This window comes from Hyperoodon ampullatus (genome assembly GCF_949752795.1).
Source record: "Hyperoodon ampullatus genome assembly, chromosome: 7".
NCBI classification, from domain to species: Eukaryota; Metazoa; Chordata; class Mammalia; order Artiodactyla; family Ziphiidae; genus Hyperoodon; species Hyperoodon ampullatus.
The window spans coordinates 50,017,704-50,306,061 of NC_136920.1; the positions used below are offsets into that span (position 1 = coordinate 50,017,704).

At 40.0% G+C, this 288,358-nt stretch overlaps 3 protein-coding genes across 10 annotated transcripts; 1 reads left to right on the forward strand and 2 right to left on the reverse strand.

Moving 5' to 3' along the window:
- Window positions 1–107,577: 107,577 nt before the first annotated feature.
- CCDC90B (coiled-coil domain containing 90B) lies at window positions 107,578–159,473 on the forward strand (the record flags this gene model as incomplete). Of its 4 annotated transcripts, none has more annotated exons than XM_079707380.1 (9): window positions 107,578–107,820; window positions 139,686–139,814; window positions 142,399–142,502; window positions 146,336–146,437; window positions 147,433–147,474; window positions 147,574–147,645; window positions 147,741–147,794; window positions 149,627–149,741; window positions 159,418–159,473. In XM_079707380.1, the coding sequence occupies exons 1-9, from the start codon at window positions 107,721–107,723 to the stop codon at window positions 159,471–159,473; spliced, it is 774 nt and encodes a 257-aa protein (XP_079563506.1). In that variant the 5' UTR covers window positions 107,578–107,720. The 4 variants fall into 4 exon arrangements, with proteins under 4 accessions (XP_079563506.1, XP_079563505.1, XP_079563507.1 ...); XM_079707379.1 differs by having other exon boundaries at window positions 139,686–139,805; XM_079707381.1 differs by lacking the exon at window positions 146,336–146,437 and having other exon boundaries at window positions 139,686–139,805.
- ANKRD42 (ankyrin repeat domain 42) lies at window positions 154,653–225,709 on the reverse strand (the record flags this gene model as incomplete). Of its 2 annotated transcripts, XM_079707377.1 has the most annotated exons (13): window positions 154,653–158,209; window positions 168,431–168,513; window positions 175,095–175,236; window positions 179,521–179,647; window positions 185,773–185,948; window positions 190,206–190,311; window positions 191,837–191,962; window positions 203,264–203,464; window positions 207,794–207,929; window positions 208,782–208,901; window positions 212,235–212,342; window positions 220,180–220,343; window positions 225,652–225,709. In XM_079707377.1, 13 exons carry the CDS (start codon window positions 225,707–225,709, stop codon window positions 158,188–158,190), a joined length of 1,569 nt encoding a protein of 522 aa, XP_079563503.1. In that variant the 3' UTR covers window positions 154,653–158,187. The 2 variants fall into 2 exon arrangements, with proteins under 2 accessions (XP_079563503.1, XP_079563504.1); XM_079707378.1 differs by lacking the exon at window positions 154,653–158,209 and having other exon boundaries at window positions 168,381–168,513.
- Window positions 225,710–238,121: 12,412 nt separating this feature from the next.
- PCF11 (PCF11 cleavage and polyadenylation factor subunit) lies at window positions 238,122–264,738 on the reverse strand (the record flags this gene model as incomplete). 4 transcript variants are annotated; one of them, XM_079708324.1, is made up of 16 exons in its annotated part: window positions 238,122–238,405; window positions 239,851–239,886; window positions 240,451–240,543; window positions 240,949–241,104; window positions 241,842–242,025; window positions 243,900–244,002; window positions 244,489–244,608; window positions 249,780–249,879; window positions 252,222–253,786; window positions 254,721–254,811; window positions 254,920–255,100; window positions 255,742–256,859; window positions 258,031–258,225; window positions 258,583–258,771; window positions 260,705–260,830; window positions 264,547–264,738. In XM_079708324.1, the coding sequence occupies 16 exons, from the start codon at window positions 264,736–264,738 to the stop codon at window positions 238,190–238,192; spliced, it is 4,665 nt and encodes a 1,554-aa protein (XP_079564450.1). In that variant the 3' UTR covers window positions 238,122–238,189. The 4 variants fall into 4 exon arrangements, with proteins under 4 accessions (XP_079564450.1, XP_079564449.1, XP_079564448.1 ...); XM_079708323.1 differs by having other exon boundaries at window positions 243,900–244,005; XM_079708322.1 differs by having other exon boundaries at window positions 254,328–254,811.
- Between the last annotated feature and the right edge of the window lie 23,620 nt (window positions 264,739–288,358).

Consider the following 288,358-nt stretch of genomic DNA (forward strand, 5'->3'; position numbering starts at 1 on the left):
CCTATTGCAATTAGAATTATGTCTAAAATATCCTACATGATCCTTCCTTTGCTGAGCTCTCCAGCCTTCCCCTCCCTTTATGCTCCAGCCAAACTGGTCTTCTGTCAGTTTACATAAATTCAAACTCATTAAATTCTTGATCATGTTAGAAATTTGCCATTTGCGGTTTCTTCTGCCTGGAATGTTCCTCTCTCTGCTGCGCACATCACTGGCCGTTCTCATCCCAACCTTATCAATTCAGAGAGACATTCCTTTGTAACCGTATCTAAGATAAGACACTGCTTCCCACCATAAACTATCACAGCATCCTGCTCATTTCTGATTATGGCATTGACCTGACTATGCAGTACTTGGCAAAAATCTTTAGTTGCAAATTTATTATTTATTAATTTACTTGCATATGGTTTACTTCCCTTCCAAGCTATATATTTTGTGCATAGTATACTGCCTGCCACTCATTAAGTACAATAACTAAATATTTGTTGAATGAGTGGAAGGAACAAATAGATAAGCAAACAATATCACATTTAATCTCTCCAAAAGCCTTATAATTTAGGTTTTGTAGATGAGTAAACTGAGGATCAGAGGACTCATACAACTTCCTTAAGGATTTCCAAGGAGTAACAGGAATAGGAGTAGAGAAGCGGGAATTCAAAGCCAAATCAGTTTCCAGAGTTTCTTCTCTTCTTCCACACCAAGCTACTTTCATAAATACCATGTGTCCAAGGCATCAGTCACCCCAATGGGTCATTTCTGTGCTTTGCAGTTGACCAGATAGCCAAGAAAACAACACCAGTTGCTTATGAGACAAAGAATTGAAAAGTCACCCCTGACTTTTATTATCTTCCCAGAATTAATTGGAACTCATTAAAAGACCTGATTCTAAAGGCAGGAAGAGGGGGCTTCCCTGGTGGTGCAGTGATTAAGAATCTGCCTGCCAATGCAGGGGACACGGGCTCCAGCCCTGGTCCGGGAAGATCCCACATGCCGTAGAGCAACTGAGCCCCTGTGCCACAACTCCTGAGCCTGCACTCTAGAGCCCGCGAGCCACAACTACTGAGCCCACGTGCCGCAACTACTGAATCCCGCATGCCTTGAGCCCGTGCTCCTCAACAAGAGAGGCCACCGCAATAAGAAGCCTGCGCACCGCAACCAAGAGTAGACCCTGCTTGCAACAACTAGAGAAAGCCTGTGCACAGCAACGAAGACCCAACCCAGCCAAAAATAAATAAATTAATTAAAAAAATTAAAGGCAGGAAGAAATCATTTTTAATGAGCAATAGGACTGACTTTTTCTCAGCAACTAGAAGTCCAGAATCTCAATTTATGCTGAAGGAGGCTTTACTTAGCAAGAAAAGTGGCTGTTTCCACAAAGGATGGAGAAAATGCTGAAGTTGAGCCAGGTCCTTTGCAACTTCCTGAAGACATTCTTTATCTTTCAAAGACTGTGACTGTCTGTGGTAACCAGTTTAACCGTAAATATTTCCTGTTAGATTGGTTACATTTTTATCCTCTTCTTTCATATTGATCTGTGTAAGAAGGTCAGGAAGGACAAAGTTAGGCTAGAAAGCAATAATTAAACTTTACTTCTTTTTATAGTTGCTACTTTATATCATTCTTGGCACTTCAATTAGCATTTTAACAACTCTAAGAAGTCTTGCTGTTAAGAAACCTTTTTAATTGTGTTTAGTCCAGATTTCCCAAACTTATTTGACCATGGACATCTGCTCATAATGTGTGTAGTAGACAGTCTCCATAGGTGGCCACCAACAATTCCTTCCATCCCCGTATGCACCTGCTGCTCTTCCCATCAACAGATAGTTTGTCTCCTCTCTCCTTGAATCTAAGCTGGTCTTGTGATTTACTTTGTTGAATAGAATGTGGCTAGAGTGTGCTGTGCCCATTCTGGATTTAGCCCTTAAGAGTCCTGGGTGGGGGGGACTTCCCTGGTGGTCCAGTGGGTAAGACTCCACACTCCCAATGCAGGGGGCCTGGGTTCGATCCCTGGTCAGGGAACTAGATCCCGCATGCATACCACAACTAAGAAGCCTGCATGCCACAACTAAGAAGCCTACATGCCGCAACTAAAATTCCTGCATGCCACAACGAAGATCCTGTGTGCTGCAACTAAGACCCAGCGCAGCCAAAATAAATAAATAAATATTTTTAAAAAAAAGAGTCCTGGTGGATTCTTCTTCTTCTTCTTCTTCTTCTTCTTTTAAAATAAATTTATTTGTTTGTTTTTATTTCTGGCTGTTTTGGATCTTCGTTGTGGTGTGTGGGCTTCTCATTGTCGTGGCTTCTCTTGTTGTGGAGCATGGGTTCTAGGTGTGTGGGCTTCAGTAGTTGTGGCACGTGGGCTCAGTAGTTGTGGCTCAAGGTCTGTAGAGTGCAGGCTCAGTAGTTGTGGCACACGGGCTTAGTTGCTCTGCAGCATGTGGGATCTTCCCGGACAAGGGCTCGAACCTGTGTCCCCTGCACTGGCAGACGGATTCCTAAACACTGTGCCACCAGGGAAGCCCATGGAGGATTCTTCTTTTGCTCTCTGGGAAACTGGCTACCCTGAAAGAAGTCCAGCTATTCTACTGGAGAGAGAGGTCCAGCCAGATGTCCAGTTGGGAGGTGACTTTCCCAAGATCATTTAGTTATTTGGGCCAGAACCCTGCTCTCCTGATACCCTGTCCAGTTCTCTGTCCACAACACTTGCTACCACTGATCTGCCTGTAAGAGTGATTGTTCCTGATCTCATGGATGGTTTGATTTAACACATTGGGATTTTAACTTATTAGAGACTCTTAGAAACTTGAAACTATCTAGTTCAATCTAACGCATCATTGTAGTTTTATTTATTTTTCTAACTTTTCCCATTGAGGGTCTCCCCCTATTTCTGTGGTTTATGTAGAAGCACCCCCCACCCACCCATGATAACAGTTAGATAACACTAAACAGTTCAGAATCTGGCATCAATCATTCAGAGTTTAAGTCCTAACTCCACTAACTGGCTTAGACAAGTTCATGCCTCTCTCTGAGTCTCAATTCCCTCATCAATAATGAGGATTTAAAAATGCCTACCCATTAATTAATTACTAGTATTTTTTATTTTGTTTTGCCTTATTTTATCACATGATTTTTTCATTTTTTATTAACTAAAATCAAACCACCAATCACGACTTCTGATCATCACAGGATAACTGGTGTTACCACTGTGAGCTAAAATAACTTTTGCTAAAAGACAAGAAGATTAATGTCTTGGTTAAGCTGAGTGGACATCTGTAGGAAAATGGTTAATGTTAATGGTTAAGGTTTTCTGGGTTTGGGAGATATTAAAAAGGACTTGAGGTCTCCTGTCTTTATTTACAGTGACCCCCCTAAAGAGGCACTGGTCCAGAGAACACCCCTTCCAGCTTTGATGTTCTCAAATTCCATAGACATCCTCCTTCCCCCCAAAATCCTCTGCCAAAGGGACTGAAGCTTCCAAAGGACTCCTGTGGGCCCCCATCTCTCCTTAGGCTGCATAGGACTCTCCCCAGTGAGATGACCCCTGTGAGAATGGAGAATGAAGTGCAGCCTGCAGGTCTGTGGCTCAGTTTCCAGGTATAAATGCATGTGATCAGTCTGCCACTTGAATCCACCCAGTGCTGTTTCTACCAGAGCTGATCTTTGGATATTTACCTATCCTTTGAAAGGATAGGTAAATACCAGCCAAGGAAAACACAGTATCTCAAGGGTATGGGATGAGTAAACTCCCTGGTTGTTAAATGTCCAATCAGAAAAAAAAAGTTTTAAAAATTCCATTAACAATCACAGCCATTTAGAATAAACTTTTAAAATGAAAGTTCACCCATCAACATCTCCATGCCTATATTTTTTCAGGAAGTAATAAGATTTTTTTCTTCCTTTGGGACTCAAACGCCAGAGTGAAGTGCTCTCTGACATTTGTGGTTTGAAACAGCATTTCCTGTTTCAGAGATGTTTTCTGACTAAGTTTGATGAGTCTGGTTTTTTTTCCTGCAATTTCAAATTAATCTGAAAAAACCTGATAACTTCAGTAAATAACTAGGAGTGGAATAGTAGCATCACATGATAAATGTACTTTTTAAGAAACTGTCAAATACTTTTCCAAAGTGACTGCACCACTTTACATTCCCACCAGCAGTGTATGAGAATTCTAGTTGCTCCACACCTTTGCCAACAGATAGTATCAGCCTTGTTCAGTTTAGCCATTCTAATTAGTCTCAAATAGTCCCTAATGACTAACGATACTGTGCTTCTTTTCATATACTCATTTGCCAAGTGTATCTTCTTTGGTGAAGTATCTATGCAGATCTTTTGCCCATTTTTCATTGGGTTGTTTGCTTTCTTAATACCATGTTTGAAGAGTTATTTTTTGTTGTGACTACAATTACATTATCAGACAAGTGATTTACAAATGTTTTCCCCTAGTCTTTGGCATAACAGAATCTTCTGAAGACCAGAAGTTTCTATTTTAGATAAAACATAATTTATTATTTTTTTTCTTTCATAGATTGTGCATTTCGTGTTACATTTCTAAAAAGCTCTGTTTAATACACTGTCATGAAGATTTTCTCCTATGTCATCTTCTGAAAGATTTATGGTTTTAGGTTTTACATTTAGATCTATGATTCTCTTTGAATTTTTTTGCATATGGCATGAGGAGTAGATCAAGTTTTATTTATTTGAATTTTTGGATACAGATATTCAATGGTTAAAACACCATTTGTTTAAAAGATTAACTTTTCTCCAATGGATTATCTTTGTACTTTTGTTGAAAATCATTTGACCATATATGTGTAAGGCCTATTTCTGGAATCCCTATTGATCTATTTATTTATTTTTATGCCAATACCACACTGTCTTGATTATTGCTTCTTTATGTTGAATCTTGAAATCAAGTAGTGTAAGTCTTATCCAGGATAATTTTCATATTAGACATTGTAACTTTCATTTCTAAAATTTTCATTTGGTTTTTTTTATATCTGCATGTTACTACTTAACTATGTTCAATCTTCCTTCTTGAATATATGGAATATAAACATGATAACTTTTAAAATGTTGTCTTCTACTAATTCTATCATCTGTGTAATTTCTGGGTCTGTTTCTACTGACTGATTTTGTTATCCTCATTGTGGGTATTTCTTTTGCTTCTTTGCATTCCTGGCAACTTTTGATTGAATATCAACCATTGTGAAATTTACTTTGTTTGGTGCTAGATATTTTGTATACCTATAGATACTCTTGAGCTTTGTTCAGGACACAGTTAAGTAACTTGAAGACAGGTTGATCCTTTCAAGACTTGCTTTTAAACTTCATAAACTGGGATCAGAGCAGCCTGTAGTTTAGGACTGATTTTTCCCTATTACTGAGGCAATTACCTGAGTACTCTGCTGTGTCCCATCTATCCATTTCTGGCTCGCGAGAACATAAACTATTTTAAGCTTTGTGTGATCACCATGGATTTTTCCCTGTATTCTTTCAGATGGTTCTTATTCCAACCTAACTTTGTTTCTTTAGTTTCCTTACACACATGTGCTGATCAGTATTCAGCTGAAGACTCAAGGGGGACCCTATGTGGATCTCAGGAGTTCTTTTGCTGGACAGGTCTGTCCTCTCTGATAGTCTGACATTCAAACTCTAGCCACATTGGTCTCCCTGGATTCCCTACTCTCTTTCCTCTACTTGGGAAGCCTCTGGTTTTCCCTGGATTCCACCCCCTGCCCCACCACATTGCTGCCTGGAAACTCTCCAGAAAGCAAGCTTGGGGCAATCATAGGCTCATCTTATTTGTTCTCTCTTTCTCATATATTTTACTAAGTCCCTGCTAATCCTCCATTCCTGTAAAACAACCTTTGCTACATATCCACCTAGCCTTAACCAAATTCTGATTCTTCTTTATCATATTTGGAAATAAGTCTCTCACTTCACAAAGATCAAGGATGAATGCTTTTAGAAAAGCTGCAGGACAGAAATTGTGAAAGCATTAGATATGATAGAGAAAATAAACAAGTTCTTCCCTAAATTAGGGGGCTTCTTAACTCTCTGCAAGCACATATGTGTAGTAGCATCTTTGTAACTTTTCTCAGTTTTCTGTAGTTCCCAGAATTCTTAGTGGAATATTGGAGTCCTAAATAAACTCTGGTTTAATGTCTGATTTTAACTTATGTTTAATAGCCCTTTAAAACTCAGGCAGTAAGTTAATAGTTGTACATAAAAAAGGAAGTCTATGGAATTTAGTGTTACTCATCCATTAGGAGTGGCATGTTTGATCAGTTTGGGACCATTTGGGAGAGCTTTTTTGACCATGCTTTGGGAATTATTGCTCTGGGGTACTAGCTCTCAAGCACATTGATGTAATTCAGAGGCATGAGGTATAGCAGAAATAATTTGATGTCATGATTGTAATTGTCACAGAACAAAACTTTGTGAAACATTGACTTCTTATAAATTTGAGTAGATTCTAAGGTATAACTATAAAAATACTATCACTTTCTCTTGCTTGCCTTCATGTTTTTATGTTTTTATGAGTAGAGAAAAGGGGTTGCCTTGGGTAGTGGAAATTTCCTGCCCCAGGAAGTACTTTGGAGAGCATTCTTCCTGTGTGTAAGCCTTCTCTACCAAGTCAGAGTCAAGGAAAGGATGGGCAGTACCACTCCAGAAGATAGCATACTATGTCATTGTTATATCATGACGGAAAGAGCAAGGACTTACCTGCATGAACTCCCAGCTCTAACATTTACTACTTGTACAGTCTACCTTGGCAATCTATTTCCTCTGTCAGAGCTAAAGTCACCTTTCTGAATGTCCGTGTTTGCACTGGCAAAATGAAAATAATATTTACTTTGAAGATTATCGCCTTGAGGGTTATTGAGGATGAGGAATAATATTTGCAAATGTCAATACATATAGCATATTAAATAAATTTTGGTTAAGTGAATGGATAAACAAATTATCTCTGGCTCAGGACAAGTCAAAATAATTGTAATTTTTTTTTGAAATTATGATTCTTTTAAGCTTCCCAAGTTCCTTCTTCATGCCTCACCTCTTTTTTTAATTTTATTTTTTTTATTGAAGTATAGTTGATTTACAGTGCTGTGCCAACCTCTGCTGCACAGCAAAGTGACTCAGTTATACACATACATACATTCTTTTTTTCATATTCTTTTCCATTATGGTTTATCTCAGGATATTGAATATAATTCCCGGTGCTATACAGTAGGACCTGGTTGTTTATCCATCCTATTTATACCAGTTTGCATCTGCTAATCCCAAACTCCCAGTCCCTCCCTCCCCCTCCCTCCTCCCCCTTGGCAAGCACAAGTCTGTTCTCTATGTCTGTGAGTCTGTTTCTGTTTTGTAGATAGGTTCATTTGTGCCATATTTTAGATTCCACATATAAGTGATATCATATGGTATTTGTCTTTCTCTTTCTAACTTACTTCACTTAGTATGATAGTCTCTAGTTGCATCTATGTTGCTGCGAATGGCATTATTTCATTCTTTTTTATGGCTGAGTAGTATTCCATTGTATATATATATATACCACATCTTCTTTATCCATTCATCTGTCGATGGACATTTAGGTTGTTTCCATGTTTTGGCTATTGTGAACAATGCTGCTATGAACATAGGGATGCATGTATCTTTTTGAATTATAGTTTTGTCTGGATATATGCCCAGGAGTGGGATTGCTAGATCATATGGTAACTCTATTTTTAGTTTTCTGAGGAACCTCCACACTGTTTTCTACAGTGACTGCACCAACTTACATTCCCACCAACCGTGTAGGAGGGTTCCCTTTTCTCCACACCCTCTGCAGCATTTATTATTTGTAGACTTTTTAATGATGGCCATTCTGACCAGTGTGAGGTGGTACCTGTTTGTATTTTTTATTTGCATTTCTCTAATAATTAGTGATGCTGAGCATGTTTTCATGTGCCTTTTGGCCATCTGTATGTCTTCTTTGGAGAAATGTCTATTAAGGTCTTCTGCCCATTTTTCGATTGGGCTCTTTTTTGGTTGTTGTTGAGTTGTATGAGCTATTTGTATATTTTGGAGATTAAGCCTTTGTCTGTCACATCATTTGCAAATATTTTCTCCCATTCCGTAGGTGTTTTGTGTGTGTGTGTGTGTGGTTTCCTTTGCTGTGCAAAAGTTTGTAAGTTTGATTAGGTGCCATTTGTTTATTTTTGTTTTTATTCCTATTGCCTTGGGAGACTGACCCAAGTCTCATGGTGTCATGTCTTAGTTTAAGGCTTTAAGCCGTTTTGAGTTTAATTTTGTGCATGATGTGAGGGTGCATATCTCACCTCTTTTGATAGGAATTTACTGGATAGAAGGAATAAGTTGCCCAGTTATGAATAAAGTGAGCTGACTACTTACAAAAATAACTGTAATTGAGAAATGAAGTTAAAAGAGGACAGCTTTTCTCCTTGATGTATTTTATAGTTGATTTTTTTTCAAAAAATAATTCACACTCTAACACCTAGTATTCCAAAATCAATATAATCCTATAGATCAAAGAAATCTTAATTTGACCTCTTACAAATGGTACACACACACACACACACATACAGACACACACACAAAGTTAAAAGCTTCATAAGCATTTAAAATTAAGCAAGCCCAAATTTTGTGGCATTTGCTATATTTTGTTAACTTGTCCATCTGTATTGCCAGACTGAAAACTCCCTAAAGATTAGAACTATTTTTTATTCATCTTCCCTCAGAAGTCTGGCTTATTTGTTAAATTGTGTGTGCCCCTCCTGGTGCACAGGGAATACGGGATCTGTGATAGAATATAATAGTGTGAACACAATCACTGGAGTCACACCAAACAGTATTCTCCCCAACCCAGCACATGAAGCTCTGTGGCCCTGAAAATACTGTGTGTTTGTATGTCTCTGTATCTGCATCATGGGAATAATCATCATCTCTGCTGAAGAAGGTTGCTGTAAGAATACGGTCTGATAAGATGTGAAAAACAGCTTTTAAACTGTACTTATCTAAAACCTCTAATAAGATTTTTATATGATGTTCACAGTAACATTGTTTTCTTTGTGGGCAGATTGTGTTGTTGTTGAAGTATAGTTTGGTTTACAATGTGTTAGTTTCAGGTGTACAGCACAGTGATTCAGTTATAAATATACATCTATAGATAGAGATACTCTTTTTCAGATTCATTTCCCTTATAGGTTATTACAAACTAATGAGTAGAGTTCCCTGTGCTATACAGTAGGTCCTTGTTTATCTATTTTATATATAGTTGTGTATATAGCAGTGCTTATCTGTTCATCCCAACTTTCTAATTTTTCCCTTTGCCCCCCTTTCCCCTTTTGGTAACCATAAGTTTGTTTTCTATGTCTGTGCATCTCTTTCTGTTTTGTAAATAAGTTCATTTGTATCTTTTTTTATATACTAGTATAAAATTAGAAAAAAGCAAAGTTCAAAAATGGGAGAAATGGTTATACAAACTATAGCGCATCTGTATAACTGAGGGGTCCATTCTCTACACACACAGGTGCATGCACATACACACGCACATGCACATCCTTCCCATTCTTTTCTCTTCTGAATGCCCACTATGGTATGTACTCATTTACCCCTTGACACAATTAATGACCAGGATCCCCAGTCACTAGGGAGTCATTTGGTTCCCAGCACTAAGGAACGGAGTCTTGCTGAATAAAATTAAAATATAGTTACATTAGAGGTCTTTAAGACAGTTCAACTTGTTGCTGTTATCTAGAAATCAGATCAGTTATTACTCATGAAGACTCGCTGCTGTCCCCCAATTCTAATTTTATGCCAACTATTTTCCTTCTTGAAACCATCAAACCATATACTGTGCTGACACTGAAAACATCTATCTTTGATGCTTCATTGGGCCTGTTCTTGAATATTGTATTGAGAAACAGTATGTCAGTTTAGTTCAGAGAGATATAAATTCATTTTCTGAGACCTAACCAGAAATGTTTCAGCCTCATCACACCCCATTTCCTTTGCTCTGTTTCTTACATTGTCTTGCCCAGACTGCTTTAGTACCACATCAGTGTCAGCTTTGGGCATACTCATCAGAGAGTCAAAAATACAGATTCTGATTATTGCTGTGAGGGAAGGAGTCTCCCTAATAAGAAAGTTATGAAAGTGGGGTCATGGGTCAAGCCATCATGAAGTCAAGGGTCTTATCTCCTAGCACTTCTCTATCCAGCAAATATACCCATTCCTATAGTCCAACCAAAGATAGAATATAAGTATTGGGTGCCCTGGTTCTGAAAATTTTATTACCTTTCTCCTAGGCCTCCTCCAACAGTATCAAAGTAGATAGTCCCAAACCTCACCTGATTTTGAGCTCCACTTGTCTGACTGGTCACAGACTTCCCTGCCCCTCCTTATTTCCTAGTGTGGTATTTATAAAATGTCATGATTCACTCCTAGTGAAATGTTGTGAAGAAACAGCCCATGCTACTAAAAGTAATTTTGAAATAACTCAAGCTTCTTACTTGTATATCTCAAACACCATGAAGGGAACACAATGTTGGAATCTCATAGTTCTTTTTTAAAATCCACTTTCATTCTCTCCCATCCACAGCCCACGCATCTTGAGGCTGGTCCCTTTTATTTCCTTTAACCCTTTCCTTCCATTCCAATCCACCTCCTTGCCACATATCTCTTATAATCCCCTCTTCCTCTTTTCTCCAGATTTTCCATTAGAAAGGCCAAGAACTGGTATGGCAAGTAGAACCCTGCTACACAGTGTAGAAGACAACAAGTGGGAGTTTTCATACTCTAATAGATGTATCTCATCACAGCAAGTAGTGTAGTGTTATCCAGTTTGGCCAATGGGTGGGGGCAGTAGCCATCTTGAATAGCAGTTCTTAGCACAGCAGAAACTATGGAACAGGAATGCTTACGTGTCACTTGGGGTTGCCTAGTTGAGAGAAGGGTTTCACGTTGCCCATCAACGTGATACTCACGTTCCACTTCCTTCTTGGACAGCAATTCAGGAGGGAGCACAGAGGGCTGTGGAAGTGATGGGAAGTAGGGAGGCTGAAGCAGGCTGGGGATGCCCAGCAAAGCCACGCAGATGACTGCTTTGGTGGTAACTTACCCCTAGCTAGTGTGTTTATTGTGTCAATCCTCGGAAGTCTTTTTTCTTTTCCCTCTACAGACAAAGAGGTTGGAATTTTAGTTTATTTCTGAGAACCATAATGGAAGAGGACTAACAGGTCTCGGCAGGGATGGGAGAGTAAGTCTTTTGAATAGTGGTCCTCCAAATAGGCGACACAAAATTGCGTATACAGCCACTTAAAATGGTGTTTTGAAGACTACTGAATGACATGGGGAAACAAAATAAGCAGGATGCAAGTTGTCTAGAATGTGGCAGCATAATCCTGCTTGTTTAGAGAGAAAGAACTTTCACCTGGGAAAAAAAACTAGCCATGTTTATCTCTGGAGCCCAGTGATTTTTTAATTTTTATTTGTTCCTTTCTGTACTTCCTAACATATTACAATTTTAAGTTAAAGTTTCTAAAATTAAGAAAAAATCAGTAAAACATAACCCAGATAGTGAGCAGCCCTCCAGTGGCTCACAGGTACCCCAGGACATCACCATTCAGGCTAACCTGTGCCCTGAGCTGTTCCTTTGGTTCCTGAAGCTTCGCCGTGGGGTCCTCACCAGCTCACCGCATGAGGCCCGTCCTCCTTTCTAGACCTCACCTGTTCCCACAGTTAACTCAGACTACACGCTGCACCTGTGGTGAAGTGATTGCGAGGAGCAGCAGCTATGTGGAGGACAAGGGAAGGAAAGTGAGAAAAAGCAAGTGACTGCATTCATTTTAGGTAGAAAGTGACAGCAAGATGTTCTAGGTCACATCTCCCTCTTGAAGGAAGTAGAACAGAGCATCTGGAGAAGTCTCCTCAGACGTAAGCTCAAGGGCATCTCTGTACAAATCTAAATCTGGCTGCTGTATCTCCATGGGAACAAATAATAGTCCTTATCTTAAAACCTTTTTTAATGATGGGCACTTTGTGGGCAATGTGATCATCTTCAGTATGTCTGTGAAAGTTTTCAGAAAATAAGGCTGGTGGCCAGGAGAACTTGGTGACTCTAGTCTTGCAGGTTTCCAGCATGATTTTGTCACCTCACTAGATATAACCATCACTCTGGTAGGAACTCATACAAGTAAGCTCATAAGAGACTGATAGCTAATGAGAATGTCAGTTCATTCATTGAAAAGTAAAATGACATTAGAGATAGGACCATATGACCCAGCAATTCCACTCCTAGGTATATTACCCAAGAGGACTGGAAATATATGTCCACACTAAAATTTGTACATGAAATTTCATAGCAGCATTATTCATAACAATCAGAAAGCAAACACAACTCAAATGTCCATCAACCAATGAATGGATAAATAAATGTGATATATCCATACAATGGGGAATTATTAGGCAATAAAAAAAAAAGAATGGAGTACTGATGTGTGCTACAGCATGGATGAACCTTGAAAACTTTATGCAAAGTGAAAGAAGCCAGACACAGAAGGCCACATATTGTATGATTGCATCTATGTGAAATGTCCAGAATAGACAAATTCATAGAGACAGAAAGTAGATGTGTGGTTGTCAGAGGCTGGGAGAAAGGAGGAGTTGGGTGTGGCAACTAACAGGTACAAGGTGGCTTTGTGAGTTGATAGAAATGTGCTGGAATTAGATAGTGGTGATGTCTGCACAACCTTGTGAATAAAAACTCCTGAATTATACACTTTAAAATGGTGATTTTTCTGTTATCTGAAAATTTGTGCTCTGTGCATTTTATGGCAATTTTTTTTTCTTTTGCCACACGGCATGTGGGATCTTAGTTCCCCCAACCAGGGATCGAACCCGTGCCCCCTGCAGTGGAAGTGCAGAGTCCTTACCACTGGACCGCCAGGGAAGTCCCTCCATTTTTTTTTTAATTTAAATGATGGCTGCTTAGAGGACAAGATCATTTGACCAGTTCACCCTCCAGATGTGAACTGAATCATAACCAGAATAACTGACAAGCGTGGATTTTGAGCAAGGGAGAATTTGTATGATTTAACTGTTTTGTGGTAACTGATCTGATGCCCGTCACGTGAAGAGAAGTACTTGGTGAGTGCAGAGGTGCCCATGGCTCCCCCCACCAGCTACCTGTATAGGTACCAGCTTGAGCAGAATGAGCAATTCTAGACCTTCCCTGCTTCTATTTGGTGAGGATTTAATGTATTATAGCATGGGCTGGGGTTGTTCAGGCCTTGAGCATGGCAGAACCTGCAGGTAATGTCATTCTTCTCTGTATCAGACAGGAATGGAGGAGAAGGACTAACAGAAATATAGTGGTAAAATATGGTCATTCTTACAGCCATCCAGCAGGAGACTGATGGCCGGTCTGTGGTCTGATAGTCCCAGTCAGTGTAGTCAACATTCTGTGGACACCTGGGACCCATCTGGAACTATTCCAAGCCCTGGAATGTCAACATGAACAGCCAAAACTTGTGAGTGAGCATCTGGCTGAGTCAGGGGCAGCCCTCGGGGATAGGGGGAGTAGGGAAACAACCATCCTGTTGCCTGGGGCACTCATTGCACAGCTGGCCCCAATGGGCCATTTATTTGTTGACCTTGGACTAGTTGCTGAAGAATGATGGATGGAGAAGGATGCACTGGGTTGGCTAGGAAGGCAGTTTTCTCTCCTGAGTAATGATCTGTCCTTTCAACACAGCTGTGTGCCTTCAAGCCAGGTCTCTGACCCAAGTAGAAGCATCAGCAGCAATAAATACATTAAGAAGCTAAGCCAAGGCCAGGTGTGTGACTTTCTCCATGAGCTATCCCTTCCCACTTGATGAAAGCCATCTTCTCATTTTTCTCTCCTTTTAAAAACTTTAATACTTATGGAAATGGTATCTGTCAATTTAGATGACCCTCTTACAGAGTGCTTTTGTACTAATTTGGTTTATATCATCTGGCTTAATTCATGTTTCCCACCCTGTATCTGCACTCCCACCTGGCTGCAGCTCTCCATCTTCTCAACATCTTCTGGGCCTCTTTCAACAAAGGATGCCTACAAGATTAACTGCATCTACATGGTCTTGAGGGCTTTTAAAAGTTTCACTTTGTTTTCTTATCAATTAAGGAAATAGATTTCTTAAACTATAAGAAGAAATATTTTTAAATTCTTCACTTTAAAATATTGGTGAGGGACTTCCCTGGGGGCACAGTGGTTAAGAATCCACCTGCCAATGCAGGGGAGACAGGTTCAATCCCTGGTCCAGGAAGATCCTACATGCCGTAGAGCAACTAAGCCAGCACACCACAACTCCTGAACATGAGCTCTAGGGCCCCCAAGCCACAACTACTGAGCCCACATGCCACAACTACTGAAGCCCACACACCTAGAACCCGTGCTCCACAGGAGAATCCACCACAGTGAGAAGCCTGTGCACCACAACCAAGAGTAGCCCCTGCTCACCACAACTAGAGAAAGCCTGTGTACAGCAACAAAGACCCAGCTCAGCCAAAAAATAAAATAAAATAAATAATAAAAATAAACAAATAAATAAATAAATAAAATATTGGTGAAACAATATTGCCTCCAGAGCCAATTGCAAGTAGAGATTTAAAAATTTTAAATATGTAATTGTTTTCCCCCACCCACTTCTATGCCTCTGTTTCCATCTCTGTTCAATGGTAATTTAAGTTAAATTTTATTTTGCTCTACAAAAATCAACAGCCACCTTGGAGTAGTCATGGTACCATTTTAGGCCATTTATAGAGAATTAAAACATCGTATATATTTCATAATTGAATCCCTATCCGTATTAAAGTATTTTCGGCAGTCCCTTCTCAATTCAGACACATCTTGCATCACTAGTAACAATTTATATCCCATAATAGTCAAAATCATTAGATGAATGAGAGGAGAGGCCAGTTGCCCTTTTGGGGGGTTGAGGGGTGAGGGGCGTGGAAATCAGTTAAATATATACCTTCTTCTCATTTCATGACCCTCATCCTGCTCATTCAGGCTCAGAAATTTCAGAGCAATTTACCCATTCTCACCTTCCAGTCACTGACATGACACTTGAAGATCAAGTCCCCCTTATCCAATCACCTAGCATTTCTCCATCAAAGATCATGGAAGGGGTAACATTTCTTATTTTAATCAGCACAGCCTTGCCTGGCACTCTACATATGTTCTGATAGCAGCTGGAACATTTTTCTATGTTCTACTTCACTATATTCTAATGATCTGTTTACTTAATTACCTCTCCTCCTAGACTGAAATACTGAGAGGACAGGAACAAGATCTTATTTCTTGCTTTAGTCCCTATGCCTAGAAGAGAGCAGGTGCACAATAAATAACTATTGCCTGGAACAGGGGAATTACTGGAGTTAGAAGGCATAGGTTCTTAGAGTATCAGAGGTAACTCAAGTTAAAAATAACTGTGAACTGGTCACATCATTTGTTTGTTGTTTGTTTTTACTGAAGTATAGTTGATATATAATATAAGTCACAGGTGTACAATACAGTGATTCACAATTTTTAAAGTTTATACTCCATTTATAGTTACTATAATATACTGGCTATATTCCCTGTGTTGAACAATATATCCTTGTAGCTTATTTTGTACCTAATAGTTTGTACTTCTTAAGCCCCTACCTCTATATTGCCCTTCCCCACTTCCCTCTCCTACTGATAACCAGTAGTTGGTTCTCTGTGAGTCTATTTCTTTTTTGCTATATTCACTAGTTTGTTGCATGTTTTAGATTCCACATATACATCACACAGTATTTGTCTTTTTATCTCTGACTTACTTCACTTAGAATAGTACCCTCCAAGTCCATCCATGTTGTTGCAAAGGGCAAAATTTCATTCTTTTTTATGGCTGAGTAGTACTTGTGTGTGTGTGTGTGTATATCACATTTTCTTATTCCATTTATCTGTTGATGGACACTTAGGTTGCTTCCGTATCTTGGCAATTGTAAATAATGCTGCTATGAACATTGGGGAGCATGTATCTTTTCAAATTAGTGTTTTTGGATATATACCCAGGAGTAGAATTGCAGGATCATATGGTAGTTCTATTTTTAGTTTTTTGAGAAACCTCCATATTGTTTTCCATAGTGGCTGTATCGATTTACATTCTCACCAACAGTTTTCTCCACATCCTTGCCAACATTTGTTATTTGTGTTCTTTTTGATGATAGCCATTCTGACAGGTGTAAGATGATAGCTCGTAGTTTTGATTTGCATTTCCCTGACGATTAGTGATGTTGAACATCTTTCCATATGCCTGTTTGGACACATTATTTGCAAAAATTAGGCACAGAGTACCTGTGCATTGACTGGCTAACTGGCCCAAGCAAGTCAAGGGCATGGCAGAGCAACAACAGTCATTTTTTTCCCTAAACCTTTTTATTATAAAAAAAATTCATACATTAAGAAATGGTACACCAAAATAGTATAATGAACATCTGTATACCTATGAGCTAACAAAATGTTGACAATTGTTAATATTTAGCCATATTTTCTTTATCTATATCTGTAAAGATTTGTAGACTTTTAAAATAGCTGTCATGTTTAATAAAAAAGACAGTCTTTTATAGAGAGCATCTAAAGAAAGGCCATTAAAAGTTCATTCCATTGCCTAGGGGATGAAGACCAGATCCCTTATGGAAGCTTTCAAGGCCTTTCATGATCTGGATCTTGTTAACTTTCTTCCTGGATTCATCTGTTGCTGCCCCTTGACTTCATCGTCTTCTCCAGCCAGGCTGAACTGCTTTAAATTCAGCATCTAGCTTTCTCTATCCTTCCTCTAGGTCTTTTCACATGCTCTTGCCTTTGCCTGGTACACCTTACCTCCATCCACCTTCATCTGGCTAATTCTTACTTTGCCTCTAAACTTAAATGTCTTCTCCCTCCTCCTTCCCAGCACATTCAGGCTACCTAGGAGCTTCTACCACATGCTTTCCCAGTACCCCTATCAGAGCTCTTAAAACATGGTGTGACATAATAAGATATATATATTTGGCCTCTGTGCAACCCCCCACCCCTTAACCTGGCGCACAGCTCCTAAAACCCTTGGAATCTCTGTAATGACAAGTGTCTTTTTGTTTACTAATGAGATGGCTGTGACTGGGGCTCCTGTATGGAAGCTGGTTGTCAGGAAAATGGACCATGTCATTAGAGGATTGGAACTTTTAGCTTCACCCCCCCAACCTCCAGGGTGGGGAGAAGTTCTAGGGGTTGAGTCAGTTAACTAATAGCCAATGATGTAATTCACGCCTATGTAATGAAGCCTCCATAAAAAAACCCTAACTGAAGGGGTTCAGAATGCTTCCAGGGTTGAGGAACACATGAATGTACTGGGAGGGTGGTACACCTAGAGAGTGCATGGAAGCTCCACACCCCTTTCCACGTACTTTGCCCACTGCATCTCTTCCATCTGGCTGTTCCTGTTCCTTTTATAATAAACTGGTAATCTAGTAAGTAAACTGTTTTTCTGAGTTCTATGAGCTGTGCTACCAAATTATCAAACCTGAGGAGGGGTCATGGGGACTTGCAATTTATAGCCAGTCAGTCAGAAGTACAGGTAAAACTTTAGGACTTGCAACTGGTGTCTGAAGTTGGGGGTGGGTTCGGGGATGTGGTCTTGTAGGACTGAGCCCTTAACTTGTGGAATCTAATGCTACCTACAGGTAGATAGTATCGGAATGGACTTAAATTGTAGGACGCCCAGTCAGTGTCCACAGAGAACTGGAGAACTGCTTGGTGTGAAAAATCCGCACATCTGATGTCAGAGTGTTGAGAGTAGTAGAAGAAAACACTGTTTTCCTTTAGTTGGTGAATAGAAGAAACAAGGGAGTTTTTTCCTTTGTATGCCATATGTTTCTCTCCACCATTAGACCTGACCTAGATGATAAGGATCTTCTTTCATTTATCTCTGCAGCCTCCATTCCTAACCAGGTCTTTCCACATAGTAAGTGCTCAACGAATATTTATTGAAAGAATAAGTTCGTGAAGAGGCACTAGATGAGGTAGGCATTATAGAACTTGAGGAACTGAATGCCCTTGGCAAACCTTTCCCTCTTTTGGCCTTAGTTTCCCCCTTTGTGCTCAATGTACTCCAGACCTCAAACTCCATTATTCCATTGTGCTGAAAGGAATAGCTTTTAGAGCTACTAAATGCCAAGCAGTTCCTATGGCAACCACAGGTTTTATTGGCCCAGACTTGCAGCATTTCAATCCGAATGCACCAGGCACTAGGAGACTCTGGAGGCCCTCCATTCTCCCAGAGGGCACCCAGAGGCAGATTATCTGATCTGTCTTCTCTGTTTTTGCCAATTCCTCTAGCCCTGGCCTGTTTCTGAGATCCCAAGAGATTTAACAGATGGTTGCTATAGAAACAGCATCCTCCTGAAAGCCCTTTCCCTCTCTGTGCAGACTACTCCTGACTATGCAGGTTAACTCCCAGGGAATGCATGACAGGGTCCTAATAAAAGTTGACTCGAGGGGAAATCAGGAAATAACATTAAGTATAACATATGGCATTAGTACTGAGATTTCACTTAAATACCAGCTCATCTAATTCTCATGTCAACTGGAGAAGTGATTGTTACTATCCCTATTTCATAGATGAGGAAACTGAAGCTCTTTTCAGAGAATTAAGAGGCTTTCCTATGGTCACAAAGTTAGAATGTGAAAGCAGCTATTTAAAGCCAAGTCCGATTTCAAAGCCTGTATTCTTAACCATTAGGTGTTATTGCCTGATAATTCAAGCAGGTGACGGTGAGACCTTAGCACTATGTTTGGAGAAAATGAGATCCCTGGAACTGACCAGGTACCAGGGCCTCACCAGCAGTCCAATCTCCCAAATCTGGAAGATAATTTAAGATTGTCTGGAGCCGGTACCAATGTTCAGTTGGATGGATAAGGCAGGATATACCAGGCACTGGCAGAATTCAAGGTCACACGATTGTGAGGGAAGCCATACCCTTCCAAAGCCTTACTTCTCACCTTTTGTTTAGTTAATTCTCATAAAAGACTCATGAAAAGCAGGTTGTCATGCCCATTTTACAGATAGGGACACTGAGACTCAAAAAGGTGACTTGTCCAAAGCTAAGTAGCAAGTAAACAGTTGCAAAGGGGATATTCTAGATCTTCTGATTATAATGGCAGAGGAGAGAGCTGTAAGTACAGTGCTCCAAGTACAAAAAATTTAATCATCTCTTGTCACAGAAGGCATGGCCACAATAGATGATAATGATAATGGACAACATTTATTCAAACTTATGTGTCCAAGAAGCTGGAAAGTTAAGGGACTTGCCTAAGGTTTAATATTCTCTCCCATCCTCACAATAACCCCACAGAGTAGATATTACTATCCCATTTTATAGGTTAGGAAACTGAACTCAGACAGGTAAAGTGTGAAATATAATAAGAATTACATATTTGGTCTTCACCCTAGCTTCTGGCACAAAACTAAAACAAGTTTCCTAAGAGACGATAACAATAACGGTGTTTTTGTTATGTTAATGAGGTGACTTTTGGACTAGACCTAAAGGTGGGGGCCGGCTGTCAGGGGAGCCAACCATGTGCTTAGAGTTGGAACTTTCAGTTCCACCCCTGACCTCCAGGGAGGGCAGAGGGGCTTGAGATGGAGTTCAATCCCCAATAGTTTATGACTTAATCAGTTATGCCTATGTAATGAAGCCTCCTAAAGACCCAAAAGGAGAGGGTTCATAGACCTTCGAGGTTAGTGAACATGTGAAGATTTGGGAGAAGATGGTGTGCTTGGAGAGGGCTTGGAAGTTCCAGACCTTTTCCCATACCTTGCCCTATGTATCTCTTCATCTCACTGTTGATTTGTATCCTTTAATATCCTCTATAATAAATCAGTAATCTGTGGAGTAAACCATCTTCCTGAGTTCTGTGAGCCACTCTAAAAAATTAATCAAACTCAAGGAGGAGGTGGTGGGAACTTGTGATTTATAGCTAGTTGGTCAGAAGTACAGGTAAAAACCTGAGCTTGTGACTGGCATCAGAAGTGCAGGGAGGTTGTCTGAGATTGAGTTCTCAACTTGTGGAATCTGATGCTATCTCCAGGTACATAGCATCAGAATTGAGGTGAATTGTAGGACACCCAATTGGTGTCAAAAAAATTGCTTGTTGGTGTGGGAAAACCTCCCCCCTGCCCCGCCAACACACACACATTAGCATGGGTGTGCAGGACTTTTATGAAGGGACTGTCCCAAGTTCATCAAGTAAGTATCTTAGTAGAAGCTGAATTTCAGCTCAGGTATATCTGATTATAATCTCCTCCACAATTAAAGCAGATCTAGAAGGACCTGGCAAAAATTGTTTCTCTTTACCTTGCTCACATTCTGATACATTCCTCAGCTTAGTAAGCCCTCACCTATCAAATCCAAGCTCTCCCATCTGTATCTGTGTTTTGGCTGCATGTAACCCAAAATAACAATAGTTTAATGATTGGACATTATTTTTCTTTCACATAAGAAAGCCCCAGAGGTAGGTAACCTCAGGCTGGATTGACAATTTCAGAATGATCAGGAAGCCAGGCCCCCACCAGCTCTCTCCTCTGCCATTCTTATGGTATGGCCCTCATCCTCAAGGTCCAAGTGGTTGCTAGAATTCCAGCCTTCATGCCCAACTTCCAAGCAACAAGATGGAGGAAGGGATAAAAAGTAATGTACTTCCTTCCATTAAGAGACTTCCTGGAATTACTATATAACATGTTCATTTACATATCCCTGGCCAAACTTAGTCACATCTAGCTGCCACACCTAGCTGCAAGGGAGGCTGTAACCATATCATTCAACAGGGCATTCTGTTACTGAGGAGCAAGGGAAGAATGGATGATAGAGTGAGCAATCAACAGTGCTGGTCACACCATCCTTCAAGGCTCAGCTTTAGTTTCATCTCTTTCTTGAAGCACTGCTGACCACCAAAGTCCAATGTGTTCTCCCTCCTCTGAACTCTTATCACATTTACCAATGTGGCTTTTGGCATGCACTGTACTAGCTTCTGTGTGACTTATGTGGCAGATATGATAGGTAGACAGATGATGTGAGACAGATATATCTGAGACATAAAAATGGATGTAAGTATATATATAATAGATGTAGATGTAAACAAAGATATAAACTTTCAGATGGGTAGAGCACAGTGGTTCATAAAAAGTACAGAGTTTGGAGTTAAACAGATCCATGTTCAAGCCCTATCTTCACCCATAATTTCTGTGAAAATTTGTAGGTTAATTAATCTAAGCCTCAATTTCTTAATCTGTAAAATGAAGACCATAATTGAACCCACCTAATAAGGTTGTGGTGATAGCTAAATAAGATGATGCATGTAAAGGACTCAGCATATTGCCAGGCACATAGTAAGTGCTCATTAAATATTAGCCACTCTTATTTCTCCTTCATTCCTCACAATGGCCCTGTGAGATTGATGACATCATTCTCACTTTTAAAAAGAGGAAACTGAAGTTCAAAGAAGTTAAAGAACTTGCCTAAGGTAACAATGCTAATGGTGGTACTACTGAGATAGGAACTCAAACCTGACCTCAAATCCTGAGCTTTTAGTTCAAGACCCCTGTCTCCTGTCTCTTTTCACCCCTGTCATGTCAAATATATAAACTACTGTAACAAATTCAAATGAATCAGCTGTCACTCTGTCTTTTGCTTTAAGGTCTTCTAGGTGTTATCTCTACTGCACATTGAAATACAGGGAAAATATTTTTAATTTTCAGGATAAGGATCATTTTCATATGAAATCCATATAGGGTGGAAAATCTGATTAGAAAGGTTTTATTTAGAAAGAAATTAGCTCAAGGCAGCCTTTTTGACTAGCAGAGGAATAATGAGGAAAAGCATATGCATATAAGTAAAACATGAAGCTGCTCTCCCTCGGAGATGAAATTTAACATTTCAAGCTGTGTATTTCATTTGCTTCAAGTACGAAATCATTTGAGTCTCTTTCTCATTAAGAATCAAGATATTTTCATAAGCAATAACTCGATTTAGAGATAATTGTCCTTGGGAAGGGAGGATTTGGTACACTCACATACATTTCTAGAAACTAAGAGATATGCATAGTCCATTGTAGCTGACAACCAAAGCAGAGGACACTCCTACAGTATGTCTTAAGCTGTGATAGTGAGCAGATCAGCTTCTTTTTACAGTCCTCTGAGGTGAATCCTTCTTAACATGAAGAGGCTCAGATTCAGTGTCAAAACTCCTGGGCTCTAGTTCTGGACACTACTGTGAGGTAGCTGCCTTTACACACAAGCACCCCTTCTCTCTGCCTTTCTATTTCAGCTTCAATAAAATAAGAGAGTTTGGCTATCTGACCATTTAGGAACCATCTAGCTGAAACAATATTTTATAGGTCTGGGATTAATTCTGGACATTTGCAAAGAATTAAGTAAAGCATATTAAATGTTATAGGCCTCATTCCAATTTGTTTTGTCTGCTGATTTTGTTTTTTATGAGGCATCTTTTCCTCTTCATTTTTTGTTGTTGTTGCCTTTGAGGAGGTGATTCTCCTTAGGATTTGTACTCTGTACAGAATATTGCATATTCCTGACATGTTGATGAATAATTTTTAAAAATCTAACATCTGTATAGCATTTCACACACTCCAAAGCAATTTCACTGTCATTATCTCACTCAGTTTTTTTACAATTAACCCCTGAGACTGAAACAGTATTGTTGATGCACTGGAAAAAGCATGGATTTGGGTCTCAAACAGCCTGAGGCTAAATTTCAGCTCAACCCTTTATAAGTCAAAAGAACCTGGGAAAATTTCTTAACTTTTCTGAACTTTTCAGTTTCCTTATCTTCGAAACTGGGAAGATGGTAACAATAAAATGAGGGTTTTGCGGAAAACACCTAGCAACCTAATAGCTGGTCTCTCCTTTTAGCTGGTCTCTCCTTTTATCTTGGGAAAGAAAGCTAGAAAGCTAGATTGTTGAGACTCTCCTAAGGTTAAGAGCTGCCCAAGGCAACATCTAAAAAGAATGAGTCAAGAGATTAACCAAATTTAAGACTCCTGCAAAAAGTGTACTTTGGTTTTCTCATATTTTGTTAGAAAGATAAGGAGTGGGTGAGTATAATAAGTGGGAAGGGTCTGAGGAAGTGTTGGTCTGCATTGGGAGTTCAGGCATTCTGGGACCCCCAGGCAGCCCAATCATTCATCCTTTCATCCAAGAAACAGTGACTGAGCAGTTACTGTTTGCACAAAGACCTCTCAAGTGGGAAAAAAGGAAGGGATTTGGAGGTTAGTGTGAGACTCTGAAGGCACAGGGTTTTTTGGTTTTGTTTTTTGTTTTTGTACCTTATTGAGGTGATGGAATCCCAGGGCTGATGGTGGCCTCTGGGAGGGTTCTTAAGTCACTGGTTTATTCTAATACGATGTTGGGTACTGGAGACCCCAGTACTTCTCTTCTTCAAGTTGCTTATGGTCTAGTGGGGACACAGCAATGACCCCAGGAAAGGTATGAGCACTCAAATAGGTGTCACAGAAGGGAAGGTGCTTCTGTGTGGGAAGGTCACATAGGCTTCCCAGAGAAGGTAGTTTTAGAGCTGAATCTTTGAGGTAAGGCTTAAGAGGAGTTTACCAGACTGACTGACAAGAAGAAGAAATCTTTCCAGGCAGAGGTGAGACAAAGCCTAGAGCATTTTGGAAACCACAGATAGTTAAGGATTTACAGGGGAGCAGAAGAGGCAAGACTAGAGAGATAGGTGGTCAGGGGAGATCCTAAAACCTGTTAAGGAACAAAATTCAACTGAGTAAATTTTAAAGATCTTATTGGCTTTATTCAGCAATTTATGAATCAGGAAGCATCCAATCTAGCTGATAGCAGGAGCTCGGAAGAGCTTTATAAGGCAAGAGATTTTTATAGACCAAAGTGAGCAGGAAAAAGGAAGTTATACCGGGCATTTGCTGATTGGTTAAAGCAGGGTAACTTTACTTATATGGAGCGCAGGGAAGTCTTGGAATCTGGCTAGGTAACTTATGCTGAGCAGGCAAGCATTGATTGGCTGACCTAGACCTTTCTTCCTTTTCTGGGAACACTGAGCATAGAAACTTAAGTCTTGTTTGCTAGCATGGGGCTAAGCATAAGTGACACTATCTTGGGCCTAATGTGGTTACTTAACAAGGCTTTGACTAGAATCAAAAGTGACAAGATCCTATAGACAGTGAGAAACCAATAAGGATAAGTGTGCAAGTAATACATCCACTTGGTCTCTGAGAGATTCTGCAGGCCCACATTCAGAGATGCACTCAGGTGGGTGGAAGAGAGGGTAAGGTTCAGGTGGACTGACTGGAAGGAAACTTATGGAAAATTCCTAGTCACCAGAATGGTGCCAAAACTTTAGTTATTTTCTGTAAAAATTTAGAGGAAAATTATTCACTTTTCAAAAATATTCTCATTTCAAGGCAGCTGTAGTTTAGTAGACTGGACTTAAAGCCAATTTAAATTCTGTTTTATCACTTATTGTCTCTGTGACAATGGACAAGTTTCTTACACTCTTTGCTTCCATTTCATCATCTGTAAAACAGAAATAATATTTCCTATCCTGCGGGGTTATTGCAAGATTAGGATAATGTATACAAAGGATCTCAGTTTCTTGATCTCTAGTTAACTTGATAAATGCAATCTATTATTATACAAATGTTTCTATTTTAATTTGCTGCAGAGTCAGCTCTCTGAGTATATTTAAATATGACTTAATTTAGAGTGTTCAATCTATAAAAATGGAATTACACATGATATACCAGGAACACATTTATTTATTTATTTTTTAATTAGTTTCTGCTTTATAACAAAGTGAATCAGTCATACATATACATCTGTTCCCACAACCCTTCCCTCTTGCGTCTCCCTCCCACCCTCCCTATCCCACCCCTCCAGGCGGTCACAAAGCACAGAGCTGATCTCCCTGTGCTATGCGGCTGCTTCCCACTATCTATCTACCTTACGTTTGGTAGTGTATATATGTCCATGCCTCTCTTTCGCTTTGTCACAGCTTACCCTTCCCCCTCCCCATATCCTCAAGTCCATTCTCAAGTAGGTCTGTGTCTTTATTCCTGTTTTACCCCTAGGTTCTTCATGACATTTTTTTTTCTTAAATTCCATATATATGTGTTAGCATACGGTATTTGTCTTTCTCTTTCTGACTTACTTCACTCTGTATGACAGACTCTAGGTCTATCCACCTCATTACAAATAGCTCTGTTTCGTTTCTTTTTATGGCTGAGTAATATTCCATTGTGCCACATCTTCTTTATCACATTTATTTTTTAAAAGGAGGTCTGCCAGCATCTTCTTTGTAGTTCTCCCTCTGTCCCTGAAGGTCAGATTCTTAAAATATTAGGTGGGAAAATAGAATAGAGGGAAAATAGGCAGCAAATTGTTAAATCATTAAATTATATATGTTTCACCTAAATCATTTGAATCTTATGATGACACCTAACCTTTTTCAGTTTTCCTTTGTTTTTTTCTCTTTATAGCTTTAATCACCTCAGACAAACCAGTTAAATTTCAGAAACCCTTGAAGGATTATGTGTTCCCAGCTCAGCCTCACTTAGAATTTCAAATGAGATGCCACCTTCTCTGAGAATACGCAATTGTTCTTTTATCAATTCCTGTGATTTCCTAATGTCAATCATTCAGCCAGCCTTTATTAGATAATTTCTATTCTTGGTGGGTAATACAAAAAAGAGAAAAAGACAAATCATTCTGATACAGAATTAATGGTTTGGGCCTTCTGCAAAACTTGCAGCAAAAAGGGCTTTGTATACCTTGCAGTTTATAAGGCACTTCACAGTTTATAAGGTGTTCTCACTGACACTATAGTTTTTAATCCTCTTAAGGACATTCATGTGCATTATAATCAGCATTTTGCAAATGAGGACATGTCACTCAGAAAAGATTTGTAACCTACTCAGAAGATGCACAGTTAGTCCAAGGGTAGGATTGGTGCTTCAACACAGGTCTCTCTGACTCCAGGTCCAGGTCTGCTAAGACACAGAGGCCTGACAGCTAAGCCTGAGAAACCTTAATGGAAAGGCAAATTATCCTAAGCTTGGGTGATGCATGTTTATTGTTCAGATTCTTTTCCCTTGTAGGTTATTCAAAATATTGAGCATAGTCCCTTCTGCTATATAGTAGTTCCTTGTTGGTTATCTATTTTATATATAGTAGTGTGTATATGTTAATCCCAAACTCCTAATTTATCCCTCCCCCTGCTCCACCTTTCCCTTTTGGTAGCCACAAATTTATTTTCTATGTCTGTGAGTCTATTTGTGTTTTATAAATAAGTTCATTTTTATTATTTTTTTAGATTCCATACATAAGTGATATCATATGATATTTGTCTTTTCTCTGTCTGCCGTACTTAGTGTGACAACTTCTAGGTCCATCCATGTTGCTGCAAATGGCATTATCTCATTCTTTTTAATGGCTGAGTAGTATTCCTATATCTACCACATCTTGGACATTTAGGATGCGTCCATGTCTTGGCTATTGTAAATAGTGCTGCAATAAACATTGGGGTGCATGTGTATTTTCCAATTATGGTTTTCTACAGGTATATGCCCAGGAGTGGGATTACAGGATCATATGGTAGCTCTATTTTTAGGATCTTAAGGAACCTCCATACTGTTTTCCATAGTAGCTATACCAATTTACAGTCCCACCAACAGTGTAGGAGGGTTCCCTTTTCTCCACACACTCTCCAGTATTTATTATTTGTAGACTTTTTGAGGATGACCATTCTGACTGGTGTGAAGTGATACTTCATTGTAGTTTTGATTTGCATTTCTCTAATAATTAATGATGTTAAGCATCTTTTCATGTGCCTTTTGGCCATTGGTTTGTTTTCTCTGGAGAAATGTCTATTCAGATCTTCTGCCCATTTTTTGATTGGGTTATTTTTTTAAATTTTGAGCTGTATGAGCTGTTTGTATATTTTGGAGATTAATCCCTTTAGAAATCAATTTTTCTTTCAAAAATGCCTGATTCTCAAAACTAGTCTCCTCCTAAGGATTCATCAAAGAATTCCAGTCTGAAACTGAAAGCCAAATAATAGGTAATTTGCTCTAGGTGGTATCTGCCCTCCCAATGCTTTTGCCCTGGGTGCCGGTGAGTGTAAGATCTTGTGTGTGCCCTCCAAGAGTGGAGTCTCTGTTTTCCCCCAGCGCTGTGGGGCTCCTGAAATCAAGCCCCTCTGGCCTTCAAAGCCAAATGCTCTGGGTCCTCCTCCTCCCGATGCCAGACCCCAGAGCTCTCACTCCTGTAGGAGCACTTCTGCAATATAATTATTCTCCAGTTTGTGGGTCATCCACCTGTGTGGTATGGGACTTGATTATATCTTGAGTATGGCCCTCCTACCATCTCATGGTTTTTTTCTTTATGTCTTTTAATGTAGAATGTCTATTTTTGGTAGATTCCAGTCTTCTTTATTGATGGTTGTTCAGCAGTTAGTTGTGATTTTGGTGTGCTCATGAGACGAGGTGAGTTCAATGTCATTTTGCTCTGCCATGTTGTTTCCTTCCTCCAAGAGCATAATTTTAACCCATTTTACTGTGGGTAAACTCCCTCTAACAGGTGAGTTTGAAATATCTTAAGTAGTCATTTTTAGTGGGTGATGCTCACTGCAAAGAAACTTAATTTTAGGAAAAAATGATTCTGCATTCAGAAAGAGACAGAAAGCATGGGGGAAAGTCATTAGTAAGATATTAGCTAATAAAGCAAAGACTTAAAAATGCTAGTGATATTACTTTATGATTTTATATTTTCTTTTCCATGTTTTAAAACAGATTAAATCAATTAAATCAATTAATTTATTTTTTTAACTTTATTGCAGTATAGTTGATTTACAATGCTGTGTTAGTTTCAGGTGTACAGCAAAGTGATTTAGTTATACATATACATATATTCATTCTTTTTCAGATTCTTTTCTCATATAGGTTATCCCAGAATTCTGAGTAGAGTTCCCTGTGCTATACAGTAGGTCCTTGTTGGTTATCTATCTTATATATATTAGTGTGTGTATGTTAATCCCAAACTCCTGATTTATCCCTCCCCGCCATGTTTCCCCTTTGGTAACCATAAATTTGTTTTTGATAATCTGTAAGTCTGTTTCTGTTTTGTAAATAAGTTCATTTGTATCATTTTTTAAAATTAGATTCCACACATGAGTGATATCATATGATATTTGTCTTTCTCTGACTTCATTTAGTATGATAATCTCTAGGCCCATCCATGTTACTGCAAATGGCATTATTTCATTTTTTATGGCTGAGTAATATTCCATTGTATATATGTACCACATCTTCTTTATCCATTCCTCTGTCAATGGACATTTGGTTGCTTCCATGTCTTGGCTATTGTAAAGAGTGCTGCAATGAACATTGGGGTGCATGTATCTTTTCGAATCATGGTTTTCTCCAGATATAGGTCCAGCAGTGTGATTGCTGGATCATATGGTAGTTCTATTTTTAGTTTTGAATAGATCAGGTTTTTATCTTATATCCTTATCTTTTTCTTAGGGAAAAGACCCAGATCTCTGAAAGCAGAGACACTTCTTAGATTTGCTTAGTTTGAAATTTCCTCCATTAAAAAAAATATATACAATAGAATTGGGCAAAATAGATGGGGTTAACAAGAAAAAACATGGAAAATTTAAAATAAAAGTCAAGTTGGTGCCATGGGCACTGGTGCTAGACCCTGGCTGCTAAGGCTGACACTGAGGCTGCTAAGCACTATATAATTCGGATACCCCTGCCTCCACCACCCCAGGCTGAACTCAACTACCTGCTTCTTTCTATCACTTACTTCAGACTCACAGTCCCCAGACCACATCCTCTCTCTGGCTGCCAGGGAGCTGAGAGCAGAAAACCTGCCGCTTCAGCTTCTAGTCTAGGGATTAAAGAAAGGAGGGTTTGGATGTGAGACAGCATAAATGTCAGAAATATACACTGTAAGGACTTAACCTACACATTTTTAGCAACGGTCACAGGATCATAGACCAAATATTGCTTCTATAGGCACTCCACAAAGGAAGAAGAGTGCCAGGTTTGATCTTGGTAAATGACACCAGGTATGTTGCCAGAAATCAGAGCATGAACACATGGGCTACAACCCTGAGAGGAGAATGTGATGTGGAGGCCAGTGTGCCTGTATATGGAATCTATATTCTCCAGTCTGTACACCTATCTGATCTAATACTCCAGAAATATTTGTTTTGGAAGCTATGTATAATACCATGAAAAGTGCAATTTGTCTTAAAGAAGCAGAAACTCATTCATCAACTGACAAGCATTTATTCAACGTGCAGTCTAGGCACCAGGAATAAAAATATCAGCATAACATAGACTTTGATCAGGAATTGGCCACAGTCTGATGAGGGGGGGGACTGTAATTAGAGGTGAAGGTTACAGATGAGGTCCTGTGAAAGGGTGGAAAGGTCACCAGCAGTAGAGGACTTATGAGTGGCACGAGGTTACAGAAGGCAGTTACTGAATTGGTCTTTCACTCTGGTATGTAGAACGGACCCTTGAACAACAAGGGTTTGAACTGCATGTGGACACTTACATGCAGATTCTTTTCACTAAATATATCCTACATTACTACACGATCTGTGGTTGGTTGTATCTGTGAATGTGGGACCAGGGACATGGAGGGCTGACTGTAAAGTTACACGTGGATCTTTGCATGGGGGTCAGCACCGCTAACCTCCACATTGTTCAAGGGTCAACTGTACTGGCAAGAGGTCCAGTTTGCCTCTTTTCGTTCATGAAAATTTTTAGAATATTTCCCCTCACTCTTCTATGATACTTTGGACAGTGAATCATGGACTGTCGGTTCTCTGAAGGCTGGAAACAGATCTAACCCAAACACCTCCAAGCAGCTAGCACATAATTGGTGCTCAGAAAACATTTTTCCAACCAAATGAAACTACAGTTACAAGTTAAACCTCTTCCCAGCTTTGGAGCTCAGTTTTTTTCACTATAAAACACAAGGTATAGACTAGACCAGATGATTTCTGAGGTCCCTGCTACTGTAAATGGTCTAGGACTCCACCTTGCATACTTTTTCAGAATATTCAATTTCCCAGTTCAATTCAAGCCGTTTATTATTTTATTTATTTATTTATTTATATTTATTTTTGGCTGCTGTGGGTCTTTGTTGCTGCATGCAGGCTTTCTCTAGTTGCGGCAAGCAGGGGCTACTCTTCGTTGTGGTGCACGGGCTTTTCATTGCAGTGGCTTCTCTTGTTGCGGAGCACGGGCTCTAAACGCGTGGGCTTCAGTAGTTGTGGCACGTGGGCTTCAGTAGTTGTGGCTCGTGGGCTCTAGAGCGCAGGCTCAGCAGTTGTGGCGCACGGGATTAGTTGTTCCGCAGCATGTGGGATCTTCCTGGCCCAGGGCTTGAACCCATGTCCCCTGCACTGGCACAGGAGTATTCTTAACCACTGTGCCACCAGGGAAGTCCAATTCAAGCCATTTAAATCTTTGCAACTTAATTTATTAAAATCCTGTGGATCCCAGCTGTTGAGAATTTGGTAGATGGCTGACTTCCTTGTGTCTGCAGCGGCTGAGGCTGTGCCTACAAAATTTCAAAACAACAATTGAGCTCTGTCAAACAGCTCAACAGGGCTGATTGAAGAGAGAGCAGCCACTCCCCAGTCTGAAGGGAACAGTCAGTTCGGTTAAAATGTTCACTCCTATGACCTCAGACAGATGCAAATCTCATTCACCATCTTGAGTGTCCTCAGTAGCTCAGGCTCAGCATCCACTCTAATCATAGGAAAAGGAAATTATGATAGACATGTGTGCCTTGAGATCATTTCTGTAAATGGACTTTGCAACGATAGCATGCTATCACAATGTGACTTACTACATTATTGTTAGTAGTGATCATGCTATTAAAAAGTCTGGAAAAATATACGGCGATCTGTTAGCAGCATTTGTACCTGCAAGGTGAGATTAAAAGATACGTTTTTAGATTTGTGTTTCTAATGAGTTTGAATTTAAAACAATCAACTCACGTTAATTTTGTACCAGAAAAACCAATTAAGAGAAAAAGAAAAATAATGTGACCTCCTCTGTGTGCAGTATTGTTTTGTAATAATTTTAACCCCATGTCCCTGGGCAGGGAGTCACTTGGAATCCTGATGTTGCCATGTACTTACTAGCTGGGTGGCAATAGCCCAGCCACCTAACACCTCAAAGCTTATTCCTTTATGTGTTAAATGCGGATAAAACTGTCCTCCTCCCAGAATCAGTGAGAGGACTTCAGAGGTGAATCTAAAAATACAACAGTGTAAATAAAATAAAGGAAGCATTATTATCTCACTGGATCTTTCCTGTAACCAGCTGTTTCGGCCGGCCAGATTTCTCATCTCCCAATTTATGAAGGATGCAACAAAGGCCCAGACAGGTTAAGTAAATGGTTTTGGACAAGAAGGCTAGTTAGCTCCAAGGTTTATTTCCTATTTGCATATTTTTATGCATATGTTTTTAATGTATCTGTTTGTTTGCCTAGGGCTAGGGTATCACTTGCATATCAGTTTCTTATACAATCCAAAAAAGAATACAAGTATTAAAGAAGAATATCACAGTTAACAAATCTACCATTAACAAAATAGTTGTCACCATCTTGGGCAGCCGTGAAGAAAGAAACCCGAAACCAAGCCCAATTGAAGGCTGCCAAATGTAATTTTCTCCAGCTTTATTTATCTCTATAAAGCAATTAAACAAAAGGCAGAAAAGATGAGAGAGGAAAAAATAGCTCAAACTAAGGCAACCTAATATTCTTTGTGCTGTCTCTTTCCTTTCCCCAAGCCCCACTTCAGCTGCAGCCTCTAGAAACGCCTGTGAATTCTTAACACATTGAGGCTCTGTCTCATATTTCACAGTTCCTGAAACAACAGATAGTGCACAGGTGTCACTGTGAATGGCAGATCCAAAGACTGGGGGCTCAGCTGCCTCCATCGTTCAGAAGGGAATTGCTGAGAGTTACTTCTTTACCATTCCACGCAGGCATGTTTGGCTCTGCCACCGGCCAGCGGTTTGACCTCAGACATAGCATTTAACTTTTTCAAGCCTCTATTTTTTTCATCTGTAGAATAGGTATATTTATATCTACTTCACAGAGTTGTTGCAATCATTAAATGAGATACACATAGGATTAAATGAAATTAATAGTAAAGTACCTAGCATGGGGCTTGGCATTTGATAGGCGCTCAAAAACTGCTTACTGGGCTTCCCTGGTGGCGCAGTGGTTGAGAGTCCGCCTGCCAATGCAGAGGACACGGGTTCGTGCCCCGGTCCGGGAAGATCCCACATGCTGCAGAGCGCTGGGCCCGTGAGCCATGGCCGCTGAGCCTGCACGTCCGGAGCCTGTGCTCCGCAACGGGAGAGGCCACAGCAGTAAGAGGCCCACGTACCGCAAAAAAAAAAACCTGCTTACTATCTCTAAGAGGCATTGTGGTATACGGGCTAAGTCTCTGGACCCTGATCCAGGCAGCCTGGGTTTGAATCCTGGCTCTGACGTTTACTAGTGTGTACTGGACAGTCATTTATCCTGTCGGCTCCTCCTCTATAGAATGAGGGTAACGACAGTGCCTAGTATAAGGATTCTAAAATGCTTAGAACAGGAAGTGTTTGTTAAGTACATTGCAAAGGGCTCATACATTATCTAAACTGCCACGTGGGAGGTAAGGAAGCAGAGGAAGCCATCTCAGCCGCAGTCACTCATGGCACCACAAGTGTTCCAGCGACCCAAGGGCACCTGCTCACTTCTCCCTGAATCTGTTTCTAGCGCTCCTGACAGCTTCTCGCTCTCCACTCTCTCCTCTATCAGTGGCTTCTGTCCTTGAGCTTCTCTCCTGCTGCACCCTGCATACAGATTCCTCATTTGACTGGTGTAGTTACTCACCTATGATTCCCCTCCCCTAAGGCACAGATCTCAGACCAGGCCACCTCAGAGGCCACTGGCTTCCTTCACGTCCATCGTCTCCAGTCTTCAGTTGTGACCACAGTTGCAAAGTGATTCAAAGACCAGCAATGTCTGTTCTAGGAAGGCGGCTGTAAGAGGGGTGAACATTTTAAATTATGGTTTCATAACCAACACAGCAATTAACGAAATCCAATCCTCCTTTATACATGGGGAACTGAGCTTCAAACTGAGAAAGTGAGCTGTCCAATGGCATACGCTAGGTTGAAAGGTAGAGCTGAAACAAGACTTCCAACTCCCAGTCCAGTGGTCATTCTACTCCTCCAAATTCCTGAATCTTCCTCAAACATTGCTGAGCCCCTACTAAAGACTCTGCACTTGGGTAAGTGCACATCGTGGACAACAATAAAGCACATGACGGCCCCCGAGGGGCTCTCATTCTGCTGGCAGAGACAGACAAGCAAATGGAACAGTAAGATAGGCAATATTCTAGAGGCATCTATAAAGTGCTAGGAAAACCCAAAGGCAAGAGAGGTTACCCCTGTGGGCAGAGTCAGGGGAACATGCGTAGAAGGAGGCTTATTTGAGCTGGACCTGGCAGGATGAGTAGAAGACAGTCAGCATGATAAGACAGGGAAAGCAATCTAGACAGGGGGACACAGGTGGGCAGAGGGCATGGAAAGTAAGGGAGCATGCCTAGTCAGAAGATGGTGTCGCAAGGCTGGAAGGAAGCCAAACTGCACCTGGGGAAGGGGACAGGAGAGGAAGCAGGGGCCAGTGAGTGCTAACTTCCAAATTAGTGTTCAGCATGATCACAGCCATAATATTCCTTCATCTCACTGCCCCCTCATTCCCACCACTCACCTAACTGACACCGCCTGGGAGTTTTCCCTAACCCTTATCCCCTTCTGTGCGTTCTTACAGGACTCTGTACACACCCCTGCCATAGCACTTGCACAGCGTCCCTGAGCCCTGTCTCCCCGACTAGGCAGGGACACTGCGTCCCTGGCCTGTCGTGGTTTCCTCAGTGCTGATGTCTCGCACGACAGTAAACATCTACAGACTAGATAAACAGATGCATGAAAGAAACAATGAATGAACAAAGGCTGAATAGGACTTAGGCAGGCGGAGAGTATGGTGAGAGAGTCCCAAGAAGGTAAGTTATACTGTAAGTGTCCTCTTATTTGAGGATAGCTGGTCCAAGAATCTGTCAGTTACCCGCCCTCCCCCAAAAACAGATTGGTTAAGTCAGAGAATTATAGAAAAACAAAAGCCTTATATATACTGTGGCAGAGATTGCCAGTTATCCCCAATAACCCTTCTACTAATTTCTCTTGAAGTGCTAGAAACCCAGATTTTAGCTGGGTATGTGGCTTCCTAGAATAAAGACTACATTCCCCAACCTGCATCAGCCAGGCCTGGCAACGTAACCAAGTTCTGGCCAGTGAGATGTGAGCAAAAGTGACATGTGCAATGACCATCACATCAACATCCAGTCATTTCACCTATACCTTTGACAGTATTTTTGTAAACTCCTTCAACTCTATGGACGCTTTTCTAAAAACTACAACTCAGCTTTTATGGAAGTAAGTTCTATTTCATCGATCTATAAAATATTTTATTGAACCACAGCAGGAATAAGCAGTTGAGGATCACACTGAACTGACTCTTGATAAGTAGGGACTAATAACCAGAAATTCAGTTAGTGGGAGTGCAAGTCTGCATGCAAACCAGAGAGTAACCTCTTAGCTCTAAGGACTCTTCCTCTCATAGGCATCCATCAGAACACTTATGGAGGAAATAGCCCCAGTTTACTTGGCAAGGCCATAACATGAAGGTAGTTAAGAGAGCTTCTGCTATAAAAGCCAAAGGCACAGGGATATTTGGGGTATATGGGGGGAAAGATGAGTAGATTAGATGCAGCAGCACTGCCAGAAGTGGCCAGGGCTGAACAAAGAAGTGTTTCTGCAGGGGGTGGTTGGTCTCCTCTGGACACCTTCTTGGACCACTGGTGGTCAGTGGGCAGTCTCACTGCTTGTCACCACCAGTCTGGCCTTTCCCATAAGCTCAAGTGTTCTTAAAGAGGCAGTTCCTCTGATCTCCTGCAGGCTTGCTTCCTGCCCTCTGGTAGGAGCCACCAGGCTGGGCCCGTGCATAGCTCTTTATATACCTGGCAGATAGAAGGAAGCTTTGCAGTTCATGGTGGGAGAGGGAGAGATGAGATCTCTGGGCTCCTTTGCCATGCATGCCATGCCCTCAACAATAATATATATGCAAAGAAGCATGTTAGGCTTGGAAGACCTCTGGTCCCTGAGGCTGCATGCACACAAGAACAGCCTGTACTTCCTGGGAAGCTGGCCCTGCTCCCTCTATGGGACGTTTGCCCAAGAAAGAGCAGCAGACCTGGTCTGTTCTGTGGCTTGGAAAGAAGTGCATGCCAAAAGAGTTCAGGCAACAGGAGACAGAGAGAACAAATAATGACATAGGAGCCAGGAAGGCTCATGCCTGAACCTGGAGAGAGATACACATGTACTGAGCAGGAGTTCTAGAAATGTTTGGTGACTGGATAAATGTATCACTTTCCTGTTAGGTGGATGCATCAGTGTGTGTGTCGACCTGCCCTTGGGCGCCACCAAGTCTTCTGTGTTCTCATAGCGTGGTAACCTGTAATTGCTGTTAGGATGAGTCACAGTGGCTTAATTATGTGCTTACTTGTGGATACCCACATCAAGCTGAAAGCCCCACAAGGGCAGGGACTCTATCTTATCCTGATATTCTCAGGAACCAACACAGACATAGATGCTTATGATCATTTGATGAATGAATGACGTGCTATACAGTTTATAGAACATTTTTACAGTCATTATCCCACTTGATCTTCTCCCTAAAGCCCTGTGAGTTAGCAAGAGCAGCTTTATTACCCTCATTTTAGAGATGAGCGGACAGACTCAGAGAGGCCAAGGCAGCAGCTAACGTAAGTGACAAAGTCTTTTCTCAAAGTAGATCTTCAATCGCAGATCTCCTTTCCAGGGAAAAATAAAATGAGAAAGCATCACCTCCTGATGTGGAAGAGGAAACAGAGATCTCTGGTCTGACTCCCTGACTTTGTGGACAAGGACAGCGAGGCCTAGAGAGCCAGTCAGTGGGAGAACGGAGGCTTGAGCCCAGGTCCCCCACCTCCAAGCCCAAGGCACTGTCCTGTTCAGCAGGCAGAGTCTCTCTCTGCCTAGGGCCTGTCGGTCCAGTTGTTGTGGATGCTGGTATTGACAGAGTGACAGGGGCGAAATTCTGATAAAAGACTGGAGGACAGAGAGCATGGCGCCTACATTGCTGTCAGCTGTGCCCTGAGCAGGGAAGCCAAGCACCACCCAGCCAGCTGTGCTGGTGACCGTTTTGACCCCAGCAGCAGAGGGATATACACTGAATCCAAGGGAACCAGATTCCTCCATCTTGCTTTTTCCTTTGGGGTCTTAGCAGCCTTTCCTTCACTTAAGAAAGAGATTCAAGTTTATCCTCCCACCACCCAACCCATGTCATGGTAGCAGATATGTGTCTCAACAGTAGGAAAACCATGCCCATCATCAGTGCTTTGGCAGGAGTAGCTCTCATCTCCTCTTTTCTAATGGGCTTCCCCATGGATATCCGTCCATCTGTACGGGACACCGTTGCTTGACACGAAGTTGCCATTGGTGAAGGGCTCATCTCAGTTGGAAAGTTTCCTGCAGCCTGAAGTGCCCAGCTGGCCACCTACGGATGGCGACTGAAGAGCTCACTCCCAGAACCACTCACAGACCTCACAGAGCAAGTGGGCTCTGGGCACAGGCATGGGAGGTGGTGGTGGGGGGGTGGCTGCTGTCAGCCCTGGCTCAAGAGCCACTGTCCAGAGTTTGGGGGATCCCAATTCTAGTGGGAGGAAACTCACCCATTCCCTCATCACCCCTTCCAGTGCCTGAAGAGGCCACAGAAGCTCTGTGTATGGAAGCCAGATACCCCATAGGACCTAGTCGCCCCGCCCGTGGAAGCAGATGAGGCTCCCCTTAGGGTCTGGCCTATTCCTGAGGCCTGTGCTCTCATGATCCAGCGCCAGGGACTGTGCCACTGCCTCTGTTTTTCCCCGCATCACCCCAGATGCATACCTCAATCCCTTCACTTGTTTCTCCAGAAAGATTTTGTGAGTTTCAGAGAGGTGAGAGGGAGAGTGAGACAGCCCAGCACAGAGTGCTGACTTCTACCATCTCCCTGGCTCCAGTGTGGACCATGCCCAGTAACAGACCCCAGCCTGCATACCCTTCATCCACTTCTGAGTCCCCCGACAGCTCCAGTACATTGTTTCTGCAACACTGCAGCTTTCCACCTGTGTCTACTCCTCCAACTGTGGGCTTTCTCCAGCACCTAAAATTTATTCAACCCATCCAGGGCAGCCCTGAGGTGCCGGCCAGGAATAATCTTCAAACAAGGAGGGACAAGAGCCCGGAGAAATACTCCAGCCTCCTTGACTCCAGATGAGACAACTCTGAGGGACATTCAATCCAGTCCTTCAGTCTCTTTGGGACTGAGCCCCCAATGCCCACATGGGACCTCCTCAGTAAAGTACCTCTAGGGCTTTCTTCCTTCCCTGCCCCTCCCCTCCTTCCCTCACCTGTGCTCCCTGAGCTCACCTCTCAGATAAACAGCCTGCACCCTACCCCTTGTCTCAGGCTTGGGTTTGGAGGAACCCAAAGTCAGACACTCCCTTTGGCGCTCCAGCAGTTCCCTTCTCGGCTAGTCAGATGGGTCATCCCCCTTCTCTGGTGACAGCAGATACTCATGAGGACTCAGTTCTCCTAAAGAGCCCAATGCGGTTTCTTCGCACAACAGTTGCTCTCTTGCTGAGGGGAATTCTGTACCTACTTCTAGAAAAATTTTCTCTCTCTCTCTCTTCTCTCTCATACATCTAGTTGTTTCATTTGTGTTTCCTCTGTGAGAAACATGTGCTTAAGCTAAACAAGGTAACAACAGGGAAGTAGAAAAGCCCATTTTGGCCTCACTCAGATAGTACTCAACTGCTGAAACTGGGAGCTAGAAGGCCTGGCCTCTGATCCATTTGTATCACTCACTTGTTGGCCTTGGGCAAGTCACATACCTTTCTGGCATCTCTTTCATTACCTCTTAAAAGAAGGAGGTGGTGTAACTAGAGATTATCATACTAAGTGAAGTAACTCAGAAAGACAAAGACAAATACCATATGATGTCACTTATATGTGGAATCTAAAATATGACACAGATGAACCTATCTATGAAACAGAAACAGAATCACGGACATAGAGAATAGATAGGTGGTTGCCAAGGGGGAGAGGGGTGGGAGAGGGATGGATTGGGAGTTTGGGATTAGCAGATGCAAACTATTATATATAGGATGGATAAACAACAGGGTCCTACTGTATAGCACAGGGAGCTATATTCAATATCCTGTGACAAACAATAATGAAAAGGAATATGAAAAAGAATGTATATATATGTATAACTGAGTCACTTTGCTATACAGCAGAAATTAACACAACATTGTAAATAAATTGAACTTCAATTTAAAAAAAAGAAGAAAGAGGTGGGCTAGGAGTGTTACTGCACACAAGTTCCCATGCCCGATGCACAGTGAGGCCAAACAAACTGAAACATCAGAGCTGGGAGCAGAGAAAAGTCTATTACAGGGCGGAGCAAGAATAGGTGACTTATGCCCCAAAAACCTTGAACTCCCTGAAGGGTTTCAGCAAAGCTTTTTTTTTTTTTTTGTGGTACGCGGACCTCTCACTGTTGTGGCCTCTCCCGTTGCGGAGCACAGGCTCCGGACGTGCAGGCTCAGCGGCCATGGCTCACGGGCCCAGCCGCTCCGCGGCATGTGGGATCTTCCCGGACCGGGGCACGAACCCGTGTCCCCTGAATCGGCAGGCGGACTCTCAACCACTGCGCCACCAGGGAAGCCCCAGCAAAGCATTTTTAAAGGCTCGGTGAGGGAGGGGCATCCCAGGGTATGTGATCAGCTCATGCACAATTCTCTGGTTGGTTGATGTTGAGGTAACAGGGTTGTAAACATTATCCCTCCTTAGGCCCCAGCAGGTCTGGGGGCTACGTGTTCGTGATCATCAAGTAGTTAATTTCTTCCATTTGGTGGTGGTTTTTAGCATCCAAAAAACTCAGGAAATATGCATGAGATACTATTATCTGGGTACGTCAGAGAGGAGCTACAGCAGAGGATACGGGGGTGGAGGTCTGTCCCGGGAAGGCCCAATAGGTTCCTGCTTGCTTACAGGAGAGCTGTGAGGTGTGTAGGTAGCAAAAAGAGAGCCAAGGGCTTCCCTGGTGGCACAGTGGTTGAGAGTCTGCCTGCCGATGCAGGGGACACGGGTTCGTGCCCCGGTCCGGGAAGATCCCACATGCCGCAGAGCAGCTGGGCCCCTGAGCCATGGCCACTGAGCCTGCGTGCCCGGAGCCTGTGCTCCGCAACGGGAGAGGCCACAACAGTGAGAGGCCCGCGTACCGAAAAAAAAAAAGAGAGCCAAGAGGTGACACTACTCACCAGAGGAGCAAATCATGTCATCCCCCGCAGTCCCTCAGTATCCCCAGTTTCCTCTCCAACAAAGGAGTTGGTCCAAACAGCCTCTGACCTCCTCCAGTGCTATAAGCCACAGAATCAAGTCCCTGCTGCTGGTAACATTCAGAGATAATTAGCAAACTGCACAAAGAGAAAAAAGTGAGTGTTTGGGCCCAATTGATGTTGTTTTCAAAGTAGAGCAGCCTGCCCTAAGATGAGTGGATAATTGAGAAGGAAAAGCACATTCCGCCTCTGAGATGCCCACAAACCCCCCAGGCACACAGAAGGAAAGACATCCGAGAGCGACCTCTGACTAGAAAGGCTGGGGTGGTTCTTGATGCCGCTAGCAACACAATTCACACAATTCACAGTCTGAACTTGTTAAGGAGAAAAATGTAAGAGTACCTTGTTCCCCCAGGTGACACGATCACAAAGTGCCATGGATGCCGCATCCTAAATACAGGTTGCCCTCACAGCTCAGAGCTAACCATGGGACACGTAAAGGAGGAAAAGCCACTTTCTCTGCTTCAATACTGTTTTTATGGTCATAAAAGAATACCTGTTCACTGCAAGGAAATTTTCAAATACACACAAAGGAGATGCTAAGCCTGGGTCCTGCGGTGGGTGCCAGGCCAGGCTCTGGACTCTAACCTGCTGGGCAAATGCCTTCATCTCCCCAAGTCACAGATCCCTCACTCGTAAAATGGTGGTGACAACACACCCCTCGTAGAACTACTGTGAGCCTCAAATGGGGCAGTGTGTGTGTGAGGGCTTTACACACTGCAGCCACCTCTTCGGACTCCAGAAGGGTGGTGCTTAGCAGCTGAGCGCACCGGTGCTGCAGGCTGAACGCGCAGGGCCAGCTCCCAGATGCCACTGATTGATCCTAAAGCCTGAGGACATTCTTTACTCCTGTGCCGGTCTTCTTGCCTGCAAAAGGAAGCTGATAATAATAACAGCTGCCTCCTAGAGGGTATTGGGGGAATTAACTGTGATCATTTACATGACATTCTCAGATCAGTACCTGGCCAAGATAAGCCCTCAAAAAAAAAAAAAAGCAAGTTGTTATAGTATTTCTCATTTAGCATAGGCTCCTTGAGGGCAAGAACATAACTCTTTTTCCAGACCCTCATACAGTGCCTGACACATATGAATAGTAAATCAATATTTATTTTCACCACCTCCTTCCTCATCCACCCATGTGTTCTCTTGTCCAAGCAAAACCTCCCTGGTATCAATTACATCTCAGCCAACATGGACTCTGAGATGGGTCCCCACTCTGTTGGTTTCTGTTCATTTGTGCCTCTCTTCAAACATGGTGCCCATCCCTGGAGAAGGACTGTGGGTTGAATGAAGGACCCCCAAATTATGGTCCTAAGAGCTGAGCTTATTTTTTACACCATAAATATGGATGCAAGTTGAGTTGGATTAGAGGTGTGTCCAAAATGCTGTGAACTTGATGAGAGGCAGTGACAGCTGAGCCCTTTACCACTGCATGGGTTATGAGGCACCAGCTCAGAGGCTCTGTCTACAACCTGGAAACAGCCAGAGTGGGCCTCAGCCCAGGAACATCTCAGGCAGACCTGCCTGTGCCTACAAAGGGCGGAGGAAAATGAAAACTGCCATTGAAGCTACTTGGCATTGCACAGAAAAACAAGTGAACAAAAGATTTATTAGCTGAATTCAACAGTAATTATGCTTTCCTACTGAATGCAGGAGGCTGCCTTGTGTAATATAAGAGCATCCAACATGGCCTGGGCAGACTCAAGTTTTGCTACGTGTCTTTCTGAGCCTCAGCTTCCTTATCTGGGAGATGGGGGTAATACCATCTTCACTATTTCCTCTCTCTCTCATTGTGAAGATCAAAGAAAGGTAAGGAACCTGAAGAGCCCGGAAGTGGTAACGGCTGTATCAATTTAAGAAAGATCAAAATCTGTTTTTGCATTTCTTCTTTAGCCACGAAGAAGAGCAGTAACAATAATGCCTTCAATCTTTGTAGGATGGTTAGTCATATGGGTGTTCCCACTGTATTCCTACCTCCTACCACAGGGTCTGGTAACTGTAGGTGCTTAATAAATATCTGAAAAATGACAGAATTAATGACTACCACCAGCATTTCCATCTTCCTAACCGTTAGGACCCAAGGAGTATTTTCTTTAAGTGAAAAAAGCTTGACTTAGTGACTCCTACACATCTAGGTTCAAATCCAGATTGGACCACTTAATAGCTACCTAAGGCTAATCAGATAATGACTTTGAACCTTCATGTCCTCTTCAGGAAAGTGTGGACGATGGGCCCTTATCGTAACAAGTTGCTGTGAAGAAAAAGAATGATATAACCTACGTAAAGCTCTCAGTTATCATTATCCTGCCTCTGATGTCCTTATCAATTCAAGAAAAATTAGGTTCATATTAACTCAGAACCATGAGAATTCTTAAAAATTCTTTATTCCAATTTCATCAGTGGAAACCTAAGGCCCAGGAGTTAAGGTGACTCCCAAGGTCACAAAGCTCTCATATGTGCTCCTTTAAGTTGCCTTCCATCTGGACACCTGGGTGTTTTAGGGGCACCCACAGGGACCCTAGACAGTGCAAAGAGCTCCATCTTCCTGCTGCCTCCCTCTGTGAGGGCATAGAAAAGCATCATTTGGGATGATAGCTGAGGTTTTTGTGTAGTTTTTCTTATTTGAGCTCCTCTGATCTGTAAATTTCTACATAGATATTTGTATCTGATAAAAGAAATTTCAAAGCTTTAGGATTGAGCATAAAACCAGAAAGTATGATCATTGTCCTTGGTGGGGTTTTTTTGGGGGGGGGCTTTGTTTTTTTATTTTTTTATTTATTTATTTATTTTTTTTTTTGCTGTACGCGGGCCTCTCACTGTTGTGGCCTCTCCCGTTGCGGAGCACAGGCTCCGGACGCGCAGGCTCAGCAGCCATGGCTCAGGGGCCCAGCTGCTCCGCGGCATGTGGGGTCTTCCCAGACCTGGGCACGAACCCGTGTCCCCTGCATCGGCAGGTGGACTCTCAACCACTGCGCCACCAGGGAAGCCCTTGGCTTTGTTTTTTTAATGATTCTACATTTTAATTACCATAATCTCCATCTGCTTTTTTTTTTTTTAATTAGGGAGACAGTACTGGAGCACATATCTTACAACACTTTTCTAAAGCTGCCAAGCACTCGGGCTTTGCATAGTTTATTCTGTTTTCCTTAGGACTGCACTAATTACATTTACCCAATCCATGTGCTCCTGTTCCAGTTGGGAACATCTATACTGTAAAGCTTCTGCTGCAGAGAAGAGCAGATGGAGAAATGGCTGATAAAAGAAGCGTTCTTTGGGGGAAAGGAGCCTGGGTGCCAACCAGCAAAATGCCTTCTTTTCCTGTCACTGCAGAGAAATATGCCAATGACAGAATTTGAGATCAATCAGGGTGGCAACTTATCTAAATTATTGCACAAGCATCTTTGGGCAGGATGTATACACCTTCCTGATTCTGGGAGCTATGCAAGACATTTTAAGTTGTTCCTCATTTAAGTGGTTTTTCATCTCTGAAGGTCCAAGCAGAACCTAATGACTGTTGGGGGGACATCGTAATCCTAATGATGTAATCCTATTATATGCCAGGTATTCTTCCGCATTTCACATCTCTAAGTCTCACAGTAGCCCTGTAATAAAGATACTATCATTCTTCCATATTATAAATTGAAAACTGAGATTTGGAGAAATTAAATTCACTTAAAATTAACTTGTCCGAGGTCCTACAGCTGATAAGCAGTAGAGCCAGAATATAAACTTGTGTCTGCCTGGCTTTGAATGAAGTCTGTGTGTTCTGTCTCTTAGGGCCTGGATCATGTTCCTTCCCACTCTGCATTCCACAGAGAAAGGCAGGTGCAAATAGGAACAGGGAGTTCAGCTTCAATTAAAGAGTCTGATCAGCAATGTCTAAGGATCCTTCCTATTCTGATGTTCAAAGACTACAAGAGGACATTTCCATGTATGTGCTTGCAATCATGAAAGTCCTCTACAAAGACAAGTTGCTATTAAACCTTAAAACCTTCTCTGGTTCTCAGCTTGTAGTGGCCTCCGATAGTCTGTTCCTATTTTTTTGCTCCCTCCTAACCCCTCTGTACCTAATCGCCAGTGAAAAGAAGAGGCAAAACATGCAATCATCATAAACTTTCTAAAAGAGGTGACTGAGTATTCTCTGCTTTGTTGGGGGAAGGGGAGGATGAAGCTTCCTAGCCTGGAGAAATGGAGCAATAGGTGATTCCTGCCTGGATCTGACTGTAGTAACATTTGCTTAAGAAAAGTTAATGTATGGGGGCTTCCTTGGTGGTGCAGTGGTTAAGAATCTGCCTGCCAATGCAGGGAACATGGGTTCGATCCCTGGTCTGGGAAGATCCCACATGCCACGGAGCAACTAAGCCCACGAGCCACAACTACTGAGCCTACATACCACTGCTACTGAAGCTCGCGCACCTAGAGCCCATGCTCTGCAGCAAGAGAAGCCACCGCAGTGAGAAGCCCGCTCACCACAACTGTAGAAAGGCTGTGTGCAGCAACAAAGACCCAATGCAGCCAAAAATAAATAAATAAATAAATTTTTTAAAGTTAATGTATGTATTCCTCACACAATCCTTTAAGGAAAGGACTATTACTAACCCCCTTTTTACAAATCTCCATCTACAAATGAGGGAATATCAGGTACAAAGAGATGAAATAAATTGTCTGAGCTGGTAAGCTGGTGGAGAAAAAAAAAAATATATATATATATATATACACAGTCTTAGTCCATCTGGGCTGCTATAAAAAAATTACCATAGGCTGGGTGGTTTACAAACAACAGAAATTTATTTCTCATCATTTTGGAGTCTGGGAAGTGGAAGATCTATGCATCTGGTGAGAACCTGCTTCCTGGTTCATAAATGGTCGTCCTCTTACTGTATCCTCACATGGGAGGAGGGACAAGGGTCCTCTCCGGGGTCTCTCTTATAAGGGCATTCATCCCATTCAGGAGGGTTCTACCCTCTACCTCCAAATATCATCACTTTGGGGATTAAGTTTCAACATATGAATTTTGGGAAACACAAACATTCAGTCTATAGCACATATATATATTATATTTATTTATAAAATATAGGAGAATGTCTTATTTTTATGACCTTGGAGTAGGGAAGGATTTCTCTTTTTTTAAATTTATGTTATTGAAGTATAGTGGATTTATAATATTATATTAATTTCTGCTGTACAGCAAAGCGATTCAGTTATACATGTATATACATTCTTTTCCATATTCTTTTCCATTATGGTTTATTACAGGATATTGAATATACTGTAGTTCCCTGTGCTATACAGTAGGACTTTGTTGTTCATGCATTCTATATAAATATAATGGTTTACATCTTCTAATTCCAGACTCCCAATCCTTCCCTCTCCCACCATCCCTCCCCTTTGGCAACCACAGGTCTGTTCTCTATGTCTGTGAGTTTGTTTCTGTTTCATAGATAAGCTCATTTGTGTCATATTTTAGATTCCACATACAAATGATATCATATGGTACTTGTCTTTCTCTTTCTGACTTACTTCAATGTATGATAATCTCTAGTTGCATCCATGTTGCTGCAGATGGCATTATTTCATTCTTTTTTATGGTGAGTAGTATTCCATTGTATATATATATACCACATCTTCTTCAACCATTCATCTGTCTGTCAATGGACATTTAGGTTGTTTCTATGTCTTGGCTATTGTGAATAGCGCAAGGCAGGAAAGGATTTCTTAATGAAGACATACACACAAAGAAGAAAGCCTGATAATTTCAACAACCTAAAATTTTTTCATGATTATTTCTCAAAAGTTACTATTTAAAAAAAATTAACATAAAGCCACAGACTTGGAGAACATGATTTGCCACACATATAATCTCTGTAGAATGGACAAATGTTTTCAGTTTAAGAGATGTAGTCATGATTTAGTAAACAGGAAAAGTCCCATTTTAATATCCCTTCCCATAATATCCATAAATAATAATATTCATAAACAATATCTGCATGCTTTAAAATTTATATAAATGGTATTATATTTATTATTATAGAGCTTGCTTTTCTCATTATTTTTTGATCCATTTAAATTCACACCAGTTATTTTACCTGTTGTATAATATCCCATTGTATGACTATATCATAAGTTTCCTTTTCTATCCATTCTTCTATTGATGAGCATTTAAGTTGTCCTAAATTTTTCGCTACTACGAATTATGCTGTTAAAACAGAGTAGTGTGACAGTTCTGTTTAGGAGTACATTTCAAAATATATTTTTATACTCCTATTGTTTATTTCTAATTTAATTATATTGAGATCAGAGAAATAGTCATTGGTTATTGACTCTGAAATTTGATGAAGCTTTCTTTGTTTCTCCTGTATGATTATTTTTTTTAAATGGCCCAGGGGTACTTGATTAAAATGTATATTTTTTAGTGTTGGGTAAAAGACTTTAATCAATTAGGTCAGAGGGTCTGGAAGTTATAGCCTTAGGGCCAGATCTGGCCTGCAGCCTGTTTTTGTAAAGTTTAATTTGAACATAGTCACCTTCTTTCATTTAGCTACTATCTATGGTTGTTTCTATGCTACAAAGGTGAGGGAACCATATGTGGCCATAAAATATTTACTATTATCTGATCCTTTACAGAAAAAGTTTGCCACTCTCACATTAGGTAAAGCTTTTAATTGTGTTGTTCAAAATGTTCAGCTCCTGCTAATTTTATGTCCGTTTAATCTGCTAGCTCCTGATAGTGGTGTGTTAAAATCTCCTACTATAATTGTGGATTTGTCAATTTCTTTTTGTAATTCTATCAGATTTTATTTTATGTTTTTGACACAGAGGAAAGCCCTGGAGGTCCAGGACCTTCACACTCTCCATCCTGCTGGTCCCCAGCCACCTTCTTGTACTTGAAATTAGTTTTGGACTTAAGTCAGGTATCAGCCTCTGTGGCCACAATCTCTATGAGACAAATGTTATTTTCAGAATGTTTCTCTTTTATTTGACTTGAGGGAGATGTTCAGTAAATGATAGCTGTCAAAGAAAGGCAAAATAGAACATTTCTATGTCCTGAGGGCAAGCAATTAATTTCACTCTGCAAGTCCAGCCTTTTTCTCTGGCCCCAAACAAAAATCTAGCTGTCCTCTAAAAAATGTCTAGCAAAGCTAGTTGTAAGCACGGTTGTGGGGAGAGGCCCAAAGCCGAGAAATGTCAACAATGGGTCCCACAAGGTGTAGAGCAAGCACATTTGGAGAGGACTGACAGGATTTATTGGAGGGAAGATAATTTGCCAGCCAGAGAGACTGACTGCATTCTGTACACTGCTTGACTTTCTGCAGCTGCCAGAGATAACCAGAGATTAGGGGACATTACAAGTCCTACCACAGGTGTTGCAGCATTACTGAGGACATCAGCTGTGACCCAGATAACATGGTGAATAATGTGACCCCTTGCCCAGCACTGCTCATGTAGAAAAATATAGATTTGTATCTGAAAGAAGCAGGTTAAAATGGAATTTTTAAAATTTCAAATCAGGTCAACATGTGTGTATAATCCAATCACTATATGCCAGGCAATGAGCGAGGCTCTTACATACTTTACTTAATTTAAACCATACAAAAGTTCCCATTTCCAGATGAGTAAACTGACGCCACAGAGCTGGTAACTGAGTGCTATGATGTGAACTAGTTTTGTCCGGCTTCGAATCCCATGCTCTCTTCCCTTCAGAAGTAAGTACACTCATACCTGGTTGAGGGTCACACCAGGACACATAGACCCATGATGCAAATCAGCGTGGGGGAAATGCCTCAGGAAGTGGGGGAGGGTGGCAATGCTTCTTGTACAAAGACTAGAGAGAAGAGAGCCAGCACTCACTGCACACTTACTCAGTGTTACTCAGGGTTGACTGTGTTCTACTAAGAGCCTCGGGTGCATCAGTGTTCTGATTCTACAGATAAGGAGACCAAACCACCTAACTTGACTAGGTCACAAAGCTATTAAGGTTAGAACCAGGATTTGTGCTCAGCTTGTTCTAATTCTAATTCCTTCCCATTATGAAATTTTTTGAGCCATCATATCAGACTTAGGGAGGCAAGAAGGGACTTTCATAAATCTTTAGTGAGAATATGTTACTTAAGAGGATCCATGGAGTATATATGTATAACTGAATCACTTTGCTGTACACCTGAAACTAACACGCCATTGTAAATCAACTATACTTCAATTAAAAATAAATTAAAAAGAGAATCTATGGAAATATTGGTAGGATTTCAACTGGTGGAGCTAGAATGAGGGTCTGGAATGGCAGGGAGACTGCAAGAGCAAAAGTAAATTAACTCTGGAGGTGGCCGTGGAACTTGAGCCATGGGGTCTGCCATGAGCTTGAGGTGTGGGCAGTGGAGAGGAGGAGGGGGATGTGGGCTAACTCTACCCAGGGAGGGCCTGACCACGCAGGGTCCCGTCCACAGCAGCACAGCTTCTCCACTGAAGAGAGAAGCTACTGGGTTTGTGGAGAGAACTCCAGAAGCAGCAAAGCTGTAGTTAGGTTAGCAGAATTTGGCTTTGCAATCTGTGTACAGAGGAAGGAGGACAGGAAATCTAGAGACATGAGTCACTTGGAAGTTTAAGTAGGAAGAAACAAAGCTGTCAGTATCCACAGATGATATGTGTGTCTACATAAAAATCCCGAGAACCTAAAATCTAATTATTTGAATTATAGAAATGTTGGTAGATAAAACAAATGTGAAATATACACATAATGAAATATTATTTAGCCTTAAAAAGGAAGGAAATTCTGCCACATGCTACAACATGGATAAAACTTGAAGACATTAGGCTAAGTGAAATAAGCCAGTCACAAAAGGTCAAATATCCACTTGTACACAGTACTAGAATAGTCAGATTCACAAAGACAGAAAGTAGAGTGGTGGTTGCCAGGGGCTGGGGGTGGTGAATGGGGAGTTAGTATTTAATGAATATGAAGTTTCAGTTTGAGAAGATAGATTCTGTAGATGGAGAGGGGCAAAGGTGGCACAGAATTGTGAATATAGTTAATTACACTTAAAATATGGCTAAAATGGTGTTTTATGTTATTTTATTTATTTTTAAAATAGGGTTAAAGAAAGTATGTGTATAGACAAGAAACCTGGAAACACTGAAACTATCTTATTGATTTGCTATCTTATTGGAATAGTAAGGTTGTGGGTGACTTTCTTCTATATGTTTGTTGCTACAAAGTGTTTACAAAGAATAAAAACTTTAAAGAAAAAAAATGGTTTTAGGACTTGAATAGACTTTTCTCCCAAAAAAAGATATACAAATGCACATAAAAAGATGCTCAACATTATTGATCATTAGGGAAATGCAAATCAAAATCACAATGAGATACCAGTTCACACTAACATAGCTATTATACAAACAACTTTTTTAAGTTTTAGGGGTTTTTTTTATTTATTTATTTTTGGCTGCACCGGGTCTTCATTGCTACATGCAGGCTTTCTCTGGTTGCAGCGAGCCAGAGCTACTCTTCGTTGTGGTGCACGGGCTTCTCATTGCAGTGGTTTCTCCTGTTGTGGAGCATGGGCGCTAGGCATGCAGGCTTCAGGAGTTGTGGCACACGGGCTCAGTAGTTGTGGCTCGTGGGCTCTGGAGCGCAGGCTCAGTAGTTGTGGTGCACAGGCTTAGTTGCTCCACGACATGGCATCTTCCTGGACCAGGGCTGGAACCCGTGTCCTCTGCATTGGCAGGAGGATTCTTAACCACGGTGCCACCAGGGAAGTCCCAAAACAATTTTTTTAAAACAGAAAATGACAAGTGTTAGGAAGGGTATGAAAAATTGGAACTTTCATACACTGCTGGTGGGAGTATAATATGGTGCAACTGTTTTGGAAAACGGTCTAGCAGTTCTCCAAAAAGTTAAGCATGAGTTACCATATAATCCAGCAATTTCCTTGCTAAGTACATACACAAGAGAAATGAAAACACATGTCCACACAAAAACTAGTACATGAATATTTGTAGCAGCATTATTCATAATAGCCACAGGTAGAAACAGCCCAAATGTCAAGCACCTGATGAATGGATAAACAAAACATGGTATATCCACATAATGGAACTTTTTTTTTACCATAATGGAATGAAGGAAAGTATGTGGGAATACTCAGTACTTTCCACTCAAGTTTGCTAAGAACCTAAAACGGCTCTAAAAAATAAAGTCTATTAATTTTTTTTTTAAAGAATGAGGGAAGCAGGTGACTCTTCCTGCGGTGGTGCGGGTTTGAGGAGGAGGCTCGCGGGGGTGAGGCGTTTAGGTGTGAGGCTTCCCCACCCTCACTGGGTGACATAACAGAGACCTTGGAGCCAGATTTGCTGGGTTTGTACCCCAGCCCCAAAATTAAGTGCTCTATGGCTTTGGACAACTCAGGTAGCATGAATCTCATCAGCAAGAGAGAAAACTTCACTGAAAACTCATTGCAGAGTGGCGGGGGAAGCCGGATTCCACGACGGCAGCAGCAGGGCTCGTGGCAAGAATCATGGCTTGCAGGCCTCCCCGGGCGTTCTCGTCTTCCTGCAGCTTGTAGACCCTCAGGCGTAGGAGCTGTTTCAAGCACACAACCTTGAGAGACTAAGGTGTTCTTGAAACCATCTGTACCAAATCCGTGACTGAACCCAGTGAAGACCTCTATATAAATGTTCAAGATTCTGGCAACACATGCGGAGAACTACTCTTTCAGCCACCAGCTGCTGGAGATAGCCTTGTAGACAAATTGCTCCCAAATCAGCCTGTTCTAGATGAACAGCTACTGTAGACCCTCATAATCTGACTTCAGAATGGAGACCGCCATACTCACTGCCATGCAGCTGACAGGATCTTGGTGCTCCGGCCGGGTATCAGGCCTGAACCTCTGAGGTGGGAGAGCCAAGTTCAGGACATTGGAACACCAGAAACCTCCTGGCTCCACATAATATCAATCGGTGAGCGCTCTCCCAGAGATCTCCATCTCAACACTAAGACCCAGCTCAACTCAATGCCCAGCAAGCTCGAGTGCTGGACACCCCATGCCAAACAACCAGCAAGACAGGAACACAACCCCACCTGTTAACAGAGAGGCTGACAAAAATCATGCTAAGTTCACAGACAACCCAAAACACACCATCGGACGTGGTCCTGCCCACCAGAACGACAAGATCCAGCCTCATCCACCAGAACACAGGAACCAGTCCCCTCCACCAGGAAGCGTACACAACTCACTGAACCAACCTTACCCACTGGGGGCAGACACCAAAAACAACAGGAACTACAAACCTGCAGCCTGCGAAAAGGAGACCCCAAACACAGTAAGTTAAGCCAAATGAGAAGACAAAGAAACACACAGCAGAAGAAGGAGCAAGGTAAGATTGCACCAGACCTAACAAATGAAGAGGAAATAGGCAGTCTACCTGAAAAAGAATTCAGAGTAATGATAGTAAAGATGATCCAAAATCTTGGAAATAGAATGGAGAAAATATAAGAAACGTTTAACAAGGACCTAGAAGAACCAAAGAGCAAACAAACAATGATGAACAACACAATGAATGAAATTAAAAATTCTCTAGAAGGAGTCAATAGCAGAATAACTGAGGAAGAAGAACGGATAACTGATCTGGAAGATAAAATAGTGGAAATAACTACTGCAGAGCAGAATAAAGAAAAAAGAATGAAAAGAATTGAGGACAGTCTCAGAGACCTCTGGGACAACATTAAATGCACAAACATTCAAATTATAGGGGTCCCAGAAGAAGAAGAGAAAAAGAAAGGGACTGAGAAAATATTTGAAAAGATTATAGTTGAAAACTTCCCTAATATGGGAAAGGAAATAATCAGTCAAGTCCAGGAGGCACAGAGTCCCATACAGGAGAAACATGCCAAGACACATATTAATCAAACTATCAAAAATTAAATACAAAGAAAAAATATTAAAAGCAGCAAGGGAAAAGCAACAAATAACATAAAAGGGAACTCCCATAAGGTTAACAGCTGATCTTTCAGCAGAAACTCTGCAAGCCAGAAGGGAGTGGCAGGTGATATTTAAAGTGACAGAAGTGAAAAGCCTACAACAAAGATTACTCTACCCAGCAAGGATCTCATTCAGATTCGATGGAGAAATTAAAACCTTTACAGACAAGCAAAAGCTAAGAGAATTCAGCACCACCAAAGCAGCCTTACAAGAAATGCTAAAGCAACTTCTCTAGGGAGGAAACACAAGAGAAGGAAAAGACCTACAATAACAAACCCAAAACAATTAAGAAAATGGTAATAGGAACATACATATCGATAATTACCTTAAATGTAAATGGATTAAATGCTCCAACCAAAAGACATACACTGGCTGAATGGATAGAAAAACAACACCCGTATATATGCTGTCTACAAGAGACCCACTTCAGACCTAGGGACATATACAAACTGAAAGTGAGGGGATGGAAAAAGATATTCCATGTAAATGGAAATCAAAAGAAAGCTGGAGTAGCAATTCTCATATCAGACAAAATAAACTTTAAAATAAAGACTATTACAAGACACAAAGAAGGACACTACAGAATGATCAAGGGATCAATCCAAGAAGAAGATATAACAATTGTAAATATTTATGCACCCAACATAGGAGCACCTCAATACATAAGGCAAATGCTAACAGCCATAAAATCGGAAATCAACAGTAACACAATCATAGTAGGGAACTTCAACACCCCACTTTCATCAATGGGCAGATCAACCAAAATGAAAATACATAAGGAAACACAAGCTTTAAATGATACATTAAACAAGATGGACTTACTTGATATTTATAGGACATTCCATCCAAAAACAACAGAATACACTTTCTTCTCAAGTGCTCATGAAACATTCTCCAGGATAGATCATATCTTGGGTCACAAATCAAGCCTTGCTAAATTCAAGAAAATTGAAACCATATCAAGTATCTTTTCGGACCACAGCACTATGAGACTAGATATCAATTACTGGAAAAAAATTGTAAAAAACACAAACACATGGAGGCTAAACAATACACTACTAAATAAACAAGAGATCACTGAAGAAATCAAAGAGGAAATCGAAAAAAACCTAGAAACAAATGACAATGAAAACACAATGACCCAAAACCTATGGATGCAGCAAAAGCAGTTCTAAGAGGGAAGTTTATAGCAATAAAATCCTACCTCAAGAAACAAGAAAAATCTCAAATAAACAACCTAAACTTACACCTAAAGCAATTAGAGAAAGAAGAACAAAAACACCCAGCAAAGTTAACAGAAGGAAAGAAACCATAAAGATCAGATCAGAAATAAATGAAAAAGACATGAAGGAAACAATAGCAAAGATCAATAAAACTAAAAGCTGGTTCTTTGACAAGTTAAACAAAATTGAAAAACCATTAGCCATACTCATCAAGAAACAAAGGGAGAAGACTCAAACCAACAGAAATAGAGGGACTTCCATGGTGGCACAGTGCTTAAAGAATCCGCCTGCCAGTGTGGGGGGCACAGGTTCAATCCCTGGTGTGGGAAGATCCCACATGCCATGGAGCAACTAAGCCCATGCACCACAGCTACTGAGCCTGCGCTCTAGAGTCTGTGAGCCACAACTACAGAACCCATATGCCACAGCTACTGAAGTCCACACACCTAGAGCCCATTCTCCACAAGAAGAGAAGCCACTGCAATGAGAATCCTGTGCACTGCAACAAAGACTAGCCCCTGCTCGCCGCAACTAGAGAAACCCCACAGGCAGCAACAAAGACCCGATGCAGCCCAAAATAAATAAATACAGTAATTAATTTAAAAATAATAATTTAAAAAATAAAATGGTAAATTAAGAAAAAAACAATTAAAAATGAAAAAGGAGAAGTAACAACTGACACTGCAGAAATACAAAGAATCATGAAAGATTACTACAAGCAACTATATGCCAATAAAATGGATAACCTGGAAGAAATGGACAAATTCTTAGAAAAGCACAACTTTCCGAGACTGAACCAGGAAGAAATAGAAAATGTGAACAGACCAATCACAAGCACTGAAATTGAAACTGTGATGAAAAATCTTCCAACAAACAAAAGCCCAGGACCAGATGGCTTCACGGCCGAATTCTATCAAACATTTAGAGAAGAGCTAACACCTATCCTTCTCAAACTCTTCCAAAATATAGCAGAGAGAGGAACACTGCCAAACTCATTCTACGAGACCACCATCACCCTGATAGCAAAACCAGAAAAAGATGTCACAAAGAAAGAAAACTACAGGTCAATGTCACTGATGAGCATAGGTGCAAAAATCCTCAACAAAACACTAGCAAACACAATTCAACAGCACATTAAGGGATCATATACCATGATCAAGTGGGGTTTATCCCAGGAATGCAAGGATTCTTCATTATATGCAAAACAATCAATGTGATACACCATATTTACAAACTGAAGGATAAAAACCATATGATCATCTCTATAGATGCAGAAAAAGCTTGCAGCAAAATTCAACACCCATTTATGATAAAAACCCCAGAAAATGTTGGGAACTTACCTCAACATAATAAAGGCCATATATGACAAACCCACAGCCAACATCGTTCTCAATTGTGAAAAACTGAAACCATTTCCACTAAGATCAGGAACAAGACAGGGTTGCCCACTCTCACTGCTATTATTCAATATAGTTTTGGAAGTTTTAGCCACAGCAATCAGAGAAAAAAAAGAAATAAAAGAATACGAATAGGAAAAGAAGAAATAAAGCTGTCAGTGTTGGGCTTCCTTGGTGGACAGTGGTTGAGAGTCCGCCTGCCAATGCAGGGGACACGGGTTCATGCCCCGGTCCGGGAAGATCCCACATGCCGCGGAGCAGCTGGGCCCGTGAGCCGTGGCCACTGAGCCTGTGCTCCGCAACAGTGGAGAGGCCCGCATACCATAAAAAAAAAAAAAAAAAGCTGTCAGTGTTTGCAGATGACATGATACTGTACATAGAGAATCCAAAAGACTCCACCAGAAAACTACTAGAGCTAATCAATGAATTTGGTAAGTAGCAGGATACAAAGTTAATGCACAGAAGTCTCTTGCATTCCTATACACTAATGATGAAAAATCTGAAAGAGAAATTAAGGAAACACTTTCATTTACCACTGCAAGAAAAAACATAAAATACCTAGGAATAAACCTACCTAAGGAGACAAAAGACCTGTATGCAGAAAACTATAAGACACTGATGAAAGAAATGAAAGAAATACAAACAGATGGAGAGATATACCATGTTCTTGGATTGGAAGAATCAACATTGTGAAAATGACTGTAATACCCAAAGCAAACTACAGATTCAATGTAATCCCTATCAAACTACCAATGACATTTTTCACAGAGCTAGAACAAAAAAATTCACAATTTGTATGGAAACACAAAAAACCCTGAATAGCCAAAGCAATCCTGAGAAAGAAAAACAGAGCTGGAGGAATCAGGCTTCTGGATTTCAGACTATACTACAAAACTACAGTAATCCAGACAGTGTGGTACTGGCACAAAAACAGAAATATAGATCAATGGAACAAGATAGAAGCCCTGAGATAAACCCATGCATATATGGTCACCTTATCTTTGATAAAGGAGGCAAGAATATACAATGGAGAAAAGACTGCCTCTTCAATAAGTGGTGCTGGGAAAACTGGACAGCTACATGTAAAAGAATGAAATTAGAACACTCCCTAACACCATACACAAAAATAAACTCAAAATGGATAAAAGGTCTAAATATAAGGGTAGACATTATAAAACTCTTAGAGGAAAACATAGAATACTCTATGACATAAATCACAGCAAGATCCTTTTGGACACACCTCCTAGAGAAATGGAAATAAAAATGACAATAAACAGATGGGACCTAATGAAACTTAAAAGCTTTTGCCCAGCAAAGTAAACCCTAAATAAGATGAAAAGACAACCCTCAGAATGGGAGAAAATATTTGCAAAGGAAGCAACTGACAAAGGATTAATCTCCAAAATATACAAGCAGCTCAACATCAAAAAAACAAACAACCCAATCGAAAAATGGGCATAAGACCTAAATAGACATTTCTCCAAAGAAGATATACAGATTTCCAAAAAGCACGTGAAAGGATGCTCAACATCACTAATCATTAGAGAAATGCAAATAAAAACTACAATGAGGTATCACCTCACACCAGTCAGAATGGTCATCATCAAAAAATCTACAAACAATAAATGCTGGAGAGGGTGTGGAGAAAAGGGAACCCTCTTGCACTGTTGGTGGGAATGTAAATTGATACAGCCACTATGGAGAACAGTATGGAGGTTCCTCAAAAAACTAAAAACAGAACTACCATATGACCCAGCAATCCCACTATTGGGCATATACACTGAGAAAACCATAATTCAAAAAGAGTCATGTACCACAATGTTCATTGCAGCACATGGAAGCAACCTAAGTGTTCATCGACAGATGAATGGATAAAGAAGATGTGGCACATATATACAATGGAATATTACTCAGCCAAAAAAAGAAATGAAATTGAGTTATTTGTAGTGAGATGGACGGACTTAGAGTTTTTCATACAGAGTGAAGTAAGTCAGAAAGAGAAAAACAAATCCAGTATGCTAACACATATATATGGAACCAAAAAAATAAAATGGTTCTGAAGAACATAGGGGCAGGACAGGAATAAAGACGTAGATGTAGAGAATGGACTTGAGGACACAGGGAGGGGGAAGGGTAAGCTGGGATGAAGTGAGAGAGTGGCACTGACATATATACACTACCAAATATCAAATAGATAGCTAGTGGAAGCAGCTGCATAGCACAGGGAGATCAGCTTGGTGCTTTGTGACCACCTAGAGGGGTGGGATAGGGAGGGTGGGAAGGAGACGCAAGAGGGAAGTGATAAGGGGATATATGTATACGTATAGCTGATTCACTTTGTTATACAGCAACAGCTAACACAACAATGTAAAGCAGTTATACTCCAATAAAGATGCTAAAAAAAAATAAAAAAGAGTGAGGGAGAAAAGGAATGAAGTATTACTACCACATTAGTTACTACCGTAGCTCAGGCTGCTGTAACAAAATACCATAGGCTGGGTGGCTTAAACCTTGGGCATTTATTTCTCACAGTTCTGGAATGCTGGGAAATTTGAGATCATCAAGGTGCTAGCAAATTTGACTCCTGGTGAGAGCCCTCTTTCTGTCTTGCAGATGGCCCCCTTTTTACTATATTCTAGAATGGTGGAGAGAGAAAGCTCTGGTATCTCTTTCTCTCCCTGTAAGGGCACTAATCCCATCATGGGGGCTCCATCCCCATGACTTCATCTAAACTGAATACCCAAAGACCTCACCTTCTAATGCCATTACATTGGGGGTTAGAGTTTCAACATAACAAATTTTGGAGGGACAGAAACTTTCCCTCCATAATAGTTACTACATTAGAAGTAACATGCTACAATATGATTGAATCTTGAAAACATTATAAGTGAAAGAAGCCAGACACAAAAGGCTGCAATATTGTATGATTCCATTTCTATGAAATGTCCAGAATAGGCAAATCCAAAGAGACAGAAAGCAGATTAGTGATTGTCAGGGCCTGGAAAGAAATTAATGTATACAGGGTTTTCTTTTGAGGTGATGAAAACATTCTTGAAATAGAGTGGAGATGACTGCACAACATTATGAGTGCATTAAACGTCACCGGATTATATACTTTAAAATTGTTAAAATGGTAAATTTTATGCTATGTGTATTTTATCACAGTAAAAAATACTATTATTCATTTTTAAAAAGGTGACTATGTACTCTAGAGAAAATTTTTGCAAACGTCCACAAGAGGACATGTTTATAATTGCAGACTTTAGTTAGCTGGGGGAAAGGGGAAATTTATGTGTCCCTCAGCAGTGTAATTGATAAACTGTCATTCATTCATATCCTGGAATACCAAGCAACAATACATGAAGATTCGTAGCAGCATTATTCTTAACAGGCACAGGTGGAAACAGCTCAAATACCTATCAACTTATGACTGGATAAACAAAAAGTGGTCCACCCCTATATCCCTCCTGCTCCTGCACCCACCACCAAGCCAACCCTCCCCCCCCGTCTTCCCAACCCCAGCTCAGGTCAGCACTTTGAGGGGCTTCTCACAAGAGTATGGACATCTCCATTGCTTGTCCAAGCTCTGTGCATCCTCTCTACTCCCTGAAAATGGCCTGCCTTAGCCAATCCTCAGGCCTGGGGGAGGACACAGTCTTGTGCGGTCCTCCAGAGAAAGGGTCTGGGAACAGGCCTGTGTGGGCTCTGAAGACAGGAGTGGGGCCATTGGGACAGGAAATTCTGGGATCCTGGGTTTCCAAAAATGGGTCTAGAAAAATATTCTCCCTGTGAGGAGGGACTTGGCCAGAGGAGAACTAGAGTGGGGTACTCTAAATCATGGGGTCCAGGGCAGATCCTTGCAACCTTTGGTTGCTCAGGTCTTTAGGTGATACTAGATTTAGATAGCCATGGTCTATTGCTTCCAGAATCTGACAATTAAGGCAATATTATAACACTTTGGAATCAGCATTTCAGCCCTGAGAACATTAGTGAACTTAACACACTCCCTCTGAAAGACTTTGTAGGTTGATTTGGGGCACAAGAATGACAAAGATTTTTTTTTACTTGAAGTATAGTTGATTTACAATGTTGTGTTAGTTTCAGGTGTACAGCAAAGTGATTCAGTTATATATATATATATATATATATATATATATATATATGTATATATATATATACATATATATATATATATTCTTTTTCAGATTCTTTTCCATTACAGGTTATTATAAAATATTGAATATAGTTCCCTGTGCTATACAGTAAATCCTTGTTGTTTATCTGTTTTATATATAGTATTGTGTGTATGTTAATCCCATACTCCTCATTTATCCCTCCCCACCCCTTCACCCTTTGGTAACTATAAGTTTGTTTTCTATGTCTGTGAGCCTGTTTCTGTTTTGTAAATTAAGTTCATTTGTATCACTTTTTTAGATTCCACTTATAAGTGGTACCATGTAATATTTATCTTTCTCTGTCTGACTTACTTCACTTAGTATGATTATTTCTAGGTCCATGCATTTTGCTGCAAATGGCATTATTTCATTCTTTTTTATGGCTGAGTAATATTCCATTGTATATATCAATATATACCACATCTTTATCCATTCATCTAGCGATGGACACTTAGGTTGCTTCCATGTTTAGCTATTGTAAACAGTGCTTCTATGGACATTGGGGTGCATATATCTTTTCGAATTAGAGTTTTCATCTTTTCCGGATACATGCCCGGGAGTGGAATTGCTGGATCATATGGTACAAAGATGTCTTTTTAACAGCTGCCAGCCAGTGCCACCACTTGTTTTGCTGCAGCAGTGGCCCATGAGCAGAATTCTGAAAGCTGGACTTCCATGGGAGTCCTGGTGGATAAAGTGGCTCTTTTTCTGGAAGCAGCCACATCACTTCTGCCAACACCCAGGCCACCAATCTGCTACACTCTCATACTCCCGGATGAAGCCGACTTTGCAGGAACCATGATGTTATTTCTCAGCTCCTCAGCTTTCTGGGAGCCCTTTTTCTATCCACAGAATGGCTTTTAACCTGCAGTTTTCCATCAACAAGGACTAGCCATGACCTTGTGCATCAAAAGAAGTTACAGTTGGTCAACTTTTCCATCAGCACTCAGCTCACCCCATTTCAAAAGAGAAGTTCCTAGAAAAGCACATTGCAAATATCCTCTTTTCATTGTTGATGTAATGAACTTTATTACCTCCTTTCTATTAACGATGTGGGGACCTAAACATTTAATCCGAGGTCCTCATTTTGAACTCTCTACCATTTCTAGTACATTGGGTTTCTGGGGCTTTTGTGAAAAGGCTGGGGATGAAAGGCAGTGTCTCCATCTGAATGGAAATTAAGCATGAGAAGTTATTACAGACCCAGGTGAACTGGAAATGAAATAAACAGTCACTATACCCCAAACAGGAAACCACTAATTAGATTTTTGAGCTCAGCATAAATGCCTCCTAAGCTGCATGTTAATACAGGAACTCACCGTATATTGATTCAACTTGCTTGAATCAAAGGATGCACTGGCTGGATGTGTCTCCAGCGGTTTAATTGTGCTAAGCATCCCACAGCCATGGTTATATTGAAATGTAAATAACACCATGAGCCATCATTTGTGTCTACAGTGTTTGGAAGCTGGTCATTCTAAATTATTATTTTTATCTTTTTCTTGTCTTGGCCTTGGGAAAATGTCACAAATGGCCAGAACTTATTCCCAGGTCAGACAAACACATACATCTAACATTAATTATACACAATGCAAGCCCATCAGGGACTTCCCTGGTGGCGCAGTGATTAAGAATCTGCCTGCCAATGCAGGGGACACGGGTTCAAGCCCTGGTCCGGGAAGATCCCACATGCTGCGGAGCAACTAAGCCCGTGCATCACAACTACTGAGCCTGTGCTCTAGTCTGCAAGCCACAACTACTGAGCCTGTGCGCCTAGAGCCCGTGCTCCGCAACAAGAGAAGCCACCACAACAAAAAGCCCGTGCGCTACAACGAAGAGTAGCCCCTGCTTGCCGCAACTAGAGAAAGCCTGCGCGCAGCAACAAAAGACCCAACGCAGCCAAAAATAAATAAATTTATTTTAAAGAAAAGAAAAAGAAACTTCAGCCATTAAACAGTCTCCAGTAAGGATGTGGGGTTGACAAGCCTGAGAGATGGCGTCAGGTGACTGAAAGCTCTAAGAGTATGACCTGCTTTTGACAACTGCATTATTTCAGGAGAGAAGCAGGAAGGAAGAGAAGAGAGCTCAACAAGGGCGTGGATAAAGAAAAAGGGACAGAGGAAAGTAAATGCAAAGTGGGGAACTACTTGCTTAGTAGAACGCAACAGAGGACGTTTATAGCACTTGAAGACAGAAGCCTAACTTTTCATCCTGACACAGGGGAACTCATTCCACCACCAGCATAAACTGAGAGCCAATTAGACATACACTCAGAGTTCAGAGGGCAGGGCAACTATTTATATACAGTTCTCCTTGGGTTAGCCTTCTCTCAGAACATTCTGCCTCCCAGGATCTTCTGGGTTGGGAGAACAGTGGTGGCTGCCTGACTTTGAATTTCTTCCACCCTGCCTCCCCCCAAAAGAAAACAAAATCAACAATGAAAACAAAATCAACAATGGAACAAGAAGGTGACCCTGAAACAAATAAGAGGCTAAGAGTAGGGAGAAGGAAGAAAGAAATCTACCCAAAATGAATGAAGTCAATCAAGCTTCTCCTCAATCAATGATTCTAAAGAGTGGTCCCTGGATTCTCAGCATCAACATCACCTGGGAACTTGTTAGAGATGCAAATTCTCAGGCCCACCACAGATTTACTAAATTGAGAACTCTGGGGGTTGGTCCAGCAATCTGTTTTTACAAGCCTTCCAGGTGATTCTGAGGCAAGCCAGAGATGGAGAACCAAACTGTCTTAAATCATCTTCCCAAGACCCTGCACCTTCCGTAGCCTAGCCGAGGAAGCCCCAGCAGCTTTCAAGTCAGCTGCTTCCATTTCTAACAGAATATTGTGAAAATAATGCTTATCTGACACTGAACACCACACCGGGAGCTTCAGGAAAGAAAATCAAATAGATGTCTCCCAGCAACCCTCACCCTGTGACATCTACCCTTTTCCTCAGTTTGTTTGTGAGCCCTGTTCTTCCTCTGAGCTTGAGGTTTCTAATTTCATTTGTCTTCCTGATTTTATTGTCTTGCCTTAGAGCAAGGATCTGCAAAGGATCTTTCCAGGGAATAACCAGGTTAACTCCATGCAGATTTCAAGTTTGAATTAAGAAGCATATTGATGTGGCCACCAGAAAATTAAATTATCACTGTGTCATCCCATATTCATAGCCATGGACACTGTTCTTTCATAATTTATAAACATCATTTTCTTAAATCTCTTAAAATCTGCTTCTCATAACTATTTTTCCAGAGGATTACTGGTAATGCATATATAATTTTATATGTATATAAATGTAACTTTTCCCCAGGATTCCTAGCTATTATAAAGACCCTTGGTTTCCTCACCTTTAAAACTAAACAGTAATACTAAATTTTCAAGGTCATTGTGAAGAACAGATACAATGTAGTGTTTGTCAGCAGTATACGCTTAATAAATGGCATCTAATTTTACTGATATTTTCTGCTTAGTCTATTGTATCTAAACTTCCTAAAGGGTCCAAAATAAAATTCTTCAATCTAATAAGACTATGAATAACCTGGGAAAATAATGGGAACTTAAATTTTTAATTTTAAGAAACTTTAAATTCTGGAGAGAATAAACACAGTAAAAGAAACTTTCTGTTTCTCTTTTTCTTATCCATAATACACCAAGTAGGAAGGTTCTTAAGGGCCTGTAGATTGTCACTACCTAAGTGGGCTTGGAAGAGAAGAAGTCGCTAACAGAATGGCCCAAGTAGATGGTGCTCATAGAGTGAGGGACTTGAGGATTAATAGGAAGTAAGTGATTTCCACCTGACCTCTTCTCTACCAAGCAGATGGCGAAGAGTGTGTGTGGTCTGTGAGCTCAGGCTGCCTGCTTTGGAATCTGGCTCTATCATTTCCTAGCTGTGTGTTCGTGTGCAAGTCACTTAATATCTCTGCACCTCTGTTTCCTCATCTGTAAAATGGAGACAAAAATAGCACTCGAATTGCCTGGCATATAAGTCAAAAGTCAAAATGTTTTCAAGTGTTTAGTGTGAGTCCAGTACCAGTCTACATTCTTTATATGTATTAGTTGATTTGGTGCTTATAACAGTCCTAGGAACTATCATCACTTTACAGCTAAAGAAACCAAGGCAAAGAGAGGTTGAGTGATTCCTCCCACAGCTAGTCAATTGCAGGCCCAGCATACAAACCCAGGTAGTCAGGATCCAGAATTTCCTCTCCATCTACTACCCTGCATGGCCCCCTTACAACAGACAGGAGCAATTATTATTACCACCACCACTGCTTCTACAGATGAAGATGTAATTTACTTGTTCAAACTCTGCAGAGATGACAACATTGATGAAGCACCCACTGTATTGAAAACACAACTTCCAATCTATGTGTGGAGACAAGATATACAGAATTTGCTCACTACTTATCAGATGTGCAAAGGAAGAGGGGAGGAAGGGAGGAGGGAGAGAGAAAAAAACCTTAACTCTCATTTCCTATAACCTATCTCACCTTGTTTTCAAGCACTTGTCCAACTAAGGTAATGGGGAGATGTGGGAGAGAAAGGGTTGGAAAACTTAAAACCTAGGGGAAGCTATGCTTCTTCCCCTTGTTTCCTTCCATTTCCTGCTGCCTCTGCTGTTGATGGGTCTGTGACTGGCCTCCTCTGGGTCTTTCTCTCACTAAAGTTTAAGACTAATGTCTTGCTCACTAGTGTAGCCGTACTCTGGATCTCACTGGAACCACTGGTCCTCTAAGGCATCTGCAACTGCTTTGAGATCCCCAGTGTGGGTGGCCTGCCCTGCCCTCTGCTGTAGTATCTCTTCACTTCTATTATGAACAGCCTCCTTGGCCTTCTGAGCTCAATAACCAGCATCTTCCAAGTGCCCCAGTGCCTGAGAACCACATATAACTTCTGCATCCCCTTAGTAGAGAACTAAGACCCATCTCTTTGGCAATTCTTTTAGCAATTCTTACCCTACCATCTGGATACCTCATAGGCCGGGGTGCCGTGCCAAATTCTGGGCTGCTCCATGGGGGTTACAGTGTCTTTGCAGCATGTGTGAGGAAAGCAGGACACCGGCTCATATATTTTCTATCTTTATGCTTCTATCATCCTGTCCACTGGTCCACGACCATCCTCAATATCTGATCCCAGAGAGAGAAAGGGAAAGTCATTTGCATCTGAACTCTCTAACCTCTTCCACCCGGTACCAGAAGGTCTTCCAATTTTCTCTTCCCTCCAGGAAGGGACATTCCTTAGGTCATAGCCTCCTCCTTTCTTCATTTTAGCCTTTTGGTCTTATCCTGTTAGAGAAAACATTATGGAAAAATACACAGAATTAACAAGAAGTGAAATTGCAACAGGAGTTATTTTTTAAATATCTATGTTATAGGCACAAAACATTAAACTGTCTGAGTGGGTTGTATTAAACACTTGATAAGAGGCTACAGGAGTTCAGAGGAGTTCAAGGGAGCAGCAATCATCAAAGCTAAGATAGTGTAGGAAGGCTTCATGAAAATGATGGGATTCAGGGAGTTTGAAAGCTTTGTACTCCTTGGACAAGCAGAAAAAAACTGGAATTAAGGGCTTCCCTGGTGGAGCAGTGGTTGAGAGTCCGCCTGCCGATGCAGGGGACACGGGTTCGTGCCCCGGTCCGGGAAGATCCCACATGCCGCGGAGCGGCTGGGCCCGTGAGCCATGGCCGCTGAGCCTGCGCGTCCGGAGGCTGTGCTCTGCAATGGGAGAGACCACAACAGTGAGAGGCCTGCGTACCGCAAAAAAAAAAAAAAAAAAAAACTAGAATTGACATTGCGGGAAGGGAAAACCAAGTGAGCAGGACATGGCATGTGTAAGATCTCCTGGGCACACCAGTTTAGATGGAGCAAAGGGTTTGCTTGGGGAAATGATGCAAGACAAGAGAGGCCACTAATGGTTGGATTATGATGGACTTTGAATGCCTCAAAACAACCCCATTAGGTAGGCAATTTCTGTATCCCTGTTTTACAGATGAGGACCCAGAGGCTCTAAGAAATTAAGTGGCTTGTCTAAGACCAAACAACCAGTTAGTTGCAAAACCTTCAGTCATCAAGTCTTAATCTTCACATGGATAAAACAAAGTTATATTTGATGATCCATACTTTCATCTTCCTCCATGATGCCTTGATGAGGAGAGGTTGGTATCCATATACCAGAGTCATTTTCAACCTCACCAGCACACACACAGTTACTCTAAGGTCAGCATGGATTCTTTGTGCAGCTTGAGCTTTCAAATGTGTGCTGTGGGCATGATAGATACCGTTGGCGCTGACAACTGAAGGCAAATTGAATTTTCTCCTTGACATCTCCACAGGATGTAGTTTACCAAGTAAAGCCCTTTTCTATATGCCATGGGCTCTGAAAACATGACCACAAAAGGTACAATCATGTAATGTTGCTGTTACAAGCTCCATTCAATTTACTTCAAAATGTCATTAAAAATTGCTTCTGTCAGAGTGCAGGCCTTGGAAAGGAGAAAGGTCTGTTGGGATGTTACTGGAGGTGACGGGCGATCACTGCTGTAGACCATGGGTGGAAACCAGGCAAGGCAGAGAGTCTGGCACAGGGAGGGCCTTTGCACAGGGGATAAATATAAGGACTGGCGGGAGCTAACGAGCTCAGGAGTGGTACATAAGGTGCTCAGAAGGGACCATGCTAAGACAAAACACTCCTCCCAGGTTCTCAATTATCCACATGATGAATAAGACTCTCAGAGCAGTGCTCACTCTCTGCTTAACATCTCCACTTGGAAACTGATACAAGTCTAGGTATCCTTGAAATATTTACACTCTAAATTTCCCTTAACCTAATTACAGTCACTTCATCATAATTGGGTTAAGTGACTCTACTTTCAATCCTAATCAAGCTCTAGCCTAGAGGTGTGGATCTTCTGATTCGCATTTCTATCATTTCCTTCTCAGTATCTATTTTCAGCTTTTTCTCCTCGGCTTCCCTCAGAAAATGGGGCAGAATTGTCAACTGGCTCTGTAGCTTAATAGTCTGTAGTTTACCTCTCCTTTTCTGCTTTTTTTTTTTTAAAAAAAAACCTGTTTACTTACATTACATAATCACTAAACCCTTGCTTCACTAAACCATGCACCAATGGCTTTGAGACAATGAGCAAAGTGTATTAAATGTCAGTGCTTCTTAACAAATATTCGCAGTGAGATTCTGCCCCGGAGTGTCACACAGAGAAGGCCACTCTAGTCATAGGTGCTTTTGGCAGGGCCACTGTGTGTACTCATCGCTCCCTCCAGCTCTGGAATTCTCTAAGGCGGGCCAGTTCCCTCTGGGTCTGACAGGAGCGATGTCTTGACACTTTTTTGTCTTGTTTTTGGCATGGGACTCTACTGCACAGTGAGCTCCTTTCCAATCCTTGTCCCCAAGGAGCATCTGTGCGTCCACAGATGTGCATAGGCATGTTATTGCTTTTTCTTAACTTTTGAGCATTTTGCTCAGTTGCCACACCTTGGATTTCTATTTTGCACCACTTCCTCCAGCATAGATGGTCCTCAGAACACAGTGTTTTCCCGCCCCTTTGGACTTTACATTTTGATCTCTCTGTCTCAGATATTGCTCTCCTAGAAAATATCCACTAGAAAGCTTTCCCAAAGCATCCCTAGAGAAATGCAAACACTTCTTTGCCTGTACTCTCATTACACTTTGTACATGCGACCAACCTTTAAGGCAGTCTTCACACCAGATTAGAATTACTTGTTTACATGTCTGTTTCAAGAGACAGGGAGGTATATAAGAACAGCTGCTGTGTTAGGGTCTCCAAAGAAACAGGACCAATACTGTGTGCATACAGAGAGAGAAAGTGATTTATTTGAAGGAATTGGCTCATGTGATGGTGGAGGCTTGGTGAATCCAAAATCTAATAGGGGAGGCTATAGGCTGGAGATTCAAGAAAGAGTTGCAGTTTCAGGCAGTCTGCTACAGAACCAGAAAGAGTCACTGTTGCAGATGAAGTCTGAAGGTGGTGTGCTAGCAAATTCCCCTTGCTTTGGGGAAGAGGTCAGTCTTTTTTTCTATTCAGGCCTTCAACTGATTGCATGAAGCCCACCCATATTATGGGGGGCAATCTTCTTCACTAAAAGTCCATTGATTTAAATGTAAATCTCATTCAGAAACACTCTTATAAAAATATCCAGAATAATGTTTGACCAAATATCTGGGCACAGTGGCCCAGACCGGTTGACACATAAAATTAACTATCACAGGGACTTGGTCTCATTTGTCTTTGACATTCTTAGCACCCAGCAAAAGCTTAATATACAGGGTGTTTGCTGAATAAATGATGTCCAATGAAGAGAGAACAAATGTTCTTGAAACACCCAGTTCAGTATGACCTGACATTTTCTTTTTGACTTATCTGTATAATTACAAAACCCCTTAAAACAGTGGCAGTGTTCCATTTAGAGACTGATAGACAATCTGGCCTTATAGGCAAAAATGGTAGGAGCAAATCCTGGGAAGAGAAAAATAAGCCTGTGTCCAGAAATGAGAAAGGCTATGTCATGCCCATTCTTAAAGCTGAGACCATGTAATATTTCCATTTATGGCTCTTCTCTTTTACTGGGCCTCTGAGTTAGAATGGAAATATATCCAACAAGGATTTTCAGACTAATCCCTGGGCACACCCTGTACCTTCTCTTCCATCCCTGTTGTTCTTAAGCCACATGAGGCACAGGTAGAGATTGTAATAGATGGAATGCAAGGTTTCATCTCATAAATTCAGAGAGGCCACTTCCCTACTTTCTCATCCTTTGGTCTGCATTTGTCTCTTCAAACTTTCTATATGCCCCCTGAAGCCAGGGTGAGAAAAGAAGGGTGTTGGAGGTGCCACTATGAATTGTACTAAGATTATTTTTTAAAGTAATAGAATGTCCTTGAAAGACCTGTAACTATAATGATATAACAGAAAGACACATGAGGGCATTCTATCTAACCAGCAATAGAGTAAAATGAACCTGCAGTTGCTTGGGGATTTTATTTGTTTGATTTATTGAAGCCCTTTTTAAATGACACGGGTGAATTTAGCTCCTACCTTGGGACTCATTTTTGTGGTTTTGATAGGCTCCATAATTTTCAAGAAGAGCGAAGTGTCCGAACACTTACTCATTCATTCAAAGTGTATTTATTGAGGCCTCGTGCTAAGCCATGAAGATGACTAAGACCCAACCCCTGCCTCAAAGAGCCCAGTGGGGAGAGGCAGCCATATACAGATGGTTTAAGTAGCATTATTTTCTATGCTTTCTTTGATGGAGACATTTGGTTGGTTTCCAGTCTTTTGGGGATAAAAATAAAGGCTGGCATTGTATGGGGACCTCTGATAAGAAAGGGTGCAATTAAAAATCTCCAGTCAACAGGAAGTCAAGGTATAAGTGATTCATTCTAAATTTGCAATCCTGACTTTATGAGCATTTCAAACAATTTATGAGAATTGTTAATGAGAATACAAACCAACTTGGTATTCTGAACGGTTATCCTCATTAAAAGCTAATCACAATTTCTATGCATGGTCCCCCTACCTCATCCTACTTTTGCACATAGAAGATGCCTTATTGGATCTGACTGTGATGGGAGGAGCCTGAGGTCGGAATTGCAGAATTCTTAAGTGTCATAAATTTTACAGTCAGTTGGCAGTGCCCTCAGTAGTACTTGGGGGAGATATAGACACAATTGGACAGTCAGTGGTGGGAAATTATATTTATCACATGGTCCTGATTGTAACTCAGTGCATTTTTTCATGCATCCATCCATCCACTCATTCTTTCCTTAGACAATGTTCTAGGCACTGTGCCAGACATTGGAGGTAGGAAGTTGAATATGGTCCATACCCTTAAAAGAGCTGCCTGTTAGAAAGAGATACAAAAAAGAGAAAAGGTGATTATAAGCAAGGTAATAAGTGTTGTTATAGAGTAAATACAAGGGCCACCCATTGTTATTTATTTATAGAATAAAATTTCACTGCTACTCCCTAGAGATGTGCGTTAGGAAGACCTAGGAGGCTGATGAAATACAAGAGCTAGGCAAGGACAGAAAAGGCTCCATTAGAAGGTGGTATTGGGCTTACCTGGTGGCACAGTGGTTAAGAATCACCTGCCAATGCAGGGGACACAGTTTCAAGCCCTGGTCTGGGAAGATCCCACATGCCTTGGGGCACCTAAGCCCGTGCACCACAACTACTGAGCCTGTGCTCTAGAGCCCATGAGCCACAACTACTGAGCCCTCGCACCACAACTACTGAAGCCTGCACCCCTAAAGCCTGTGCTCCACAACAAGAGAAGCCACCACAGTGAGAAGGTCGCACACCACAACAAAGAGTAGCCCCCGCTCGCTGCAACTAGGGAAAGCCCACACGCAGCAACGAAGGCCCAGCACAGCCAAAAATTAATTAATTAATTATTTAAAATGTGGTATTGACCTGAGTCTTGAAGAATGAGTAGAAACTGGCCATGTGAAAGAGGGAAAAGGGAGATATGCATGAAGGTTCAGTTTTGTTCCTCATGAAATAAGATTTATTCTTCAGCTTGAATCATTTAACCATGAAGATGTCATGTCTACTTACTATCAGGTCCGTTCATTCTTGAGAAATTTTTAGGTGTTGAGAATCTACTAATTCCATTTGGACAGGAGAAAATTCCACAAAGTCCAACAGATCAAGTATATGTAACTATCCTGGAGAATCTGGAATTTGAAAGCCTATGAGGGAACAAATAAATTTAAAGAACAATAAAAACAGTTTCTCATGTAAAAGTATGAGATTAGATCATTCCCTAACACCATACACAAAAATAAGCTCAAAATGGATTAAAGACCTAAATGTAAGGCCAGAAACTATCAAACTCTTAGAGGAAAACATAGGCAGAACACTCTATGACATAAATCACAGCAAGATCCTTTTGGACCCACCTCCTAGAGAAATGGAAATAAAAACAAAGATAAACAAATGGGACCTAATGAAACTTCAAAGCTTTTGCACAGCAAAGGAAACCATAAACAAGACCAAAAGACAACCCTCAGAATGGGAGAAAATATTTGCAAATGAAGCAACTGACAAAGGCTTAATCTCCAAAATTTACAAGCAGCTCATGAAGCTCAGTAACAGAAAAACAAACAACCCAATCCAAAAATGCGCAGAAGACCTAAATAGACATTTCTCCAAAGAAGATATACAGATTGCCAACAAACACATGAAAGAATGCTCAACATCATTAATCATTAGAGAAATGCAAATCAAAACTACAATGAGATATCATCTCACACCAGTCAGAATGGCCATCATCAAGAAATCTAGAAACAATAAATGCTGGAGAGGGTGTGGAGAAAAGGGAACACTCTTGCACTGCTGGTGGGAATGTGAATTGGTACAGCCACTATGGAGAACAGTATGGAGGTTCCTTAAAAAACTAAAAACAGAACTACCATATGATCCAGCAATCCCACTACTAGGCATATACCCTGAGAAAACCATAATTCAAAAAGAGACATGTACCAAAATGTTCATTGCAGCTTTATTCACAATAGCCCGGAGCTGGAAACAACCTATGTGTCCATCATCGGATGAATGGATAAAGAAGATGTGGCACATATATACAATGGAATATTACTCAGCCAAAAAAAGAAACGAAACTGAGCTATTTGTAATGAGGTGGATAGACCTAGAGTCTGTCATACAGAGTGAAGTAAGTCAGAAAGAGAAAGACAAATACCGTATGCTAACACATATATATGGAATTAAAAAAAAAATGTCATGAAGAACCTAGGGGTAAAACGGGAATAAAGACACAGACCTACTTGAGAATGGACTTGAGGATATGGGGAGGGGGAAGGGTAAGCTGTGACAAAACGAAAGAGAGGCATGGACATATATACACTACCAAATGTAAGGTAGATAGATAGTGGGAAGCAGCCGCAGAGCACAGGGAGATCAGCTCGGTGCTTTGTGACCGCCTGGAGGGGTGGGATGGGGAGGGTGGGAGGGAGGGAGATGCATGAGGGAAGGGATGTGGGAACAGATGTATATGTATGACTGATTCACTTTGTTATAAAGCAGAAACTAATAAAATAAAATAAAATAAAATAATAATAAAAAACAGTTTCTATTACTTGAGTGCAACTCTGCACCAGGCCCTGGACAGGGTACTTAGTAAATAACATCTCAGTGAATCCTTGCAAAAACCATAAGTGGTATGTTTTATAGACATTGCAACTGAGGCTTGAAACAATAAATTTACCTGCCCAAAATCACAAAGATAGTAATTGGAGGACCTAGTTTTGTTTGAACCCAAAGCTTTGCTCTTGAGAAAATAAAATGAATTAAGAAATAGTAAAGATTTAAGAAGCCATATAAAGTTCTCCCTGTCCCAGATCTCTCCAATTATAGTTTTGTAGGAGAATCTAATCTACTCTCCCACCTCCCATAACCCGCTGAAGGACCCACTTCTCCCCCCCAGAGAGGTAATAAGAGTAAAGTAATAGTCTTGAACTTGTATCCTTTTCGACACAACTCAAGTGATACACATTTTGGAGAAGCATTTCCAACCTTTTATTACAGATAAAAATCATCTGTATAACTTCCAAAGAAACCATCAGACAACTCTGGCTTCACTAAAATCATTAGAAGTTATTGTGTGTAGTGGATTTTATTACTGGTGAGAATTACACAAGTATATCCCACTTTCTCTAATATACAACAGCCTAGAAGGGACATATTGTCTAACAACTCAAAGGAAGAAATAACAACATTGATATTGAACCACAATATCCCCTGGCAGAAACAACAAAAATAAGCATTTCACTTTCTCTTTCAAAAATCCTGAACCATTTTTTCAGTAAAGCATTTATGAGTCACAGACTTGCATAAAAAGACATCCTCCTGTATTAGTCAAGTTTCTCCAGAAAAATAGAACCAACAGGATGTATATATAGGGAAAGAGGGACTTATTTTAAGGAATTGGCTCATGCAGTTGTGGAGGCTGAAAGGCCAAAATCTGTAGGACAGGCTGGTGGGCTGGAGTGTGAGGGAAGCTTAGGTTGCAATCTTGAGTCTGAAGGCCATCTGGAGGTCTCCTTCCTCATGGGGTCTGTCTCCTTCCTTAAGGTCTTTAGTTGATTGAATGAGGCCCATCCACCTCAGTCATAGAGAGTGATATTCTGTACTCAAAGTCTACTGATTTAAATGTTAATCATATCTAAAAAATACATTCATAACAGTATCCAGATTGGTGTTTGACCAAAAAAATGAGTACCACAGCCTAGCCAAGTTGCCACATAAAATTAACCATCACATCTTCCATACTCCAAATCTCAAAAAAAGGCAGCACCATGCACCTGACTGCCCAAGTGAGAAGCATGGAATCATCTAGATTCTTTCTCTTCCTTCACCCCACAACCCAAGTCCCGAAAATACTAACTCCCAAATATTTCTAGACTTAGTGCCTTCCTCTTCAACCCCATGCCTACTGCCAAACCATTGTATCTTATCTGATTTATTAAAATTGTGCCCTAATCTCCTTGCCTCAAGTTCATCCTCCTCTTACATTTCAAAACCATTAAACTCATGTTCCATCTTAAAATGCTTCAGTGATTCTTCATTGTGATCTAGATAAAATCTAAGTTCCCTAACACATGGCCTTCGGGGCCTTCACGACCTGGCCCCTGCCTCTCTGCTTTCATGTCCCTCCACTCATCCTTACCCCAAACCTGGACAGCTACTTGCAGGGGCCAAACACCCCATAAATTTTTCATATTGCAGTGATAGTACACACACTGCTCCCTCTGTAAATAATGTCTTGTCCATCTGGAAAATGCCTACTCCTCCGTCTTCACATCCTAAATTTCCCTTATTCCCAATCAGGCTCACTTTTGCTACAGATGCTTTATACAATACAAGGTTACATTTTCCTTTTTCTGAGTTCCCATGGTATTCAGTTCATACTTCAATCATCACATTTCATATACACATGAAAAATATATCTATTTACATGCTTTTCATCACCATTAGTATGTAACCTGGTTAAAGGATTTTTGTCTTATCCATCTTGGTAGCCTCACTTCAAAAGAGAAAACCCTGTTTAGTGCCCATCACTTAGCAAACATCCAGTAAATGTTTGCAATGGCCTTTTTACTTACTTGTAAACATCTCCTTCTAGATATATGCTCTTCAAGGAAAATAATTGCCTGTTTGGTTTACCGGTGCCTGCCATAGTGCCTGGCAAATAGTAGACATCTAGTAAAGATTTGTCGAATGAATGAGCACTTTAGCCATTAAGTTTAATCATATCAACCTCAAATATTTTCTCTGTTTTTCTTGTCCTGAAGTCTTCAGCTAGGTAGAAAGGCTCTCGTTGGCATGAACTAATCTTCTACATTTTTGTTGTCCTTTCTCCTCTCTGCCCCCACCCATCCTAGGGCCTAGCACAGGACCAGCTACATGCTGGAGACTCAATATTTGCTGATTAAATAATGAACAGGTTTTACACCTGAGTATTCATTTCTCTGAATCAGAGCTTCCTCATATCAAAATTTATCCCTGAACCTGTTATAATGAACTGGGGGAAATCAGGCTGAGTATCAAAAGTCAACTCTGCCCAGGAGAGATGGAATGCATGTCTCTTGTGATTAATTTGTACACACCTCAGGAAGGCACACACCCATACTCTCCAAGAGCATTGTACTTCATCCTGATGCTCAGATGAAGGATGAGGGAAGGAACAGTCAGAGGGAGGAAAGTTGCTGAAAGAAGAGAGCTCCATGTAGGTACCTTGGGACTAAAATGAAGCCAGAGCCAACTGGAGTCAGTTAAGTCAAGAGAAGTTGTGGCTTCATCTAGAACCAAAAAGCAACAAGCTCACCCAGAGCCAAGCAACTCACCTGTACCTCTTAGGCAAGCAGCATCTGGAAGGTGACAAACTCTTTATACACCAGTCTTTGATCAGAGTTCTGGGCATCCTCCCAAACACATTCATAGCCAAAGCCCTGGACTCCAACATCTCATTCCCACCTTGACTCCTCACTTCTTCTCTATTCCTTCTGACTGTGTCTTCTGTTTCTAGGTCTGAGGCCAAACATCCAGGACCTAAAAACAAATATGACTTCTCCAACGTGACCCTCCTGAACACGGTTTTACAGGATAAGCAGTGTATCAGAATGGAAAGAGCAGGTGCTTTGGCGTTATCAGACTTGGGGCATTATCAGACTTGGATTTGAATCCCACTCACAAGCCGAGATACATTAACCCCCCAGAGCCTCTATTTTTTAATGGGTTAAAGCAGATTTAATAATACCTACCCAATAGAGAGTGTCTTAGTCCATTCGGGCTGCTATAACAAAACACCATAATTGGAGTGGCTTATAAACAACATTTATTTCTTATAGTTCTGGAGGCTAGGAAGTACAAGATCAAAGCACTGATAGATTCAATGTCTGGTGAAGGTCCACTTCCTGGTTCACAGACGGTGCCTCCCTTCTGTGTCCTCACATGGTAGAAGAGTTAGAGAGCTGTCTGAGGTCTCTATAAGTCAGAAGGGCTCCACCCTTATGACTTAAGCACCTCCCAAAGGCCTCACCTCCAAATACTGTCACACTGGGCATTAGATTTCAACATATGAATTTTGGGGGACACAAACATTCAGACCATAACAGGGTAGTTTTATATATTAAAGGAGATAAACAAGAGTAGCTATTATCACCACCATTCATTCACCCAGCCCCTTTCTCTATCTGCATCTGTTGGTCCTCCAACCTAGGGGCAGATGGACATATAACCAGACACAGCCAATTTTGTTCCATTCTTTCCTTCTGGCCATGGCAATTACTTGACAAATGGGCATGTGGCCCAAACATAACAAATAAGGTCAATGTCTATGAGGTTTGAAAATGGAAGATGGGAGATGAGATCTCACTTTTCTTCAGAATCATAGCTCTAAGAATGACATAAGACTCTAAGAGCAAACTGTATAGCCATCTTTACCACCACATAGAAAGACCCTGCCTGGGGCTTCCCTGGTGGCGCAGTGGTTGAGAATCTGCCTGCCAATGCAGGGGACACGGGTTCGTGCCCCGGTCTGGGAAGAGCCCACATGCCGCGGAGCAACTAGTCCCGTGAGCCACAATTACTGAGCCTGCGCGTCTGGAAGCTGTGCTCTGCAACAAGAGAGGCTGCAATAGTGAGAGCCCCGCGCACCGCGATGAGGAGTGGCCCCCACTTGACGCAACTAGAGAAAGCCCTCACACAGAAACGAAGAGCCAACACAGCCATAAATAAATAAAGAAAAAATTAAAAAAAAAAAGAAAGAAAGACCCTGCCTGAACAAATATCCAGAGAAAACTCTAATTTGAAAAGATACATGCACCCCAATATTCATAGCAACACTGTGTACAATAGCCAAGACATGGAAGCAACCTAAATGTCTGTTGACAGATGAATGTGTAAAGAAGATGTGGTGTGTATGTATACACAGTGGAATACTACTCAGCCATAAAAAAGAATGAAATAATGCCATTTGATGCAACGTGGATGGACCTAGAGATTATCATACTAAGTGAAGTAAGTCAGACGGAGAAAGACAAATTCCATATGACATCACTTATATGTGAAATCTAAGGTATGATACAAATGAACTTATTTACAAACTAGAAACAGACTCAGACATGGAAAACAAACTTATGGTTATCAAAGGGGAAAAGGGGTGGGGAGGGATAAATTAGGAGTTTGGGATTAGCAGATACAACCTACTATATATAAAATAGACAAACATCAAAGTCCTACTGTATAGCACAGGGAACTATATTCAATATCTTTTAATAAACCATAATGGAAAAGAATATGAAAAATATATATATATATAATTTAATCACTTTGTTGTGATTGAATCACACCAGAAACTAAAACAACTTTGTAAATCAACTATACCTGTAAACCAACTACACTTCATTTAAAAAAGAAAGAAAGAAAGACAGACCCTGACTGAAAATTAAGCCAATAGAGGAAATCTAACCCAGACATGCAAAAACTGTGTCTTAATATGTCTGAATGCCAGAATCCAGCAGTACCTGGAGCTAGCTCTGTTCTCAGATTTTCCAGTACATGAACAATACATTGCTCTTTTTTGCTTACTCTAATTTGAATTGGGTTTTCATTCACATGCAACAGAGTATAGGACTATATAGAAGGAACACATTCCCTCAGATTCCAGTGGCCAGATTCCAAAGGTGAGCAGTAAGGGAAAGGGGTCAATATCCCTCCTTATTACTGTTTTTTCTCAGACCAGGTACCATCTGGCCTTTCTGAAAAACTATATATTCTAAAAGTTACTAAATCATGTGTTATATATCAGAAATGAGAGAAGGATAAGAAGTTTATCCAGAAGGATCACACAGCACTTCTCAGCTATCTGATAAGAAAACCAGATCGTGTCTACAGATCCATTTTTACTTCAGTCTATGTATCTGTCAGGAAAACAGAAACCACTCTAAGCATTTCAACTGAGGGAACTTAATATAAGGAATTCGTTAGACAGATGTTGAGGGGTTGAAAGAGCAAAAAGGGAACTTTGAGGTACCCAGAGATTATAACTGCAGTTAGAAGCTACCACCCTAAGGCTGAGGGAACAAAGAGAGAGACTAAAGGAGGCGCTTCATGGAGCTAGGTTCAGACCTCTGGGAGAGGCAAACCTGGTTGCTGCTGATACCACTGATGGAACAAGATGAGGTTAGGGCAGGGAGTTCCAAAAGAAGCTGGAGGCTAGAACCAACTACTCCCACTGGGGCAAAGAGCTATGACTGGGATGACAGTTACAAGAACCACAAGCAAACAGGAAGTCACTTCTCCCCTCCTCCTGCCTTCCAACTTCCTTCTAGTGCCCCCTAGTGGCGGAATCTAAAAAGATGTCAACCTACAAAGGAGAAAAATGTTTTGCCGAGATCCAGCCCCAGCATCACAAAGCAGAGTATAGAAATTTGCATTTGGAGCTGAGTGACAATAATTGAATAACCAACACAGCCCGTACTCTTAAATCATATTTCTACTTGATGTATCTCCCTTCTCTTATCAAGGGAATCTTGATAAGACAATAAGACAATTCTTTTATCAAGGGAAACTTCCCAGCTCCATTTGTCTTGGCTGTCAAAGATAGAGCTCAAATAATCCCTAAAAGTTTTTGCTTGTTTGCTTGCTTGTTTGTTTGTTTGTTTTTTAAGACCAAACTATATCTTTGAAAGTCATTTCTCAAGTAGAAGTCCAAATAGAGAGCCTGGGCTTGTTTAGCCTGACAGAACATTATAAGGATAGTTATGAGTGTCCCAGGATCTTCTCTTCAGACAGTATCCCAGTAACCACTGTAAGATAGAGAGCAAGAGAATAAAAATCAATCCAAGGAAAACTGCTATGCCCACTTTGCTCTGTACAGGACAAGGAAGTAGGGTGTATTACTACTCACTCCTAAAAACTTGACACATCATTATAAACCCTTTAAGTCCAACTTTCAATGATGTATGCAGGTGTCATGGTACTTATTACAATCCATATGTCCCTTCCAGCCAATGGACTGTTATGAATATGCATATTTTAATATCTTCATTCTTGTCCATTTATCCCACAGTACACATAAATGTGACCTGCAGATAGAGTCCTGACTACTCTGCTTAACTTGGCTAATTGCCAGAGTACAGTGAATCCAGAGAACAGTGGAATAGAAAATAAATGGGCCCCCAAAATTGACCTCTTACAATTGGAGTTCTGAAATTCCATGATAAAATGTCTGGGGTAGGGGTTTTTAAATTCATTTTCTGGGCACTCATTGAATTATTTATATCTGCAAACTCATCCTTCAATTTTAGAATTTTTATTTTATCTCTTGAATAATTTTCTTCCCTGTCCTCATTTCTTACGGAAACATCAATTACTCAGCTATTGGACCTGTTGACTCATCCTCTAATTTCATCTCTTTTCTCCTCTACACTCCATCTTTGTCTGACAGTCTGCTTTCTAGTAGCCCAGTGGGAGTAAGAGAGTTTGTGCCTCATTGTCCAACATGTAGACTTTCACTTAATTCCACTGCTTTCAGTAAGAAGCCTGTCCTCTACTGCCCTTGGTGTCTTGAGTGCAGAACCAGTATGATTCAATTTCTCCAGAGAATAAACTGCTTCCCCTTGCCTGCTGCGATGTGAGAGGTGATTGCCTAGTTGATTAAGGTGCAGAAGAGAATATGGTGGTTTTCTTTGTTCTCATATAATCCTGTCTTTAGCCTCATCCCTCACTTCTACCTCGTGAGGCCTCTGGTACTTCCAATTCCTGAGCCTTTCTGGAGTTATTGAAAGAGCTTTCCTTATTGTCATCTCCCTCTGCAGGATTCCAAAAGTTGTCTAAATAATATAGTAAAGCACTTAAGAGCACAGGACCTGTGTCCAGATTGCCAAGGTTTGAATCCTAGCCCCTCCACCTACTAACCATTTGACCATGGGCAAGTTAAAACCTGTGCTTTAGTATTCTCATTTATAAATGGAGATTGTAACAGTCCTACCTCTTTAGGGTGTTATAAAGGTTAAGTAATACCTTTAAAATATTTAGACAGGTGAAAGATTTGTACATTGAAAACAACAAAACATTGCTTAAACAAATTAAAAAGGACACAATGAATTGAAAGACATCCCGTGTTCATGGATTGGAAGACTTAATGTTGTTAAGATGTGAATACTACACAAAGCGAGCTACAGATTTAATGCAAACCCTATCAAAATACCGATGGCATTTTTTAAAGAAATAGAAAACTCCACCATAAAATTTATTTGGTATATCAAGGGGCCCCAAATAGCCAAAGCAACCTTGAAAAAGAACAAAGTTGGAGGTCTCATACTTCCTGATTTCAAAACTTATTACAAAGTTACAGTAATCAAAACAGTGTGGTACTGACATAAAGACAGACATACAGGCCAATTGAACAGAATAGAGAGTCCAGAAATTTTCAACAAAGCTGCCAAACTATTCAGTAAGGGAAAGGGCAGATTTTTCAATACATTGTAGTGGGATAACTGATACAAACATGCAAAAGAATGGCATTAATTCAAAATGGATCAAAGATCTAGACCTATAAAACTTTATGATATTGGGTTTGGCAATGATTTTTTTTTTTTGATATGATGCCAAAAGTATAGGAAACAAAAGTAAAAAGAGATAAATTGGACTATATTAGAATTAAAAATCTCCGTGCATCAAAGGACACAGCAGAGTAAAAAAGCAACCCATGAAATGGAAGAAAATATTTGCCAATCATATATCTGAAAAGTTGTTAATACCCAGAATATGTAAAGAACCCCTACAATTCAAAATAACCTAACTAAAAATTGGGCAAAACTCTTAGACATTTCTCCAAAGAAGATATACAAGTGGCCTCTCCCCATCTGGCTCCAGTTCCAGAGAGTCAAACCTGCCCTCCCAAGTATCCCTAATGAGGAATAAATCACACAGGAAATTTCTCTGTTTGGGTCATTTTCAGTTCCTTAAACACACTCTCTAGCTCTCCACAAGAGAGTTTTGAAAACTTGAGCATTTGCTGTATACCTCAGTGAGCAGAGCCTTAGGGCTCCTGGATGTGAGATGAGGCACCCTGCCCTCAGATGGTAGGAGAAGGAAATCTCCACATCCCCAGGTAGGACTAAAAGCCCAGGAGAGCCTGCAGGCCATACAGATTGACAGAGATCCAGCAGCTGCTCCCTCCCTACTGTTTAAATGACATCCTGGAGAGTCTGACCTTCCAGCTCCCCAGGTTTCTGGTACTAAATCACAGTCCCTTAGAAAATCAGCACACTGAGAGGCATTAATCATTTCTCTTTCTCACAGATAAAATGTTTTTTCTGCTGATCCTGAGTAGGAAGCTCCCCAGAAATGGTGTGTATTCTAAAGTGATTCCTTTCAATCTTCCCATCTTATGGAAAGATCTTTCCACCCAGGGTTCCAGCCTGCACCCCAGGCACTTTTCTTCATGATTCGCCCTGGTACTCAGACAGCTTAGAAGTCATGTAATTCACCCTTAACTCTGTACAGAGAGAGAAACTGAGGTTCAGAGGGGAGATAGGCATGACCAAGAGGCCTGAGCTGTCAGAGCCAGATTCAAGTCGAGATGTCTGTCTAGCCACCTGTCCCACCAGACAAAGGGCAACCATGTCTTTTCAATACTACCAATACCATACCTTCGAAGCCACCAGAGAGTGTTAAGAGACTAGGCTTTAAGGATTTCCTTCTTTTGTGCTATGTCATCATGAGCAGGTTACCTACCTTGCTCCTCAAGGTGTGGTCCCCTGACCACAACCTTGGCAATACCTGGGAGCTTTTTGAAAATGCAGAATCTCAAGCTGCAAGCCAGACCTACTGAATCAGAATCTGATTTTAACAAGATCCCCATGCGATTTATATATACATTAAAGTTTGAGAAACACTGACTTAAATTGCCTGACCCTCAATTTCTTTACCTGTTAAATGGGATAATAGTACCTACCTTGTGAGGTTGTTCCAAAAATTAGCAGCAAGTTTATCTCGCAAGCAATAAGATTCCTTGATTTGAAAAGCTTAGAGATTCTCTTCAGGGAGGTTTAAAACTCAGTCATCTGGCAGCATTAAAAGAAAGGAAATCTCCATACACTGCTTCAATTTAATTCAAATATCTTATAACTTACAGTGATGATTAGAGCAGGAGCTAGAATATAATTCAAATTAAGAAACAACATATTTAGTTGTCGGCTCTTGGGTGAGACTGCCTGTGTTTGCTCGTTTCCTAGAAAGGCATCCTTGAGCAACGTATTTACCTTCACTAACCTCAGTTTATGAACCTGTAAAGTGAGGCTAAGAATGCATCATGTGGTGATAAGAATTCAGTGAGGCCCTCCATGTAAAGCACTTAGCACAGGGCCTGGCACATGGTACATTTCCAGAGAAGGTCAGCTCCCATCACCACCATCATCATCTTCATCATTATCAATCACAGCTGTGTTCTCTGTGATATCACTCAATGACTGTGACTTGGGAAGGTCTCAGCACCAATGCTCCTGATGAGAGAGACAAGACAGGAGCCTCTCCCTCTTTGATGTGAATAATCAATGGAAACTGGCAATAGACCCACTTTCTCATATTTAAGCATACTTCTCTAACTCTTACTAGTTCCCTTTGTCCTGAATGATTAAGTAAAATTTTCTTTTTACCAAACATTTTGTGGGGAAAAGCTCAAGATGGTTATATGCAGCGTGTTAAAAGTCGTTTTTATGTCCTCCAACCGAGCACAAATGAGAACATTTCAGCAGTTCAACAGTTATATTCAGTTCAGAATCACTAACTAGTTCTTTACCAAGTTTTTATACTATCTGCAATGTGAATTCTCCAGAGGGGCTTTGCAGGATACTAGGATTCTAGTTACTTAACTTATCTCCTATCCCACAATTAAATCAAACAAAAAGAGCTGCCACCATCTTTCATATCAGAACAAGTTTCTGAAAAGGAGATTCAATTCAGCCCACATTTTGGCCTTAGGAAGTAACTGAGGCCCAGAGACCCCTGGTAATTTAGTAGATGGCAACTTACCCAAAGTCACACAGTAGGTCAGAAGGGGAAATACCTAGGTCTTAGAAAGTTCAAAGGTTGCAGAGTCCAGTGTCTCCCAAGCCTTAAAACCAGTTTATTTGTCCCAGTGTTTGAGCTAATCTCTCCTGCTATAGCTCAAGTGTAATTACTCTTATCCTGCCATCTGCATAGAAATCTTCAGGGATTCCTTTTTAAGTCCCACTCAACTTGCCCTTCACACAGGTATCTTCTAGGGAGAAATTAGTTCAACCCCATTAGCCTCAGATCCCACCATCTTTGAATGGGAGGAGGTGAACCAAAGTGTGGTATGTCCACTCCCTTGAGAGTTGGGGTAAAGAACGGGGTGGCCTGTGAATTTTGAGACCCCTGCAGTAACAATCTAGGTCTCTGTCACTGAGCAACAGAGAGTCATCACAGGCTTTTGCTTTTGTATCGCATTCAACAATTTTCAAAGCACATTCACATCCTACTAAGCCTTCCAACCATCCCGTGAGGAGAGCAGAGCAGGAATTATGAAGCTTAATACTTTCAGGTAAATAAAATGAGCCTCAGAAAAGCTAAATGATTTTTCCAAAGTCACAAGGCTAATGAGCAGTCAGGCTGGGACTAGCCAGAACCAAGATCAGCTATTTTTCCCAGGGTTTCTCTCACACACATTGGAAAAGAAAGCTCAGGATGGATCCTGCCTTAAGCTATAATTAGAAATACTCTGATCATCATTTAATGCACTAATGAGCATGAGCTGGCAGTCAACCAAGAACAAGGATGGTACAAACCCACTACCACGGGGAAGCCTGTGGTGGGGTTGGATGGAGAAAAGGAGAAGAGAGAAGGGTTCCCAGGACAAACATCTCAAACTCTATTGTCTTACTGACGATGAGATCTGACCAGGCCAGACCAACCCATTCATAAGCACTTTGGGCTCTGGTCCTAGACCAAGTCTCTGGGGGACAGAGATTTTGTGTCTCCAATGGCCAGCACTCTGCTGGGCACAGAGTAAATTCTTATACAGTTGATAATGAATGAATGAGTCCATGCTAATTCCTGGTTTTGTCTTTCACAAGGTCATTGCCCTCACCTTTGGTTTTCTCCCCTTGCATCCTCGCCAATCTCTCTAGCCCGGGTCAGTGTCAGGGCTCGTAATCAAGAAGGGAATTATAGACCAATAAAGGCCTCACCTTGGCCCATCACAGAGTGCAAGCAGCTCTGGGCCTGAGACAGCAGTTTTCAGTTGAACCAAGCTAGCAGTTTTATTGCTCATTCCACTTGGACACATCAGATTTGACATTTGTCCCAGCAGAGGGATTGCTTATTGCAAAACAAAATGAAATCAATACAGTTTTATTAGCCATCCAGTGTAATAAATTTGCCCCAGATGACAGCCTCTAGGCCCAATTCTTACCTATCCAGGCTGAGTCTGAGATCGGAGGAATATGTCCAAACATTCCCCATTCCTCCTGCTCTCTCCTCTCTGTCCTGTGTACAATCGCCATGATCCCAGCCTCAGCCAGTCTCAGTCTCTTAATCACTCTTTCTGACTCCAGGCTCTCTGCCCTCTAGTCTTTCTCCACCTGATCTGAACATTCTCTCCTTCCTGTGGCAACAGGGCCCACCTCTCTCAATTGATCTCTCACCACTGTTCCCAAGCATCCCACAGGTCAATGGAAACATTCCCCAGTCAGCACATGAGCATCCCCACCTTTGCTCATACTATTCTCTCTGCCTAGAATGCCCTTCCCTACTTCTTTACCAGGAGAACTCCTACTCATCTTTCAAGACCAACTTCCTCTGGGAAGCCTTCCCCAAAGGCCCCCCAGAAAGAGGCAGTTACTCATTTCTCCACACTCTCTCAGTATTTATTCATATCCTGATACCTGGCACATTATCTTTTAATTTTCATTTACTTGTCTCTCCTCCTACTTGTAAAATCCTCTAAGATTAGTATGGAGTGTGATTCAATGTTCAGACAACCTTGAATACCCATGCCTATAATAGCATCCATACCAGGCACACAAAAAAGTGTGTTGACATGCACTGAAAGAGTTACTGAGAATTGTCCAAATCTCTGGAGAACTCAGGAGCTATTGATTCAGGCAATTCACAGATTGCATGCTGGTAAGAGCTATTGAAAGTTAAGGAACACCCTCTTAAAAGTATGCAAATTAATGAAATTTTTTAGAGTGCAATACCGTGATATAGTTCAACATTTTAAACGTGTAAACTCTTTGACTTGGCCATCCCACTTCTAGGAATTCTTCCTGTAGGTATTCTCACATATGTGTACTAAGAAATATCTACAGGAATGGTTGGTGCAGCTTTGTTTATCACAACAATAACAAAAACAAAAGGATACAACTCAAGTATCCATTAATAGGAACACCAGCTAAAAAGAGAATGTTTAACTAAACCATGTAGTACTATTCAGTTAGTAAGAAGAATGAAATAGACCTATATGTACTGATTTGGAAAGATGTCTGAGGTATAACCATAAGTGAGAAAAGCATGCAGCACAATGAAAAAAAATACAACAAACAGTTAACAGTGGTTATCTTCAGGACATGGCATTAGAGAATAATTTCATTCTGAACTCTAGAGATTCCCATACTTTTTTATCTCCAAACAAGCAATGCATTTATAATAAAATGCATGCTTTTTTTTTTTTTTTTTAAGCAGAAGCCTCCCCTCGTCTCCTCCCTAGCTTCCCAACTGAGTGCTCTAGAGAATAAGCCCAGCACTGTTCACAGGCTAGAAAAGCTAGAACCTGCTTCTTTGCAGATGCTCCATGAGGGAGACACAGCTCTGAGTGCTGCTCCCTCCCAGCTGGCAATCACGCCACCCTCTTCTTCTGCTTATGCTGGGGGTGTGGGGAGGACTCAGCAGGATGGGTGGGGTGGGAGGGAGGTAGGTGGGAGAACTCTGGCATCAAAAGCTACCTCCGCCTCTCTCTCTTAGCCCTCAAAGCTGCCTTGTTGAGGCCCAGAGAACGGAAATAAACTGCAGGTACATCAGTTAACTGCAGAAACAGCCCTCTACCTTGACTTCCAGTGGCATCCTAGGTGCTGGGCAGGGTCTCCCACAGCAGGAAATTCTGCAGACAGGAAGGCTGGCCTGCCCAGACACTGTCTGCAGAAGGCAGATGGGGACATATCTCTTTGGAAAGGCAAAGGACAGAACAGTTGATGAATTCCATGAATTGGCAAATTGCCTAATCTAATCTTTCTCTTTGGGTGAGTGTCCTCTGTCTCTGCTTTAAAGGATGGAAAAAGTCACAGGGGTGAGACTGCTGCAAGCTTTCTTCCTATTAAATGACAGGATCCAGGTCTGGCCTCACCAATATTCCAGAAGCCTAGGAAAGGCCATTTAGCCAAATGAGCCTCTCCCACCCTCCCGCTGTGTAAGCTCTAGGATCTGACCTGGGCTGGGAGGGCCCAAAAGATGCATATATAGTAAATAAAAATAATTCTAGTCATGCTATATTATTAGTTCTAATAATGTTAGTATTATTATTATTAGCTACATAATAGCTCAATAAATATTACTTTTTTACTTTGTGTCAAGCACTGTGAAAATGCTTTATATGCATTTATTTCACTTTAAAACAGTCCTGTAGAAAATATTATTATTATGCCCATTTTACAATTAAGAACACTGATACTGTATTAAGTAACTTTCACAGCTAGGAAGTAGCAATACTAGGACTGGTTTAGCCCCATTCTCAACCACTATACTACAGTGGTCTGTACAGAAGAATCTTAGCATTCATGACAGATACACCAAGATGAGCCCAAAATTTAAGACTAAGCACACATATTTACCTCCCCTTTAAAATTCTATAATACTGTGGGGGGAAAATAATAAACCAATTAACATGAGAGTCAGTATAGCATATTGGTCTGGCACACAAGCAGTGGAGTCAGACTACCTAGGTTCATATCTCAGCTCTACCATCTATCAGCTGTGTGACCTTGGGCAAATAGTTTAACCTCTCTGAGCCCACTTATTATAAACCTTACCTTCTGTGTGAATGCATAAGGTATATATTATCTCATGTAATTCACAAAACCCTGTATAAGACATCTTCAGTTATAAGAAGTACCATTGATTTAGGGACCACTAAGAAAGAAAAATTCCCACCATTTAATCTATACATCCCAATTTCAGAGCCGATAAAATTAAAAAGAAAACTGTCTTAGAATCAGTGAAGGATAGTGTTATCCCCAAGGTAGAGATAAGAAAACTGAAGCTCATTCAGATGTAAACAACTTCTCAGTTAGTTTCCTCTGTGCTCTGCTTGGGTTGTGTTTCTGCTCTCCGTCCCACACTTAGAGCTGGTTTTGTTTGTTCGTTTGTTTTTAATTAAGCATGGCATAAAAACCACACCACACTTTTCCTGCTAGAAGCATCCAATTTACTTGAACAACTCCAGAAAGGTCATGACAGTTTGGAGGATTGGGTTCTCTGTGTATAAAGGCAATTCTGATGTTTCATATGACCTAAAGACAGGACCCCTCACTCAGACTATTTCATGTACAAAATAGGGCTTTCCCTTGTTCCCTTTTATGGCAAACGTCTCAGGGTTTGTAGGAAGTTGAATGGGAACACTTGAAAAGAAAAGCAGCATTTCTTAGTAGAAACAGCATTTAATAGAAATCCAGATGCCTTGTTTTCTTCGTAGAAGGCACTTAGTAGAAAGCACTTAAAAGAGATCTTGTTCTCTTTCTGACCTTCTCTTTGGTCCATCAGGATTGGGGAGAGCTGGTGAGGAGCAGCAGCTACAGACCCCCAGCATTTCCTCCTTCCCCCACTCAAGTTGGAAAGGATCCTGGAGGACATCTGCTCCAGCCCTCATGTTATAATGAGGAAAGTGAGGCCCTCCTGGAGGAAGGGACCAGCCTCCATCACATGGTCCGTGGAAAGAGCATGGGCTCTGGGCTCCATCTCCGACCTGGACTCGAGCCCGGCTCTGCCACTGGTGTCCATATGACCTTGGGCAGGTCTCGTAAGGTCCCTGGAAAAGAGCTGTGCTAGTTCTTCCCTTAAAGTGGTGAGGATTAATGGATACCTGACACAAAGTCTGGCATAAAGAACACAATCAATATCACTTATTATTTACTACCTACAACTTCCCGTCATTTACTCTGGTTATACCTTCTCCAACTGTGCAGAGTAAGTTTGATTCCTCTTTAATACAGCAGCCCTTCACATAAGTGAAGAACGTGGTCCTGTTCCCCGGGTCTTACCCAAGTTATGCTACATAGTCTCTTCAATCCTATTTTTTGTGACATGATTTTTTGATACCTCATGGACCCAGCTATCCTTGTTGAAAAATTCCATTTGTAGTTGTTTCTTTTAAAATAATACACATTATTAAAGAGTCAACATGGAAAGAAAAAATGACAGATCATGAAAAACTATTCACAGCATATATTAGAGGAAGGATTACTATCTCTCTAGTAGATAAATGAAAAAATCCTATACCATATACTACATACATACTTTTTTAAAAATTTGAGCCCAGTTAATAATTGGACAAAGTGCATGAGCCCAAAATTCACAAAAAAAGATTTACAACTAGTAAACAAACACCTAGGAAAATAACCAACCTCATTAATAATCAAAGAAATAAAGACTAAAAATGATTGTGAGGTGCCATTTTATATGTAAAATTAGTGAAGAAAAAAAAGGTTTTTGTCATGATAACATCTGGTGCTTGTGAGGGTACAGAGAAACTGTGCTTTCAAAAGTACAACTGCCAAAATAAATTTATACAGCTTATTTATAAAACAATTTGGCAGTACATCTAAAGAGCAATAATAAATGTTTATACTCTCATCCAATAAAGTCAATTCTGGAAGTTTATCTTAAAAAAATGAAAACATTTTATATTGTTTATAAAACAAGACTTGAATGGCCAACAACAAGATATTGGTTTAAACAATTCAGTCTACATTGTCTAGCATAATGGTTTAAAAGTCTCATACCCACATGAGAAAATGGTGATCATGAACCATTTATATTAAAGAGTAAATAAATAGTTAATATTACATTTTTTAAAGTAGGCTATAAGATGGTATATACACTGTTGTTTATGACAACTATGCTTTAAAGAAAGAATTCATGAGAAAAAAGATTGCAAATAAATACACCAAGATGTAAATAATTGTTTTCTTGAGATAGTGGAATTATTTTGACTTTTTTTTCACCTCAGCTGGGAAAATACATGGTGATTGTACTCTGAGAGGCTGCAACTGCAGAAATATCTAACACCTCTGCAGGAAAATTCAGTTAAGTAAATCTCTGACTAAGGACTTTTATCAAAAGGTTTTTAAAAATAACAATAATGCATTTATTTCAAAAGCAAGTGCTGCCAAAAACAATTTTCCTAAAACCACTTCACTCCAGTATTTGCAGGCTGGTAAAAACATATCAGTTCATGAGGGATGCATATATATTTGTATAAAAAGATGTCATGGCTATTTCCATTTGGGAACAGATCTTGCCGTTGAAATTATAAATCTGTGCTGTTTTTACCCGAAGAAGATAAAAATATTAAAAGGACAACCAGGGTAATATCTTGTTAGGAATAACTTCCCAACCAGCTCCTTGAAAACATTTTGCTTTACTTATTTCATTTGCTGGTTACAGTGGAGAGGGTCTGAGAAACCAGTTGGGACTCTGATTCTAATTATGACAGTAATTAGCTATAAAACCTTGAGCAAATTATTTAACTTCATCATGCCTCAGTTCTCTCATCTGTAAAATGGGAACGAGAATACTTAGTTATAGAAGTATTATAAGGAATAAATGAAAAGGGGTGTGTATTTTCAACAACCTATCAAAGCAGATGGTTGGACATAGTATCCCATCCTCCTACCAGCCCACGAGGTTCCTGAGGGAAATACAAGTGTGGGGCAAAGTCTGGCTAAAGAACGCCCTTTACTGCTATGAGGCCGTGAACACTAATGCAGACTGGGCCACGCGGAGCACTCCTTTGTCTGCGTGACCTGGATCCTGGGTTCAAAGTGAAACCAAGCAGGACATCATGGAGCTTTCCCGGGGACAGAACTCCCATGTTCCCCGCCTCTTGTTTGTAGAAAAGCTTTAGCCTCCTAGGCCTTCCCCAAGTTCCAAAGAGCAAATTTAATCAGAGAACTGAGAAAAAAGCAGAAACAAAACAGTCAAGCAAGACAAAATAATAAGAGTTTAGCCATAAAGCAGAGTCAAGGACTTTTAGTTCCTCCTCAAGGGCTATAGATAATGTCCTGAGCCATATCCTTGAGTTGTTTTGCAGATACTAAAACCCTCACCAGGAGGAAGAAGTTAACTGCATGTAGACCACCAGCACGTAGACCCCACACGTGTTGGAACCAGAAGATTGATGATGTTGACTACGGAAATACTACCCAGTTACCTCACCACCAACCAATAAGAAGAATGTCCATGAGCTGATCAAGCACCCTGCAACCCTCTCCCTCACTTTGTCTTTAAAAACCCTTCCCTGAAAGCCATCAGGGAGTTTGGGTCTTTTGAGTCTGAGTTGCCTGTTCTCTTTGCTTGGACCCACGCTGAATGCCTTGCAATAAATACTGCACTTTCCTTTGCCACAACCTGGTATTGGTAGATTGGCTCTACTGCACACCAGGTGAGCAGACCCAAGTTTGCCTTGGTAACAAAAGCTGACTGAGTGGCCTCCTTTGCCCCTTCCTTGTCAGCCCACCTGAGAATCCCAGATCTTACATCTCAGGTAGGGAGGAAAGACCAATGCAGAAAGAAGCCAGGCAAACAAAAGAGCCCGCATGCTCAGGAGCAGAGCAGGAGGGCCTCTGCCAGCCTGCCCATGGTAGAGCTGGTCTGGGCTTCACAGACGGGGGCAGTACAAACAGCCCCTGGCCTGTCCCACCTTTACACAGCAAGGAATAAAATGTTGAAGGAGTATAAGAGAGCAAGAGAGAGATGGCTGCAGTGTTCCCTGAACAAGAGAAACCCAACCCTCTGGAAGGAAGACGATCCCAAGAGACCAGCTGTCTGTCAGCTCTGACCTATAACTGGTTCAACCCAGTGGATTCCCCTCTCCCTGTCCAATGAAATGTGCTCAGACACCAGTGATCTGTAGCAGTGCTCTCCCTACATGAGGTGGAGAGAATGAGGCAGCCTCGAGGAGTGGGTGAGTCTCCCCCGGGACTCACATGTAGGACCAGTGCATGATCCATCACACCAATGACGTTTCCCTTCCCCTTCTGGGCTCCTGGCATTGTTGATGTGGAAAGGACAGTAGAGCTGATCCACTCCAGAAAGGAGGCCTGGGTTTCAGCTACTTAGGAATAGAGAGGGGATCAGAAGCTAGCCCTCACCAGCTCTCAGCTGGAACTGGCTCTTAACAGCCTGATAGCTAATCTCTCCCCCTGATCGTGTTCCCCTCATCTTCATTGTCTACACTGTAGTCACAGAAATCTCTCCAAATTGTTCATCTGACCAGGCAACTCCTCTGCTGAAAGTGTTTCAGCATCCTCACTGCGTACAGAATAAAGCTCAAGTTTCTTGGCATGGCATTCAAGGCCCTTGCCTTCCTTGTCATGCTCTGCTACTGACCAGCTCACAGACCTTCAGTGAGTTCATTAATTATTCTGTTTTTGCTTCCTCTTTGTAAAATTAAAATAATGTAGTTCCTATCTTATAGGGATTGTGCAAGGATTAAATGACACAATACATGTGTAGTTCTCAGAACAAAGCCTGGTACATGGGAAGCCCTCAAGACATTTAGCTCCTATTACCATCATCATCACTGTCTATTATTTATACCTCTGTTCATGTTTTCCCCTTTGCCTAGAATACCCTGCCTGACCTTTTACACCTGCCAGCTCCTACTCATCCATCAAGATTCAGTCCATCATTGCCTTCCCCAGCAAGCCTTCTCTGAATCCCTAGGCTTTTCTGTGATGCAGTTCCCATTGCGTAGCTCCATCATAGCCCTTAGCACACTGTGCTTGTTTATACTCTGTCTCCCTCTGCAGACTGGGAGCTCCTCAAGGACGGGGAGGAGAGCTCCAAGAGCACATAAATGATACACAGTCAGTAGTCAGTAAATTGTTTACATTGAAATGACCCTGAAGGTATGATGCATCCAAAATTACATGAGAAACTGTGAGGAAGACAAAAGGTGAAAGGGATAAATCCTTGGACTTGAGGAGTATATATGCTGATTGACTAATTCCAAACAGTACACGGATTGGGTTATATGTGCAAGAGCCCCAAGGGAGTTTTGATATGAGGTGAATTCTTGAGGTCCTTGGATACCCACTCTGGGTCAGACACCAGGTCAGCCCATCCAGCCCAGGTTCTGGCCTTTACAGCCAAAAACATTTCCAAGAGGGCCCTGAAATGGGCCAGCTGTAACCGCACAAACTTGGAACCTTCTGGGAGAGCTGTGTGGATGTAAGTCTGGCCCTCAGGCACTGCTGGTGGCACTGCAGTGTTGGCACAACGAGTGGACAAGTCCAGTTTACTGCAGCCAATTCTGAGGGAAACTGCCCTGACCACACTCCCCACTGAGGGAAAAGGTCATGCTCTGAGCCTCCAGACCTGTCCTTCCTCCTCTGGCCAGAACTGTTTGGAAGCCAGGGTCCAAATACTCAAGGGCAGCCAACCCAAGGTTGGCCAGCAACCCGTAGAAAAAAGTGTTACCCAAGCAGGGCCAACAGTAATTAACTGAGTCAGCCTCACTCTCTGGAACTTGGTTAGAGAGTTAAGGAAGGAATCAGTTATCTGTTAGAGGAAGAAGCAGCAAGAACTCTGGGCTGGTTATTCTCTCCTTGCCCTCATCCCACCCTGGATGCATTCTCTACTCCTCTCTGCCCTGTTCTCCTGGGGGCTGACCTCCATGAGTACATTACCAGGCTCCTTTTCCCTCTGGCTTCTAGCTGGGTTCAAGTTCAGCCAATGGGGCAACTGGCAGGAGATTGGAGACTGGAGGAGAGAGAGGTCACAGTATTTAATCATCCCACTCCCTCCCTCCCACACCCCAGGTCTGGCGATGTCTGCCTTCGCTTGTGGCCACAGTTCCCGCCAGGCAGTCCTTAGAAGGCAGCAACTTCTAACCAGGCTCCAAGACCACCATCTCCTCTCCTTACTCTTGTAGCCCCAGGAGTGATAATGGCTTCCTGCACTTGCTAGTTTCTGGGGTCTTCTTGTGGGTTCCTTATCTCTGCCTACATTTTTGCAAAAAATTCTTTCATTTAAAAGTTGTTCAAAAATCCCAGCTGAGGAATGCCAGCCATTTCCTGCAGGGGTCTGAACTGATACAAAGAGAAACGGAATAGAGGGAGGACTTGCTCCTGAGGTCCTGGATTCTGAAGGCTCCCCCTTTTCAGCCTCCTTTATGCCCAACTACTAAGGATCCCCCTCTTCTCCTGAGGTGTGGCCTTGCCTTTCAACTTTCCAGGGCTGGGCTCACGCATCTATTTTCCTTCTTACCACATGTCTCTACAATAAACGCCCTGTTCTCTTGTTCTTATACCACCGCCAATGCCTAGGTGGCTGGAGGGTGGTACCTCATGCACTGCTGGTGGCCCGTAGAGCTGGCACAGCATCTGAGAAAGTCCATCTGGCTGCAGCCACCATTAGCTTAGCTCTTGGATCCATCAGAAGGAGAAGAGGACCACTCAGAACCTAGATGTGGACTCAGATTTGAACCCACGAACTCCTCACTGTTATCAAAGAGATAAAATAAATGAAGTAGGAGCAAGTTACTACAAAGGAATCTCGTTTACACACATTCTCCTCTGATTTTAACAGTATTCCCTTTGGCTTTTCTTGCTATGATGATCGTTTTCCCATCTTATGTCCTTCACAGAGAACCAAGCTCACAGCCTCAACTGTGACGCATGAACTCAGCTGTGGTGGGAACCAAGCTCTTATGATTCCTTTGTACCATGATTTCATTAACATTTTCTTTTTCTTTTCTTTTTTTTTAAAATTTATTTATTTTATGCATTTTTTTTTTGGCTGCGTTGGGTCTTCGTTGCTGCGTGCTGGCTTTCTCTAGTTGCAGCTAACGGGGGCTACTCTTTGTTGCGGTGTGCAGGCTTCTCATTGCAGTGGCTTCTCTTGTTGCGAAGCCCAGGCTCTAGGCATGCAGGCTTCAGTAGTTGTGGCGCGCGAGCTCAGTAGTTGTGTCACGTGGGCTTAGTTGCTCCGTGGCATGTGGGATCTTCCCGGGCCAGGGTTCAAACCCGTGTCCCCTGCATTGGCAGGCGGATTCTTAACCACTGCGCCACCAGGGATGTCCCCCTTAACATTTTAAAACTCACTGTTACTTGATTTTCTATTCCCATATTTTATCTGGGAGGCAGCCTGCCACATACTGACCCATAAAATGCAAACCTGAAAACTAAAAAATAAACAAAGGGTCTTGATAAAACTAAAAATAATTGCAATCACTCTTAGAGACACTGGAGAGGAGGTAGTGTGTGTAACAACCACCGTTGGACTAGCTAACCTCCAAAGCCCTTCCAGCTCAGAGAATCTTTGCAAGAGTAGTCTTTGTCTAGACGGTTAAGTTTCATGCTGGTAGGCCCAGCCTCGTTCATTGCCAGGATCTGTACCCCTTGTCCTCCAGTGGGTGAGGTCTGGGGATGCTACTTGACTCCTACCTGCAGCACCACCCTCATGCAGTCTCTGGAGATGGTCCTGTCCAGAGGCAGGCATGAGTTTCCTCCTGACCATCTCTGCATTATTGCTTCCAACAGTCAGTACCCCAAGGGCAAGAACAATACTTCTGCACGGCTCCTGGCTGAGGCCCTAAACACAGTAGTTTCTCAGAGAATGTTCACTGAATGAATGAGGGAGTGTTGTTCCCTGTGCATAATCCCCAGCCTGGCAGCCTTTCCCGCAGCCCCGCTATGGCAGCCATGGTGAACTGGCTTGTGCAGCTCCTCTACCGTGCTCTTGACAGAGGCTGCATAACTAGAAACACAATTTTCCAACCTTCCTTTCGCCTACATTCTGAATGTGATTCAGTTTCTCTAATCAGAGGCACTGGTCTGAGACTTAAATACGTGGCGAAAGAGACAGAGCATGAAACATCAGTCTGGAGGGTAGAACAGAGTCGAACTGGCTTGGGCCCAGCTGTGGCAGCAGCTTTCTGATTCTGCACTTCCTGATTTTGGCAAAGGCAGCAACCCTGCGGGGTGATTTTGGGGAGTCATTCCTGGAAGCTCAATTTAGATTCTGTTTCTTCGACCTTCCCAGCAATTCTGTGAACCATAAAAGCTTTTTCATAAACCCCTTTCTGCTAACCAGGTGAAGAGATTTTGTTATTTCTAACTATGAACCCTGACTGACCCCTTCCACGCTCTCAAACTGCTCCCGGCCTTCCACCTCCCAAAGCTGTTCCCCAAACTCAAACTCCCACACGCATCATCACAGCTCAGTTTACCTAAGCTGTATTAAGAACTTGTTTTGCTCAGGGCCCTGGGCGAGACGCTGGAATTATTGACAAAAATGGGAGCTAGTCCCTGCCCTCCTGGAGTTTATAGTCTAGTGAAGCAACTAATTGTGTCATCAAATAATTTATCCATCAGAGACCGGGAATCCAAGAAGGTCTTAAGTGCAAGGTACTTCTCTTCTGGGAAGCTCCCTTGTAAGGCAGCTCATCTTCCTTTCACAAGTGTTGACGGAGCCCTGCTCTGAGCATCTTCTAGAAAGTGAAACAAGGATGAGTAAACGTTTTGTGAGGTGAGGGATTTTTAAATCTACCGTGAGGTGACAATACTCGCACACCACAGTCAGCTTGACTTCCACGAGGACAACACACACGCATGTCCCACCAACTCTACCCTGTTTCTTCATGGTAAAGGCTCCCTCTCATTGCTTATAACAGTGCAAGGGACACACAAAAACTTACCCACATGCAGCTGTCGGGAAAGAGAATGCTGCTTGTCTTGGAAATTCCAAGGACTTGGTGCCATTCCAGCCATATCTCCTATTAATCTCTCCATTCGTCCCGAGGCTCAGACACATCTAACTTTCACCGGCTCCAAAACATGACCTGCCCTGTCTGCCTGCACCTTCCTCCGTCTGACCATCCACACTGCTCTCCTGCTGTGTCAAAATCAGCTGAATGCCACCTGCATCAAAAACCCTTCAATCGACACCTGGAGACAGGATGAACTTCTCCACATCTGTACTGTAGACTCTTGTCATTTACAGATTTTAACACTCTCCATTTTGAACAGTTTCAAACTACCTTAAGGTCCAAGACAGGGCTAATTTAGAGGAGGAGAGAATTTGAATCACAGCTGCTATGAGGCTGAGGTACAGGAAAGTGTCACTGAACCAAGAGGGTGGTGATAAGGTTTCATGTAAACAAGGTCCTGGAGGAGAAAGGGGACAGAGAATGGTGGTGCTTGCTGGTCCACTTTCACCTTTATCTCACTCTCTTAGAGAAGAAGGTGTTGGTAAGGGATTGGAACCTAGCCCCTGAACGCTAGCAAAAGGGTCTGGGGGCATCAGGAGATGCAGGCCAGGTCCTCTAATAAGGGAAAGAGGAAGGCAGTGTAGGGGGGATGGCCAAGGACCAAGGGGGCAGGACTGAGCCCTGATGACTAGAAACCAGGGCTCAGGTACCAGCTGTCAGGTAGGAACTAGAGACCTTAAGGCCAGAGAGCCGACCAGCCAACCAGGAACCAAGCACCGTGTTTCCATTTTCCTTTGTCACATCTACCAATTGAGCCTGATATTTCTGTTGTATTTTTTCTGAATTCTGTGGGAGAGTATGAAGCTATAGAAGATTCCCCAAGTTCAGAGGTCCCAAAGGCCTTGGTATACGCCCTCTGAAATGAGAAAGTATACTGGATTTGGTAAGCGCCTCCATCACTGTACTGTCACCTGGGGGTCTTTTCCTCCACTAGACGGGCCAGGGACTTTGTCTTGGTGGTCCTTGTAGCTATCTATGAGACCACAGATCAAAGTGGAGCCATCAGGGCACTTGTCTACTGGACCAGGTTGATTGGTCCAGGAGTAAAATCATAGTCAAGCTGGCTCGTGAATCTTTCCCCTTCAAGGTTTGGACTTGGAATCAGAGAAAACTCAGTCAGTCTCTCTCTGGTGGCCAAAGCCAGATGCAAAACTTTAGAGCCATCAGAGGCTGTTTTTTTTCCCTTTTGAAAAAAGCCAGACTGCAACCAAATGATAGTAATAACAGCTAATGCTTTTTAAGTCACTTCTATGTACCAGGCACTATGCCAAGCCCTTTATGTGCATTTAATCCATTTAGTCCATAATCCATTTTGTCCTCACAACCAGGAGGTAAATAACGTAATTATATTTGTTTACAAATAAGGAAACTGAGCCAAAGCAAGGATGAGTAACTTGCTCAATATCATACAGCTAGTAAGTAACAAAGCCTAAGGTGATCTGGCTCCAGAGTCCATTATAACCTCTAATCCACCTTGCAGAGTTGGTCGGCAGAAGGAAGAAAAAATGAGATGGCCAGAGGGTTGATTATGTTTAAGCCCCTGTTTCAGCAGTTCCAGACTACATCTGGAACCATCTGCCCTGTGTCTGTTAGAGAAGGATGTGTGTGCAACCAGCACACAGTTGGTTCTCTAGGTGAATTTCTGTCACTAGCAACCAAAAAATTCCTAGCGAAGATAATATGCGCCCAGAATGGAGCATGGTGTCCACCAAACACCTTGGTACTCTGCATCTTACTCTTCTCATCTCAACTGGGCAGCCAAAGTGAGATCCCAGTTCCAAATGAAATCATATCCTTAAAACCCTCCAACCTCCTCCCAGTGCCCTAGGAGAAAGTTGAGACCTCTCTGTGTAACATACAAGATCTTTTGAGGTCTTGCTCCTGCTTCATTTCTCACCATTCCCCTGCCCCCTTCCCATGATGATCTACAACCAGGGAGAGAAAAATGAGTTCCTGGGCTCCCATGCACTGTCTCAACCCCACCCCATTTTATCTAAGCTCACCCCAGTTGCTCACAAGCAGTTCTCGGGATTGGTGTCTGATTTGGGTCCTGATCCCCCAACTGGTTTTTGCTACTCGCTTCTCCAGAGGCAGAAAGCCAAAAACAGAACTCAAGACCTTAGCACTGCCAGATGAGGAGTGCTCACCTGGCTGACTCCCAAACACTGTATCCACATCATTTCTGTCCACTGTATTTCACCTACCTGGGATTCTGCTGCCTAACTGAAATGACATACGAGCAAGCACCCCACACGGTGCCTGGAACACAGTAGTTGCTCAGTATATGATATTTTCCTTCCTTTCTTCCTCTCTTCCTCTCTGGGGAATGCTATTATTGAAGTGCTATTGTCCTCATCCTGCCCCCTTGAGAGCATCTCGGGGCAGATGCCCCACTTCATCTGCTGTGCAGTATATCAGAGAACTATCAGGCCTACTATCCAAGTCCTAGGATCTGACAAGAATAGTTCAAGTCCTAATGCCTTAGGTCAATGTGGGTGCTACTCTGAGGGCTGGGTCTGTGGCTGCAGGTGGGTATCAAAGGGCTTAGCTGTGAAGAGGAAAGAGCTTCAGAAGCTGACACCCCAGCAGCCCCGATGGTGCTGGTCCCACAGCACCTTTCCCTGACACTGGATTCACCATAAAAAGAACAAGCTCGAGCTTCCCTGGTGGCGCAGTGGTTGGGAGTCCGCCTGCCGATGCAGGGGACACGGGTTCGTGCCCCTGTCTGGGAAGATCCCACATGCCGCGGAGCGACTAGGCCCGTGAGCCATGGCCGCTGAGCCTGCGCATCTGGAGCCTGTGCGCCGCAGCGGGAGAGGCCACAACAGTGAGAGGCCCGCGTACCGCAAAAAACATAAATAAATTAAAAGAACAAGCTCAAAGCAAGTTATTCTGGAAGCACCTTTCCTCTTCAGAGCAATTCTCTTTGTGTCAGCAGAAGAGGGCTGGAGCATCTCATTCTGGTACAATTGGAACAATTACCCCTTAAATGTGGTATTTACAATTTGATCATTTGTAGGCAACAACAAGATTTATTCCAAGATTTTCTCCTCCTTGTTGGAACTTTCTGTGAAGAAACTACTTATTTTCCAGATCCACAGGCTTCGTATTTCTGATCCAGATGTGAATGCCTTCCAGTGCCTATCTTTCCAAGAGGACATAAATTCTGATATTTCTCTTTTGTGCTGTTCTGCTAAATTTAGGGGTGACCATGACAACTGCCTGGATAACTTAAACCGGAAAAGGACTAGACCTTTAGCATATGCCCATGTACTTAAGAGCCAGCTGTCTTGTCAGATGCCATACTGACATCTTGGCAACCATTTGACCAAAGTGGCAACATAAATAGTGTTTCTCTCAAGGCCATGAATACAGAAAAAGCTATATTCAGATTGCATTTTGTATCTGGAAGCTGCATGATTGATCTGCCCATTCTGGACATCAGAATCTTATCTGCATGATTCAAGGTTTGGAACATTATCATGGCTGCAAAAAGTTGAGAGTAAACAAACCTAACCTATGAAATAAACTATATACAAATTATTATGCAAATTACTTAAGCATAAGTGTACATAAAATCAATTATAACCACCACCATGGGATGTGAATGTAACTTCAGGAATGGTGAAACCGTTTGATGCTTAGCCAGGTATGTCTAAAGAACATTTCTGCCCTCTTCCTGTCTAGAAGGTCTTCATTTGTCATCCTGATCTGCATTATAATCCTTTTCTGGGCCCACAGGGCACATGTTCCACATATAAATCTCTGTAATGGCCACCTCCTAGTCTTGAGGTTTTGGGAATTCTCAGTCTCCCTCTTTTTTTGAGATGTTAAACTTTTTTTTTTTTTTGCATTTTAATCTTTTAAATGAGAGTATAGTTGATGTGCAATATTACATAAGTTACAGGTATACAATATAGTGATTCACAATTTTTAAACGTTATACTCCATTTATAGTTATAAAATATTGGCTATTACCCATGTGTTGTACAATATATCCTTGTAGCTTATTTTATACGTCTTCCTTTTCTTTTTTTTTTAACATCTTTATTGGAGTATAATTGCTTTACAATGATGTGTTAGTTACTGCTTTATAACAAAGTAAATCAGTTATACATATACATATATCCCCATATCTCCTCCCTTTTACGTCTCCCTCCCACCCTCCTTATCCCACCCTTCTAAGTGGTCACAAAGCTCTGAGCTGATCTCCCTGTGCTATGCAGCTGATTCCCACTAGCTATCTATTTTACATTTGGTAGTATATATAAGTCCATGCCAATTACTCACTTCGTCCCAGCTTACCCTTCCCTCTCCCTGTGTCCTCAAGTCCATTCTCTACGTCTGCGTCTTTATTCCTGTCCTGCTCCTAGGTTCTTCAGAAACTTTTTTTTTTAAGATTCCATATGGTATTTGTTTTTCTCTTTCTAACTTACTTCACTCTGTATGACAGACTCTAGGTCCGTCCACCTCACTACAAATAACTCAATTTCGTTTCTTTTTATGGATGAGTAATATTCCATTGTATATATGTGCCACATCTTCTTTATCCATTCATCTGTCGATGGACACTTAGGTTGCTTCCATCTCCTGGCTATTGTAAATAGAGCTGCAGTGAACATTGTGGTACATGACTCTTTTTGAATTATGGTTTTCTCAGGGTATATGCCCAGTAGTGGGATTGCTGGGTCATATGGTAGTTCTGTTTTTAGTTTTTTGAGGAACCTCCATACTGTTCTCCATAGTGGCTGTATCAATTTACATTCCCACCAACAGTGCAAGAGTGTTCCCTTTTCTCCACACCCTCTCCAGCATTTATTGTTTGTAGATTTTTTGATAATGTCCATTCTGACTGGTGTGATTTGATATCTCATTGTAGTTTTGATTTGCATTTCTCTAATAATTAATGACGTTGAGCATTCTTTTATGTGTTTCTTGGCAATCTGTATATCTTCTCTGGAGATATTTCGATTTTGGTCTTCTGCCCATTTTTGGATGGGGTTGTTTGCTTTTTTGATATTGAGCTGCATGAGCTGCTTGTAAATTTTGGAGATTAATCCTTTGTCAGTTGCTTCATCTGAAAGTATTTTCCCCCATTCTGAGGGTTGTCTTTTCATCTTGTTTATGGTTTCCTTGGCTGTGCAAAAGCTTTTAAGTTTCATTATGTCCCATTTGTTTATTTTGGTTTTTATTTCCATTTCTCTAGGAGGTGGGTCAAAAAGGATCTTGCTGTGATTTGTGTTATAGAGTGTTCTGCCTATGTTTTCCTCTAAGAGTTTTATAGTGTCTGGCCTTACATTTAGGCCTTTAATCCATTTTGAGTTTATTTTTCTGTATTCCCAGCAACACTTATTGAAGAGGCTGCCTTTCCTCCATTGTATGTTCTTGCCTCCTTTGTCGTAAATAAGGTGCCCATATGTGTGTGGGTTTATCTCTGGGCATTCTATCTTGTACCATTGATCTATATTTCTGTTTCTGTGCCAGTACCATACTGTCTTGATTACTGTAGCTTTGTAGTATAGTCTGAAGTCTGGGAGCCTGATTCCTCTAGCTCCGTTTCTCTTTCTCAAGATTGCTTTTGCTATTCGGGATCTTTTGTGTCTCCATATAAGTTGTGAAATTTTTTGTTCTAGTTCTGTGAACAATGCCATTGATAGTTTGATAGGGATTGCACTGAATCTGTAGATTGCTTTGGGTTGTATATTCATTTTCACAATGTTGGTTCTTCCAATCCAAGAACATGGTATATCTCTCCATCTGTTTGTATCATCTGTAATTTCTTTCATCAGTGTCTTATACTTTTCTACATACAGGTGTTTTTTCTCCTTAGGTAGGTTTATTCATAGATATTTTATTCTTTTTGTTACAATGGTAAATGGGAGTGTTTCCTTAATTTCTCTTTCAGGTTTTTCATCATTAGTGTATAGGAATGTAAGAGATTTCTGTGCATAATTTTGTATTCTGCTACTTTACCAAATTCATTGATTAGCTCTAGTAGTTTTCTGGTGGAGTCTTTAGGATTCTCTATGTATAGTATCATGTCATCTGCAAACAGTGACATCTTTACTTCTTCTTTTCTGATTTGGATTTCTTTTATTTCTTTTTCTTTTCTGATTGCTGTGGCAATCGGTGGTGTGTTTTGGGGTGTCTGTGAACTTATTATGATTTTAGGCAGCCTCTCTGCTAATGGGTGGGGTTGTGTTCATGTCTTGCTAGTTGTTTGGCATAGGGTGTCCAGCACGGCAGCTTGCTGGTCATTGAGTGGAGCTGGGTCTTAGTGTTGAGAAGGATATCTCTGGAAGAGCTTTCGCCATTTGATATTACATGGAGCCAGGAGGTCTCTGGTGGATCAATGCCCTGAACTCAGCTCTCCCACCTCAGGGGCACAGGCCTGACACCTGGCCGGAGCACCAAGACCCTGTCAGCCACACAGCTCAGAGGAAAAGGGAGAAAAAAAGACAGAAAGAAAAGTAATGAAATAAAATAAAGTTATTAGAATAAAAAATAATTATTACAAATTAAAAAGTAATTAAAAAAAGAAAGAAAGAAGAGAGCAACCAAACCAAAAAACAAATCCACCAATAATAAGAAGTGCTAAAAACTATACTAAAAAATTTTAAAAAAGGACAGAACCCTAGAACAAATGGTAAAAGCAAAGCTATACAGACAAAATCACACAAAGAAGCATACACATACACAGTCGCAAAAGAGGAAAAGGAAAAATATATATATATATATCGTTGCTCCCAAAGTCGACCGCCTCAATTTGGGGATGATTCATTGTCTCTTCAGGTATTCCAGAGATGCAGGGTACATCAAGTTGACTGTAGAGATTTAATCCGCTGCTCCTGAGGCTGCTGGGAGAGATTTCCCTTTCTCTTGTTTGTTCTCACAGCTCCTGGGGTTCAGCTTTGGATTTGGCCCTGCCTCTGCCTGTAGGTCGCCTGAGGCCGTCTGTTCTTCGCCCAGACAGGACGGGGTTAAAGGAGCAGCTGATTCGGGGGCTCTGGCTCACTCAGGCCAGGGGGAGGGAGGGGCACGGAGTGCGGGGCGAGCCTGCGGAGGCAGAGACCGGCGGGACGTTGCACCAGCCTGAGGCATGCTGTGCGTCCTCCCGGGGAAGTTGTCCCTGGATCCCGGGGCCTTGACTGTGGCGGGCTGCACAGGCTCCCGGGAGGGGAGGTGTGGATAGTGACCTGTGCTCGCACACAGGCTTCTTGGTGGCAGCAGCAGCAGCCTTAGCGTCTCATGCCCATCTCTGGGGTCCGTGCTGATAGCCACGGCTCACGCCCGTCTCTGGAGCTCATTTAGGTGGTGCTCTGAATCCCCTCTCCTCGCGCACCCCGAAACAATGGTCTCTTGCCTCTTAGGCAGTTCCAGACTTTCTCCCGGACTCCCTCCCGGCTAGCTGTGGCGCACTAGCCCCCTTCAGGCTGTGTTCACACTGCCAACCCCGGTCCTCTCCCTGGGATCTGAGCTCCAAAGCCCAAGCCTCAGCTCCCAGCCCCCGCCCGCCCCGGCGGGTGAGCAGACAAGCCTCTCGGGCTGGTGAGTGCTGGCCAGCACCGATCCTCTGTGTGGAAATCTCTCCACTGCCCTCTGCACCCCTGTTGCTGCGCTTTCCTCTGTGGCTCCGAAGCTTCCCCCCACCCATCCCCCCGTCTCCGCCAGTGAAGAGGCTTCCTCACGTGTGGAAACCTTTTCTCCTTCACAGCTCCCTCCCAGAGGTGCAGGTCCTGTCCCTATTCTTTTGTCTCTGTTTTTTCTTTTTTCTTTTGCCCTACCCAGGTACGTGGGGAGTTTCTTGCCTTTTGGGAGGTCTGAGGTCTTCTGCCAGAGTTCAGTAGGTGTTCTGTAGGAGTTGTTCCACGTGTAGATGTATTTTTGATATATTTGTGGGGAGGAAGGTGATCTCCATGTCTTACTCTTCCACCATCTTGAACGTCTATCATGTCTCCCTTTCTGTAGTTCCAAATTCGTGCCTTAAGTGCTGATAGAATCATGAAACCGATATTTTTATGGTTCTAGTGGCCATTATTCCTAATATATCAATGCAAATATCTACAAAATGCTCCAACTTAAAGAGGCTCGCAATCCTGCTTGCCTTTCTGCAGCTGCTTGCAGCTGAGCAGTGTTATATGTGTGTCCCTCGACCTTTCAAGGGAAGAGCACCACCTCCAAATGAAGTGCCACCTTCAGGGGTCTCCCACCACCTAGAGGTCCTCTACCCCAGGCTACTTCTCATGTCTTACAAACTTTCCCTCCTGCCCATAGCAGTTTGGAGTATTGCTGTTTCTCCATTTCAAATTCTCTCATATCCAACCTACACATATTCTGTTAATCTATAGATGATACCTTTGTCACCTCCAGTTCTTCCACAGGAAAACATACACCCCATTCATATATATATATATATATATATATATATATATATATATATATATATATGCCACAATTTTTTTATCCATTCATCCTTTGATAGACACATTTGGGCTGTTTCTATCTTTTGATTAATATGACTAGTGCTGCTATTAACATGTGTGTACATGTACTTACTTGCGTATCTGCTTTAATTCTTTAGATAGACATCTAGGAGTGGGATTGCAGGGTCATATGATAATTATCATATGATAATTCTATGTTTAACCTTTTGAGGGAAGACCCATTTCTTTTTGAAGTGGATGGGGAATTCTTTGTGAAAGGGGATGGACATTTTCCTGTGGAAGACCCAGAGATGACTGGGTATCCTCTACAGAGGGCAAGACTGTGTCTTATGTCTGGATTCTCATGGCTTAGCACCGTGCCTGGCACCATAAATACTGCTCAAGGATTAGTTGAAGGACTAAATGAAAACTCAATGAGAGACACTATCAAATACAGTGTAACGTTGCAAGGTATATAATGTTTTAACAGTTTTTCTTTTTTCTTTTTCTTTTCTTTCAATCATTCTTTCCTTTGATTCCTTGTAACTAGCAAACTTGTAATGGGGTGTCATTGCCAGGCCCCTAATACAATCAGGAAAAATTTCTCCCCATATTTGTGGGGGACAGGGGTTGGTGGTCCCTTTCAAGCCATGAAAAATGTGATGTTAATATAAAATAACACAAAGTTTTTGTGACAATGGGCCCCTCTGACTCAAAGATTACAGAAAAACTAAAATTCGTTGCAGAAATAGGGCAAAGGATTGTCTTCGGTTCAGTCCACATACGCCCTCTAGTGTCAAAAACTTCAAGTAAGCTAAGGAAGGAAATGGAGTCCATTGGGTCCCACCGGTCTCTCTCTCAATGCCTCACTCACCTGCCTTAAAAAATACACTGGGATTCCATCATATCACCTATTCTAAGAGAAAATAACTGACCGATGTGAGTGGCCCAGGCTGCATCCACTCTCCTTGAAGTCACCAGAGCTACATTCACAGAGCTGGAGGACATCTGGCCATCTCATGCAATTATGTCCAACCTGGGTTCCCAGACCTCTGGGCATCAGAGGAAAGAGTATTGGGGTCCTCGAGAGGGTCCTGGCATTTCAAAATGCCTAAGGAAATCGTACTGTAGCTGGAGATGAAACTGGAAACCACCAAAGAAATTGGCAAGTACCTTTTCCTTCAGCTGGAATTAATCAGCTTGGTGTTGGATCGTCACTGCTTCTCTCCCACTTGCTAAGTGGTAGTTACCTATGCCTTGAATTAATTGCAAATAGGAAAACAAGTAATGATTTTACATATGTGGTGGGTAAAGAGTACAAGATATGTTTATATATATATATATATATTTTTTTTTTTTTTTTTTTTTTTTTGCGGTACGCGGGCCTCTCACTGTTGTGGCCTCTCCCATTGTGGAGCACAGGCTCCAGACGCACAGGCCCAGGGGCCATGGTTCACAGGCCCAGCCGCTCCGCGGCACTTGGGATCCTCCCGGACCGGGGCACGGGGCACGAACTCGCGTCCCCTGCATCGGCAGGCGGACCCTCAACCACTGCACTACCAGGGAAGTCCAAGATATGTTTAAATTGGGGACTCATAAGGGTAAAAACATAATAAACGTGGTCCTTCACAGTGAAAACTTCAGGACCCACTTCCCTGCTACCCTATTGGCTGGCCTCTGAGGTATGGATTAACTAGGTTGCTTTCAAGAGGGAGCATGTCTCATGGCCGGGTCCCCTCATCAAACATTGGGAGTAGCAAAGATTCTTCAGCCTGCACTAGTGAATGGCACATAGCGTTTTCTGGAAAGGTGCTCACACTGGCTTTTATCAGTTTGGGCTCAAAAACTTTTGAAATCTCCCGAGAGTCTGCTCAAAATTCTACCCAAATTATTTAGTCTTTTTTCTTCTTCTTTTCTCAGTTTTATCTCCCCAAATTCCACCCAATCTTCCAAATAACTCCTATGCCCCAATCTGTCAGGTCTTCTCACCAAACTATGACTATATTTTGAACGTTTATTCATTCATTCAACACATGTTTACCAAAGGCTCATTATGGGCCAGGCGTTATGCTAGGTGTTGGTGAAAACAGTGACAGACGTGCCTCTACCATCATGCAGGATACAAATAAGAAGTGCCGTGACATGGGAAAGTTGGGTTGCTACAGGAGTCCATAACAAATAGACAAAATCTACATGTGGGGAGAGGAGAGAACCCCCCCAAACGGGTGTGATTTAAACTAAGATCTGAAGGATAGGAAGGAATGAACCAGGTAAAGAGGAGGAGAAAGGGCTCCAACTTGAGAGAACACCATGCACAGAGGCCCCAAAGTGGGAAGGAGCATGGAGATTAATTTAATAAATTAATGAATTAAATGTCTTTGTTTACTACAATCCTCTCTCCTAGACCTTGTCCCTACAATCTCTGCCCACAAAAACCCTTAAAAAACCTTCAAATCTTATCTTCTCTTGCTAACCATGACCGAAAAGTATCATCCTCAACTGAACCAAAGGATTTTTTTTTTCTGTAACATTTAAATGACACCAATCCATTACTGCCTTGTGTGGAAGCTATTAGCACACTTGTTCTATTCTCCCAGTTATATTACAAGTTCTGGGAGAGCAGAAGTCTTTGCATATATTAGGACCCAAATAGTTGTTGGACTGCGTTATGTTTCTTTACATTCCTCACACATCTAGCCTTAAACTAACTAGCTGGCATGCAGATATTTCTGTGAGTGAAAGTAAAAGAATGAAAAATATTTTAAAGTCCAATGAAGGGCAATGATTGTTAAGAACTGTAAAGGGTCTGAGATCTTACCTATTTGCAAGACAACAAGTTAGCCTGCCACAGTTGCCTGGATGTTGGCAGAAGACATGAGGCTCCTGGGCCAGAGACAAAGGATGTAATTAAAGCACAGCAAGCCTCCTGAGCATCAACATATTTGCATCAGTTCCCCTTCCCCGGAGTCCCATGTTGTGATGCAGATAGGCCCAGGTGTGTGCCTGAGTGTGCAGTGGATTGCATTACAGAGAGGAACCCTGAGCTAGAAAAACCCAAAGTTTTTATAATAGGCAGTAAGCATGAGGCTCCATTTGGCTCCAGAGGGAGACACTGTACTTCCCATGGCTGTTCATTATACAGACTTCCTTAAAAAGAGAGTCTATAACAAAAGGCAGAGAGGGCCTCTGCTAACGAGCCATGCAGAAGCATGAGAGACCCATGGAGAATTACTTCTGAACATTGGGCAAAGTCAACAGGCATTAGTAATAAAAATAGCTACTGCTTGTTAGGTGTTCATATGTGCCATGTACCGAGCTGAGTATTTTATATGCATCAGCTCCTTTATTCCTCTCAACACACGAGAAAATATTAACACATTTATGGGAAAATATTTTTATCAATTACGACTTTCAGCATACAAATAATAGCAACAATGGAGAATTTGGAAACACAGGAGCCTTAGGAAGGTCTCAGGAAGTGGCTAAATCTATTAGCTGAATACCACCTGGACTCTCACTCCATCTGCTATCTCTGCTTCTGCCTTTCTGTACTTCTCTGGCAAAAATGTGACTGTGCCAGCTCCCAAATTCACTTGCTGTAGTTCCAGCAAACTTCAGAAGATGATGAAGAATCCCTGAATCCAGGCTTCCCTGGTGGTGCAGTGGTTGAGAGTCTGCCTGCCGATGCAGGGGACGCGGGTTCGTGCCCCAGTCTGAGAAGATCCCACATGCCGCAGAGCGGCTGGGCCCGTAAGCCATGGCCCCTGAGCCTGCGCGTTCGGAGCCTGCGCTCCGCAGCGGGAGGCCTGCGTACCGCAAAAAAAAAAAAAAAAAAAAAAAAGAAACCCTGAATCCAATCGCAAATTCCATGTTCAATTCCAAAGAATATGATTGGCCCATCATCAACACTGTGTATTTGTGTTGGGGAGAGAATTTTACAGTAATATAAATAATAAGAGGTATAAAAGAGGTACACTTTTTTCATAATCATTACTGAATTTAAGGTAATTTGTGTTCCCACTTACTGATCTGTATCTCCCAGGCTGTGAGCAGCTGCAGTTATTTTTATTAACAATGCCTGTTGACTTTACTCATATTGTTTAACAGAATTATAGTCATATTGGGGATATATATGTATATATTCAATTTTTCGAGTTTTATATATATTATTAAAATTGTTTTCCAAATATGTTGTACTAACATAAATTCCTGCCAGCAGCTTGAGTGACCCTATCTGATGGCCTATTTGGTAGAATTGATCATTATTTTTCAGAAAATCTTTAATAGGTAAGAATGGTCTATCTTTAGGTTTTACTTTTTTTTTAACTGGTGAGATTAAACTTTTTTTTTTAGCCATTTATATTTCCTCTCCATTTATTTTCTGTTAAAGTCCTGGCAGGAATCAAGCGTTCTTTTAATGTGCCTCAGTGCTTAGCATAGTGCTTGTCAAGAAGCTGAAGCTCACAAAGCTTTAAAAACAAACTCATAGATTGGCCAACCCAGTGGTAACTGTTTTACATCCTTGTAAGAATAATTAAGCCACTAAAACCTAACAATTGTTTACCATTTTAGAATTTACACAGAATATATTGGCACATTTGAACCCCACAACTACTGTGTGTTGTTATTTTCAACATTTTACCATGTGGGGAAAAGTCTGGAGTACTGAGGTCTGAGAGGGATAAAGGTTTAAAATCTGGTCTACCGTAGAAACGAAGGAATTCAGCTTCCCTGAAGAAAGCGACTAAACCAAATACATTTCGTCCTCCTGTACACGAGAGGGCGAAGCAGCAGGATATGAAGCAGCAAGAATGAGGGGCCCGCGGGACTACACTTCCCAGAAGGTCTCTGCGCGATCCCCCAGGATGCTCAGCGGCCGAGGACTGCACTTCCCAGGTTGCCGTGGGGCTAGACGTGACTCCGTCTCCCACTGAGCCAAACTGGCAATGGGCACTGGCTCTCCGGTGGGAGTTGGCTGTTGAGCTGTACATCGCATTGCCTGGAAACGGGAGGCGGAAGGTTCTCAAACAAATTCCGCTTTCTTAGGGCGGTAACGGCGTGCACGGGTTGGGGAGGGGCGGTGGGAAAAGCGGAGCAGCTCTGAACCATGCTAGGGAATTGTGGGTCCGTCTGTGAAGAGGCCCAGCTTTGCGGGACAGCGGTGCGAGCCTGCGCCGAGAGACGCTTGTGTGACAGGCCGAAAACTACATTTCCCAGCACCCTCGCGGTACCAGAACTACCTTACGCAAAAGACTGAGCGCGATTCATCCAGCCTTTCTCCCTCCCCCGCTAGCTGGAAAGCCGGAGATATGTGGGGTCGCTGGTTTGGGCGACTACTGCGTTCTGAGAGCAGCGGAGGCCGCCGGGTTTCAACTCCCCGCGGGCGTTTTTCGCCGGCCCTGAGGAGAGGTGAGAAAAGGCACCGCATCACCGATGCCTGCGTGCTCTGTAGAAGGACGGTGTCCGTGGTTCGTGCTTGCTTGGGCGAGCGTGAGGCGAAGGTGCCACGCCTTCCAGCCCACTCAGGGTCCTGGCGACCCTGCTCCCGGGCCTCGCCCCGAAGGATTGAGGCGGGAGGGTCAAGGACGGAGAAGAGGACCGCCTTCCTCTTCGGAGGGCTTGCCTCTGAAGGCCTGGCTTTCCGCCTGGCTCCGCCACTAGAGCCCCGCCAGGCGTCTTTCTGGCGTCTTTCTGAACCCTTCTTCTTATTATTATCAAATGGGGCTGATAATCCCCGCCCTCTCGTAGGTGTGTCGGGAGGAACCGTTAAGTAATCTGTGTTCGGAGAGGCTGTATATCTTTCGCGGCCTGTTCAGACTTAGACTGTGTTGCTTAGGTGCAGTCCTCGAACCCAGTTCTCTGGTAAACTACAGCGTACATTTCAGGTCAGGTCCGCTTTATTTTCGCTGATTTTCAGTACTCTGTAATCACCTAGTAGCCTTTCAAAAAAAAAAAAAAAAAAAAAAAGGAAGGAAAAGAAAACGGGAATGCCGTAACTACAATGGTTGACTGGGAGGCGCAGCTGTTAGCAGTGTGTCCTGGTCGTCTGACTTTGAGAGACGTTTCCAGAATCTTTTTTCCCCTAATTTTAAAACTCTTTAAGGTTGTCCGCAGAGTAGGCACTTCGTAATAACCATTGTCTATTCACCTTAAATCTTTAGTGCCAGGTGAACTGAGCCGCCCAGTACCACTACTTTGTGCTGTTTTGCTCATTGTTTCGTTTTACTCACCCAGCAAGACTGCAGTTGTAGATCCCCCATCTATAAGACCAATGTTTAGTTCCCAGAGTCCTTGCAAGGTATTTGTACATATTTAGGTGTTTAGTATACACGCACATTATGATGGGCTTTACAAAATGGACGTAGGATTTTTTTGAACCCTGGAAAATCACCGCAGCCTCAATCCTTTGTAAACTTTTAGAGCTAATATGATTTGTGACCCTCTTCACTAAACAAATATTTATTGAATGTTTACTGGGTACAAGTAGTTTAAGCTTGCCTCATAATGTCAGTAATCAAGGAATTTGAAAACCTTGACGTCTGACCAAGGGAAGGGTCTTAGTTAACTATCATCTAGTCCCATTCCCTATTTAAAGATAAAGGAAGACACAGGAAGGTTTGTCTAAGTTTTGTGACCAATATTTGCTGGATTCCTAGTTCATTACTACTTCCCAAAATTAGAACATCAAAAACACTGGGGGTGCTTTCAAAAACACAGATTTTTTGGCCCTCCCGCAGAACTACTGAGTCAGTCTGGAGAGGTGGAGCCCATAGATCTCTGTGTTAGTTTATTATTTAATATATTAATCCTGATAATTCTGATGCATCTAGCAAAGTATACATCTACAGACCAGCATGTAAAAATATATATTAATGATCACCCACGTCACTGAAGTGTTGCAGCTCTGAAGTTAGCAGTAAATTTTTAAAATTCTTTATTTAAGTATAGTTGATTTACAATGTTGTGTTAGTTTCAGCAGAATGACTCAGTTATATATATATATACATACACATATATATTCTTTTTCAAATTCTTTTCCATTATACTTTATTTTTGTCTTTTTAAAAAAATTTTATTGAAATATAGTTGATTTACAATGTTGTGTTAGTTCCAAATGTATAGGAGAGTGATTCAGTTATACATATATATTCTTTTTTTACATTATCTTCCATTATAGGTTCTTACAAGGTATTGAGTATATCCATTATACTTTATTACAAGATATTAAATATAGTTCCCTGTGCTATATAGTAGGACCTTGTTTTTTTAATCTATTTTATTGATATATATAGTAGTTTGTATCTGGTTTGTAGTAGTTTGTATCTGGTTTGGGTTTAGTTTGCTAAACCCAAACCCCTAATTTATCCCTCCTCCCACCCTTTCCCCTTTGGTAACCATAAGTTTGTTTTCTGTGTCTGTGAGCCTGTTTCTGTTTTGTAAATAAGTTCATTTGTATTATATTAGATGCCACATGTAAGTGATATCATATGATATTTGTCATTCTCTCTCTGACTTCATTTAGTATGATAGTCTTTAGGTCCATCCATGTTGCTGCAAACAGCATTATTTTGTCCTTTTTTATGGCTGAGTAATATTCCGATGTACCACATCTTCTTTATCCATTCATCCATCAGTGGACATTTATGTTGCTTCCATGTCCTGGCTATTGTAAATAGTGCCGCAGTGAACATTGGGGTGCATGTATCTTTTCGAATTATGGCTTCCTCTGGTTATATGCTCAGAAGTAGGATTGATGGATCATGTGGTAGCTCTGTTTTTATTTTTTTAAGGAACCTTCATATTGTTCTCCACAGTGGCTGTACCAATTGATATTCCCACCAACAGTGTAGGAAGGTTCCCTTCTCTCCACACCCTCTCCAGCATTTATTGTGTGTAAATTTTTTGATGATGGCCATTCTGACTGGTGTGAGGTGATACCTCATTATAGTTTTGATTTGCATTTCTCTAATAATTAGTGATGTTGAGCATCTTTTCATATGCTTTTGTCCATCTGTATGTCTTCTTTGGAGAAATGTCTATTTAGATCTTCTGCCCATTTTTTGATTGGATCGTTTGTTTTTTTGATACTGAGCTGCATGAGCTGTTTGTATATTTTGGAGATTAATCCCTTGTCGGTCACTTCGTTTGCAAATATTTTCTCCCATTCTAAGGGTGGTCTTCGTTTTGTTTATGGTTTCCTTTGCTGTGCAGAAGCTTTTAAGTTTAATTAGGTCCCACTTGTTTGTTTTTTTTTTTTGCGGTACGTGGACCCCTCACCGCTGTGGCCTCCCCCATTGTGGAGCACAGGCTCCGGACGCGCAGGCTCAGCGGCCATGGGTCACGGGCCCAGCTGCTCCACAGCATGTGGGATCCTCCCGGACCGGGGCACGAACCCGTGTCCCCTGCATTGGCAGGCGGACTCTCAACCACTGCACCACCAGGGAAGCCCCCACTTGTTTATTTTTGCTTTTACTCCTATTGCCTTGGGAGACTGACCAAAGAAAACATTGATATGATTTATGGCAGAGAATGTTTTGTCTATGTTCTCTTCTAGGAGTTTTGTGGTGTCACGTCTTACATTTAAGTCTTTAAGCCATTTTGAGTTTATTTTTGTGTGTGGTGTGAGGGAGTGGGTTTTTTTTTTTTTTTTTTGGTTGCGCCACACGACGTGCGGGGTCCTTAGTTCCCCAACCAGGGATGGAACCCATGCCCCCTGCAGTGGAAGCACAGAGTCTTAACCACTGGACCACCAGGGAAGTCCTGGGAGTGTCCTAACTTCATTGATTTACCTGCAGCTGTCCAGCTTTCCCAGCACCACTTGCTAAAGAGACTGTCTTTTCTCCATTGTGTATTCTTGCCTCAGTTGTCAAAGATTAATTCATCATAGGTGTGTGGGTTTATTTCTGGGCTCTCTGTTCTGTTCCATTGATCCATATGTCTCTTTTTGTGCAATACCATGCTGTTAGGATTACTGTAAGCTTTATAGTATTGTCTGAAGTCTTGGAGGGTTATGCCTCTAGCTTTGTTCTTTTTCCTCAGGATTACTTTGGCAGTTGTGGATGTGGTTTTTTTTTTTTTTTGTGGTTCCATATAAATTTTAGGATTATTTGTTCTAGTTCTTTGAAAAATGTCATGGGTAATTTAATAGGGATCACATTAAATCTGTACATTGCTTTGGGTAGTATGGCCATTTTAACAATATTAATTCTTCCAATCCAAGAGCATGGGATATCTTTCCATTTCTTTGAATCACCTTCAGTTTCCTTTATCAGTGTTTTATAGTTCTCAGCATATAAGTGTTTCACCTCCTTGGTCAGGTTTATTCCTAAGTTTTTGTTTTGTTTTGTTTTGATGCAGTTTTAAAAGGGATTGTTGTCTTACTTTCCCTTTCTGATATTTCATTGTTAGTGTAAAGAAGTGCAACCAATTTCTGTACGTTAATCTTATATCCTGCTACCTTGCTGAATTCATTTATCAGTTCTGGTAGTTATTGTGTGGAGTCTTTAGGGTTTTATGTATATAGTGTCATGTCATTTGCATATAATGACAACTTTATCTCTTCTAATTTGGATACCTTTTCTTTTTCTTGTCTGATTGCTGTGGCTGGGACTTCTAATACTATGTTGAATAGAAGTGGTGAGAGTGGGCATCCTTGTCTTATTCCAGATTTTAGTGGGAAGGCTTTTAGCTTTTCACCATTGAGTTATGTCGGTTGTGGGATTGTCATAAATAGCTTTTATTATGTTGAGATATGTTCCGTTTATACCCACTGTGGCAAGAGTTTTTATCATGAATGGATGTTGAATTTTATCAAGTGCATTTTCTGCATCTGTTGACACAATCATGTGGTTTTTTTTGTATTTTCTTTTGTTGGTGTGGTTTATCACATTGATTAATATGCATATGTTGAACCATCTTTATGATCCTGGGATGAATCCAACTTGATCGTGGTGTATGATCCTTTTTACGTGTTGTTGGATTCGGTTTGCTCTTATTTTGTTGAGAATTTTTTCATCTATATTCATCAAAGATATTTGGCCTATAATTTTCTTTTTTGGTAGTGTCTTTGTGTTGTTTTGGTATCAGGGTGATGGTGGCTTCAGAGGATGACTTTGGAGGTGTTCCCTCCTCTTTGATCTTTTGGAAGAGTTTGAGAAGGATCAGTATAAGTTCTTCTTTGTATGTTTGGTAGAATTCTCCAGTGAAGCCATCCCAGTCCAGGACTTTTGTTTGCAGGGAGTTTTTAAATTATACATTCTAATTCACTTCTAGCAATTGGTTTGTTTGTATTCTCTCTTCTTGATTCAGTTTTGGTGGGCTGTATGTTTCTAGAAACTTGGCCATTTCTTCTAGGTTGACGAATTTATTGGCCTATAATTATTCATAGTATTCTCTTACAGTTGTTTGTATTTCTGCGTTTCAGTTGTTATTTCTCCTCTTTCATTTCTTATTTTGTTTATCTGGGTCCTCTCCCTTTTCTTCTTGGTGAGCCTGGCCAGATTTGTAGATATTGTTTATCCTTTCAAAAAACCAGCTCTTGGTTTTTCGTTTGTTTGTTTTTAAGATTATTCTTTTTGTTTTGTTTTGGCCACACCACACAGCTTGCAAGATCTTAGTTCCCCGACCAGGGATTGAACCCTTGCCCTCTGCAGTGGAAGCGCGGAGCCCTAACCATTGGACCATCAGGGAATTCCCCAGCTCTTGGTTTTATTGATTTTTTTCCCTACTTTCTTTTAGTCTGTTTGTTCTTTCTCTCTTTCTCCCTCTTTTTTTTTTTTTTTTTGCGCCATGCCGCATGGCTTGTGGGATCTTAGTTCCCCAACCGGGGATCGAACCCAGGCCCTCGGCAGTGAAAGCACAGAGTCCTAACCACTGGATCAACAGGGAATCTCTTTTTTTTTTAAATTAATTCTTTATTTTGTTTAGTTATTTATTTTGGCCATGCTGTGACTTGTGGGATCTTAGTTCCCCGACCAGGGATTGAACCCAGGCCAAGGCAGTGAAAGTGCCAAGTCCTAACCACTGCACCACCAGGGAACTCCTTATGTTGTCTCTAATCTTTATTATTTGTTTCCTCTGCTGACTTCAAGTTTTGTTCTTTTTCTAATTCTTTTAGCTGGTAAGTTAGGTTATTTGAGATTTTTCTTGTTTTTTGAGGAAGGCCTGTATCGCTATTAACTTCCCTGTTAGAACTGCTTTTGCTGTATCTATAGATTTTTTATGGTTGTGTTTTCATTGTCATTTGTCTCAAGATATTTTTAAATTTCCTCTTTGATTTTGTCATTGACCCATTGGTTTTTTAGTAGCACGTTGTTTACCCACCATGTAATGTTTCTTTTTCTGTGGTTGATTTCTATTTCTTGCCATTGTAGTCAAAAAAGCTGCTTGAAATAATTTCTATCCTCTTAAATTTTTGGAGGTTTGTTTTGTGTCCTAGTATATGGTCTGTCCTAGAGTATATTCCTTGTGTGCTTGAAAAGAATGTGTATTCTGGGGTTTTTTTGATGTAATGTCCTAAAGATATCAGTTAAGTCTAATTGTTCTATTGTGTCCTTTAGGATCTCTGTTGCCTCACTGATCTTCTGTCTGGATGATCTGTCCATTGATGTCAGTGCAGTGTTTAAGTCTCCCACTATCATTGTATTTCCATCAGTTTCTCCCTTTATGACTCTTAGTATTTGTTTTATGTATTTAGGTGCTCCTATATTGGGTGTGTATATGTTAACGAGTGTAATACCCTTTTCGTGTATTGATCCTTTTATCATTATACAGTGTCCTTCTTTATTTTCCTTTATGAACTTTGTTTTACAGTCTATATTGTCTGATATGAGTATTGCTACCCTGCTGTCTTTTCATTTCCATTTGTATGAAGTGTCTTTTTCCCCTCACTTTCAGTCTATGTGTGTCTTTGCCCTAAAGTGGGTTTCTTGTAGGCAGCATAATGTAGGTTCTTGTTTTATTACCCAGTCTGCCACTCGTGGTTGGAGCATTTAGTTCATTGACATTTAAGGTAATTATTGAATAAATAAATATGTATTTATTGCCATTTTAAACCTTGTTTTCCAGTTGATTTTGTATTCTTTGTTTCTTTTGCTTTTTGTATTTATTTTTGTGGCTTGATGGTTTTCTTTTGTATTATGCTTGAGTACCTTTCTTTTTGGTGTCTGTGAATTTATTGTTTTTTTTTTTTTTTTTTTGGTGGTATGCGGGCCTCTCACTGCTGTGGCCTCTGCCGTTGCAGAGCACAGACTCCGGACGTGCAGGCTCAGCAGCCATGGCTCACGGGCCCAGCCACTCCGTGGCATGTGGGATCCTCCCGGACCGGGGCATGAACCCATGTCCCCTGCACCGGCAGGCGGACTCCCAACCGCTGCACCACCAGGGAAGCCCTATTGTATGTTTTTGATTTGTGGTTACCCAGTTTCCAAATATGTTAACCCATTACTATGTCTACTCACTTTAGACTGGTAGTTATATAAGCTCAAACGTAGTCTAAAAGATCAACATTTTTGTACTCCCTTTGCCCACATTTTGTGATTTTGATGTCCTATTTTACATCTTCATGTTTATACTTTTCTGTGCATTGTAATTATAATCACTTTCATAAAATTTTTTTCTTAATCTCTGCAGTGGTTTATTTAAGTGATTTACTTTCCTACTGTGATTTTCTCTTTCTGATTGATTCTTGCTTCTCTATTTAGAGAACACTTCAATATTTCTTTTAGGATAAGTCTAGTATTACTGTATTCTTTTAGTTTTTGCTTGTCTGAGAAATTTTTTATCTCTGCTTCTATTCTAAATGGTAATATTGCTGGGTAGAGTATCCTAGGTTGCAGGGTTTTCCCTTACTTTGAATATATCTTGCCACTCCAGGCCTGTAACGTTTCTGTAGAGAAATCAGCTGATAACCTTAGGGGGGTTCCCTTGTAACTAATTCTTTATTTTTCTCTTGCTGCCTTTAGAATCCTCTCTTTTTAACTTTTGCCATTTTAACTATAAAATATCTTGGTGTAGGTCTGTTTGGGTTTATCTTGTTTGGGACCCTCTTGCTTCCTGTACCTGGATATCTGTTTCCTTCTTTAGGCTTGGGAAGTTTTCAACCATAATTTTTTCAAATACATTTTCAATGCCCTTTTCTATTCTCCTTCTGGGATCCCTATTACGCATAGATTGGCACACTTTATATTATCCCATAGCTCTTTTATGTTGCTTTCATCTTTTTTTTTCATTTGTCTTTATGTCTGCTGTTCTGATTGGGTGATTTCCATTACTCTGTCTTCCAGATCACTTCTTTATTCTTCTGCATTATTCAGTTTCCTGTTTATTGCCTTTAGTTTGGTTTTCGTCTCAGCAAATTAGTTTTCTAGTTTAATTGGCTCCCCTTTATAGTTTCTAGTTCCTTGTTACAGTGATCTGTATTTCTATCAATAGCTATTCTTAATTCCTTCTGTACTTTTATTACCTCCTTTGTGAACTCAGCGTTTAGTAGGCTGTACAGGTCTGTTTCATTGTTTCTTCTTTCAAACTAGTTCTCTTGATCCTCTAAATTTGGGGTGGTTCTTCTGCTTAATTTTACTTATATTTCTCTGACTGAATCTAGGAGAAACAGTTATCTACTGTGGTCTTGAAGGTCTGTTTTTATGTTGGTGTGTCCCTGCATAGCCTCCGTGAGTCTAATATTTTTGGTGTGAGGACACTTTTTAGTATGGATGCCTGCCATGTATCCCCTCAGTGTGTTCTTGTCGTTATCCCCTTGATAGGGGGGTGTGATTGGTGTTGTGGTAACCAGAGCCTGCACTGGATGTTGAGCATGGTCTCACCTTTGGTCTGGTTGTCACAGCCCTGTCAGGGGCAGGGTTTGTTTGCTCCCCAGTTGTTGGAGTAGAAGCCCCTAGATCCATGTCTGAGCTGTGGTGTAAGGTAGGCAGGACTGGAGCACTTCTTCTGGTAGAGGAGCCACTGAATATGCCTCTGCATATTCAGGACAGCTTCAGAGGAGCTGTCCACCAGGAAGTGCACTCTGTCATGTTGCCTGTCATCCATGTGTGCTCACAGAGTACACTGTTGTTGGCACTGCGCTTGGCCCCACCTCAGCTGTCAGAATGCAGCAATCAGCCCAAATGTCCCTCAGGTGCTATGCTCACAAAGCCACCAGCACAGGTCCCTAGTGCATTTCCGTTGCAATCACACAGGCACCAGTACTGCTGTGGGAGCCACAGAATTAGCCCAGACCCCAGCCCCACCTCTGTGTGCATGCTAATGCCAGACCTGCCCCAGCCATGGGAACACCAGTAATCAGCTCGGATGACCCACAGGCACTGAGCTTACAAAGGCACCAGCATCATAAATCTGCCAAACTCTCACATCCTTGGAGACATGGCTCAGGTTTCAGCCCCACCTCTGGGTATGGGCAACCCACTGGCACTTGCTCGTTCCCAGAGCTAGTAGAGTCAGAGCCATACCAGCTGTGAGCATGCTGAGAATCAGGCTGCTATGGTGGGATATCGCCTTTCCCTTCACACATGCATTAACAGTGGGGCTTCTGTGGCAGACCCAGGCTCCGTCCTGCACTCCCAGTTGCAGCCCGGACCACACTCTGGCCGCTTTGTGCTATCTCTTCTCAGACAACATCAGTCCTCTCCCCGGGTCTGTCTGCTGAAGCTCGAGTTTCAGCCCCCAGTCCCCAGGTGCACTAGCAGACGCGCATCTCAGGATGGGGAGTGCAGTGAGGTGGCCAGGACTGGCTATGCTGGTCTCTATTCTGCATGCTGCAAGCCAGTTGCTGCACTACTCCCTAAGTCTCTGAAGCGCTGTATCTATTCCAGCTGATCTCCCAGCCAGTGAAGGGGGTTCCCAGAGTGAGAGAAGCTTTTTTCTTTCACAGCTTCCTCCCAGGGGCATAGGTCCTGTCCCAATTCTTTTTTTTTTTTTTTCTTTAGTCCTACTGTGTTACATGGTGATCTTTCTTGAAGCTTTGATTGTATCAGATCTGCCAGTGGTCGCCGGGTATTCTGTGAGAATTGTTCCACATGTAGATGGATTTTTGATGTATTTGTGGGAGGAGGTAAGCTCCACACCCTTCTATTTTGCCATCTTGATCTCCCCTGAGACAAATATTCTTCACTTGGGCCATCTGAGAAATGATTCTTAGTTTCTTTGCATGTGATTTACATATAACTCACATGCCTACACAAAGTATTACCAGCTGTCTCTGCAGTTTTCCTACTCAGGAAAGAAAGCAGACCACTGTCAGAGTGAGGGAGGTGAGGGATGAAGAGCAGCAGCTATGTGTGGACTCTACAGTTTGCTTCAGCTTTACATTTTTTCTCAACTTTGATTCTTTGAAGAGCTAAAAAAGGTACAGAGTACAAATGTTGAAGAATATATTTATTATTGTTATTGTTTTCATAGAACTTTGACCTATAGTGGCTGCTTTGGCTTAGAAATCTGACTGTGCATCAGGGCTACCTGTTAAGATTTTAAAGCATTATAAGCTTGGACTGTACCTCAGAACTACTACACAAATAACTCTAACAATTATGTTTAGGTATATTTATTCTTTGAAATCCTTACAGTTGAGTCTGATATACAGATAGGGTTGAGAACCACTGGCCTACAGGATAAACTTTAAATACCATTGCATTGCAAGCCATGATCTTCACAGTCTGGGCCAGTCTATCTTTCTAGTCCATTCTCCCTATTCCCTGTATCTACTCTCCTACCTTTGTAGCAGTATTATAGAACTTGCCATTCTCCAGACACCAGATTTTTTTTTTAAACTTCCTGAATGTTTCATTTGTTTGTTTGTTTGTTTTTAGCAGAATCTGACTTGTATTTCTTCTTTTGGGACATGGTATAAAAACTAGCCTGGTTGTTTTACTCTGCTTCTCTTTAGGAAGTCCAACCAGGATATACGTTACATGAACTTTTTTTTTTTTTTTTTTATGCAGCAGGTTTACATTTCCCTCATCTTCTCCATTTCCAGTGTTACTCATTTAGAATAAATCTTGTTTGAGACCCCATGAATTTACAGAAATCCCCAACCTATTGCTAAAATCGCAAATCCAACTATTTTACAACTCATGAAGTGATTTTTATTGATTAATTTTAAAGGTATGAAACATAAATATCCTTGTTAAGAGTTGGGTACTGTGAAGAGTGCTGAAGAAATATCTGTATAAGGAAGGCTACCTAGTTTTTGGCTTCCTTCTAAGACGGATTTTCAGGCACCATATTTATCTTCTAAGGAAACTATTATTACCCTCGCTTGTTACCTTCAGTTTCTGGCTGTGGTTCAGGGAGGGGGAACTCAGAGAAAACCTAGTGATAGGGTGACAAATATAGTCTGATTTGCCCTGGACTATCCATCCCTCAGTTCCAGGCCAAGTAAGATGATTGGTTACTATACCTGGCACATTCTTAGAGTTGAAGAGATGGAACTGACAGTATGGGAGACTAAAAGGACTTGAGTTCACAGAACAGATACCATAGAGGAGAATGTGCACAGAGAGAGAACTTCAGAGATTAGCAAAGGATCCACTTAGAGTACTTAATGGAGTAGTGAACAGGGTGTACATATGAGAAGACTGCCTGAGACTAGAGAAAGAACCACCCTATATATGTACCATATATATACCATATATGTACGCACATGCACATATATGTACAGTTACATGTATTTAAGGAGAACAGTACCCCACACACCTACAGGACCAGGAACAATGTCTGTTTGCATCAGCCAGATGGGAAAAAACTCATGATTCGTGGGACATTGGGTAGGATATATTTAAGGGTTTTACCTCATTAGTTGGGGATAAATAACCCTAGACTGAGCACTACTCTGGGCCTGAATAATGTATATTAAAATCCAGACCTAAAAAATCAAACCGTTTCTGAGTAATTTCAATGCATTCCAGAATGAAGCTCAAGAATACTTATAAATATATCCACCACCAAACGAGGTAACAAACTTATTATTTAGCATCCAATCAGAAATCACCAAGCATGAAAAACTCAGGAACACACAACCCATAATGAAGAGAAAAAATCAATAATTTGAAACCAAGCTAGAACTGACAGATGTAAGAATTATCAGACATAAACATGTTTAAAAGCTTAGAAGATATGGAAAAGGTAAGAAATCTATCAAGTTGAGTTTCTAGATATCAAAACTAGAAGGTTTTATATGAAAACTGCATTAGATAGAATTCCCAACAAATTTGTCTTGCAATATAACTTGTCCTATGCATCTCTTCCATCTGGTTGTTCCTGAGTTGGTAGTCTTGATGTTGTCACAAAATAATTTTTCTTTCCTATGAAGAAATTTTTAAAAAGTAAATAAAATTCTGCTGAGCTCAGAAAAAAAAAATTAGTCTTGCAGAAGAGAAGATTGGAAAATTTGAAAATATAGCAGTAAAAACTATCCAAAGTGTAAAAGACTGTGGGAGGAGGAGGTAGAAAAAAGGTTCCAGTGAGCTCGGAGACATCTTCAGTTGGCCTAATATATGTGTAACTTGAGGCCCAAAAATAGAAGGTAGCAAAAAAATTTTGAAGAAATGATGGGTGAAAGTTTTCAAATTTGAGGGAAACTATAAAATGACGAAGCTCAACAAACACTCAAGTACAAGGAACATGAAGAAAACTAAACCAAGGCGCATCACTATAAAATTTGTTTAAAGCAAAGATCAAAAAATAATAACATCCAGGGAAAAAAAATGAAATAGGCATACTAAATACAGAGCAACAAAGATAAGACTGACATCAGATTTCTTCTTGAAGAAAAATGCAATTGAGAAAACATTGAGGCACCATCTATAAATTACTAAAAGATAAAAAGCTGTCAAGCCAAGAATTTATTTAGGTCTTCTGCCCAAATTTTGATTGTATTATTTTTTGATATTTAGCTGTATAAAAACTGTATATTTTGGAAATTAATCCCTTGTCAGTTGCATCCTTTGCAGATATTTCCTCCCATTCCATAGTTTGTCTTTTTGTTTTTGTTTATGGTCGCCTTTGCTGTGCAAAAGCTTTTACATTTAATTAGGTCTCATTTGCTTATTTTTGTTGTTATTTCCATTACTCTAGGAGACAGATCCAAAAAGATATCGCTGTGATTTATGTCAAAGAGTGTTCTATGTTTTCCTCTAGGAGTTTTATAGTATCTGGTCTCACATTTAGGTCTTTAATCCATTTTGAGTTTATTTTTGTGTATGGTGTTAGAGAATGTTCTAATTTAATTCTTTTACATGTAGCTGTCCAGTTTTCCCAGCACCACTTATTGAAGAGACTGTCCCTTCTCCATTGTATATTCTTGCCTTCTTTGTCATAGATTAATTGATCGTAAGTGCATGGGTTTATTTCTGGGCTTTGTATCCTGTTTCATTGATTGATGTGTTTGTTTTTGTGCCAGTACTATTACTGTTTTGATTGTTATAGCTCTGTAGTACAGTCTGAAGTCAGGGAGCATGATTCCTCCAGCTCTGTTTTTTCTCAAGATTGTCTTGGCTATTGTGTCATCCTCAGTTTCTTTCATCAGTATCTTATAATTTTCGGCATACAGGTTTATTCCTAGGTATGTTATTCTTTTGGATGCGATGGTAAATGGGATTGTTTCCTTAAATTTCTCTTTCTGATTTTCATTGTATTGTGTAGAATTACAACAGATTTCTGTATATTAATATTGTATCCTGCAACTTTACCAAATTCATTGATGAGCTCTAATAGTTTCCTGGTGGCATCTTTAGGATTTTCTATGTATAGTATCATGTTTGTTTTCTACATCTCTTTCTCAGTTTCTGTCCTGCAGACTGGTTCATCTGTACCATTTTTCTAGGTTCCACATATATGCGTTAATATATGACATTTGTTTTTCTCTTTCTTACTTACTTCACTCTGTATCTGTATGACAGTCTCTAAATCCATCCACGTCTCTACAAATGACCCAATTTCGTTCCTTTTTATGGCTGAGTAATATTCCATTGTATATATGTACCACATCTTCTTTATCCATTCATCTGTCGATGGGCATTTAGGTTGCTTCCATGACCTGGCGATTGTAAATAGTGCTGCAATGAACATTGGGGTGCATGTGTCTTTTTGAATTATGGTTTTCTCTGGGTATATGCCCAGTAGTGGGATTGCTGGGTCATATGGTAATTCTATTTTTAGTTTTTTAAGGAACCTCCATACTGTTCTCCATAGTGCCTGTATCAATTTACATTCCCACCAACAGTGCAAGAGGGTTCCCTTTTCTCTGCACCCTCTCCAGCATTTGTTGCTTGTAGATTTTCTGATGATGCCCATACTAACTGGTATGAGGTGATACCATATTGTAGTTTTGATTTGCATTTCTCTAATAATTAGTGATGTTGAGCAACTTTTCATGTGCTTCTTGGCCATCAGTATGTCTTCTTTGGAGAAATGTCTATTTAGGTCTTCTGCCCATTTTTGGATTGGGTTGTTTGTTTCTTTAATATTGAGCTGCATGAGCTGTTGATAGATTTTGGAGATTAATCCTTTGTCCGTTGATTGGTTTGCAAATATTTTCTCCCATTTTGAGGGTTGTCTTTTCGTCTTGTTTATGGTTTCCTTTGCTGTGCAAAAACTTTTAAATTTCATTAGGTTCCATTTGTTTATTTTTCTTTTTATTTCCATTACTCTAGGAGGTGGATCAAAAAATATCTTGCTGTGATTTATGTCAAAGAGTGTTCTTCCGGGCTTCCCTGGTGGCTCAGTGGTTGGGAGTCCGCCTGCTGATGCAGGGGACACGAGTTCGTGCCCTGGTCCGGGAAGATCCCACGTGCCGCGGAGCGGCTGGGCCCGTGAGCCATGGCTGCTGGGCCTGCGTGTCCGGAGCCTGTGCTCTGCAGCGGGAGAGGCCACAACAGTGAGAGGCCCGCGTACAGCAAAAAAAAAAAAAAAAAAAAAAGAGTTTTCTTCCTATGTTTACCTCTAAGAGTTTTATACTGTCGGTCTTACATTTAGGTCTGTAATCCATTTTGAATTTATTTTTGTGTATGGTGTCAGGGAGTGTTCTAATTTCATTCCTTTACATGTAGCTGTCCAGTTTTCCCAGCACCACTTATTGAAGAGGCTGTCTTTTTTCCATTGTATATCCTTGCCTCCTTTGTCATAGATTAGTTGACCATAGGTGCATGGGTTTATCTCTGGGCTTTCTATCCTGTTCCACTGATCTATATTTCTGTTTTTGTGCCAGTACCATATTGTCTTCATTACTATAACTTTGTAGTATAGTCTGATGTCAGGGAGTCTTATTCCTCCAGCTCTGTTTTTTTTCCTCAAGACTACTTTGGCTATTCGGGGTCTTTTATATCTCCATAGAAATTTTAAGATTTTTTGTTCTAGTCCGTAAAAAATGCCATTGGTAATTTGATAGGGATTGCATTGAATCTGTAGATTGCTTTGGGTAGTATAGTCATTTTCACAGTATTGATTCTTTCAATCCAAGAACATGGTATATCTCTCCACCTGTTGGTATCATCTTTAATTTCGTTCATCAGTGTCTTATAGTTTTCTGCATACAGGTCTTTTGTCTCCCTAGGTAGGTTTATTCCTAGTTATTTTATTCTTTTTGTTGCAGTGGTAAATGGGAGTGTTTCCTTAATTTCTCTTTCAAATTTTTCATCATTAGTGTATAGGAATGCAAGAGATTTCTGTGCATTACTTTTCTATCCTGCAACTTTACCAAATTCATTGATTAGCTCTAGTAGTGTTCTGGTGGCATCTTTAGGATTCTCTATGTATAGTATCATGTCATCTGCAAACAGTGATAATTTTACTTCTTCTTTTCCAATTTGTATTCCTTTTATTTCTTTTTCTTCTCTGATTGCCATGGCTAGGAATTCCAAAACTATGTTGAATAATAGGGGTGAGAGTGGACATACTTATCTTGTTCCTGATCTTAGAGGAAATGCTTTCAGTTTTTCACCATTGATAATGATGTTTGCTGTGGGTTTGTCGTATATGGCCTTTATTATGTTGAGGTAGGTTCCCTCTATGACCACTTTTTGGAGAGTTTTTATCATAAATGGGCATTGAATTTTGTCAAAAGCTTTTTCTGCATCTATTGAGATGATCATATGGTTTTTATTCTTCAATTTGTTATTATGGTGTATTACATTGATTGATTTGTGTATATTGAAGAATCCTTGCATCCCTGGGATAAATCCCACTTGATCATGGTGTATGATCCTTTTAATGTGTTGTTGGATTCTGTTTGCTAGTATTTTGTTGAGGATTTTTGCATCTATATTCATCAATGATATTGGTCTGTAATTTTCTTTTTTTATAGTATCTTTGTCTGGTTTTGGTATCAGGGTGATGGTGGCCTCATAGAATGAGCTTGGGAGTGTTCCTTCCTCTGCAATTTTTTGGAAGAGTTTGAGAAGGATGGATGTTAGCTCTTCTCTAAATTTTTGATAGAATTCACCTGTGAAGACATCTGGTCCTGTACTTTTGTTTGCTGGAAGATTTTTAATCACAGTTTCAATTTCATTACTTGTGATTGGTCTGTTCATATTTTCTACTTCTTCCTGGTTCAGTCTTGGGAGGTTATACCTTTCTAAGAATTTGTCCATTTCTTCCAGGTTGTCCATTTTATTGGCATAGAGTTGCTTGTAGTAGTCTCTTAGGATGCTTTGTATTTCTGCGGTGTCTGTTGTAACTTCTTTTTCATTTCTAATTTTATTGATTTGAGTCCTCTCCCTCTTTCTCTTGATGAGTCTGGCCAGTGGTTTATCAATTTTGTTTATCTTCTCAAAGAACCAGCTTTTAGTTTTGTTAATCTTTGCTATTGTTTTCTTTGTTTTTATTTCATTTATCTCTGCTCTAATCTTTATGATTTCTTTCCTTCTGCTAACTTTGGGGTTTTTTTTCTTCTTTCTGTAGTTCCATTAGGTGTAAGTTTAGATTGTTTATTTGAGATTTTTCTTGTTTCTTGAGTTAGGCTTGTATAGCTATAAACTTCCCTCTTAGAATTGCTTTTGCTGCATCCCATAGGTTTTGGATCATCGTGTTTTCATTGTCATTTGTCTCTAGGTATTTTTTGATTTCCTCTTTATTTCTTCAGTGATCGCTTGGTTATTTAGTAATGTATTGTTTAACGTCCATGTGTTTGTGTTTTTTTCACTGTAATTGATTTCTTATCTCATAGCATTGTGGTCAGAAAAGATGCTTGATATGATTTCAATTTTCTTAAATTTACTGAGGCTTGATTTGTGACCCAAGATGTGATCTCTCCTGGAGAATGTTCTGTACACACTTGAGAAGAAAGTGTAATCTGCTGTTTTTGGATGGAATGTCCTATAAATATCAATTAAATCTATTTGGTCTATTGTGTCATTTAAAGCTTGTGTTTCCTTATTAATTTTCTGTTTGGATGATCTGTCCATTGGTGTAAGTGAGGTGTTAAAGTCCCCCACTATTATTGTGTCACTGTCGATTTCCTCTTTTATAGCTGTTAGCAGTTGCCCTATGTATTGAGATGCTCCTGTGTTGGGTGCATATATATTTATAATTGTTATATCTTTTTCTTGGATTGATCCCTTGATCATTATGTTGTGTCCTTCCTTGTCTCTTTTAACATTCTTTATTTTAAAGTCTATATTATCTGATATGAGTATTGCTACTCCAGCTTTCTTTTGATTTCCATTTGCATGGAATATCTTTTTCCATCCCCTCACTTTCAGTCACTTTCAGTCTGTATATGTCCCTAGGTCTGAAGTGGGTCTCTTGTAGACAGTATATATATGTGTCTTGTTTTTGTATCCATGAAGCAAGCCTGTTTCTTTTGGTTGGAGCATTTAATGAATTCACGTTTAAGGTAATTATCGATATGTATGTTCCTATGACCATTTTCTTTATTGTTTTGGGTTTGTTTTTGTAGGTCCTTTTCTTCTCTTGTGTTTCCCACTTAGAGAAGGTCCTTTAGCATTTGTTGTAGAGCTGGTTGGTGGTGCTGAATTCTCTTAGCTTTTGCTTGTCTGTAAAGCTTTTGATTTCTCCATCAAATCTGAATGCGATCCTTGCTGGGTAGAGTAATCTTGGTTGTACGTTTTTTCCTTTCATCACTTTAAGTATATCATGCCACTCCCTTCTGGCTTGTAGAGTTTCTGCTGAGAAATCAGCTGTTAACCTTATGGGAGTTCTCGTGTATGTTATTTGTCGTTTTTCCCTTGCTGCTTTCAATAAGTTTTCCGTGTCTTTAATTTTTGCCAATTTGATTACTGTGTGTTTTGGCGTGTTTGTTCTTGGGTTTATCCTGTATGGGTCTCCCTGTGCTTCCTGGACTTGGGTGGCTATTTCCTTTCCCATGTTAGGGAAGTTTTCAACTATAATCTCTTCAAATATTTTCTCGGGTCCTTTCTCTCTCTCTTCTCCTTCTGGGACCCCTATATTGCAAATGTTGTTGCGTTTAATGTCCCAGAGGTCTCTTAGACTGTCTTCATTTCTTTTCATTCTCTTTTCTTTATTCTCTTCTGCAGCAGTGAATTCCACCATTCTGTCTTCCATGTCACTTCTCTGTTCTTCTGCCTCAGTTATTCTGCTATTGATTCCTTCTAGTGTATTTTTCATTTCGGTTATTGTATTGTTCATCTCTGTTTGTTCTTTAATTCTTCTAGGTCTTTGTTAAACATTTCTTGCATCTTCTCAATCTTTGCCTCCATTCTTTTTCTGAGGTCCTGGATCATCTTCACTATCATTATTCTGAATTCTTTTTCTGGAAGGTTGCCTATCTCCACTTCATTTAGTTGTGTTTCTGGGGTTTTATCTTGTTCCTTCATCTGGTACATAGCCTTCTGCCTTTTCATCTTGTTTATCTTTCAGTGAATGTGGTTTTTGTCTTTGTGATAGCCTTGTCTGGTTTTGGTATCAGGGTGATGGTGGCCTCATAGAAGGAGGTCAGAAGTGTTCCTTCCTCTGCAATTTTTTGAAACAGTTTCAGAAGGGTAGGTGTTAACTCTTCTCCAGATGTTTGGTAGATTTCACCTGTAAAGCCATCTGGTCCTGGACTTTTGTTTGTTGGGAGTTTTTTGGGTTTTTTTGTTTGTTTTTGCGGTACGCGGGCCTCTCACTGCTGTGGCCTCTCCTGTTGCGGAGCACAGGCTCCGGACGCACAGGCTCAGCGGCCATGGCTCACAGGCCTAGCCGCTCCACGGCATGTGGGATCTTCCCAGACCGGGGCACGAACCCGTGTCCCCTGCATAGGCAGGTGGACTCTCAACCACTGCGCCACCAGGGAAGCCCAGGAGTTTTTTAGTTAATTATTTTCAGTACTGGTACTTGGTCTGTTCATATTTTCTATTCCTGGTTTAGCCTTGGGAGAGTGTACCTTTCTACGAATTTGTCCATTTCTTTCAGGTTGCCCACTTTATTGGCATATAGTTCCCTGCAGTAGTCTCTTATGGTCCTTTGTATCTCCTTTGTATCAATTTTGCTTATTTTTTCAAAGAACCCAGCTTTAGTTTCATTGATCTTTTCTATTGTTTTCTTCATCTCTATTTCATTTATTTCTGCTCTGATATTTATGATTTCTTTCCTCCTACTAACTTTGGGTTTTGTTTATTCTTTCTCTAGTTGCTTTAGACATAAGGTTATTTGAGATTTTTCTTGTTTCCTGAGGTAAGCTTGTATCACTTAGAATTGCTTTTGCTGCATCCATAGGTTTTGGATCATCATGTTGTCATTTTCCTTTTTTTCAGGTATTTTTTTATTTCCTCTTTGATTTCTTTAGTGACTCATTGGTTGTTTAGTAGCGTATTGTTTAGCCTCGACGTATTTGTGTTTTTTTGCAGTTTTTCTCTTGTAGTTGATTTCTAGTCTCATAGTGTTGTGGTCAGAAAAAAATGCTTGATATGATTTCAATTTCTAAAATTTATCGAGGCTTGTTTTGTGGCCTAGCATGTGATCTGTCCTGGAGAATGTTCCACGTGCATGAGAAAAGGATGTTTATTCTACTTCTTTCGGGTGAAATGCTCAATAAATATCAATTAAGCCCATTTCATCCAATGTGTTATTTAAGGCCTGTGTTTCTGTCTGTATGATCTGTCCATTGATGTAACATGTACGTTAAAGTCCCCCTGTTATTGTTGTGTTACTGTCAATTTCTCCTTTGTTAATATTTGTCTTATATTTTGAGGTGCTCCTATGTTGGGTGTATATATATTTTCAGTTGTTATATCTTCCTCTTGGATTGATCCTTTGATCATTTTGTAGTGTCTTTCTTTGTTTCTTGTGACAGTCATTATTTTAAAGTCTGTTTTGTCTGATATAAGTATTGCTACTCTGGCTTTCTTTTGATTACCATTTGCATGGAATACCTTTTCCATCACTTTCAGTCTGTATGTTTCTCTAGATCTAAAGTGAGTCTCTTGTAGTTAGCATACATGCGGGTCTTGTTTTTGTATCCATTCAGCCAGTCTGTATCTTTTGGTTGGAGCATTTAGTCCATTTACATTTAAGGTAATTAACTATATATATGTTCTTGTTGCCATTTTATTAACTGTTCTGGATTTTTGTAAGTCTTTTATTTCCCCTTTCTTTTGTTCACTTCTCTTGTGATTTGATGACTATATTTAGTGTTGTGTTTGGATTCCTTTTTAAAAATAAATTTATTTATTTATTTATTTTTGGCTGCATTGGGTCTTCATTGCTGTGTGCAGCCTTTCTCTAGTCATGGCTAGTGGGGGCTGCTCTTCGTCTTGGTACGTGGGCTTCTCATTGCGGTGGCTTTTCTTGTTGCGGAGCATGGGCTCTAGGCGCATGGGCTTCAGTAGTTGTGGCTTGTGGGCTCTAGAGTGCAGGCTCAGTAGTTGTGGTGCACGGGTTTAGTTGCTCCACAGCATGTGGGATCTTCCCAGACCAGGGCTGGAACCTGTGTCCCCTACATTGGCAGGCGGATTTTTAACCACTGTGCCACTAGGGAAGTCCCCTTTTTCTTTCTTGTGTGTAGATCCATTATAAGTTTTTGGTTGGCGGATACCATGAGGTTTTTGTATAGCAGTCTATGTATACAGATGATTGTTTTAAGTTGCTGCTCTCTTAATTTCAAATGCATTTTAAATACCCTTCATTTGTACTCTCTTCCCCTCACAATTACCAGGAGTTTTTTCGTTTGTTTTTGGTATTGCTTTTGGGGTTTTTTGGCCGCACTGCGCGGCATGAGGGATCTTAGTTCCCTGACCAGGGATCAATCCCATGCCCCCTGCATTGAGAACGCAGAGTCTTAACCGCTAGACTGCCAGGGAAGTCCCCACAATTACTGTTTTTGATATCATATTTTACATTTAATTGTTTTGTGTATCCCTTAACTGCTTGTTGTGGATACACATGATTTTACCACTTTCGTCTTTTAAACTCCCTACTGGCTTTGTGTGTGGATGATCTCCTACCTTTACTGTATGTTTGCCTTTACTGGTAAGCTTTTTCATTTTGTAATTTTCTTGTTTCTAGTTGTTTTCTTGTTTCTAGCTTCTAGGTGGTCTTTATCATCTAGAGAAATTCCTTTATCATTTTTTGTAAAGCTGGTTTGGTGGTACTCAATTCTTTTAGCTTTTGCTTGTCTGTAAAGCTTTTGATTTCTCCATCGAGTCTGAATGAGAGCCTTGCTGGGTAGAGTATTCTTGGTTGTAAGTTTTCCCCTTTCATCACTTTGAATATATTGTGCCACTCCCTTCTGGCCTGCAGAGGTCTGCTGAAAAATCAGCTGATAGCCTTATGGTAGCTCCCTTGTATGTTTTTTGTTGATTTTCCCTTGCTGCTTTTAGTATTCTCTCTTTATCTTTAACTTTGTCATTATGATTACAGTGTGTCTTGGTGTGTTCCTCTTTGGGTTAATCCTCTATGGGAATCTCTGCACTTCCTGGACTTGGATGACTGTTTCCTTTCCCAGGTTAGGGAGGTTTTCAGCTACTGTCTCTTCAAATATTTTCTCAGGCCCTCTCTGTCTTCTCCTTCTGGGACCCCTATAATGCAATATTATTGTGCTGATGTTTTCCAGAGGTCTCTTAAACTGTCATTTCTTTTCATTCTTTTTTTCTGTTCAGCTATAGTGATTTACACTGTCTTCTAGCTCACTGATCTGTTCTTCTGAATCATTTAGTCTACTATTAACTCATTCTAGTGTAATTTTCATTTCAGTTATTGTATTCTTCATCTCTGCTTGGTTGTCCTTTGTATTTTCTACCTCTTCATTAAAAACTTCTAATTTCTCACTCTGTTTATCCATTCTCCTCCCGAGTTCTTTGATTATCTTTACAATCATTACCCTGAACTCTTTCTTGCATAGATTGCCTATTTCCACGTCAGTTACTTCTTCTGTGGTTTTATCTTGTTCCTTCATCAGGCACGTATTCCTCTGCTATCTCATTTTGTCTGACTTGCTATTTGTATTTTTATGTATGTGGCAGGTTAGTTACCTTGGAGAAATGGCCCTCTGTAGGCGGCATCCTGTACATCCCAGCGGTGCACTCCTCCCTTGTCACCCAAGCTATATGCTCTAGGAGTTCCCCCTAAGAGGGCTGTGTGGGCAGTCTGGTAGGTTTGGTTGGCCCCTAATCTAGTTGGTTGCCACAGCCTGCCTTGTGTGGATGCTGCTAGCTGCTATTTAGTGGGGCCTGGTCATGACATGGATGGTCGCAGAATCCTAAGGGGTCCCAAGGCTAGTGCTCACTCACTGGTAGGTGGAGTCACGGTCCCAAAGTCTCCTGAGCTGTTGCCCACCCACTGGCAAGTGAAGCCAGATCCTGGTGTTAGTGCCAGGCTACTGTCATGCAGAGCTGGTTCTGGAGTCTGGCTGCAGGGCCCAGGGATCCCAGAGTTCATTTCAGATTGTTGGTGTGGGGCCTTCCTGACACTGTTGAATCTGGGGTCCAGGGTGTTCCAAAGTTTGCATTGGCCTGCTAGTGGGTAGGGCCAGGACCCAGCTGGCCCCAGGGTAGGGTCTGGCCTCCACTGCAGGATCGTAGGTTTGTTGCTTCTAGTGTCTGCTTCCTGGTGTGTGAGGCTGGTCTAAGGGCTTGTGCAGGCTTCTTGCAGGAGGGACCGGTGCTTGCCCACTGGTGGTTGGAGCTGGGAGTTGGCCCTCCTGTTGGCTGGGCTTTGTCTAGGGGTGTGTCCAGAGGTGGCTGTGGGCTTTTTAGTCTTTAGGCAGCTTCAGTGTTTATGGGTGGAGCCATGTCCCTGCCCAGTTAGTTGTCCTGAGACTTCCCAGCACTGGTGCCTGCAGGCTGTTGGGTGGTACTAGGTCTTGGCTAATGAGCCAAGATAGCAGCTGCCAGCAGCAGCAGTGCTCACACAGCTGAATGTTCTCCAGTTTCTGCCACCTGTATCTATGTCCCCAGGGTGAGCCTCACCGCCTCTCCCAGAGACTCTCCAAGACCAGCAGGTAGGTCTGGCCCACGCGCCTATCAAGTGACTGCTTTGCCCTGGGTCCTGGTGTGCGTGAGATTTTTGTGTGGGCCTTTAAGAGTGAAGTCTCTTATTCCTCCAAGTCCTGCGGGGCTCCTGCAGTTAAGCCCCATTAGTCTTCAAAGTCAAACGCTCTGGGGGCTCATCTTACAGGTGTCAGACCCCCGGGCTGGAGAGCCTGATGTAGGGCTCAGAAATCTCACTCCTGTGAGATTACCTCTGCAATACAATTATTCTCCAGTTTGTGGAGATGGGATTTGATTATATCATGTGTTCACCACTCCTCTCCATCTCGTTGTGGTTCCTTCTTTATGACTTTAGTTGTAGAAGATCTTTTCTGGTAGGTTCCAGTCTTTTTCATCAGTGGTTGCTCTGCAGATAGTTGTGATTTTGCTATGCTCGTGAGAAGAGATGAGCTCAGGGTCTTTCTACTCCACCATCTTGGCCACTCTCTCCCAAGATGGAGCTCTTTTTTTGTGTACACAGTTAAGTTAGAAAAAGCCAGCCTGATAAAAATGTCTTTTCAGAATTCTGACCTTAAACAAAAGCCCTTCTAGGGGGAACTTGCATTTCTCTTCCTGTGTCTTTGAAATGTAAATGTACTACCTGATCTTCATCTGTGTGTGTGTGTGTGTGTGTGTTTGTGTGTGTGTTTTGAGAACTTGGTCTCTGCCATCCAAAAGGTGCACATATGGTAATTTGGCAACCTATCGAATAGACTGGGATTCTGAGCAGTCTTTTGTGTGACTGTACCACCTCTCAGGGGCTTTTTGCCATCTTAACCTTTGTTGAGTCAACCTGTACAATGAAGTCTTTTACTTTAACTCTTTTGGGGAGTAAACTTTCTGGATCCTGTTTAGGCGCCATCTTTTGCACTCTCTTGCGGGGAAGCCTCTTGCATCTTACTGGTTTGAGTCACTATTAAGATATATCTCATTAATGGCTAGATGATGGATCCTTCAAATTTGAGAAACTTCAATTGGTAAATTTTTAGAGAGCTCATTATAAACAGCTGTTTTATTGATACCTATGGGGGGGAACAAATTAAAAGGTGGGAAATACATATAATGGTGTTGACTGAAAAAAACATGCACAACATGAGAGTTGTGGATTAAGTTTTATTTGGGGCATAATGAGGACTACAGCCCAGGAGACAGCCTCTCAGATAGCTCTGAGGAACTGCTCCAAAGAGGTAGAGGGAAAGGCCAGTATATATATGATTTTAGTGAAGGGGGATATAGTCCGGCACACATTTTTGCAGAAGGTTACTGCTGGTCATGAGAAGCATATGTCTCCCTTGATGACTTTAGTGCTTTTCTAAATATGAAAAGATACAAGAATTTGGGCTCATAAAATCTTCTCCTGAAAATATCTTAACTATCTGAAGGCCTGTTCTGTCAATTTTTCCCAGAACACAGAGTGCCTCATTCCTGATCTCCGCCCTGAACTCCTTTCAGGGTGTGTTGAAGGTCAGTGACTGCAGTGACTAGTGACTTAATCCTTAGAGAGGCAGATGGCAAATGCCAGTTTTTAGTTGGCAATGGTTAACCTAAAAACTCCCTTAGTTTAAAACAAACCAAAAATACAAATGGTTTGGGAAGCCTTGTTTGCGGTCTCCACTTCCCCTCAGTGGGTCTTACAGATGCTACTAAAAACATTAGAATAATTCATGTTAACTAGGTTGATTAACAGGGGGGAAAAAAACTGAAGGGAAATTCTAGAGACTTTTTCCCAACCATGTGGAAATTTTAAAGGGACATGTCCCAAATTAATAAAGAAATCTTTAGATGGTTATTTTTAAATGGAGTAAATAAAATGGAAATTAATGGGATTAAATCAAAGGTTTGATACAGCACTACCTGAGGTTGGATGAGCCAAAGGGATCCCTTGCTGTCCCTAACATTACAGGGCCCCAGACAAGTCCACTCCATTTACCTCAGTGTTTTATTTATTTGTTTGTTTATATTTATGTATTTATATATTTAAAAGGCTGGAAGAAAATTACACCCAGATACCTGACCAACAGTTACTTGGGGCAACAGGCCAATAAAGTTAAAAGATTGAGAAAAGGGCTTGAAACCCTTGGCTCAACCCCCCACTGGGGATCCCAGACCCTTTTATACAAAAATAGATATAATGGTCAGGATAAAAAGAAAGGCTTCTAGGACTCCTTGTAAGACCTACACTTGTTGATTGGGTCCTAATGGAAACTAAAGTTAAAAGAATAAAAGTTGATAGAATTGAGATGAAAATTTATAAAAATGTACCCATTTTAAGTGGGCTTTATATAAGATGGTTACATCTCTTTTGCTTAATTATATCGTGGAATAGACATGTTTCACTGGTGAATGCTTCCCCTGCTTGGTATTATAAGGCAGGGCATATGAATTTGCCCCTCAGGAAATATTAATTAAACATGGTAAAGGAAACCAGTAGCATTACCTGAGCCCATACAGTATAAAGTAAAACTGAGAAAGAGGGCCTTTGATGAATGCCTTATGCAAGCTTTTTAAGGCATGATAAATTAAGCCCTGAAATCCTAGAACACAGAACTCCTGAATTGCAGTTTAGTTGGAAATCTTCTCACTGATATAAAAAAGGAAATTAAAGAAAACATAGTTGGGCAAATTAATCTTTTAACATCATTTAGGTGACAGACCCGTTCTTTGTGGAATTAAAAGCAACATCTTTGTCTTGCAAATCTCTATAAATCAGAAATGTAAATACAGCCCACAATGATCTGAGACTGAACCTAATTAGCTCAGTCAGGTTTCAGAACCTGAAACCAACGAGGGAAAAAGGAAAAAAGTGGCCTTTTTAAACTCAAACCACTGGAAAGGCTCCCTCAGCCAAAATCTAATTCATAGCCTCCTTAAGGGTTTATCAAGGACAAATACAAATATTAAAATTCTTTTCCACAAATAGTAAAGTCTTTGTCATCTGAGCAAAGAAATTTAACTTTCTCCAACTGTTATAAATAACTAGTAAATTTACATTGTAGTACATGAATCATAATTAAGTTTTTAAAGTGAAGCTATGAGATCTCTAAATTTGTCTGTTTATGTGTCTGTGTAGACATATGTATGAAATATCTCTACCTCTGGGAAATATTATCAAAATTAAATTTATAAAGAGCTCTATTTAATTGACTTAAAAGTAAGTGCTTACAAATTAAATATTTCTAAATATGAAAGAAACTGGCCGGAAGGAATTTCAGGGTCACGTGATCTAGGAAATATTCAATATTAAATTAATGTCTGGTATTAAAGCTAGCTTAAGTTTGCTGGTTTAATCAATGTAGACATATCTTACTTTTATAATAAAAGTAAGTTTACCGAAGGTCAACATGTTCATGTTATTTCTGTTACAGAGTTTGTCAGCCAAAAAAAAAAAAAAAAATTTTTTTAAACTTGGTATGGTAGTATTTTCATAAGTTATAAAATAAAAGGGAATGGGATAAGAGTTTTTAGGTGAACTCTTTAGGAATAATTATGTTTGGGGTATGTCTATTTAAAATAGTTTCTCCAGATTTTTGGTAAGTTGAGTTTTGCTAAGTTAAATTAAATGATGGCAGTTCACTGAATATCCAGGTCATTTCAAATATAAAATACTGGAACAGTAATTGCTAAACAGATCTAAATTTACCTACTTCTGTCTCCTTATGAGAGGGAAACTAAAGATGTTTGGGTTTATTAGACCCATATCTTATACCACATTGAGGAAAGAAATTATGTTTCTAGAGGTTATAGGATATAACAATAAGGAAATGCTGGTATGACAGTTTACAGTTACTTGCTGATTGTTGATTTTTGGTAGAGAGTAAGGTTTTTAAGGGTTAAAGGCGGCATATGTAATTAAAGTTACTAAAAACAATAAGGGAAACATTTCAATATGCAAGGAAAGTAGGATGGGTGTTTTCAGCAAAAGAAGGTGTGAGGAATGAAAATATATTTTGTTAAGGGGAAAAAATGATTGTCCTAGAACTGGTTATTTTTGGATGGAAAAATATAGGATAAACTAATACGTATACAAAAAGTCTTAGAAGGTATGTAGAAAGGGAGCCCTGAAAAAGGAGTTTTGTACATAGTCAGGCTGGGATTAGATTAAATTTACTTAGGTAAATGGATTTTGTTATTAAAAGTAGGCTGGTGCAAAACTGGATTTGGTTCCTCTCTTTGTTAAGAGAACAAAGTTTTCTTGGAGTATTGCTATTGGTAACAGATTGTGTGAATTTCTTTGCCTTTAAGTGATCTGTATTTGTTTTTTGAAGTACTGTTTCACAATGACCTATGATCCTATTTGACCAAGTGTTTTGAAACCTTTTTGATGTTTTTGACAAACTTCCCAAATATGAGATTCTTTTTTTTTTTAATAGTTCCGCTAACATCTTTTTTTTTTTTTTTTTTTGGCTGCATTGGGTCTTCGTTGCTGTGCGCGGGCTTCTCTAGTGGGGGGTACTCTTCGTTGTGGTGTGCGGGCTTCTCATTGCGGTGGCTTCTCTTGTTGTGGAGCAGGGCTCTAGGCACATGGGCTTCAGTAGTTGTGGCATGTGGGCTCAGTGGTTGTGGTGCACGGGCTTAGTTGCTTCACGGCATGTGGGATCTTCCCAGACCAGGAATCTAACCTGTGTCCCCTGCATTGGCAGGCGGATTCCTCACCACTGCACCACCAGGGAAGTCCCCCAAATATGAAATTCTAACTAAAGTTCTTTTGACCTCCAGCTAACTCTGGGATGCTTTGAAGGAACCCTGAGACATCTCAGAGAAGAATATTAAACTAATTAGTCATATTTGGTATGTTAAATTACTTGAGAAGCATCATTAAGTGATTGGAAATGAACCATAGGTTACAGTGTATAGATAAATGTCATTAATACAGATATTCCAAAATTTATATGGAATACCTAAAAATCTGATGTGCCCTGGTATAATGTTATCAGTCATAAGTCTAATTATCTTAAAATGTGTGGCACAGAAGTATCCAAGTTTCTTGTCAATTGCATTGTAATCAGATCTTTAACCGTGCCATTTTAAGTCTTGTCGTTTGTAAACAATCATTGTTTGATGCTTTTATAAAATGAAGATTTTAAGGAAGATTCGTAAAAAGGACTTTTTGACAAATATAAGTTTCTGATAATTTTCAGATCATACCACTGAACTGGGTAAGAAATTACAGAATTCGGATGGGAGACCTGATGACTGCATTCAGATCTTCAGGAATTAATTACATGAGACTAAATGAACTGATGAATATGATTTATAATTTTATCACTTTTTCTGAAATATACTGGATTTTAATCCTTGTTTTCCAGGAAAACAGGAAAGCTTTCCTCTTATGCTATGACCTACAACAAGTTGATAAAGTATACCTTTGTAAACACAGATGAAATATATATCACTTTCTCTCTGCCTGATCCTTCCAGAATTTGGCTTCTCCAGCTGGCTCCCCTGTGAACTTGATGGTTTATTGCAACCAGATTACAACTAGTTATACTAATAATTGCTTTAATTTCTCCTTGTTTCAATTTGTTTATGTTTTCTGCTATACTGTGACTTTATTAATGTATAAAGCTGTACTAGTTGTGTTACCTACATCCTGTCTGTTTTATAAGATCACTGTCTACTGGGGAATTCCCTGGTGGTCTAGTGGTTAGGACTCCAAGCTTTTACTGCTGAGGTCACAGGTTCAATCCCTGGTCGGGGAAGATCCCACAAGCTGCACAGCGTGGCCAGGAAAAAAAAATTGTTGTCTCTTGCATTACCCAGTGTGTAACCAGGTCTCCAACAAAATTAATGATGGCTAAAAGTCTTCAGACCGTTGATTATATGTACATAACCTACATAAAATAACTGTAATAGTACAACTCTAGTTATGGGAAGAAGCAACAAGGGAAAACATTTCCTGGATCAAAACAGACTAGTAAGACAGGTGATCCAGAGAAGTTCAGATTATCAACAGGGCCTAATCCAAAAATTAACACATTGAGTATAGCCTATCAACAGAATCTTCACCTGATCTAGGAATGAGCCTTCCTAGCACCATGGGACAAAATTGGTCATGAAATGCTTCCCAAATGATGGTTGGATTTATGAGCAAGGCAAGGCACGGTGGATGAAAAATGTTGCCTGCCATATCAGTAAATGAAGGATGCTGCAGCCACCAGCCACTGCAGCCACCCTCAGCTATGTGCTCTGAGGGGATTCAGGATGGAGAAAAGCAAGACACCAGTCCTAGATAGTTAAGGTGCATATCAAAGGAATCATTTCAGTGAGCCCAGACCCTTGCATCTTCCCATACATAGAAAAGCGCTAAATTCATTAACTTGAGATGTCTGGTTTTCTTTAACAGTAATCTTTTGATGTTCCAACTACCTGGTTTTTGTTGCAAAACTCCTGTATATCTTGGCTCCTCCCTTACCTCTGCGGAGCAGTCTCTCAGACGATCTGAGAGGCTGTCCTCCAGGCTTAAGTCCTCAGAAAATCCACTGAATAAAACATAATAACTTTTAGGTTGCACTTTTTTTTTTTTTCAGTCAACAAGTAGGAAGCTTCTCTTTGTGGAAGGTATTCAAAGTTTGTTGACTGAAGTCAGAGGAACTGTGTACTAATATGCCTTGCTCTGAGACCATAAGATCTCAAATTACTTAGCTCCTCTGAGCCTCAGTTTTCCTCATCCACAACATGAGAATTTTAAGGATAAAGTAATAGGTGTGAAAATAGTAACATGTATAAATATTATTACTGATTTTTCCCCCTAAACCCCAAATAAAAGACTGAACTTCTAATCAACTGAATCAACTTCTAATCAAGGATAAGGTAACTAAGGGTACCAATCATTGTTCCTAATGCAGTTGTTATAGAAATCTGCCCCTCTTTTTCCTATAATTTTATTTTTCTTTCCCTCCTTAGGTTTAATATTGACCCACAGGCACATTGCTTAACTCTTCTAGATGCCACTCAAAGCCAAAAAGATTGCTGACCTCTGTGCTAATGAGCGTGTGTGTGTTCAAAATTGATCCACCTTTACATCTGCTTCCTTTTATTTCTGGTTAACCAGAATTCATCTGAGTACTTGAATGAATTAATCTAAAGGACTAGGCATTACTCTTTCATTATTTGAATTTAGAGTTTATGTTTAGATTTTTTTAAAAAAAACATGTTTCCTGTTTATTAGTCTATAAAGTCAATGAAGACATCTGTTATGTCTGGTTTTGCTCATCATCCCCTGTGCCTAACACAGTGCCTGGCACTCAGATGTTTCTTGACTAGAAAGTTATATAGGAAGGAATCACATTTGCCTTACACTATACTAGCAGAAAAGTAATACCTAAGGTTGCAGCTTTGTCTTTTAAGTATCTAGATGTCTTAAGTGGCTTAGGATAAAAAAGACAGCATGGGGTAAGAGAGCATGAGATTTGGAGTCAGAAGACCTGGATGTGAATCCTGATTCTGCCAGAGACTCTATGACCTTAGGCAAGACCTTAGGCAAAACCTTAGGCTTTACCTTTCCTAGGCTTGATTTAAAAAGGTGAATAGGGCTTCCCTGGTGGCGCAGTGGTTGAGAGTCCGCCTGCTGATGCAGGGGATGCGGGTTCATGCCCCCGTCCAGGAAGATCCCACATGCCGCAGAGCGTCTGGGCCCGAGAGCCATGGCCACTGAGCCTGCGCATCCGGAGCCTGTGCTCCGCAGCGGGAGAGGCCACAACAGTGAGAGGCCCGTGTACTGCAAAAAAAAAATAAATAAATAAATAATAAATAAATAAATAAAAAGGTGAATAATACCACGATGCCTTGGTAGTATATAAAGTATCTAGTATAGTACCTTGTGTTTGATTAGTAGTTTATACTAATTAGCAGTTATTTTACTTAATACATAGTAATGGCAATAAAGTTGTATATAAACAGAGTTCTCCCCCAGAGAAAATACTTTTTAATAAATTCATCAGCAGTAGATGGAAAAGAACCATTCTGTGTCTAGGTTAAAACTTGGGAATTTATTGAAATAGGACATTTATTTCAAAAATGAGAACAACATCCTAGGTCTTTAGTGTTGATACCACTAAATACTCCCGGATTTAAAATCCGATTCACTGATTGATTCAACAGTAAAATATTGTGAGCCAACTATTTGCCAAGCACTGTTTTAGGTACTAAAGATACAGATGAAAAACACAGTCCAGGCCTCATGGCACTTACATTCTGGTTCAGAGAGACAAGCAGTAAACAAGATAATTTCAGATTAGAACTGAGAACTGTGTAGGAAATAAACTGTGGATATATAAGAGTGGGAGGACAGAAAGCTACTTTAGATGGGGGTATATGTATAAAAATTATCACAGCTCTGAAAAACTTCTGAGCAAGAAGGAGAGTTGCTGGACAGTTTCTGCTCTCCAGTAATTACAGATGTGCCTGCAATACCCAAAGCTTTTGATGTATATTATGTTATGATGTTAGACTGACTCTTAAAATTTTGGAATACTAAAAGACAGCAAACATTTACTGAATGTTTACTATGTACAGAATAATGCTAGAGACTTTTCAAATAAAAGAATCAGGGGCTCAGGGACTTCCCTGGCAGTCCAGTGTTTAAGACTACCCTCCCAATGCAGCGGGTATGGGTTCGATCCCTAGTCAGGGAATTAAGATCCTGCATGCTGCACGGTGTGGCCAAAAAAAAAAAAAAAAAAAAGAATCAGGGGCTCAGATAAGTCCTTTATCTTGCTTGAAATTACAGAATTCCCAAGTAGAAGAGCTGGAACTGTATTACAAATAGATGGGGGGAAATGCTTTAGAAGCTAAAATGTGACGCTTCTATTAGTTACTACAAAAACAACTGCCTTCTCTTTTCAGATTTCTTCACCACTGCAACCAAGGAACGATATGATATGAGGCCAGTGGACATAACTCCTTTAGAACAAAGGAAATTAACGTTTGATACGCATGCATTGGTTCAGGACTTGGAATCTCATGGTGAGAAACATGGGTCCCTTTTGAAAGGAGAATATCAACAGCACTCATAACAATTTACCTAGTCAAGACAACATCACCGATCAGCTCGGTGCTTTGTGACCGCCTGGAGGGGTGGGATAGGGAGGGTGGGAGGGAGGGAGATGCAAGAGGGAAGGGATGTGGGAACAGATGTATATGTATGACTGATTCACTTTGTTATAAAGCAGAAACTAATAAAAAAATTAAAAATAGAACAAAAAAAAAGACAACATCACCATTATGAACAATTAAGAGTCACTGTTTAGGTTGCTTCCATGTCCTGGCTATTGTAAATAGAGCTGCAATGAAGACTGTGGTACATGACTCTTTGAATTATGGTTTTCTCAGGGTATATGCCCAGTAGTGGGATTGCTGGGTCATATGGTAGTTCTATTTTTAGTTTTTTAAGGAACCTCCATACTGTTCTCCATAGTGGCTGTATCAATTTACACTCCCACCAACAGTGCAAGAGGGTTCCCTTTTCTCCACACCCTCTCCAGCATTTATTGTTTGTAGATTTGTTGATGATGGCCATTCTGACTGGTGTGAGGTGATACCTCATTGTAGTTTTGATTTGCATTTCTCTAATGATTAATGATGTTGAGCATTCTTTCATGTGTTTGTTGGCAATCTGTATATCTTCTTTGGAGAAATGTCTATTTAGGTCTTCTGCCCATTTTTGGATTGGGTTGTTTTTTTGATATTGAGCTGCATGAATGGATAAAGATGTGGCACATATATACAATGGAATATTACTCAACCATAAAAAGAAATGAAATTGAGTTATTTGTAGTAAGGTGGATGGACCTAGAGTCTGTCATACAGAGTGAAGTAAGTCAGAAAGAGAAAAACATATACTGTATGCTAACACATGTATATGGAATCTAAAAAAGAAAATGGTCATGAAGAACCTAGGGGCAAGACAGGAATAAAGACGCAGACCTACTAGAGAATGGACTTGAGGACATGGGGAGGGGGAAGGGTAAGCTGGGGCAAAGTGAGAGAGTGGCATGGACGTATATACACTAACAAATGTAAAACGGATAGCTAGTGGGAAGCAGCCACATAGCACAGGGAGATCAGCTTGGTGCTTTGTGACCACCTAGAGGGGTGGGATAGGGAGGGTGGGAGGGAGGGAGATGCAAGAGGGAAGAGATATGGGGATATATGTATAACTGATTCACTTTGTTATAAAGCAGAAACTAACACACCATTGTAAAGCAATTATACTCCAATAAAGATGTTAAAAAAAGTCACTATTTAAATATGAGCCATCCATAAAATAGAATATTTTAGTCACGAAAATGGTATAGCTTGAAGAATATTTACTGATGTGAGAAATGCTCAAGATACATGTGCAGAATGATTCCAATTATGTAAAAAACAACTGTAGTTTCTAGGCTGATACTAAAGTTTATGTGGAAGTACAAGCACAATGTTTAAGAATAGAAAAAAAGAAAATCAAAGAACAGCCACAAAAAATTACCAGATGTCAAAACAGTTATTTAAAGTATATGAAACTAGGAATAGAAGAGTTGATTTAATGCAATAGAATGGCATTCAGAAACGTGTGTCTTAGAAAGCAATAAAGAAGGCATTACAAATTAGGGAAAGGAAGGACTGTTTAATAAATGAGCTATGATAAATGACTAGCCATTGGAAAAAAATAGATTAGATTCCCTTACTGAAAAATAAATTCCAGATTGATTAAAAGCTAAATGTAAAAAAAAAGAAACTACAAAAATTATTATAATATAGAAATATTTTTTGACTTTTAGAGTAAGGAAGCAAGACAAAACTCAAAAGCAATGAAAGTAAAAGTAAAGACTGACAGATGTTACTACAGAAATATTTATTTAAATCTGTGTATCAAAGGATATGATCCGTAAGATTAAAAATGTTAGCAACACATATGACAGTGAGCCTATTGCTTTAATATACAAAAATTCATATGAATCAATAAGAAAAGTTAAGCAGTTTTATAGAAAAATGGACAAAGGCCATAAACAGCTCACAGAAAAATAAATTACCAATAAATATATGTAAAGATGCTTAATCAAGGAAATGCAAATTTTAAGTATAAATTAAAATAATAATGCAATACCATTTTAATGCCAATTATACACTCAAAAAAGACTAGTAATACCCATGTTGATGTAAATGTGGGGAAATGGATCAGTGGAATTAAAATTGGAGAGTGCTTTTTTGAGAGTAATTTAGCATAATGGGTCGATTTTTAATTATAACCATTTTTTTTAAAGACTGCAGTTGACCCTTGAACAACACAGGGGTTGGGGCACCGACTGCCTGTGTAGTCAAAAATCTGCATGTAACTTTATAGTGGCCCTCTGTATCCGCAATTCCACATCCGCAGCTTCAACCAACCACAGGTTGTGTGGTATGGTAGTATTTACTATTGAGAAAAATCTACATCTAAGTGGACCCACTCAGTTCAAATCCATGTGTTAAAGAGTCAACTGCATGATAATTTAAATGATAGAAATTATTCTAGCTGTCTATTTTGAGAAGGATGTGCACTTTTTAAAAAATGTAAATACCTATTTGCCGCTTGTAGGATTTGACAAAGCACAAGCAGAAACAATTGTATCAGCATTAACCATTTTATCAAATGTCAGCCTCGATACTATCTATAAGGAGATGGTCACTCAAGCTCAACAGGTAATGTTTTCATTTTTATCACTTCTGACAGTTTCATTAGACAATCTTTTTCATAACTGCATCTCTGTTTACCCACCCCCCTTCTAAACACACCTGCATCTTCCTCATTATTCTCTCTAAAGGAACCAAAAACAAAAAACGTGTAGCAAAGTCAGTATCCAGAGAGACTGAGGAGTTAGAATAGTCATCACAAAATTATGGTAACACAGAGTAAACTTTTGTCAGATCTTTCATTGTGTAAGATAATTATATTATTTGAGTCATGGGATGGTGGTAGGTTGTTAGTGAAACAACTTTTTCCACATAGAAAGCCCACCACAGTAGAAGAGCTGACCAGTTTACTGCAGTCATGTGTATGTTCTGGTTAATTTTCACAAAGTTGGAAAGCTGGAAGGGACTTACATACATGGCTGGGAAGGAGTTCATAAATCACCTGGCTAAGATGCTTTAATCTGACCAGATACCTGAATCCTTAAACGCCAAGTAATACCATTTACTAAGAACTTAAGAAGTGAGAGGCAGTGCTGCGGACTGCTCATATATGATTTTATTAATCTCTCTAACAACCTTGAAAAGTAGGTAGAATTATTCTATTTTACCACTGAAGAAAGCATCAGAGAAGTTCAGTAATTTGCAAGAGTTGTCATTGTGGTGCTATGGATAGAAAGCAATAATTTTATATGAAGGATAGAATAAGCTAAATGAACTTTAGGATAATAATTCATAATCTGTCAATCATGAATTAATTACTGTGTTTAAGAATCTATTTTCTTTCTCTGGTTATATTTTTTTAATTTTAATTTTTAAAATTTAGGATTTCTTCTTCAGATAAATATTTCACAGCAGAGAAATATTAGGATTTCTTTCTTACATAAAATTAGGAGCTCTTGCATAAAATGTCATTAAAGGTCATGAAAGAGCAAAATTTTTTAAAGATTTTTACTGTAATGTCCAATTAATTATGTATTTAGCATTAAAAGCATTCAGCCCCTAGATTTAACTTAACTTTAAATTTGTATGTGTATTATTTTAGCTAAATTTATTCAGGATCATAACAGACTATTAAATCCACCAAAGAAAAAGCCACTCATTTAATCCCCCCCCAAACCTTTGAGCTATTCTGAAAGAGTTAATGGTACTCTTAAATCAGATTTTTAAGTTTCTCTGTAACATAATCAGTGAATTAAAACTGTTGTTTGCAGAATTTTTATGCTGCCAGGGCCATTTAATCTTACATTTAAAATGTAGGATTGGATGTAGGTACACTACTACTGAACTTTTGGGTTTTTTATTACTGGTGTATGAAATCAAAATCCCATTCCATCCTTGAGCCATAGGCCATGAGGCAAACAAGCTTCATACATGATCACTTCAGAAAGAGCCATGCTAAGTCAAGTGTGCTCAGTCTGAGAATTCGGTTATATTCTGAATTTGCTTATAGTCTGAATAACATTCATATTCTCTGGTGGCTCCACAATAGTTACAATGATCACACTTTTAATAGATTTGACTGGATTATATTTTTCCACTTAAAGTTTTTGAAGATGGACATACGTGCTATCTTATAGGCTTTTTGAGTCCCAAACTATTTAAAGGCGGAAAGGGAGATAGAAAGAGTTTAGAGTCACAGTAATTCCTTATTCTCAAGTTCAGAGTCTATAAGAAGTATGTAGTTACATTTTCTGCCCTTCTCTATGTAGTTCTGGTAATAAAATAACATTTTATTAAAGACTCAAAACAAAAATAATATTATAGTTAATGTCTTAGAACTCCTTCATAATGATATTTGGGGGGAACAAGACCGACAACCCCTAGAGGCCACTTCTGTATGACTTCTGAGGTAATTCTCATGAATATTTCAAGCAGAACTGCATAAAAGAAAACGAACCTCCTCCCCAATAATATAGATGAGGGTTAGGGAAGGCATTAGAGTCAGGGATGTCTATTGTACACAGTAAAAAATAACTTTTTAATTTTATGATAGGAATAATATTTAAAGCAAAACTCCCTCCACATCAAAACATTGGAGTCACACTGTCCTGCTTCAGCCATTAGACACCTGTCTCATCACATTCATCGAATGCTAACTGTGCACCAAGTATTACTGTAAGCATTTTACATGCATTATATCATTTAATCCTCAAAACAACTCTATAAGGTATAGGTAGTTATTATTCCCATTTCAGCAAAGAGGAGGTCAAAGAAGCTAAATAACGTGCCCAAAGACTCATAGTAAATGGCAGCGTTTGGATTCAAACCCAGGCAGCCTGACTCCAGAACTCACATTTTTAACCTCCAGTCTATGTAGCTGTGCCGTCTGAGAGCTGTTTTTGGAGAAGATGTGTGCATTCCAGACCCTTTGAAGACTGAGTCATTCTGTAGCCGTGCATCTGGAACCACTATAGCCTCTGTTTTCTAAATGTCAAGGCAGTTTTGAAATAGCCTTTCTCACCCATATTGTGGTCAGTGGAGGACTGTAACCCCAACAATGCACTCCTAGCCACAAACTATGACAAAATGGGAGTTCCACTAGTCATTCTGTTCTTGTTTGGGTTTTTCTGTTTTGTTTATAAACCCTGTTATAGAGGGTCTTTTTCAAGGTTACACCTTCATCTACTTTTTCTTTTGATTAAAAAGAGATAAAAGATGAGTCAGCAAGCTACACGATTTTGAGTTTAGTGGTGAAAGTTATATTTGCCTTGTAAGACTGCTTTAAATCATTTCTACAAAAACCCTCCCTAGCAAAGTAAAAGTTTATAAGTCTATCAGATAGGGCTTCCCTGGTGGTGCAGTGGTTAAGAATCTGCCTGCCAATGCAGGGGACCCAGGTTTGATCCCTAGTCTGGGAAGATCCCACATGCCGCGGAGCAACTAAGCCCGTGCACCACAGCTACTGAGCCTGTGTGCTAGAGCCCGCTAACTCCTGAAGCCCGCGCACCACAACTCCTGAGGCCTGCGCACCTAGAGCCCATGCTCCACAACGAGAAGCCACTGCAATGAGAAGCCCACACACCAAAACAAAGAGTAGCCCCTGCTCACTGCAACTAGAGAAAGCCCACACGCAGCAATGAAGACCCAACACAGCTAAAAATAAATAAATAAATTTTAAAAAAAGAAAGAACTTGTGTGGTGACGGAGGTGTTAACTAAAAACTTAAAAAATATATATATATATATATCAGATAGGGACCACCTTTTCTTTCACAAATTCTTTGTAGTGCCAAATATAGGAAAGATACTCAGGAATTTAAACCAAACTATGTTATACTGACAATTATTTAAACCATACTTCTATTTTATTACCTGACTTCTAAGTCTTATTCAGTATCCTAGAAATTTCTGATGGTAGAAGATCCTTCAAAATCAACTTCCCTGGCGGTTTAGTGGTTAAGACTCTGTGCTTCCACTGCCTGGGGTGCAGGTTCGATCCCTGGTCGGGAACCAAGATCCCGCATGCCGCACAGCCAAAAAATAAAAATTAAAAAAAAAAAAGCAAAGCAATGAAAGATAAAAACTTTCCCATGTAGATATTTAAAAAATAAATAAAGAGTATTTGCTGAGGAACTCTTGGAGGTTAAGTAAGCATTTAATTGGGATTCTTTCATTGAAAAGACCTAGACATTTGTTTCTCTTCACTGGGAAATACTTTTTCTTCCTTGAATCTCCTACTTCTTTTAATTTTGATATTTCAGATATATAGGTTTCATTTGTTTTGTTTTTTACTTAGCCAAGCAACATTATACCTTGTAGCAAGGCAATAATTTTTTTAAAGTTTCATGAACAATTCCATGCAAGGGGATGGCATCACTCAGTTATTTTAATTTTGCATTTTAGGAAATAACAGTACAACAGTTAATGGCTCATTTGGACTCCATCAGGAAAGACATGGTCATCCTAGAGAAAAGTGAATTTGCAAATCTGCGAGCAGAGAACCAGGTGATACAAGTCTCAATTTATTACTAATAAGATAACTGATTTCATAAGTATCCTACTTGGTGAAGAAAAGGACCCCAAAACAATTTCATGTGGTTATTAAATAATTATTAGCAAGTTTTTAGATAAAAGATACATGTTTGACCATACCTAATCTATGTATACATCATAGTTTCTTACATACTAAAGAATGACAGTTGTATCTTATACAGGTCACATAAAAGGAAATCTTTGAGCTACATATATTTTATTACATTTCTAGTGTAGTTCAGAATAATATTCTCAGAACTGACAGTAATGTGGCATTTTCCATTTTTTTTGGTTCTGTAATAATTATTTTGTCACTTAAGAGAAAAATGTTTCTGTAATTCAGTCAGAACTTTGTACCCACTAGCTTAAAATATTTTAAAATTTAGAATATCAATCTTTTTTTTTTTTAAGTAGAATACAGTAGGTCCCCCCTTATCTGCATTTTCGCTTTCCACAGTTTTAGTTACTCGTGGTCAACTGCAGTCTGAAAATATTAAGTGGAAAATTCCAGAAATAAACAATTCATATGTTTATGTCACACTGTTCTGAGTAGCATGATGAAATCTTTCACTGTCCCACTCCATTCCCCCCAGGACATGAATCATCTCTTTGTCCAGTGTATCCACACTGTATATGCTACCTACCCATTAGTATAAGAAAAAACATAGTACGTATAGGGTTCAGTACTATTCGAGGTTTCCTCCACTTGGGGTCTTGGAACATATCCCCAGTGGATCGGGGGGACTACTATATTGAAACATAAATACATTGTCTAATGTTATGTTCATAATTATTTTCTGAATACGATGAACTATTCTTTTTTTGTCTTTATTCTTAATCAGAAAATGTATTAGAAATCCACAGAATGTCCAATTTTTGCTTATGCAGGGTTTCAGATTTTTTTTAATAAATCATAATATGGACTTTTGGTTTAACACCAATTGTGTGTGATCTTTCTTTATACCTAGAAAATGAAAATTGAATTAGAACAAGTTAAGCAACAACTGATAGTAAGTGAAACTTTTTTCCCCACTTCAGAATAGTTCATTAATTTCAGAACAAATATTCATTACAAGATCACTTTTTAAATATTTTTATTTTCTTTAAAGAATGAAACCAGTCGAATCAGAGCAGATAATAAACTGGATATCAACCTAGAAAGGAGCAGAGTAACAGATATGGTAATGTGCTTTTAAATGTACTTTTTTGCGCTTACTCCTTTTTAATTCCTTTTAGTCATCTTTTTTTTAACCTCTTGATAAACCATATCGTTTAGTTTACAGATCAAGAAAAGAAACTTATGGAGGCAACCACAGAATTTACCAAAAATGTAAGCTGCTATGTAAAAGTTTCTCTTCTGTATAGCTCTCATGCCTTATGTAACTGCCTTTATGTGTATCATTTTATAAGTTTGGACTTCAACAAGCTAGCCCTATAGAATCCATGATTTCCTCATAGCTATTATAGTTAACCAGTACTTTGGGGGAAGCTGCTACCAGGTGGATGGTAGTACCTGAGCTGTGACTTCTGAGTCAGAATCAAGCTTTCCAGGTAGCATACTTTTTTTTAACTAAATTATTTTTATATGGAAGAGAACTATTTTTTTAAAAAGACAAGGATTCACAATTAGTATTTCAATGAATGCCTAGGTTCAGTCAAATAAAAAATTTTTATGTTAGATACTGTTTTACTTACCTTTTATGTCTATTATTTATTTAATCCTCGTATCAGCCTCTGTGTGAGGTAGGCACTCTATTCCCATTCTACCGATTTGGAAAGTGAGGCAGAAGGAAGTTAAGGTCACACAACTAAAAAGTGGTAGAGCCAGATGTCAACCTGGATTCTAAACTCCATACTCATAACTACTGTTTACCTCTCAGTAATCCTAAATTGTGATCATTATTTAATCTCTGTGGCTGAGTAAAACCTAGCTTTCTGACTCAGCCTAGTCCTTTTCTTAAACGTTAAAAGTCACTCGGTCTACAGTCTAACATAAGAGACATCACTCTTGATTATAATTCAGTAGACGCGAAGGTCCCATTTGCCGTTCTAAGCAGCCTATATTCCCTTCTCTAACTTCTTGGCCAGATAAAGGAGATAAACAAGGAAATCAACAAATTCTCTCCCAGCTAATTTCTGAGCTCTAAATATCATCTTATTTCTCTTTCTACCCCTTAGTCCCTATGCATATAGCATTCAGTGTTACCCAACAAGCATTTCTGCCCTCTCCTTTAATATTGGTGCCAGTTCATATTATAAACCCAGTTGGTTTTTCCTTTTGCAAAATATATTTAAAGTTTTAACTATGATATCCTATGGACTTTATACACATAAGGTGATAGTTCTGTGACTAACATTTTTGCTTCTTAGTTTATCCTCATATATTTAGGTCTCAAATACAGGCATACCTCAGAGGTATTGCAGGTCCATTTCCAGACAACAGCAATAAAGCAAATACTGAAATAAAGTGAGTCACACAAATTTTTTGGTTTCCCAGTGCATATAAAAGTTATGTTTACAATATACTGTAGTTTATTAAGTGTGCAGTAGCACTATATCTAAATAAACAATATCCATACCTTAATTTAAAAATAACTACTACAAAGATGCTAACCATCTTCTGAGCTGTCAGTGCATGGTAATCTTTTGCAATAGTAACATCACAGATCACTGATCACAGATCACCATAATAAATATAGTAATAATGAAAAAGTTTGAAGTATTGCAAGAATCACCAAAATGTGACACAGAGACATGAAGTGAGCAAATGCTCATGGAAAAATGGTGCCAATACACTTATTTGACTCAGGGTTGCCACAAAGCTTCAATTTGTTTAAAAAAAACATGCAGCATCTTCGAAGCACAATAAAATGAGGTATGCCTGTATCTTCCTGTGAGGCTTTTAGTAGAATGTGCCCAGAATGTGATAATCCTAAGAAATAGTCTCCAAATATCAAAGTAGAAGGAATACTTTTTGTCAATTTGTAATATTCATGTAGTGTTATTTTTTCTTTTTAATATCACTGTGCTTTTTTACTGTGTTTCCCCACTTAAAACTTTTGTTACACAAAATTAGCCCATAAGTGAGGATTTCTAAAGTAAACATTTTTCTCCACGATACACAGGGACAAAATTTAATTGTCTTATTCTTAATTACTACAGGATACCAAAACCAGAGGTATTATTTCAGAGACCGGTAACAAAATTGACACTGAAATTGCTTCTTTAAAAACCCTAATGGAGTCTAACAAGCTTGAGACAATTCGTTACCTTGCAGGTAAGGCTGTGTTTGTCAGAGAAAGGAATTACTGTCATTTGATTTTCGGACTTATTAGCTCCTACCTCCCAAGGTAGCCATGGGGCACAGAAGAAAAAAAGGAGGAGCTGTAACAGATCTCCTTTATTGTTTGGTTCCCTGGAGTACTTGGAAAATGTAAATTTAATAGGCAGTAAATTTAGGATATAAGTTTAACAGGCAACTCTGCATCCTCCTAATAGGAAAAAGTATATGGATGTCAAAGATAAACATAAACACAAGTACAAAACGATGCAAAGATACACTGGGTATTCCACAATGAAAAAAATGAAAATTTTTAGATAAAGATCACCAAAATAGATATAGACCATTAAAAACCACAGCAAGCAAAGGGGCAAAAACTACCTCCTATCTTGAATCCAACTGACAGAGCAGGGATACTACCCAAAATTAGATTATTTGTCACATACTGAGTTCCTCAAGTACCGTGTGACCTGACCAATTTACAGAGCCCCCAAGGAGTTAGAAAGAATGCCCTAGTCGAGTAGTACATTTTTATTTGTATAAAAAATATATTTTCATCCTACATTGTTCATATAATTCAAAAGCAATATAGTAAAAGTGAAAGCCTTCTCCCTCCCCATATGTATTTACTATTAGTAGTATATATCTTTCTAGGCTTTTCCTTCTTTATGTGAACATTGCAGATTTTTTAAACAGTAATTAGATGATACTGTACAGAGTACAACTTCTAAAAATTTAACCAAATGTCTTGATTCTCTTTCCACATGAATACATATATAGACTTTTTTTTTTAACTAGAAAACATACTATTGTATGAAAATACCATAATTTATTTATCCAAACCTCTATTAACAGACATTCTGCTCCCAACTGTCTTTATTTAAAACAATATTGTGGGCTTCCCTGGTGGCACCAGTGGTTAAGAATCCACCTGCCAACGCGGGGGACACGGGTTCGAGCCCTGGTCTGGGAAAATCCCACATGCCGCGGAGCAATGAAGCCCGTGCGCCACAACTACTGAGCCTGCACTCTAGAGCCCGTGCTATAACTACTGAAGCCCGTGTGCCTAGAGCCCGTGCTCCGCAACAAGAGAAGCCCCTGCTCGCCACAACTAGAGAAAGCCCACGTGTAGCAATGAAGACCCAATGCAGCCAAAAATAAATAAAATAAATAAATTTATTTTAAAAAACTATTGGACCGAATAGCCATATATATGTGAGTAAATACACACACACCCCTTTATGCCATCATGCTAGTATTTCTATATAATAAATTGATTATGCACATCTAAAAATTGGGGTCAAAAAGATAGGCACATTTAAAAATTATATGTTATTGAATTGTCCAAAATAAAATTGCTGCTTTATACCATCAGTGATTTTCTGGGTAGGCCCTAATTATGTTGAAGCAGCAGCAGGAGTAGAGATGGAGCCCCTAGCCCTCAGCTGATGCACACCCCGACTCCCCCTTCCTCTCTTCAACTTGAATGACTTAGCATCTAAGATCCATTTGAAGAAAGGGTTCTAAGGCTAAAACAAGTTTTGAAAACCCCTATTCTAGCAAAGTCTCTGGAACCAGAGATCTTCTGTCCAATAGGAATGCTAACGGGAAATGTCAAATCAGCACAGTTTGCAGTGTTCATTCCCACTTTCAAAACAGACCTCAAAGCACCACAGGTTAGGAAGAGCTTTGTATTCCACTCAGCTTCTTCTAGTGTATTTACCTAAAGAGTTATCTTCCTTTCCTTTTTTCACTGAGTATTTACAACTAACAGTTCTGAAGGCACCACCCTTTATTTTTAAGAGTAACAGCAACTACCTTGGAGACAGGTGCACATAGTGTTGAGTCCTGCTTCCACCACTTGCTAGCAGTAAAACTTTGGGCTTGTTACCTCGTCTGTATGATGGGAATACTATCACCAACCTCATAGGGTTTTAATTATGGATAAATAAGGTGATACATGAAATTCTTTAGCACACTATCTGGAACATGGTAAGCAGTAGCAGGATCAAATGAGAGAATGTATAATTGACCAGTGGCAACAAGACAAGAAACTGTTTAAGTGTTATTCTTTCTCCTCAACTGTCCAGCTTCCCGCTGTGTCTCAGAGAGACCTAATCCCATTTCTTAAAATTAAGGAAATGATCTTGTCATTAATCAAGTTTCAGTAAGTAGTGTGACCAAAGGGGATAATGTATAATTAGATTTACGCATTAAAAATAGGATAGCCTTAACTATGAAAGGCTGTTTCTCATGTCTTTTTTTTTTTTTTTTTTTTTTTTAATTGTTTGGCTGCGTGCAGGCTTTCTCTAGTTGCGGCAAGCAGGGGCTACTCTTCGTTGCAGTGCGTGGGCTTCTCACTGCAGTAGCTTGTCTTGTTGAGGAGCCTGGGCTCTAGGTGCACGGGCTCAGTAGTTGTGGCACATGGGCTTAGTTGCTCCGCAGCATGTAGGATCTTGCCGGACCAGGGCTCAAACCCGTGTCCCCTGCATCAGCAGGCGGATTCTTAACCACTGTGCCACTAGGGAAGTCCCTCTTGTGTCTTTAATCATAGAAGTTTGCTCTTCATCTCAGAGTCTCTATTTTTAAATCATGGCTGTTTAAACAGACTAGAATCTAGGGAGTCCCTAAAAGCCTCACCCAAATTCACCTTCTTAAGGAGAACAGAAAGGTTTTCTATCCAGAATGATGTAACATAGAGAGCAGGTGGTATATTAACTATTTAAAAAGCCTGATGCGAGCCTTTCCTGGTGGCACAGTGGTTAAGAATCTGCCTGCCAGTGCAGTAGACACGGGTTCTAGCCCTGGTCCAGGAAGATCCCACATGCCTTAGAGCAACTAAGCCCGGCCACCACAACTACTGAGCCTGCACTCTAGAGCCCGCAAGCCACAACTACTGAGCCCACGTGCCACAACTACTGAAGCCTGTGCTCCTAGAGCCCACGCTCCGCAACGAGAAGCCACCACAATGAGAAGCCCTCGCACTGCAACAAAGAATAGCCCCCGCTTGCCACAACTAGAGAAAGCCCACAAGCAGCAATGAAGACCCAACACAGCCAAACACAAATAAATTAATAAATAAATTAATTTAAAAAAAGAAGCCTGATGCTTTCTCTGCCTTTTCTTCTACCTCATTGAGTTTTTTTAAAAGGGCTTCCATTAAAATTTCATTTTTTATTTATAAATGTTTAATAATTATAAAATCACTTTTTCTTTTTGCCATTTTTAAAAAATAATTGCTTCACCATACTGTGATAGTTTCTGTTGCACAACAAAGCGAATCAGCCATATGCATACACATGTCCCCATATCCCCTCCCTCTTGAGCCTCCCTTCCATCCTCCCTATCCCACCCCTCTAGGTCATCGCAAAGCACCAAGCCGATCTCCCTGTGCTATGCTGCTGCTTCCCACCAGCCAACTATTTTACATTCAGTAGTGTATATATGTCAACGCTACTCTCACTTTGTCCCAGCTTTGCCCTCCCACCCCATGTCCTCAAGTCCATTCTCTATGCCTACCTCTTTATTCCTGCCCTGCAACTAGGTTCATCAGTACCATTTTTTTTTTAGATTCCATATATATGTGTTAGCATAATGGTATTTTTCTCTTTCTGACTTACTCTGTATGACAGACTCTAGATCCATCCACCTCACTACAAATAACTCAGTTTCATGTCTTTTTACGGCTGAATAATATTCCATTGTATATATGTGCCACATCATCTTTATCCATTCATCTGTTGATGTCCATGTCCTGGCTATGGTAAATAGTGCTGCAGTGAACATTGTGGTGCATGTCTCTTTTTGAATTATTGTCTTCTCAGGGTATATGCCCAGTACTGGGATTGCTGGGTTGTATGGTAGTTCTATTTTTAGTTTTTTAAGGAACCTCCATACTGTTTTCCATAGTGGTTATATCAATTTACATTCCCACCAACAGTGTAGGAGGGTTCCCTTTTCACCACTCCCTTTCCAGCATTTATTGTTTCTAACTTTTTTGATACTGGCCATTCTGACTGGCATGAGGTGATATACCTCACTGTAGTTTTGATTTTCATTTCTCTAATAATTAGTGATGTTGAGCATCTTTTCATGTGCTTCTTGGCCATCTGTATGTCTTCCTTGGTGAAATGTCTGTTTAGGTCTTCCGCCCATTCTTTAACTGGATTGTTTGGTTTTTTTGATATTGAGCTCCATGAGCTGTTGGTATAGTTTGGAGATTATTCCTTGGTCTGTTGTTTCATTTGCAAATATTTTCTCCCATTCTGAGGGTTGTCTTTTGGTCTTGTTTATGGTTTCCTTTGCTGTGCAAAAGCTTTTAAGTTTAATTAAGTCCCATTTGTTTGTGTTTATTTCTGTTACTCTAGGAGGTGGGTCAAAAAAGATCTTGCTGTGGTTTATGTCAAAGAGTGTTTTTCCTATCTTTTCCTCTAAAAGTTTTATAGTGTCTGGTCTTACATTTAAGTCTTTAATCCATTTTGAGTTTATTTTTGTGTACGGTGTTAGGTAATGTTCTAATTTAATTCTTTTACATGTAGCTGTCCAGTTTTCCCAGCACCACTTATTGAAGAGGCTGTCTTTTCTCCACTGTATGTTCTTGCCTCCTTTGTCGTAAATTAGGTGCCCATATGTGCATGGGTTTATCTCTGGGCATTCTATCCTGGACCATTGATCTATATTTCTGTTTTTGTGCCAGTACCACACTGTCTTGATTACTGTAGCTTTGTGGTATAGTTTGAAGTCAGGGAGCCTGAGTCCTCCAACTCCGTTTTTCTTTCTAAAGATAGCTTTGGCTATTCGGTTTTTTTTTGGTTCTAATTTTGTGAAGAATGCCATTGGTAGTTTGATAGGGATTGCACTGAATCTGTAGATTGCTTTGGGTAGTATAGTCATTTTCACAATATTGATTCTTCCAATCAGAGAACATGGTATATTTCTCCATCTGTTTATGTCATCTTTGATTTCTTTCATCAGTGTTTTATAGTTTTCTGAGTACAAGTCTTTCACCTCCTTAGGAAGAATTTATTCCTAGGTATTTTATTCTTTTTGTTGCAATGGTAAATGAGAGTGTTTCCTTAATTTCTCTTTCTGATTTTTTGTTGGTGGTGTATAGGAATGCCAGAGATTTCTGTGCATTTTGTATCCTGCAACCTTACCAAATTCATTGATTAGTTCTAGTAGTTTTCTGGTGGCATCTTTAGGATTTTCTATGTATAGTATCATGTCATCTGCAAACAGTGATAATTTTACTTCTTCTTTTCCAATTTGTATTCCTTTTATTTCTTTTTCTTCTCTGATTGCCATGGCTAGGACTTCCAAAACTGTGTTGAATAAGAGTGGCGAGAGTGGACATCCTTGTCTTGTTCCTGATCTTAGAGGAAATGCTTTCAGTTTTTCAGCATTGAGTATGATGCTTGCTGTAGGTTTGTCATATATGGCCTTTATTATGCTGAGGTAGGTTCCCTCTATGCCCATTTTCTGGAGAGTTTTTATCATAAATGGATGTTGAATTTTGTCAAAAGCTTTTTCTGCATCTATTGAGATGATCGTATGGTTTTTATTCCTTAATTTGTTATCATGGTATATCACATTGATTTGCGTATATTGAAGAATCCTTGCATCCCTGGGATAAATCTCACTTGATCATGGTGTATGACCCTTTTAATGTGCTGTTGGATTCTGTTCGTTAGTATTTTGTTCAGGATTTTTGCATGTATGTTCATCAGTGATATTGGTCTGCAATTTTTTTTGTGATATCTTTTTCTGGTTTTGGTATCAGGGTGATGGTGGCTTCATAGAATGAATTTGGGAGTGTTTCTCCCTCTGCTGTTTTTTGGAAGAGTTTGAGAAGGATTGGTGTTAACTCTTCTCAAAATGTTTGATAGAATTCACCTGTGAAGCTATCTGGTCCTGGACTTCTGTGTGTTGGAAGATTTTTAATTACAGTTTCAATTTCGTTACTTGTGATACGTCTGTTTATATTTTCTAATTCTTCCTGGTTCAGTGTTGTAAAATTGTACCTTTCCAAGAATTTTTCCATTTCTTCATGGTTGTCCATTTTATTGGCATATAGTTGTTTGTAGTAGTCTCTTATAATCCTTTGTATTTCTGCAGTGTCCATTGTGATTTCTCCTTTTTCATTTCTAATTTTATTGATTTGCATCCTCTCCCTTTTTATTTTGATGAGTGTGGCAAGGGTTTATCAATTTTATCTTCTCAAAGAACCATCTTTTAGTTTTATTGATCTTTGCTATTGTTTTCTTTGTTTCTATTTCATTTCTTTCTGCTTTGATCTTTATGATTTCTTTCCTTCTACTGAATTTGGGTTTTCTTTGGTCATCTTTCTCTAGTTGTTTTAAGTATAGGGTTAGATTGTTTGAGATTTTTGTTTCTTGAGGTGAGATTGAATTGCTGTAAACTTCCCTTTTAGAACTGCTTTTGCTGCGTCCCATAGGTTTTGGGTCGTCGTGTTTTCGTTGTCATTTGTTTCTGTATTTTTTTTATTTCTTCTTTGATTTTTTCAGTGATCTCTTGGTTATTTAGTAGTGCACTGTTTAGCCTCCATGTATTTGTGTTTTTCACAGTTTTTTTCCTCTTAATTGATTTCTAATCTCACAGCATTGTGGTCAGAAAAGATGCTTGAATTTTCCGAGGCTTGATTTGCAACCCAAGATGTGATCTATTCTGGAGAATGTTCCATGTGCACCTGAGGAGAAAGTGTATTTTGCCACTTTTGGGTGGAATGTTCTATAAATATCAATTAGATCTATCTAGTCTATTGTGTCATTTAAAGCTTGTGTTTATTTATTTTCTGTTTGGATGATCTGTCCTTTGGTGTAAGTGGGGTGTTAAAGTCTCCTACTATTATTGTTACTGTCGATTTCTCCTTTCATGGTTGTTAGCATTTGCCTTATGTATTGAGGTACTCCTATGTTGGGTGCATAAACATTTATAATTGTTATATCTTCTCTTGGACTGATCCTTTGATCATTATGTAGTGTCCCTCCTTATCTCTTGTAACAGTCTTTATTTTAAAGTCTGTTTTATCTGATATAAGTATTGGTACTCCGGCTTTCTTTTGATTTCCTTTTGCGTGGAATGTCTTTTTCCATCCCTTCACTTTCAGTCTGTATGTGTTCCTAGGTCTGAAGTGGGTCTCCTGTAGTGAGCATATATATGGGTCCTGTTTTTGTATCCATTCAGCCAGTCTGTCTTTTGTTGGAGCACTTAATCCATTTACATTCAAAGTTATTATTGATATGTATGTTCGTATTATCATTTTCTTAATTGTTTTGGGTTTGTTTTTGTGGGTCTTTTTCTTGTCTTGTGTTTCCCACTTAGAGAAGTTTCTTTAGCATTTGGTGTTACTGAATTCTCTTAGCTTTTGTTTCTCTGAAAAGCTTTTGACTTCTCCATCAAATCTGAATGAGATCCTTGCTGGGTACAGTAATCTTGGTTGTAGATTTTTCTCTTTCATCACCTTTAAGTATATCCTGCCACTGCCTTCTTGCCTGCAGAGTTTCCACTGAAAAATCAGCTGGTAACCTTATGGGGATTCCTTTGTATGTTATTTTTTGTTTTTCCCTCGCTGCTTTTAATATTTTTCCTTTGAATTTAATTTTTGTTAGTTTGATTAATATGTGTCTTGGTGTGTTTTTCCTAGGGTTTATCCTGTATAGGACTCTCTGTGCTTCCTGGACTTGGGTGACAATTTCCTTTCCCACATTAGGGAAGTTTTCCACTATAATCTCCTCACATTATTTTCTCAGACCCTTTCTTTTTCTCTTCTTCTGGGACCCCTGTAATTCAAATGTTGGTGCGTTTAGTATTGTCCCAGAGGTCTCTGAGATTGTCTTCAATTCTTTTCATTCTTTTTTCTTCATTCTGCTCCTCAGCAGTTATTTCCACCATTCTGTCTTCCAACTCACTTATTTGTTCTTCTGCCTCCATTCTGTTATTGATTCCTTCTAGTGTATTTTTCATTTCAGTTATTGTGTTGTTCATCTCTGTTTGTTCTTTAGTTCTTCTAGATCTTTGTTAAACATTTCTTGTATTTTCTCAATCCATGCTTCTGTTTCTGAGATTCTGGATCATCTTTAATATCATTACTCTGAATTCTTTTTCAGATTGATTGCCTATTTCCTCTTCGTTTATTTGGTCCTGTAGGTTTTTACCTTGCTCCTTCATCTGTGACATATTTTTTTGCCATCTCATTTTTTTTTTCTTTTATGAGTGGGATTGTGTTCCTGTTTTACTGGTTGTTTGTCCTGAGGCTTCCAACACGAGTTTGTAGGCTATTGGGTAGAGCTGGGTCTTGGTGCTGAGATGAGGAACTCTGTGAGACCTCACTCCAATGAATATTCCCTGAGGTCTGAGGTTCTCTGTTAGTCCAGTGGTTTGGACTTGGAGCTCCCACCACAGGAGCTTCCTCCTAACCCCGGGTTCACAAATCAAGATCCTGTAAGCTGCATCGGGTGGCCAAAAAAAAAGAACAATAACAAAGTAAAAAATAAAATTAGACTAGGAAACTAACAGATATGTTACAAATAATGTAAAAATAAAAATATAGATGAATCAACAACCGGAAGGGACATCAGTACCACAATAGTAAAAACGAGGAGGAGGGGGGAAAAAAGATGGGGGAGGAGGGCGTTGGCTGTGGAGAGCGGGACCTAAGCAAGGGTGAGGTTTGGGCAGTGGGCAGGGCCAATGCTCAGGACCCACAGGGCTGGAAAAGGCCCCGGGGGCTCTGGGGCATAGGGCTTAGGCTCAAGGAACAGAAGGGACCCAGGTGTGCCCCCAACCCCTCGTTTCAGAGGGCAGGGGACCTCACCTTGGAGCCCAGCAGGCTTCCTGGGCTGGAGTGGGCAGGGCAAATGCCCTCCTCTCCTCTCCTGCTCTTCCAGTCTGGGGTCTGGGAGAGCCCCTCCTGCCTGCCACTCCTGATCTCCCCAGCCTCCCTCCTATGCCCCCAGTACAAATGCAGCTATGGAGGGGGGGAAGGGGGAGCCTTGGAGGGCAGGGGACTGGCATGGGAGCTCAGCAGGCATGAAATCATTTTTAAATGTACTGAAAAGTCAATTAAAATTTTCTTATGGATGATATGGATGTCTATTTTACTGGCTTAACTATGTAATTTTTTAGTACATGTAAGAAAGGTGGTTTTTCACTTATAAATTATTTCTAAAATTAGAGTTTGTAATTATTTAAAGTAGTCATTGTTAATAATGCTAATGTTAATAATGACTTTAAACACTTTATAGATTCTAACTGACATAATGTACACTTTTAAATTACTGTCATCCTTATTCTGGTTTAAAATACAGGAAGCTTTTAAGAAGAATTGATATTAATCTAGCCCTAATGGATATCCTTTATCCTTAGCTTAATTTTCTAGGGAATTAAAAACCTAAAGTAGAAAATTGGTTGGATTGGGAATTCCTTGGTGGTCCAGTGGTTAAGACTCCATGCTTCCAATGCAGGAGGCGTGGGTTTGATCCCTTGATGGGAAACTAAGATCCCACATGCCACGCAATGCAGGCAAAGAAAAAAAGAAAATTGGTTGGATTTCCTGATTTTTCTTTCAATTTAAATTGAAGATGACATTATTCTCTTTGTCTCTGCAAGATAATCACAAATGCATTACCTATAACATGTTTTCTTCTTTTCACAGCCTCAGTGTTTACTTGCCTGGCAATAGCATTGGGATTTTATAGACTCTGGAAATAACAGTGAAACTACTATATTATGCTCCTACTCCTGCTGCTGTTGACTTCTTAGAACAAACACTGTGCCAGGATGGATTTACTCTGAACATTGAAAGTTGCAGTAGGAACTTAATACAAGATTATTTAAAGTACATATGGACTAAAGGAAATGTTTTAGAATGGGAAGGTGTATTTTGTCTTTGTTTTTTATATATGTCTTTATTTCATTATGTTGAAAGGATGCCATTCAAAACCTGATTGATTTGAGATAGACAGGCATTTTGTCTTTATCCTTTTGATAGCTCATAGAAACTGAACCAGAGTTTTCTTGTTTGCTTGAACAACTGTAAATCATACAGGATTTCTTTGTTGCAAATTTGTTTAGTTATAAATAAGGAATCTAAAGTATAGAGCAGTCAAAAGACTGACCTTGTATGGTCCAGCGAGTGAGAATCAGAGGCTCTCCAACTAAGTTTTTTTCAAAGAGCTAACAGCTGGCTTGTTTTCAAAACAAAACTTTCTGTATTTTGATTCAAAATATCTCAGAATCCTCTTGCCTAAGAAAATTCTTGGCACACTGTAGATATATTTGTTTTGGATTCGTAAATAAAGACCATATAGGTTCCATTGTAATAATCTCTACAGTACATTTGCTCACTCAGTAAATAAGAATGCCTGCTACGGGCCAGACAACATGCTGGTACCCATGTGCACAGAGCTGAACATGGCTTCCTTATCATGGAACTGACAATCTTAGTTGGAGAAGACAGACAGTAAACAGGTAAATTATTCATTTGTTACGATTTAAAATATGCTAGAATATTGAGAGGAAGTATTTCTTTCCTCCATGTGAAGGAAGCTCCAATAGCATAACATTGTAATCACTCTTCCTTCAACCACCCTGCCCTAGGTGATTAAGTAAGGTGAAAGGAGAAACAAGGCCCAAGTAGCCCAGCCACTTCTCCCCATTCTTGTTTGGGACCAGCCTGTCTACAGAAGGGCATTCATTCTGTTCTGCTCCTGTAGGATCAAGTTCACCTCTGCAGGGTGAGGCCTGCTCTAGTACAATGATACTTGGGACAAGGTAAGTCTGTCCGATTCAGGGGTCAGTGATAAGTTTACTGGACTGAAGATATTAACCACATTCTCCAATATCAGTTTTATCAGTAAATAAAGGTATTATTTAGGTCCTTATATCAGTTCATTTTTTTGAGTTTATTTTTGTATATGGGGTTAGAGAATGTTCTCATTTCATTCTTTTACATGTAGCTGTCCAGTTTTCCCAGCACCACTTATTGAAGAGATTGTCTTTTCTCCATGGTATATTCTTGCCTCCTTTGCTGAAGATTAATTGGCCATACATGTGTGTGTTTCTCAGCTCTCTATTCTGTCCCATTGATCCAGATGTCTGTTTTTGTGCTAATACAACACTGTATTGATTACTGTAGCTTTGTAGTATTGTCTGAAGTCTGGGAGGGTTATGCCTCTAGCTTTGTTCTTTTTCCTCAGAATTGCTTTCACAATTCTGGGTCTTTTGTGGTTCCATATAAATTTTAGGATTATTTGTTCTAGTTGTGAAAAATGTCATGGGTTGTGGTCAGAAAAGATGCTTGAAATAATTTCTATTCTGAAATTTGTTGAGGCTTGTTTTGTGTCCTAGTATGTGGTCTATCCTAGAGAATGTCCCATGTGCACTTGAAAAGAATGTGTATACTGGTTTTGGGGGGGTGTTATGTCCTGAAGATATCAATTAAGTCTAACTGTTCTATCGTGCCATTTAGGATCTCTGTTGCCATATCAATTTTCTGTCTGGAAGATCTGTGTCCATTGATGACACTGCAGTGTTAAAGTCTCCTACTCTTATTGTATTACTGTCAATTTCTCCCTTTATGTTTGGTAGCATTTGTTTTATGTATTTAGGTGCTCCTATATTGAGTGCATATATGTTAATGAGTGTACTACCCTCTTCTTGTATTGATCCTTTTATCATTATACAGTGTCCTTCATTATCTTTCTTTATGGCCTTTGTTTTTTAAAGTCTATTTTGTCTTATATGAGTATTACTACCCCCCCTTTCTTGTCATTTCCATTTGCATGAAATATCTTTTTCCATCCCCTCATTTTCAATCTATGTGTGTCCTTCACCCTAAAGTGTGTCTCCTGTAGGCAGTATATTGTAGGTTCTTGTTTTATTATCCAATCTGCCATTCTGTGATTTTTGATCAGAGCATTTAGTGCATTGACATTTAAAGTAATTATTGATAAGTATATATTTATTGCCATTTTAAACCTTGTTTTCCAGTTGATTTTGTATTTCTTCTTTGTTCCTTTCTTCTTATGTTTCCTTTTGTGATTTGATAGTTTTCTTTTTTATTATGCCTGAGTTCCTTTTGGGTTTTGGGGAATCTATTGTTTGTTTTTTTGATTTGTGGTTACTCTGGTTTTCAACTATGTTAAACTGTCACTGTATCTACTTGCTTTAGACTGGTAGTTATATGAGCTCAAACACATTCTAAAAGATCTACATTTCTTACTCCCCTTCCCTACATTTTGTGATTTTCATGTCCTATTTTACATCTTCATGTTTATCCTTTTCTGTTCAATCATTTTCACGAATTTTTTGGATTGTTTAACTGTGTACTGTCTTATTTAAATGATCTTCAATCCTTTTATATATTTACCTTTTCTATTGTGATTTTTCCCTTTCCTATAGATTGTTGCTTCTTTTCAATTTAGAGAAGAGCTTTCAATATTTAAGATAGGTTTAGTATTGCTGTTTACTCTCTTAGTTTTTGCTTGTCTGAGAAATTCTTTTTGTCTCCTTCTATTCTAAATGATAATCTTGCTGGGTAGAATATCCTAGGTTGCAGGTTTTTCCCTTCCAGGACTTTGAATATATCTTGCCATTTCCTTCTGGCCAGGAAAGTTTCTGTAGAGAAATCAGCTGATAGCCTTATGGGGTTCCCTTATAACTGTTTTTCTCTTGCTGCCTTTAGAATCCTAACTTTTACCACTTTAATTATGATATATCTTGGAGTAGGTCTGTTTGAGTTCATCTTGTTTGGAACCCTCTGTGCTTCCTGGACCTGGATATCTAATACCTTCTTTAGGTTTGGGAACTTTTCAGCCATAATTTATTCGAATACATTTTTAATCCCCTTTTCTCTTTCTTCTTCTTCTGGGAACCCTATTAGACGTAGTAGATTGGTGTGCTTTATATTATCCCATAGATAGCATATGTTCTGTCTGCTGTTTTGACTGGGTGATCTCCATTATTCTATCTTCCAGATCACTTATTTGTTCTTCTGCATTATTTACTTTGCTGTTTATTGCCTTTAGATTCGGTTTTCATCTCGGCAATTGAGTTGTCTAATTTTGATTGGCTCCTCTTTACAGTTTCTAGTTCCTTGTACAGTGATCTACATTTCTATCAATAGCATTTCTTAATTCCTTCAGCATTTTTATTACCTCCTTTTTGAACTCAGGGTCTGGTAGACTGTAGAGGTTTGTTTCACTGTTTGTCCTTTCAGGGGATTTCTCTTGTTCTTTTAATTGGGAGTAATTCCTTTGCTTCTTTTTTCTTATATTTCTCTGACTACGAATTTAGGAGAAGCAGTTATCTACTGTGGTCTGGAAGGGCTGTTTTTATGTGGGGGCATCCCAGTGTAGCCTGCCTGAGTCCAACATCTTTGGCGCAAGGGCTGTTTTTCGTATTGATGCTTGCCACATCTTTCCTGTGTGTGTGCTGGCCATTATCCCCTTGATAGGGGAGTGTGATTAGTGTCAGAGCCCACACTGGATGTTGAGCAAGGCCTCCTCTTTGCTCTGTGGGTGTCACAGCCCTGTCAGGGGCAGGGTCTGCTCCCCAGTTGTTGTAGTGCAAATCCCCGGATCTGGTTCCAAGCTGTGGTGTGAAGTAGGCAGGACTGGAGTGCTCCCTCTGGGAGAGGAGCCACTGCATGTTCCTCCCCAGGAGCTGCCTGCCAAGACGTGGGATTCTGTGATGCCACCTGCCACCCGGTGTGTGCACCCACAAAGATCAGTGTTGCTGGCACTGCCCTTTGGGCCCACCTCCTCTTGGGGGCCCTGGTACTAAGTTCAGAGCATACTCACTCACCAAGCCACCACCGCATAAACCCACTGGAGCTGCATCCCCTGAACCCTCAGACAGTCGGCCCACAGCGCCCTCAGGCACACGTGTGCGGGCCCAGTGAAAAGTCCACCAGAGCAGGAACCTGCCAAAGCTGCATCCCAGCAACCACAGTGGGATGGCCAGCTATCAGTTCAGCTTTCAGCCCCACCTCCACAAGCACATGCCCCCAGTTATGGTCCGGACCATGCTCCAGACCCTTTGGTCTGTCTCCATGTGACCAAACCGAGTCCTCTCCTCAGGTCTGTCTGCTGAAGCCCGAGTTTCAGCACCCAGTCACTCTGCACACCAGCAGGCGCACATCTTGGGCTGGGAAGTGTGGTGACGTGGTCAGGACCTTCTGCATTGGTCTCTCCGTACCCTGCAGTGCCTCAAGCCAACTCCCATACCCTCCTCTTCAGCCTCTGAAGCTCCCTATCTATCTGTCCTGGCACACCTCCCAGCTGGTGAAGGAGTTTCCCAGGGTGAGGTTAGCATTCTTCCTTCACAGCTCCCTCCCAGGGGTGCAGGTCCCATCCCAATTCCTCCTCTTCTCCCTTTTCCCTTCATCCTACCCAGTTACATGGGGATCCTTCTTGAAGCTTTGGTTGTATGAGATCTGAAAGCATTCAGTGGGTGTTCTGTGAGAACTATTCCACTTGTGGATGGATTTCTTGATGTACTTGTGGGAGGAGGTGAGCTCCACATCTCTCTACTTATAAAGGGGAAAAAAATGAGGCAGTGGAAAGCACTATGGTCATCACCAACACTAAAATTAGTGATTGTCATTTTGTAGAATAGCTACATTGACTATGTATATAACAGTGAATATACTAAATGATATATATCAACTCACCTATTTTTCACCACAGTCCTCTTAGGTAGGTGGTATTATCCTCATTTTACAGCTAAAGAAACCAGGTAAGTGAAGTTAAGGTCACACAGTTGTAACTTCACACAGGTGAAGTTGCCAAGATCACACAGCAGATAAGTCACAAGACTTTAACTCAAGATTTTATGCTCTTACTCAATAGTAAGAGTAATGTCCAAGTTGAGTTCTCTGAGAACTCACTGTAGTTGTGATTTGCATTTTGCTAATACTTAGCAATGCTCTTGCTAAGTCCAGGCTCTTCTTTCCATGTGTCCTGGCTCCTTTTTGTCTTATGCTCCATCACCCCTGGTAGTGCTCTCATTTGCAAAGTTCAGTGACTCACTACCACCCCACATTCCAGAAGAAGAAAGGGAAAGGTGTGGGAAAGCCCTTTCCCTTTAGGGACATGACCCCTAAGGTTTTACACACCATTTTCGCTCACACTCTATTGGCCATACTTGGTATCTTAGCTGCAAAAGAAGACTGGGAAGTCAGTCCTTATCCTGAGCAGCCACAAGCCCAGGTAAACCCTAATACTATAGAAAAAGGGGAGAAGAGGTATTGGGAGACATCCAGGGAACCTCTGCCACAAGGGTGCATGCTTCTATTACAACACTCTTCTGGTATTTCCTACCTCACTTGTACAGAGACTGGAGATGTGGCCTTGAGAAAACAGGAGGAAGTGTAACAAACTACTTCCAGGGTTGGGATTACTTTAGAGTCATCAGGCTAGAAGGAAAAAGTAAGGCTGTGTGTAGTCCCAGAAGGTAAGAGAAATGTTGGCTTTGGGAATTCCAGAATGCAGACTCTGAAATTCCCCTCCTAAGGTTAGAATCCCAGCTCTACATTGCTGTGTGACTCTGGGTGACTTTCTTAATCTCCATGTATGAAATGCTGTACCTCTCTTCATACAGCTGTGGTGAGAATTAAGCAGTAATACATGTAAAGGACTTGATACAGATCACACACATAGTAACTGCCCAATAAATGTTGACAGCTGTTTTTACTACAGATTGAAAGCCTATTGGAAACCACAGAGAAACTTAACAATAATGACTATAAAGGTTATGAAAAGGATAGGTAAGCCATTTTTGAACACTTGCTTACAGGCCTTTGACCAGGCTGAACTGGTCTTAGCAATCAAATGCACTCGTGTCAGGGCAAACTGGTCCTGATGATACTGGGCCAAAATGGCCTGTCCATATAAGGTACTTGCCAGGGCCTAGAGATGGGCAGTCTGGGGTATGGTGGGAAGTGAAGCAAGTTCAAAGCCAGCAATCAGATCTTCAAAGGGAGGCAGAAACTAGACAAGTGCCCCAAGAGAGTCACACGTCTTTGCTAGCTCAAGGAAGAAAAGGGTGGGGTGGGAAAAGTGAGGGAATTGAAGTCAGAACTGAAATGAAATGCCATGGTGGTTTTTTGGTCAGCAAAGTCAAGGGAAAAGAGAAAAAAGAGAAAGAATAATAAAGCCACATATTTTTCATCCTGTCCAGTCAACCTCGTCTCTGTTAGTCCTTTTTTTTTTTTTTTTTTTGTGGTACGCGGGCCTCTCACTGTTGTGGCCTCTCCCATTGCGGAGCACAGGCTCCAGACGCGCAGGCTCAGTGGCCATGGCTCACAGGCCCAGCCGCTCCACAGCATGTGGGATCCTCCCGGACCAGGGCACGAACCCGTGTCCCCTGCATCGGCAGGTGGACTCTCAACCACTGCGCCACCAGGGAAGCCCTGTTATTCCTTTCTTATAAGGCTTGCAAGACAAAACAATGGTTGAATTCTAAAGCAGATTATTTAAATGTATATTTTTGGCAAACATGCGTTACGGTTTTTTTTCTTTTTATGAGAGCTGATTTTCATTTTATGTAAACTTCCCTGGAGATATTTGGTTGTTATTGTAAAAAGTCCTTTTCTAAAACTTACTTGTCTTTTTCTCCTAAGTTCAGATGCTTTTTAAAACTCAAGTCATTTGACATACACATGGCCAATAGGCACATGAAAAGATGCTCAACATTGCTAATCATTAGAGAAATGCAAATCAACACTGCAATGAGGTACCACCTCACACTGGTCAGAATGGCAACATTTGTAGTGAGGTGGATGGACCTAGAGACTGTCATAGAGTAAAGTAAGTCAGAAAGAGAAAAACAAATAGCCATATGCTAACACATATATATGGAATCTAAAAAAAAAAAAAAATGGTCATGAAGAACCTAGGGGCAGGATGGGAATAAAGACGCAGACCTACTAGAGAAGGGACTTGAGGACACGGGGAGGAGGAAGGGTAAGCTGTGACAAAGTGAGAGAGTGGCATGGACATATAAACACTACCAAACATAAAATAGATAGCTAGTGGGAAGCAGCCACATAGCACAGGGAGATCAGCTTGGTGCTTTGTGACCACCTAGAGGGGTGGGATAGGGAGGGGGGGAGTGAGACCCAAGAGGGAGGAGATATGGGGATGTATGTATATGTATAGCTGATTCACTTTGTTATACAGCAGAAACTAACACAACACTCACTGTAAAGCAATTATACTCCAATAAAGATGTTAAAAAAATGTAAGCACAATTAAAAAAAACCTACAAATAACAAATGCTGAGAGGGTCTGGAGCAAAGTGAACTGTCCTAAACTGTTAGTTGGAATGTAAATTGGTGCAGCCACTGTGGAAAACAGTATGGAGGTGCCTTCAAAAAACTACAAATAGAGCTACCATATGATCCAACAGTCCCACCTCCTGGGTATATTCCCAGACAAAACTATAATTCAAAAAGATACACGTACCCCTATGTTCATAGCACTATTCACGATAGCCAAGACATGGAAACAACCTAAGTGTCCATCAAGAACTGAATGGATAGGGCTTCCCTGGTGGCGCAGTGGTTGGGAGTCTGCCTGCAGATGCAGGGGATGCGGGTTTGTGCCCCGGTCCGGGAGGATCCCACATGACGCGTAGCGGCTAGGCCCGTGGGCCATGGCCGCTGAGCCTGCGCATCCGGAGCCTGTGCTCTGCAACGGGAGAGGCCACAACAGTGAGAGGCCCGCGTACCATAAAAAAAAAAAAAAGAAAAAACAATTGAATGGATAAAGAAGATGCGGTATAGATACACAATGGAATACTACTCAGCCATAAAAAAAGAATGAAATGATGCCATTTGCAGCAACATTTACTTCATACTAAATGAAGTAAATCAGAGAAAGACAGATATATGATACCACTTATATTTGGAATCTAAAACATGACACAAATGAACTTATCTACCAAGCAGATACAGACTCACTAACACAGAACAAACTTGTGGTTGCCAAAGGAGGAGAGAAGTGGAGGAGGGATGGATTGGGAGTTTGAGATTAGCAGATGCAAACTATTAAATATAGACTGGATAAACAAATAAGATACTAGTGTATAGCAAAGGGAACTATATTCAATATCCTGTGATAAACCATAATGGAAAAGAATGTGTGTGTGTGTATAGCTGAATCACTTTGTTGTACAGCAGAAATTAACATTATATATCTATACGTCAATAAAATAAATTTTTTTTAAAAAATCAAGTCATTTGAAAAGTTGGAAGAAAAGCTATACCTACACTAGTAAAATGGTACTCTCTAGAGAAAGTAAAAGAAATATAAATCTATTATGAAGCCATAATAGAACTTCTAATAATCTTTATAACTAGACCTTTTGATTACTGTTGTTCTCTTATATTGTAAAGTTTATGTCAATACTTGCAAAATTAACTACTCATAAATCTAGAGTTTTGACTTGCCTACATAAATATATAAAAAGTATATTGGGAGGGGGAATACAACTGAGTCCATATAATTTTAATCCCTTTGACATTATACACTTCTGCCTTCAGAACTGGAATAACAGCATGTCAGAGTAATTCTGAAAAGAATTTATAGATTTACATTTATATCAATTTAAAAATAAAAGAAAAATCAAGCAAGTTTATTTAAAGTTATTTCATTGATTAGTACCTTTTCACAAAAACTCCCCCAGAAGACACCTTTTTCTTCACTCGCCTCTTCTCTTTGCTTGACTCACAGGAAGGGTCATCTTCCTACAAAGGAAAAGAGAGCCAAATAAGATTTCTATGCTAGCCACATTTTTGTCTTTCTACGTTACTGTTCCAAAAGAAAAAATTTAACCATGACAACATTTTCAACTCTGGTTTATATTTCTTTTCTTTTAGACTTTTGTGTAAATACTTATATCAGAAGTACCAGTTCATATTGTGCTGATTCATCAGACTGGGAGGCACCTTGAGAAATCATCCAGTCCTACCTTTACCTCATACATCCCCCACACAGAACAACACCTTGTTGTTTCTGCTTCTATTTTAGACCAACATTTTACAACATATTACTAAACAAAATAACACAAAGCATTTAGCATGGCATCCTCTGGATTCTTTGCAAGCCCCATTCTGTTAGGAATCCCATTTCCTGGATCCTGTATTTCCTTCTCTGTTCACAAAACATCCCTCAACTGCTCGTCTCTTTCACTTTGTCCTGCCACACACTGTTTCTGAATATTTCTCATCCGTTGTGGTACTCTCAGTACCTAGCACAGAAGATTCTTAATAAGTGCTCTGGGAAGGAGTAAGAGAGGACTAGAAACACAGTGGATACTCAGTAGATGTTAGTCATCTTTGAATAATTCTTCTAGTCAGAAAAATGCTCTGTGCCCAGTTGGGCAGGACAGATCTGAATGCAGGAGTTTCAGGAACATCACAAGGCCACATGTCCATCAGGAGAGCCCCTGGCTGGAGGTAGGATTCCCCAAGGTGTTCCCACCTACACCTTTGCTAATAAGGTCAGTCAGCTTAACTCATAGTAGTGTGTGAACATAGAAGCAAACTGCTGTTTTTCCAACACCACCCAGGAAAACAGAACCACACATGTTCCCTCCCCCTTGAGAGGGGAATAAATGGGGAATCTGCTGGCCCTCCCTTATAGTGGCCAGGCACTGGAGGGCATAGGGCAATGTGATGGTCCCTTCTCTTGAAAAAGCTTGCCAACCAGTTTGAAGACCAGTGACAACAAACCTTTTACGGGGCTTAGCATATGGTACCCACTGTATTTCATACTTTACATATATAACAAGGTGAAGTAGGTTGTATTACCAACATTTTATAGATACAAGGACAGAAATCAAAGAGGTTAATCAACTTTTCCCAAGGTCACAAAACTAAGTAAATGGCAGGATTCAAATCCAAATTTTGTCCAACACCAAAGTTGATGTTGTAACCATTCCTCCATCCTGTCTTCCAGCAAAAAATTTGCTCATTCAGTTCCTAAAACTACACTGTATACTGTATATACTGTGCTACAGGTATACAAAAAGGAATGAGATCTGGTTCCCACTCAGGAGTCTGTGGTGGAATAGCAGATATAAAAGGTGCTCAGTTCACTCCCCAGCTTTCAAGAGGTCCTCAAGATCATTAGGGGATGAATGAAAAAATGTCTAGGAAAGAAGAACACTGAGGTAGGGCAGGAGTTTACTAACCTCATTCAACTAGATAGAGAAAGGATATAGAAAATGTAGGAAAAGAGAGGAAGCTACTTGTCAGAGGTAGCCAATTTTCTAGTGCTTAATAGTTACCAGACTTTCAGAAACAGTTAATATTTATTTTCCTTTACTTTTCATATATGCTAACTCCTAAAGGAGTTTAAACAATCCCAAATACTCTATAAATAGTGGTCAAATACCAAAGCATCTACTAACATCAAATATGTAAGTTGTTCTATCAAACCAAGCAAGCCTTACTGTAAACTGGTTCAAAAGAAAATATGTGCTTGGCACTCAACAGGCCTCCAGTAAGTGTTCGTCGAAAGTTCCAAACTTTCAAATTCCAGAAGTTTCTGCATTTGGGGAACATTCTTCACCAAGATTACTCATTTCCTCATCATAAATTATAGCCAGAAACATATTTCTCCCTAATATGTGTTTTCTCCCAAACTCAGGAAAAGAGAACTGCAACACTGAGATATTAAACACATGAATCATGGTGCTTAGGCACCTAAAGCAATTCTAAGTGTAAATTAAACAACCACCCCTGTGTGAAAATGTATATATTTTAAATATTAACCAGTTTCCATCTGAAAGAATTTACAGATTTGTTGAAGAGATTAATAATACTGCGTGAAACTGTTGACAGGTTATGTGTCTACAAATTATTGCCTGGGTATATGGAATTCTTGTTTTTAAAACAATTTCATGCAATCTGATAAGTTTTGGGAAGCATACACAACTAAAAGGAGATAAATCCCACTTTGATTACCAGAACAGTCTCTTATCAGTGTCAAAGCAGTATAACCAATAGAGAGAGAAAAATCACAAACTTCTAGAACTTCCTTAGACTAACAGCTCAGATTGGATAAACTCACTTAAGCCCTCAGATTGCTCCAAGGACTCTTACAGGCTCACAGGCTAGGATGTCAGAGGACAGGGAGAAGCCCAGCAGAGACCATATCAAAGCCCAACCCGGTTCCACATCCTTGTAGGTAGAAAACAAGGGTAAGTTAAACACAGAAGTATTCATAGAATATTACCAGTTCCAGGTTGGCCAGTGATGTGTAGAGCAGTAATTCATACATTTCCATTGCTTTATAATATTCCATTGTATGATTACACCAAAATGTATTTATTCTTACTGTTGATGGAATTTTTCATCTAGTTTGGGGGATATTTATAATAATGCTAATATGAATATTCTTGTTCATATCTTTTGGTGCCCATCTGTGTACATGAAGAGACATGTACTCATTGCACTGGGAAGTGAGTCACAGATGTGTATATGTTCAGCTTTACTCAATATGGCCAAACAATTGTCCAAAGTGATTAAAATCAATTTACACTCCACCAGTGGTGTATAAGAGTTCCACTTGCTCCACATCCCCATCAATACTTGGTAATGTCTGTTTTGTATTGTTTTAATTTTAGCCATTTTGGTGGTATATTGACACCTGTTGGGTGTTAATTTATATTTGTGATAACTAATAATTCTGGTAACACTTCTGAGTACATTTTCATGTTTATTGGCCACTTGGATATCTTCTTTTGTAAAGTGCTTGATCATGTCTTGCCCGTTTTTTTACTGGGTTGTCTGTCTTTTTCATACTGGTTTGTGTAAGTTCTTTGTGCTTTTGGATAGAAGGAAGGAAAATAAGAAGGAAGGAGATATATTTTCATACTCTTTGGCTTGCCTTTTCAATCTATTAATGTTGTCCTTGATAAAGTGAAGTCTTATTTTAATAAAGTTGAATCTATCAATATTTTTTCTACCCCAAGGTCACAAAGATATCCCACTGTGTTATATTTTGGAAGCTTCATCACCTCAACTTTGTATTTAAGACATATCTTGAAATAAATGTTTGAATTACTGTGTATAATTCCAGTATAAGTAACATTTTATCAAATTACTATAAATTTTATATTTAAATTTTCATAAATAAATTCACTTATTTGAAGAGCTAACATCAAAAATTTTAAAGACCGGGCTTCCCTGGTGGCGCAGTGGTTAAGAATCTGCCTGACAATGCAGGGGACACGGGTTCGAGCCCTGGTCTGGGAGGATCCCACATGCCGCGGAGCGACTGGGCCCGTGAGCCACAACTACTGAGCCTGCGCGTCTGGAGCCTGTGCTCCGCAACAAGAGAGGCCACGATAGTGAGTGGCCCCCGCTTGCCACAACTGGAGAAAGCCCTTGCACAGAAACGAAGACCCAACACAGCAAAAATAAATAAATAAAATTAATAAACTCCTACCCCCAACATCTTCTTTAAAAAAAAAATTTAAAGACCAATTTTTCAAACTAAATCTTCTCATAAGCACAGTGAGTGAGCTGGAAAGGCAAGGGCGCTATACTGGCAGTAACAAGTGTCATTAAAAGGGGGTTAGGCAGTTAGGTTCAAATCATGGCTGCCCATCTAACAAGCTGTGTGACTTTACGCGAACTCCTTATTTTCTCTGAGATTTGGTTTCTTATTTGTAAAATGAGGATAATAACATCTGCCAGGTATAAAGTTCCTGGCACTGAGCACAACACATAGCAAGTACTCAGTAACTGTGGATGATGATGATCCTATTAATCAAGGCAAGTTAGATGATCTCACAGAACTTAAATTTTCAGTGCTCTGTGTAAAGTAGCCAATTAAACTATAATACAAATGATGAGGTGACCTCAGAGCAGTACAAAGTGCTTGCTGAAAGGAGGAGAGACCATTTGTGGTCAGGGGCGTTAGGACAAGGTTGATGAACAAGATGGTTCCTAAAGAGGATTTTGAGAGGCAGAGTTGACAGGCTTCAAGGTATATGGACAAAACGAGCAAAGGCTTGAGGGTAGGAAAGTGTGGGGCAAGTTCAGAAAAGGTAGGCGACGTGTAGAATAGAAAACAATAAGGCTGGTGAAGTGGGTTAATGCAGGCTGAGATAATATGTGAAAAAGCACTATAAAAATTTATTATTATCATCAAAACCAGTTATTATAAAAAACCTATTTAAGTGCATTATGTCAGACTATCCTAGGAATTTTTTTTCTGGCTAAAAATTATGCTCTTGCAGATTCTTTTACAGGGGAAAAAGTCATATGCAATCATAGGTCTTTACCAGAAGGTGGCAGGAGACATTTAGTCAGAGCTTCTTAAAGCCTCTATATAAATGAGCACTGAATCAAAAGTTCATTTTATTTATACTTTACATATTTAGACTCCACAATAAACTGATTCCTCCTCCTTTCAGACGCATAGGGCTACACACATTTATCCACTGACTGTTTATACAACTCAAATGTAGAAAATTGAAAGAAAGGAAAAAAGAGAAGGATATGAGGAAGGGAGAATATAATACCGTGAATACTAGTAGACAGAAAATACCTCAGGAGTTCTACACAGTATTTTATCTAATATCAATACCATCCCATGAGGTAGGTGTTATCCTCATTTTAAAGATGAGGAAATTGAGACCCAGAAGCTTTTGCAGAACAGAAAATAAGCAGCTGCCATGAGAGGTCAGTGACATTTGCTCATTTACAAAAACTCGTGTAACCTACAGCAGGACCGCAAAAAACGATGGGCCCAGAGTACAGGGACCTCGAGTCAGCACTCCTGAAAGCTTCACATTGTTGGTAGAGAGCAAGGTCTTAGGAAGGATGTGCTCTATTAGTGTGTGACATCAAACCACCCTGGGAACAGACATTTCTGGGCAAGAAAAGAATAATTTTAAATAGCTAAAAACCAAAAATTTTCTATGTAGACCATCAATCTGCATCGACTCAAAAGGTGTGCAGCTTGGGTGATCTCCAAAAGATCTAGGCAGCTAGCTAGCGAAGAACAATGTATGTTCTTGCCTCTGAGGAGACTAGAATAGGCAGAGTTCCTGCCACAAGGTAGAGAGGGAGCAGATCTGGAGTGTCAGTGGTAGTTTATAAAAGGTGTGTGTCCGCTAGCCAACACCACATGACTGCCCCAGCCAGCCTCTCCATACTAAAGTGTCCCCAGAGGCTAAACGTGGTGTAAGATGGTCACTGCAAAAATGAAGATAATGGATTAATTATGATGATTATTTCTATCTCTTGGAAAATTAAGCACTTGTGAGATACCAAAACCCAGAGAAAGTGAATTTTTATACAGAAATACACACATTTGCAGATGAAAAGAATGTTGTCTAATATGAGACCAAACCATTAACAGCAGCTTCTCTGGAGAGTGGAACTTGGTATGGGGAGAAGCGTCTGCCCTGTTTTTAACATTTTACAACAAGCACATATATTAATATTTTTAAGTGGTTATTAAAGAGACTAATGATTAGTTTGTACAAAATAAAAAGAAGCCAGGAAGTTTTTATTATATATCATATTTGAGGTGATGTAGATATGGAACAAAATTAACTTACCCACAAGGACTGAGGAAAAAAATTCCCTATGGAAGGAAAATATGAAACGTACCTGAATCCCTACACTATGTCACAGGAACTGTCCACAAAGGCCACATCTTCAGAGCAGAGGAGAGTGAGGGTCAAAGTTTCCCTGGTGAGCTTTCTGCCTGCTCTACTGAGACTGGATGGCCTGAAATACAAGCACCATTGGGGGTTTCTTGCTGTCACTTTCATTCTATTTTCTATACTCCACCTGCTTTTCTTCATTTGTTCTTTGTTATCTGTTTCTCATGTCAGTTTCTTTTTAGAGCAGTTTATTTTGAATATTTAGAATTAAAACATACATACTCCATAGCTGTCTCAGAATTCTTATTGATTACTCTGCTTATAAATTTTTTTTCCTTACATGATACAAGAATAAAACTTACTGCACACATATGAACCAGGTTGCTATTCCAACTGATAGGTAGATAGACACATATGTGTGTGTATGTATATATAGTTTTATAGAGTAATGTGTGAGTGTGTGTGTATATATATATGTATGTGTATATGTATATTCCTTTACTCCTTACAACACTCTAGAAAATATAAGTTATTAACTCCAATTTACAAATAAGGCAAAGAGAGGTTAAATGACTTGTCCAAACCAAAAAGGGCTGCAGCCAGGATTCAAACCCAAATACCCCCTCCAAAGCTGGTACTCTTAGCTACTCCTGTATACTACTTCTTGAGAAAGATAAATGTCTTAAGGATACCAACCACAGCCGCAAAGTTGGGAACCTGAGTTTTTTCCAGCATCTCCCTGAGTTGATCCACCTCTGCTCGATACTCATCCAGCTGACATTCTAATTTTTCTCTGCATAGTCGTTCATACTCCAGGTGGCCCTGCAGCTCTTTGATAGTCCTGTCAAAAAAAATTTGGTTTCAATCTCCAATATCAACTAGCAATTATTTTTGGTAATAGTGAAAAGTATCCATACATTATATACATTATATTTAAGGCAAATAAAACAAAGAAAGCATTTTTTCAACAAATATATATTGAGAGTGTACTATGAGCCAGCACTGACCTATACATACTGGAGATAAAAGTCGTGAACAAAACAGGCCAAATCTGCCCTTGTGGGGCCTACCTTGGCAGCAGTAGTGGAAGACAGTAAAGAAAATAAATAAGTAAATATATGTATTTAAATATAAGTAAGTAAATATAAGTATGTTGGAAGGTGATAAATGCTAAGGGAGAAAAAAATAAAGCAAGAAAGTAATAGAAATGTTGAGGAGGGGGTTAATACCCCATACACAATGAGCAGGGAAGGCCTTACTGAGAAGGGGGCTTGTGAGCAAAGTCCCAAAGGAAATAAGAGATAATCAAGTAGACATCTGGGGGACGAGCAACCCAGACAGAGAGAATAGCAAGTGCAAAGGCCCTAAAGCAGAAGAACACCTGGTGAACTCGAAGAAAGAAGCCAATGTGGCTGGAGTAGAGTCAGAGAGGTAAAAGGGAGCCAGAACAAGTAGGGCCTGGTAAGTCGCAACAAGGACTCAGCTTTTACTCTGAGTGAAATGGGAAGCCATTAGAGGATCTCAACAGAGAAACGGCATGCTCTAACTTAAATGTCTTTTGCTTTGTTTAGCTTTGTTTTTTTTAATGATGTAAAATTTACTTTGAGTGAATTACACAAATATCAAGTAAACAATTCAATGAGTTTCCACTAATGCATCCACCATGACTACCAAGATACAAAATACTTCCATCATCTCAGAAAGTTCCCTCATGCCCTTCCCAGGCAACCCCCACTTCGCAGAGGTAACCACACTTCGGAATACCTATCGTGTTAGATTAGTTTTGTCTCTGCTTGTAAATGAAATTTTACATTATATTCATTTGTGTGCCTGGCTTCTTTCAGTCAACAATATGTGAGGTTTATCTGACTTAGGTTTTAACATGATGAGCAGACTGCAGAGGATGGGGGGGGTGGGGGAGGGAGCAGGGACAGGAAGTTGGGAGACAGGAAGTATCAGGAAGATGTTAAAATATACCCAGACAAGCGATGCTAGGACTGCAACCAGGGTTTCTTTCTGCCTTATTGCTGGATGGTGAGGGCATCAGAACTCCCAAGGCATGTTGAGTTGGATGTCAGGTCTGAAGGAGGGCAATCTAAAAGTATACAGTAGTAGCTCTGGTATGGAAGTGAGTGGGGTTGAGGTTGGATATAGGAAAGAAGAACATTAACTGTGGAAACCTAGAATTCAGCAAATGAGAAAAGAAAATCAGCCCCAGGACAGAATAACACAACCACGTTTTGCTGTATTCTGAGTTTCATCTAACCAATCAACAACAAAAAAGGCAAAAGGACATCCCTCAAACTAATACTTATCCAGGTTTCCTTTACAATTAGATATAAGATCAGGAGTTTGTACCCCAAGAATAAATGTCTTCAGATGTACTCAACACAAAGTGAGAAACACATACTAGAGAAGAAGTAAAGCTTACTCAGAGGAAATACTGCAGTCTCAGCTAATAAGAAACTACAATCTGGCAAAAAGGCTAAAGCAATCTTTATTAAAAAAAAATTCTGCTCTAATGACTTACATCAATATAACCATTTCACATTGAAATGTGAACATTAGAATTAAAAGTTCCATTAAAGACTATTATTAAAATTGTAATGACCTTGGATAATAGGTTTGGAGTCATACAGACTCAGACACAAATCCTGTCTCCACCCCCCACCCTTAGTCCTACCTTTGTGACTTCATGCAGAGTTACTTAACTTGTAAGTTCAGTCTTGGTTTCCTAATCCACGTACTGAGATAATAGCTAATGGAGCTGTGAAGACTGCATGAAACAATATATACAAGAGGCTTATACAGTGCCTACCATACAGTAGTGCTCAGAAGTACTACAAGCATCCCTAGCAGTAATACAGTAATATGCCTTGGAAGAGAAGTAAAGGGAACAAAATTTAAAGCTCATTATCTAGGAAATAATTGCTCTACCGTGAAGTACTTTTCTAGACTACAAGGGAGCTAAGAACTTTCGGCTAGGTTCTTAGGCAGAGGCCAATACTAAAAATATTCTACATCTCAAACACTTTAATCAATACAGAGGCAGTCAGGAATTCCCTGGCGGTCCAGTGGTTAGGACTCCACGCTTCCATTGGAGGGGGCACGGGTTCAATCCCTGGTCAAGGAACTAAGATCCCGCATGCTGTGCGATGCAGCCAAAATATACATACCTACATACATACATACATACATATATATATATATATATATATATATATATATATATATAGAGAGAGAGAGAGAGAGAGAGAGAGAGAGAGAGAGAGAGAGAGAGAGAGGCAGGCAGTGGACAGCTACTTATGTGATGTGATTTATGAAATACCAAGAAGGCCCCTGATTAAAAAAAAGAAAATTTCTTTTTGGTCTACCACAACTTCCTAGTGCCTAAAAATCCCATTAAGAGACAGAGTATTTTGGCTTAAGATTTTGTTTTCTGTTCAAACTCCCAAGTACCCATCTTATCAGATTTATATGTTACTCTGAATACATTTACCAGACCTCTTACTGAGATTAAATTCAGAAGAGGGTGAATGCAAGAGAAACAGGAGGTTCTAAGAGTATGAGGGAAAGAGACCCAACCAAAGGAAAGGGCAGGGGAAGCGGAGAATCCATGTGTACTGTTCTTTACAGACCCATGTTTTTTTTTTTTTTTTTTTTTTTTTTTTTTTTTTTTTTTTTTTTTGTGGTATGCGGGCCTCTCACTGTTGTGGCCTCTCCCGTTGCGGAGCACAGGCTCCGGACGCGCAGGCCCAGCAGCCACGGCTCACGGGCCCAGCCGCTCCGCGGCATACGGGATCCTCCCAGACCGGGGCACGAACCCGCATCCCCTGCATCGGCAGGCGGACTCCCAACCACTGCGCCACCAGGGAGGCCCCAGACCCATGTTTTGATTAAACTAGAAGTCTCCCCTCCTGTCTCCCTGTGTTCCCTGTCCACTGTTGAAAGCAGAGAGACAAGCAAAGAGGCAGTGGGAGGAAATAAGCACTTGGCATCCTCTATCCCAGCAGCCATTAATTAACTAGAGAGGTACCATATGTACCGAGAGACAATTTCAAGTGCAGGAAGTGAAAGGTGAGGGAATATGCAAGTGTTCTGAGGGGTGCCACTGTCCGTGAACATAGGACTAGGTTGGTGACTTGTGAGCAAGCAGTCCAATTCGATAGGGATGGCTAGAGACTGTGTTGGTTGAAAAGCTCAAAGTAGCTGTGGTCTCAAAAAAACGAAGGGGCTTCCCTGGTGGCGCAGTGGTTGGGAGTCCGCCTGCCGATGCAGGGGACACGGTTTCGTGCCCCGGTCTGGGAGGATCCCAAACGCCGTGGAGCAGCTGGGCCCAAGGGCCATGGCCGCTGAGCCTGCGCATCCGGAGCCTGTGCTCTGCAACGGGAGAGGCCACAGCAGTGAGAGGCTCGCGTACCGCAAAAAAAAAAAAAAAAAAAAAAAAAAAAACGAAAACAGAAAACAGGAACTCTTCTTAGCGTTTTAGTTTTGCGAGACAAAAAGTTCTAGAGGATGGTTGTACAAAAATGTGGAATGTACTTAACACTACTGAATTCTGCCTTAAAAGTGGTTAAGATATATTCTATGCTATGTATATCTTACCACAATTATTTTTAATTTTTAAAAAAGTTAAAAAAAATTTTTTTTAATTGGTGTACAATTTTTTTGCACCACAACTAAGACCTGTGTTGGGTCTTTGTTGCTGCGCGCAGGCTTTCTCTAGTTGCGGTGACCAGGGGCTACTCTTTGTTGCAGTGCACAGGCTTCTCACTGCGGTGGCTTCTCTTGTTGCAGAGCACAGGCTCTAGGCACGCGGGCTTCAGCAGTTGTGGCGCACGGGCTTAGTTGTTCCGCGGCATGTGGGATCTTCCCGTCCCAGGGCTCAAACCCGTGTCCCCTGCACTAGCAGGTGGATTCTTAACCACTGTGCCACCAGGAAAGTCCCTTACCACAATTTTTAAAAAATCTTAACACCTTCTCCATCTGGGGGCTTAGGAGGAAAACAGGCTGGAAACTCACACCCTTTGGTGGGGATGAAAAAATAAGTTGTTGATCAACAAACCCTCACATGGCATTTAGAAAGGTAAGTAAAAACAAACCATCAAAGTTTTGAGGATATTACTTTTCAGACTCAAGCTGTTCTTTCTTCTGCTTTAGATCTTCTTCTGTTATGCCTCCCAAGTGTTTACAGTTGCTCTCAGCAATTTCCAGGAGGTGTCTCAATTCTACAATTTTCTTATAAGCTCTCACTGCAAGACAGAGTTGAACAGGAACCTAGTTTAGAAAGATAACAGCTCATGAGCTCACAGGATGCTGGTCCTGGAGCATACTCTTCCTCTAAAGCCAGTGTCTTCATGGTCAGTGTCTGTGTGGTTCGGGGAAGGAGATGGAGGGAGGGTGGTGTCTACATAGAAGGATACATATCAGTAGCAGAGCATTAGGGTGAACAAGCAGTGAAATATCTAAATGGAGGATTCTGTTCCTGCTGTTGGAGAATATATCATTGTTATGACTATTAATACCAGGGAAGGGAAGGGGAGGGGAGGGGAGGGAGGCTGGCTAGCAGTGTTTTAGGACTAGTTGTATATTACAGGACCATGCACAATTTTTTTATGTCAGAAAATTAGAAAAACTGAAATATGCTTGATTTATTTATGATAAATCAGAACTAATCCAGCCCCCAAATTTTATGATTAGTCACTTGTAATATCTAGGCAAGAGGATATTGAGAAGGAAGTGTATTGAGAGCTACCTTGAGCTATTCTCCAGCTATCAAAACCATGATTTTTTCTATCCTTTGTGGTACAAGTTCTCAACTTGGGGTGATTTTCTCCTCCAAGGAACAGTTGGCAATATCTGGAGACCTTTTACTTGTTAAACCTCGGGGGATGGAGGGAAACAGACTACTGGCATGTAGAGGCTCAGGATGCTACTAAATATCTTAAAATGAACAGGTGGGCCCCCCTCAACAAATAAGTATCTGGCCCAAAATGTCAATAACACAGAAGCTGAGAAACTCTGCTTTACAACCAGGTTAGCAAATCACAGCCTCTTCTCCCTGACACTCACCACTCTGATTTATCTCTCGATAGGTTAGAGCTGCAGGTTCCAAACTACATACATCAGAATCAACTGGGGTACTTTTTTAAAATGTGTATGTTTGAGCCCCATAGCAGTCCTACAAATTCAGGTATCAGTAGTTAGTAAAAGCTCCTCAGACAATTCTGACGGGCAGATAGGTTTGGGATCCACCATAACTAATAGCAAACAAGTAGAGGGGATTTTTTTTTTTAATGTTACATAAAATGGAAAGAATTGTTATGGTTTATTTAATTCTTTAACATTTGAAGGCTATGTTTTGAAAGAGCTGTTCTATGGGATCATCGGAGGTAAGAGCTAGGATTAATTGGGATTCATTCCAGGAAGAAAGATCTTAACAAAGGCGAAACTTTTCAACAAAAACAGTTAAGAGGGTGGGAGGGAGGGGAGACGCAAGAGGGAAGAGATATGGGAACATATGTATATATATAACTGATTCACTTTGTTATAAAGCAGAAACGAACACACCACTGTAAAGCAATTATACTCCAATAAAGATGTTAAAAAAAAATAAAACAGTTAAGAGCTATCATGTATTTCTGGAGTGCCTGTGATGGGAAGGATACTATGATAAGTGCCTTATACATTTACCCCTGTCAAAAGGTAGAAATGGGCCACACGGGTGATAGTGGGGGCCTTGTCACTGAAGGTGATTGGATGCTGGATGACATGTGACAGGAATGTTGAGCCAGGAGTCAAACCTCAAATGGGGTTCTATGATGCCATGACCCTAAACCTAATTCACTAAAGAATGCTCTGAATTGAGGTTCAGTTCCAAGAAGTCTGTGATGACAAGAAATCCAATCAGTCCCCTGTAGGCACTCTGGCAAAACCTAGTATTCCAAGAAGAGACTGGCCAGTCCTTTGGATTTTGCCCTGGAATAAAATTAAATAGGGACAAGAAAATAGTACATGACTTCATATATAGTACCTTCACTAGCTGCAAGCAACCCAGCTGGGCACCAGCCAGAGCCTCACTATATGGCAAGGGTGTAAGAGTGCATTTGTGTCAAACACACCACAGAAGGAAACTGTTCTTGCCTCGTTCTTGGTCTTTCCTGAAACATCTTTTAAAATTTTTGTGATTCACTGACAATGATCACTTCACAAAAATCTCCTACTCAACTAATTTCAGAAGACCCTGAAATTCTACAAATCAACTGTTCATCTTCTGCAGTTCTAATAAGTCCTTGCTAATTCTCAGTACAATCAACAAAAAAGAAATGTAAGCACAAACAAAATCTTAAAATAGAAAAAATGGATTGCATCAAAATTAAAAACTTGCACTGGCAAGGACATCATTAAGAAAGTTAGGAGTAAAGACAGCCTCTTCAATAAGTGGTGTTGGGAAAACTGGACAGGTACATGTAAAAGTATGAAATTAGAACACTCCCTAACACCATACACAAAAATAAACTCAAAATGGATTAAAGACCTAAATGTAAGGCCAGACACTATCAAACTCTTAGAGGAAAACATAGGCAGAACACTCTATGACATAAATCACAGCAAGATCCTTTTTGACCCACCTCCTAGAGAAATGGAAATAAAAACAAAAATAAACAAATGGGACCTAATGAAACTTCAAAGCTTTTGCACAGCAAAGGAAACCATAAACAAGACCAAAAGACAACCCTCAGAATGGGAAAAAATATTTGCAAATGAAGCAACTGACAAAGGATTAATCTCCAAAATTTACAAGCAGCTCATGAAGCTCAGTAACAGAAAAACAAACAACCCAATCCAAAAATGCGCAGAAGACCTAAATAGACATTTCTCCAAAGAAGATATACAGATTGCCAACAAACACATGAAAGAATGCTCAACATCATTAATCGTTAGAGAAATACAAATCAAAACTACAATGAGATATCATCTCACACCGGTCAGAATGGCCACCATCAAAAAATCTACAAACAACAAATGCTGGAGAGGGTGTGGAGAAAAGGGAACCCTCTTACGCTGTTGGTAGGAATGTAAATTGATACAGCCACTATGGAGAACAGTATGGAGGTTCCTTAAAAATCTAAAAATAGAACTACCATATGACCCAGCAATCCCACTACTGGGCATATACCCTGAGAAAACCATAATTCATAAAGAGTCATGTACCACAATGTTCACTGCAGCTCTATTTACAATAGCCAGGACATGGAAGCAACCTAAGTGTCCATCATCAGACGAATGGATAAAGAAGATGTGGCACATATATACAATGGAATATTACTCAGCCATAAAAAGAAACGAAATTGATGGGGCTTCCCTGGTGGCACAGTGGTTGAGAGTCCGCCTGCTGATGCAGGGGACATGGGTTTGTACCCTGGTCTGGGAAGATCTCACATGCCGCGGAGCGGATAGGCCCGTGAGCCATGGCCGCTGAGCCTGCGCATCCAGAGCCTGTGTTCCGCAACGGGAGAGGCCACAACAGTGAGAGGCCTGCGTACCAAAAAACAAACAAACAAACAAACAAAAAAGAAACGAAATTGAGATATTTGTAGTGAGGTGGATGGACCTAGAGTCTGTCATACAGAGTGAAGTAAGTCAGAAAGAGAAAAACAAATACCGTATGCTAACACATATATATGGAATCTAAGGAAAAAAAAAAAAAAAGGTCATGAAGAACCTAGGGGTAAGACGGGAATAAAGACACAGACCTACTAGGGAATGGACTTGAGGATATGGGGAGGGGGAAGGGTAAGCTGTGACAAAGAGAGTGGCATGGACATATATACACTACCAAACGTAAAACAGATAGCTAGTGGGAAGCAGCCGCATAGCACAGGGAGATCAGCTCAGTGGTTTGTGACCACCTAGAGGGGTGGGATAGGGAGGGTGGGAGGGAGGCGCAAGAGGGAAGAGATATGGGAACATATGTATATCTATAACTGATTCACTTTGTTATAAAGCAGAAACTAACACACCATTGTAAAGCAATTATACTCCAATAAAGATGTTAAAAAAAAAGTTAAAAGACAACCCACAGAAAAGGAGAAAGTATCTGCAAATACTTATACTTGCAGATATAAGGGACTTACATCTGCAAGTACTCTTACAACTCAATAGTAAAAAGATAAACAACTCAGTTGAAAAATAGGCAAAGGATTTGAATAGACATTTCTCCAAAAGATATACAAATGATCGATGGGCACATGAAAAGATACTCAACATCATTATTCATTAGGGAAACACCAATCAAATCTACACTGCAATACCACTACACACTCACTAAAACAGTTTTAGTTATCAACAAGACAAACAATAACTAGTATTGGCAAGGATGGGGAGAAACTGGAACCCTCAGGCATTGTTGGTGGGAATATAAAATGGTGCAGCTACTTTGCATAACAGTTTGAAAGTTCCTGAAAATGTTAGACATATTTCTACCAGATGATGCAGCAATTCCAACTGCTAGGTGTATATCCAAGAGAAATGAAAATACATTTCCATTTTCAAAAATGCATGCATACAAATGTTCATAGCAGCATTATTCTTTTTTTTTTTTAATATTTATTTATTTATTTAGGCTGTGCCGGGTCTTAGTTGTGGCACGTGGGATCTTCGTTGCGGCATGCGGGATCTTTAGTTGCAACATGCGGACTTCTTAGTTGCGGCATGCAGGACCTAGTTCCCCAACCAGGGATCGAAACCTGGCCCCCGGCACTGGGAGCTTGGAGTCTTACCCACTGGACCACCAGGAAAGTCCCAGCAGCATTATTCTTAATAGCCAAAATGTGGAAACAACTCAAATGTCCAACAACTGACGAATAGATACATAAAATGTGGTATAGGGACTTCCCTGCTGGTCCAGTAACTAAGACTCCACATTCCCAATGCAGGGGGACCGGGTGTGATCTCTGGTCAGGGAACTAGATCTCACATGCTGCAACTAAGAGCTCGCATGCCACAACAAAGATCCTGCGTGTCACAACTAAGACCCAGTGCAGCCAAATAAATTTAGGAAAAAATAAAGAAATAAAAATTAAAAATTAAAAATGAAATAAAATGTGGCATATCCATACAAAAATATTATTTGGCAATAAAAAGGAGTAAAGTATGAAGTAATGATCCACGTTACAATGTGCATAAACCTTGAAGACATTGTGCTAAGTGAAAGAAGCCAGTCATAAAAGACCATATATGGTATCATCCCATTCATATGAAATGCCCCAAATAGGCAAACCTATAGAGACAGACAGTAGATTAGCAGTTGCCTAATTGGGGGGTGGTTTGAGGGGAAGGGAGAAGAAGGTAGAGGTTAGGGGGATTGACTACTAATGGGTATGAGGTTTCTTTTGGGGGGTGATGGAAATGTTAGAAATTTTATTGTAATAATAGTTGCACAAATCTGAATATACTAAAAACCATTAAATTGTACACCTTAAATGGGTAAATTGAATGGTATATGAATTATATCTCAGTGAAGCTATTTAAAATAAAGCTGTCAGGAAATTCTGATGGGAACACTGACTCTGAGCCTCACTGTGGGGTGATCCAGGTGGGCTGCTTGTTGGGAGCCCCTAATATCAGCATCTTTTAGGTTGCATTCACCAGGAAAGAGGCTTCTACCATCACCTGGAGAGTGAGGTTCTGCCTGACGATGTTCTGGGAGCTCTTAAAAAAATTTTTTTTAATTTAGACATGAATTAGAAGTTTTTCTCAGACAATATAGTTTTGGTACAACTAGTTTTTCCTGCCAGAATAACTGAAAATACTTTCCAGAAATCACGAGGAAGGGAATTGACATTTACTAAGCCTCTAAGCACTTCCCATTCTCTAGTGCAATCTGTGGGATGACATTACATTAATATTCTCATTTTTACAGATGAGAAAACCGAGGTTCAGAGAGTAACATAGCTAGAAAGAGGTGAAGCTCTGATGTCTGAATCCAGTGCCCAAGCTCTGCTCACTTTACTACAGCTGCCTTTGCTTTGGTTAGCCTCCGTTCAAAAGATCCTTCTCACCTTTCTTCTATGAAAGAGTGCCATTGAAACAGTTCTTCTCATCCATTCATATGAACCATGGCTCTCTGACAAATATCATGAGAAGTGAAATCAGGGTTATATGGCAGGAAAATACCCCTTTCCTCTTTGAGGGACAAAGATCATGTCTCACATTCTTTATATGTTCAACAACCCCTAGTAAAAAAATTTGTACTAGTTCTGGTTCCCCAAAAAATATCAAAGTATTTTACTTTGTAGATGGTAGTTGTCTTTAAAATAATTCCCAAATCTGTGGTATTTTTTAAAGGAAAAATCATGGAAGAGAGCACACTTACCTCTGGCATCTGTTTTATCCGACTCACTGAGACCTATATCATCCTTGGCATCAGTGCTTCCCTCAACACCATGTCTTATGAAAAACTTAATATCATTTTCATCAATTTCACTCTCATCATCTATATCATATTTCTGTAGTCCTTCCAATAGCTTTACTGCTGCTAAATGGGCAAACCTGTAGAACAGAATTAGTAATTACAAGATCCACAATCTTTTTCAAATTGAAATAGCAGTTTGCATTTAATTTAGGGAATTACACTCTACATTATCCCACCAACTCACGCACCAGTGAAGAACGAAAACTGTATCTGAAGGTCAGTGACAATTTGATGCATATCCAGCAATGTGGGGAATTCAAACAATTAGTGGAAACTAAGGACAAGTAGTCATATTAAAGACTGATTCCAGAATTTTTTTTTTTGGCCACGCCACAGGGCTTGTGGGATCTTAGTTGCCCGACCAGGGATTGAACCCGGGCCCTCGGCAGTGAAAGCGAGGAGTCCTAACTACTGGACTGCCTGGGAATTCCCAGATTCCATTTTTTAGTGGCAAAAACCCAAATGAAAGAAGTGACCCAATATCAAAAGAATATTTGGTGTGCCCCCAAACGGAGCTGCTCAACTGAGTAGAAAGCCCGGAACCACCCTACTTGATTTACCTGTATTTACTACCTTTTCCTGATGGCCTAATTTAGATCATAGAATTAGTTCTGGTTCCAGTTTTAGGGAAAACTATAGCTCTAGCCCCCTTAATCTTCATCCTTCCTCAACCCTCAAAGCACTCAGCATGGCTTTGATATTTAATGGAAAAATAATGACTTTTATATCCACATTTCTTATTTTCTTTGATCTTTCCCACATCTCTATGAAGCTTCTAATAATATACCCTTGGTTTTCAAGTTGTTGTTGTGATTGTATGTAATCTGCATATTTTTCCCACAGTTTTGCTAATTAAAATGTTCAATGCTGGGAATTCCCTGGTGGTGCAGGGGTTAGGAGTCCGCCTGCCAATGCAGGGGACACGGGTTTGAGCCCTGGTCTGGGAAGATCCCACATGCCGCGGAGCAACTAAGCCTGTGCGCCACAGCTACTGAGCCTGCACTCTAGAGCCCGCGAGCCACAACTACTGAGCCCGTGTGCCACAACCGCTGAAGCCCGTGCGCATAGGGGCCGTGCTCTGCAGCAAGAGAAGCCACCACAATGAGAAGCCCGCATACCGCAACTAGAGAAAGCCCACGCACAGCAACAAAAAACCAACCTAACCAAAAATAAATTAATTAATTAATTAAAAAAAAAACGTTCAATGCTTTCTCTTAGGACATGGAGAATTACTCGCTAAACATAAAAACCTCAAATTCTATTTTGTTCACACACTTCCATAACCATGTGCACATGCACACATATATCTTTACCTTTCACCAGCTACTGCAAATCATTAACAATATAGGAATAAACATAGGAAGTTGTACAGTTAATAGAATTCATTATCTCTATTACTAGATTGTCACTTCACAGCTATCATTAATGAGTACTTGCTTTATGCCAGATTCAAGGTTATTTCTATAACACTACACTCACACTAGCAGTTTGGTGCATGAATGACAAAGAAATGTGTGCCAGAAATTATGAATATATTCAGATACAGTACTAAATCACCCATGTGATACTGATATAAAGACAGACAAATAGATCAATGGATAAAATACAGACTACAGAAATAAGCCCACACATACATGGACACCTGACTTGGACAAAGACACAAAGGCAATAGAAGAAAAAGGATAGCTTTTTCAACAAATGGTGCTAGAACAATTAGATATCCATATGCAAAAAAAAGAACTTGGATACATACCTCATACCACATACAAAAATTAACTCAAAATGGATCATAGACCTTAATGTAAAACCTAAAACTGTATCTATAACAATGTCTAAAAGAAAACATAAAAGAAAATCTTCGTGACTTGGTGTAAATCAAAGATTTCTTAGATATGATATCAAAAGCATAACCCATAAAAGAGCAAACTGATAAAAAATTTTTGCTCTTCATTGTTAAGAGAATGAAAAAAAAAACCACAACTGGGAGAAAATCTTCACAAAACAAAAATCTGAGAAAGAACTAGTATCCAGAATATAGAAAGAGCTCTTAAAACTCAACAATAAGAAAACCACCCAAGTTTTAAAAGCGGATAAAAGATCTGAACAGTCACTTCACCAAAGGAAAACATATAAATGGCAAATATGTATATGAAAAGATGCCCCAAATCATTTTCCATTAGGAAAAAACAAAAAACACAATGAGACACCACTACACACCTACTGGAATTACGAAAATCAAAAAATCTGACAATATCAAATGCTGGCAAGATAAGAAGCAACAGAAACACTCATCCACTGCTGATGGAATGCAAATTGGTGCAGTCACTTTGGAAGGCACTGTGGCAGTTTCTTATAAAGATAAACACACCCTCTTAGCATCTGACTCAGCAATCCTACTCCTACGTATTACTCAAGTGAACTGAAAACTTATGTTCACACAAAAATCTGTATGTGAATGTTTATAGCAGCTTTATTCATAATCACCAAAAAGTAGATACAAACAAGATATCCTTCAACAGGTTAGGGGAGGGCTTCCCTGGTGGCGCAGTGGTTGAGAGTCCGCCTGCCGACGCAGGGGACACGGGTTCATGCCCCGGTCCGGGAGGATCCCACATGCCGTGGAGTGGCTGGGCCGGTGAGCCATGGCCACTGAGCCTGCGTGTCCGGAGCCTGTGCTCCACAACGGGAGAGGCCGCAACAGTGAGAGGCCCGCATACCACAAAAAAAAAAACAGGTTAGGGGATAAGCAAACTATGGAATACTATGAAATTCCACAGTCAATGGAATACTACTCAGCAATAAGAGATGAACCACTAATACACATGAATGACTTTCAAAATAATTTTGCTGAGTAAAAAAAGCCAGATATATAAGAGTACATACAGTATGATTCCATTTATACAAAATTCTAGCAAATGCAAACTAATCTATAGTGACAGAAAGCAAATTAGTGTCTGCTTGGGGATGGGGCAGTGGAAAGCAGTAGGAGGGAGAGATTACAAAGGTGCACAAGGAGATTTTAGGGGGTGATGGATATGTTCACTATCTTGATTGTGGTGATGATTTCACAGGTATATACATATATCAGAATTCATTAGTTTGTGCTGTACAAATATGTGTACTTTACTATATGCCAATTATACCTTGATAAAGCTATTTTAAAAAATAAAAAATAGTGGGCCTGAGTTGATAATGATGCTACTATGTGGTAAAACAAAACCATATTCCATGGCTTCAAAGAGATCCCACAGACAAAATTTTAAGGAACATGAACTCACAAACAAAAATTGCATGGCAATTTAATGAATAATTAGGCCCTTGCATCCCGTCAAGCCTCATGTGCAACTTTTAGCCCACACTCCTACTTTAGATTCAAGCAGCTCTGAACCACATGCATTCCTCAGACACACAAGGTGTTATCTTACAACTCTTCCTTCTTCAAGTGTCAGCATAAATGTTGCTTTCTCCAAAAAAAAGTTTTCCCAGACTTCTATATAAATTCTGTCCCCCGCAGTTGCCTTCATAACTCTTACCATCATCTGTATTAACATTTCTCCCCCACAACTTTAGAATAGAAATACTTGGGCACTTTTTCTTCTGTGCTCTTACTGCACCTTATACATGACATGTAATACGACATACTGATTATAATCAATAAAAGTTATGTTTGCACATTTGTCTCTCCATGAGACTGTAAGTTTCTTGAGGGCAAGGACTATTTTTTTCATCTTGGTAAACTTAATGCTAACCATAGCACTTGGAGCATGGTAAGTATACACGAAGTTGAATGAAAAAACAATCAAATGAAAAAATGGATGAACTAAATACTCCATGAGGGCCTGACCTGAATGAGCTGGAGGTGTTCAATAATAGGTGTTACATTTAATTCAAATATAAATATTAAAATTTGTTTCAAAATCTGTGTGACTCCTTTTGATTACTCCTTTTTATCACACAGCATTTCTCAAAGGGTACCAGCATTTGGGTGGGACAATTCTTTGTTGTACACTACTGTTCTGAGCACTGTAGAATGTCTGGCATTCCTGGACCTGACCTCATGAAACATTAATGATGGTCTCCATCACTGTGACAACCCCCTCCCCACATTTCCAAATGCACACCCCCCGAGAAGGGGGACTACTACCTCCCAGCTGAGAATCACTGTTTTAGAGAGAAGAGCTGATGTTGTTAAATGTCAATTCAGCTTGAAAATTATCATTCCATCAGCATTTGACTGAGTCCTATAATCCAGAAATCTTCAGAGATTTCTGGGTATAGGAGAGTAAATGCAAAACTTTAAAAACAAAAGAAAGAAGCAAAGCAGAGAGGGATACCTCTTAGCCACATCACTGGGTTTCTCCCTTGCTTTGTTGGTAATATTACTGCCTGCTCCCATTTTAATTAGCCACTGCAAACACTCTATGTGGCCTTGCCCAGCAGCTGTAAAAACAAAACAAAATGTACACACACAAAAGTTATTGTTATTACAACAATTTTCTAAAATTTTGGACAGTACCACTGCAGAGTACTTTTGCAAATACTAATCCTTACAATAACCAACAGAAGTAGGTTGGCCAGATGTTATTTTCTCTATTTCATTTATTCATTCATTAGACAAATATTTAATCAAGTATCTGCTGTACTCAGCCCCTATGCAGAGAGTTTTACATACAGATATAGACGTTGAAGCTCAAAGAGGCTATTTAACATCACACAGCCAGTAAGTAATGGATTTGAAACTATAATCTAGGTTTTTTCTAATCCTTATCCAGTGCTCATCTACTGTATTCATAGCTCCTGACCAATCTTGTATCAGGCCAAATGTAAGTGCAATCTGTGTGAATGTGAAAGACTTTGAAAATCTTTTGCCATCTTGTATAAATAGCTTATGCCTCTGACCCTCATATCTCACAATGTTCAGGGCCCCTCAGTGATTACCTAAACTGTTCACCACCTTTCCTTAAAACACATGCACTCAATATTAATTTTCACCTCCACAACTCTGCTTATGTGCCTGCTCACATAGTGCCCATCACTCAAATCATATGACCATCTAATTTCTCCCCTCTTTCTAGGTCCATCTCAAAATGCAGGGAAACTGTTGGGGGAAAACTCAGTCTAAAAAGATCTGAGTTTAGGTCCACTGAACAACAGACTGGAGGACAGGACAGAACTTAGCAAGTGGCTGGCGTATATAGACACTCAATAAATGTCTATAGAGTTGATGAATAAATGAATGGAAAAAATGAATGAAATCTCAGCTTTGCTCTTACTAGCTGTGTAACCTCAGTCAAGAAACCTGAGGGGGGACTTCCCTGGTGGTGCAGTGGTTAAGAATCCGCCTGCCAATGCAGGGGACACGGGTCTGAGCCCTGGTCTGGGAAGATCCCACATGCCATGGAGCAACTAAGCCCGTGTGCCACAACTACTGAGCCTGTGCTCTAGAGCCCACAACCCACAACTACTGAGCCCACGTGCCACAACTACTGAAGCCCGTGTTCTTAGAGCCTGTGCTCCGCAACAAGAGAAGCCACTGCAATGAGAAGTCCGTGCACTGCAACAAAGAGTAGCCCCTGCTCGCCCCAACTAGAGAAAGCCAGTGCACAGCAGCAAAGACCCAACACGGCCAAAAATAAATAATAAATAATTTAAAAAAAAATAAAATAAAAGGGCTTCCCTGGTGGCGCAGTGGTTGAGAGTACGCCTGCCGATGCCGGGGACACGGGATCGTGCCCCGGTCCGGGAAGATCCCACATGCCGCGGAGCAGCTGGGCCCGTGAGCCATGGCCGCTGAGCCTGCGTGGCCGGAGCCTGTGCTCCGCAACGGGAGAAGCCACGACAGTGAGAGGCCCGCGTACTGCTAGCTAAATAAATACATACATACATACATACATACATAAATAAATGTAAATAACTCAACAGCAATTGTGTCAGAACTGAAGATGAAGCAGGAATCATAACTTACCTTTATGCATAAGAGTTGATCCATTATTATCACGTTCGTTAATATTGATTACTCCATCTTCTATTAATTTCTTAAGCATTTCCAAATCACCCTTAAAGGCAGCCACAAGACCTGGAAATGCTAAAGCTATGAATAAAAAATTCAGCATTTCAGGAAACATACGAATTCGTTCCTTTTCCCTGCCTTAATCAGTCACACATTTCAGGTTTCAGTATTAACTCAAGTATGAGAATGTTATATTGGAATTAGTTCAGTTGATGCAATGACAAGTAATAAAAAGAGAATCATAAAATAAGATTATTATTAATTGTGTAGCCTTTCCATCCCTCAGGATCTCAAACATGCCAGGAATATATGGTACCAGAACTATTCTTGCCATCTTCCCTGTTTCTCTCAGGCCACCACAAAACACAAGGAGATGGTCATTTTCAACCCTTTGTATAAAGACATACTTGGTCTCAAGTCCTACATTTGCACAGACCACTCCCTCCCTGTTTACAAGTGAAGAAAGCAAAAGAAACTGGAAGGAGATAAAGTATATGTGTGTATCTATACATAAACATAGACAAAGACAGGTGTGAATGCACCTGACCTAGTGCCTAGCACATAGTAAATACTTAATAAAATATTTTTAATGATGACAACGACATATACTGAGCCCTTACTGAACGCCAAGCATGGTAGTAAGCAATTGTAAGGATTGCCTCATTTAACCCTCTCAACGACCCTGAGGTAGCTATTCTCATTGCTATATATGGAAAGGAAACAACCTAGAATACCCAAGGAGTATTTTAAAAAGAACAAAGTTGGAGACTTATAATACCTGACTGGAAGTCTTACTATAAAGCTACAGTAATCAAAACTGTGTAGTACTGGGCTTCCCTGGTGGCGCAGTGCTTAAGAATCTGCCTGCCAATGCAGGGGACATGGGTTCGAGCCCTGGTCCGGGAAGATCCCACACGCCGCGGAGCAACTAAGCCAGTGTGCCACAACTACTGAGCCTGTGCTCTAGAACCCGCGAACCACAACTACTGAAGCCTGTGCACCTAGAGCCTGTGCTCCGCAACAAGAGAAGCCACTGCAATGAGAAGCCCGCACACCGCAACGAACAGTAGAGTAGCCCCCGCTCACCGCAACCAGAGAAAGCCTGCGCACAGCAACAAAGACCCAATGCAACCAAAAATAAAATAAATAAATTTATTAAAAAAAAAAAAAAAGAGAGACACGAGAGCTTGCTTCCTCTCTTTCAAAAAAAAAAAAAACACTTTGTAGTACTGGCAAACAGACATACCAATAAGACTGAATGCATAAACGAAATATGCATCCGTACAATGAAATACTATTCAGCAATAAAGAGTAACGAACTACTAATATACACAACACAAATGAATCTCAAAAGATTAGAGAAACCCATTAGAAATCCATTTCCATTAGAAAACCCAAACTAATCTATAGTGACAGAAAACAAATCAGTGGCTCTGTGCAGCCAGGGTGAAAAGAGGGATGAACTGCAAGAGGGTATGAAAAAACATTTGAGATGAACTGCATACTTTAAATAAATACAATTTATTTTATGTAAATCATACTTTAATAAAGTTGCTTTTTTTAAATAAGGATATCATTTGTGAAAAAACAAGCCACAGTGTGAGAGAAAATATCTATATCAGATAAAATTAATAAATGATTGGTATCAGAACTATATAAAAGAGGTCAAATTATTATTATTTTTTTTTTTGCAGTACGCGGGCTTCTCACTGCTGCGGCCTCTCCCGTTGTGGAGCACAGGCTCCGGACGCGCAGGCCCAGCGGCCATGGCGCACGCACCCAGCCGCTCCGCGGCATGTGGGATCCTCCCAGACCGGGGCACGAACCCGTGTCCCCTGCATCGGCAGGCGGACTCTCAACCACTGCGCCACCAGGGAAGCCCAAAAGAGGTCAAATTATTTAGAAAAGGACAAAGAACACAATTTTACAGGCAATTCAATAGAAGAGAAAACTAGAATAGCCAGTAACTTTATTAAACAATGTTCAGCCTCATTAGTAATCAAAAAAATGCAAATCAAAACACAAGTTAAACCTCTTCATACCCAACTAAGTGGCAAAACTTTTTACGTCTGACAATACTGAATATTGTTTTTCTAAATTCTCACCAAAGATTGCTGATGACACTGTAAATTACTACACCCACTCTGATATAGAATGCAGCATTTATAACTATTTATACTGAAAATGGGCATATCCCACCAAGCAAAACCTAAAGTAGAGTTTCCCAACTATTTACCAAAGCAGAGCTCTTAACTCTCAATCTTCAGAGAAGATAGGCAGTACCTCAAGAAGCCTCATCCAACAGTGTGCCATACAAGTATCATTTTCTATGTGGGCAAAGTGTGAAAAGGGTAGGTAGGGAAGCACTTCTCTAAAGAACATCTTGTGCATGTAAACAAGGACACATACAAGAATATCCATTAGGGCCTCCCTGGTGGCGCAGTGGTTGAGAGTCCGCCTGCCGATGCAGGGGATACGGGTTCGTGCCCCGGTCTGGGAGGATCCCATATGCCGCGGAGCGGCTGGGCCCGTGAGCCATGGCTGCTGAGCCTGCGCGTCCGGAGCCTGTGCTCCGCAACGGGAGAGGCCACAACGGTGAGAGGCCCGCGTACCACAAAAAAAAAAAAAAAAAAAAAAAAAAAAAAAAAAAGAATATCCATTACCACCTTGATTGTAATTCTGAAAACTGTAAACAATCTATATGTCAAATCGGAGAATGGATAAACAGTGTTTTTTATTAAATGCAATACCACAAACAATTTAAAAGAATAAACTAGAATACATCTATATGTCTAATAAACCTCAAAAAGCATAACATTTTGTGAAAAAATAAAGTTAGAGAGGAGGATACATTACTGTTTCATGCCATTTTTATAAAGTTTTAAAAGAAGTTTCAAAGACTTCTAATTGTCCACTAAAATCCCCTTCCTTCCACAGTAACAAGAGTTGCATCTGAGCTGAGGCCTCTCAGCTGGGTACTAAATTATCCAGGCTTCCTTGCAGCTGGGTATGGCCATGTGACTAAACTCTTGCCAACAGAATGTTAACAAAAGTTATGACAGCAAATTAGACCTTAAAAATCCTAGCTTAGGGCTTCCCTGGTGGCGCAGTGGTTGAGAGTCCACCTGCCGATGCAGGGGACACGGGTTCATGCCCTGGTCCGGGAAGATCCCACATGCCGCAGAGCGGCTGGGCCCATGAGCCATGGCCGCTGAGCCTGCGTGTCCGGAGCCTGTGCTCCGCAACGGGAGAGGCCACAACAGTGAGAGGCCCGCGTACGGCAAAAAAAAAAAAAAAAAAAAAATCCTAGCTTATACTCTTGTTCTCTCCCCACCTCCTGCTGGATTAGCAACAACTAGAGAGAGCTAGTTAGGAAGATAACAGGTCCCTGAATGACTACATAGAACAGATGCACTCTCCAACCAGGGCTATCATATAAAAGAAATAAACTTCTATATAATTTAAGCTGCTGAATTTTAGGATTTCTTATTAGATATAAAAGTTTAGTCTCTTAATCTAAAAATACCCAAAATGCTACTGCAAATTTCTGTGAGTATATATATACTAAATATAAAACCAGAGAATGGAATTATAAATCCAAAATAATGGTTACCTCTGAGGAGGGAGAAAAGGGAATGAATGGTATTAAGGAGAGAGAACCAGGAAGCTTCAAGTGTATCTTATCTATAATATTTTATTCTTAAATCTAGTGGTATAAAGAGTGTTCACTGAAGACCCTCAAGATGGCAGAGGAGTAAGATGTGGAGATCACCTTCCTTCCCACAAATACATCAAAAATACATCTACATGTGGAACAGCTCCTACAGAACACCTACTGAATGCTGGCAGAAGACCTCAGACTTCCTAAAAGGCAAGACACTCCCCACGTACGTGGGTAGGACAAAAGAAAAAACAGAGACAAAAGAATAGGGACAGGACCTGCACCAGTGGGAGAGAGCTGTGAAGGAAGAAAAGTTTCCACACACTAGGAAGCCCCTTCACTGGCGGAGACGGGGGGTGGGTAGGGGGGAAGATTTGGAGCCACGGGGGAGAGCACAGCAACAGGGGTGTGGAGGGCAAAGTGGAGAGATTCCCGCACAGAGGATCGGTGCTGACCAGCACTCAACAGCCAGAGAGGCTTGTCTGCTCACCCGCCGGGGAGGGTGGGGGCTGGGAGCTGAGGATCGGGTTTCGGTCGGATCCCAGGGAGAGGACTGGGGTTGGCTGCGTGAACACAGCCTGAAGGGGGCTAGTGCGCCACAGCTAGCCGGGAGGGAGTCCGGGAGAAAGTCTGGAACTGCCTAAGAGGCAAGAGACCATTGTTTCGGGGTGCGCGAGGAGAGGGGATTCAGAGCACCACCAAAACGAGCTCCAGAGACGGGTGCAAGCCGTGCCTATCAGAGCGGACACCAGAGATGGGCATGAAACGCTAAGGCTGCTGCTGCAGCCACCAAGAAGCCTGTGTGCAAGCACAGGTCACTATCCACAACTTCCCTCCCGGGAGCCTGTGCAGCCCGCTACTGCCAGGGTCCTCTGATCCAGGGACAGCTTCCCTGGGAGAACACACGGCACGCCTCAGGCTGTTGCAACGTCACGCCGGCCTCTGCCTCAGCAGACTCACCCTGCATTCCCCTCCCACTCCCTGGCCTGAGTGAGCCAGAGCCCCCTAATCAGTGGCACCTTTAACCCCCTCCTGTCTGGGTGGGGAACAGATGCCCTCGGGCAACCTACACGCAGAGGCAGAGCCAAATCCAAAGCTGAACCCCAGGAGCTGTGCCAACAAAGAAGAGAAAGTGAAATTTCTCCCAGCAGCCTCAGAAGCAGCGGATTAAATCTCCACAATCAACTTGATGTACCCTGCATCTGTGGAATACCTGAATAAACAACGAATTAGCCCAAAATTGAGTGGACTTTGGGAGCAACTGTAAACTTGGGGTGTGCTTTCTGCAACTAATTTCTTTCTGGTTTTGTGTTTATCTTAATTTAGTATTTAGAGCTTATTATTATTGGTAGATTTGTTTATTGATTTGGTTGCTCTCTTTTTTTTAATTTATATATTTTATTTTTCCTTTTTCTCTTTTTGTGTGTATGTATATGCTTCTTCATCTGATTTTGTCTGTATAGCTTTGCTTCTGCCATTTGTCCCTTTTTTCTGGTTTGTTTGTATAGCTTTTAGCGCTTCTTATCATTGGTGGATTTGTTTTTTGGTTTGGTTGCTCTCTTTCTTTCTTCCTTTCTTTTTTATTTATTATTTTTCAATTTTTTATTATTAATAATATTTTATATTTTATTTTAATAAACTTATTTATTTATTTACTTTTCTTTTTTTTTCTCCCTTTTCTTCTGAGCTGTGTGGCTGACCGGGTCTTGGTGCTCCGGCCGGGTGTCAGGCCTGAGCCTCTGAGGTGGGAGAGCCGAGTTCAGGACATTGGTCCACCAGAGACCTCCCGGCCCCAAGTAATATCAAACAGCAAAAGCTCTCCCAGAGATCTCCAGCTCAACGCTCAGACCCAGCTCCACTCAACAACCAGCAAGCTACAGTGGTGGACACCTTATGCCAAAAAACTAGCAAGACAGGAATACAACCCCACCCATTAGCAGAGAGGCTGCCTAAAATCATAATAAGTTCACAGACACCCCAAAACACACCACCAGAAGCGGTCCTGCCCACCAGAAAGACAAGATCCAGTCCGACCCACCAGAACACAGGCACCAGACCCCTCCACCAGGAAGCCTACAAAACCCACTGAACCAACCTCACCCACTGGGGGCAGACACCAAAAACAACAGGAACTACGAACCTGCAGCCTGTGAAAAGGAGACCCCAAACACAGTAAGTTAAGCAAAGGGAGAAGACAGAGAAATATGCAGCAGATGAAGGAGCAAGGTAAAAACCCACCAGACCAAACAAATGAAGAGGAAATAGGCAGTCTACCTGAAAAAGAATTCAGAGTAATGATAGTAAAGAGGATCCAAAATCTTGGAAATAGAATGGAGAAAATATAAGAAAGGTTTAACAAGGACCTAGAAGAACTAAAGAGCAAACAAACAATGATGAACAACACAATAAATGAAATTAAAAATACTCTAGAAGGAATCAATAGCAGAATAACTGAGGCAGAAGAACAGATAAGTGACCTGGAAGATAAAATAGTGGAAATAACTACCACAGAGCAGAATAAAGAAAAAAGAATGAAAAGAATTGAGGACAGTCTCAGAGACCTCTGGGACAACATTAAACGCATCAACATTCGAATTACAGGGGTCCCAGAAGAAGAAGAGAAAAAAAGGGGCTGAGAAAATATGTAAGGAGATTACAGCTGTATAGTTGAAAACTTCCCTAATATGGGAAAGGAAATAGTGAATGAAGTCCAGGAAGAGCAGGGAGTCCCATACAGGATAAATCCAAGGAGAAACATGCCAAGACACATATTAATCAAACTATCAGAAATTATATACAAAGAAAAAATATTAAAAGCAGCAAGGGAAAAGCAACAAATAACATACAAGGGAATCCCCAGAAGGTTAACAGCTGATCTTTCAGCAGAAACTCTGCAAGCCAGAAGGGAGTGGCAGGACATACTTGAAGTGATGAAAGGGAAAAATACCCAGCAAGGATCTCATTCAGATTCAACGGAGAAATTAAAACCTTTACAGACAAGCAAAATCTAAGAGAATTCAGTACCACCAAACCAGCTTTACAACAAATGCTAAAGGAACTTCTCTAGGCAGGAAACACAAGAGAAGGAAAAGACTTGCAAAACAAACCCAAAACAATTAAGAAAATGGTAACAGGAACATACATATCAATAACTGCCATAAATGTAAATGGATTAAATGCTCCAACCAAAAGACATACACTGGCTGAATGGATACAAAAACAAGACCCATATATATGCTGTCTACAAGAGACCCGCTTCAGACCTAGGGAAACATACAGACTGAAAGTGAGGGGATGGAAAAAAGAAATTCCATGCAAATAGAAATCAAAAGAAAGCTGGAGTAGCAACTCTCATATCAGACAAAATAGACTTTAAAATAAAGACTATTACAAGAGACAAAGAAGGACACTTCATAATGATCAAGGAATCAATCCAAGAAGAAGATATAACTGTAAATATTTATGCACCCAACATAGAAGCACCTCAATACATAAGGGAAATGCTACCAGCCATAAGAGGGGAAACTACTGACAGTAACACAATCATAATAGGGGATTTTAACACCCCACTTTCACCAATGGACAGATCATCCAAAATGAAAATAAATAAGGAAACAAAGCTTTAAATGATACATTAAACAAGATGGACTTAATTGATATTTATAGGATATTCCATCCAAAAACAACAGAATACACTTTCTTCTCAAGTGCTCATGGCACATTCTCCAGGATAGATCATATCTTGGGTCAAAAATCAAGCCTTGGTAAATAAAAAAAAATGGAAATTGTAACAAGTATCTTTTCCAACCACAATGCTATGAGACTAGATATCAATTACAGGAAAAAGTCTGTAAAAAATACAAACACATAGAGGCTAAACAATACACTACTTAAAAACGAAGAGATCACTGAAGAAGTCAAAGAGGAAATCAAAAAACACCCAGAAACACATGACAATGAAAACACGACGACCCAAAACCTATGGGATGTAGCAAAAGCAGTTCTAAGAGGGAAGTTTATGCAATACAATCCTACCTCAAGAAACAAGAAACATCTCAAATAAACAACCTAACCTTACACCTAAAGCAATTAGAGAAAGAAGAACAAAAAAACCCCACAGTTAGCAGAAGGAAAGAAATCATAAAGATCAGATCAGAAATAAATGAAAAAGAAATGAAGGAAACAATAGCAAAGATCAATAAAATTAAAAGCTGGTTCTTTGAGAAGATAAACAAAATAGATAAACCATTAGCCAGACACATCAAGAAAAAAAGGGAGAAGACTCAAATCAATATAATTAGAAATGAAAAAGGAGAAATAACAACTGACACTGCAGAAATACAAAGGACCATGAGAGATTACTACAAGCAACTATATGCCAATAAAATGGACAACCTGGAAGAAATGGACAAATTCTTAGAAAAGCACAACCGTCTGACACTGAACCAGGAAGAAATAGAAAATATAAACAGACCAATCATAAGCACTAAAATCGAAACTGTGATAAAAAAATCTTCCAACAGGGCTTCCCTGGGGGGCAGTGGTTGAGAGTCCGCCTGCCGATGCAGGGGACATGGGTTCGTGTCCCAGTCCGGGAAGATCCCACATGCCGCGGAGCGGCTAGGCCCATGAGCCATGGCCACCGAGCTTGTGTCTGGAGCCTGTGGTCCACAACGGGAGAAGCCACAACAGTGAGAGGCCTGTGTACTGCAAAAAAAAACAAAAAAAAATCTTCCAACAAACAATAGCCCAGGACCAGATGGTTTCACAGGCGAATTCTATCAAACATTTAGAGAAGAGCTAACACCTATCCTTCTCAGACTCTTCCAAAATATACCAGAGGGAGGAACACTCCCAAACTCATTCTATGAGACCACCATCACCTTGATACCAAAACCAGACAAAGATGTCACAAAGAAAGAAAACTACAGGCCAATATCACTGATGAACATAGATGCAAAAATCCTCAACAAAATACTAGCCAACAGAATCCAACAACACATTAAGAGGATCATACACCATGATCAAGTGGGGTTTACCCCAGGAATGCCAGGATTCTTCAATCTACGCAAATCAATCTATGTGATACACCATATTAACAAACTGAAGGATATAAACCATATGATCATCTCAATAGATGCAGAGAAAGCTTTCGACAAAATTCAACACTGATTTATGATAAAAACCCTCCAGAAAGTAGGCAGAGACAGAACTTACCTCAAAATAATAAAGGCCATATATGACAAACCCACAGGCAACATCGTCCTCAATGGCGAAAAACTGAAACCATTTCCACTAAGATCAGGAACAAGACAAGGTTGCCCACTCTCACCACTATTATTCAACATAGTTTTGGAAGTTTTAACCACAGCAATCAGAGTAGAAAAAGAAATAAAAGGAATCCAAATCGGAAAAGAAGTAAAACCGTCACTGTTTGCAGATGACATGATACTATACATAGAGAATCCTAAAGATGCTACCAGAAAACTACTAAAGCTACTCAATGAATTTGATAAAGTAGCAGGATACAAAATTAAAGCACAAAAATCTCTTGCATTCCTATACACTAACGACAAAAAATCTGAAAGAGAAATTAAGGAAACACTCCCATTTACCACTACAACAAAAAGAATGAAATACCTAGGAATAAACCTACCTAACGAGATAAAAGACCTGTATGCAGAAAACTATAAGACACTGATGAAAGAAATCAAAGACGATACAAACATATGGAGAGATATACCATGTTCTTGGATTGGAAGAATCAACACTGTCAAATGACTATACTACCCAAAGCAATCTACAGATTCAATGCAATCCCTATCAAACTACCAATGGCATTTTTCACAGAACTAGAACAAAAAATTTCACAATATGTATGGAAACACAACAGACCCCGAAGAGCCAAAGCAATCTTGAGAAAGAAAAATGGAGCTGAAGGAATCAGGTTCCCGGACTTCAGACTATACTACAAAGCTACAGTAATCAAGACAGCATGGTACTGGCCCAAAAAGAAAAATATATATCAGTGGAACAAGATAGAAAGCCCAGAGGTAAACCCACACACATATGGTCACCTTATCTTTGATAAAGGCGGCAAGAATATACAATGGCGAAAGACAGCCTCTTCAATAAGTGGTGCTGGGAAAACTCGACAGCTACATGCAAAAGAATGATATTAGAACACTCCCTAACACCATACACAAAAATAAACTCAAAATGGATTAAAGACCTAAATATAAGGCCAGATACTATAAAACTCTTAGAGGAAAACATAGGCAGAATACTCTATGACGTAAATCACAGCAAGATCCTTTTTGACCCACCTCCTAAGGAAATGGAAATAAAAACAAAACTAAACAAATGGGACCTAATGAAACTTAAAAGCTTTTGCACAGCAAAGGAAACCATAAACAAGACAAAAGACAACCCTCAGAATGGGAGAAAATATTTGCAAATGAAGCAACTGACAAAGGATTCATCTCCAAGATTTACAAGCAGCTCATGAAGCTCAATAACAGAAAAACAAACAACCCAATCCAAAAATGGGCAGAAGACCTAAATAGACATTTCTCCAAAGAAGATATACAGATTGCCAACAAACACATGAAAGAGTGCTCAACATCATTAATCGTTAGAGAAATGCAAATCAAAACTACAATGAGGTGTCACCTCACACCACTCAGAATGGCCATCATCAAGAAATCTACAAACAATAAATGCTGGAGAGGGTGTGGAGAAAAGGGAACCCTCTTTCACTGTTGGTGGGAATGTAAATTGATATAGCCACTATGGAGAACAGTACGGAGGTTCCTTAAAAAACTAAAAATAGAACTACCATATGACCCAGCAATCCCACTACTGGGCATATACCCTGAGAAAACCATAATTCAAAATGTGTCATGTACCACAATGTTCATTGCAGCACTATTTACAATAGCCAGGACATGGAAGCAACCGAAGTGTCCATCGACAGATGAATGGATAAAGAAGATGTGGCACATATATACAATGGAATATTACTCAGCCATAAAAAGAAATGAAATTGAGTTATTTGTAGTGAGGTGGATGGACCTAGAGACTGTCATACAGAGTGAAGTAAGTCAGAAAGAGAAAAACCAATAGCATATGCTAACACATATATATGTAATTTAAAAAAAAAAATATGGTTCTGAAGAATCCTGAAGGTGGCAGGACAGGTATAAAGACGCAGACATAGAGAATGGCCTTGACGACACGGGGAGAGGGAAGGGTAAGCTGGGACGAAGTGAGAGAGTGGCATGGACATATATACACTACCAAATGTAAAACAGATAGCTAGTGGGAATCAGCCGCATAGCACAGGGAGATCAGCTCGGTGCTTTGTGTCCACCTAGAGGGGTGGGATAGGGAGGGTGGGAGGGAGACGCAAAAGGGAGGGGATATGGGGATATATGTATATGTATAGCTGATTCAATTTGTTATAATGCAGAAACTAACACACCATTGTAAAGCAATGATACTCCAATAAAGATGTTAAAAAAAAGAAGTGTTCATTATATTACATTAATCTCTCTATATTTCTGCTTAAAATATTTCATATAAAGAAGAGAATCTGGATGAATGTGTAGACAATGATACATAACATATTTTAATATAACATTTGTCTTATAACTCCTTTCTTTTCCTCCTCCATTTATTCTACTTATTAAATGCTAAAACACTTCAGGTTTATTACTTACTTTCTTTATCTTTTGGATCATTTCTTTCATACTCAGCCCCCTGGATAAACTGTAAAATGTTCTGCTTAAAGAACCTCTGGGCTAGGTCCAATACATTTTCTCCATTATCATTGAAGGCTTTCAAAGCTTGGGAGGCACTGTTCATTCTACTGAGTAGGAATTTAAAACAGTGAAGGTGGCCTTCCATGGCTGCTAAGTGAACTATAGGTGAGAGAAAAAATAATAATAATTTAATTTTAAATTGACAATAAAATATCTTGAAAAAAGAAACAACACATTAACTCTAATCCTCCTAGGGAGACAACTATCCCTATCCTATATAACAGGGGTGTACTCTGGATGCTAGGATAACAGACCATTTTTCCAGCTTACATGTCCTTACTCAGTCAGCCTTCTAGTCCAGCCACAACAGTAGATTAAATGGTTGAATAGCTACACTTACTGTGAATGCAGAGAGGCCAAGTGAGGGTCACCAAAAAGCAGGTCTCAGAAAATTTTCTTGGAAAGTGAAATCCGAACTGTGCAGCTTATAATTATATGAAAAAAATGCCTTCTGTGTAATATAGGTGCTAGATAGATAAATTTATCTTAATATTTCAGAAAAAAGTGGAAGAAATAAACCAAAATAGTCACTATGCAAATAGGGGTGATGTTATTTTTATCACTATGTATTTTGTCACTTTTTCATAAACATTATTTTTATTATAAACAAGAAGACTAGATCAAAACTGCAGACTAAGCACACACACTATCTCACCATTTCTTCTCTTAAATTATTGAAAATAATAGAAAGATATTTTTTAAAGCCATGAAGGACAAGAAAAACAGACAAGAACACCACGAACAGACAAGAAATGTTAAGGAATCCCTGAAAGAAAATATCAATATAATGAATCAGATTGAGGGACAGCCATAACCCAAAAGCTGCAAAAAACAGGAATGGTTCTGGGGTATTACAAGCTTAGAGGCAATGATTACAAAAACAAGAGAGCCTTTACACCTCTTGAGAAGTGACTATTTGGGAAAGACTCCAAATTGTATACAAATCTTGGCTCTGGAGAAGTAGGGCAGTGCCCAAGTCACCAGTAAAACTCAGGAGAATCAATTAAGTAATAATGTCCACAAGATAAGTAGTTGGCACATGCCACTGTACACTTTCTCAGCTGAACCTTCCACTAAAAAACTCCCCCAGAAAGTTCAGACTCCTCTAACTGCTTACTCATCATATACATGAAATGTATCATAGGCATTTCAAACTTAACAGGTCAAAAATTGAACTCCTTATCCTTTTTGCATACATATTCCTTACACAGCTTTCCCCATTTCAGTTAATGGAAATGCTCTCCTTTCCATGAAGGTCAGGCCAAAAACCCTGGAGCCATCCTTGACTCCCATTTCTGTCACTCCCCACATCTAATCAATCAGCAAATCTTACTGGCTCTATCTGTAAAAGATACACAGACCCCAATTACTTCTCACTATCTAGTCCAACCAAACAGTAACCTAAATTATTGCATCAAGCTCCTAACTGCTCACGCCCACACCCTCACTACAATCTAGTATTATAAACACAATAGCCAAAATGATGGTTTTAAACATAGATCATGTCACTCCCACGCTCAAAATCCTTCAATGGCTCTTGTTACCTCTCTGACCTCATCATCTATCACCCCCTCACTTCTGTTCCAACAACACTGACTTGCTGTTACTCAAATACGCAAGGCACAACCCTGCCTCAGGAGCTTTACACATTGCTGTTACATCTTCCTAAAATGTTCTTCCCCCAGGATATCAAGACTTGCTCCCTCAACTCCAAGTCTTCACCCAACTGTCACCTCTTCAGTGAAGGCTTCCCTGACTACCCTATTTCAAACTTCATCCCCTGTAACACTCTACTCCCCTTTGCTATTTAATCCAAACATATATCCCTATTTAATATAATATATATTCTGTTCATTCATTTTTATTATTGTCTGTCTCCCCCCTCACCACACACAAAGGCAGAGACTTTTGTCTGTTTTATTTGCAGTGATATCCCCAGCACCTAGGGACTGACACACAGATGCTTAATAAATTTTGAATTAATAATTTTTAACAGAGAGGTCTGAATACAAGCAGTCTAGTCCTGAGGCCACATTCTTAACCTCTACCTTATACTATTAAAAAATATACTACACATGGGGCTTCCCTGGTGGCGCAGTGGTTGGGAGTCTGCCTGCCAATGCGGGGGACGCAGGTTCATGCCCCGGTCCAGGAAGATCCCACATGCCGCGGAGCGGCTGGGCCCGTGAGCCATGGCCGCTGAGCCTGCGCGTCCGGAGCCTGTGCTCCGCAACGGGAGAGGCCACAACAGTGAGAGGCCTGCATACCGAAAAAAAAAAACTATATATATATATATATATATATATATATATATATATATATATACACTACACATGGTTATAAAATAATTATAAATGTTTAAGGAAATATAAGTTGAATTTTTTTTCAATGTGCGGGCAACAAGAGACTAACAAAGTGATCAGGCAAATTCAATAAAGAACTAAATAAAAATGAAATTCCCCCCTACCTTGTATTAAAGAAAAGTCAATTCCAGGTAGAAATGTGAAAGTAAGATAATAAAATTCCTAGAAGGTAATATAAAAGAGTGTCTTCATGAAATGAAGACTTTCTGAATCCTGTTAAAAAAAGTCTTTCCTTACTTTTTTTTAACAGGATTCAGAAAGTACTAATCATAAAGGAAGAGCTTATTAAACTGGACTACAGTAAAATGAAAACTTCTATTCATCAAAAGATATCTTAAAAGAATGAAAAGGCAAGACAATAGAATGGAAAAGATACTTAAATGGAAAAGATATTTGCAACACATGTAAGTGACAAAGAGCTTGTGGCTAGAATATATAAAGAACCCCTACAAATCAATTAGAAAAAAAGAGGAACAACTCAATTAAAAAAAAAAAAAATGCAGGGCTTCCCTGGTGGCGCAGTGGTTGAGAGTCCGCCTGCCGATGCAGGGGACACGGGTTTGTGCCCCGGTCTGGGAGGATCCCACATGTCGCGGAGCGGCTGGGCCCATGAGCCATAGCCGCTGAGCCTGAGTGTCCAGAGCCTGCGCTCCGCAACGGGAGAGGCCACAACAGTGAGAGGCCCGCATATAGCAAGAAAAAAAAAAATGCAGAAGCTTCAAACTGGTATTTCACAGAAGAAAATAACTAAACAGCCATTAATCATATGAAATGATGTTCTACATCTCTAGTCATCAGGGAAAATTCAAATTAAAACCACAATCAGATATTACTATACACTCAAAAGAATGACTAAAACTAAAAAAACTGATAGTGTCAAGTGCTGATGAGAAAGTGGAGTAACTGAAAGCCTTAAACACTGCTTGTGGGTGTATAAATTGATAACAACCACTTTGGAAAGTCAAAAGAAGTCACACACAAAAGGACACCAGTGTATTATTTTATTCCATGGAGTTCGGAAAAAAAACAATACTAATTTTTATTTTGGAAGTCAAGGTAGTGATTAACTTTGGAAGTTGGCAGTAACTAGAAAGAGGACACGAAGCAGACTACCCTGTTTCTTGATTTAGCTGATGGTCACAGAGAAGTGTTCACTTGTGAAAATTTAGTGAGCTGTGCATTTGAATTGGGCGTTTTTCTGTATGTATGTTATATGTCAAATATAAAATTTTTTTTAAAAAGACTGAGAGTAAAAATAGTTACTTCCAGATACACAAAAATTGAGAGAGTTCATACCAACAAACCTTCACTAAATGAACATTAAAGGATGTCCTTCGGAAAGAAGCAAAATGATCCAAGATAGCAGTGTCAAGGGATGGAAGATGAGGGCAGGGAGGAAGGTCAGAGCCAAATTATGAAGGCCCAGCATGCCAAGCTAAGGAATCAGAGATCCACTGGGATCTAGGGAGTTTTTAATAATCAAAGTGATTATTTTGCCTGGACTTCCCCTTCATTTGTTTGCTACTTAAGATTCCTTTAAGACATAGTTCAAGTCTTGTTTCAGTAACCAATCTCACTGTGGGCTAACTCTCTTCTGAACTTCTACAGCACCTCTTAGAAGAAGACAGGGTACTTAAGAGTATAGGTCTCAACTGGCTAGTTGACCACAGGCTAGACAACTGCAATTAGCAAATTAACTCAAATACACTAGTGTCCACTATCTGTACTATTCCTTTTTTAAGTAGTCTGTGGGGAAGAGACATATGAAGTTAAAAAACAATAACACTAGAGAGTAGATGAGGGAAACAGCTGGTGGGAAGAGTAAATCCAAGTTTAATTTTGGATATTTCTCTTTTGCTAATATGGTTCCAGAAAAAAAATCAGTCACATGATGAGTACATAACATAGACATAATATAAGATAAAAAATGTTCATGTCAACATATTTACTACTTTAGTTTTGTTAGGAAATATTAGAATGACGACAGTTCAAATTTCTTAAACATGATCAAACATTGTTAAAGTTTACATTAATAGAAAAACAAAATATTTGCTTTTGCGAATACCTGGAAGGTTTCCATTGTAGTCCACATCTTCTATGCTACATCCCCATTTAATGAGAAGTTGCAAACAGCCAAGCCGCCCATGAAAAGCTGCATAATGCACAGGTTTCCACTCTCTCTTATCAGTCACACTAGGATCCTAGAGGTAACATTCACAAGGACTCAGTTTTTTAACGTTTTGTAGGGGAAACACTAAGTCTAGCAGCTTAATTCTGCAAATGAGAATTGGAGGCTGTTCTTAAAACTATAAGGCAAACACTAAATATCATAGAAATATTTACTGCAACCACTGATTTGAACATATGAGCTAATAATATACAAATGAAATTATAAAGTCTTTTAAAAAAGAACATAACTAGCCACATAAAAATCCTTTCTAAAAAGGAACTTAACTAGTCATTTTACTGGTCACAAGTTCCTGACCAATAAAATGAAAGAGATGGATTCAAATGATCAAATCTTATCCTTGGGAGCATAATCAAAGAGTTAATGAAAAAATATTTAACTCTTATAAGAAGTTATTTTTTACAGCCACTGGGTAATATTAAAAATAAATATCACAATAAATGAAATTTCTGGAGATATAAATCACTTTCTAAATTAATGTATGAAATAAGAGTTACGAAAGAAAGAGGTAAACACACAGCAATTCAGAAAGATTTACAATCCCTGGTTAAGATGTGTCTGGAAGCTTCAGAATCTTCCCTGTTAAACTCTGACCTGACATGAAGAATCCATAGCCTCTGAAATATTTTGTACCACTAAGCTGTTTTTTTTGTTGTTGTTGATGATTTATCTAAAGTATTGCTCCCATGTTTAAAGACAGAAAAGCTAAAGAGAGAGATCAAATTACTTCCTCAAAGTCACATAAGGGATTTACAAAGTCAGGAAGAGAAAACCAGACTACCAAATGTTAATCCATATGATATGGACTGTATGGACTATAGTCTATAACATTATACATTCTCACTTATTAACAGGAATCCCTCACCACTCCACTTCGGAGCATTATTTGTAAAGTGAAAGAATGTCCGTGTGTTGTAGCAAGGTGTAAAGGAGTGCATCCACGATCATCTTGAGCTGCCAGATTGGCTCCATTAATTATAAGAGCCTGAAAGTAGAGAAATAAGAATGAGTTTATATGAATATAGATGTTAAATCATAAATGCAGATGCAGATTATTTAAAGGCAAGGAATTTATTAACCTATAGCTAAGCTATTATGTAAGTTCTCACATGTGTGCTACACACAAAATGTGAGAAATTCTTAGCTAGTCCTAAGAAAATGCTTGAGATCCTTTTTAACATTGCCTAGGAGACATGTATACCCGATTTCACATTCTGGTTTGAGCATGTACATACAATTTATAAAACAAACTTTTCATGAGCACAGATTAACAACCACTAACTTAAATAATTTAATGCTAAGCTAATAAAATTCAAATTTAAACTTCCTCTATTTCAAAAGCAGAATCTTTTATTAACTGGGTTTTGAATACAATAAAAGGATTTCATTACTAAAGTAACCAGTTCTAAGCTCCAAATCAAAATTCTAACGGCATCTGAGGAGATTCCATCTGAATTTACAATTGGCCCAGTTTCTGTATATATCTCCCTCAGACTTTTTTTCCTTTAACCAGCCTATATTTACCAGCATCTCAGCAAAAGTTTACTTAGTCATAATTCCTACCAAGAGTTTTAGGAAGAACAATATCCATGATTTTGCCTGACTCCCATTAACAAACTAGTCAATAATCATCACAAACCATATACTGAGTGCTTATTATGTCACTACAAAGAATATGAAGATATATCAACTTAGGGAATTAGGACACATGTAAAGACAAAGACAATCAACTATACAAAGCAGTCTTTGGTAAGTAACAACTATACTGTATAGTACCCCAAAGCATCACAAAAGCTCTAAGAATGAAGAGATCACTTTGGGGAACAGAAGGACAATCAAGGGAGAGGGAGTAGGTTAAACTAATGCTTAGAGGAAGTAAAGCATCAAGTAAAGCTTCATTTGACCCTGATATCCCCTTAAGTTACTATTGTATCTGCTCCTTCCTTTCACTGCCTACTTTTCAAATACCTCAATGCCTCAACTTCAAATCCACCTGCAAATTGGGTGCTGTCCCTATCACTGCATAGAAATATAGCCAACCTCCCCCTATAGAGAGTTCTCTAGTTCAATGGCATTTCCTTAAGTGCTATTCCCCTTAGTTTTATTCTGTAAGTGATACGCTGCCTGACTTCAACTTCTTCCTTCACTTGCACAGCGCTAATGGGTCCTGGCTCTCTATCTCTCTTTCTCCTCTGAATTCCTTACTCATTTCGCTGCTTCCTCCTATCCCTACTAGTAACATTCTTCAACATTCAATCCTCAGTACTTTGTACTCTTCTCTAAGCTTTATTACTCCTGAAATCTTTGTCACCAGTGTCCTTTTCAACTGCCCTGTCCTTCTGCACCCGAATGACCTATAGGCACCTTAAACTTAACATGGGCCAAAGTTGAACTCAACATCCTTCCTCCCGAATCTCCCCTGCCTTTCAGATGTCCCTATCTACAGTGCCATAATTATCTGTCGTTCTGACTCAAAACCTTACAGTCTCACTACACTTTGCCAATGCCTGCTATGCAAGATGTTTTAAATAATTTTCTTTGTTTCCCACTGCCACCAACTAATCTCACCCTCTATGGTTAGTGATAATACCAAAAGTCTCTGATTATCTTGCTTCCAAACTCTCTCTTCATCCTACATAATCCTGGATACATCTTGCTAGAATAATTTCCTGAAATATTGTTTTCATTACCACATTCCCCTGTTAATGTCTATGTGCATGTGTGTGTATGTATGTATGTGTGTGTATACATATATATATATATACACACATATACATGTGTATAGTATACATATAAAATTCTCTTTCCTATACAAATGAATCTTTATTCTATTCCTAAGACATTTTACAAATCTGGCTTTATCTAAACTTAGTTCAGAACAAATCATCTACACTCAGTCAAACTCATATAATGGTATATTCCTTGAACATACCTCATTTTTCCAATTCAAAGATTTCACATAGGGCCTCCCTGGTGGCGCAGTGGTTGAGAGTCCGCCTGCCGATGCAGGGGATACGGGTTCGTGCCCCGGTCTGGGAGGATCCCATATGCCGCGGAGCGGCTGGGCCCGTGAGCCATGGCTGCTGAGCCTGCGCATCCGGAGCCTGTGCTCCGCAATGGGAGAGGCCACAACAGTGAGAGGCCCGCGTACCACAAAAAAAAAAAAAAAAAAAAAAAAAAAAAAAAAAGATTTCACATAGAATTATAGCATAGAGGTTAATGGGACAAAGTCTAGGTTCTGGCTTTGTCACTAAATTAAGCAACGAACTTAACTCTATGAATCTGTTTCCTAATCTACATGAAGGGAAACTCATAAGATTATTGTATTAAATGAAGTGATGCATGGGAGATGGTGATTGACACATAAAAAGTGTTCAATAAATTAAAATCTTTTTTTTTTTTTTTTTTTTTTGCAGTACACGGGCCTCTCACTGTTGTGGCCTCTCCCGTTGCGGAGCACAGGCTCCGGACGCGCAGGCCCAGCGGCCATGGCCCACGGGCCCAGCCGCTCCGCGGCATGTGGGATCCTCCCTTACCGGGGCACGAACCCGCGTCCCCTGCATCGGCAGGCGGACTCTCAACCACTGCGCCACCAGGGAAGCCCTAAAATCATTATTTTTATTTGCTCCTGACACTGTCCCTACCTACAATGCTTCTTCACTACTTATCTTTTTAAAATCGACCCATTCTTTCAGGATTAGCTGAAGTTTCATTTCCTCCATTTATGATTCCCCTATCTTCTCTTAAGTTCTACAGTTCTTCTCATCTATACTTTTCATGAGAACCTTACTCAGAGACTGTGATTTGTACTGTTTTGTAACTCACTGAGTAAAGCTACTGTCATTCCCAATAGAATCTCAGGCTTCTTATAGGCAGGGACTGTTTGCTTATATGATTTTGTATTCCTCGAAGTTCCAGTCCATTTCACAACATTGATTAAGTCTATTTACTCTAATAAACTAGATCCTGCCACATATTAATGTGTAACTCTGGCCAGGAAATACATTAAATGAGGAATTTTAGGCATGGCAAGCTATAAAGAAGATCATCTGGGCATGACTATGACATCCCTTAAAACAAGCCAAACAGATAGACAACTGCTTTAGAGATACTATAATTTCCAATCTTATACAACCTGTTTGAGTGACAGTTGGTACCAAAATATGAGTCCTGGAAACCAGTAAGTTTTTGTTTAGAACATAGAACTACTAAGTCTATGGGATCAAATTATTAGAATAAATGCAATAGCTCAACAGAACTATGCTAAAGTAATTAAACTTACTGAATTTTTTTAAAAAGTAACCAAAGTTATTATTACCTGCATGCAAGCATCCTGTCCCCTGATGGCAGCTATGTGAGCTGCTGTCCAACCTCTCACGGTTGCTTGTGAGAGATCAGCTCCACGCCAGAGGAGCCAATGAAGACACTACGTTAAGAAAATACCCATGTTAACCATGTTAGCAGATATTTTTAACATTTTTATATCTTTAAAGTTAGTCTATCATCATGAAATACTACAGCCTGAGAAGCATCATAAGTGAATGAGGGGGCCAGGTATAAGAAAAACAAAAGCACAAGCACAATGATATGGTAACCCACATTTGGCCTTACTGTTGGGTAAACAATATGGAGTGGTAGGAGCTGTGGCAAACTGGAGACCACATTCCTTGTCCATAAGGTGAACTACTACTCAATCCCAGCCAGTTTTTGCAGTGAGTGAAATGCTGGTCCATATCTTACGTTTGACCAATACTCTGAAAGCCAAACAAAACACATCTGTGGTCAAATTCACTCAATGGCTGCCAATTTACAATCTCTGCCATAGATCTTTAAATGGGTCCAGAAACTTCTGTATCAGAGAAGACACTGTAATTCTGATGATACTTTCTAAGAAAATAAGTGGCATATTAAACAAAGTGAGGGAGTAAAATACATCTTCATTTAAGATTTTTTTAAATTAACTTAAGTCTCAATATAATTCAGTACTGGAGGTCTGTGCCACATATAGTGTTACTCTCTTTATATGTTCAAGTTTGTAGATTCTACCTTAAAGAAGTTTCTTTCTTTATAAAAGAATTGATTGTATCATTGGGATACACTGTCACATCAGTCACTGCAATATCATTTTTTGAACAGGTTAATCATTTAGGTATCATTTGCCTGTCATGGAGATTAATGTCCAATAAAATATGGGGAGGGGTGGAGTTGAACCTCACTAATAATCACAGTAAGTCATTCATTTACTCAACAAATATTTATGGAGAACCAACTATATGCTAACACTGTACAGGTACTGGAGAATAAAACCACTGTAAACATTCATGTACAAGTTATTTATCTCTCCGGGGTAAATATGCAGAAGTGAGATTTCTGGGACACAGGTAAGTATATGTTGTTTAACTTTATAAGAAACTGCCAAACTGTTTTCCAAAGTGACTGTACCATTTTACATTTCTACCAGCAGTGTATGAGAGTTCTAGTCGCTCCATATCCTTGTCAATATTTGGTATTATCATTTCTCTGGGTTATGTTTTTGTTTTTGTTTTGCCATACTAACCGGTGTGTAGTGACACCTAATTGTGGTTTTAATTTGCATTTCCCTAATGGCTAATGATGTTGAACACTTTTTTCATGTGCTCATTACCATCCACATGTCCTCTTTGAGAAAGTGTCTAATGAAGTCATTTGCCCATTTTTAATTGGGTTGTTTTCTTACTATCGAATTGTGAGAGTCTCATATATTCTGGCTACAAGTTCTTAGTCATATTTATGATTTGCAAAGATTTTCTCCTATGTTTTCTTCTAGAAGTTTTATAAGGTTAAGTTTTACACTTGTTTATCATCTGCTTTCAGTACATTTTTACATATGGTACCAAGTATGAGTTGAGGCTCACTTTCTTACGTATGACTGTCCAACTGTGCCAGCACCATTTAATAAAAATACTATCTGTTCTCCATTAGATTGCCTTTGCATCTTTGTCAAAAATCAACTGACCAATCAGCAGGACTTCAGAAATGGCTAAGTGAGGAGCTTGGTAAATCCTCCCCAAGAAGCAACGACAAAGCTAGACAAAGTTGTCAAAAACAACCATTTAGGGAATTCCTTGGCGGTCCAGTGGTTAGGCCTCCGAGCTTCCACTGCAGGGGGCACGGGTTTGATCCCTGGTTGGGTAACTAAGATCACACATGCTACGTGGTGCAGCCAAAAAAAACCATTTAAAGACTCTGGAAGGCATACAACAAAATGAGGAGCATTTATTCAAGAAAAATCTACTGATTCTCAGTTAGAACAGGGAGAGCCCGTTGCAGAGTAGCCTGGGACTACAAGGATCCTTACCCCCAGCATCATGATGCGTAAGTTCTACGCAGATGGACAGCTCCATTGCCCTGCTGGAGGGACTGAAAAGTCCATGCCCAGGCACATTTTCAAAAACAATTCTAATCCTCAGTGGCAACAATTTAGGAAAGCCAACATCAGAGCTAGCCTGAAGTCATGATACTTGTTGGGGCAAACAACAAAACTAAAAACCACCTAGAAAATTAACAGAAAAATACAAGAAATGAGACAGCCAAAGTGGGCCTTGCTAAGATTCCACTTATCCCTTGTGATATAAAAAGCTGTGTACATATACAAAGTCACTCACACTCAGGAAAGATTGAAGAGGTCCCAAGTTGGCTAGACATTCTTGGCTAGACATAAGGCCTTGAAAACACAGCGGGGTGGGGGGTGGGGGGAAGCCAGGCTGACTTGTAAACCGCTTGGACTTTGAAAACATTCCCCAAACCATACCCAGATCTATCAGCAAAAGATGGACTCCTTACTGGCTCAAGGTTTTTAGGCACAACCCCTGATTAATCACTGGCTGAACACTAAGCTATGCTGACCCAGGGGTGACCCCTATGAAGCCAGGCTTAAAAATAAAAACAAGAGGGGAATTTCCTGGCAGTCCAGTGGTTAGGACACCACTCTCCCACTGCAGGGGGCAAGTGTTCGATCCCTGGTATGGGAAGATCCCACATGCCGTGGAGCAACTAAGCCCCTGTGCCACAACCACTGAAGCCCCCATGCCTAGAGCCCATGCTCCGCAAAAAGAGAAGCCACCACAATGAGAAGCCCGCTCACCGCAACGAAGAATAGCCCCCACTCGCCACAACCAGAGAAAGCCCGTACGCAGCAACAAAGACCCAACGCAGCCTAGAATAAATAAATAAATAAATATTAAATAAAAAGGATATATATGTATAACTGAGTCACTTTGCTGTACAGCAGAAATTAACACAACATTGTAGATCAACTATACTTCAATAAAAATTTTTTAAAAAAGAATTCTAATATCAAAGTTATTGTGAGGAATAGACAATATACTTTGTCAATACATACCAAAACTCAAGGCACCTAATAAATACTAAGCACTGCAAAAAATAAAAATAAAATGTCCAGTTTTCAAAATGTCCAAACTAAAAAATTATGAGACATACAAAGAAAACAAGAATGTATAACACATACACAGGAAAAAAAAGGAATCGACAGAAACCATCTCTGAGGTGCTTCCCTGGTGGTCCAGTGGTTAAGACTCCACACTTCCAATGCAGGGGGCACACCCATCCCTGGTCAGGGAACTAAGATCCCACATGCCATGAGGTGTGGACAAAAAGAAAAAAAAGAAAAAAAAAAGAAACCATCTCTGAGAGGGCCCAGATGCTCCGCTCAGAAAGACTTCAAAGCAGCTATTACATATAGCTTTAGAGAACTAAAAGAAATTATTTTTTAAAGAATTTATGTTGGGACTTCCCTGTTAGCACAGTGGTTAAAAAAAACCCTGCCAATGCAGGCGGCACCGGTTGGAGCCCTAGTCCAGGAAGATCCCACATGCCGTGGAGCAACTAAGCCTGTGCACCACAACTACTGAGCCCACGTGCCACAACTACTGAAGCCCGCACACCTAGAGCCTGGGCTCCTCAACAAGAGAAGCCACCACAATGAGAAGCCTGCGCACTGCAACAAAGAGTAGCTCCCGCTCGCTGCAACTAGAGAAAGCCCGCACGCAGCAGTGAAGACCCAACGCAGCCAAATAAATAAATTTTTAAAAATTTATGTTTAATGAATTAAACGAAAATATGATGACAATGATTCATCAAATAGAAAATAAAGAGAGAATTTTTTTTAAAAAAAAGAAAATTCTGAAGGTGCAAAGTATATCTGAAATAAAAGTTTACTACAGGGGGGCTTCCCTGGTGGTGCAGTGGTTGGGAGTCCGCCTGCCGGTGCGGAGGATGCAGGTTCGTGCCCCGGTCTGGGAGGATCCCGCATGCTGCAGAGCGGCTGGGCCTGTGAGCCGTGGCCGCTGAGCCTGCGTGTCCAGAGCCTGTGCTCCGTGGTGGGGGAGGCCACAGCAGTGAGAGGCCCACATACCGCAACAAAAAAAAAAAAAAAAAAAGTTTACTACAGGGGCTCAAAAGCTGATTTCATCTGACAGGAGAAAAAAAATGAAGTCTAACAAAGCACAGTTTTCACCAGCTGTTAATTTAGTGATCATTTTATACTACCAACATAAGTACCATGAGTCTTAAGAAATTTCAGAAAGGATAACAAAATGTAAAGGTATTAATGCAGTACTCAAGTAGAGAATTAGGAGATGATCCTCAAATGGGAAAGTAGAAAGTCGCCAAAACCTTTTGATTTAGATTTATTTTTCTTAAAATTTAACAAACATTTCTTGAACAGCTGCTATGCACTATGCTGGACAGTAAAAATATAAATTTAATTCAACAAATTCATCATTTAATTCAAACACTTATTGGGAACCTACAATGTGACTCCAATATGCCAGACACTATGCTATGCTGTGTAAAAAAAAGATAAATAAAACCCAAATGGTACCTTCAAAGAGCTCAAAATCTAACAGAGAGGGACTTCCCTGGTGGTCCAGTGGTTAAGACTCCGTGCTCCCAATTCAGGGGGCCTGGGTTCGATCCCTGGTCAGGGAACTATATTCCTCATGCTGCAACTAAGACCCGGCACAGCCAAATAAATTAAAAATAAATAAATATTTTTTTTAAATATTAAAAAATATCTAACAGAGAATGCAATTCAATGTGATAAATACAATTTTTTAAATGTATATAAAATTGAGGGAAAAGATGCTAGTTGGAGGATACTGAGGGGGGAAACACAGAAGGCCCTGCCAAGTGGGTGCTACCTGACCTGGATTTCAACAAGCTAACCACTGGGAAGAGGTGAGACCAGGCAGATGAAACAGCATGTACACAGTCTGTGATAATATGAAACAGTGGACTAGCTTGGGAAATGACAGTAGTCACCAGTACTGCAACATGAAACAAGTCTGATGGGAGATGAGGTTGGAGAGGTAAGTCTACCATATTAAATAGCTTAAACTTTATCCTACAGGGTATAGAAAGTCACTACAGGGACTTAAGGAAGGTTTTAAATAATAGTAGATTTTTGTTTTAGAGCAATAATTTTGTATGCCAGTTATGAACTAGAAGTAGACAAGATAGGAAAGAAGGAAATCAAGTAGCTCTAAGGCAGTGGCTATGAAGGTGGAAAGGACAAATTTGAGAGACAAAGACGGAACAGAATCAACTGACTTAGGGATCAGTTCTCACTACATCAATGTGCGTCATGAAGCACTTGACCTAGACAAATGCTGATACTGTGTTTTGCTTCTGTAAAATCCTGAGACAACTCAATATGATGCAAAGGACATTAGCCTGGAAAGCTAAGAAAGGGAGGGAAAAGAATAACAGTTTAGTTTTAGACCAACTAAATTTAAGATGCCAGTCAGGGCTTCCCTGGTGGCGCAGTGGTTGAGAGTCCGCCTGCTGATGCAGGGGACACGGGTTCATGCCCCGGTCCAGGAAGATCCCACATGCCGTGGAGCGGCTGGGCCTGTGAGCCATGGCCGTTGAGCCTGCGCGTCCGGAGCCTGTGCCCCGCAACAGGAGAGGCCACAAGAGTGAGAGGCCCACATACCGCAAAAAAAAAAAAAAAAAAAAGATGCCAGTCAGATATGCATGAGTTGTTTGATAAGCGCCGGATGCAGAAACCAGAATTCAAATTCTGGAGAGAAAGCGAATCAATGAATTATTATGTAGAAGTGATTAAGCCAAGGAAGTCTAAAAATGGCCTGGAGAGAGAGTGTAAAGTTGAAGAGAGACACTCATTGGCAAGAGCATAAAGAAAACCACTAATTTTAGAGAAGGCAGGGTAGGTTAATCAGAGAAGCTGAAAAGATCCCAGGAAAGAGATGAAATAAATGGTATAGCAACAAGTCCTATCCTATTTGAAATATGGCAGAGTGAAATCAGTATTTCCTCCTCTCTTCAAAATCATTTTAAAAATTTGAAAAAGAGCAAGAAAACCCCATCTTTGATGAAGCTAGGAGATATCTGAAACCACAAAACAGATGGGAAAGCTGCCAAAGTATAGATCAAACAGGAATGTGGGAGCAAACAGCAGAGAAAATCCCCATGCAGGGCTGCAAGCACAGAAAGACCCATCAAGGCACGTTTCTCCCAGGTGAGAGGAAGCCACTAAAAGGCCAAAGCAAAAACCCCTACAGTTCAAGTGGGGCACACAAACTGGTGGAGAGAGGTTCTTTGGACCAGATTTGGTTCCAAAAAGCAGAAAAGCCCAAACAAAGAAATCACACAGAGAAGCCATATTCATGGAAAGCAGACTCTGTTTGTGTGGCAGGGAAAAAAGAGAGTTGCATAGTGAATAGACCTACTGCAGCCTACAGACTGGAGGAATGTAATAGCTAAAATAAGCTCCCCACACACAACCATGAATCATGAGAAAAATTCCAGTTGGCTTTGCACACAGCCCAAGAATAAGAAGTTGTGCATACAAATGAACTTATCTATGAAACACAAACAGACCCACAGACATAGAGAACAGACTTGTGGTTGCCAAGGGGGAGGGGGGTGCGAGAGGGTGGATTGGGAGTTTGGGATTAGTAGATGCAAGCTATTATACACAGAATGGATAAACAACAAGGTCCTACTGTACAGCACAGGGAACTATATTCAATATTCTGTGATTCACTATAATGGAAAAGAATATGAAAAAGAATGTATATACATACGTATAACTGAATCACTTTGCCATACAGCGGAAATTAAGACAACACTGTAAATCAACTATACTTCAATAAAATAAATTAATAAAAAAAGAAGTTGTGCATAAAAATATTCACTAAGCACTGCTTGTACTAGTGAAAAACTGAAACCAATGAAATATCCATCAATCAAAAAAATCAATAAATTCTGATATTCATCTAAGAATATACTATTACAACATGGCTGAAAGGAATGAACTAGAGTATATATATGTAACCACGTCGTTAAAATTCAAAAACACATTGTTGAACAAAAAAAGCAAGCTGCAGAATGATACAAATAATATGATGACATTTATATAAAACGTCCTTTAAAACAGTGATATAATCATATGTAATAACAGCATAAAACATATATAGTAATAATAAACACCAAATTCAGGGTAATAGTTATCTCTGGAATTGGAAGGAGAGAAATGACACCTGGGAGGGGTGCTCAGGGACTTCAAATGTATCTGTGATACTCCATTTCTTTTCCAAAAATCTGAAGCAACTACAGCAAAAATATTAGGATTTGATAAAGCCAGGTATGCATTATGTTATCCTCTGCAAGTTACCTTCTATGCTTGCCTTAGGAACCCAGCTGCCACCCTGTGAGGAAGCACAGACTAACCCACGTGTGGGGACTTCACAAAAAGACCCCCGTGGAGAGGGATCAAGGGGCCCAGCCTACAGCCAGCATCTACTACCAGATGTCTGCGTGAACAAGCCTTCAGAAGATTCCAGCCCTGGCTTTTAAATCTTCTAGGTGGAGCCCCAAACTCATGGAGTAGAGACAAGCTGTCCCTGAAATCCAAATTCCTGGTTCACTCCTGAGCATAAATAAATGGTTATTTTATACCACCAAGTTTTAGGATAACTTATTACAAAGGTAACCAGAACACCCAAATGTTAGACTGAACTGAAAAGAAAAATATTTGTATATAAATGTATAACTGAATCACTCTGCTGTACAGCAGAACACAACACTGTAAATCAACTATACTTCAATAAAATAAATTTAAAAAAAAAAGAAAAATATTTTCAGTGCCTAGCATAAGGCCTCAGTCCTGTTTGCTAAATTTACAAAACTGTCAACAGGGCTAAACTTACCTCAGTTTAATAATTTATATAGTTTCTTACCTCCAAACTGCCAGAATGTGCTGCCCAATGTAAAGGGGTAAATTTATGGAGAACATCAACTTCATTAATGCCGGCACCACGTTCTACTATTTCTGAAAGCTGCTTTACATCTCCAGCGCGTACTGCATCATGTATGCTACCAAAATGCACTTTCTTCCTGGCACCTATTGAAAAACAAAATTGCTTAAAATACATTACAAAACTAAAAAAAGACTAAAGCGACGATTGAACTGAAAGTACAAAATCACTTTGGCTTTCCAAATAATTTACTACAAAGATGCTTGTGATTCACATCTTAATCTGACTTCAATTTCATCTCTAATATGTAAAGAGCACGGACGTTGTCACCCCCATCCATACAGGAAAAAAGCAGAACAAACAAAGTCAACAACTTTTCTTGCACTCATCAAAGAATTGAGGTCTCAGGACAAACGGCCACCCTGAATTTGGAGAGACAGGCAAATACAGAGAAACACGGTCATGTTCAGCTTACCTGGAGCAGAAGTCACTAGAACCATAAGCTTCTAAAAGCACTTAAATAGTAATTTTGACAAATTGCTGGGGGCTGGGTATGTAGTAGCCTAACAGTGAGAAACTCCTCAGGGCCATAGTCTTAGGAGGTCCCCTCATTTTCATAGCTTTTTACCTTCAAAACTCCACCAGGTTATCACTGTGAAAAAGCAAGAAAAATCACCTCATGTCTTTGGTAAAGGAGGAGAGAGGTAACCATTTTGAAATCTGCCCAGGTATTCTCTGTAACAAAGGCCTACTCTCCAGTGAAAAAGACTTTACCAGAACCTTATCTCACATAGGCAGATATATTTTACTAATATTTTTCATATCTTTCTCATATGTCCTACACTAAGAAAGGAATGGCAGGTCACAATTTTTACTTCATATATTCTAGTGTCTTATATTTTATAATATAATGTTCCAAACATCAAGACTGGACTGTCACCCTTACTGTACCGTGAAATATTTTAATGTGCATTGTGAACCAGAAGTAATAAAAGTATCTAAGCACGAACAGACAGTTGTTGAAGGAAGAAGTAAATAGTTCAATCAAAGCATTCCCTAAACCAAACAAACAGGCACAATTCCTGAACTCAAACTGTTTTGAAAAGAACTCACCAACACCTCTGGCAGATAATCTATGCAGCCTTGTATTACTATTTATCTATGTATATGTCCTCTCTCCACAATTAGCATATTAATTTCTTGACGGCTGAAATCGTATCTTATACCAACCCTTAGCAAAATGCTATGCATTTTACTCAAAAGTCCTTTGAGCATGTACCATATGCCAGGCACTACAATAACACAATGAATAGACATGGATTTAAGACATTTTCTTATACTACAAAGCTACAGTAATTAAGACAGTGTGGTACTGGCATAAAAACAGAAAGATAGATCAGTGGATCAGGATAGAAAGCCCAGAGATAAACCCACGCACATATGGCCAACTTATCTTTGATAAAGGAGGCAGGAATGTACAGTGGAGAAAGGACAGCCTTTTCAATAAGTGGTGCTGGGAAAACTGGACAGGGACATGTAAAAGTATGAGATTAGATCATTCCCTAACACCATACACAAAAATAAGCTCAAAATGGATTAAAGACCTAAATGTAAGGCCAGAAACTATCAAACTCTTAGAGGAAAACATAGGTAGAACACTCTATGACATAAATCACAGCAAGATCCTTTTGGACCCACCTCCTAGAGAAATGGAAATAAAAACAAAAATAAACACATGGGACCTAATGAAACTTCAAAGCTTTTGCACAGCAAAGGAAACCATAAACAAGACCAAAAGACAACCCTCAGAGTGGGAGAAAATATTTGCAAATGAAGCAACTGACAAAGGATTAATCTCCAAAATTTATAAACAGCTCATGCAGCTCAATAGCAAAAAAACAAACAACCCAATCCAAAAATGGGCAGAAGACTTAAATAGGCATTTCTCCAAAGAAGATATACAGACTGCCAACAAACACATGAAAGAATGCTCAACATCATTAATCATTAGAGAAATGCAAATCAAAACTACAATGAGATATCATCTCACACCAGTCAGAATGGCCATCATCAAGAAATCTAGAAACAATAAATGCTGGAGAGGGTGTGGAGAAAAGGGAACACTCTTGCACTGCTGGTGGGAATGTGAATTGGTACAGCCACTATGGAGAACAGTATGGAGGTTCCTTAAAAAACTAAAAATAGAACTACCATATGACCCAGCAATCCCACTACTAGGCATATACCCTGAGAAAACCATAATTCAAAAAGAGACATGTACCAAAATGTTCATTGCAGCTCTATTCACAATAGCCCGGAGCTGGAAACAACCTAAGTGTCCATCATCGGATGAATGGATAAAGAAGATGTGGCACATATATACAATGGAATATTACTCAGCCATAAAAAGAAACGAAACTGAGCTATTTGTAATGAGGTGGATAGACCTAGAGTCTGTCATACAGAGTGAAGTAAGTCAGAAAGAGAAAGACAAATACCGTATGCTAACACATATATATGGAATTTAAAAAAAAAAAAAAAAATGTCATGAAGAACCTAGGGGTAAAACGGGAATAAAGACACAGACCTACTTGAGAATGGACTTGAGGATATGGGGAAGGGGAAGGGTAAGCTGTGACAAAGGGAAAGAGAGGCATGGACATATATACACTACCAAACGTAAGGTAGATAGATAGTGGGAAGCAGCCGCAGAGCACAGGGAGATCAGCTCGGTGCTTTGTGACCGCCTGGAGGGGTGGGATGGGGAGGGTGGGAGGGAGGGAGATGCATGAGGGAGGGGATGTGGGAACAGATGTATATGTATGACTGATTCACTTTGTTATAAAGCAGAAACTAATAAAAAAAAAAAAAAAGACATTTTCTTTCCACTGACACTTTAAAATCTATTGGGATAAATTTGATGAAATCGAAAACCTGACAGTAACATCCTAAGAGATTACAGGTAAATAAAGGAGGAGGAGAAAACACTCGAGCAAGTCTTTGAAGAACAATTAAGATCTATGCATATGGGGAAGAGAAGCACCCCGAGAAAACCAAACCACTTGGTAAATGTTTAATGATGTTAATCCCCTAGGTCAGACCTTCATTACTCTCCTTTATGTTTTGTTTTTTTTTTTATATTTTGGCCATGCCATAAGGCATGTGGGGTATTAGCTCCTCAACCAGGGATCGAATCCGTGCCCCATGCAGTGGAAGCACGGAGTCTTAACCACTGGACCTCCAGGGACTTCCACTATTCTCCTTTAAACTAGTACTGCAAGATCTACAAATGATGTTCTACCCACTCTAATACATTTTATACAAGGACGCTCTAATCCATCGTATACAAGGACACTATTCTGATCACTTCATTCCTCCACTCTGAACTGCTTCTGGTAATCCACTGCTAGTCTAGAGAACCAAATCCAAACCCTCAGTATGACAGTCTATGCCCTCCCATAATTTGGCTCCATCTAATTTGACAGCCTTTTTTCTCACCACACTCCGTTCCAATTTATTCATTCATCCACCCATCCATCCACTCAACATTAATCTGGTATCTACCATAAGGATAAAAAGATAAAGAAGACATGGTCTCTATCCTCAAAGAACTCACAGAGATATACAAACACAAATTACAAAACAATGTAGTAAGAGCAATGACAGAAATATTCATAAGAAGTTATGAAAGCACAGAAGACTTCTAACTCAGCTAGGGTAGGAGGGAAGGAGAGCAGAAAAAGATTCCTAGAGAAGGTAACACCTAAGATGAATCTTCAAGGATTAGCAGGAATTTGCCAGGTGAAATGGATGCGGGGAAAGGCATCCTGGACAGATCAAGAAACTATAAAAATACCCACCCTATTGTTGAAGCATAAAGTGGAAGGAAAAGAGGCTAGAATTAGACAAGAGGCAGGCTGTGCTGGAACTTGCTGAACTTGAGCAGAGAGTGGGGAGTCATTGAGGGATTTTAAGCAGAAGAATAAGAATGATCAGATTTGTAATGCTGAGTTTATATGGCTGGCTGCAGTGAGGCGAATTCATTGAGCAAAGGGCAAGAGTAAGAGACTCAGGGAGACCATGTAGGAAGGTATCTACAGTAGTCTACACCAGAGAGGTGGAGACCCTCAACCAAGTGAATGGCAGTAGGAACAGAAAAGGAGACAGATTCAACATGTATTAAGGAAGCAGGATGAATTGAACTTGGATGAATATAGTGAGTGGAATACGGGAAAAGTAACGGGACAACTCCAAGGTGTCTGGCTTAGTTACATAAGTGGTGTACTGTCACTGAGATAGCGAACACTAAAGGACAGAGAGGGCATATGAATACAAAATTATATTCTGAATGTGTTGATCTTGAGGTGCCCATGGAAGAGTTCCAGAAAGGAGTTGTACATATGAGTCTGCAGCTCCAGTGAGAGGTCTGGAGTTGAGTTCTCAGTGTTAGCTGTGTCTCAGTATCAGGCAGCTTTTTCTGATCCCCAACCTCACCCTATACTGGAGCCAATGGCTCTCTACTCTTCTTTATAGCATTCATCACACCAGTAATTACTTGCTGAGTATTCATCTTCCCCACTAGAAGGAAGGAATGTGCCTGTCTTCCCTGCTTACATATCCTTAAGACAAAGCACATAATAGGCACTCAATAAATATTTACTGGATGACTGAATGAATAACAGATTCCGGGGTCATCACTAGGGTTGAAGCCATAGTACATGACAAGGAAAAAAGAACTAATGATGGCACTATTCAAGGAAAAAAGCAACGTTTTAAGAAGAGGATAGAAGAAAATTCAGAGTAGATAAGTAGATAGATAGGTAGGTTGGTAGGTAGTAGGTAGGTAGATAGATAGATAGAGTCAGTAGAGTGGAAGGAAGAAAATGAGATAAGTCTAATATTATCTCCAGAGTCACATGCTGCAGAGACGGTAAGAACTTAAAAGGGTCCATACATTTTAACAAGAGTTGACGTCAGCTGGGAACGAAGTCTCAGGAATGCGCGCAGATAGAAAAATAAAAAAGGAAGTAAAGGGCTTCCCTGGTGGCGCAGTGGTTGAGAGTCCGCCTGCCGATGCAGGGGACACGGGTTCGTGCCCCGGTCTGGGAAGATCCCACATGCCGCAGAGCGGCTAGGCCCGTGAGCCATGGCCACTGAGCCTGTGCTCCGGAGCCTGTGCTCCGCAAGGGGAGAGGCCACAACAGTGAGAGGCCCGCCTACCGCAAAAAAAAAAAAAAAAAAAAAAAAAAAAAAAAAAAAAAAGGAAGTAAAGCTGAAATGAGGAAGGATGGGGGCCAGGTGAGCAGCTTTGGGACCTACTGAAAACAGGTCAATTAAGGGAAATGAGGAGTGACAGGTGAGAAAGGGAACTGCCAGAAGGGGCAAAACTCCTGTGAACTGAAGTGAGAAAAGGAGTGTGGCAGAGACGAGGGCCAGTGAAATAATCTGACTCACACGGGGTCGCAGTTTCCACGGAGAAGATGGAGGGGCCTAAACCGGTCACCCCGGGCATGGTGCGACCCCTCGGACTACGGGGAGGAGTCCAGTCCAGGCCCCTGCTGCTGCGGCGGTCTTCGCTCGCTGTCACCCACGAGCCAGTGCAGCAGCGGCTGTCTTCCTCGTCGTCGCTAGGCCCGGGGACGCCGTCCCCTGTCGTTCTCTCCCAGGAGCCCCGGCAGCGGGAACCTTCGTCTTCGCTTTCTCTCTCCCAGAAGCGGCGGCGGCGGCTGGCGTCTTCGCTGACGCTCACCACGGAGGAGTCGCTGGCCACGTAGCCGCGATCTTCACTCACCCCCTCCTCCCAGGAACTGCTGAGGCTGCGGCCGCCATCCACACTTCCGCCCTCCCAAGAACCACTGAGGCGGAGGCTGTGGTCGTCACTGCCTCTCTCCCCGGAGTCGCTGGTTCGGGGACCCCGGACCTCCCTGACTCCCTCCCAAGTCCCACTGAGACGGAGGCCGCGGTCTTCTCTGACCGTTCCCCCGGAGTCACTAGTGGGGTGGCTTCCGACTTCAGTTAAACTCACGTCGCTGCTGCGGTCTCCCCTTACTCTCTCCCATGAGGTGCTGGGACGGTGGCCACCGTCTCCCCTGACTCTCTCCTGAGAGACACTGCGACGGTGGCCCAGGTCTTCACTGACCCTTCTTGAGACATTGCGGGAGAAGCCGACGTCTTCACTTGCTCTTCCTGTCGGTACCCTGCAGCTGTGGTCGCTGCCTTCACGGATTCTTTCCCTGTCTTCGCTACGACTAAAGCCCTGGCCTTCGCTAACTCTTTCCCTGGATTGTTCGCCGCGATGGCCGTGCCGGCCGTTTATCCTCCACACGCGACGGCTGGTGCGGCGGCCGCCGTCTTCGGTTGCCACTCCCCGCGATTCGCTGTGGCGGCGGCAGCCGTCGGCGAGTACCCTTTCCTCTAAGTCGCTTTCCAGCGTCCGGACTCCAGCCACCTGGTTGCAGGGGTGGTGGAGCCGTCGCCTTGGAATTGAGTATACTTCCGGCGTGCTGCGGTAATTTCCGGTTCCTCGCGGTCATGCGTCACTTCCGGCTTCGCTGCAAAATTTTTTCTTTTTTTCTTTTTTTCTTTTTTTCCCCCAAGGCTTCTCCTCTAGAGATGGTGGAACGGACCGGTTTTCGGTGAAATTCCGCTCGGTCTCACATTCAGCCTGTCTAGGCCCCGCCTCTATAACGGCCTGGCATAGGTCGCGCCCGCCGTGGCTCGGCGACGCACGTGGAGACTCCAGGACTGCAGTCGGCGTAGGTGACCTGCGTGTGTGCCTCGGGCCGGGCAGGGCCTTTTATCCTCGGCAAACCGAGTGTCATTTATCAGTGCTGGTTGGAGCACTGGAGAAAATATATTCTTACCCTATCATTTAATAAGTATGGACAAAAGACCTAACGGAGGAGTTAGCAGCTGCAGCGCTATCATTGTTGCGTGTTACTACTGCCAGGCTCTTTGATAATCGCTTGGTACTAATTCTCACACTAATTTTGTAAGGTAGGTGTTATCCCCATTTTACAGGTGAGGAGATTCAAGGTATCAGTAATTTGCTAAGATCCAACAGCAGGTAAGTTGTGAAGCCATTATAAAAACACAGGTCATCAGTCAAAAGACTGCACCAGGTCTCCTGACTCCAAGGTTCCTTTCACTGTAAAATGTTTACTTTCAACAGTTTGGCCCAGATCTTTTTCTGCAACCCTACTGCATAACGTGTATTCTTCCATTCATATTTATAGCAAATATATGGGTCAGGTCTTGTGCTAGCAGCTGAAAACACAGAAATTAGAATTCTCTGCCTTCCAAGGGCATCACCCACCTTGATTCTCCTTTTACCCTGTTTTTTCCCATCCTTTTGCCACAGGTTTTGTTTAGTGAACACAGCTGGCAAATTCCCCTGACCCTACCTTTCCTCTCTTGAAATACAGTAAATGCCTTTCTTTAACTTCCATGGCCTCTTGTAACATTAATAACTTCCATTTGTTGAGTTCTTATGATGAATCTGGCACTGTACTAAGCGCTTTATATTAGTTTTTCTGTTTAATCTTTCACATAACCTACCAGGATAGTATTACTGTTCCTTTCTACAGTTAGAGAAGTATAGCACCAAAGTTAATTGCCTGAGGGTACACAGCTAGTAAGTATTAAGTCCCCGCATTAGGTTTCCAACCTAGATCTTTGATTTTGCTGTGCATACTCCTCGAAGTCTCTGAATTCCCACAGCCTTTATTAGACCACTTATCATACTGTATGACAATTACCTATTTAACAGTTGGTGCTCACCCCTACCCCTCAGGGACTCTGACCTTCTGGAAGGTAGAAACTGTATCATTATTCATCATGGCATTCCTAACATCTAGAATACTTAGTTGAAGGGAAGGATTTACTAACTGTTGTGTGGGTAAGTGGGTTGATGGTTGGTTGATTGTCTGGTGGATGAACTGATAGATTGAAAGTAAAATTTTTCAGGGACTTTGCTGGTGGTCCAATGGTTAAGACTCTGCACTTTCACTGCAGGGGGCATGGGTTTGATCCCTGGTCGGGGAACTGAGATGCTGCATGCTGCTTGGCGTGGCCAAAAGAAAAGTAAGAAAAAAAAGTAAAATTTTTCAGTTGGAAAGGAATTTGGGATTAGTCAGCCCAATCCCCTCATTTTTGGAAATGGGGCAACTGAGGCCTATTGTCTTACCAGACATCTATTGAGTTATTAATATGGGCCAGTTTTTATGCTAAATGATTTGCAAATAGTCTTAAACTTAATCTGTATTATTATTTCTATTTTTACAGGTGAAGAAATCAAGATTTGGCCAAGATCCCATAACTAGGTGGTGGGGAGTTGGAACCCACTATGACCGAACTCCAAATTAATACAGTGTTTGTAGCCACTTATATAATAATGGTAAAGGCATTACTTTTTTGCTCTGTTGTATGGATAAACACACTGAGGCTGAGGGAATAAGGCAGCACACTCTTAAAGGATACACACTTGGTGGAAAGGATCAGAAAAGGAAACAGAAACATAGAGAAGCAGAAAAAGTAAAATCTCCCAAAATAAACTTGAAAGGAATTAAAAATAAAAGCAGAAGTTAATGAAATAGAAAATAAAATTGATCATAATAGTAGCTAGTGTTCAAAAAGAACAATAAATAGACAGCAAATCTGAGGAAGAAGAAGAGAGAAAATATCAGAAGTAAAGGGAACACATTACAGATATGAGGGACGTTGAAAACAAGTGAATTATTTAGCGTAACCTTATAATCTTTTTTTTTTTTTTTGCAGTACGCGGACCTCTCACTGTTGTGGCCTCTCCCGTGGCGGAGCACAGGCTCCGGACGCGCAGGCTCAGCAGCCATGGCTCACGGGCCTAGCCGCTCCGCGGCATGTGGGATCTTCCCAGACCGGGGCACGAACCCGTGTCCCCTGCATCAGCAGGCAGACTCTCAAGCACTGTGCCAAGTCTTGAAAACTGACTTGGACAATTTTTTAGGAAAATATAAATTTAAAAAAATTGGCTGAAGAGTTAGAAAACGTTAATAAACTGATAATTATAAAAGAATGCCTGGGCTTCCCTGGTGGCACAGTGGTTAAGAATCTGCCTGCCGGGCTTCCCTGGTGGCACAGTGGTTGAGAGTCCACCTGCCGATGCAGGGGACACAGGTTCGTGCCCCGGTCCGGGAAGGTCCCACATGCCGCGGAGCGGCTGGGCCCGTGAGCCATGGCTGCTGAGCCTGTACGTCCGGAGCCTGTGTTCCGCAGCGGAAGAGGCCACAACAGTGAGAGGCCCGCATACCGCAAAAAAAAAAAAAAAAAAAAAAAAAAAAAGAATCTGCCTGCCAATGCAGGGGACACGGGTTCGAGCCCTGGTCCGGGAAGATCCCACATGCTGCGGAGCAACTAAGCTCATGCGCCACAACTACTGAGCCTGCGCTCTAGAGCCTGTGAACCACAACTACTGAGCCCGCCTGCCACAACTACTGAAGGCTGCACGCCTTAGAGCCCGTGCTCCACAATAGGAGAAGCCACCGCAATGAGAAACTCATGCACCACGGCGAAGAGTAGCCCCCACTCACTGCAACTAGAGAAAGCCCGCACACAGCAACAAAGACACGCAGCCAAAAATAAAAATAAAATTAAAAATGTAAAAAAAATAAGAATGCCTTATGTATCCCAGACAAAAGTCACTAGGAACAAGGCATGGAGGAAAATGGAGTACTTTCTAACTTTGAAGGTAACATAACCCTAACAGAATCTAAACAAGGATAGTGAAGAAAAACTTACACCTCAGTCTCAGTTATGAATATACATGCAAAAATCCTAAGGAAACTATGAAGCCAGCAGTGCATTTAGAGAATAATGTCATAAACAAGCTGGGTTTATCCTACTAGTACAGGATGGGTCAACATTAGACAATATAGTAATGAAATTTTCCTACATTAATAGATAAAAGAAAAACTATGATCTTAATTGATACTGAAAAAGCACTTGAAAAATTAGCATCAGGCTTCCCTGGTGGCACAGTGGTTGAGAGTCCGCCTGCCGATGCAGGGAACACAGGTTCGTGCCCCGGTCAGGGAAGATCCAACATGCCGTGGAGCAGCTAGGCCCGTGAGCCATGGCTGCTGAGCCTGCACGTCCAGAGCCTGTGCTCTGCAACGGGAGAGGCCACAACAATGAGAGGCCCGCGTACCGCAAAAAAAAAAAAAAAAAAAAAATCTATTACTGATTCAAAAAGAAGAAAATAAAATTCATATTAAGCAAGTAATAAAAGGAAGTTTGCTTAACTGGATGAAGGGTATCAACCAGAAATAAACAACATGCTAATGTCATAGTCCAGGTTATCTGCTATCATTCCTATAATTCAGCATTGTTTTGAGAATTTTGGACACAGTATAATAAGCAAGATAAAGTATGAAATTGGAAAGGAAGAAATTAAGACAAATGATAATTGTATGCCTGGAAAATCTAAGACAACTGTAAAATACCATTAAATATTAGAATAAAGAGTTTATTAAAATAAGCTATCAGAGCAACCTACAGAATTAAGATTACCTATATACTAGATATAATTAAATTTTAAATGTAAAGGAAGATCTTGTTCACAATAGCAATGATGGCAAAATATCCTAGAAATTAACCTATCAAGAAGTGAATGAGGGGACTTCCCTGGTGGTTCAGTGGTTAAGAATCCGCCTTCTGATGCAGGGGGTGAGGGTTTGAGCCCTGGTCAGGGAACTAAGATCCCACGTGCCACGGGGCAACTAAGCCTGTGCACTCTAGAGCCTGCGCACCACAACTAGAGAGCCCACGTGTCACAACTACTGAGCTCGCGCACTTTGTAGCCCACGCCACAACTAGAAAGAAGGCCACGCACCATGACAAAAGATCCCACGTGCTGCAACTAAAGACCCGAAGCAGCAAAATAAATATTTTAAAAATAAATAAATCTATTTTTAAAATGAACAAAACCTATGTGAAAAAACATAAAACTTCATTTATGGATGTTACAGAAGATCCGAATAAATGGAAAGATAACCTGTGTTCCCTACATGAGTAGGCTCAGTACTGTAAAGATAACGATTCTCTTCAAACTGTAAATTTGTTGCACTTCAAGTAAAAATTCTAATGTAATTTTTAGTGGAGATTGGCAAGATGATTTTAAAATTTATCTGGAAGAATAAATGTTCAGTATTAACCAAAACATTTTTGAAAAAGAACTACTGAGGACTTACCCAAATACATATCAGAACTGTAAGGCTAGAGTATTTAGAACACGATAGTATTGGAACAGGACTGGACAAATAGGTTAGTGGAACAAACTAAAATCCTGAAATAACCCCCTGTTTATGTTTATTATAGAGGTGGCATTTCAAATAGAGAAATGAGGGCTTTTCAGAATTTCCATATACAAAATATCAGAAGAATTAAACATATTAAAATAAAGTGTTAGAAAGAAATGAGAAAAATTGTTTTATAAATCTTAGGAAGGCCTTCTTAAGCAAAACAAGCCCCACAGAAAAATAGTTTACTATATAAAATTAAGTGTTTACGCTACAAGATACATTACCATAAAGTTGAGACCAGAGATAGGCTTAATGTTTATTGTCTTCTAACAATTTAACTCAGTGATAAAGAGTAAGTCAGTAGGGGCTTCCCTCGTGGCACAGTGGTTAAGAATCCGCCTGCAAATGCAGGGGACATGGGTTCGAGCCCTGATCCGGTAAGATCCCACATGCTGTGGAGCAACTAAGCCCACGTGCCACAACTACTGAGCCTGCATGCCACAACTACTGAAGCCCGTGTACCTAAGAGCCCATGCTCCGCAGCAAGAGAAGCCACCACAATGAGAAGCCTGCGCGCCTCAACGAAGAGGAGCCCCCACTCACCGCAACTAGAGAAAGCCCATGCGCAACAACGAAGACCCAATGCAGCCAAAAATAAATAATAAATAAATTTATTTTTTTTTAAAAAGGGTAAGTCGATAGAAAAATTAACGAGCAAAAAACATAAAAATACCAAGAGCATATTACAAAAGAAAAGATATTCACACTCAATAGAGAAAGACTGCTGTTTGTGCATCACAATGATAAAAACTAAAAGATTCTGGATAATGAGTTTTGGAAGAGGTTGGCTAAACAAAGCACTCTGAAGATCCTGCTGGTGAAAGGCTAAATTGGAGTGACCCATGAAGGACAATTTGGCAGTATCTGTCAGAATTCTAAGTACACATTAACCTTGAACCAGCAACTATTCAGTTGTAAAATCTTCAAAAATAACTTACTCAGCTGTATGTAATAGGATAGTCATTGCAACACTTTGTAAATAATTAGGAACTTGAATATACATCAGGGAAAGAATAGCTAAATAAATTATGCTATATTCATATGATGAAATATTACACGGGGAGAAATGCAGATCTACATGTGTTAATCAAAATGGAAAGGGTTGTAGATAGACTAAATGAAAAAAGAGGCAGAAGAATACATACGTGATGTCATCTGATTTCAAAAAACTACTTTTTAAAAGAAATTTTTTTCAAAATTTGGTAAAGATCTATACTAAATTGTTAACTCAGTGGTTACTTTATAGAAAAAGAAAGATATGAAAGGAGACTTTATTTTCTATACTTCTAGTATTTTTTAATTTTTTAAAAAAATCCTAAATAAAACTATAAAAGCACAGGAAAACATGCACTGTCACATAAAGCAAAGAAAGATGACTTTACGAAGTATAGGGCTTCCCTGGTGGTGCAGTTGTTAAGAATCCGTGTGCCAATGCAGGAGGGGACACGGGTTTGAGCCCTGGTCCGCGAAGATCCCACATGCCGCGGAGCAACTAAGTCCGTGCATCACAACTACTGATCCTGTGCTCTAGAGCCCGTGAGCCACAACTACTGAGCCCGTGTGCCACGACTACTGAAGCCCGCACGTCTAGAGCCCGTGCTCCGCAATGAGAGAAGGCACAATGAGAAGCTCGTGCACCGCAACGAAGAGGAGCCCCCACTCGCCGCAACTAGAGAAAGCCCGTGAGCAGCAACAAAGACCCAACGCAGCCAAAAATAAATAAATAAAATTTTAAAGAAAATTCCATTGAAAAGAAGAAGAAGAAGTATATGGGCCAAGATCGATTAAGAGGCCAAGAAAAGCACACTGGTTTTGGCAAGGAGTCATTGATAATATTCAGGAGAGCAATTTTAATGAAATAGGCAAGATGTAAAAACCAGATTGCACGGGATTTCAGGATAAGTGAGGGACTGACTATGAAGGAAGTTTCTCAAGTGAAACAGGTTTCAGAACACACTAAAGTGGGCATCTCAGCATTCCAGAGACTCAAAACCCTTTTAAGTAGGAAGCTTATGGTTACAATGAGTAAAATTGGCTAGTACTCCATCTCTACCTCAATTTTTCCAAAGTGGGGTGATAAGTCAGGTTGTTCCTCTAATCCCCTGTAAACCAGCTCTTTCCATCTAGTTCTAGAGGAGGGAGTAGGACCAACTCCAGGACAAGAATTAAGTGGATTTTGGTAACTGTCTCTACTCTTTTCTGCCTATATACCCTCTTGCTTCCCAAGCATTCTTTCTTTCCCTTTGGTGCTCTCCTCTAATCCCTCACTGGGGCACCCCATGGGTGCATTTTTGCTCTTATTCTTTTTTTTTTTTTTTTTTGCGGTATGCGGGCCTCTCACTGTTGTGCCCTCTCCCGTTGCGGAGCACAGGCTCCGGACGCGCAGGCTCAGCGGCCATGGCTCACGGGTCCAGCCTCTCCGCGGCATGTGGGATCTTCCCGGACCAGGGCACGAACCCGTGTCCCCTGCATCGGCAGGTGGACTGTCAACCACTGCGTCACCAGGGAAGCCCTTGCTCTTATTCTTTAACTTGCTCTTCTCCACCTGCCCAACAAAGTGTTCATTATTTCAGAGAGCTGACCCCATGTAGGAGTAGGAGGAAACTTCCTACTCCTACAGTAGAAATTCAGGCCTTTCTTGACACTAGTCTGATTTTCTATTTCTCCCTCCAGATTACCTCTTTGGTCAGCTAAATCTTTCCATTTGTAGACATGCTTAGATGCCTCCTTATATCTTCCTGAATGTTTTGTATAAACCCCTCGAAGCATTCGTTAGATGTTAAATAGGCTGTAAAGAAAGACAGCCAGGAAAATATAACTAGAATCTAAAATTGTCTATTTTAGGTTAAACTATTCTGTGAGAATCTTTAAGTTTTTTTTCTTTTTTAATATTGAAATATAGTGAAATATATGTAAGTCTCAGGTGTACCACAGTGAGTCACAATTTTTAAGGGCTATATTCCATTTATAGTTATTATAAAATATGGGCTAGATTCCCTGTGCTGTACAATATATCCTTGTAGCTTATTTATTTTCTACATAGTAGTTTGTACCTCTTGATCCTCTACTCCTATCTTGCCCCTCCCCCTTCACTCTCTGGTAACTGCTAGTTTGTTCTCTATATTTATGAGTCGTTTTCTTTTTTGTTATATTCACTAGTTTATTTTTTAGATTCCACATATAGTGATATATACAGTACTTATTAAATTTTAATATATATAATAATGAGGTCCTTATTTTTCTCCCCAAAGCTTATTTTACTTTGAGCTGAATAAAAAATTCCTTTGTAGTATTTAATGGAACCTAAAAGTTGGATGTTTAAAAGTAGGTAAATTATGTTGAAGTCAGAGAACATTGTAAAGAGGGTATGAACGATGAAATTTGTAGATTTTAATACAATATTCCTTTTATTTCTTCTCACAAATTTCAACTCTTACTTCAAAAGACAGTTTTCCAGGGACTTCCCTGGCGATCCAGTGGTTAAGACTCCGCGTTTCCACTGAAGGGGGCGTGAGTTCGATCCCTGGTCAGGGAACTAACATCCACATGCTGCACAGTGCAGCAAAAAAAAAACAAGACAATATTCCAGCTTCCCTGAGGCCTCCTTTAGCTTTCTTTGCTATACTCTCTTGTGTAGAATAATGGTTCTGGTTCCTAATGGTATGTGTTTACTACTTTTCCATTTTTTTAGGGGGCTAAAATTAGGTGTTGCTGATTTCTAGGTCATTTGTCAGATCTGGCTGTTTATTATAATAGAATTAACTATGGAGCTTTTTTAAATTGGGATGTAATTGACATAAAACATTAGCTTTGGTGTTTAAAAAGCTATGGAGCTTCTTAAATATTAGAGGTGTCTCTGAATGAGAATCTACTAAATAAGACTCTCGAGATAAGCAATCTCTTCTTAGCATTCACTGTGATTCTAATGCACAGCCAAATTGGGGAGCACACTTCTAAATCAATAACCGACATCTACATCAAACAAAAACTAGGAATTCTCAATTTCAACTGCAAATACCTATGAACATCTCAGAGAAATACTGTCCCTCCGCCATTCCAACTAAATTCTTTTGTGCTATTGATAGTATCTCCTTCTAGCTCTGAGACTGACCTATCAGTCATCTCTGTCTTCAATCTGTTTCTTCAACAAGTTCCTTTTAAACGTTAAGTACTAACATCTCTCCTATTTGTCCAACTACAATTAAATCTCTCCAGTTAAATTTCAGAGATGAGCAGCTTTTATTGTTTTGTCACCTCTCACCCATACTCAACTATTCTTCAGTCAATTGGGGATACGTTTCAATTTTTCCGTATTTCGTAACTTTGTTGACTACCTATTTAAAATTTTTTTTCCCATTGTTGGTTTTATTTTACTTTTTTTTTTTTTATATGTTGGGGGTAGGAGTTTATTAATTAATTTATTTATTTTTGCTGTGTTGCATCTTGTTTCTGTGCGAGGGCTTTCTCTAATTGTGGCAAGCGGGAGCCACTCTTCATCGCAGTGCGCGGGCCTCTATCGCGGCCTTTCTTGTTGCGGAGCTCAGGCTCCAGATGCACAGGCTCAGTAGTTGTGGCTCATGGGCCTAGTTGCTCTGCGGCATGTGGGATCCTCCCAGACCAGGGCTCGAACCCGTGTCCCCTGCATTAGCAGGCAGATTCTCAACCACTGCGCCACCAGGGAAGCCCTATTTTACTTCTTTAATTGTGCTTATTTCTCACCTCTCCACCTATAAGTCTTTAAATGTTTCCCAAATACCCTTGGTACACTTGTAGGTTTGAATGTTGCCTTCCTCTTGATTGTGACATACTTTCAAGCATTTGGTAAAAGCTATGGATGGTCTTCCCCAAAAAAGGCACAACAGGAAGTTTTGCCTACATTTTTAGATTCAGACCCCAGCATTTCTTCCATGATATTTTTCATGTATATTCATATGTTGGGGTATCACATAATGTGTTTCTCTTTCAGTGGACACGTTTTCTCACTCGACCTCTCTGTAGCATTTGCTAATCTCTTTAAATTTTTATTCACTTGATTCTTTAAAAACAAAGGCCAACCTTAGATGCATAAAGGATATCACCTCTGTTTAAAATTTCTAGTGGCTGCTGTGGTCATCAGTATAATACACACTCCTTAGCATGACCAAGAAGACTCGTTCTATTTAACATTACTGGGTTTTAACCATATAAAAACACATGAAGTGTTTTCGAGCCTTCAATTTTGCTGCTTATTCTTCATAGATACCCTTGCCTCCTACCAATGTGGACTCCACTTCAATTTATCCTCCAAGACTCAAATACCACCACCTCTATAAAGTCTTCCTTAACCAACCTCCAGGTAGTTTGGTGTGCCTATTATCTTAGGGTATTTTTGTAAATTGCAGAAATATTATGGAATGAAATGAAGCAAAGCCAGGTTCTCATTCTTGTTCTACAATTTTATAAGTGAATGATTCAATTTCATCTGTAAACTGGGGATACCATCTACCATTTAGAATTATTTGTAAGTAACAGAGGAAATATATGTAAAGAGTTTGCCAATGCCTACCATATAGTAAGTGCTCAACACATTTCATTGTTTTACATGCCTATCTCCTCCAACAGATGGCAGAAAGATTAATCTTGCATCTCAGAGTGCCTGGCTCATAGCAGGTGCCTCATTCATGTTTTCAAGAACAGAGTGATGAAAGACAGGAAAAAGAAGTCACTTTCTAAAGGCACTTAAGAAATAAAAGAGATACAAACTGGAGTTTCTTCATCATTCTATTTATTACATGTATGAATATTAACATCTCATGGCATCCATCTAATTCAGTCAAAACAAAGGAAAAAATGTTAACCATGTTTCAAATTAACATTCTTACAGATCCCCCTGTAACTTAAAATAGAAGTATGTTCATCTGCTTTAAGTTATTTGACAAATTTGAAAAATGTCATTTAAAAAAAAATCACCTTTAGTACTTAAATATATTTGTTAATCATTTGATGGCATCAGTGTCCAAGTTCAAGAATAAAAGTTGCTTCATTAGATACTTTTCAAAAATGGACATCTGGATGGTTCTCTATAGCTGGAGATATATATATATGCAAATATGTCCTATTTCATTTAAAAAATTTTTTCAAATCTGGCTTTTCAATTTGAGAAAAGTCCTGCAGTGCTCTCACAACCCCCTTTTGAAGGATAAAACAAACTAACTCAGACTTTGCTTCTTTAATCATGGGAAGCTGCTGGAAAAAAAAAAATCTTATGTTGAAATTGCTGTTTAATTCCATTTTCACCCAATAAAAAGTACAGAAACACTGTCTTTATTTGATGGTGTGCATAAATATTACACTCCATGGATAGCAAAAATATTTTTTATTTATAATTTACAGTTTCACAAGTGAAAATCATACATTTTTACACATACAATTTCATTTTGTTAAATTTGCACACATCTACAGAACTTTCACACAACAAGCACCTGAAACTGTGCAGGCAGTAGGAAATGCAAATACTAAAATGTATTTATTAACCAAATGATAGCTGAAGGCCCTGCCTCAGCTAGACAATTTATATAGATATGTCTATATATACATAAAAAATTCACCTTCTAGATTTCAACAGCAGCTTTTATTTTTTTTATTTAAAAAAGGAAAACATACCTTTCTCATTTTACTTAAACTGACTCGACTGTGTCATTTTCTGTTTTAATTTCAGTGGCTGTTGCTATGCTTTCCTCTGTACAAGCTGGTGGAGTATCAATACGTTCTTCCTTAACTTTGGGACTTTCACAGGGTTCCTGCAATTCGTTTTTGACAATGTTCAACATAATGTTCAAGGGATTTTCAACTGGTGTCTTGCTGGGAGATGGTGTACAATCAAATGAAGATGTCTACAAAACGAAAAACCCTTTAAGTACTGATTAAAGTTCACAAATATCACATTAAATGACATTTAATTTTATAAGACCCTTGTATGGGCAAAGAAACAAATATATACCAAACGCAACTGAAAACTCTGCTTTCCCACAAAACATGCCATAAAGGCAGCCAATTAATAAAATGTATATTGAGGGACTTCCCTGGTGGCGCAGTGGTTAAGACTCCACACTCCCAATGCAGGGGGCCCGGGTTCGATCCCTGGTCAGGGAACTAGATCCCACACGCATGCCACAACTAAGAGTCTGCATGCCACAACTAAGGAGCCAGCAAGCCGCAACTAAGGAGCCTGCTGGTTCAATGAAGGAGCACACATGCCATAATGAAGGAGCACACATGCTGCAATGAAGGAGACCGCCTGCTGCAACTAAGACCTAGCACAACCAACTAAATAACATAAATAAAAATAAATAAATAAATAAAATCTATATTGAGCATTTGATATGTGCTTAGCAATGAGCTATGGTAAGAAAAGCAGTAACAAATATAATGACAAAAGAAGCTGATCAATGATTAGACACGTTTCTATATTTTAATCCCAATATAACCCCCTACGTATATCCTGGGATTTGTTGCTCCTAATTTCAAATACCCTAAGGACTTTTTTTTTTTTTTTCCCGGTACGCAGGCCTCTCACTGTTGTGACCTCGCCCGTTGTGGAGCACAGGCTCCAGACGCGCAGGCTCAGCGGCCATGGCTCACGGGCCCAGCCGCTTCACGGCATGTGGGATCTTCCCGGACTGGGGCACGAACCCGTGTCCCCTGCATCGGCAGGCGGACTCTCAACCACTGCGCCACCAGGGAAGCCCTACCCTAAGGATTTTTTAAAAATCCCTCAAAACCATCAAAACATCCTACAAACTCTAGTCTTTTGATGACCTAAGTATATCTTCCAAACTGCCCCTTGAACTTGTGAAACAAATATTATTTGAAAGTTAAGATGTTCCACTGTTTGGTTTAAAAAAAAATGGTCACTCTACAAATATGAAAATTTGAATTTCCAAGGTCAAGAGACTGATTTTTTTTGTATTTCATGTATGATAATTTAAAAATTATTCCTATATTATATGGCCGAGTGGAGTAAGCAGTAAATGCTACCCATAACTTTTAGAAAATTATTCCCATCATGAACCTTCTCATTCTCTAGGTCTAGTACTCTAGTAGAAGACATCATCAAGATTCAAATGAAGTGCATGCAAAGAATGATATAAAAATTTCAAAATTTAAATCAGACCCTATCAATCTAGCACCAATATTTAGCGAACAACCTAAATATTACATCAAAACTAAGACAGCTCAACACATCAAGATTAAAATTAAAATGTTGCCCAGATGCAAAAAATAACTGAAAATAAAATTTATCAATGTAAAGAACAAACAGTAACCAAAAAGAACTTACATTTTGATAATCTTCATAACATGACGGATGATAAATCTGAAGCAAAAACAAAAAAGTAAGTAAGTATTCACATGCATATTCATTTCTAATGGACTATTCTGGTATGATTTTCTTTTTAAATTTAAACCAGAGATAAACTATCTTTGGAAAGGCAACGAAAATCATTTGGTCACAAAAACAGATAAAAACAAAATTTTCATCCTGATTTCCCTTAAAACTTCCTTTATATATTTAAGTAGATAACATGGTATGTTAAGGCAGAAGCAGTTTTGATGATGAAGTATAAATTCAGAATCAAAATAGCGTGGTTAGGCAGAAAGAAGACTAACTAGACTCAGAAGATCTAGTCCTGGATTTATCATTAACTAGTTACGCAACCTTTTTTATAAAATGAGTACAGGACCAGATGATTGCTAAAATGCCTTCCAACTCACACACTCTCTCTAAAGTTCAATACCTTAGAAATACCACTTCTATTAAAAACCAAAATAAAAATACAATTAACACTTTTCTTTCAAAGTAGTGAGCTACCCCTATAAAAATTTTTAAAAAAATCTTAATACTTCCTTTTAAAGTACTTCATAAAGAGCTGAAAATTACCTTTCCATCTACTCTAATAGCATTTTTTAAATGCCACTCCTCCTCTTCTTCATCCCAGTACTGTTCAAATTGTTCTTGACAAATTTCACAACTCTAAAATAGAACCATATAAAAATGAAGTTTACATAAGAGAACACACTTAATGCCGTTAAGTAAAAATACAGAAACATTTTGTTAAGTGGAGAAAAGAATTTAAGAGTTTTCTGAAAATTTAAACAATGTTCAAATATATAATACAAAGTAAGATCTAAGGATTTCGCATTCTTCCATGCAAAAATAGTTAACATTACACAGCTCCTGGTCACAGATAAATATGTAGTAACTACAGCGGTTATGAAACCCGAAGCCAGATAACAAGAATAACATTGAAGAGTAAAGCTTACAAGAAGTCTCAAAATCATTAAAAGAGGAATGTAAATAAAGTTATATTTATGATTATTTACTTAAAGGAAGTGAAAGGCATGACCAGAGGTAGAAAATTGAACATTGTTCTTTTACCTCAACTGCTCCTGCTGGTCCAGCAGGTACACTTTGGAACTCCTTTTCTTTAGCAGCCTCCTGAGTTTTGAGCACAACTTCTTCGTGCACCTTTTCAAAAAACTGGCTCTTTGCACGTTCTTCCAGATCAGCTATTTCCTCAAATTCTATCCAGTCCTTAAAAAGAGTTAATTTAAAAAGAGTATATTCATTTGTTTCTAGACTCTTACTGAACACCTTCAATACAATGCCATTTAAACATAAGAGTACTTTCTTCTACAATATGCTTTAATATTATTTAGAATTACACCATCTCTTTGAGCCCCATAACTAATAGACAACATAAAGCAACTAATGAACAATTAAGATCTTAACGTTAACATTCCTTTAACTCTAGAATTACAACTACTAATGTAAATAAGATAAATTTCATGCACAATTTTTTTTTTTTCTTGCGGTACGCGGGCCTCTCACTGTTGTGGCCCCTCCCGTTGTGGAGCACAGGCTCCGGACACACAGGCCCAGCGGCCATGGCTCACAGGCCCAGCCGCTCCGCAGCATGTGGGATCTTCCCGAACCGGGGCATGAACCCGCATCCCCTGCACCAGCAGGCGGACTCTCAACCACTGCGCCACCAGGGAAGCCCCAAGCACAATTTTTTACCAAAAAAAATCAGTCACAGAACCTTGGAATTTTAGAACTAGAAGAAACCTGTGTTCTACTCTTAATTTCAACAAAAAACAAATACATACTCTTCAAATTTTTTTTAATTAAAAAAACTTTTTATATTCTAAGGGTCAAATTTTATTCAAAAAATTCACTAGTTACTGCTCAGCAATTACTTAAACTAATATACTTTTGAATGATATAATTTAAAGGCTAAAAGACAGTTCAGAGGCACATGAATTACTTACTGTTAAACTGTAGTACCAACGTCTATGAGTGACTTTTCTGCTTACATCTTTTTCAGTTCTATTTTGTCGATAATGCCAGTCCAAGTGATCTGCATATACATCTGTCTGTGATGTTGTGAACCTCATTCCACAAGAGTAACACTGAATACCAGTATACAGTCGATTTATAACACTATCATAACGTCTGTTTTGAAAAATACAGAAATAATCTTTAGTTTTGATACTGTGGCTGACTTAATGGCCTTAAAAAAAAAAGGCAGTTATAAGTACTTCAGTTTTCCATATTTTGATAATGGTTAAGCCATTATTATGTGACAAAATAATGTTTCAGCCAACAGCTGGCTAAAAGAATTAATATCCAAAGGTCAATAATATTCTCTAGTAATGTGTCAGTGACTCTCTTTACCTTAACTTTGGTTAATTTTGGAACATGGTGTCTACCCTCTTATCAATAGGCCTAGCCCAGTTACTTATTTCCTTCTAGCTAATAATGGAATGATCATCTGCTAACTAATAAGGCAATAGTTGGCCTGTTCTTAGAGTAATGTCAATATCAGGGTGGATATGGCAGAACAATTAAATTTCACCTCTCCAGATCTTCGCGGTTTTAAATAACTCAACTGTCCCACCTTGATGTAAAGAATAGTGAAAGAGGTACAGAAGAAATAATAATAGTATGGGTAACTAAAAAGAAAAAGTAGAAGACTAGTGGGAAACTGAAGTCAGCAATAATCAGTTTTTTAAAATTCTGGGCTCCCTATCCGGAAAGAAATAGGTATGCAGAATAACTAAGTGAACAAACAGGGCAGTTATTAACTCCAGAAATTTTTTTAAAATAGTAGAATAAAGCAAAGCACAGTACATAGTACTTTGTATACCAGAAAACAAAATATTTAGAGTCATAATATTAATACTGAATAAAAATTTAATGAGAAATGGCTTTATAACTATATGGAGGAGAGTTGGGAGGACTGTAGAAGAGCTACCTAAATCTTCACTTTCAGGAAGTCAATAAATTGTCTAAATGGGATAAATCAAGAAATGTAATAAATCAGAAAACTATGTATCTTTTAAGAAATAAAGAAGTAAATGCCAAGAACCATAGATAAAAGAGTTAAGAAATGGTTGCCTTCAGGTAAAAAGTAGTATTAGGAAAAAGGCATGCCATCTTTTACTATAAGCCTTTACTGTAAGACTTTCATCATAAAGTTTTAACTATGTGAAAAGTATCACTTTGAAAAACATTGCCTTTAAAAGGGTGAAACCCGTATAGCACAGGGGACTACACTCAATGTTTTATAATAAAAGAATCTGAAAAAGTATATATTTATATATATATTATATATATAAAACAATCACTTTGCTGTACACCTGAAACTAACACATTGTAAATAAATTATGCTTCAATTAAAAAAAAAAGATGAAACCCATTAGCTGTTCTTTTATTTTTAAAAGTACTCATAACAATATAATGGATCCATAAAGCAACTGTAAATGTTTTTTATATAATATAGGCAATAAATATTTATGAAAATATATGCACCAAATGTTAACACTGGTTATCAGTAAAGTGGAAATTGTAGGTAATTTTATTTTCTTCATTTTATTCATTTGTATTTTCTATAAAATGAAAAAATTTTTAATTTTTTAAATACTAGACTACAAAAACCTCATTTTCTTAACTTCAAAAGCATGAGAATATCAATACAGAAAAAACAGTGATGATTAAGAGAAAATAGAGATAAAAAGGAAAACATGAGTGATTACTAATACCTAATCCTTAAACTCCCTATACTTGCTATACTAAACAGAGATAATAAAAAATAGAAATTTGGGGGTAGACTTTTGGCCTAAATACTTGTGCAGCAAACATACTTGAAAAGAAGATAACAGGCTTCCTTAAGTTTATGTTATGTATATCTTACCACATTAAAAAAGGGAAAACAGGCTTCCTAAATTTTAAAAACAGTGAGAGGGGTAAGACGAATAGCACTAGTGATAATATCCACTGTTATTAAAGTCACCATCCATTCTACCTTAGAAAATTAGATTACATACTGTTTCAATTCTTCAATTGTAAAATTGGTAAGATCTGGAACGTCTTGATCTTCATTTTGATCTTCTTCCTCCTCAGCAGGGGGCTGAGCAGCAACTTCATTTACTTCTTCAATTGAAAAGAAACACAACAAATATCTCAAAACCAGTTTCCATGTACTCTTTATAGGGGAACACTATAGTGTATAGCCCCATCTTGCCTATTCAGTCCTCCTGATCTTAGGTTTACTGGCCAAGGAACCTAAGACAATTCTTTATTTTGATAAGTGATATTAGGTCTGGTCTCTTAAAAGTCTATCTTCATGAAATTCATCAACATTCTAATTTTTTATAAGCTAAAATAATACAGAATAACTAGAAAAAGTCTGCACATGGTGTTTGCAGGAATGTTAGTTAACTGAAACAATGTCCACTATAAAGGTAACAGTTCCTTGTAAGAAAATTTTTATTTCATTATAAACCAGTTATATAAGTATACCTAAGAATTCAATCACTGTAAGAAATTTTATCATAGAACACATCATTGTATCATATCATACATCTTTATAACTTAATAAAGCTTTGTGTAGATGAATTACAGAACCATACTTACGTGTTGTAGCTGAATCAGGCTGGGACAATTTGAGAATTCCTGTTTTTAGCAGTTTTGAAAACAATTCATTTACATCCACCTGACTGAGATGATTATCAGGATATGCCTTAGAAAGGACACCTTTAAAAAAATAACACTCTTAAAATAAAAGTAGAACTTAAAGATGCAAATTATAGTAAGGATTTTTAAAGTTTTCTTCAAGATATCCTATCAACATTAAACTTAGTGAAATCTTGTTAAGATCAGTGTAATTACCAAAAGCTCCCCAAAAGTGAACTTTGCATTTATGTCAGCAAATCATGACCTCTTAAAAATATATTCTAAGACGAATACTGAAACCCACTAATACTTTATACAGACATATGTGTTACCTTAAAAAAACAGTATTACCCACTGTTGCCCAATTAAATCCATGCCAAAGAAAAGCAGAATACTGAGGGCAGAGAGCTTCGTGCTCCCTTCTATGCAATGCAGCACCACACCTCTAGGTCCAACTTTTCACCCTTCCAATTCTCTATTCTTCACCTAACCATATTGGGAAAGGTCATTTTGCATAGATGAAGTAGGCTAACATCTCTTAGCACAGATTTCTAGGGGAAAAAATACCCAGAACCTAAATGGAAGTACTCCTGCCCAGCCCCCCAGCTCCCCCACCTTCCCATAACTACCCAGGGGAACTAATGCAGGGAGATGAGCCATGTGGCTCAGAATATACCTGCCCCGCTGACCCTTGCTCAATTACTGCCCTTGCAAAGCAGTTCAGGCTATTGCTGAAAAGGTGTCAGGCTTACTAAAGCTTCAAAAATCTGAATAAATGAAACAAGGATAACAATCTTTTCCTTAAGCTCACTGGTGAGGAATCAATCCAATTCCATATTTTCCTAAGCACTAATTTAAAAATTACAATTCTTTAACTCATCTATAAAAACAGTATTTTAATATATTTGTATGTCATTACTATGCATCTTATTTATCACACCTCTAGAAAAAAGTTCTGAATCACTAAAAATTCCTCTTAATGGCAGAAATTCAATTTGCATCCACAATACAATACATAATCTTCTGCCCTTAACCATTGCATACTCTTTATACTTAGCACGGTGCCTTGTATACAATAGTCTAATTAATGTCTGTTGAAATGAAATGTCTGACTACATGAATGAATAAATCAACCTCAACAATCAATTACAAGAGCCACTTCACACAACAGTTTAACATTTACTTTTCACTAGAATTAGCTATTTATATGTCTAAGAATCGTAACTAGCTAATCACATGTCTTCCAGCAGCCAAGTTTAGTGATCAAGAGCATGAACTATGGGAAAAAAAAAAAAAAAAAAAAAGAGGATGAACTATGGAACCAGACTCCTGGGATTCTAACTAGAAATTCCACTTTCTAGTTGTGTGACATGATCAAGTTACTTGTCTGTGTCTGTTCTCTTTACCTGTAAAAGGGTAATAATAATTGTTCCTACCTAAGGTTGTTATGAGGATTAAATGAATTAATATTTGTAAAGCACTGAGGTGTTTGGCAGTATATATAATATTTGTTTAAAGAAAAACAGTCAAAGTGAAATAAGACAAAGACAAATACTGTACGATATCACTTAGACGTGGGATCTAAAAAATACAACAAACTAGGGAATATTACAAAAAAGAGGTAGACACACAAAGAACAAAAACATACTAGTGGTTACCAGTGGGAAGAGGGAAGAAGGTAGGAGCAATATAAATATAGGGAGTAAGGGATTAAGAGATACAAACTATTAGGTATAAAATAAACTCAACGATATACTGTATAACACAGGGAATATAGTCAGTATTTTATAGTAACTATAAACAGAGCAAAAGCTTTAAAAATTGTGAATCACTGTATTGTACACCTATAACTTATATAATTTAAAAAACCACACAGAAGAAAAAAATGAAAAAAAAAAGCCCCTAAAGTAATGGAAATAAAAACAAAAATAAACAAATGGGACCTAATGAAACTTAAAAGCTTTTGTACAGCAAAGGAAACCATAAACAAGATGAAAAGACAACCCTCAGAATGGGACAAAATATCTGCAAACAAAGCAACTGACAAAGGATTAATCTCCAAAATACAGAAGCAGCTCATGCAGCTCAGTATCAAAAAACAAACAACCCAATCCAAAAATGGGTGGAAGACCTAAATAGACATTTCTCCAAAGAAGACATACAGACTGCCAACAAACACATGAAAAGATGCTCAACATCACTAATCATTAGAGAAGCGCAAATCAAAATCACAATGAGGTATCACCTCACACTGGTCAGAATAGCCATCACCAAAAAAGTCTACAAACAATAAATGTTGGAGAGGGTGTGGAGGAAAGGGAACCTTCCTGCACTGTTGTTGGGAATGTAAATTGATACAGCCACCCACTATGGAGAACAGTATGGAGGTTCCTTAAAAAACTAAAAATAGAACTACCATATGACCCAGCAATCCCACTACTGGGCACATACCCTGAGAAAACCATAATTCAAAGAGAGACATGTACCACAATGTTCATTGCAGCACTATTTACAATAGCCAGGACATGAAAGTAACCTAAATGTCCATCGACAGATGAATGGGTAAAGAAGATGTGGCACATATATACAATGGAATATTACTCAGCCATAAAAAGGAACAAAATTTAGTTATTTGTAACGAGATGGATGGACTTAGAGCCTGTCATACAGAGTGAAGTAAGTCAGAAAGAGAAAAATAAATACCATATGCTAACGCACATAGATGGAATCTAAAAAAACAGTATTGATGAACCTAGTGGCAGGGCAGGAATGAAGACACAGATGTAGAGAATGGACTTGAAGACACAGGGTGGGAAGGGGAAGCTGGGACAAAGTGAGAGAGTAGCAGTGACATATATACACTACCAAATGTAAAATGGCTGGCTAGTGGGAAGCTGCTGCATAGCACAGGGAGATCAGCTTCATGTGTTGTGAAGACCTAGAGGGGTGAGATAGGGAGGGTAGGAGGGAGGCTCAAGAGGGAGGGGATATGGGGATATAAACATACATATAGCTGACTTTGTTGTACAGCAGAAACTAACACATCATTGCAAAGTAATTATACTCCAATAAAGATTTAAAAAATAAATAAATAAAACAATACTCTGAGCTGCATGAAACAAAAAAAAGCTTGAGACACTTTCAGATTTTATTTGATTTTCTGTGCATTTAGAAACAGGAATAAGAGGTGATTCTCAGAACAGGTTTGGAATTTCATAATCAGGTACCCAATGATGCTGTCTAGCTTATCAACCAAGTGAACAGCTGTTTAATATTTATTTTATTTTTTTTATTTATTTGGCTGTGCCAGCTCTTAAATGCGGCATGCAGGATCTACTTCCCTGACCAGAGATCGAAGCCGGGCCCCCTGCATTGGGAGCGCAGAGTCTTAACCACTGGACCACTAGGGAAGTCTGAACAACTATTTAGAGAAAAAAAAAAAAGTCCATAGATCCTGCTACACTATAAAGCCCTTAGAAGGATAAACCTTATTAAAGTCATCCTAGCACAATGCCTAGAATATAGCAAGTGATCACTATTTGTTTGGATGAATAAATGAACATGAGTATATTCACTACTAGGAAAAGAGTGTTTTTACTTTAAGTTTTGAGAAAAAACCTTACAGAAGCCAAATATTGAACACTAAATACTTTTCATATCTCTTTAAGTAAAACTTGAAGAAGGAAGGCGTATCTAACATCTCATTCAATAACCTCCAACCCAGGAAATAAGATGTGATTTCCTCTGTGACATTGCTATGCCTTGTACACATAAGCACCTCAAGGTTATAAAAGCAAAAGAAAACATGCAGGTTTTGTATATTATCTCATACAAAAAAGAGCAAAATTTGCAGTTGCTGCACGCTATCTCAAGCTACCAACTCCAATACAACAAATCCTCTACTCTACAAGAAAAACTGAGTTCTAAAGGGAAATACACCAATATAGCACTTCACAAGTTACATGGTACTTTTGCATATACTATCTCATTTGATAATCTGGGGAAAAAAAAATTTCCTGGCAAATCCTGACTTTTATCATATGCTATCTGCAGAGGAAAAAACTGAACCCCAGAAAGGATATTTGCTTATACTCCACCTACCTGTAAAGTAGCAGAGTGGAGATTCTAACCCTGGTCTTCTGACTTTAGACCCCAAATATTCAGTACTTTCCTTCCCTTTTCATTATAGTGAAAACAAAAAATAAGAATACTAATCCTAATTGTCAATCTAGCAATTAAAAATAAAACGTTTTCAAATTAATTGAGTGAGCTTCCTGAGGTGATACAGTTTAATACTTAATGTATAAACTAGAGCTTGGCTAGGACTTCCCTAGTTACCTCAGAACTTTTGGAAAACTCTCCAAATTTGTAAACTTAATAGAGCCATGCTACAGCATGTTTCTGAAGATGGCTGTTTTAATGATTCAGAAATAAAGCAAGTACCACTACAATTTGGTTGAGTTAGCTCTCAATATATTGACTTTACAGTAATTTTAATTTATATACTTCTCATTTTTCACATATTAAAACTAAAACTTTTTTTTTTTTTTTTTGCCTGCACCGCACGGCTTGAGGGATCTTAGTTCCCCAACCAGGGATTGAACCCGGGCCCTTCAGCAGTGAAAGCATGCAGTCCTAACCACTGGACCACAAGGGAATTCCTTAAAACTTATTTTTAAAGCCCCCGTATCTACTATTGTTATTGTATCCATAACAATATTGTTAAGCCTCACCCCATAGATGCTTATCATGGGCATCTAGCTAGGAAATCCTTTTAACATGTTGTGTACAATTATTACTTGAGTGCCCATAAAGACATATGAATGAATCAGCTTATAATGTGATGTCTGCAGTATTCACTTAATGTTTATTGGATCATCACACACACACAAAACAAAAATTCAAGGTATCAAGTAATTGATATTTCTGAGGTTTGTCATTTACTTCATTTTACCTAAACAGAAATGTCACATTCCTACCCTACCCTCTAGCTTCCACCTACTAGGTCTCCTTCCCTCTTTTTTGTGGTCTACAAGTCCTGGCTAACCATCTCTAGTTGTAAAGGGGATTAGTGTGAATATACATCAACAATGTAAACAAACTCATAAAGAAAACAAAACATTCTAGTCAGATTAAATTTCTCTAAATTGCATATGCCCTCTCAAAATTGTCATTTTCTAAAACTGACAAGGTAGCTACTCAATCAAACAATAATTGTCTTTCGAAAAACACAAAGTTCAGAAATTACATACCTGAAGGATTCTGAACAAATGCTCCAGGATTTTGTGGATGAACTGGCAAAAATTGTTGTCCTTGGCCAAATGCTACTGGCTGAGCAACACCAGTCAGAACCTTTAAGAGAAATCTTGGTTTTAAGAACATCTTTTCTATATTTTTAAGTAAAACTTTAACATTCAAATTATGTTAATATATTCACAGATATCATGAGGCCTGTTTATGATAATAAAAATTTACAAGTGTAACGTGACTAGGTCACTTCACTTCTAGGCTTTCTATAAAAAGGAACAATAAGACCTTCCCTTATATTTTTCACAGAATTATAAGAAATTGATAATGGATGTGAAGGTTCTTTGAAAAGTTTAAGATACCATGCAAACATAAGGTAGCCAAAAACTAGCTGTGTGACCTTACACAAATCACTTTACCTTGCCAGTGTTTTCTCTTATTTTACAAATAGTAATCTGACATCCAGCAATGTGACCTATACACAATCATAATGGCCAGTAAACAGCAAAGCTGAGGCCAGAACTCGTGACCTAACTCCTTTACACAGATGTCAAAAGCCTGCTTTAATTAACAATCTGAACTCCTTTATGATCATTCTGTGAGCCATCAAACTGAGTTACAAAGTAGACTGTAAAAGATTTTAAAGGAATGTTAAAAAATAAAAGTCATGAAACAAGTACTGTACAGGCATACAATTATTGTATTTGTAGTCAAGAATGAGGTAGGACTTCTACATATTGCTACTATATAAACAAATGTCCATTTATAAGCCTTGCTCAGTATCCTGTGTGAACCTTCAGTGGTATGTATGCGTAATAAAAACCCCATCAGTTCTTTATAATGTAGGAACAAGACTAACTCAAGTCCCATTCTAGAGTATCTTGTCAATTAAGAGTATCATTTCTCTTAAAAACATACAATAGAGTATAAGTCTAACTAAGGAGGCCAATTGTTTTCCCAAACCACTGGATATGGACAGAAGGCTGCTTTCTATCCATAATGCTTCTAACATGCTTTTAAAACCTTTCTTCTTGTTTTACACTTTCTTCCATGCAATGTTACTGGCATAAAATAAATCTGTCCTAGTAACAAAGTGTCACTACCCGGAAAAAAGTAAATTTAGCCCAGGAGAATTTCAGCAGGCAAGCAAAAGTAGTCATTAATATCAACTGAATTAACCACAAATTATAAGCATATTGCTTTAACACTATTTCAATAAGCATTTTTAAAATGTATGCAGAACAAGTAAACATCAAACAACTGCAGTTGACTGGAATGACGGAAAGGTGGTGAAAAGTAGGGAGAGAGGAAGAAAAAGAATTACAGACTGTAAAAGCATGGGCAATTTGATTTTCTTGTTTGTTAACTCAGGCTAAGGAAGTTCTTAATCAAAGAACAGTCTATAAAATCAGCTCTATGGTTACTATAAAGCTCATCAAGGCTTAAAAGTTGTACAATGTAGCAGAGGTCTATGAAACACACACAACTGTATTATACTTTAATACCTTTGAAGCCAAAAACAAAACAAAAAAACCCACAGGGCTTCCCTGGTGGCGCAGTGGTTGAGAGTCCGCCTGCCGATGCAGGGGACGCGGGTTCGTGCTCCGGTCAGGGAGGATCCCACATGCCGCAGAGAGGCTGGGCCCGTGAGCCATGGCCGCTGAGCCTGCGCGTCCAGAGCCTGTGCTCCGCAACGGGAGAGGCCACAACAGTGAGAGGCCCGCGTACCACAAAGAAAAAAAAAAAAAAAAAAAAAAAACCCACAAAACAAAAAAACATAATGAGGAGGCTATGCATATGTGAAGGCAAGGGGTATATGGGAAATCCCTATACCTCATAGCTCAATTTTGCTGTGAGCCTAAACTACTCTAAAAAATAAAGTCTATTAAAAAAGAAAAGATTTGTTGGCGGGGGGCGGGGGGGCGGAGGATTGAGATTGAGAGGGTTCTCTAGATCCTGGAAGAACTAAGATCAATTTTGGATTTAAACTGCACATTTCAGCCCCAGAAGACTCATCTCACTTTCCTAGCAGGTGGGTTTTTTGTTGTTGTTGTTGTTGTTTTTTTGCGGTACACGGGCCTCTCACTGTTGTGGCCTCTCCCATTGCGGAGCACAGGCTCCGGACGCGCAGGCTCAGTGGCCATGGCTCACGGGCCCAACCGCTCCGCGGCATGCGGGGTCCTCCGGGACCGGGGCACGAACCCGTGTCCCCTGCATCGGCAGGCGGACTCTCAACCACTGCGCCACCAGGGAAGCCCAGCAGGTGGGGTTTTGAAGTACATTAAAAACTGCCCCCCCCCCAAAAAAACTTACTAAAAAAATTAAATTTTAAAAAATCCTTTCCAACTATAAACTATATCCTTAAAACCTTCCTCAAACACTAGAAACATTAAAAATGGTTCATATCTGCATACAATATACTTTTAGAATAACTGTAACAGACTTACCTGCTGAGATGCCTGAATATTTCCTACTGTTATTGGAGCAGGTAAATTGCCAAAGTTTCCAAATTGAGAGCTCTGAAGATTCTTCTCATCAAAATAGTGTCCAGAAGCTCTGTTAAGGGGATTCGAGAAACTCTGGTTTCCAGGGCCATGTGGTCCATTAAAATTTGGTCCTTGAGGTGAATCAAATATTTGTTCATGTCTTTGGAACTGCAGTCCTTGGGATGGGGCATTAAAAGCATTGCCAGGTGGATCATTATATGGACCAGTCTGATTGAAAGATACCGATTCAAGCCTTTGTGAAGGATGATTGTCAAATCGTGTGCCTTGAAGACCAAGAGGAATATCAAACCTTGATGCTTGCTGGTGTTGTGGACCATCAAATCTTTGAGGTACACCATCAAATCGTGGTTGAACCTGCTGTCCAGGTGGTCCATCAAATCTCTGTGGGCCTGGCTGACCAGTTCTTTCAAATCTAGGACCTGGCTGACCATGTAATCCATCAAATCTTGGCAAGAGTGATGGCTGACCTGGCTGCCCATCAAACCTTAAAGCATGACAACCTTCAAATCTTGGACCACCTTGACCCAGAGGTCCTTCGATTCTCAGGCCGCCTCCTGGTACAGAAGGACCCTCAAACCTCATTCCACCTCCTTGTTGGACTACATGTCCTTCAAACCTGATCCCAACCCCTGGCTGACCATGTGGACCCTCAAACCTAAGGTTCCCACCAAGTTGATTATGTTGTCCTTCAAATCTCATACCAGCTACTGACTGACCATGGGGGCCCTCAAATCTCATCCCAACTCCCTGCTGTAGCAATGGGCCCTCAAATCTGATCCCACCTGATGGCTGACCATGAGGTCCATCAAACCTAATTGCAGCCCCTGATGGACCATGACCTCCCTCAAATCTAAGTCCACCTACAGGCTGACCTCGGGGATTATCAAATCTAAGTGCACCCACAGGCTGACCATGAGGTCCCTCAAACCTCAGACCACCCACAGGTTGACCCCGGTGTCCCTCAAACCTGAGACTACCCACAGGCTGGGCCCCTGGTCCTTCAAATCGCAAACCACCTGCAGATCCCTCAAACCTCAGACCCGGGGAACCTTCAAATCGAAAACCACCTCCTCCTGCTTGACCAATCGGCCCCTCAAACCGCAGAGGTGTCCCTACTGGTCCTGGAGGACCTTCAAATCTCAAAGGACACCCACCTCCTAACTGGCCTTGTGGTCCTTCAAATCTCAAAGGGCCACCTCCCCCCATTTGTCCCGGTGACCCATCAAACCGAAGAGAACCTGGTGTAGGAGGTCCATCAATTCTAGGGCTTAACTTATTAGGTCCTTCAAAAATCATCTTGGTTGGGCCATCTCTCGCTACTGATGGCCTACTAGGTCCATCGTATAATGGTCTATCTTCAGCTAAAGCCGTAAGTCGCTGATTTGTATCAAGGCCGGCGAATCTTGATGCTGGGCTATCTACAAATGGTTTATCTGAATCTTCATATCTAGGTCGCTTAATTGGAAAACGATCATTGAATGGTGATCTCTGCTCTTCTCGTACACCTTTTAAAAAGAAAAAAAAATTTATTTTCCCTGAATCTGATAATTTATATCAAATTATCCTAAAATCTTCCTCATATATTCTTGTAAACGTTTATTCAAAAACATCCATAACTATCTCACTTTATGAGAGGGGAAGGAAAAAGACAGCAACAAGCAGCAGGTAAGAGAATGCCCTCTAGAGTCAGATACACCTGGGTAAAAAAAATACCCATTCAGTCAATTTACTAATTATTTGACTTTGAGAGCAATTTAACCTCTCTGGTCTTGTTTCCTATCTTTAAAATGGGGATAATATATATTTCATTAGGTCACTGTGAGGATTAGTTCAGATTACATATATAAAGAACCTAGTAAAGTACCTAACACACGGTTGGCCTTATAAATATCAGCTCCCTTCCCTTCCCTTTGAGGGAAAAACCGAAACAAACAACGACAAAACAGAAGTCTGAACAGTCACAAAAATCCATCCCCACTTAGCTTGCTCATTTTCCCTTCACTGCTGTGTGATTCAATAGGCATAATCTGATTTAACTTTTTCTACCTTTAGCAGAGACTTGCTCGTCATGTCTTCTCCGGCCCTCATGGGGTGAAAGATTCTCAGCATAAGTACGACTCCCAGATATAGGAGAAAGACGTCTTGCTCTTTCACTAAATTGTTCTTTTCTGTCAAACTGTGCTCCACTATTCCTACTTGCATGTTTACTTTTGGATGGCTCACATTCTATTCCAGACAACAAGGCATCAGTCAAAGGGTAGTCAAAAATATCAGGATCTAAGAGATCAAGTCTTGGAAATGAATGCTGAACCTGTGTCCTTTTCAGTTTTGCTTTATGTTCATAGTAGGTTAATTCAGCATCAGTTAAGAGAGGTTTCTTTTTTAATCCACCTTTATTTTCTTCTGTAGGACTATCCCGTACATTGCATCTATGTTTACCTTCTTGATACTGAAATAGCTGTCGAATTTGATGCACAACAATAAGGAACTCATCCTGTGTAATTTCACCAGATGCTAAACGTTCACTCGTCTGCACAGGGGTGATAAAAGGAAATCAATATTTTAAATATAAAAAGTACTTACAAAAAAACTTACAGACAAAAGGAGAATAATGACTACATGGGAGCACAGTAGCTACCTTTTGAAGTAATTCTCTTTTGCTTGCAAGAGTTAACTCTTTAGGAATCTGAAGATTGGCATCTACGCTTAATCGATGCTGCTGTTTTGGAGCTCGAGGTGACAAGATTCCTTTAGTGCTTGACCAGCTCTCCCTATGCCTTAGATGAGGAGCTTTACTATGTTCATCACCCTGTTGTAAACTGAAACCATAAAAGCAATTATGTTACTTCATAAAAAATTTTTAAATACTCAGGACCATATTTAAAGATCCTTAATAGGATCTGGCTAAAATGAATATATGTAACCATAAAAGTTAATTTAAAGATTAAGAGCACAAGATTTGAAGTCAGGAAAATCAGATATGAATTCTGATTCTTGCATGTCCTGGATGTGCCACCTTAGGAAGATTAGTTAACCTTTCTAAACTTCAGTGTCCTTATACGTAAAACAGCAATAATAACGGTACTTAACCCACAGGGTTTTAAGAATTAAACAGGGGAAAAAGCACTAATTATAGCACCCAATAAACATTATCTAATTTTTAAATCAACACTGTATTTTTTTTTTTTTTTTTTTTTTTTTTTTTTTTTGTGGTACGCGGGCCTCTCACTGTTGTGGCCTCTCCCATTGCGGAGCACAGGCTCCGGACGCGCAGGCTCAGCGGCCATGGCTCACGGGCCCAGCCGCTCCGCGGCATGTGGGATCTTCCCAGACCGGGGCACGAACCCGCTTCCCCTGCATCGGCAGGCGGACTCTCAACCACTGCGCCACCAGGGAAGCCCAACACTGTATTTTTAAATGTACACATTATTCTACTCAATTAAAAAGGTTAACAACCTACCTTTTATTTTCTTCCCAACCAGATTTCCATCTTTTGGTAGACTTGGAACTTTGCCAGTTTTCTACATTTTCCTTTGGTTCAGTGCCTGACTTGGTGGAATGCGGATTTACAGTTTCCTGTGGTCGTTCCTCTTCAGTCTTTTTTATTCGCCTTGGATCTCGAACATCCTGTTTAGTACTTCTCTTTGCATTTCTTTCTTCCCTGGAAGGTGGTGTAAACTCTTCCATATGTGACTGCTTAACTCCTGACTGGCGAATCTTCCCAGCTTTGGGTGTTGAGGTTGGAGACATACTCCTTTGCCTTCGTTTAGGTGACCGCCTATCTCTTCTCTTGGGAGAATGTATAATCGGTGACCGAGACTTGGGTGATCGTGATCTTGATCGCTTTCTACTACTCGATCTCCCTGGTTTTGTCCCCTGTTTTTCCGATTCTTCCGTTATTGTATCCTGTTTTTGTACAATGCCATTTATGATTTTATTTCTACTTCCCACCGGTCTGTGTTCAGATGATTTCATGTGCTCATCTTTATCCTTTTTTTCTGCAGTTTTTCTCTTCTCTTTTAGATCATCATCTTTGCTATCAGTCTTATCCTGAAGATGTTTTTTTAATCTTGGATCTCTCTTGCTCATATCAGACACCCTTGCACTTTCAGATTCTTGACTTTTCAAGTCTTTTGTGTGGGATAATTTGTTTTTCAAAGGTGATGGTGATTTAGATTTAGATTTGGATTTAGAATCTAATTGGTCAAGTTCTTTCTTGGTTATTTTTTCACCTGATTTACTTTTTTCTTGCTTGGATGAATTTAGTTTTTCAGAGGGTACAGTTTTACTTGTCTTAATATCAGACTGGTTCAATGTGTTCATTAGGAATTCCTTCCTGTGACTCTGATCTTTTCCATGAGACGAATGTTGACTCAACCTATTAAGACGGGGATCCCGGTTAGTTCCTTTCATATCCTGAATTTGTAAGGATGGACCTGGACGACTTTTCTCAGGTTGCACAGGAACCTGATGGGGCGCTTTAACTGCCATAGGGGGAATTTGTGAAACATGTAATTTGGATTGTGCAGTTCCAGGACCTAAGTTGGATGTCTCCTGCTGAACACTAAGAGAAACTGCCTGAAATACAAGACAAACATTCATGTTACAACTGTAAAACATTCAGATTATTTGTCAAGAAACTGAAAACTAAGGAATATAATGCTTTATTCAATAAATCCATTTATTCAATTCCGTATTTATAGTGTATACTTCTAGTATTTAAGTGGAGATTAAAATGAAAGGAAAAAGGTCATATACAATATTTATGTGGCCTGTTATTTCTTACTAATCCTCTACTTTGGGGTTTTATAACTTCTAGGTAGAATGAAAAAAAAAATCCTCCCTCTTCCTAATTATTCAGAATTCTGGGCCACACTGATATTAAGAAACTACTAAATAAATCACTGCACTCCAGCTGCACAAGCATCCAAGTCTTTCCGGGTAAATTCTAAGTCATAAAATTTAGTTCCTCTCAAAGTGGCACTGATAATGCACTTATAAAATTCTGCCTTCCTGTACTCCCTCACTCTCAAATAAGGTCAAGTGCTAAGTAATTAAGTAAAATAGCTGAATATAAGGTTATTCATGCACAGAAATACATAATCTTCCTGGCCTCCTTAATTTTGTGATGGCTTTTTTTTTTGGTAGCCTTCTAAGGATTTCTGCTCATGAAATATAAGCTCATAAAATATTAAAGACTAGGCAAAAACATCCGCCACAACACACCTACCATCTTGGAATTGACACTACGTCCACATAATTTTTTTTTTTGCGGTACGCGGGCCTCTCACTGTTGTGGCCTCTCCTGCTGCGGAGCACAGGCTCCAGACGCGCAGGCTCAGCGGCCACGGCTCACGGGCCCAGCCGCTCCGTGGCATGTGGGATCTTCCCGGACCGGGCCACGAACCCGTGTCCCCTGCATCGGCAGGTGGACTCTCAACCACTGCACCACCAGGGAAGCCCCCACATGATATAATTTTTAACAAAACTAAGGGGCGATCTTATAAGACAGCAATCTAATAAAAAGTATTTGAAAGAAAATAGTGCAGTTTATATTAAAGTGACTTTTACAATAAGGATATACAAATTTGGTCTAATAAACGCACCATAATTTGCAAAATAAATAAAAGTGGAAAAGTTACACAATTAATAAAAGTAACATGTTAATACAATTCAAATACAAAATAATTCCATATCCATCAGAAAACAGGTTTAAAAATACTCAAAATGCCAAATCTCCTCTACTTACCAGTTGTGCCTTAGCTTGCTCTAGCTCAAGCTCCAGCTTTTTCTGCTGAAGTTCTAACAACTGCTTTTGTTTTGCCAGTAACTGCTGCCTTATTAGTTGCTCTTGGGTAAGATTCTTTTGTATATCCGGAACAACTGGAGGAGTGGAGATGCTAGGGGAACTGACCACTGTGCCAGGTGTTGAAGACTCTTCGGGCTATAAGAAAAAATAATTTGTTTACAAAAAAAAAAAATCACAGCTAAAAAGGGAGCTAAAAATTATCAGCTTCTCTCTTAATAAACCCTATCCATAATCTTAAATGGCCAATCATGTTTAAAAGCACACAGAAAATTTTCAGGAATTTAAAAACCAAAATAAATATGTAAAACCTAAACAAGGAGAACATTTACTTTAAAATGTACTGTGCACCTGAAGGTGGAAATTTTTTTTTTTTTTAATTAAAGTGATTCAGCACAGGGTATTCTTGTTACTTTTATCTGGCAAGAAATTTTAGAGAAGTCAAAATTTGACAGTTAAAAATATTAGTTATATACCATTCATGTTAAAACTTACCGATTTATTTAAAAATTTAGGATTCACATGGATGCTAGATGTATTCACATTGGGGGGCAGAGGTTTAATAGGCCAAGCAGGATCTAACGAATTGACTCTGACATCCAGGGCATAAAGTTTCTTCAAAGGGAATATTTCATCCCAGGTGGAACGTAATTTAAATAAACTTTTTCTAGTATTTTCATCCACCTAGAACAACAGAACAATTCTATGGCTTGTTAAGTTACTATAGGATGTTTTATATATTAAGCATAAGGCTACATTAAATCTCTGTTCTACTTCACATATAGCACACATACTACTAATTTGAAAATATATACAACAGTAAACATTTATTAAAAGTACATTTGTTTGCAGATGTAAAGTTAATAAATTTCTGTCAAAAAAAATTAGAAAAATTAAAGTCATTATCACCTAGCCTTCATGAAAGCAAACAATTAGACAAGTCTGAATTTTTAGAAGTACAAAATGTTCCCAAATATTAGGGCTTGACACAGTATTCCTACTGTTACTTTCACTCTGGACAAAAATATAAAACTAGAAAATAGTTTATCTGATGACTTAAATTTTTTAAGTTATTTACATTTAGTACAAAGTTAAAGTAAAACAAATCTATCTAACTAATCTCCTGCAATACAATATGGCTGGTACCTATGAATAAGCTATTTGTGGTGTGGAAGGCACCTGAATAATTGAAATTCACAAAATCTTACCTACTGATGAGCTTTAGTTTTATATCTTATCTGCTCATGCTTGTGACTGGCATAGTAACAACAATAATACTTTTTAAATTAGCCATCAGAGAAACCTAGCACTTGGGAAAACTGAGCTAGAGTTCTAACTTTAGAATAATAAAGCCTTGACTATATTAGAGTCTTTAGATAACATTTACTACAAACAAGGTCATTTTCATCACCTTCAGTGTTAAGGCCCAGTAAGAGTCAGTAAACATTTTCTACCAAACACCCAAATGAAGTTGAACACACTGAAACTGAAACCGAAACCAAGAAATTGGTTTAGTGCCCCAATTTCTAATGCAAAGTTGACTTCTCCTTAGAGTCTCAGGTAAGCAGTATTTAGCAAAAGTCTACAGTACACTATTAACAAGCTCCATAATAGTTTGAAATACAGCTTTCCAAATTTCTTCTGCATATACTTACTTAGCAGTATTTATTTTCTCTAAGAACTTAAAGGGAAAAAAATCACTCAAGTAGCCACTACACATTTTCTGTTCTAACAAACAAGTAAAATCTGATAGTGAGTTCTCTCAAAATAATCCCAATTCTCCAAGCCTGACAACTGTAAGATTTCTCGAGACACAACAGGTGCATCTACTAAAATATAAGAACCACCAATTTTTTGTTAGGAAACAATCTTTAACCCCAAATATCTTATAAATGCCCCTTTTCTCAGTGTGAAAGATGAAGCCTGACAGGAAAGAGAATTACTTCAGCAAATCCTTTGTCTTCCTCAACATAATACTGTATTAACCAAACTACCAGATACAATGTTATGAAAGGAATTTACAATCTCTAGGTATAGAAACTAACAAGCCTTTCTTCTAAACACTAAGAGGGGCCAGAGGTGGGGGGAAGTACTTCCAAAATAACCTAAAGCAATTCACTGATCCACCATTCACACATACCTAGAACATTCACATAAAATATACTTGAACAAAGTTAACAAGAGGAAACATTTCCAGAAAAAAAAAACAAAAAAAACCACAAGTTCCAGGCATCCATCACAGGTTGACACACACTAGGATTATGCTTTTTCTTTTTCTTTAAGACAAAGTCAATATCCTAACACCAGGAACCTAAACAATGAAATTTGAAGTACTCTTGATAGCTTCAGATCTTGCCTGTATTCTAGTGATGAAACAGATCTTCAAGTAAACAAAGTCAATCAAAAAAATGAACTTCTAAAAGCAAACACATCTATTTTTGAGTGGATAATGTAAAACACCTAGAACCCACTTTAAATACGAAACACTAACTTTAGCATGTTAAATGCCCAAAAGAATAAAACATTTCACCACCCAAGAAAACCCAACACAAAGGCAAGTATTTATTTAATCAGGAACATGTTTTAAAAATTCAAATGTTTCTAAATGTATATATACCTTTTCAAACACACAAATAAATGTTGCAACTAGATTTTTAGTAAAGGCAGTGAGATACTCTCTTCCAACATTTTTCACGATAGAATCCATAAGGTACATAACAGGAAGCTTCTCTGAGGAGGGAGCCTGAAGTAATAAAAAGAAACTGAAAAGTTTAGTACAATGAATTGCCAACAAAGAACTACTTTTAAAAGTGAGCGTTTAACGTACAATACAGACCTCAATATCTTGTTGATATTAAATACTTTTGAATCAATATTAACCTCTATGAAATTTAAGTGTTCAAGGTCTCACCTCTTACAATGATCTTTAGTTGAGCATACAAAATAAGCTCAGAATTACTGGGAAGAAAAAAGTCTCTAGTACCCTCATTTAACACTCAATAGAATTTCAGGTTCGTATAGTTAAAAAAACAAAACTGTGTTTTAAGTGACAAAAAAAGGGGGAGGATATTTTCTGTAATCCAAGTGTAAGCTTTGTGACCCACATTAACTTATGATGTACCTAGACTCAATGAAACAAAGTTTTCAGACTTCTGGCAGAAACCCTAATTTCCATAGGCATATTTTATATGTCAAGGTCTATGAACCTTTTGTTACTTGTAAAATCATTAGGATTACTTCTTTATAATCCAATGAACAAAAGAAATCAAGTACACTTCACATATGAAGTTAATGGCAAAAAAACTTTTAAACTTGCACATGAACATGCAGGAAAGTGCAAGTTGTTACTGATACAAGGAAAACTGGATGGAGCAGCCGCTGAGTCATGTAAATCAGGTTGAACTTGACTCTGGAAACCAGGATTTGTCCTGAAGATTTTCTTCACAGCACAGACTCTCCGTCGAAATATTTTTCCTCTGACACGCACAAACGAGGAGTTCTAAATTTGTGCAGGGCCAGTGTGATGATGCCGATACAGGTGGCCCTTTCCAAAGCAAAGAAATGTTGCCCCAGCTCAACTGTAACGCCTACCCATCACTGGCTTTTAGAAGGCACAGCAAGTTTCCAGAAAGCATCAGCAGGTTCACAGACTTGTTGAGGAGCATTAAGACACACCACATAAACTAAGTGTTAACTCCCACTCCACAGGAGTACCCACGATTTAAAAACAAAACCAAAAATTATCCCCATTTACCCTTCCCACGTGTATAGGAATCTTAACCCTGAACAACACTTACCCACAGCTACCTGTAGCCAGGGTAAGCTCACAGTTCTGCAGTACACAATGCCACCATTATTTCACAAAACCAATTGCCCATACAAGTGTGTGGAAGTGCTCTTGCTTCTGATAACAACCAAAGTTGACTAAGGAAGCCTTTGAATAACTTTGTATGAAAGTTTTCTTTTACAGTACTAATAAAAGGGTTTCACAAGGCTATTGCATGTGGGTAAACTATTAAGTACCAACACGTCAACTGCTTTATTGCTGTGTCTTTATCTTACCATGTCATGTTTTATACCATTTTAGTCATTGTTGCACTTATGAAGACAAACAGGCTCTCTTTAAAACCACAATCTGTTCAGTAGGCTAACTTTTTATTGTACAAGTGAATTCTTATATGTAATATTTTTTTGCTACTACTGCCTCATGGAAGGAGTCAAGTAAGTGTGAATCCTTAAGTTTAGTAATGCTGATCAAACGCTAGAGGATAAGGACACAAACATTCACCTCCAGAAACACAAAACCAAGCCAGTTTGCTACCAAATGACAGAAAATCCCTCCCCTCACCCTCAACCCCAACCCCATTAAATTATTTCCCCAAAGTGACTGTTAACATCTTTTCCTCAATCTGGCTTTACAAAAATAACCAGGAAACGTGTGCCAAAAAAATTTCAGCTGTCTTTCATCAGCAAATAGTCCATCTATTTTCACCACTCTGTGTAGCCACACACAAATACAAATTTTAATGTGGTCACTATATTCAGCATTTAGTTTTCACTTCTGAAAGTCTTGTGGATCCATTAAAAAACAGCAAGAAAATGGTTCTTTGAGTGACAACCTGAGCTGCTAAATATTAGGCTCTGTGGAATATTAGTAACCCTAAAAATACTAGGTAGAATTTTTAAAAATCAATGTTATTTTTAAAAAAAACGCAAGTGCATTTTTGTTTTTTTTTTTTAAAAAGGCATTTAATGTTAAGCCTTCAACAAGGCAAAACTAAGTTTTCATGTCCAACATGTTTGTTGTATCAATAAAAAGGATGTTGAGTATGAGGAGTGCTTCCTTTTAAAATCTCATACTTTAAAAAAAGAACAATAGCTGTTTCACACAGACATTCACAGGAAAAGGTGAATAAGGACTTGTATTTTAGCTGTCAGACTGAGCATGACAAACTTGTTGGGCCCTAAAGAGAAAAAAAAAAAACCTTACTTTTTGTCCTCTTTAAGGTATGAAAGGACCACCTGAAACCGTGTATCTTGTGAACAGATTTACCCAAAGAGTGGAAGGAACCTAAAGAAGAATGAACCCAAGTCACTTAAAGACTTTTGTTTAAAACACACAACCACGTAGATAAAAATAAGTCTTGGAAACAAATTCTACACCTCACAAAGGTAAATAAAAAAGACAAATACATATTTTATATGTTTTATTCACAAATTTTATAATACCAGTCACACATTTCAAAACCATTTATTAAAGTCAGACCACTCAGTTTTACACTAGACAGAAAGCGCCTCTAAACAATATATTGGTGGTTGTTGTTAAAGTGGCCTTTTAAAAGGGGTTCACTCTGCTAAAAGGAGGCTCATCCTGATCATTTCAATCACTAACAACTAGAAAAAAACTAAACCATAAGTACAAGCTTCAAAAATAACTTAAAACGTAGTACTGGGAAGCTATTAAAACTCATTACGATAACTAAGTTTAACAGTAACTTTACTTAAATGACAAATCGCTCCCACATGAATCCACAGAAGAGGAGGACTACAGGGAAATATAGGGTGGCAGAGGACCACTGCTGTCAAGGGGTGAAGCAAAGCACGTCTTCACTTTCAGGGAAGGAAGGGAGGAAAAAAAGAGAAAAGGAAGAGGAGGAGGAACTGAACTTTTCAAAAAAAAACTCCAAGTACTTGTTACCCAGTGGGCCAGTTCTCCACCTACAGGTTGGATAAGATCTCCTCCCCACCCCCTCCAACCCCACCCTCAACCCCAATTTCCCGTATCTGGGGGCAAATGAGACCCTCCGATAGGAGAATACAAATTATATCTAGCCGCCCCCACCCCAAAATGGGGCTGACGGGTGTGAGCAGCTGCCTGGCTGGCAGGGAATGGATTCTCCTCTCTTCCCTTTCGCATCATGTGCTTTTCAGGCGCCATGTTGGGCTCCTAACAGGCGGCTGCTCCACTCGGGGCCAAGGCCCTATTCCCACCCCCCAACAGCTCGCTCCCAGGTCCCCCTTCACCTCCTTCCAACCCACAGAGCACAGTTACCCAAAAGAGCTCGGGGCGGGGGATGGGGGGACGGGGAGAGAACCACTCCCCACCATCCCAGGGGGTTCAAATGGTTTTAACTCTTACTTCCCCACACCACGAACTGCCTTTAATTCTCCCCCTCCCCGAAGGGCTCTATTCAAAGCGTGTGCGTCGGGATACACGATGCGGTGGCCTAAATAGGGAGCTGGTAAGCGGAAGTGGGACTCCACCCTTTATCCTCCCCACTCCCTCCCCCCGAGAGGCCCACGCTCGAAGCCTGGGCCAGAGACCGAGCCTGAGTTGGAGGGGGAGGGTTGGAGAGGAGGAACACCGTCCCCGTTTGGATAGAAGCGAGACCTGGGATGAGGCTGACACTAAAATCAGGGAGTATTAGAAGAATAGGAGGCTGCGGGGTGTATAAAAACCTTGGCGGTTTGGGCCTCGATGAGAGAGACGATCTCCTTGGCGAAGGGCAGGTTCTCCTCGGCTAGAATGGTCAGCATATTGATGTGCGGTTTGCTATTGAAGGTCAGGTCTTCGAGTGATGACTGATAATCCCGACAGGCGTCCTCCCGGGCCCCCGCAGTACCGGCCTCGGCCGGCGTCTGCTCTGACATTGCGCCGCGGCCCCCCTCCGAGGTCCGCCGCAGCTGAAGCTGAAGCCGCTTTCGATACCCCGCCTCCCTTCCGACTCCTCTTCCTCTCCCCGGGTCTCGCGGCTCCGGCTTCACCACATGCTGACCGCGGAGGGGGGTTGGGGGACGACACGGGGGGAACCTCGGGTATGAAACGCCGCCGTCTCACGGGTGATCTCCGTCCACTTCCAGCCGCCACAGAATCTTCTTTCTCCACAGACACAAAATGGCGGCGGCTCCAGCTCCGAAAATGTCTGTGCTTCCAACCGCTGCGTCGTGCGAAATGAGCTAGGGGAGGGGAAATGTGCGGTAAAGGGGCGGGGCCTGTGACGAAACAAAGCGTGATTGGCTCGCCCTGCCCGGTCGCCAGCCCCGCCCCCGGCCCTTCCGCTGAAAGTCCTGGAACCACCTTCTTCTCGGGATTCTACCCGGGCTTTCGCAACACTGCTCAGAAGTGGGGAGGAAAAGTCGGCCCCTCTCATTGGCCGATTCATAAGGCAGCGGTCTGTCATTTGTTACCATAACAACCCGTTCAGGGAGGCCAATAGGCCTGGGGAAGGCTGTTCCCGAGGCCCAACCCAACCAGTTTAAGGGGAAAGCTCAGTCGTCCTCTCTTCTACCCTCTCTCGGTGACGCCCTAGCCGCCGAGCCTCTCCGTCAATCATCATCCCTTCAGCCTGCTGGGCCGCCGCCACGTGAGGTGGGGGCTGAGCCGAGCGGAGGCTTTCGACCCGACCCGCCCCCCACGTCGCCACTCGCGACTCAGGTGCTCTCGAGAGCCTGGGCGGGTCCAGCTGCTGCGGCCGACTGTCCTTCCCGGAACTGAGGCCCGAAGGCAGGCGCCGGGCTCACCCGGAACCTCGGGAAGGACCCCTAGAGTTGGCTTCAGCACACTGCTTCCCACTTCCACAGACAAAAACACCTAGGCTGGCGCTCTGGTGTTGAACCCCGAGGACAATGCCTTTATTTAGAGGTTGTGTGTGTGTGTGTGTGTGAGAGTGAGAGACAGAGTGAGAGAGAGAGAGAGAGAGGCCTTTCCATAAGGGATTTGGAGGAGATCTTTGGGAAGCCTACTCCGAGCTCTAGGAAAGGTTTCTCACAACAGCCGGCCACACCCAGCCCCGAGCCGATAGCTCCTCGATCTTCTGCACTTCGAAACACACCTAGGATACGCAATTTGGGTCACGTAGATAATATATATTTTACTTGTAAGGATTCTAAAATCCTGTTTGGAGGCTGGAAATGATGCAAAACACAAACCATTCAAGTAGTTCTGCCGTGGAGCTGCAGCATAACACAATAAACTAAAAGGGTATTTTTTTCGTTGAGTAGAGACAGTAAGGTGTAGGCTAAAATAAAAAAATTAGGTATTAATTACATAAAATGTGCTTCACCATTGTCCTCAGGCTACTAGGCTCTGCAGAGGTACTTTGTTGTTCCCCAGAAGAAACCGTTCTTAAGAAATAAATGAAGTAATTCCTTTATTTGTCCCATATAAAGTAACATTTTCATTACTTTTTGTTTTGGGGTTTTTCAGCAGCTTTATTGAGGTGTTATTGATATATAATAAACTGCACATATTTAAAGTGTACAGGATTGGTTTGACATGTGTTTTTCATTTCTTCCTAACGTGATATCGCATATAAATGAGAAGGCTGGGGAGGAGAGCTTATCTTTTGAAACTAAGAAATATTGTTGAATAGGTATTTATGGATCTCAACTGCATACCATTGTTAGTGATGATACTTAGATATAACAGTTAAAATTAAGAACTGTCAACGTTCCTGTTTTCTGGACGGACATGTCGGCAGTAAAATAGTCCTTCTAATAGTTTTCCTTGTAATTTTAAAGCTCAATTTAGTTACTAAACTTTGAGTTACAGAAAATATCTGCCTTTCCTTATTCTTTTATATCATCTTAACAACCAAGTGAACTTTTAAAAAATAAGTTTTCGAAGATCTGATTTGGCTTCTATTGTATCCCTCCGAAGCTACACAGAGAGTAAACAATATATGCTTAGCATATAAATCAGCAAATCTATGTACCCACAAAAGACGTGGAAAACTCAAGAGCGATGTAGCAACTGTATTTGAGTCATGTGCTATACTACAGGAATACTTTTACTTTATATCCTCTGGACAGACCACGAACTAGATAATCAGTATTTTTAAACACACAAATGAATGCATGAAACTTCTCCCGTGATAGTTTCAATGCCGGTTCTTTCATCAAAATATGCAGCTAATGCACTCTGCACCAACATTAAGCCCATCTCTATGCTAGGTGCAGTGGTGACCATAATAGGTCCTTGGCCTGGCCTTCACGAAATTTATAGCCCAATTATAATCTCATGGGATAATATGAAAAAGTACTACACCTGACCAGGAAACAGTGGTCATCCCAGAGCTATTTCAAAAAATCAAACCCTCTGGTTATATTTCCTTTTTTTTTGAGGAAAATAACTACACTCCTCCCTTGGTTCACAGAGTGCTTACAAGAGGACTTAACGCCCCAACCCCCCCCCCCAAAAAAAAAACCCTCTGTTCTAGGAAATCAAGTCCTTTTTTTTTTTTTTTTTTGGCTGTGTTGAGTCTTTGTTGCTGCACGGGGGCTTTCTCTAGTTGCCGCGAGCAGGGGCTACTCTTCGTTGTGGTGCATGGGCTTCTCATTGCAGTGGCTTCTCTTGTTGCGGAGCACAGATTCTAGGCGCAGGGGCTTCAGTAATTGCGGCACACGGGCTCAGTAGTTGTGGCTTGCGGGCTCTAGAGAGCAGGTTCAGTTGTTGTGGCGCACGGGCTTAGTTGCTCCGCGGCATGTGGGATCTTCCCAGACCAGGGATCCAACCGTGTCCCCTGCATCGGCAAGCGGATTCTCAACCACTGCGCCGCCAAGGAAGTCCTCAAGTACCTTTTTGATGTAAATGTTTGATGCCATCAGAAAGACTAAAATGTGTATACTAAACACATTGAGCATATAAATCAGCAAATCTATAGAAAGTAAAAAGGAAATAAGGGAATAAGAATTAAAAAGCAATCCCTTTAAAAACATATAGTTAACTAACACTGCCAGGAGGTGGAATACTGCCTTTAACATGTGAATCCAGTGTGTATTAATAATATGCAGGAATAATATTTACAGTGTACATATTATACGTATACATGTAAAATATTTACACATTATATATAGCATATATATTCTTGCTCAAAACATGAACAAAACTTGTATCCATTTACACATTCTTTGTTATTTGCACATTTTAAAATTACAAAAGTAATGCATGCTTATTGTTAAGAATTCAAATACAAGTATCTAAATAAAAAATTAAAGCTCCCACTCTGTGCCCTTGGCCACAAGGTAACCACTGTTCACAGTTTACTGTGTATTCTTCCATGCCTTTTTCAATAAACATACACATAAACATGACGTGTACAGCTTTTTATTTTTGATCTTTACAAAAATGGGTTCATTACTTGCTTTTTAAACTGGAAATATAATGGACATCCTTTCATGAGCAGACCTAAAACTGTATAATTCAAAGCATTTGTTTTTAAAGTTTTTTGCTTAGAAAAAATAGCTATCAAGAATAAAGCAGTTCTAGTGTTAGCTCTAAAGGAAGTTCTAAAATTGGCATGTAGTATATATTCAATGAATACTTGTTGATTACTTGTTGACTGATCCAGAACTTCTGATTTCAGTTTCACCTAACTTGTCCACTGTTGTATTCCACTAGCTCAAATAGGCAAATACAGGGTCAGTTGAGTTATGGAGTTTAGAGATAGAGATTATCAGTGGGGAGAGGCTGACTGACAATTCAAATGATGTGATTACCATGTTCAAAAAACCAGTTCATAGTTTTTCGGGCCTTAGAAATTTTGCCAGCAACCCTACTTTTAGCAATCTTTTCACTCATTTGCAGAAAAATATGACGATACAATTTCTCAATTTGTTTTGCTCCCATATATTTATCTTAAGCATTCGGCATTTCCTTCCAATTGTGCATGAAAAAAGCAAAAGAATATGCAGCAAATGTATACTCATAGAAAAACTCTGAAATATTATTTCATAACAAATTATAGGTAGATAGATTTTCTTGCTAAAAAGTTGTTCAGTTTTTCATTAGCCTATTCAACATGGCCCCTGCTTTTGTGGAGATAGTTACACTGTATATATGTAGTCTTTATTCTATATATGTATGGAGACAGAGAGAGAGAGAGAGAGAGAGTCATAGTCTGCTGGGTGAGATAAGCAATTAAACCAACAATTAAACAATTACCATACAGTGTGACAAGATAGAAGGATAGACCATGAGTATGAAAGAAGCATCTAAATCAGACTGGAGTGGTCAGGTAAGCACTCCCTGAATTGTTAACAGTTGTCAGATTTCAAAGGAGTGAATTGGAGTAACTAGATAAAGGGAGAAAAGGGCATTCCTGGTAAAAAGACAGGTAGATCCAGGTTTTGTGGGTCCCAAAGCATACACAACTTGGAAGGCCTTCTTGGAGAAAAAGAACACAATATTACACATATAAAATTTTATGGCCCATGTTAAGTGAGTTTTTGCTGGTTTCACTATATGTCCACCTATTTGAAGAGACCTGTTCAAAGAAGGAAATAGATCTCTGAGATGTGCAAGTATTTCAAAACAGATCAAAAATGTGTGTAGGAGAATTTATGAGATAAGAGCCAATCACAAATGATCTCTTATGAGCTTTGTAGTACAAGAAATGGGAGTCCACTGAAGGATTTTTATGAGGGAGTGGGCTAGATTTTTGTATCAAAAAGATAATTCTGTCAGTGCCAGGTTTGGTTTAAAAATTATTACATTTCTTTTAAACACTTAGGGTTGTCTTTTTTTGTATTTAAGTAAATAAATGTTGCTTAAAGGGAACTACAGTGTAAGTTTCATGGGGGGAAAAGTGGTTATACATAATGTTATTTGATGTATAGGTTTGATTATAAAGTTTACCCTAAGAATTATGTGGATTAGATTTAACTGCATCACATTCTAAAATTCATTTCCCAGATTATTTGGTGGTTGAAATTCTTGTGATTCAAAATAAAAATCCCTGTTCTTCTTATCACTTAAGTCATTTTCTGGTACTGACTTTTGCTCTGAGAGGCCCAGTTCATCTAATTCCAGAACTGTTCTGTGCCAGGAAATAAACTGGGCCAAGGCAAGAATAGAGCCTGTTATCAGGTAAGTGAATTAAACTGAAAGAGTGTATACATATACTACATGGAGAAACCATAAGTCAGAATAGTGGTTCAAAGCATGGAGGATGATAAAATGGTTTCACTCCTTTCCCTGTAGCAGCTTCTTAGCCCAATGTCTCTAAGAAAGTTATCTCCGTCTTTAAGCTTCTGTTTTCTCATATGTAAAAAGGAATTAATGACGTTTCACCTCATAAGGTAATTACAAGGATGGAATGAGGTGATAGATATTATTGTGGGCTTTGTCCTGGTACATTGACCCAGCAGTTCTACTTCTAAGAACACAAGACAGATTTACTCACGTGTGGGAAATAAAGTGTGTAAAAGGTTATTCATCTTAGCATGGCTTGAAGTAGCAACACACTGAAAACAATTGAAATGTCCATTGGCAGGGGACAGACTAAATTATGGTACACCTGTGCAATAGAAGAGCAGTTCTCAAACTTTTTAGTCTCAAGACCATGTTACACTCTTAAAAATTATTGAGAACCCCCAATAGCTTTAGTTTATATGGATTACATCTATTAATGTTTATCATTTTAAAAATTAGAACTTAGACATAAAAATATTTATTCATTTAAAATAACAATAATAAACGCTTTACATGTTAATATAAAAACATTATTTTTTATTTTTTGGCCGCACCGCATGGCTAGCAGGATCTCAGTTCCCCCACCAGGGATCGAACCCAGGGGTTCTCCCCGCAGTAGAAGCGCGGAGTTTCAAGCACTGGACTACCAGGGAATTCCCTAGAAACATATTTTTTTCTTTTACAAAAAATTTATTTTTAGGGCTTCCCTGGTGGCGCAGTGGTTGAGGGTCTGCCTGCCGATGCAGGGGACACGGGTTCGTGCCCCGGTCCGCGAGGATCCCACATGCCGCGGAGCGGCTGGGCCCGTGAGCCATGGCCGCTGAGCCTGTGCATCCGGAGCCTGTGCTCCACAGCGGGAGAGGCCGCGGCGGTGGGAGGTCCGCGTGCCAAAAAAAAAAAAAAAATTATTTATATTGAAGTATAGTTGATTTACAATGATGTGTTAGTTTCAGGTGACAGCAAAGTGATTCAGTTATACATATACGTATATCCACTCCTTTTCAAATTATTTTCCCATTTAGGTTGTCACATAATATTGAGCAAATTTCCCTGTGCTATACAGTAGGTCCTTGTTGGTTATCCATTTTAAATATAGCAGTGTGTACACTTCAGTCCCAAACACCCTAACTATCCCTTCCCCCCACCCCCTCCCCGGTAACCATAAGTTCATTCTCTAAGTCTGTGAGACTGCTAAAAACATATTTTCTTTAAAAAAATATTACATTTTCCAAACACACAAAAAAATCAGAAAGAATGGTAGCATGGTTTATATTTTTGCAAATCTCTTTAATGTCTGGCTTAATACAAGACAGCTGGATTTTTAGGTTTGCTTCTGCATTCATTCTGTTACAATAGCACAGGACATGTAGACACTGGAAGACTCCACTGTACTCTAGTGAAAGATACTGAAAAAGGAAAATAACATTGTAGTTTTAGGAAAATAATTTTGACCACAAGACTCCTGTCAGTTTGAGAACCAGTGCATTGGAATACTACGTGGCTTTTTTAAAAGAATGAGAAAGCTCTTCATGTGTTGCTATAGAATATTCTCTAAGATACATTGTTAAGTGAAAAAATAAATAAGTAAAAGCAAGATACAGAGCGCTGTAATAGTATGTTAACACTACATTGATTTTAAAAAATCAGGGTAACACAATATACACATATTATGTATATGTTTGTATGTGCAGATAATATCACTGGAAGAATATACAAAACAAAAAACTGGTAACATTAATTGCCCTTGGACAGGGAAGCCTGGGAAGCAGGGTAAGAAGAAATCTTTTCCCTTCATTCTCTTTTTTGCCTTTTGAACTTTCTACCTTATGAAAGTATTAACTAATGAAAAAAATTAAATTTGTTTTTAAGGAAAAAGATGATATACATACTTTCCACAGTGCCTGGCAGATGCTCAATGAATTATATATAGTGCCTTTTTATTCTGAGATAAAGCCATTATTTTAAAAGCCTTTTTTTTCTTCTGCAATTTTTTTTTTTTTGGCTGTGTCATGTGGGATGTTAGTTCCCCAACCAGGGATCGAACCTGCACCCCCTGCAGTAGAAGTGTGGAGCCTTAACCACTGGACCACCAGGGAAGCTCCTAAATGTTTTTTTTAACACTAGGAAAAATGTAAAGCAATTAAAAATCTTTTATTCAAATGCACACACTCTTATTAAACTTCCTTACAATTAAATACACAAAATCTAAGCATCCTGATAATTGCAGTTACTTTACCTCTATTATTAGAATGATCATAACAATCATAGAGATAGACAAGCAAAAATCTGAAAATAACATCAATTCAATCAGATAGCAAATAAATGAGCTACCTGGCTAATCAAATGAGGAAACCTGGACTTCCCTGGTGGCGCAGTGGTTAAGAATCTGACTACCAATGCAGGGGACACGGGTTCGATCCCTGGTCCAGGAAGATCCCACGTGCCGTGGAGCAACTAAGCCCATGCACCACAACTACTGAGCCTCTGCACCACAACTACTGAAGCCCACGTGCCTAGAGCCCATGCTCCACAACAAGAGAAGCCACAGCAATGAGAAGCCCACACACCACAACAAAGAGTAGCCCCCGCTCACCACAACTAGAGAAAGCCTGTGCACAGCAACAAAGACCCAATGCAGCCAAAATTAATTTAAAAAAAATAAATAAAGAACCCTAAGACAAATTAGAAAATTTCACAGAGCCAAAACAGCATAAACTTAAAAAAAAATGTTTAATACTAACCATTGGTTTGAAATAGTTTTTGCTGCATATCAGTCAACTTTAAACTTTCAGGGGCTTTTAGCTGCAAATATTTATTTCCTCTCTCACTGGTCTGTAGGTTGGAGGTGGCTCTGCCAGGCTTGACTGGAATCAGTTAGGCTTGACTCCAGGCTGCTGGTTGGATTCAAGCCTGTGCCACATATTTCCTCATTCTCCTTGGACCAGTGGCTACCTGGGACATGTTCTTCTCATGGAGGGTCACTGGAGTCCAAGAGAGTAAGCAGAAACATAAGATGCCTCTTGAGGTCTTGGCCTGGAACTAGCACACTTGTCATTTTGGCCCACATCTCATTGACCAAAACAAGTTACAAGGCCAAGTACATCATCGGTTGGGGTGAGGGGAGATGTCCTCTGCCTCCTCTAGTAGAAGACACTAAAAAATTATATGATAAGTATGTGGATGTAGAATTGCATACAGGAAGCTCATGAAGCATTGGGAGCAATGATTCAATCTATCATATCATTTTAAAAGAGCTCAGTGTGCTCCTTAATGGCTTAAGAATAATGACTCTGGGTATATGCAGCCCAAGATACAAAATCTCTGCTTCATAAACAACCTCATCCTGCTGAACTGGTAACCCCAGTTTCCTTGGGTTGGTAAACATAGAGACAATGAAGTAAATCAAACCAATATTGGAATAATCTGTATATATTTGGTATTTATTTGAAGGAGAAGGGAGCTAGATAGCAGCAGTAGTATGAGTTTGCAGGCAGTATGAACCACAACCTTCCTCTGGCCCCGGGCTGCCTCCTCAGCTTTCAACCTTGCTGAGTACAGCAGCTCAAGGTGCCTTTGCTACCACACACTGGATCATGAAAGATAGGAAGACCCAGCAGCAGGACTTTTGCCGAGTGTGTGCCAAAGTATGAAACTGAAGACTGCACTAGATGACAAAGACAGGGTCTTGTGGTACATAGGTCAAAACATACTACTAGAAAAGAGGCATCTAATATACATAGAATCTATCTTTCCCTCAAGACATTTGCAAACAGAAATGAAACAAAACTAATTAAAGATGCAACCCATCCTTGACCACCTCAACTATTGATTGGACCAAAGTGAACAGCTCCTTATCCTAGATGCCTAACAGAAGAAAGGGCATGTCCTCTGAGGGGAGAGGAGGTAATATGTACTCTAGTATCTATGGTCTTTTAAAACATTGTCTGGTTGACATCAATTAAAAATTAAAAGACTTGAGAAGAAACTAGGCAATGTGACCCAAAATCAAGAGGAAAAAAGTCAATAGTAAATAGAAGCAGATCTACAGATGACCCAGATGTTGAATTAAGATGGAAGAACTTTAATATAGTTACTATAAATATATTAAAAGAATTTGAGGAAAAGATGAACAAAATGAATGAAATATAATTTAAACAAAGAAATGAATCTCTAAAAAGAAATAACCAAATGGAAATTACAGAAATAAAAGAAAACATGAAGTTATAAATGTAGCTCAGTAAATATATGGCCATTATTTCCCAATCACTTTGATTTGATATGTGAAATATTTTGATATAGCTGATAAGAGACTTGTGAAACACCTTGATATCATCAGCAACATATTAATATTCTAGCTCTAAAGTAAATCATTTCCTCAGAGGATTTGTTTCATTTTCTTTCTGTTGAAGAATATTAACCTTTTGCAAAAAGTCTGTGAATGCATTCTATTTTGGACTCATGACCTCCTATATACCTTCATCATCTAGAACATTTCAGAGAAGGTTCTATTACAAATAAACAAATAACTGTGTTTATTTTTTAAATTGTTTTGACATTGACAGATTAATCCAGAAAAACCAACTGCCCTATGATCTTGGAGGAGCCAGTGTTTTCATATGCTTCTATTTATTCATTTCATTTTAAATCAAAGAAAAATTCTGATTGTAAGACATTTTACATGGTCTTATTCTTACCATTCTTGAAATGTCTTACTCTCCCTGATACAAATCAAAGGACTTAACAACCTCAGCCTTCTCTAAAAACCTCTGCCTCTGAACAAGAATTGTAACACTATGCCTCAGATAATAGACTTACACCTTTTATCATATGCTCAAAGAACTCTCATTGTTTTGAAATGAGTGGTTTTATTTAAATAAATTGACTATTATATCAGTTTAGGTAATTCACTTTTAAAAAGGAGTATTTGCAATTTTAGAGAATTTAACATTTTAGGGAATCTGATACATAACCTTACAATTTTCAAACAAAAATGTGTAATTGAGTAACTGATTTTTGACTTATAAAATAATTTTACTGTTCATAAATATTATTGCAATATTTAAGAGAACTAAGAACTCGGAAAGTTTTGCTTATGAGGGCAAGCATTTAAAGTGTTTAAAAGAAATAGAATGTACTAAATTTATAAACTCAGTTTAAATGTTTAAAGAAACGTGATTAAGTATAATTGTTTGATGAAGATTTGTTTACTCAAGTGAAGTTGATTGAACATTCATCAGGCAATTTTTGACATTTTCTAGATATATAAATAAAATAATTGAATATATTAAGTTCAAAGACGATGAAAACTAAGTTTTTTCTTTTTTTTTTTAAATTTAATTTTTATTTTATATTGGGGTATAGTTGATTTACAATGTTGTGTTAATTTCAGGTGTACAGCAAAGTGATTCAGTTATACATACACATTTATCCATTCTTTTTCAGATTCTTTTCTCATTTAGGTTATTACAGAATATTGAGGAGAGTTCCCTGTGCTATACAGTAGGTCCTTGTTGGCTATCTATTTTATATATAGTAGTGTGTAAAAACTAAGTTTTTTCAATTGTCATCTTAATATATTGAATATTAATTTTTAATAACTCCAATACCTATGAAGTCTTTTCTATGTGCAAAGCTCTTGGACAGTTAAAAATTTACATTAACAAGGTCCTTTGTTAAATCAAGTTAGGTAGTAAAAATGGAAAGTATCTCCGATTACCTGAAATGAATATATCATTCTTTTGTTTAAATACAACAATAATCAGCCTGTTAGAGACCTTGGAATATATTCTTGACAACCTCACATTCTTCATTTAGCCAAAGAACTTATAGGCCAAGCAGTGTAGTGTAGTTCCCCACTTTCTCTATTATGCGGCAGAGCCATCATGCTAAACATCTGCTGCAAAAACTTAAACCCTTCCATGGCTCCCCAGTGCCCCAGCATCAAGTCCCTAATCCTACAAGGTCTCACGGACTCTGGCCCTTGCCTCCCCCTGAGCCTCAGAAAGCCAGTCGGCCTTGGTTCTCTAATTTGCCCCCCACTTAAGCAGAGCTCCAAGGATCTTCTTTTCTCAGGGCTTTAACAATGTCATTGGGCTTCCCTGGTGGCACAGTGGTTGGGAATCCGCCTGCCAATGCAGGGGACACAGGTTTGAGCCCTGGTCCGGGAGGATCCCACGTGCCGCGGAGCGGCTAAGCCCGTGCGCCACGACTGCTGAGCCTGCACTCTAGAGCCTGTGAGCCACAAATACCTAGCCTGAGTGCCACAACTGCTCAGGCCTGTGCACCTGGAGCCCATGCTCCACAACAGGAGAGGCCACTGCAATGAGAGGCCTGCGCACCACAGTGAAGAGTAGCCCCCTATTCCCACAACTAGAGAAAGCCTGTGCGCAGCAACAAAGACCCAGTGCAGCCAAAAATAAATAAATAAATATTTTTTTAAAAAAGTCGTTTCCTCTGCTTGAATTGTTCCCCTCAGCGTTCCCTCCCTACAACATACACATGGTTACTGTCACTTTCCTAAAGAGGCCTTCTCTGACCCTCCAGACTAGTTTAAGGACTCCCAGTTTTAAGTCTTGGAAAAAGCTTAACAGAAAGTATATCTCTTTGTCATAAGGTTATTCAGAAAACTTTAGCCAATTCCCTCTAAAGTATATGTAGGGGGCTTCCCTGGTGGCGCAGTGGTTAAGAATCTGCCTGCCAATGCAGGGGACACGGGTTTGAGCCCTGGTCCAGGAAGATCCCCCATGCGGCGGAGCAACAAAGCCCGTGCGCCACAACTATTGAGCCTGCTCTCTAGAACCCGCGAGCCACAACTACTGAGCCCGTGTGCTATAACCACTGAAGCCCGCATGCCCAGAGCCTGTGCTCACCACAATGAGAACCCCGTGCACCACAACAAAGAGTAACCCCCACTCGCCACAACTACAGAAAGCCCACATGCAGCAACGAAGACCCAGCCCAGTCAAAAATAAATAAATAAATTTATTTTTTTAAATAGTATATTTAGGTTGTATACTAAATATACACTAAATATACTACACTAAAAATAGTTGTACACTAAATATACTACACCATTGTAGAGTATTAATATACTGCAACAGAGCTGTCAGTGCCCCACAGATATTCCCTAGGCCCTCAATGCTGTTTTTACACTAGGGGATCTCTTTCTGCTTCAGGCACCTGTGACTTGGCCTTAGACTTTCTGAGTGGGAGGAGAGAGCCTGCATCATGCATGGGTTGGACATTAACAACCAGTGGCTCACCATCCAATGATGGATGGGAATTTGTGGATAACTACCTCAACTTTCTTGGGTAAGACACCTCTGAGGCAAATTCTGTATAGCTCCCCTGAGTAGGACTGAACCCCAGTTGCCCACAGTAATGATCTATTAATTAATCTTGCACCTACCCTTCCCTCTCTCATTTCCCTGCTCCCTCACAGGTGATTCTGGGGCCGCTATCCAAATAAATCACTTACACTCAAATCCTTGTCTCAAGGACTGTTTCAGGAAGAACTCAGCCTAAAATGTTATCATATATTTGCTTACTTGGATTCACTTGATAATTACTAAAGTAGAATTCCTGGCACAAGTGTTAAGTATTTCCAATTTTGATCAATACTCTCCAAAAAAGTTGGCATAGGGACTTCCCTGGAAGTGATGAATAAATGAATGAAAAAATGAATGAAATCTCAGCTTTGCTCTTACTAGCTGTGTAACCTCAGTCAAAAAACCTGAGAGGGGACTTCCCTGGTGGCTCAGTGGTTAAGAATCAGCCTGCCAATTCAGGGGACACAGGTTCAAGCTCTGGTCTGGGAAGATCCCACATGCCGCAGAGCAACTAAGCCCATGTGCCACAGCTACTGAGCCTGTGCTCTAGAGCCCGCAAGCCACAACTACTGAGCCTGTGTGCCACAACTACTGAAGCCCGCGTGCCTAAAAGCCTGTGCTCCGCAATGAGAGAGGCCACTGCAATGGGAGGCCTGTGCACCGCAGTGAAGAGTAGCCCCCGCTCGACGCAACTAGAGAAAGCCTGCGTGCAGCGACTAAGACCTAACGCAACAAAAACTGAATTGAAAAAAAAAAAGTTGGCATAAGGAATACCTATTTAACAAGAACCATTTAACATATTTAATTTTTAAGTTACTATATCCTATTTTATTTCACACAGGACTTGAGACCCATTTCTAGCAGTGAGCAACTATTAGTCAAATTATTTACTAGGACTTTTTGGTAGCTTGTTCAGAGAACAGGATCTTTGGAGTCAGGTAAGCTCAGGTTAGAATGCCATATCTTACTTATTAATTTACTTGTCAGTCTTTCGTGTTAACTGTGTGACCGTGACAAGTTATTAACATCTCTAAGCATCATTTTCTTTATGTCTAAAACAAATAATAATAATAATACCAATTTCACAGATTATTTGAGGATTAAATGAGATGACACATTTCAAAAAATAACTTAGGATAGTGCATGGCAAGTAATAAGAACCCATAAAATGATAATTATTATTATTACTGGAAAGAAAAAACAATGACTTATCCAAAGTTATGTCTTATGGTAATAAGCACGGTACCTGGGACCTAGAAAATGCTCAAATGTTTATTGAATTGCCTAATTCACACAGTTGTTGTAGAGATCAAATGACAGTATGTGTATAAAGTGTTTTGAAAACTAGAAAATATCATAGAAACCTGGTGCTATCCCCTTAACTGGTCGAAAGCTTCACCAGATGATATTCTTCCTGTTCATTTCAAAATTGATATTTTGAGGCATTTTCAGACTGTACTGTGTGAGAAACTGCCCTTCTGTGCCTATTCTGCCTGCAGCTACAGAGCTGTCAGGAACAACTTCTTCACTATGAAATCCTATTGCCAATTGTCCTGAATCAGACTCTATAGACCCATGGGTTTGTGCCACAGGCAGTCATATTGGGGTCAGAAGTATAAAGATTTGACCTGGATTTTCTGAGACAGTCCAAATTTCAAATATTCCAGATATTCTAAACTAATTTTTGTGAATTGCTATATTTCTTTTATATAAATTTATTATTATCAATTTATTCATCCTTTCCTTTGATTTTTATTGAACACCCAGTATGAGATAAGCAAGTCACAATATTGAACAAGACAGACATGATCCTTGCCGTTGTGAAGCTTACATCTTGTAATTACATGAGTCACTAGATATGGTTTAATTTTTATGCTTTTGCAAGACTTTTCATAAGCTGGAAAAAAGTTTTTAAAGCCTATGCCCGATTTTTCATTTTTAAAAATATGGTTACGTTGGCTGTGAAGAGGTAGGTGCAAAGGATCATCCCTTTTCCGATAGTCCTGTCAAAAAGAGGAGGAGGAAGAAGAAAGAATTTGACTTTAAATCCAAACATTTCACTTATCTAATAAAATCATAACAACTTGAGAGGAAGGTGTTCTCATCTCCATTTTAAGAAGAAGAACTGAGACTCAGAGAGGCTAAATGCCTTGCCAAAGTCTACCACTAACAAATGCTACTGCTAAAATTAGAACTCAGCGCTGCCGGATTCGCCAATCCAAGCTCTTTCTTCAACTCCATTCTTCTCCAAATCAAGCAACCAACTATTAAGTCAAATAATTATTATTGAGTGTTATGTGCCATTGATGGGATACAAAAAAAATATGGTTCTTAAACTCAAGGGGCTTAAATCTGATTGTGACACAAAAATAACATCAACTAAACTGACTCTGAGTATAATGAATTTCCAGTAAATATACCTAAGTGTGAGTTTGAATGGTTCAAAACAGTTTCATAGAAGATATATGAGTTGCCCCAAACCCTTTCAGGCATGTGTATTTCCCATGCGGCTAAAAGTGATATCTCTGGGGCTTCCCAGGTGGCGCAGCGGTTGGGAGTCTGCCTGCCGATGCAGGGGACGCGGGTTCATGCCCCGGTCCGGGAAGATCCCACATGCCGTGGAGCGGCTGGGCCCGTGAGCCATGGCCGCTGAGCCTGCGCGTCTGGAGCCTGTGCTCTGCAATGGGAGAGGCCACAACAGTGAGAAGCCCGCGTACCACAAAAGAAAAAAAAAAAAGTGATATCTCTGATCACATTTTATTCAATGAGTTTTCCTGCTTTCCTTCCCTCCAAGAATGTGAGTGCCATGAGGTCAGGAACCACATTCTCATTTCCTTAAACTTTGTGTCTCCACAATCTAATACACTGCTTACTACACAATACATAGTAGTTTGAGTAAAGCTGGATTAAATTGAGACAGCTTTTGAGAACTGGGTATAGAAGGATTTTTTTTTTTTTTTTTTTTGGCATCACAGCATGCAGGATCTTAGTTCTCTGACCAGGGATCGAACCCATGCCCCCTGCAGTGGGAGCACAGAGTCTTAACCACTGGATCGCCAGAGAAGTTCCTAGGATGATTTAAGATTAACAAGGGAGGAGCATTCTGGGTGGGGGCAATAATGGGGGCAAAGGTGAGGAATTAATATATAAGATTGAATATGGCCAATGTGGTAGAAATTGTCTGAATGGAGCAGGTTTGAAAAACTGAATCTTATAGTTGTTCCTGTGTTCGTGGGGACACATATGGCCTGGAAAGGAAATCTTTAAAGTCCAAAAACCTAATCTGAGATTAGAGGCACCATAAAGGAAAAAGGTCCTTTCTCCCATAAAGGGGAAAAGGTAGTTACAACTATCATAAAAACAGAAGCAGTAGGAACACTGGAGAAATTTGCAAAATGCTCACAGCTCCCAACAACAACCAGAGCCTCTGTGAGCAGCCAGCCCGGAGGAATCAGACGGTAGCAATCATCTCATCAGTGCTGCTAGACTGCATTCCAGGGCAGAGTTAATGATCCCATCTTTCCATTTGATCCTAAGTATAGCCCTAGGTGAGGCCCATGAAAACATCCCTAAGGGTAACCAATTAGAAGGCACTTCTTTCATTTGTAATCTTCCCCGTGCCCCCTCTTCTACCCTTCCCAAAAGTCTTTAAATCCTAAGGACTCCCTCTCATTGACTTAGTGGCTAAATTCTTTAGCCTGCTAGAGCAAATCAAGGTGAGACTCAAAGAAGAGGAGAAAAATGACATGAGTGTTACATTATTTCTCACGGTACTAAGAGGCCCAGTTCTCAGAGGCTGAGGGGAGGGGTATTCCATGTGCTGGAGCCATTTAGCCCAGGTTTCAAGCACAAGGCGGCCTCAGCTTTTGGCCACTCTTTAGTATTGAATCTGCAGGGAGCAAAGAAAGGCCTTCTCACAAATGTTAATCCTAAATTAAATTTAGATATCCCTAATACTAGCTACATTAGAGGGAGAAGACTGATTCAAGATGAGGGGCCTCAAAATTTGAAAGCTGCCTCAGCTCATGGAGGCTCTAGGAATAAGAAGAGACCTGAACTATAGCATAGTTATCTTTGTGCCCAGAGGACTGGGAAGAGAATTTTCTGGGGATTATTGCTGCCTTAAAAAGGACAAACTCAGAACTTGAGCAGTTTTAAATTTGTTCTTGCCTGAAGCTTACTAGTTCATTTACAAAAAGCTTTTACCCACAATTGCTGACTTGATACTCATTACAGCCCTGTGAGATCATCATAACCCAGTTTATAGATGAGGGTATAGATGTTCAAAGAGGTGAAAAATATTCAAAGAATATACTTCACTGGGTAGGAAGTTCTGGGATTGGCACTAGCATCCAGGTTGTCCTTCACCTGGTCCAATACACTATTTTTATTTCCCATAAAACAAGTAATCCAGAGTATCTTTATGGTTTTTATTGCTACTAATGGAAGCAAATCACAGCATCAGACCTTCCATCTTGCTAATAACTCAGCAAACATGTACTGAGCCTGGCCATGAACCAGGAATTAGGCTAAATGCTGGGAATACAGAGATAAACAGTCACAGACTTTACCCTCAAGGTCTCTTGTTGCGGAGCAGGGGCTCTAGGCGCGCAGGCTTCAGTACTTGCAGCACACAGGCTCAGTACTTGTGGCACATGGCTACACGTCATGTGGGATCTTCCCGGACCAGCGATTGAACCCGTGTCCCCTGCATTGGCAGGCGATTCTTAAGAAATGTGCCACCAGAGAAGTCCCCAGCCTATCCCATTTTAGATTATTACCAATCAATTGACAGGTTTGATGTTATTTTCTGGATGTTGCAAGCCAACATCAAGATTCAGACCCCCAAGAGGTCATTCACCATCAATCTAAAAGTATTAAATACTTTTAGGTATACTTTTTGGGTCTGAGTTGGATAAAATAGGGGGAAATGTAGTGGTGTTAAGGACCTGATTAAATGAAACATGTTAATAATACAGAAAGACAAATAACATATGATATCACTTATATGTGGAATCTAAAAAAAATGATACAAATGAACTTTTTTACAAAACAGAAACAGACTCACAGACATAGAAAACAAACTTATGGTTACTAAAGGGGAAAGGGAGGGATAAATTAGGAGTATGGGATTAACAGATACTCACTACTATGTATAAAACAGAAAACCAGCAAGGACCTACTGTATAGCACAGGGAACTCTACTCAATATTCTTTAAAAACCTATATGGGAAATGTATCTGAAAAAGAATAGATATATGTTTATGTATAACTGAATCATTTTGCTGTACACCTGAAACTAACACAACATTGTAAATCAACTATATTCCAATACAAAATAAAAAATTTTAAAGAATAATACATAAATGTGTATAGATTAGTGTTCTCTAAAATACTTGCTTAGAAATCATGATCTGATTTTTAAATTACAAAACCTATATGTAGTTACAATTAAAAATTAATGCACACTCATTAAATACAATCCAAAAAATACAGAAAACAAGAAAATGATTAATTGCCTACAGACCATAAACCAAAAACAACCACTGTTACATTTCAGTTATTCCCATTCAATTTTTGGGCTAATATACATAAAAGTATACTACATTTTACACATCCCTCTGTGGTCTTGCTGATTTTATTAATTTATACTCCAGGACAGTAATTCCCAAACTTTTCACCATCAAGGACTTCTTTTTTGTACACATAGACCCCACCCCCTAACATCATGTATCCCAAATTTTGAAAAATGTTGTTAACCAAACTACAATAATTCATGATAATTATTTGTTTCATTATTTATTTAAATAGTTAAGATCATCTGTGACTGCCCATTGGAGCTGATCTGTCACACTGAGTAGATCATTACAACACCAAATTTAACATGTGAGTTAGCCTGATAGGTCCCACTTGAGGTTGGAAATTGTTCTGAAACCTCCATAACCACTTTCACAGATCCATTAAGTATCCAGGAACCCCACATTGTGAGTTAGTCTTAAGAAGAAAGGGTTTGCTAAGCTAAGATTAATTTACCCTAAACGCAGTCAAAATTATCACCAAGTCTAAATAGGTGGTATCTAGGTTAATGAGGGTTCAGAATCCATTTGTTCTTATGCTTAGCTTGATCTTCACCTTAGAACTAGATAATTTTCTCATTAAAAACATGTCTTGACATATATCCGGAGAAAACAATAATTAGAAAAGATACATGCACCCCAGTGTTCATTGTGGCACAATAGCAAAGACATGGAAACAACCTAAATGTCCATCGACAGATGAATGGATAAAGATGTGGTACCTATATACAATGGAATACCACTCAGCCATAAAAAAGAATGAAATAGTGCCATTTGCAGCAATACGGTTGGACCTAGAGATTATCATACTAAGTGAAGTAAGTCAGACAGAGAAGACAAATACCATATGATATTACTTATATGACACAAATGAACTTATCTACAAAACAGAAACAGACATAGAGAACAGACTAGTGGTTGCCAAGGGGAAGGGGGGTGGGCGAGGGATGGATTGGGAGTTTGGGATTAGCAGATGCAAATTATTATTGAATATATATAGAATGGATAAACAACAAGGTCCTCTGTATAGCACAGGGAACTATATACAATATCCTGTGATAAATCATAATGGAAAAGAATACAAAAAAGAATGTGTATATATGTATAACTGAATCACTTTGCTGCACAGTAGAAATTAATATATTATAAATCAACTATACTTCAATACAGTTAACTTAAAAAAGCATGCCTTGAGATGGGAATAATTTCGGAATTTCTTTTTGAATAGAGCTGAGGTTCTGCTTAAAAACATAAATTTGTGGAACTTCTAGTGGTTGCATTGTTTACTTCAAGAAAAGTCAGTGTCAACAGATGAATGGATAAAGAAGATGTGGTAGACATATACAATGGAATACTACTCAGCCATTAAAAAGAATGAAATTATGCCATTTGCAGCAACCTGGATGGACTTGGAGGGCATTATGCTAAGTGAAACAAGTCAGTCAGAGAAGGACAAATGCTGTATGATATCACTTATATGTGGAATGTAAAATGTAAAGTAGGGACTTCCCTGGTGGTGCAGTGGTTAAGAATCCACCTGCCAATGCAGGAGACACGGGTTCGATCCTTGGTCCAGGAAGATCCCACATGCTGCGGAGCAACTAAGCCCACAAGCCACAACTACTGAGCCTGCGCACCACAACTACTGAGCCTGCGCACCACAACTACTGAAGCCTGCACGCCTAGATCCCATGCTCCGCAACAAGGGAAGCCACTGCAATGAGAAGCCCATGAACCTCAACGAAGAGTGGCCCCCGCTTGCCGCAACTAGAGAAAGCCCACGTGCAGCAATGAATACCCAATGCAGCCAATAAATAAATAAATAAATAAACTAGTGAATATAACAAAAAAGAAAGAGATTCACAGATATAGAGAACAAGCTAGTGGTTACCAGTGGGGAGAGGGATGGAGGAGGGGCAAGTTAGGGATATGGTTTTAGGAGGTACAAACTACTATGCATAAAACAAATAAGCTACGAGGATATATTGTACAACACAGGGAATATAGCCAATATTTTATACTAACTATAAATGGAGTATATCTTAAAAATTGTGAGTCACTATGTTGTATACCTGAAACTCATATAATATTGTGCATAAATTATACTCAATAAAAAAAAATTTAAGTTGGTGTCCATAATGATTTTAATAGGAAATATCAACACTGGAGGTGTCAACCATATTCCTAGCCACATCCTCAAATGTCTTAAAGAGTCACTCACAACAAAACTTACCCAGCAAGTCAAGCCGTTAATATTATTGAATCAGGGTTAAATACAATCAAGGTCCAGGGCTTTTCCAATTAGTCTTTCTATAGCAGTCTGAACCTTCAAAGTCTTTTGGAATCGTTAATTTGACGGATAGAGTCACAGACTGGCTAGAACAAAATGTTCTCTGCCCCTTATCATGGCTTTAAATTGCAGCTGCTACTTTGGTGTCCTGAAGACTTACTCTAAATGCTCTGTTTTAAGAGAAAATGTTATTGCCAGAGTTACTCCTTCATGGTTGATTGAGAACAGAGAGTGCCTCCAAATGTGCACACTGGGTTCACACAAGTAGTCAGAACTCTGAGTCCACAGGTGAGGCATCTGGGCCCAGTAATGAAAAGGGCAGCCTTATAGATATTGCCATTTCTAAGAGTAGGATAATGGAAACTTCAGTGGCTTTGGACAGTCCAAAGTTCAAATCCTAAATACTTCTTGGCTAGGGTGAACTTGGGGAACTAAACATTTATGAGCCCCAGTTTCTCTGTCAGTATAAATTAGGTCTATAAATGATACTTTATAAGGTAGCTGTGAGAATTAAATGAGAAAACAAATATTAAAGGGGCTTACCAAATGATATCTCTCTGAAAGAATCTGTGGAGTCCAAAGGGACCTTTAAAAAATGTCAACCTCTTCACAACCTAGGGTATTTATTATTACAGAGTCACTGGCCCTAGGGGAACTAGCCTATTGACAGTAAAAAAAATACCCCAGTTTGGTTCCTTTGCACCAGACTGGGTTGGAGTTTTAGCCTGTCTGCAAAGTAGTCAATTGTTTTGATCAAAGACTAGGTAAGGCATGCTTTCCCAGGAATGTGTGGTCATCACTCTTTGATTTGTTCAAAAAGGTTAGGAGAGACTTGAAGATAATTCTTCGGTTCCTACTATGTACAAGGCATGAGTGAGAAAAGTACGACGCAGTGGTTATGAACATGAACACTGGTACCAGATTGCTTGGGCTCCACCTCTTACTAACTGTGGGACCTGTGGGATGTTAGTTTCCTCATCTTAAAACAGAGATATAATAGTAGCTGTTGTGAAGATTAAATTAGGTAATGTTTGCAAAGTGCTTTTAGTAGAGTGCTTGGCACATGGTATATGCTATGTGTTTGATAAATTCAGTTTGACTGTGTTTAGTGTTTACTTCATCTATGCAGGTCTTGGTTTTTTCTATTGGATTATAAATCCCCATGGAATGAATGAATTTGGAAAGGGAGGAGGAAATTCACATTTCTCTTTATGTTAGAGTGTCCCTACTCCTACTCTGTGTTAGATTGTCTCTTACATGCTTTACATACATTTAATTCTCACCTTTTGAGATAGATGTTATCATTTTCTTTTTATAGATGAAGAAGCTAAAGCTCAGAGAGGATGGGTGAATTGCCTGTGGTTGTACAGTATTGGAGACAGAATTCAAATCTGGTCTAATGACACATCCCATAATCTCATACTTTAACAGCTATGAGGTTATGAAGAAAAGAATCCAGAGCTTGTTGCAGCATCACATCCTGCTGTTGTTATTATCTCTTATCAGTTGCCCTAAAGTATTTAGTGTATGTTTCTGAAATATCAATATAACACAAGGACATATAGTCAATATTGTGCCTATGGGTCATAGGCACAAAAGCATTCATCCTACTTTACCAAAGCAAATACAAATTTATGTTAGAGAAAAAAAATAATTAATAATTATATTTTCCGGAGGAGAGGGTGAAGGAGTGGAAGGGATGAAGGGGGGAAGACAAGAAAGGGAAGGGGGATATTTTGCTGACTAGTAAATGCTGTAAACAATTTACAAGACTGATGAACACGAACATGCAGGAAGCATCATAAGAAACATAGAATTAGCTTCAGCCTGGAGGAAAGAAAAGGCCAGCAGACAGACATTTCACAAGCCACCAGGAAGCACTCATGTGATCAGACTCAGGTACAGTCAAGCAAAGGAGGCATCCCGAGGACAGGTGAGTTTCAGGTCAGGTATTAGTAAAAGAGTGAAGAGAAGACTGGCAACCTTTGTCATTGCTGCTGACCTTCAGGTAAGGCTGACAAGTCAGTGGCTTTTGGAGTTGCATTTTGAAAAATGCTGTTCAGAGTACTTGGGAAATATTGTTCCATAAGACATGGAGTGTAATGAGAAGGAGAAAGGGGATGGCTAGACAGATGTGGAAGAGGCGGGAGGAAAGGAAAAGGGGAAAGAGAGTCTGGGGTCAGTAGAGAAAAATATTAAAGGTCCAGATAAAATCACATCATCAGTCAGATATTTTAATTTAGCACCCACTATACGCAGAACACTGAAACTCTATGCTGAGGATACAACAGAATAATAATAGATGCCACCATTTTTTGAATGTTTACAAAATGCCAGGTACTGTGGCAACAGGTTACACACCATTTTTTGGTTTCATCTTAAAAACAGCTCTCTGAGGTGAGGATTCTAGACTTGAGAGGTTAATCACAGCTAGTTACTGGCCATCAGGGATTCCCAAACCATGTCTTTCAGAGTTAAGATAATGTACTTTCCTTCTTCTCTCTCCTCATCTTCCTTTTAATTTTTATAGGATTTTAAAAAATGCATTTGTGTATATCGTTAACCATAAAAAGGATACATATTTACTGTAGAAAAATTGGGAAACACTGTTAATAAGGTAAAAAAGTAATATTTTTTCAAATCTATGCAATTTTAAAGAAGTACAAGAAAGAACAGCCTGAAATTGATTGCTAAAGCATGTGTGAAAAATCCTGTTCTTGCACTCATATCGACACCATCATCCTTTTAAAAAAATTTTTTAAAATAATTAATTAATTTTTTAAATTAATTTATTTATTTTTGGCTGTGTCGGGTCTTCATTGCTGCGCGCTGGCTTTGTCTAATCACGGCGAGCGGGGGCTACTCTTCGTGCGGTGCGCAGGCTTCTCATTGCGGTGGCTTCTCTTGTTGCCGAGCACAGGCTCTAGGTGTGTGGGCTTCAGTAGTTGTGGCACACGGGCTAGTTGCTCCATGGCATGTGGGATCTTCCCAGACCAGGGCTCAAACCCATGTCCCCTGCACTGGCAGGCGGATTCTTAACCACCAGACCACCAGGGAAGTCCCATCATCCTTTTTAAAAATGCCCATTTGACAAAGGAAAAGGGAA